At 38.8% G+C, this 288,358-nt stretch overlaps 4 protein-coding genes and 1 non-coding gene across 9 annotated transcripts in view; 1 reads left to right on the forward strand and 4 right to left on the reverse strand.

Moving 5' to 3' along the window:
• Nucleotides 1–27,590: 27,590 nt before the first annotated feature.
• Nucleotides 27,591–169,162, reverse strand: IFT80 (intraflagellar transport 80). Of its 4 annotated transcripts, XM_070509758.1 has the most exons (22): nucleotides 168,947–169,102; nucleotides 155,891–155,976; nucleotides 153,017–153,236; nucleotides 139,794–139,904; nucleotides 138,010–138,078; nucleotides 127,714–127,823; nucleotides 124,413–124,502; nucleotides 123,532–123,669; nucleotides 109,252–109,268; nucleotides 107,911–108,010; nucleotides 80,286–80,465; nucleotides 69,744–69,862; nucleotides 65,916–65,990; nucleotides 63,011–63,174; nucleotides 52,172–52,236; nucleotides 48,609–48,744; nucleotides 48,043–48,190; nucleotides 46,499–46,670; nucleotides 45,483–45,572; nucleotides 45,215–45,387; nucleotides 32,911–33,034; nucleotides 27,591–29,155 (listed from the first exon to the last, which is right to left on the reverse strand). In XM_070509758.1, the coding sequence occupies exons 2-22, from the start codon at nucleotides 155,927–155,929 to the stop codon at nucleotides 29,045–29,047; spliced, it is 2,451 nt and encodes an 816-aa protein (XP_070365859.1). In that variant the 5' UTR covers nucleotides 155,930–155,976; nucleotides 168,947–169,102; the 3' UTR covers nucleotides 27,591–29,044. The 4 variants fall into 4 exon arrangements, with proteins under 4 accessions (XP_070365859.1, XP_070365861.1, XP_014718246.1 ...); XM_070509760.1 differs by lacking the exons at nucleotides 107,911–108,010; nucleotides 109,252–109,268 and having other exon boundaries at nucleotides 153,017–153,240; nucleotides 155,893–155,976; nucleotides 168,947–169,162; XM_014862760.3 differs by lacking the exons at nucleotides 107,911–108,010; nucleotides 109,252–109,268 and having other exon boundaries at nucleotides 139,794–139,881; nucleotides 153,017–153,240; nucleotides 155,893–155,976; nucleotides 168,947–169,138.
• A 262-nt stretch (nucleotides 169,163–169,424) lies between these two features.
• Nucleotides 169,425–204,216, forward strand: SMC4 (structural maintenance of chromosomes 4). Its single transcript, XM_044770939.2, has 24 exons — nucleotides 169,425–169,641; nucleotides 170,096–170,209; nucleotides 171,152–171,330; nucleotides 171,824–172,015; nucleotides 173,539–173,715; nucleotides 180,464–180,628; nucleotides 180,892–181,019; nucleotides 181,499–181,639; nucleotides 182,382–182,532; nucleotides 183,900–184,064; nucleotides 186,047–186,280; nucleotides 187,774–187,959; nucleotides 189,370–189,531; nucleotides 192,357–192,582; nucleotides 192,664–192,743; nucleotides 194,132–194,284; nucleotides 195,377–195,503; nucleotides 199,258–199,447; nucleotides 200,670–200,814; nucleotides 201,365–201,538; nucleotides 202,172–202,354; nucleotides 202,507–202,739; nucleotides 203,283–203,466; nucleotides 203,946–204,216. Exons 2-24 carry the CDS (start codon nucleotides 170,101–170,103, stop codon nucleotides 204,096–204,098), a joined length of 3,837 nt encoding a protein of 1,278 aa, XP_044626874.2. The 5' UTR covers nucleotides 169,425–169,641; nucleotides 170,096–170,100; the 3' UTR covers nucleotides 204,099–204,216.
• A 3,197-nt stretch (nucleotides 204,217–207,413) lies between these two features.
• Nucleotides 207,414–214,348, reverse strand: TRIM59 (tripartite motif containing 59). Of its 2 annotated transcripts, none has more exons than XM_044770942.2 (3): nucleotides 214,131–214,348; nucleotides 213,253–213,330; nucleotides 207,414–209,377 (listed from the first exon to the last, which is right to left on the reverse strand). In XM_044770942.2, exon 3 carries the CDS (start codon nucleotides 209,372–209,374, stop codon nucleotides 208,163–208,165), a length of 1,212 nt encoding a protein of 403 aa, XP_044626877.1. In that variant the 5' UTR covers nucleotides 209,375–209,377; nucleotides 213,253–213,330; nucleotides 214,131–214,348; the 3' UTR covers nucleotides 207,414–208,162. The 2 variants fall into 2 exon arrangements, with proteins under 2 accessions (XP_044626877.1, XP_044626878.1); XM_044770943.2 differs by having other exon boundaries at nucleotides 213,253–213,655; nucleotides 214,131–214,237.
• A 52,157-nt stretch (nucleotides 214,349–266,505) lies between these two features.
• The window catches only part of KPNA4 (karyopherin subunit alpha 4), a 59,429-nt gene continuing 37,576 nt past the window's right edge, over nucleotides 266,506–288,358 (reverse strand). The window contains exons 8-17 of the mRNA XM_044770938.2: nucleotides 286,271–286,357; nucleotides 284,266–284,435; nucleotides 284,114–284,158; nucleotides 281,183–281,314; nucleotides 276,202–276,330; nucleotides 274,699–274,803; nucleotides 272,754–272,825; nucleotides 271,389–271,551; nucleotides 268,664–268,758; nucleotides 266,506–266,837 (exon numbers count right to left, since the gene is read on the reverse strand). Coding sequence (XP_044626873.1) covers nucleotides 266,739–266,837; nucleotides 268,664–268,758; nucleotides 271,389–271,551; nucleotides 272,754–272,825; nucleotides 274,699–274,803; nucleotides 276,202–276,330; nucleotides 281,183–281,314; nucleotides 284,114–284,158; nucleotides 284,266–284,435; nucleotides 286,271–286,357 — 1,097 coding nt within the window. The 3' untranslated portion in view covers nucleotides 266,506–266,738. The remainder of the gene's footprint in view (nucleotides 266,838–268,663; nucleotides 268,759–271,388; nucleotides 271,552–272,753; nucleotides 272,826–274,698; nucleotides 274,804–276,201; nucleotides 276,331–281,182; nucleotides 281,315–284,113; nucleotides 284,159–284,265; nucleotides 284,436–286,270; nucleotides 286,358–288,358) is intronic.
• LOC123286161 (small Cajal body-specific RNA 7) lies at nucleotides 275,662–275,980 on the reverse strand. The gene has a single exon (XR_006528434.1). It is a non-coding gene; the product is annotated as a small Cajal body-specific RNA 7 (non-coding RNA).

Raw genomic sequence — 288,358 nt, forward strand, 5'->3', positions numbered from 1 at the left:
TTGTTATTGTTATTGGTGTACAATATCATAACCCAGTGGCAAATGTCTTCTTGAGACAGAATGATAGTTTTAAGAGGCCACATTCTGCAAATGCGAGCGTGCTTCCGCCATGGACCACGGCATGGGCAATTATGCAAAGGGCACGAGGTGTACTGTATAAGGAAAAAGACTCAATTGTAAAGGCTGAGGGAATGTTAAGGAAACGGCTCAACAGTTTAAAAGGCCATATGCTAACCACCTTAATGTTATACTTTATGTATACAGTTTCTCTCAAATAAAATTAATAAAGGAAACAATTCAGCGCTGAAATAGTTATAAACATGAATATGGTGTTCAGATTTATACAATATTCTGCACTGACTTTTGTAAAAATTTCATGAATCATAATAAATTTGCCTTTCTAGATTGAGAGAAACGATGAGTTCTTTTATTTTGAGCAGCCCAGCGTTAGCCGTCTCTCCAAAAGCACACGGTGCAGACAGGCAGCCAGTGAAAGAGATCTTGGCAAGTTTCTATCTGACCTCACTAGTTTACAGCTTACTTTTCCATTCTCCTTCCATCCATTGCTGAAAAGGCTAATAACTGATGGGCTAATGGAAGGTATTTTATCAAACAAAGAATGAATCAGCAACCAGCTAACTGCAAGAAATTCAGACATCGTTTCCTCCAAAGAGTGGAAAGGATGTCTTAATTCTTTTTTTATTTTGCCTATAAAATAATCAAATGTCAAATAAAGCCAGTACTTTGATTATATTTAAATACAGATAGAACGTAATTTTATTTATTTTCTTTTATTTACAGAATTCATTTTAATTTTATGGCAAAAATTATACTACGGAGAATGTTTACACTTGCAATCAAACTAAAGATTATCACCTTTTTTCCCTCTTTCACTTCTTAGCTAAGCACCTTTGTTGTCTTGATATCTTCTTGTTCTTATTTTCTTTCTTTGTATGTTGTCCTGCTTTGGATTTTTGGAGAATGTTACTTCCAAAACGCATCTCTTAGAATTCCAAGTGACTCTCCGCTGCGATTTGATATCACTCTGATTATGGTGTGGTCGTTTGCACAAAGTTTCATTTGGTAAAACAGTATTTTCCAAAGTGTTTTCCTTTGTTTTCTATTTGCATCTGACCTCTGTAGGTTTCCAGTTTTGAGCCAGGTGACCTTTCCTTTTTTCCACTAAGGGACTATAACCATGTTTCTCTTTGTCCTTATCTATGGAAATTTCCCCTGTCACACTGGGCAAATGATCAAATCTTTCCATCTATCTAGCAAGGATTTTAATTTTTCTAGATCTCAAACAAATTAAATCTTGATTTCTCTCTTTATCTTTTTTGTTTCCTGACCTGGATTTTTCTGGAGGGATTGTCAGCGCTTTCCTCCCTGTCCTTCCCTAATGATGTGTTCTCTGCTATATTTATAAGGGTAAAGAATTGGACGTAAATGACATGGACCTGATTTGGGATTCCAAATTCAAGCACATTATTTCTGCATTGACTTCTATATCTTTCTACTCCTAAATTTTTCTCACAGGCATCTTTGTGGTTTCCTCTGTGTGTGTCATCTTACCTGAGGAGTGATTAACTTTTCTCCTCATTCTTGCTCACAGACATTCTATTTGTTGTACTGGATAAAATATCATATCCTATCCTTGTAGGGAAGTTGCTATTTGAGCCTCTAGGCCTCAAAGACAGCTTGACTTACCAATGATTGCTGCATCTTTCATGTTCTTAAGGATTTTATGCATGGGCTCCTCTTCAGCTTCCTCTGTATGTGGTATCTCTGTTTTACAGGGTAGATTAGAAGATACTTCTAACTTTCCATTTCCTTTATTCCTGTTTCTAGATGGTCTTGAAGAATCCCCACTCTGTTGTTGAAGATTTTATCTGAGAAACCGTCAGTAGTTTCATCTTCCACCTCTTTGTTAGCTACATTTCTTTCATCAGACAAGGGGTTGGAACCCTCCAGATTTGCTCCTGTTTTATTTTGGTTTGTGTGAATTTTATCTTTTGTATTGACCAAAGATTTTACCAGATAAAAATTAATTTTGATTATTTTCCTAGATCTTAACAGTATCTTCTCTTCATTAGTAGATTTAACTTTTTTCTTGCAAACTCATCATTGGTTTGTCACCTTTTTCCACGGACATAACCCTGCTGGACCAGCCAAGCCAGCGGGCTCCTGTGGATTTGCACCAGTGTTACTCTTTCCCCAGACGTTACAGTCTCTGTCTTTTGTTTCCTAGCTCCATCTTCTGGGTTTTTCTCTTGGAAGCTCTTCACAGTATTCTTTTCATGTTTTCTGTTTGACTCTTTTTCTGTTGATGTAAGCAGCTGAGACTCCTGAGTTCTGTATCTGCTCTATGTCCAAGTCTGGGATACACGGATAGTCCTGACTCAGATTTTCTTGAAAATTAAGTTCATATTTCTTTACATTCATCTCTGTTTGCATGTTCTCTGTTTGACTAGGCAAGTGTTTAGATTCCTGAAAATCTTCTTTGTTTTGAGGGTGGATCTGGCTCTCTGGCTCTCTTTCTGTGTTTGAGGTGGATGTGGCTCTCTGGCTCTATTTCTGTGTTTGAGGTGGATCTGGCTCTCTGGCTCTCTTTCTGTGTTTGAGGTGGATCTGGCTCTCTGGCTCTATTTCTGTGTTTGAGGTGGATGTGGCTCTCTGGCTCTATTTCTGTGTTTGAGGTGGATGTGGCTCTCTGGCTCTATTTCTGTGTTTGAGGTGGATGTGGCTCTCTGGCTCTATGTCTGTGTTTGAGGTGGATCTGGCTCTCTGGCTCTATGTCTGTGTTTGAGGTGGATGTGGCTCTCTGGCCTATTTCTGTGTTTGAGGTGGATGTGGCTCTCTGGCTCTATTTCTGTGTTTGAGGTGGATCTGGCTCTCTGGCTCTATTTCTGTGTTTGAGGTGGATCTGGCTCTCTGGCTCTATTTCTGTGTTTGAGGTGGATGTGGCTCTCTGGCTCTATTTCTGTGTTTGAGGTGGATGTGGCTCTCTGGCTCTCTTTCTGTGTTTGAGGTGGATCTGGCTCTCTGGCTCTATGTCTGTGTTTGAGGTGGATCTGGCTCTCTGGCTCTATTTCTGTGTTTGAGGTGGATGTGGCTCTCTGGCTCTATTTCTGTGTTTGAGGTGGATGTGGCTCTCTGGCTCTATTTCTGTGTTTGAGGTGGATGTGGCTCTCTGGCTCTATGTCTGTGTTTGAGGTGGATGTGGCTCTCTGGCCTATTTCTGTGTTTGAGGTGGATGTGGCTCTCTGGCTCTATGTCTGTGTTTGAGGTGGATCTGGCTCTCTGGCTCTATTTCTGTGTTTGAGGTGGATGTGGCTCTCTGGCTCTATTTCTGTGTTTGAGGTGGATGTGGCTCTCTGGCTCTATTTCTGTGTTTGAGGTGGATGTGGCTCTCTGGCTCTATTTCTGTGTTTGAGGTGGATCTGGCTCTCTGGCTCTATTTCGCATCTCCTCCGGCTGCACATCAGCTGCTTCAGAGGCGTTGGTTTGGACTCATACTCACAACGGTTACAGGAGGAGTTTTCTTGACTGACTTCTCCTGGCCCAGCCTTATTTTTGTTCACTGAGTCAAAGATTCCACTGTGGTCAACTTCCAAACATTGTGTCTTTTGTTTGGATTCTGCCGTAAGTGTTTGCGTTCCAAGAAGTCTTCAATTGAATTTTTCCTTTTTTGGTCATTTCAATAAAGTAGTGATAACTATTGGCTCCAAGTTTTCTTTTCGTGTTTAACAAAAGGTTTTTCATGGCTTTATACACTTTCTTTTGATTGCAAAATGTGTATACTCTGTGTATGTTCTGTTTTTTTCTATTACTTGATTTTCTTGAGTAGCATTTTTCACATCTTTTATTATAGGTGTTTTAGGTTTTTCTTATAATTTCTCTGATACATCTGAATCCTTACTAAGAGTTTTCTATGAGCAACTTTTTATAATTTGGAGTTGCCATAAGTATCGTAATGTCTGCCAGATCTCCCACTGCATGTACCTTAGGAGCTTCATTTGTCAGTGCCTGTCAGGTCTTCCCTGAGTTCAGTCTTTTCCACAGAACTTCTAAGAAATTCCTTGATTGCTATCAGTTCAGCTGATCCACATTTCTCCCTGGGAGCTGTCCCAAGTTTCTTGTTGACTATCTTATCTTCTGGGTCCACAAATCCCTGTGGTTTTCATAAGGCCCATTGTTCCTGTTAGGTCTTCCACTGGTTCTGCCTTTTCTTTTTATTTTTAAAGATTATTTTATGGAGAAGTGATGTCAGCATCCTGGTGGAGTGCACTTGCCCGGGACTCTGTCCCCTCCAACATAGAACAAAAAGGGGCATCCATACTCCAACAGAAGACATCCTAACAACACAAAATCCTTGGAGAGACACACAGCCACACAATGGAGGGCGGAGAGGCTGGAGCCCCCCTCAGTGGAGCTGGAACAGGGTGAGAGCAAACTTTGCTCCCTCCCCTAAAGACTGCAATGGCTGCTGCGGGAGGCTCTGTGAGGGAAGGAGTGGGGGAGGGGTTGTTCATTCACGGGATCACCCAGGACTCCCAAGGGCACTTGAAGACTAGAGGGAAGCCCTCTAATGGGGCAAAAGCTTTTGTGGGGGTGACCTCATCAAGCCAACACCCCAGGAGACCAGATAGTGAGAGCTGATCAAGAAAGCCTGGAGTTCACACAGGAGAAAGCACCCCTCCTCACACTGGCCTCGCACTGCTCCAGTGCCTGGGATCTCGACTGAAGGCGGAGGACTCAGAATATGCGGCTCTTGACCCTGTCAGTGGCGATAGGCGGTAACCACAACCAAATAATATCAGAATGCATAAGACCTGACCCACCTCCTCTAACAACATCAGACACTACATCCAATCTCCAGGCCACAGGGAAAATGACAAGCACCCAGAATTCAGTCCTGAGGACACAGAAATATGTAATTTAAATGACAATAAATTCAAAATAGCAATCATCAAAAAACTCAACAAAGTAAAAGAGAATGTAGAGAAACAATTCAATGAGTTCAGGAGCTACTTCACAAAAGAGATTGAAAATATAAAGAGGAATCAATCAGAAATATTCAAGATGAAAGACACAATGGAAGAGATAAAACAAAATACAGATTCCCTGAATGCTCAGGTGGACATCATAGAGGAGCGTATCAGCACAATTGAAGATAGACATGTTGTGATGCTTCAGACAGAGGAGGAGAGAGAACTAAGACTAAAAAGAAATGAAGAAAGTCTCCAAGAAATATCCTACTCAATGAGGAAATGCAACATAAGAATTATAGGTATTCCAGAAGGAGGAGAGAAGGAGAATGGAGCAGAAAGTGTGTTCAAAGAAATAATAGCAGAGAACTTCCAAAACCCAGGGAAAGAGATGGAAATCTGTGTAGAAGAGGCTTCCAGATCTCCTAGATTTTTTGATGCAAAAAGACCTACTGCAAGGCATATAGTAGTAAAACTGGCAAAAATGATTGACAAAGAAAGAATACTCAGGGCAGCAAGGACGAAGAAAATAACCTACAAAGGAAGCCCTATCAGACTTTCAGTGGATTTCTCTGCAGAAACCTTACAAGCTAGGAGAGAATGGAACAACATATTCAAATCTTTAAAAGACAAAAATCTGCAACCAAGAATACTCTATCCAGCAAAAATATCCTCTAGATATGAGGGAGAAATAAAAACTTTCACACACAAACCAAAGCTAAGGGACTTCATAGCCACAAGACCCCCCCCCCAAGAAATCCTCAAGAAAGCCCTCATACCTGAGAATAAAAAAGGGAGAAAGGGGTCACAAAACATGGAGTAAGGAGATAAATAGGTAGATAGAATCAGATTAGGATAACACATACTCAAGTATAGCCTCAAGCTAAATGGAAGGAAAACACCAAAAACAAAGATAATCCTGTCATTTTAACCACAAACTCACAAGACAAGATGGAATAAGATATGAGAAAAACAACTGAGGGGAGGAGGAAAGGGACTGAATTGATTTAGACTAAGGAAATAAGAGGCCATCAGAAAATGGACTATCTTATATGTGAGATTTAGAATAGCAATCTCAGGGTAACCACTAAACAAAAAAACAGAACAGAGACACAAAGAATAAATAAGGAGAAAACAAAGAAATACATCATAAAAACTATATAATTCAATGGTTAGACCAAAGCACACAGGATGAGAAATAAATGAAATGCAGCAAAACCGGAAAATGAGTGATAAAATGACAGCATTAAGCCCTCATACATCAATAATCACCCTAAATGTAAATGGATTGAATTCTCCAATAAAAAGACACAGAGTGGCTGGATGGATTAAAGAACAAGACCTAACAATATGCCGCCTCTAGGAAACACATCTCAGGTCCAATGACAAACACAGGCTCAGACTAAAGGGATGGAAGACCATACTCCAAGCTAATGGCAAACCAAAGAAAGCACGTGTCACAATATTTATATCAGACAAAGTAGATTTCAAGATAAGGCAGGTAAAGAGAACAAAGAGGGGCAGTATATAATGATCAAAGGGACACTCCATCAAGAAGAAAGAACACTTATAAATCTCTATGCACCCAACCCAGAGGCATCAAAGTTCATAAAGCTACTATTAACAAACCTAAAAGAAGATATTTATAATATTATAATATAATAATATAATTAATAATAACACAAATAGTAGGGAACCTCAGCACTCCACTCACATCAGAAAATCAACAGGGAAACAGTGGAATTAAATGAAAAGCTAAACCAGTAGGACTTAATAGACATATACAGGACACTCCATCCAAAAACAGCAGAACACACATTCTTCTCAAGTGCGCAAGGAACATTCTCAAGGATAGACATGTGTTGTGAAACAAGGCGAGCCTCAATAAATTTAAGAGAATTGAAATAATAACAAGCATTTTTTCTGATCATAAATGCTATCAAGCTAGAAATTAGTTACAAGAAAAAAGCTGAGAAAGGGACAAAGATGTGGAGACTAAACAACATGCTATTGAACAAGCAATGGATCATTGAAGAAATTAAAGGAGAGATCAAAAAATATCTGGAGACAAGTGAAAATGATAACATGCCATACCAACTCATATGGGATGCAGCAAAAGCTGTATAAAGAGGGAAATTCATCACAATACAGGCACACCTTAACAAACAAGAAAAATCCCAAATAAGCAATCTCAAATTACACCTAAGTGAATTAGAAAAAGAAGAATGAACAAAGTCAAAAGTCAGCAGAAGGAGAGAAATAATAAAAATCAGAGCAGAAATAAATGCTATTGAAACAAAAAAGGCAGTAGAAAGGATCCATGAAACAAAGAGCTGGTTCTTTGAGAAGATAAATAAAATTGACAAACCCCTAGCCCGACTTACAAAGAAAAAAAGAGAGAAAGCTCAGATAAACAAAATCAGAAATGAAAGAGGAGAAATGACAACAGACTCCACAGAAATACAAGGGATTATAAGAGAAAACTACGAAAAACTATATGCCAACAAAATGGATAATCTAGAGGAAATGGATAAATTCTTAGACTCTTACAACCTTCCAAAGCTGAATCAAGAAGAAACAGACAATCTGAATAGACCAATCATAAGGAAAGGGATTGAATCAGTAATCAAAAGCATCCCAAAGAATAAAACCCCAGTACCATACAGCTCCCCTGGGGAATTCTACCAAACTTTCACAGAGGAATTAATACCTATCCTTCTCAAGCTATTCCAAAAAATTAGGGAAGTTGGAACACTTCCTAACACATTCTACAAGGCCAACATCACTCTGATACTAAAGCCTGACAAGCACAGCACAAGAAAGGAAAACCACAGGCCAATATCGCTGATGAACATAGATGCAAAAGTCCTCAACAAAATTTTGGCAACATGAATTCAGCAATACATCAAAAGGATCATACATCATGATCAAGTTGGATTCACACCAGGGACACACGGATGGTTCAACATCTGCAAATCAATCAACGTGAAACACCACATCAACAAATTGAGGAATAAAAACCACATGGTCATCTCAAGAGATGCAGAGAAAGCATTTGACAAGATCCAACAGCCATTTATGATAAAAACTCTGAACAAAATGGGAATAGAAGGAAATTACCTCAACATAATAAAGGCTATATATAACAAACCCATGGCCAACATCATACTCAATGGGCAAAAACTGAATGCCATCCCCCTGAGAACAGGTATAAGACAAGGATGCCCTCTATCACCACTCTTATTTAACATAGTACTGGAGGTTTTGGCCAGAACAATTAGGCAAGAGAAAGGAATAAAAGGAATCCAAATAAGGGGTGAAGAAGTGAAATTCTCACTGTTTGCCAACAACATGATCTTATATATAGAAAACCGCAAAGAATCCATTGGAAAACTAATATAAATAATTAACAACTGGGGCTGGCCCCGTGGCCGAGTGGTTAAGTTCGCGCGCTCTGCTGCAGGCGGCCCAGTGTTTCGTTGGTTCGAATCCTGGGCGCGGACATGGCACTGCTCATCAAACCACGCTGAGGCAGCATCCCACATGCCACAACTAGAAGGACCCACAACGAAGAATATACAACTATGTACTGGGGAGCTTTGAGGAGAAAAAGGAAAAATAAAATCTTTAAAAAAAAATAATAATAATAATTAACAACTACAGTAAAGTTGCAGGGTACAAAATCAACTTAGACAAATCAGTTGCTTTTCTATACTCCAATAATAAACTTACAGAAAGAGAACTCAAGAATACAATTTCATTTACAATCACAACTAAAAGAATAAAGTACATAGGAATAAATTTAACCAAGGAGGTGAAGGACTTATACAATGAAAACTATAAGACATTACTGAGAGAAATTGATAATGACATAAAGAGATGGAAAGAGATTCCTTGCTCATTGATTGGAAGAATAAACATAGTTAAAATGTCCATACTACGCAAAGCAATCTACAGATTCAATGCAATCCCAATCAGAATCCCAGTGACATTCTTCCTGGAAATAGAACGAGGGCCTGCCCGGTGGGCAGCAGTTAAGTGTGCACTTTCTGCTTCGGTGGCCCGGGGTTTGCCGGTTTGGATCCCAGGTGCGGACATGGCACTGCTTGGCACGGCATGCTATGGTAGGTGTCCCACATATAAAGTGGAGGAAGATGGGCACGGATGTTAGCTCAGGGCCAGTCTTCCTCAGCAAAAAGAGGAGGATTGGCAGCAGTTAGCTCACGGATAATCTTCCTCAAAAAAAAAGAGCAAAAAACAAAGAATCCTAAAGTTCATATGGGTCAACCAAAGACCCCGAATTGCTAAGGCAATCCTGAGAAAAAAGAACAAAGCTGGAAATATCACAATCCCTGACTTCAAAATGTACTACAAAGCCATAGTGATCAAAATGGCATGGTACTGGTACAAAAACAGGCACACAGATCAATGGGACAGAACTGAAAGCCCAGAATTAAACCGCACATCTGTGGACTGCTAATCTTTGACAAAGGAGCCAAGAACATACAATGGAGAAAAGACAGTCTCTTCAATAAATGGTGTTGGGAAAACTGGACAGCCACATGCAAAAGAATGAAGGTAGACCATTATCTCACACTATACACAAAAATAAACTCAAAATGGATCAAAGACTTGAAGATAAGTCCTGAAACCATAAAACTCCTGGAAGATAATATAGGTAGTACACTCTTTGACATGGAACTAAAAAGGATCTTTTCGAATACCATGTCCTCTCAGACAAGGGAAACAAAAGAAAAAATAAACAAGTAGGAGTTCATCAAACTGAAGAGCTTCTGCAAGGCAAAAGAAACTAGAATCAAAACAAAGAGACAACCCACCAATTGGGAGAAAACATTTGCAAATCATCTATCTGACAAGGGGTTAATCTCCATAATATATAAGGAACTCACAGAACCGAACAATAAAAAAAAAAAAACAGCCCAATCAAAAAATGGGCAGAGGAGATGAACAGACATTTTTCCAAAGAAGATATACAGATAGCCAATAAACACATGAAAAGATGTTCAACATCACTAATCATCAGGGAAATGCAAATCAGAACTACACTAAGATACCACCTTAAGCCTGTTAAAATGGCTGTAATCACTAAGACTAAAAATAACAATGTTGGAGAGGGTGTGGAGAGAAGGGAAACCTCATACACTGCCGGTGGAAATGCAAACTGGTGCAGCCACATGGAAAACAGTATGAAGATTCCTCAAAAATCTAAAAATTGAACTACCATATGACCCAGCTATCCCACTACTGGGTATCTACCCAAGCAACTTGAAATCAACAATCCAAAGTAACATATACACCCCTATATTCCTTGCAGCTCTATGCACAATAGCCAAGACATGGAAGCAATCCAAGTGCCCATCTACTGATGATTGGATAAAGAATATGTGGTATATATATATATACAATGCAATACTACTCAGCCATAAAAGGACAAATTCATCCCATTTGCAACAACATGGAAGAACCTGGAGGGAATTATGCTAAGCAAAACAAGCCAGACTGAGAAAGACAAATACCAGATGATTTCACTCATATGTGGAGTATAAACAAACACATGGACAAAGAAAACAGTTCAGTGGTTACCCAGGGAAGAGGGTGGGGGTGGGCACGGGGGGTGAAGGGGAGCAATATGTGGTGACACTCAAGAAATAATGTACAACTGAAATCTCACATTGATGTAAACTATTATGAACCCAATAAAAATAAAAATACATAAAATTATTGTATTGAGGTCATATTGGTTTATAACATTGTGTAATTTCAGGTGTACATTATTATACATCAGTTTCTGTATAGACTGCATCATGCTCACCACCAATAGTCTAGTTTTTATCTGTCACCATACATATCTGCCCCTTTACTCCTTTTGCCCTCCCTACCCCCTTCCCCTCTGCTAACCACTAATCTGTTCTTCTTATCCATGTCTTTCTTTATCTTCCACATATGAGTGAAATCATACAGTGTCTGTCTTTCTCTGTCTGGCTTCTTTTGCTTAGCATTATACCCCCAAGGTCCATCCACATTGTTGCAAATGGCACAATTTTGTCTTTTTGATGGCTGAGTCGTATTCCATTGTGTATATATACCACATCTTCTTTATCCAATCATCAGTTGATGGGCACTTGGGTTGCTTCCTTGTCTTGGCTATCGTGAATAATGCTGCAACGAACAGAAGGATGCATAAATCTCTTTGAATTATTGATTTCATGTTCTTTGGATAAATACAAAGTAGTGGAATAGCTGGATCATATGGTAGTTCTCTTGTTAATTTTTTGAGGAGTCTCCATACTGTTTTCCATAGTGGCTGCACCAGTTTGCATTTCCACCAGCAGTGTATGAGGGCTCCCTTTTCTCCACATTCTCTCCAACACCTGTTATTTCCTGTCTTGTTAATTATAGCCACTGGGATGGGCATGAGGTGATATCTCATTGTACTTTTCATTTGCATTTTCCTAATGATTAGTGATGTTGAACATCTTTTCATGTGCCTGTTGGCCATCTGTTTATCTTCTTTGGAAAAATGTCTGTTCATACCCTCTGCCCATTTTTTGATCAGGTTGTTTGGCTGCCTTTTCTTTAGGCATCCTAAACAAACTCTTGATACCTGTGAGATTTTCCCCTTTTCCATGTGTCCACTTGGGAGATAAGGAGCTCCTGTTGCTTTTGCTCTCTGGTTGTATTGCTTGCTTTGGTGTTTTCATATGTTCTTTGAGGCCTGTCAGATCTTCCACGGAGTCTGCATTTTCCTCAGGTGTTCCTAGCAGTCTCCTGACTATTCTTGGATTTTTTACTGGTTCAGCTCTGTGTTTTGGAGTGTTCCTAAGCTTTCTGGGGACATTGTCCTCATTTTTCTGTTCCTCTGGTTCTTTCGGTGTTAACGGGAGCTCTCTGGTAGCTGCCAGGTCTTCCACGGGTCCTGGTTTTATTTTCGGTGTCCTCGGCATTTCCGTGAAGACTCTTAGCACTTTTGCTGGGTCTCGTTGGCACGTTCCTAAGCTTTGTGTGGCTATTACTCCCATTTCTGTGTATCTGGTTCTTTCGGTGTCTGTGGGAGCTCTCTGAGACCTGCTGAGTTTCCCACAGGCTTTGCCTGTCCCGCCAGCATTTGCAGCAGTCTTTCGAGGTGTGTTAGAGTCCCCACAGCTTCCGGATTCTGCTTTGGAGTGCTCCTAAGCTTTTTGTGGACACAGTTTTATTTTAATAAACATCTATAATATGTTTATAATTAATAATTTCATAAGTTAATTCCTAGAAATTTATAGTACTCTGAGTTCTGGCAATTCACTTTGATAAGTTAAATAGCATTATTTCTATTATGCTCTGACTTAAAAATTTAGTAGCAATTTATATTTTAGCCTTTCTTCCAAAGAATAAAATATAAACATGTGCACAACTTTAGAGATAAACCTGGCAGTTGCTGTGGGGGTGACACTTTTCATTTGCTATCATTATAACAATAATAACTACAATTCATTGAATGCTTACATATGCCAGGCACTGTGCTAGGCATTGTACATATATTATCTCACTTAAAATTCACAAAAGGATCAGGTAAGGATTGTTAATCCCGCTTTACAGATGAGACAAGTGCAGCCCAGAGAGGCTGAGTATGGGCCCAGAGTCACATGGCTGTTAAGCAGAAGATGCAGGAGGACGAGCCACCCTGTGTGACTCCAGAACTGGTTCTCTGAACCACTAACCTCAATGTGCAGTTCATTTAAGCTTGCAGAACAGCTTATCCTCAGAGGTGTGGCTGTAGCTGCAGAGCATCACGATAGCATCACATTTTACTTTTTCACAAGCAAAATAAGATAGCTATTATGTGTTATTTGCTGTTTAAAGGAACTACTATGAAAAATACAATAGAATCTGGGCCAGGAATCTTTAATGACTCAAAAATTATTTGTGGGAATGCAGAAATGTTTCATGGATAAACCTGAAACAACCGAACATCTGAACAACTCAGATATTGGTTTTCCCATTTCATTCAGCCAGTTCCTTCAGTGCCAAGTGTGCCTCTTTCCTGGTCTGACCTCATTAACTTTACAAACAGAAAACCTTTTTTAAATAGCGGTAAATCTTGTCCAATATTTGAAAAGAGAAACAAGGTTGTTTTTGTATGCTCAGCATAAAAATGAGAACCATAGAATCTAACATTACAACGAAACACCCAATGCCAGTTAATATCGAAGCAAGGACAAAAATAGCTCCCTAGATTAAGATTCTGTTGCTAGTCCTGTGGTAGAAGGTGGTTGCTAAGACTTTGCGTAGACTAACCTGGCAGTGTAGGGTTGGGCTGCCTGGGGGAATCTCTAGAGTCTGGATTCACTAGTTATGTGATCATAAGCAATCTCTAAGCCTATTTTCTCATCTGCAAGGTGGGAAGTGCACCTACCTCAGATGTTGTAATGAATATTGAGACAAGGTATACAAAGCACTTGCCACTGTGCCTGGGACTTAAGAATGTATTTCAAATGCCCGTAGACACATATTAGTTGGCAGTGGGTTCTTGGTGTGAAATTCAGATAAACTCGTGGAAATTCAAAAACTTTTCCAGTTAATCATGGGCATTAATGATTTGAATTAAGAACAGGAACACTTTCATGAAAAACAAAAATTAACTTAAAGAAAAATCTGTCCCTGGTCTTCATGAGAGTTTTGCTTGAGGTGATGTGCTGGGTAGCAGAAGAGGAACGGGGCTGGGGCTGGGGCAGGCGAGGCAGGGCCGGGAGCGACGGCTCAGGACGACCGGCCGGGCCGGAGCGCGCGTGTCTCGATGCCGTGTCTCGATGCCGAGGAGCCAGCGCGGTGGGAGACGGGGAGGAGGAGCTGGGGGGACGGGTCGTTGGAGTGGGACGTCGGCATCCTGGCGGCGAGCCTCCACAGAGGGAAGCTGTGGGTGCCGACAAGGGTGCGCGGCGGCCGTGTGGGCGGGTCCTGGGAGCGGTCGAGGGCAGGGCTGCGGGAGGACAGCGCAGGCGGCCGGGTGGGCAGACGCCCCCCGCCCACCCCCAGCCGCCCCAGGCGCGCGGCGGCCGAGTCTCATAGAAAGACTTTTAGACAACATTTCTGATTTCGAACCTGAAGAAGAGACAGCCAAGGGAAAATAACTGTCATTAAATATTTAAAAGGCAAACTTGTACAAGTGGAATCAATCTTATTTTACAGGGCTCCAGAAGATGGAACTTAATGGTAAAAAAAAAAAAAAATCAAACTACAAATGCAGCAGTTATCTCATCCGTCCATCCATCCCCCACGCACTGCTCATCCAGTCACCCAGCCGTTCTGTAACTTAGACTGAAACCGATGTGAGGTTGTTTACAAAAAGGACACAAAACAAGACCACTGAAAGTAAATGCAGAGACCAAGGCGAAGCAGAAGGCCAAGCCGGGAAGTGAGCCCAGGCCTTGGTTTCCGGCTTTATAGCAGGAAACAACGAAAGGACAGACCCGTTAAAGGATTCAGTGTTTTTTAAGTAAAGCCCAGACCAGCCACTTGAGAGAAGCACAAATCTTCCTGGTCCTGGCACCTGGAAGGAGCTTCTCCCGTGAATTCTCATGAAGAAGACACCGTGATTCGAACAAAAACATATTCCACCACTTTTACACTAAATATGTTCCACAGGGCTTCTAAAAAGGAGATCCTAACTATAAGCCAATGGCATAACATTGTAGCTCAGTACAATTTTTCAAGGGGTCTAAATAACGCAGGTCAGCAACTCAACTCCTGGCGCTTTGGTTCAATCCCCAAACAGTTTACATTCTAGAGGAATGGATGACTGTATAAATTTGAAATTATTTTCCATAAATGTTATTTCTCTCAAGCATCTTCAAAGCCATTTTTGTTGCTTTTTTAAATTACAGAAGTGATATTTAAACACACATATTGACCCTAAAGACTCCACCAAAAAACTGTTAGAACTAATAAATGAACTCAGTAAAGTTTCAGGACACAAAATCAATCTACAAAAATCAGCTGTGTTTCTATACACTAATAAACTGTCAGAAGAGAAATTAAGAAAACAATCCCATTTACAACTGCATCAAAAAGAATAAAATGCCTAGGAATAAATTTAACCAAAGAAGTAAAAGACCTGTACACTGAAAATTATGACACTGATGAAAGAAACTGAAGAAGGCTCAAATAAATGACAAGACACTTCATGCTTATGGATTGGGAGAATTAATATTGTAAAAATGTCCATATTACCCAAAGCAACCCACAGATTTAATGCAATCCCTATCCAAAGTCCAATGGCATTTTTCACAGAAATAGAATAAATAATACTAAAATTTGGATGGAATCACAAAAGAAATGAATAGCCAAAGCAATCTTGAGAAAGAAGGACAAAGCTGGAGGCATCACACTTGCTGATTTCAAACTACATTACAAAGCTATAGTAATCAGAACAGTATGGAATTGACATAAAAAGAGACACACAGATCAATGCAACAGAATAGAGAGCCCAGAAAAAAACCCCACACATATATGGTCAATTAATTTACAACAAAGGAGCCAAAAATATACAATGGGGAAAGAATAGTCTCTTCAATAAACGGTGCTGGGAACATGGGAAAAGCCACATGCAAAAGAATGGAACTGGACCCCATCCTACACCATAAAGAAAAATTATCTCAAACTGGATTGAAGATTTGAATGTAGGACTTGCAACCATAAAACTCCTAAAAGAAAACTTAGGCAATAAGCTCTTTGACCTCAGTCTTGGTGATGAGTTTTTGCATTTAACACCAAAAGCAAAGCAACAAAAGCAAAAATAAACAAGTGAGACTACATCAAACTAAAAAGCTTCTGCACAGCAAAGAAAACCATCAACAAAGTGAAAAGGCTACCTATGGAACGGGAAAAACTATTGGCAAATCCTACATCTTTGATAAGGAGTTAATATACAAAATATATAAAGAACTCATACAACTCAATAGAAACAAACCCAAACAATTCTATTTTAAAAAATGGGCAGAGGAACTGAATAGACATTTTGCCAAAGAAGACATACGGATGGCCGATAGGTACATGCAAAGGTGCTCATTATCACTAATCAGGAAAACGCAAACCAAAACCACAAGGATATCACCTCACACCTGTCAGAATGGCTGTCTTCAAAAAGACAAGAGATAACAAGTGTTGGAGAGGATGTGGAGAAAAGGGAACCCTTGTACACTGTTGGTGAGAATGTAAACGGGTGCAGCCACTATGGAAACCAGTATGTTCCTGAAAAAATTAAAAATAGAAATACCATATGATCCAGCAATTCCGCTTCTGAGTGTTTATCCAAAGGAAATGAAATCACTACCTCAAAAAACTATCTGCACCCCTGTATTCAGTGCAGCAGCCTTTACAGCAGCCAAGACATGGAAACAACCTAAGTGTCCATCAGTGGATGAATGGATAAGGAAAATGTGGTGTATATATACAGGGGAATGCTATTCAGTCATAACAAAGAAAGAAATCCTGCCATTTGTGACAACATGGGTGGACCTTGAGGGCATTATGCTAAGTGAAATAAATCGGAGAAAGACAAATACCATATGATCTCACTCATATGTGGAATCTAACAAAGTCAAACTTGTAGATACAGAGAGCAGATTGGTGATTGCCAGAGGTGGAGGGGGTGAGGGGCAAAATGGGTGAAGACGGTCAAAGGATGCAAACTTCCAGTTGTAAGATAAGTAAGTCCTGGGCCAGCCCCGTGGCCCAGTGGTTAAGTTTGTGCCCTCTGCTTTGGTGGCCCAGGGGTTCGCCAGTTCAGATCTTGGGCACTGACCTGGCACTGTTCGTCAGGCCATGCTGAGGTGGTGTCCCACATAGCAGAACTAGAAGGACCTACAGCTAGAATATACAACTATGTACTGGGGGCTTTGGGGAGAAAAAAAAAAAGAAGATTGGAAACAGATGTTAGCTCAGGGCCAGTCTTAAAAAAAAAAAGAAAAAAAGCTAAGTCCTGAGGATGTAATGTACAGCGTGTTGACTGTAGTTAACAACACTGTATTGTATGTTTGAAAGTTGCTGAGAGTAGAGCTTAAAAGCCTCATCACAAGAAAAATTTTTGTAACTATGTGATGTGATGGGTGTTAACGATACTTATTGTGGTGATCATTTCTCAGTATACACATATATCAAGTCATTATGTTGTACATCTGAAACTAATATAATGTTATATGTCAATTATATCTCAGTTTTGTAAAAAAAAAAAGCACTTCCCAAGAAGAAGTGGACAGTCTAGATTCTGGGACCAGGCTGTCGAGGCTCACGACCCCAGATCCACTGCTTACTGGGGCTGTGAGTCCAGCTGAGTTGCTTAACCTCTATGTGTCTCAATTCCTTCTTCTGAAAACGAAGCTAGAAGTAGTGCATCAGAGGGTAAATCTCCTAGATAGAGCCTGGCACCCAGTAAAGACTATACATGAGGTGGTTGGCCATATTACTGCAAATGGATTTGAGAGAGGAAGGGTCAAGGCTGACTTGAGGCCATAAAAAAGTTTTCTGTTTTGAGCTCTGAGGAGCCCTTGAGTTCCAGAATGTGTCAGAAGCAGACCTTTAGCACTTATTGAAAGCCTTAAAATGTACCAACCCTTCATGCAGCAGGCCCAGTCCCCCCGTGAATCTGTCCCCCGGAAAGAATCGAGTCCTGTGCAAAGACGTGATGGCGGAGGCACCATGGAGCACTGCTCATCTAACAGCAGGGCGTCGAGTAAATACACTGCTCCATCCATGTGAAGAGACACTCTGAGGCCTTTAAAACGATGTGATAGAACATCTAAATAATATGGACATATGCTTATGACAGAGCATGTCATCAAGTGAAAACCATCCTAAACCATGTTACAATATAAACACACACACACACACTGGAGAATATTCAGTTTTAAAATCCATCTTTCATGTCACTACATTGAGATACTCCAACAAATTTATAGAATATTCCAGTCATTTTTTGCTTAAATTTTCAATTACTTAGGTAATAACAAATACACCATCCTTTAAAAAAAAAAAACAAAAGAAAACATCACAACAAAGTCCCCTCTAATAGCCCGATGTTTAATCCCTGCCCACTCTTCCAATGTGAGATTTAGCCACTGTGTGGTGAGTATCCTTCCAGAATATTCTCTGTATATTTTTACTACATATAGATGTATTCACAGTAAATATATAGAGTACTGTTTTGCATCTAAAGTTTTTGTTTCTGTGCAATTTTATCACGTGTAGCTTGGTATGACTACACCCCAATCAATTGACAGAATTCTCCCATCACCACAGAGCTTTCTCATGCCACCCTTCACAGCCTTGTAGACATGTCCACCCTCTCTCTCACTAATATTTAACCCTTGGCATCCACTAATCTGTTCTCTATCTCTATAGTTTGTTATTTTGAGAACATTATACAAATGGAATCATACAGTATGTAACATTTTGAGATTGAGTTTTTCACTTAGCATAATTTCCTAGAGATCTACCCAAGTTGTTGTGTGTAGCAATAATTTTCTTTTAAGTACTGAATAATATTCCATGATATACATGTGCCACAGATAAACCATTCACCCACTGAAACCTGTTTGGATTGTTTGCAGTTCTTGGCTTTTATGAGTTGGACTACATGAATATTTGTGTACAGCTTTTTGCAGGAACGTAAGTTTTCATTTCTCTGGGATAAATGAGCAACAGTGCAGTTGCTGGGTTGTATGGTACATGCATGTTTAGTTTTGCAAGAAACCACCATGCTTCTTTTGTTAGTGGCTGTACCATTTTATATTTCCACCAGCAATATATGAGTGATCCAGTTTCTCTGCATCCTTCCCAGCATTTGGTGTTATCATCAGTTTTTGTTTTAGTCATTCTGATTGTTGTAGTTTTAATTTGCATCTCCTTCATGCTGACATGTTGAACATCTTTTCATGTGCATACTTTGCCACCTGTAAATCCTCTTTGGTAAAATGTCTGTTTATGTCTCTTGCCCATTTTCTAATTGCATTGTTTGGTTTTTACTGTTCAGATTTGATAGTTTTTTACACATTCTAGTGCAAGTCCTTTGTCAGATATACGGTTTGTATATTTTCTCCCACTCAGTCACATTTTAAGAGTCAGTTTTTGTTTTTATCAAAGTTATTCATGCACGTATTTAAATGGGCAAATAGTTCTGAGACTTGTGAAAATCAGCGAGACTGGGCTCCTTCTCAATCTCTCCCTCCCCAGAAGCAACCGCTTCCAGCTCTTTTAGCTGGCTCTTTTGGTATTTACTGCCACATCACTAAATAACATGCTTATTATTTTCTGATTTTTTTTGGTTTTTGGCATTATCTATTGCCTTTCCACTATGAAAAATGAAGACTTAGCTCTTCTTTACCCTTCCATGCATCCCCATCCAACATATGCAAATAATACAACGTATCCAAATAAATCCACAATCCCATAGGCACAATTCTAAATCCCTAAATTGTTTTCCTAATTGGCCCAACCTGAGCTCACTTGGCAGCAAAACCTGCTAAGTGGCTTCTTCTCTTTCTCCGCATTGCTTAGTGTAACATGCGCGTGTTGCACTGCAGAGACAGAGATGTGTTTGATTAGGCAGTGAGAGCTGCAACTCTTCTGGGGCTCTTCTGGAATAATCGATGTGCTGTGTATTATCAAAAACTTTATACACTGTATTTATTATTTTTTTTTTTAAAGAAGATTAGCTCTGAGCTAACATCTGTGCTAATCTTCCTCTCTTTTGTATGCGGGTTGCCGCCATAGCATGGCTTGATGAGTGGTGTAGATCTGCGCCCAGGATCTGAACCAGCCCCTCCGCTGTATTTCTTAAATTTGAATTCCGAAACATATCTGGCCCAAAAGTTTCAGATATGGGATTGTTGACCTGAATAATTATAATTCAGTTAAATAAATCTTCAGCATTTACATTATTATGACTAGGTGAATAAATTCTATGCACAGGTAAGCCATGTTATGTATGATGATTACTATTAAGGTCAAAACCAGGCAGAATTACTTGTATAGACTAGCGCATTTTAAATTAGGTTAAAGAGGGATAACAAGCTCATGTAATAGGAATTTTATTTGGTGATTTTCCTGTGTGTCCTTTGGCAGAAACTTGAACTGAGCATCACTTCCTTGGCGTGCTTGCTCAAACTGCACCTTCTTGGTGGCACCTTCCCATTACACCCTATTCAAATTCACGTCCCCCTCATCTTCCTGTCTCTTTTGTGCTTTGTTATCTGATATGATATACTCATTAATATCTAAATACTGTATTTTTGGCTTATTTGTCTATGGTCTGTCTCCTTCTCATTAGAATGCCCGCTTCACAGAGGGCAGGAGTAGTACTCTGCTCTGCTGCACACTGTGTCTCTGTCACCTACAGCAGTGCCCAGGCCACAGCAGGCGCTCAAGAGCAATTCGTTTAAGAAATGCATTCTGCTATTTGAAGTGAAGGTACTCATCAAGCATGAGGAAAAAAAGATTCTATTCTAGGAAGAGAAGTGCCACAAAAAGGAATTTTCTTGACTTTTAATTATGCATTTTAAAATTATTACTGCTTTTCTAACAATTTTGACTGAATGTTACTAGACTTAGAAGATAAAAATTGCAGTTTCATTGCAAATGCTATTTAGTATTTTGTTAAGTCAAGAACAAATTCATTATAGTCCTGAATCCATTAATATAATCCTTTTTAAGATTACATTTTGTGACACAAACAGCCATTCAGAACAGGTAGCAGGTGGAGGGGGAAAAAAAGATTACATTTTGTGCATTTCGTGGTGCATATTTACATCTACCTTAAAAACACAGAAAATGAAGAGAAATTAATAGTACATTAGTGGTAGATATTGAAAGGCAGGCACAAAAACACGGGAAAATTGGCAGCAGATTCTACTATTATAGGTATATAAAAATTCTAATTTAATCCTCTAGCACATTATAAATATTACTTAATCTCTAGGAGATTACCTTCTAGCATTTAATGCTAACCATGTGGAGTGTCTTGGCTTTCAGACTCAAGTTCATTAATTTCTTGTAAAAGTAAACATCACTGGTCACTAGCTAAATGAGTGACCTCTCTGGTACAGCCCTGGCTGACTTGAGAACAAGAAAAAATACTTTAGGGGGATGATTTATTGCTACTGGAGTGAGTAATTTTAAACTCTATTTTGGTGCTATACTCCCAAAATGGAGATAAATTTACAGCTACTTTATACTCACCTTATTTCCTTAGAATTATAAAGTGCTTCCCAATTAAAAATTTTAATGCGAATGTTGCTTTACAGTAGAAGATTAATAGAGTGGAAGAGCATTTTAGATAATCTAGAACATCTGGAAACATCTGAAAAGTTGAATTGTTCTAAACTGTTTTGAAAGCGTCTATTTTAGAAACATTTAAAGATTTGCACACAGTGGGTGGTAAGCACATCACGGCCAGGCAGATGTCCAGCAGCTCAAGCCAAGCTGCAGGGACAGACTAGTTTTAGGGTAAAGTAGGCAGAAAGAAAAGTGGCTTTGTCAGAGGCTATAGAAGGTGAAAACTCTCATAAATTTCCTCACCTGACGGTGGATTTACCACTGAGCAGGAGATACGAAGACACACAGGCTGTGGGCAAGGATAAGGTAAGGATGGGGCTTTCCCAAAGAGTTTCTTCATCACCTTGTCTCTGGTTTCTGCAGAGAACGTTTAAAGAAATCCTGACAAATGATTGTGCCACATCCTATCTGCAGATCAACAAACTCTGTGCCAAAACATTTTCTGGGGGATCACCATGCCCTAGAAATGTCATTAATCTGTAACAGGGCCAGGACTTAGGCATTCTGTATGAACAATCTTCTGTATTTGATGTGTTTCTGAAATATACAAAATATTTATACTTACATGTAAAAGCACTAAATTATATCAAACCATATTCTTTATCATATCACAATATCACTTTCCCAATCATACTGAATGTATATTTACATGTTCTTTTGTCTTACACTTTAAAAAATATCTATTATAGAAGCTTCTCAGTTGGTTTAACTCATAATTCTATATCAAACCATCCCAAAATGTATAAAATTGCCCTAACTCTAGGTAATGTCATAATTGAATTGAATTGTAGGATACCTAGTTAGTATCAGAGAATTGTTGTTAGAATGTATTTGGTGTCAAGAAATGTGGGATTTGCTAGAATAGCCCTGACTCATGGAAACATGTTGGGAAGAGAAAGGATGAATGAGCTGGGGTGAGGACCCTTTGGTTTCTAAATGGCCACCTAGTCACTCATGAAACTACAACTGTGCTGCAAACAGTTTCTGAAAGTAAAGTAATCAAGGGAGCTTAGAAATGGCAGGAGACTCATTTCCCAAGGAGTAGTTCATTGGCCACATAAGGAAACCCAAATAGTAAGAAATATACTAAACATACAATCCCTTGGCTATTGTTATCTGTAACTGCTAAAATGAGAGTAAAAGAGAATGTTGGGGTGGATCTTGACCCTGAACTAAGCTCAGGGTTACTGCCACTAGCCTCAAACCTGCCCCCAAAGGGTAAAATTATGCTGGGACAATAGAAAGTACCTCCAAGACCAAGAAGTTAGTCCACGTGCAGGGATGGCAAAACCAAGAAACTAATGAAATCATAAGGTAGAGTGTGAAAGAACTATCTCATTTTGTGGATAGTTATCATCAGCGCCCTGAAGAAGCTTCACTAAAATGGATTGTGAGAGTGACTAATTTAGGGGCAGTATCTCTGGTTTTGAAGGCAGCAGACTGGAAGAGCATGTTTGAGTTGACCCAGGCCCCACTGCTCAGGATGGAAAGGTCATGGATGGCTAAACATGATTTACGCTCACAGCAGGTTCGTCCGAAGGGAACAGCCAGCCTGGTGGACTGAATGAAAGCCACTGGAACATGTGTTTCCCTGCAGAAGGAGGACGTTCCAACGCCCTCTATCAATGCCAAGTGGAACACCCCAGATCAAGCAGCTGATGTGCTTTCTACACAAACCATGTGGGACTGGCTTTATGATGACTGGGACCTTCATCCACGAACATGCTTGTTACCCAGGTCATGGTAAATGCTATGATTAAGGAGGCCCCCTTTCCATGGGCACCCCACGTAACCTTACTGTTGCAAAACTGAACAACAGTCTAAGAAGCCTTATCAGATTTGCTCCCTCAGTTACCTCATATGGGTCTTACAAATACCAAGAACATTAAAGTAACAAGAAAATGGGGAGAGACAGATGGGAGAATCAAGAGACTTGATGGGATGGGAGAATCCAGTGGGGTGGAAATCTTTAGATGGTTATTAAGAAACAGGATGAATAAAATGGACATTGTTGAGGTTGAAACAGAAGTCTTAACACAGCATTATTGAAATTTGGGTCCTCCTGCTGGACCTCCAACATTAAAGTTCTCCCCAAAAGTCTGCTTTATTTATCCCAATTTGGAGGAATTTTAAAAAGTGGAAGGCAAAGATTACAAGAAACTCATCCTGAAAACGCCTGAGTGACAGTAAGGGAAATTAATCAAGATGACAATTGACAAAAGGGCCTCAGCCTCGTGGCTCAACCCCTCACTGGGGACCAAAAGCCTTATGTACAGAAGTGAGTAAAATGGTTAGGAGGTGAAGTTTCCAGAATGGTTTGACCTGGGAGCCCGACACATTGTTGTACTCAAATCTGCTGGTAAAGTCCTAATGGGAGCCACAAATATACTGAGAGGATATAGAGATACAAGAGTTGATGGGATTAAGGTGACAGTCTGGACAAAAACCAGTATATTTGGAGAAGGTTTATGTGAAGTGGTTATAACTCTTTCACCCGAATGTATTATGAGAATGGATACTGTGACTGGAGAACATTGCCCCTATGCAGTGTTATAAAACACAAGGCACGTAAATCCTTCCTTCAAGCTGGATCTATGAGATACGCTAAAGAATGAGTACGGTTGCCCAAGCCCACACACTATACCCAAACACTATAGAATAGAGGCTGGAGCGCTGGTATGGACAATTCTCTGTATAATAGTCCTATGTGGAGTGTGGACTGGAGCTTACGGCAAAAGCCTGTGCACTTCCCAGTGACAACTACTGGAACTTTGGACAAGAGAATTTCCATCAGAAGGGCAATGACTAGCTTGTCACCAGCATTCATTGAAACTGCCCCTGTGGCTGAAGGACATAAAAGAACCTCGATGCCTCAAATACCCATTCTGCCTTGGGTGATGTTGCAGAAAGGCTCTAATGAGGAGGGCAGTGCCCAGGAGGGCCCTGTAATAAAACGGAAACGGTTTGTGCCGGAACATACTGCCAGGGGACGCACGGAGTCACACAGTGCACTCACGAGCAGGGGGACGCTTCTCCCCAGACCTGGCTTTGGAACCGTGGGAGGAGCTGCAGGATTCTATCAGCACTTGGAGGGTGCCCTATCCACAGCTCTCCAGCGACCACCGAACAGCTGCTTGGTTTATGGATGGCAGTTTCAACACGAACAGACAGCATTCTGGTTGGAAGACCCCCACTCTGATCGAAAAAGGTAAAACCAAGTTAGCTTGGTGAGCTGTGTTGCATGCTGTTTACCCTGTGTTTGGAATTTTACCTATTCTGAGGCGCTGGCCAAAGGCATGCTCACAAGGTCAGGCAGAAGGGCAATGGAAGACTGGCCCATTGAAGGAAAGCCCTGTGGGACACGGCCCTGTGGACATCACCATGGGAATCTGAGGGGTGCAGTAAACAGCCATGTCAGTGCCCATCAGAAGAACCCTTCTCAGCACCAAAGGGTGATTAGAACTGACGAGCAGATACCCCAATGCGCTCACTTGAGGTGGCCGCCTGTGTCCATGAAATGAGTGGACGTTGGGGGCTGCAGTAATGCAGAGATGGGCTCAATCTAGACATACTTCTCTTGGGTCCTCTGAGGCACAAAATGCCAACAAGAACTGTTGTGTCTGCCAGCAAGAGACTGCAGATGGCTATGGGGAGATTCCCTAGGGGAAGCGCTTGCACAGAGCTACAAGTCAGAGTGACGCTGCTAGTCACGGATGAACTACAGGTGGGTCCTCACAGGAATACACGCTGACTCTGGACTGGGCTTTGCTTACCCAGTGTGGATGCAAACGCTCAGCACAGTATAAAAGAACCGGAACAGAAGATTCCATGCCCATTTGGACCCCTGAGTCACATCTCTTTAGGCTGAGGAACACGCTTTACAGACCATGATGTCCGACGATGGTAGAGAGAGATCTTCCTCAGAGTAATAGTTTGATAAAGAATTGGAATGGGCAATTAAAGAGTGGTCACATAAAAGGAAGGGAGAGGGAACACAAGCATGAAGAACTGGTCTACGAGTTCACGAGTGTGTACTCACACTCAACATGAGGGAGCACTCCATGGAGGGGGTCCCCACTGGATAGATTCCTCTGCATTTCCAGTGGAAATGCGGAATAGAGGATGTGGGGAGGATGCTAGTGTGACTGTGCAATTCTTCTCATGGAGGGAGGATGCTGGTATGACAAGTATACTTTTTTCTTTCTTTTCCACACCACCTCCACTTTCTTTTTCCTTCTACCTGATGCAGTGGTCCCTGGACCAAGACTGCAACTACATTGCTGGAAGCAGGGATCATTCCTAAGCAACAAACTATAACTGTTTTAAAATCTGCCATAATTTAAAAATTATGTCAGAATTCCTCAGGGCCTGATGGAGTGGGTTGTACTTTCACTCCATCTGGCAATACTGGGGCTAACAATGACTACAGTTATCTTGCCTACTGGCAGAAATAGCCCACTAATTCTGTACCTATGTGAGCCCACCCCGTATGAATGGGAGCAGACTGAGGGGGCACTTGCTAGCCTTGCACTGCTGCCACAGTCTAGACCCGCACGGTGGCCCAACCTCACATCCCTTCCAAAGGTGAACAGGTTTGGGTGCAAATGGAGAGAAGGAATAGCACCCAAGGGTAAAGGAGTGAATAAATGGGTTATACAGCGAGAGAATTCCACTATTAATGCTTGGAAAGAGGCTCAGAGCAAAAGATTGTATTGTCTCTTAGCTCAATTATGCCAGATGCCTGAAAGTGTAAAGCGACAGAGTGCTGAGACCACTCCTTTTGGAACCTGACAAGACCGAATGGAAGCCTGAAAACCAAAGTGTCCTCGCCCTGAGACACATGCTGGCCACACGATATGATGATGGATTGGACTAACTCTTAGAGACTGCATGGGACTCTAGTGATGTGCCAGTATCTTCTGACTCCTATTTTTCAGGTTATATCTACCATAACGTGATATGCTAAAACACTGGCATTGTTGGAAAGATTATAACGCTGATACTGATGGTCAAATGGATTGGGAAATTGAGTTTAATAGCTTTCTATCCTTGCCCCACACTGACTCCTCCAAATGTTGCTGTACCTGTTATGCTCAGTCAAGTATGTTCCTTTTGGTATAAAAGATCCCGTGGTTAAAAACCAGGGGGTAGCCTATGATATAATAAAGAATATATCTGGTCTTGAGGGGGAGTGCCAGTACAGAGCTTCCAAAACCCTTGCAATTTCCTGAGTGATAGGAGTATCTTTGTTACGCTAATGAGTGGATCTTGGGGGGTGTGTGTGTGTGTGTTGTGGGGCTAGCCGGCTGCAGGATGAGGGCTGGTCACCAGGAAACTACATAATTAGAGGGCTAAAACTTTCAGCCACCTGACCTCCAGGAAGAGGAAGGGGACTGGAACTCAGTCACAGAGCCAGTGATTTGTGCCTATGTAATAAAACCCTGATATAAAGTTCAGGACAGGGGCTGGCTTGGTGGCACAGTGGTTAAGTGTGCACGTTCCACTTCTCGGTGGCCCGGGGTTCGCTGGTTCAGATCCCGGGTGTGGACATGGCACCACTTGGCATGCTATGCTGTGGTAGGCATCCCACGTGTAAAGTAGAGGAAGATGGGCACAGATGTTAGCTCAGGGCCAGTCTTCCTCAGCAAAAAGAGGAGGATTGGCAGTAGTTAGCTCAGGGCTAATCTTCCTCAAAAAAAAAATTAATTAAAAGAATAATAAATAAATAAAGAGTTCAGGACAGCAAGGCCTGGGGAAGCTTCCTGATTGGTGAGCACAGTGGCAGCTGGGAGGATGATGTGCCTGGATTTCACAGGAGACGGCATGGAAACTGTGCCTCCTCACTTTCCCCCAGACCTCTCATTTTTCCTAGACCTTGCTCTGTGCTTCTCTTCCATTTGTCTGTTCCCAAGTTGTATCCTTTACAATAAAGTTGTAATTGAAAGTAAAGCATTTTAACGAGTTCAGTGAGTCATTCTAGCAAATTATCAAACCTAAAGGGGGACTGGTAGGAACCCCCAAATTTGCAGCCAAGTCAGACAGAAGTATGGGTATCCTGGGGTCCCTGCTTGCGGTTGGGCAGTCTAGTTGGGGATCTTGTCCTTTACCTTGTGGGACTTGACACTAACTCTGGGTACTCAGTGTCAGAATTGAACTGAACTGTAGGACACCTGGTTGGTGTCAGAGAACTGTTGTTAGAATGTAGGCATATTTCATTATATTTTTTGACTTTTTGAATTGTAGTAAAATAAACATAATATAAAATTTACCCTTTTAACCATTTTTCTTTTTAAACTTTTTATTGAAATATAACATAATATAGAAAACATATATAAACTTGTAGGTACAACTTATAAGTAAACTGCTCAATAGTATTTCACAAACAGAACACACCCTCATACCCAGCATCTGGATGAAGAACAGAATATTACAACACTCCAGAAAAGAAAAGGAGTATGTTGAAAAGACAGGAACACTTGCATAATCAAAACCTGGATATATTAATTAAAATGGAGGTGAGAGAAGTAACCAGTTTCTCATGCATATGCATATATCCATTCACCAGTATACCATTTCCAAAAAACGGCGTCGCGGAAGACTTTCTAAGGAGTATTTGTGTTAATGTTAAAAAGCTTTTGTGGTAATAATAATTTGGGGACATACTGAATTAAGGCTAGTCAAACAGGTTTGTCATTTAAGGAGATTTTCACAAATTCAGACTCCAGGGCCTAGCGCCTGAACATTCTCAAGCCAGAAGATGAATGAGGATTTCTTGCCGATTCTAGATATATTTCTAAAATTATGGTAAAATATATAGAAAATTTACCATTTTAACCATTTTTAAGCATACAGTTCAGTGGCATAAAGGACATTCACAATGCTGTGCAAGCAGCCCCTCTCTCCACTCCCAGAAGTCGTTCATCCCATACAGGAATCCCGAACTTGTGAGATGCTGGCTCCTCGTGTGCCGCTCCCCCCAGCCCCTGGCAACCACTGTTCTTTCTGCCTCAGTGAACTTGCCTGATCTAGGTCCCTCATCTAAGTGGAATCATACAATATCTGACCTTTTGTGTTTGGCTTATTTCACTTAGCATAATATTTTCAAGGTTCATCCATTTTGTAGCATGTGTCAGAATTTCATTCCTTTTTGAGGCTGAATAACATTCCACTGTATGTGTATAATGCTTTGTTTATCCATTCATCTGTTGACAGATATCTTTTTTGTCCACCTTTTTACTGCTGCAAATAACACTGCTATGAACATTGGTGTACAAGTACATGTATCGTTATATATTTTCATAAATTCATCCTCACGTATTTTTGTTGTATAACTAAACTTTTGGAGCACTTTATGATTTAGAGGTGAAATAGAAATTAATGATAGCAACATGTTAAAGAGTCCAATGTTTTATTATCAGCATTAATATTTATTCCTGCTGAAAGATTCAGGGATAAAATAACGGGTAAAACACAGGAATGTAAGCAACATACACAGGTGGATCATAAATATATAGGCCTATTTTGCTAATTATTGGACTAAAAAATATAAAAGATGAAATTATGTCAATGATTTTGTGCTTAGTCTTTCTGAATATACTTTTAGTATTAAATATACAGTAAGTGCTTATACTTAAAGATTTTGCCTTTTTCTTTAGCAACGAAAACATGCTTATCCTTGGTTAATCAGAATTAGCCTCAAAAGGTAGACCTTCTTAAAGGTGAGTACATTAGTGCTTCAGACCTGTATTCTGACTGGACTGGTTACTTGATGATCGTTCTCGTTCTTTAGCAACTTCCATCTCAATTTTGGCTTTGATCTTCTCCCAGTCTATCTGGAGCTGCAATCAAAGAAAGGAAGAAACATGCGTATATAGTATAGGACATTTCTATTTAGCCCAAGGTAAACAAGAGTAAACAAAAATAGACTGTATGACTCCCAAAACATTAGAGAAAAAGACATTAAAGCAAAGTTAAGAATCAATCCTCAAAAAAAAAAAAAATAGGTTTAAGAGTAAGATCAAATAGAACAATTATCACAATAGAAAGCAAAGACTCTCACTGTGATTCAAAAGACCAAAATCTAGTTGTAGCAATTTTATAAAAGGCACAGCTAAACAGCGCCTCCGGGACAGAGGAGAGAAGGTGGGCTGCTCTCCTCCAAAAAGAGGGAAATGCACGGGGCTCTGGCCACCACGCCATGTTTCACATGGGTCAGCTCCAGACCGCTTATTTACCGAGATTCCCATCAGACGCCTAGCTACGAGGAAAGATAGGGAGCCTTTCCTCCCCCTGAGCATATTCTGCAAAAGCAACCCCTGTGCAACAACTCTCAAAGTAATATAAAGACATGGTGGTGGTGAAGACAACGATGAAAAAATATTTGAGGAAGCAGCTGGAAAGCAAAGCTGGGAGACACATAAAAAGAATAACTGAAAAGTGATATCATTTTTATCCGTCTGCTTCCTTTTGACCCATGACGCAGCTCCTCTGCCCCTGCCAGTCTAGCCCTGCCCCTTCCCTAAGCTCGTTAGACTTGTGTTAGAAATGGACTCTGCCCCGAGGTCTATGAAAAATTCCCTTAGGAAAAAGCATTCTACTGTTTAAAATAATTTGGAGTTCACTCACTTAGGAATCTATGTCCTCTCAGGCAAAACAGGGCAAAAATTGGGTCCTAGATTAAACTAACTCTGATTTACTATGTAATAAACCCAAACTCCTGAGACTGAGGCAAAAGGGAATCGCTTCTACCTCCAGGGAGGGGAGTGGAGTGGAGTAAGTGGGAATAAACCAGACTGAGGTACGACTTGCTGCTTGAACAGACTCATCTTAAGTAACTGAGAGATTAATTTAACCTTAACAGGACTTCATGCCTCTTTTATTTTGTGTTGGAAGCTGATGAAATTAAGTATTTGGTTCTTTTTTATTCTAATATCCTTTATGTAAATCTCTATGAAGTAATTTGTGGATATTTTTGGTCACTTTTTAAAAAATAATAATTCCATATACTTGTCTAAAATATATGAGATGAACGAATTAAAAGACTCCCTCTTACTCATAGAAGATGAATGTCTGTGCTAAAATGCAAGTGACAGCTCAGTGAAAGGCAGAGCAAACATTAGATTATTTGGAAGACTCATTTTTCAATCAGGCCAGAACTTCATATTTTTTAAATGGCAAAACAGTCAGTTCTATGTCTAACAAAACATTTGCAAAGAGAAAGACAAAACCTGATGAACGCCTTGGCCTTCTTCCAGCCTTAAATTGACTTACGCATGTTTCTCGAATCAATCACAATAAACCATATATTAACGGTACACTGACTGAACAACTGTTGCTCCGTTGCAGCAGAAGTCCATCAAGTGGACTGATGACATCTATATTACTTACCTGTAGTATAACTGAGGGTCTCAGGGGACAGCTATTCCACCGAGAATAAATGTTTCACTTTCACTTTGGCATTTATCCAGTTTTAGAACAATATTCTACTGATAATTTAGTCATTGTAATAGAGTACTTTCAGTTGTGGGTTTTCCATAAGGATGTACTCAAGCTGTCAAGTGACTTCTACCCTAAAACACATCCTTTCTACTAGAGGGAGTGTCAGTACTATTTGCTACATCTTATTTTAGTTCCTGGTAAATTCTTATTCACACAGAAGTAATTTCAAAATCATACCAAATGGCTCTCCATCCTCTGCCCCATCTCGCTTATTCTCAGCTGGAATCAGCTTCCTGCTTTACAGAGGGTGCCGTGGCCAGCAGGCATGAATTCACTTGATTTCCTTCCTCACACAAAGTTACCTACATCTGTGCCATCCTTGTCTCTTTCCTTTCTGTCTCAGGACAACTTCTTCACATGAAGTCCTCGATTCCATCTTCTTTGACTCCTCTAGAATATACGCCTTCAATTATGATTTACATATTCAATTTCCTCTCTTCACTGGCTGCTCCTCATCATCCTTCCCTCTCTATTCTGTCTCCCTGCAAGCTACCGCCCTCATTCTTCTCATTCCTGACTCTCATTCTCTCCCCAGGCCCCTGTAATGTGTCTGTGTTCCCACTATACTTCATAAACTTCTCACTAACACCACCAGCAAGTGTTTTCATTCCTCAACCCACATACCTTCTCTATACGATGCAATTACTCATTCAACAAATATGTAGTGTTACCATACGCCAAGGATTGTTCTAGGTGCATGGATTAAGCAATAAACAAAAAGACAGAAGTCCCCGTCTTCATAGAGAGATAAACAAAGACAAATAATAGTGGAAGACATATATATATATAATGTCAGAATATATATATGATAGATAATGACATGATAATGATAATTATATATATATTATGTCAGAAGTGGGAAGAGTTTTGGAACCAAGGAAGGAAGAGAGTGAGTGCCAGGGGTGAAGATGGAGGTGGGTGGGCGTTGTATTTCAAATATCGTGATCAGAGAAGGCCTCCCTGGGAAGTTGACTTGAAGTGAAGCGTTTTGTGCGAATAGTAAAGGAGACTCGCGGTGAAAGACTCATAGTAGGGAAGAACTGGTTTTTTCCCTACACAGTAGGGGAAAGACTGAGTTTTTCTAATCATATGGTCAACGGCTACTGCTGGCTTTAAGTAGGAGCTGTAGGTGCCTTCTTCCTACTTTCTTTCCTCTTCCCAAGGTTCCTCTACTTTATCCTGCCCCCTAGGATGCAGCAGGACATTCCACTGTATTCTATCCGCAAGGAGGAGAATCCCACACAGTCTATAGGTTCCACAAAGACAGAAGCCACATCTGATTCAACACCCAGCGTAGTACCTGGCCCAGAGTGAGCACTCATAGATATTTTCTGAATGAATAAAAGGCTAAGGAAATCAACTGGTTCACAGAGCTGGGAGCAAGGTTGGCCCTACTTTGGGATTACAAGTCTCTTGGATCTACATGGCTAGAGGTGAACTCTCTTTCTGCAGTCTGAGCAAATATCTGAGCAGGTGGCCACAATCAGTTCTGCTTTAGGCACTTGGGCAAACTCTCTTGTTCTGGCTCTCCTTGTGAGTTGATATGTAATGGAATGCCTTTATTCTAACTGAATTGACAAAATGTGAGATTCTGGTAGAAATTTGAGAGGCAAAGTGTTAGCCTTCTTTGGTTCTAGCTGGTGAAGTTTACGAGGCTAGGCCCCTCTTGAGGTGCAACCAAGCTCCCTAATTCTGCAAAGAGACAAAGTATCTATTTCTGGCCAATGCCCTTTGTGTTTATATATCTCCCCTGGAGCAGAGGGGGAAGCTGATAGAAGACAAAATTCAGGAGCTAAAAGCGTTTATCCCAGCCGTTTATATTGTTTATCTAAAAATATCAATTAGTACCCAAACTTAACACAAATTGAATATGATGAAAACAGACTGGAGTTAATCAAAACTTGGCTGTAAGATTGCAGAAAAAAAATTTATTAATATAATTATATAGTCAAAATAAGGCTACAACATCAAAAGCGAAAAAGTAATTTTTTTCAGAGATAATGGTACAAATTATTCAAATTTTATCTCATTAAGATGACTATTATATTTACTTACAAAACATATACATTATTATAAAATACTGTATAATACTTACGCCTTCCGCATACTGCACGTATCGTTTATTAGTTTCCTGTTTACCAAATGTCTCCAAAAACTTTTGACGGTAAGCAAGAACTGTATCAACATGTGTTTTGTATTTTACAGCCAATTCAAGTGCCCTATAATGAGAAATGAAACAGATTATCAGCATTGCTTAGATTAGCCTTTATGGGCAGTCGAGTTTTGGGGTGAGAGGAGGGACAAGTGGTCCAGGTTGTTCCCTGCACTCACCCCTCAGCATGGAACATCAGGCCCCACCTCATCCATCTCGCCAAGTCCTATTTACACTGCAAGGCACAGATGAAACACAATCTCTTCTCCCTCACCAGCTCCCCTTGTAGAAATAAATGACTGTGCTCCATAACATTTTATACATACTAGTATTAAAGCACTGGTTACAGTATATTATAATTATTATATTTATGAGTCTGTTTCCTCCACTAACCTATACATTTACTGAAGGGAGATCTGGGTTTCCTCTCTCTTTGGTGAGTACTACACAGTATATATATCGTAAATGTTCACTGAAAAATTCATTGAAATCATAATGAAATTCAAGTGAATGAACTTACCCCCATGGTAAGTGGTTCAACTATCTTAATCATTTTTCTAAGGCTGCAGCAAATTTATTCTGTTCAATACTCAAATACTGATATCTTTTATTATTTTTAAGGTAATATTTTATTTAAATAGATGAGAACTAAACGAATTGCTGAAATCAGTAGTACAAGCAAAGACACAAAATCTACATATTGATAATTTGGAGGGAAATTAAAGGATTAATCCTCAGTTCCAGGCCTATTTTTGTATGTAGGATTTGGACAGCATCTCAGCCCGTAATCCTGGGCATAACTCACATTAGTTGAGTCAGGAGCAATCCAGTAGCGTATAGCTCTCCTACACTGTCCTCTGTCATCTTGTTTTAAAGTATGGGAAATGGCCATCATTATAGTCAAGTACAGTATTTCTCAAGTTCTCTTGCTTTCTAATATGACATACAACTTCTGAATAGGCCAGTCATGATTTATCAGAGCCAGCTATTATAAATCTGTTGTTTTAGACAAGACTGATTACTGACTAGATTTTTGCAACATATGACTCTTCAGAAGGAAAATCTGTTTCCTTCTTAGCATGCTTTGTTTTGACCTAAAGTCACTTTAAAAAGTATTTTAGATATGCTCTGTGTCTTAATTGACAATTGATAGACAATTGAGAGAGAGATTACAGACTTAAAATGAAAAATAAATGAAGTCACATATTATACAAATTATATTGCCAAAATTCAGCAGTGATTTCTTATAAAAAATATATACATATAAACCATATTGCCAAATCTAAGGGCCAGTATTTGCTACCCATCACAAATGCCCCACAAGTTTCCCTCATTCCTCTGTGACTTTAAGTCTTTCAGAGAAAAAGAGGATACACAGAAAAGAATATAGAGGTACTGGAATACAGAGGAACAAAAGTGGAAGAAAAGAGAAGGCAGAAAACAATTCACAGAGGCTCCAAAGATGAGAAATAGAAGTAAAGATGCCTTAATCCTTCTAACCCTTTTGCCTATCGCCCCCTACGTGTCCCTAAGGTTCTGCTTCCATGGTGCACGTGTGAGTGGACACTCCTGTGAAATATTCTTTGGCACCTTAGAAATTCCATTTCCCATTCTTTCTTTATGATTGTATGTGATGGGGGAAGTAGTTCTTGAGTGCTAAAACTAGAGGTAGTCTCAGTGGGGAGTACATACGCATGTATTCTCAGTTGGGGCTTTTCGAAAATTCCAAAGAGATATTTTGTTATGGAACATCAAAGGATTGTATAATATAGAGAGAAATTATATAGAAAGGATAGAATATGATGTCTAATACTGCATTTAGATACTGGATACTAAGTATCATCTATCACTACAGTCATTATTATCAAATATGTATTCATTATCTGATTGAAGAGCAATGGCTAAGGGTAAACATTCAAATGATATGCACTATTTTAAATGTTCTCTTGAACCACATACTGGCTAAGAAATATCTCCTTACCACAGTGAGGAGGGAATTCACTCCAGATTGTGTAAGGGTTATGGGAACAGTATGTCTTTAGCTTTAAAAGGGCTATTTGGCAACCAAACAAATGTGACACTGGAATAAATCCATGTACCTTCTCTGATTTAAATAGAAACAAGTTATATACAAAGATGCTATAACTTCAAAATATGATTTTTTACATAACTTGAATGAAGCAAAATCACTTTATATAACTGGCAGAAGTAGAGAAATTATTTTTATTAATACTTACATAAAGGATCAATATGTATACCTGGAGTTTCTAGTTTCTACCTCTTTTAATTCCAGTTTTTGAGAACAGACTACCACCAAATGCCCAAGTGAACGCCAAGCAGATAACTCACTTACCTACAGGTCTCCAAGGGCTGCATCTTAGTAGGTTGCAGGCAATTTTCAAATTCAAATATGAATGACAGAAGCACAAACCAGCAAGACTGTGCTTCTCAAACGGAATAACACGTCAACAAAATAAAATCTGTTCTCTTCTAAAGGATTTAAACGAGTATTGAAATTCAGGGATCTTAAAAGCAATCTAATATATTTTTCATCCAATACTTAAATTTTATCCTTCTAGAATTCTAGAATATCACCATAATTAATTAATGGATCTGGGCAATGATCATCAACGGCTGCTAACATCACAAAAAGATAGACAACCAGTCATTATGGAAATATAGACAACAATACCTCAGAGGGAGCCTTACCAAAAGGAAAAAAAAAAAGTTAAGCCTAGGGGCCGGCCTTGTGGCTGAGTGGTTAAGTTCACGAGCTCCACTGCAGGGGCCCAGGGTTTCGCTGGTTTGGATCCTGAGTGTGGACGTGGCACCGCTCATCAGGCCATGCTGAGGTGGCATCCCATGTGCCACAACTAGAAGGACCCACAACTAAAATATACAACTAGGTACAAGGGGGATTTGGGGAGAAAAAGCAGAAAGAAAAGAAGAAGGTTGGCAACAGTTGTTAGCTCAGATGCCAATCTTTAAACAAAACAAAATTTAAGCCTAAATCTAATCAGGTTTCTAGATTCAACACCAATTTATAGCTAATTCAAGGGGCAGAGGGACATGTTAAATGACACCACAAAGATGCAAGCACCAAAGTCCAGCCTATTGGAAATCCTATAGGCAGTTTCTGCAATGGGAAAATTGCAAGAAAACACAAAAAGAAAAGGACACTATAGATTAAAAAAAACTTAAGAACATATCAACCAATCACAATGTATGGATCTTTTTTGGATCCTCAAACAAAGCAAAACATTTATGAGACAATCAGAGAAATAAGAACACAAGAGAATTATTGTTAACTTTTTAAAGTGTGACTATGGTATTGTGGCTAGATTTTAAAAAAACTTTGAGATACATACCGAAATATTTACAGGTAAAATGATATGATGACTGAGATCTGCTTTAAAAACTGGCAGGGGAGGGGTGGAGGAGGGGTAGAGATTATACATAACTGTTGAAGCTGAGTGATGGTACATGGGGATTCATTACACTATTCTCTCTACTTTTGTATATGTTTGAAATTTTCCATCTTTCTGTGCCCTCCTGATCTTCTCTGATGAATTCTCCTCTTAAACTAGACCATTAAATGTTGGATTCCAGGAGACATCTGCCTGTTGCACTCCCTCTGCCTTTTCATTCTTTAAATCCTCGTAGGTCATCTTAGCCATCCTCACAGCCTCAACTACTCCTAGAGCCTGGTAATTCCCTCAGTGGCTTCCCTCAGCGTCTAGGACCTTTCCTGGTTTCACACCTGTACATCCCACTCCCTGCTGGACTTCATGAAGTGGACAGAGAAAGGCAACGAAAATTCAACAAATCCAAATTGTCAGACAGCTTAATCACCATCCCACCCCTCCCACATACAAAAAATCTACCACCAAGTAGAGCTTCGGTCTACACAGATACCAAATGTGCCGACACAGACACTCAAGCCCTGCCAGCCTTTCCTGGAATGTGCACAACACTCAAAGTTAAGAAAAGGAAAAACACTATTTGATAATATAAGCCAGTTCTGCAAGTATTAATTTATGAGAATAATTACATACTCACTCCTAGAAAAAAAGGGAAATACATGTGAAGAAAATATACAATCTTTTTAAAAAGACCATTGTCTATATAGATAGGCATGCAAGACGTCTAGCAATTAACTAATTAATCGATCACATAATTTTATCATTCATCCTATGTTTGAATATGTTCGCAGACGGGGATTATTCTATTCTCTAAGCAGGTCGTTCTTTGGATTATGCTGTCATAAGTTGATTCTTATATTGGATCCAACTATCTATCCATGTTACTTCTACATTTTTATCTTAGCCACACCATTTAGAACCAGAATTGTCATCACAGAACTTTGTCCATTTTGTTCACTGCTGTATCCCCAGTGCCTCAAACCTGGCACAAAAGAGACACTCAAAAAATATTTAAAATACGAATAATAGCTATCATTTAGTGAAGGCTTACTCTGTGTCAGGCAGTATGCTAAGAGATTTCCACACACCATTTCATTTAATCCTGCCATAAACATGAGGCTTTTGTTATTATCACTATTTTAAATGTAACAACTGAGGCTTATAGAGCCTTAGTAACCTGTCCAAGATTACAGACCTGGTTAAGTGCAGAACCAGAAATCAAACCCAGGTCTGATTCCAAAGCCCGCATTCCTCTTTTTTTTACCTATTAAAGTCACTTTGGTTTATAACATTATATAAATTGCAGTTGTACATCATTGTATTTCAACTTCTATATAGACTGCACCGTGTTCACCACCGAAAGTCTAGTTTTTATCCATCATCATACACATGCACCCCTTTACTCCTTTCACCCTCCCCCAACCCTTTTCTCTTCTAGTAACCACTAACCTGTTCTCCTTACCCATGAGTTTATTTTCCACATAGGAGTGAAGTCATATGGTAGTTGTCTTTCTCTGTATGACTTATTTCGCTTAGTGTAATACCCTCAAGGTCCATCCATGTTGTCACAAATGACATGATGTCTTTTTTCATGGCTGAGTAGTATTCTGTTGTGTATATATACCACATCTTCTTTATCCATTCATCCATTGATGGGCACTTAGGTTGCTTCCAAGTCTTGGCTATTGTGAATAATGCTGCAATGAACACAGGGGTGCATATATCTTTTTGAATTAGTGTTTGCATGTTCTTTGGATAAATACCCAGCAGCGGAATAGCTGGATGATATGGTAGTTCTAGTCTTAATTTTTTGAGGAATCTCCATGCTGTTTTCCACAGTGGCTGCACCAATTTATATTCCAGCAGTGTATGAGAGTTCCCCTTTCTCCACATCCTCTCCAACACTTGTTATTTCCGTCTGGTTAATTATAGCCATTTTCTATACGTGTGTATGTGTGTAATATCTCATTGTAGTTTTGATTTGTATTACCCTAATAATTTGTGATGTTGAACATGTTTTCATGTGCCTGTTGGCCATCTGCATATCTTCTTTGGAAAAATGTGTGTTCATATTCTTTGCTCATTTTTTGATTGAGTTGTTTAGCTTTATGAAATCTTTACATATTTTGGATATTAACCCCTTATTGGATATATGATTTGCAATATCTTCTCCAAGTTGGTGGGTTGTCCAGTCATTTTGTTGATGGCTTCCTTTGCCATGCAGACTTTTAGTTTGATGTAGTCCCATTTGTTTATTTTTTCTTTTGTTTCCTTTGCCTGAGGGAATATGACATTCAAAAAGATACTGCTACAACCTATGTCAAAGAGTATAGCCTACGTTTTCTTCCAGGAGTTTTATGGACTCAGATCTTACATTCAAGTCTTTAATCTCTTTTGAGTTAATTTTTGTGTATGGTGTAAAATAATGGTTTACTTTCATTCTTTTGCATGTGGCTGTCCAGTTTTCCCATCACCATTTCTTGAAGAGACTTTCCTTTCTCCACTGTATGTTCTTGGCTCCTTTGTCAGAGATTAGCTGTCCATAGATGTGTGGGTTTATTTCTGGGCTCTCAATTCTGTTCCATTGACCTGTGTGTCTGTTTTTCTAACAGTACCATGCTGTTTTGATTACTATAGCTTTGTAGTATATTTTGAAATCAGGGAGTGTGATACCTTCAGCTTTGTTCTTTTTTTCTCAAGATTGCTTTGGCTATGTGGGGTCTTTTGTTGTTCCATATAAATTTTAGGATTCTTTGTTCTATTTCCATGAAAAATGTAATTGGGGCTTTAATAGAGATTGCATTGAATCTGTAGATTGCTTTAGGAAGTATGGACACTTTAAGTTAATTCTTCCAATTTATGAGCATGGAATCTCTCTCCATTTCTTTGTCTTCTTCTATTTCTTTCAACAATGTTTTATAATTTTCAATGTGTAAGTCTTTCACTTCCTTGGTTCAATTTATTCCTAGTTATTTTATTCTTTTTGCTGTGATTATAAGTGGGATTATATTCTTGATTTCTCTTTCTGCTAGTTCATTATTAGTGTATAGAAATGCAACTGATATTTGTGTGTTGATTTTGTACCCTGCAACTTTACTGTGTTTGTTATTTATTTCTAATAGTCTTTTTGTGGATTCTTTAGGGGGTTCTATATATAGACTCATGTCATCTGCAAATAGTGACAATTTTACTTCTTCCTTTCCACTTTGGATCCCTTTTATTTCTTTTACTTGCCTAATTGCTCTGGCTAAAACTTCCAATACTATGTTAAGTAAGAGTGGCAAAAGTGGGCATCCTTGTCTGGTTCCTGTTCTTAGAGGGATAGCTTTCAGGTTTTACCATTGAGTATGATGTTAGCTGTGTGTTTCTCATATATGGCCTTTATTATGTTGAGGTATTTTTCTTCTATACCTATTTTATTTAGAGTTTTTATCATAAATGGATGCTGTATCTTGTCGAATGCTTTCTCTGCATCTATTGAGATAATCAGGTGATTTTTATTCTTCATTTTGTTACTGTGGGGTATCACGCTGATTGATTTGAGGATGTTGAACCATCCCTGCATCCCTGGAATAAATCCCACTTGATCATGGTGTATGATCCTTTTAATGCATTGCTGTATTTGATTTCCTAATATTTTGTTGAGGGTTTTTGCATTGATGTTCATCAGTGATATTGGCTGTAATTTCTTTTTTTCTGTTGCCCCCGTCTGGTTTTGGTATCAGGGTAATGTTGGCCTCACAGAACGAGTTAGGAAGCATCCCCTCCTCTTTAAGTTTTTGGAAGAGTTTGAGAAGGATCGGTATTAAAATTTCTTTGAATGTTTGATAGAATTCACCGGGGAAGCTGTCTGCTCCTGGACTTTTGTTTGGGAGGTTTTCAATTACTGTTTTGATCTCCTTACTACTGATCTGTCCAGATTCTCTATGTCTTCTTGATTCAGTTTTGGAAGGTTGTATAATTTGAAGAATTTATCCATTTCTTCTAGATTATCCAATTTGTTGGCATATATCTGTTCACAGTATTCTCTTATAATCCTTCATATTTCTGTCATATCTGTTGCAATTTCTTCTCTTTCATTTCTGATTTTATTTATTTGAGCCCTCTGTCGTTGTTCTTAGTGAATCTATCTAGAGGTCTGTCAATTTTGTTTATCTTTTCAAAGAACAAATTCTTAGTTTCATTGATCCTTTCTATTGTCTTTTTAGTCTCTATTTCATTTATTTTTGCACTGATTTTTATTATTTCCTCCCCTGTACTGACTTTGGGCTTCATTTGCTCTTCTTTTTCTAGTTCTTTTAGGTATAGTGTTAGATTGCTTATTTGATATTTTTCTTGTTTCTTAAGATAGGCCTGTATTGCTATATATTTCCCGTTTAGTCCTGATTTTGCTGCATCCCATAAGTTTCGGTACGTTGTGTTTTCATTTTCATTTGTCTCCAGGCGTTTTTTGATTTCTTGCTTTATTTCTTCATTGATCCAATAGTTGTTGAGTAGCACGTTGTTTAGTCTCCACATATTTGTTACTTTTCCAGCTCTCTTCTTGTAGTTGATTTCTACCATTGTGGTAGGAAAAGATGCTTGATATGATTTCAATCTTATTAAATTTATTGAGACTTGTTTTGTTTCCCAACATATGGTCTATCTTTGGGAATGTTCCATGTGCAGTTAAGAAGAATGAGTATTTTGCTACTTTGGGATGGAATGTTATATACATACCTATTAAGTTCACCTGCTCCAGTGTTTCCTTTGAGCCCAATGTCTCCTTGTTGACTTTCTGTCTGGATGATCTATGCATTGATGTAAGTGGGGTGTTAAAGTCCCCTGCTATTACTGTGTTGCTGTCAGTTTCCCCCTTTAGGTCTATTAATAGTTGCTTTATATACTTTGGTGCTTCTATGTTAGGTGCACATATTGACAAGTGTTATGTCTTCTTGGGCGAATGTCCCTTTTATCATTATATAATGTCCACTTTTGTCTCATTATCTTTTTTGGGCTTGAAGTCTATTTTGTCTGATATAAGTATGGCTACATCCACTTTCTTTTGGTTGCCATTTACTTAGAGTATCATCTTCCATCCCTTCACTCTGAGCCTATGTTTGTCTTTAGAGCTGAGATGGGGCTCATGGAGGCAGCATATTGTTGGGTCTTGTTTTTCAATCCATCCAGCTACTCTGTCTTTTGATTGGGCAGTTCAATCCATTTATGTTTACATTGATTTTTGATATATGAGACCTTAATACTGTTATTTTATCTTTTGTTTTCGGTTTTTCTATATTCCCATTGTTTCTTTTTCCTTGTATTTCTGTCTGCCATTTCAGTTTGTTGGTTTTCTGTGATGCATTTCTCAGTTTCCTCTTTTTCTGTGATTTGTGACTCTCCTCTGATATTTTTGTTTTGTAGTTACCATGAGGTTTGTATAAAAGATCTCATAGATGAGATAGTCCTTTTCTGCTAATAGCATCTTATCTCCATCAGCCTATGCAGGTTCTGTCCTTTTCCTTTCATGTTTTTGTTGTCACAAATTATCCTTTTTTATGTTGTTTGTTGTGGTTTTACTTATTTTTGATGCTTTCTTTGCCTTTATGTTATAATTAAGTGTTTACTGACCTATTCTCATAGAGAGCTCAATTTTCTGATTCTCGCTGTCTGTTGATCACTTGCTCAAAGCTGCATAAGCTTTTGCCTTTTTGTTTCAGGTAAGAGGACTCCTTTCAACATTTCTTATACGGCAGGCCTAGTGGCGATGAGGTCCCTCAGCTTTTGTTTGTCTGGGAAAGCCTTTATTCCTCCTCCATATCTGAAGGATAACTTTGCTGGACAGGGTATTCTTGGCTGACAGTTTTTATCTTTCAATATTTTGAATATATCATTCCACTCTGTCCTGGCCTGTAGAGTTTCTGCTGAGAAATCTGCTGATAGCCTGGTGCGGGTTCCTTTGTATGCTATTTTCTCTGGCTGCTCTTAATATTCCTCCTTTGTTGTTGACTTTTGGCAGTTTTAATGTAAACTGCCTTGAAGAAGGTCTTTTTGCATTGAGATAATTAGGGGTTCTATTAGCTTTATGGACTTGTATATCCAGTTCCTTCCCCAGTTTTGGGAAGTTCTCAGCTGTTATTTCTTTGAATAAGCTCTCTGCTCCTTTCTCCCACTCTTCTCCTTCTGGGGTACCCATTGTCCTTATGTTGCTTTTCCTGAGTTGGATATTTCTCCATTTTCTTCATTTTTAAAAAATCTTAGTTCTTTCTCCTCTTCCACCTGAATCATTTCTAGATCTGTCTTCAAGCTTGCGAATCCCTTCTTCCATATGGTCTGTTCTATTTCTAATGTTTTCTAGTTTTTTTCATCTCATTAATTGTGTTCTTTATCTCCAGAATTTCTGGGGTTTTTTCAGTTTCAGTCTCTTTGGTGAAGTGCTCCTTCTGTTGATTTTATTCCTGAGCTCATTGAACTGTCTTTCTGAGTTTTCTTGTAACTCACTGAGTTTCTTCATGACAGCTATTTTAAACTCTCTGTCAGTTAGATCGCAATCTTCTGTGACTTCCAGTTTGGTCTCTAGAGGGTTGTCCTTTTACTGCTGTTTTGTGTGTTGCTGTGCTTCCTCATGGTGGGTGATGAGTTCATCCCCTGCCAGCACATTCATGGTGGTACCCGCCTTTCTTCTTTGGGCATGGCTTTGGTTACTTTGATTCTGAGCTGCTTCTGCTTGCATTTCAGAGCCTGCAGTTTCCACCCTCCACTGCCTCTGCCAGAGGCATCGCCAATGCCCTCTTGTGCTGCTTGTGCCTGTGAGGTTGCTGCTGCCTTGCTGCTTATGATGTCCCCGCAGTCGTGGGTGTCACCACTGGGGTCACAGGCTGCAAGCACCTCTGCTGCTTCCAGGGTCGCCTGGGTCTCATGTTTCTCCACTGGCTCTCTGTGGGCTCTCCACGGGCTCAGGTGCTGCTGCCCCGTGCACCACCTGTGCTGCTGCTCCCAGGTTATCTGGGGGTGCTGGCAGTACCATTACCAGAGGCACTCGGTTCATGGGTGTTGCTGCCAGTGAACAAGTCCCGGGGTCTTGTGTGCAGCCCCTGCTGCTGGTAGGGCTGGTGTCAGGAATGCCGCCATTAGGGGATGGGTCACAGGTACTGCTGTGACTCCTGAAGCATCAGGTTGCGGGTGCCACCGCTACTGCTGGGGGAGGGGCAGGGGCTGAGCCACGAGTGATGCTGCTGCTCCTGCTGCCTCTCATCTCTCTCTCCCACGCACTTTTTGAAACCTCAGGTCAGGGAACCACCATCCCTGCTAGAATATCTGTGTTTTGGATGCAGCTCTTGCTTTTGGAAAGTCTGGGGTTGCTGCTGCCTGGGGAGAAGTTGAGGGCTGGGTTGCTGGCACTGCTGTGTTTCCTGAAGTCTCAGATCATGAGTGCCACCCGCCACCCCTTGGGGAGGAGCAGAGGCTAAGCTGCAAGTGCCAACATAAATATTTTCTCAAAAATACTAGTTATAAATATGCTATATTCTTCCCTCTTTCTCATAGAACTCATAGCTTGGTAACACTATATACAACTTTCTATTAGTTGTTTAATATAGAGTTCAAAAAATATTATTCATACTATCTCTTTCCAGACTAGCTACTTTAAATTTTATGAATTCTGAATAAATTGAGGACAAGGACAATGGCTTATTCATGTTTATAAAACCAAAGACATGTTTCATGATCCTTTGTACAGCTAAACAATGACAATGAATTTATATAAATAAAGGAAAGAAACAGAGTGGCTGAATTGTATGAAGTGTCTAGATCATTAGTGCATAAATAAAGAGACTACAGTATGTCAATAACAAAATTAACTATCTGTCATTTTTGTTACTTCTATTCAAGGGAAAGACAGAAATAGGATATCTATAAAAATTCTAATCTAAGGGAACTAGAAATAAGAGGCCTATAATTGGAAGATTTATGGGTCATTTTTGAGTCCAGAGAAAGATAATAAAAGACATTCTGAATGTGGAAACATAAGCATGTCAATTTTATAACATAGTAAGTTCAGGTGTCTATAAACACTACAACCTTGTTCACTGAGATACATACCTGAGAGAATGAGTAGAGAAACCTAATATGTCAGGGAGAAGAGCAGCATGCCACTCTGTCTCAGAAAGCAATCTGTCCCAAAGCCTTATGCTGGGGGAAAGTTACTACTGACCACTCCTCATTACAAATCCTTTCATCTTTCTTCCTTAGCATCACAAATCTCTCTTGGCCCTTCTCTCTGCTTGTCTGACTGCTTTATCTCAAGCTTTCAGTGGATATTTCTTCTTTCACCCATCCCATAAATGTATTTAATGTCTTCTATGCCATACATCCCACAGGCAATTGCATCCACTCTTCTGGCTTCAACTACCATTCATTTGCTGACGACTCCTTAATCTACATCTCCAGTTGAAATTCCTCATGAGCTCCAGCTCCATTAATCAACTACATATTATCACATATTTCTTCACAAATAGTTCAAATCCAACATGCCTAAAACTGAACTCATTATATGCCCTTCCAAATCTGCTAATATTAATACCATGATCTAATTACTGAAATCGGAAATTTGGGAGACATCCTAGACTCTCTTTTCTTCTTCACACTCCAACTACCAACCAATCACAAGTTGAAAGAAGGCATGAACCTTTAATTGCAAACTATTCAAAAATACAAATGGGAATAAATTTTTCAGTGATATTACAAAACTATTAAGTACAATGGAAAATGTAATTTACTAAGTGGTAGACAGAAGAATACATTAAGATCAGTCAGGTTTTAGAATTGATGAAAAATATTTTTATTACCTTTCCCAGTTGTAGAGATTAATATTGATCTGGATGGCTTGATAAACAAGACCAGCCTGAAGAAGTACTATTTCAGCTTCCTGCATGTTCCCACTAAACATTAATATGTGGGCCATTTTTGATTCTTTAGATGGAAGATCTTTTATAAAATTGATGTATTGAACCTTATCAATCTAAAAAAAAAATTTGAAGTGGATAGTAACAGAAATACAATAAATTATGGTAATAAAAAACACACAACATATACATATAAGTAAATATTATTTACTTCACCAATTGCTGCGTAGGCTATTTCTGCAGTAGTCATATCTCGATTAGCAACTGCCATAGCAGCTAGGCAAGCCCACATGGTTTGTTCCTAAAGTGAAAGAGAAGAACAACTATTTTAACTACATAGCTGAACTGCCTTAAACAGTGATTTAAAATGTAATAAAATTCTATTTTAATGAAAAATAAAAAATTACTGAGCATGGCACTGGAAAAACTAATAATTTAATAAATTAATAATGTGGAAATTTCACTGTGGCACTTTGTTAAAATAATAACACATAGAGAACCGCTTTTGAATAAAATTGTTTTGAAAATTTTCATTTCTAATTACCAAAGATTTATTTTTGAATTTATGATATACTTTTACGGTAACTCAAAGTTATAAACTCTCCAGCCTTTTTGATGAGATGTGAAAGAATGTAACTTACCGGGAACCAGAGAAATAGTGAGGTTCTCAGACAATGCTAATATACCAAATTGCCACCAACAACCCATTGTAAGGAAAGGCATCTGAAAGTCATTTCACAAATGTGTATTCTAAGGGATGTTAACCAATGTAAAATAGAACAGTTCTGTGGTCAAATATGTTTGGAAAATACTGGATTCACCAAGTTGGGAAATGCTGACCTAAAGTATAGGTTCTTAAGCTTGGCTGTACAAACCATCTAAGGAACTTAAAAAATACGCCTAGCATCACCCCAGATCTAATAAATTAGAATGTCTGGAGGGGAGAGGGGGAGAGCTTGGGAATCTGACTTATAAAAAAAGTTCCACAGGAGATTTTTATATGTGCCAGTATGGGAAAACAACTCACTTAAATTAAAACTACTTCAGAGAATAAATCACACAGCAACGTCTACCCCCCTGTATCACTCATGTCTTCACTGATTAAAAAAAATGTGATCCCATTTTGTAATTTTTCCAGCTCTTAGCTGTTAGCATTTCTCATTTTGCACGAAGATATTGAGCAAACTAATAAACAATAAACAAATATGGATCTGAAATTTAAGGTACCTTAACAAAGCGACAAAGTCTTACAGCATCTTCCCATTTAGAACTGCTTACATACTCATGGAGAATGGCAGGATACGGTGATATGCTGATGTGAACCAGGGAGCCATCAGCTCTTCTTATAGTTACCTGATTTCCAACAAAACTTACAATATGGGGATTTTTACTAAATTCACTGTTGAAAAAAAGCAAAGTGCAATTTATATTCTGAGCAAAATTTTTCGTATATATTAAATATCAAGAGTTGACTCCTGACATATATATGAAGTCTCCAACCTCCAAAACGCACTCCCAAAAAACTTAACTCCAGGGAGAATGTATATACATTCAAGTAAACATTTGAATCTAACCTGCTATACGCACTCGGAGCAAAGCGTACAAACTTAAACATGGCAAAAATTATTACATATTTGAGAGCTATGCCTAAAAGCATTTGAAACAAACGTTTTTTCCTAAGTCTTCAGGCAAATCACACAAATGATTAAATCACTTAGCTTCAGCTTTTAAAAGTATAAACCATTGAAAATTAAGCTGATTCCAAGATTATTTTCTCATAACAAAAAAGAGTTGAACTTTGAGTAAAGAGACTAACTTCTCTTCATTAATTTAAATACTTTTTAAATGATGCTTCTTTGGTTTTGCTAAGATTGTGAACTTGAATATTAAAAATGAACTCAAAGTATATTTGAAAGTTAAGCTAAGGTTTGGACTTCGAGAAGCTTTTGTATTCCTATTTTGTCAAGGGTGAAAGATCTCCTTGCTATTTCTTTTTTTTTTTTTTTTTAAAGATTTTATTTTTTCCTTTTTCTCCCCAAAGCCCCCCGGTACATAGCTGTGTATTCTTTGTTGTGGGTTCTTCTAGTTGTGGCATGTGGGACGCTGCCTCAGCATGGTCTGATGAGCAGTGCCATGTCCGCGCCCAGGATTCGAACCAACGAAACACTGGGCCGCCTGCAGCGAGAGCGCGCGAACTTAACCACTCGGCCACGGGGCCAGCCCCTCCTTGCTATTTCTTAGAGAACTTAGGAATATAAATACATTTAATTTTCTGACACATAAAAAAATTTTTAAAACTTTTCAATCTTATATATATTTTTTCTATCTTTAATATTAATTTAAAAATTCAATTCTAGAGACACATACATTCCTGCAAGTCTTAGGGTCAATAATAATCTGGGACAGAATAAAGGTTGTCACAAGGTTGTGTATCATTGAAAAAATTTGAGTGCCTATACTAAAATCACTAAACAACATTGAAAAAAACTACCTGACTTACTATTAAACAACATTAAGCTTGAAAACTATGTTCATATAAGGAAAATTGTATCATATAAGGAACAAACAAATAAATATAATAGTATTATACGACGCTTTCAACTTGATTCCATTACTTAAATCTCATTAAGCTACCTTTAGCTGAACAATTTACTTAGTTGACTGAGTAAAGTGAAAGATAACCCTGCAGGATTGCAATTAGAGGCAAAGACATGACATTCTATTAGAGTTTTAGTTACCACAATAAACAATTCTACGCAGTAAAATATTACCTTGCATCCCTTTCAAATAATGTTTTAGGCAAAATGTCTCTGTCCACATAAACCGTATTGGGGTAATACCACACTGTAAAGCGAGTATCTTGAAGTCCACAAAGGATATTGCAAGTATCACTCCATGCCAAAGTATGCACCATTGTTCCTTATTTTAAAAAGAATGTTAATGTACTATTAATTCCACTATAAAAGTATTAAAAATACGTATTTAAAATCAGCTGACATACAAGACCCCATCTAATTTCTGGTAGGTATGAGTCTATTTTCTGATCATACAATGGTGAAAACAAATGCAAAAATTCACATAAGATTTTATGGAAATATTTGAATATTATACCCAGAACCATTATATTTTTAATTTGCAAGTCTTTCTTTTAATGCCAATTTAGCTGTAGCAGCTAAAGACTTGCTATTAAAATAGAGTTAAGTAGTTAAGAAATATTATGAGACCAAACCGCTATTCACAGATTCATTCAAACAAGTAAGCTATTTAGTATAATATATGACAGACCTAAAGAAAACTGAAAGTAATCCAAATTTTAAATGTATTACAATTATTTTACCCAGTTTGATAATTTGTTCTTCCTTCCCAAATCGTTTCACTGAGGTGATATAGAGATCTCTATTTTTATCAATGAAAGCAATTTTTCTATCATTGGTAAGTCCCTTTTGATCCAGAGCAATTTCCAAAACTTCATTCTAAAATTAAAAAAATAAAAATACTGGATTAGCTTTAGTACTTGACATCAAATCATTTTTAATTATTTAATTACAAGACTATTTGTTTGTTAAAGATCAATTAAATACCACTCCTCTACTTATAATGATAAAATGTCTATTAAATAATTTTGAACTGCTAATATACTAATAATTCAAAAGCAAGAGTGTAGTTACTTTTTTCTTTTTACAAGGGAATGATGTCCCTTAAAACACTATAAAATACTGTATGTTTTGAAACTCTGTAAGCTGAGAAACACTTCTCTCTGTCTTCCTGCCCTTCCTCTGGCGGAGAGGGTGGAAAGGGTAAGGCAAGTCTGGGTATCACACGAGAGATCTACTTTATTAGTAAGTTCATCATACCAAAATTTACTCTAAGTAGTTTGCCTATATTTTAAAGATCTGTAAGAACAGATTTGTGGAAATACATTATGCTTTTAGAGCCTTAAATTTTATAGATTCTTTCACATTCATTTCAGGTGAAACAGGAAACAATCTTGTGACGTACGTATTATTATACTTACTTGGCAGATGAGAACACTTGAGATCCATAGCCATTAAGGAATTCTGCTCAGAAAAAGATGGTAACAAGCATATCTAGAATTTACAACCCAGACTTCTGACTGCAAATTGGTGCTCTGTCCACAATAGCAAAGTATTTCTGGAATATTGCATTAATCTATTACACTATTGTAGTAGCTAGTGAAATAAATTTCCTTAAAAACTTGGAAATGGTTCAGTGTGGATTCATTTCAGTTCAATCCAAGAAGGATTTATTTACTGCTTACTATGTCTGAAGACTTGCTAGGATCTGTGAATTCAACAAGAATCGTGATCATACTGCCAAGTTATCATATCTAAGTATTCTATCATAACACCTTTAAAATAACAAAACAAAACACATTTATAGCCTTACCCAAGTCAATGGATCAGGATAAGCCATACACCAGCTCATAACACATGTAAAAAAAAAATCTTCTCTATGGTATTACAGAATACCACAGTTTGTGTCTTAAGGAAGAAAAGAATTTTCTTCCATCTATATCAAGATATGCATGAAATATAACTCTAGGTATTTTCAAAATGGAAACTTTTCAGAGAAACTGATCTTTACATTAATGAACTGCTTATCATCACCATCAAAAGTACCTAGAATATTTTTCTAAATACTGTTAAACAGATATAATTCTCCTAAGAAATTCGAAATCAAAGATGGATAATAATGACACCTATGTACACAGTAAAGGAGATGTGTCCTCCTTCTCATTCCCTCTTCATTGAGCAGGAATTCCCCATTTTCCTGTTGTCCAGTTCTACCACGTCCACTTTTGTTCTGTTCCTTCTGGATCACTCATTACAACAGGACATGGAATCAGCTTCAAGTTCATTTGAACTTTCTTCCATGCCCTACACTAATATTCATTTAATGAAAGACAAACTTGAGTTCTAGTTTTGGCTCTGTTATTCATTGGGAAGATCTTGGGTTTTAGTATCTTCATATATAAAGTGAAACAGATTAAGTGATTTTTTTCCATTATTCTATAGAATATAAAATTTTAAAATCCTTTTCAGGGGGCGGCCCAGTGGCACAGTGGTTAAGTGCGCACATTCCACTTTGGTGGCCCGGGGTTCACCAGTTCAGATCCCGGGTGCGGACATGGCACTGCTTGGCAAGCCATGCTGTGGTAGGCGTCCCACCTATAAAGTAGAGGAAGATGGGCATGGATGTTAGCTCAGGGCCAGTCTTCCTCAGCAAAAAGAGGAGGATTGGCAGCAGACGTTAGCTTAGGGCTAATCTTCCTCAAAAAAGTAAATAAATAAAATCCTTTTCATTATATATAAGGAAAAGAGATAAAAATGTCCTGTATAACTGAGTGAAGTAGGAGATGAGGAAGCCCCCTCCATTCTTATAATAATGAAATGGTAAATTTCTTACACTTAGGAAAAGAGTTCTGGAAAAAGAATGATCACATTAAAATAAATGTTTATTAAATCTTATTAAATGACTCTCATTTAAAACCTATTAACAAATAATGACTGCATCTTAAAAAGCTGAGAAATTTATTCCCTTTTCATATGCTTAATCCTACTGAAAAGGAAAAGTTGTGCTTACATAGCCTTGACTTTAAATGATTATAATGGAGAGATTGTGGAGAAACAGGGCATCTCACGTGTTACTAGTGGGAACATAAACTGATACAATCTCTTTGTAACGGAACTTAACAACAATTATTAAAATTACAAATTTTGCATATTTTTGCTCATATCCTTTGACCTGGCAACATTTCAAAAATTTATTCCACAGATTCAGTAACACATGTGCAAGAAGATATACATGCAAGGTAAGTCATCTTGGCAACACTATAATAGCAAAAGACTGGAAACAACTTAAATGTCTGTCACTTGGGCACAGGCTGAATAAATTCTGGTACACCCATAAAACGTTGTACTATACGGTGGGAGGAATAAAGGATTGGGAAAGCACTTTATGTATTGATACGGAAAAAAGTCTCCAGAAATAGAGTGTTGTGTGAGAAAAGCAAGGTACAGAGCTGTATATTACATTTTTTAAAAGAGGGAGAAAAGAACATATACGGGTTTTGTTTGTATATGCACTAAAGATCCCTGGAAAGATACGAAGAGATTAATAACGGTGGTTACTTATTTGGTGGAAAGGAATTGTATTGATGAGGAACAGACTTAGTAGGAAGACTTTTTCACTGTATACTTTTTTATGCTTTTTCATTTCTGAACCACATGAATGTATCTGTTATTCAAATTTAAAATTAATAATTACAAAAATAAGGAAATAAAATATAAAGTAACACTTCACTAGGAGCATTGAACAATAAAGTTAAAAGCGTCATTAGACCATAATATATCACTTATTAGAAGGATAACTCAGTAATATGGGCTCCTTTGTTTATTTTAAGGCTAAAAATCAGAAACCAATAAACAATTCACAAATCAGGGTCTTTTTGTATTTCTATAGAATTCTTTTTCAGTTTAACTACAGTCTTAAAACCTAAGAAAATGCTGGCTAAGGACAGGTCAATGGGAAAACTGCAACGTATTTAGAAATATAAATACATTTTTATTCACTGATAGGTGCTAAAAGTTTAACCGAGAAAGAACATTTTATAGAAAAGCAGTAACGAGCCTGGACGATAGACACACAAGTCAGACTCCTTACTCAATTAATTTGCTAATATAGCTTCCTATTACAGAGCTTACTAGTGCTGAGGCTTCAATTACGACATTTTTAGGTAGAATACTCTATGTAGAATGCACACTCGTTTAAATATAAAATTAATTTCTATGTTTTCTTCCTTAAAATGAAAACATTAATTTTAAAAAGAAAGTAAATAAATAATGGCTATTTATATTAGAAATACCTAACGTCCATTACCTTATGTGAAAGAAGCTTCCCATCACCTAATGGTTTTCCAGTTGATGCCTCAAAGAGAAAGATTACTTGAAAAAAAGTAAAGCATTAGTTAATATATTATAATAGAATTTTTACTGGCAAATTTCAATGGAGTTATCAGAATCCTAATGGAAACATAGAATTAGAATTATTATTAATGGTATGGCATCAATGCTCCACAGGATCAACAATGGCAAATACAAATCTGAATGTAATTTGTAGTTTTCATAAATCTGATTTAGACCAATATAACATCACAGACAGTTATATTTCACAAAGGAAAAATGTGTTGAGTTTCTACTCTAATACCAGGCAATGTGTTATTGTTCTCCGTGGTCAGTATACTATTGTGGTATAACAAATAACCTGTCTGGTCTTTGTCCTGGGTTCCTGGCAGGGAACTTCAACAAATCTTGAATTTCCTGAGTGATAGGAGTGTCTTTGTCATGCTAATGGGGAGAATCTTGGTGGGCCCCTGGCTGGCTTCAGGATGGGGGCTGGTCCCCAGAAAGCATGTGATGCAAGAGTTTGGACTTCCAGTTCCCTGACCTCTGAGGATGGGAGAAGGGGGAAAATTGAGTTCAACCTCATAGCCAATGATTTAATTAATCATGCCTATGTAATAAAACCCCATAAAACTCTGGACCCCAAAGCTGGGCAGCACTTCCTCACTGGTGAGCACCGTGATGTGCTGGGAGGGTGGTGTGCCCTGATTCCATGAGGAGAGGGCACAGAAGCTCTGTAGTGCTTCCCAGGCCTCACCCTATGTGTGTTCTTTATAATAAAACCATAACTGTAAGCATAGTGCCTTCCTGAGATCTGTGAGTCATTCTAGCAAATTATCCAACTTGAAGGGGCCACAGGAACCCCTGAATTTGTAGCCAGTCAATGAGAAAAGTGGGTGGCCTTGGGACTCTCTGAGACTTGCGGCCAGTATCTGAAGTGAGGGAAGTCTTGTGGAAGACTTTGCCCTTAGTTTTGGCATCTGTGCTAACTGCAGGTTGTTAGTGTTAGAAATTAATTGTAGAAAACTCGGTTGGGGTAAAAACGAAATAGCTACTGTCAGGAAACTTGGGATGCACGAGACCAACCTTAACTCACTGAAACATATGGTTTGGAAAGAGAAAGGACCAAACGGCAGGGGATGAGGAACCTTTGATTCTTGAGATGCCACAGGAGACAGCAGCTAAGTTGCAATTGTAACCACAGGCCCTCTATCACCAGTTCAACTGACCCCATCTATCAACAGAGTAATTGACAGTTGTTTTTCAGGAACTGAGAGTCGATCTCTTGTCCAGTTCAGGCCTGTTGAGACCACCAACCCATCAACCGGGCCTGCATGAAGGCCAAATAAGTGACCCTTTTGACGTCAGGGAGCTGAAAACTCCACCCTCAGGTCATACGAACACCACCATTTTGTGAACACACGTCCTGTGAAGAGTCAGGGAGCTTGACTGTGCTTGCGCAGATCATCAGTCACCCGGCTTCCCCTCACCTCCAGTCATCTAGGTACACACTTCAGACCACCCTGCCCTTTTATCCCATAAACTTTGCCACAAGCCCTGGAGGGGCGGACAGATTGGAGAGCTTTGGCCTCCTGTCTCCTTGCGGGTCAACCCTGCAATGAAGCCTTTTCTCTTCTCAAAAGCGGCTGCCATAATGATTGGCTTTTTTAATGGACACTGGGCACAGAACCGCTCTTTGTGCATTACATAATCAGCTGATGGAGTTAAAAGTTACCTATAGAATTCTGAGATGATAGCTCTATCTCCTGGGAAGGTGACTCACTAATGCATAAGAAAATGCAAAATAACAAGAAAAGGAAACACGCAATCCCTTGGTTATTATCATCTCTAATAGCTAAAAAAAGTAAGAGATTGGCCCAATATAGATTCTGGCCAGTCTGAATTACAGCCTTTAGTCTCAGAGCCCATACTGAAGGAATGTGTTAGAGAAGATCCTAATTCTGGTTGGCTTGAGGTACAGCCACTATCCTCAGAGCCATTTCTAAAGGAAAAAGTTACACTGAAACAAATCATGAAAAAGCCTAAAATAATTCCCAAGAAAATGGCAACAGACAGAGGGGAGCATCAAGGCACTCATCCCAGCAGAGTGGAAATCTTTAAGTGGTTACTAAGAAATGCGACGAATAAAGCAAACACAGATGGGGTAAAACACAGAGGTTGGGGGAACTGATGGAAGTCCCTGCTCGTTCCCCAGCACTGGAGGGCTCCAAACAAATCTGCTTTATTCATCCTAGTTTGGAGGAATTTGGAAAGCTGCAAGGCAAAATAGCAAAGAGATATCTCACCTTCAATTGCCTGGGGCTATGGTTCCCCAATTTAATCAAGATACCAATTGATAAAAAGGCCAGGATTCCCGGCTCAACACCCTGCTGGGGACCAAAGGCCTTATCCACAGGAATGGGCGAAATGGTCAGGGGGTGGAGAAGAGCAGTTTCTAAGACTCAGTGACATGGGAGTCCCATACACTATGGTACCAAAACCCATTGGTGAAACCCTAATGGGGGCTACAATTCAACCGAGAGAATACAGAAATGCAAGGGTTAATGGGGGCTACAATTAAATTGAGAGAATTTCAGACATGCAAGGGTTAATGAAAACTGGAGTGTTTACACAGGCTTTATGTGAAAACACTGTGCTCTACCTCAATGTTTTATGGGACTGGACGTTATGTCTGACTAGGGGACACTCTCCCTACCTAGTATTGTAAAACTAAAACCTGTTGGCAAAGTCCTAATGGCAGCCAATTAGACTGAGAGGATAAAGAGATGCAAGAGCTATTGGGATTAAGGTGAAAGTCTGAATGAAAACTATGTGAAGTCGTGGTATCTTTTTTTACCTGAATTTTATTATGAGGATGGATATTGTGCCTAGCTGGGGAATGTTTCTCTTATCATGTATTGTAAAACAGAAAGTGTGAAAAATCTGCCCTTCAAACAATGTTAATTGGACATGCAAAATAGGAACGAATGAGATTGCCAAACACACACAGACCTTTAATATCACATAGTATTGAAGAGAGGCTGGAGCGCTGGTATGGACGAATTCTCTGTATAATAGTCCTATGTGGAGTGTGGACTGGAGCTTACGGCAAAAGCCTGTGCACTTCCCAGTGACAACTACTGGAACTTTGGACAAGAGATTTTCCATCAGAAAGGCAATGACTAGCTTGTCACCAGCATTCATTGAAACTGCCCCTGTGGCTGAAGGACATAAAAGAACCTCGATGCCTCAAATACCCATTCTGCCTTGGGTGATGTTGCAGAAAGGCTCTAATGAGGAGGGCAGTGCCCAGGAGGGCCCGTAATAAAACGGAAACGGTTTGTGCCGGAACATACTGCCAGGGGACGCACGGAGTCACACAGTGCACTCACGAGCAGGGGGACGCTTCTCCCCAGGCCTGGCTTTGGAACCGTGGGAGGAGCTGCAGGATTCTATCAGCACTTGGAGGGTGCCCTATCCACAGCTCTCCAGCGACCACCGAACAGCTGCTTGGTTTATGGATGGCAGTTTCAACACGAACAGACAGCATTCTGGTTGGAAGACCCCCACTCTGATCGAAAAAGGTAAAACCAAGTTAGCTTGGTGAGCTGTGTTGCATGCTGTTTACCCTGTGTTTGGAATTTTACCTATTCTGAGGTGCAGGCCAAAGGCATGCTCACAAGGTCAGGCAGAAGGGCAACGGAAGACTGGCCCATTGAAGGAAAGCCCTGTGGGACACGGCCCTGTGGACATCACCATGGGAATCTGAGGGGTGCAGTAAACAGCCATGTCAGTGCCCATCAGAAGAACCCTTCTCAGCACCAAAGGGTGATTCGAACTGACGAGCAGATACCCCAATGCGCTCACTTGAGGTGGCCGCCTGTGTCCATGAAATGAGTGGACGTTGGGGGCTGCAGTAATGCAGAGATGGGCTCAATCTAGACATACTCCTCTTGGGTCCTCTGAGGCACAAAATGCCAACAAGAACTGTTGTGTCTGCCAGCAAGAGACTGCAGATGGCTATGGGGAGATTCCCTGGGGGAAGTGCCTGCACAGAGCTACAAGTCAGAGTGACGCTGCTAGTCACGGGTGAACTACAGGTGGGTCCTCACAGGAATACACGCTGACTCTGGACTGGGCTTTGCTTACCCAGTGTAGATGCAAATGCTCAGCGCAGTATAAAAGAACTGGAACAGAAGATTCCATTTGGACCCCTGAGGCACATCTCTTTAGGCTAAGGAACACGCTTTACAGACCATGATGTCCGACGATGGTAGAGAGAGATCTTCCTCAGAGTAATAGTTTGATAAAGAATTGGAATGGGCAATTAAAGAGTGGTCACATAAAAGGAAGGGAGAGGGAACACAAGCATGAAGAACTGGTCTACGAGTTCACGAGTGTGTACTCACACTCAACATGAGGGAGCACTCCATGGAGGGGGTCCCCACTGGATAGATTCCTCTGCATTTCCAGTGGAAATGCGGAATAGAGGATGTGGGGAGGATGCTAGTGTGACTGTGCAATTCTTCTCATGGAGGGAGGATGCTGGTATGACAAGTATACTTTTTTCTTTCTTTTCCATGTCACCTTTCTTTTTCTTACAACACAGTGGTCTCAGGACCAAGGCCGCAACTACAAATGCCAGAAGCAGAGATGATTCCTAGGCAAGAAATTCTAACTACACTTTTAAGTCTTTATATGTGAATTTATAATGGCCTGATGGGGTGGGTTGTTCTGTCACTTCATCTGGCAAATTTGCAGTTAACAGTGAATGCAGCTATATTGCTTAATAGTAGAGACAGCCCACTGGTTCTGTATAAATGGAAAGAAGGAGAAATGACAGTTGAGAATAAGGAATGAATAAATGGGTATGCAATGAGGGAAATTCAACATCACACTAATGTTTCAAAAGAGGCTCAGAGCAAGAGATGATATTGTTTCTTAGTTCAAGTATACCAGATGTCTAAAAAGGTGAAGCCATTCGTTGCTGAGACCCCACCTGCCTTTGCAACCTGACAAGGCTGAATGGAATTCTACATATCTGAGCGGCCTCGCTCTGGAAGACGTTTTGGTTACACAATGTGATGATGGACTGGATTAAGTAATAATCACTAGTGGGACTCCAGTGATATGCCAGTGTCTTTTGACTTCTATCTTTCAGTATGGAGCAAAAGTGGCATGGTTGGTAAGACTGTCATACTGATGGTCAAATGTCTTAGGAACGTCCGAGTTAAAAGCCTCCTCTCCCTACCCCACAGTGGCTCCTCCACACGTGAAGCAGGAACAACCCTTTGCTGTAAGGGATCCATGGTCAAAGGCCAGGGGATGACCTGCGATATAAGAAATCATTTATTTGGGCTTTGTCCTAAGCTCCTGGTAGGGACCTTCAAAAAGTCTGGAATTTCCTGAGCGATCAGAGTGTCTTTGTACAGAGTGAGGTGACTCTCACTGGGCCCCGAGCTAGCTTCAGGGCAGGGGCTGGTCGCCACAAAGACCAAAGACAGGATTAGAGGTTGGGATTTCTAGCTGTCTCCCAAATGCTGACCTCTGGAGCCTGAGTTCAATCACATGGCCAATGATTCAATTGATCATGCCTAATCAATCATGTAATAAAACAAAACAAGAAAACCTCTGGACACCAAAAGCTCAGTCATCTCCCGGTTGGTGGACACACTGACATGCTGGGAGGGAGGGAGGCTGACCTGATCTCAGGAGGAGAGGGCTCAGACGTTCCCAGGCATCACCCTAACGTATCCGTTATGATCAAACTACAATCACAAACACCAAAAAACTTTCCTGAGTTGAGTCATTCTAGCAAATTGTTGAACCTGAGGTAGCCATGGGAACCCCTGCATGTGTAGCCAGTTGGTCAGCAGTACAGGTGGCCTAGGACCCCCTGAGACTTGCAGCTGCTATCTGAAGCAAGGGCAGTCCTGCAGAGGACTTTGCCCCTGTGCTTTGGGGCCTGCACTAACTCCAGGAAGTTAGCATCAGAACTGAACTGAGTACACCCAGGTGGGGTAAAAACAGATTAACTACCAACAACTGAGAATCTCCTTAAGTAATCAACATTATATTACAAATTGAAATTCATGGCCTTACTGTAGAATGCTTGACTTAAAGCTCCACAGCACCAGAATCTTTGGCTTGGCTCAGAACTTTGGATTCAGGTTGGAGAGGTTTTAAAGAAACTTGATTTGTCACAAACACTTGCTTTGGGAGCTCAGCTGGCTTCCAGTTTGAGAATTTCCCTGAACTCCTGAGGGAAGGTTCCAGAACTATCCTCTCCATATCTTCAGTAAGCCCCTTAATTGTTAAGAATTATCTTAGGAAGTCGAATACATGCAAATTAGATGCAGTTTGTAAAATAACTACTTTTTAAATTGGATCACAATTATTTTAGCATTACTTCTAAATTACTTTTCTTTTGAGAGTTATTGCAATGATTTCTTTTCTTAACTGATAGCTGAGGGAAATAGCTCCCCTATTGAAATTGGGCAGATATTTTGAAGTTAAATATTTTCCATAGATTATTGAGAGTTGGTTTTAAGACAGACAAAACATTTGTTTGGAAGCCATGAGGTAGATATGAAATATTCATTGAGATAACATAAATTTTTAAAAATGAAACCTTTGGGAACTTTTGTTGTAATAGCTCTATTCGCTCTCATTTCTCTCCAGTTACTTGCCCTCCCTGGCCCTCAGCTCCCACCCTCTGATTTCAGGGGAATGGGTATGTGGTGCTCACACCACTCCACTCCTACCACATTCTTTACCTATACATTCTCATTCTACCCGCCCAGCTTTCCCCAAGACATTATGCGATCAACTCGCCTCACTCTCTTCTGTACCTTTACCTACTCCTTTTTTTCTGGTTCATTCTCAGTATACACACACTTTGAAGTCACCTTCACTAAAAAGAAGAATTTCTCCCCCACTCTCAAGTAATCTCTTAATTCCTTACCTCTCTTTAATGCTAGACTTTCTGAAACAACAGTCATTTCAGCTTTTACAACTCCTACTCACTCTTCAACCTATTACAACTTGCCTTTCAGCCTCACTACAGTGATGCAAAGGCTCTTGTGTGGATCACCGATGACCCTATGTTGTCAAATCAAGGAGTATTTTTAGTCTGGATTTCCCAGCAGCACTGGATGCTCCCGACCATCTATCCTTTTCCCTCAAACTCTTATGTGGGCTACACATAAGTTTGCTCCTGACTCTCTCCTATTTTGGACCATGCCTCATTCACTTTCCCTAGTTGCTTCATGTCTGGTGACTCTCGTTCCTAAGATTTTGTTTCAGATCACCTTTTCACACTAAACACTTTCCCTGATTTCATCTACTTTCATGACATCAATCTTATCTAAATAACGGTAATTTAAAGTTCTCTATTTCCAACCCCACCTTTCTCTGATGTTCTGAAGTAGGTCAAGTTGTAAAAATTACAAAGGACGTTGTATTGAAGAAGCCGGGAGCAAATGCTCCCTCTGCCCCCTTCTCTGTTTTACCAAAGGCTTCTCCTAGTCTCAGACATGACAGTGGGACTGGTAGCTGTTCTGTTCTCTTTTAAAAAGATTGTCACGGGGGAGAGAGGGAGATTGTTGGAATGTTTTGGTGATTCCCTTTAAGTGATTTCCAAATTACTCCAGCCCAACATTCATTCCAGAGTAATTTTATATGCCTGAACATTCACATAGGATTACAAACATGAAAATACAGAAATGACATAACAAGACAGAAGTGGCACAAGTAGTCAGCAAAAAATTGGATACTTAGACACATCATGAAAATACTAAGATATGTTTAAGATTATAATTAAATTTCAGACGATCACACTTTCAGTATATTGATTATTAGCTATTAGCAAATCTTAGGATGTTAAGTTTGAGGTCACTGGCTATATTTACAGAGGAAATCATGTCATAACAATAAGTTATGTTCTAAAATTGCTGAGAAAAATGAAAAAATATTGTAACAGAATTTTTAATTAAGTATAGAAAAATGCTTTGGGCTTGGCTAAATCCAGTTATTTTCCTAGTGATACAAACTAACACCACTTTTTTAAATAAAAGCCTTCCACCCTTTTCCTGAGTGCACATTTTACAAAGAGCTGGAGGTATATGGATGGCCTTGTCTACTTCTTTCCCCAACTGTAAGTGGCCCTGATCTACAGGAGGCTGGACCTGTATTTTAGTGTTAGGATGCAACAGAAACCAGCGGAAAGAACAACTAAGGAGCTGGGAGCTGAAAGAGTTGCTTCTAAACATAAGTAACTGCTCTCTCACTTCTACTTCCCCGATACCAGACACTTGTTTCAAATAGTCACCCACACTAATATCATAGCTTATCTGTGCAAGGCGGATGGGGAGAAGAAGTCAAAACAGTACCTCTACTATTTAATCAAGAACCCAAAGGGGTATCTGAATCCATCTAAAATGTATTTATTGAGCATCTACTATAACAGAGTACTGTGGTTGGTACAAGAATCCTGCCTCTCAACAAGCTGCCAAATTAGGGAGGAATTACTGAGTTCACATGTGGATGGCCCCCTTGAAAGGAAATTTTTCAGGTTAAAGATTCCAGGTACTTCAATTGTGTTTTCTATTGTTAGCATATACTTAAATTTAGCCACCAATGAATACTAGTTTCTTTATAAAGGAACATAAGGAAAATATTTTCCCTCTCATTTTATATCATTTCTACAGTAAATTTGTTTTAGTTCTTTTCATTTTCTGTTTACAGCAAAATGGAATTATATGATTATCCTGTTCAACAATCGTAAGTAAAAGATAATTTACTGGCAGATAAATCCATATTTCTGAAAATGTTCATAATTCTTTCTAGCTCTAAAGTTCTATGAAATATCAAAGAATTCAAGAATAATGAAATGTGTTTCAGATGTTAATTAACTACAAAAAAATTCAGATTAAGGTATACTCAGTTGGAAACATACTTTATTATAGCTTCTATCTAAAATATGTGGTATTGAATAAGAAAAGTACAGACAACTTAGTGATCGCTGGGATTTTCAAATTTAAGTTTACTGAAGACAAAAATCTGACTTCCACTTTATTAACAGTTACGCAGCCATCTCAAATTTGTCTGCTATCTAGATACTATTTTATTTCATTCTCTTTTCTTCTTTTTTAGCCAGAGAGGAAGTCTTTTAAAAACAAAACAATTACCAAATGTCCTCTCTCAAAGAAGGCACGAAGAGATGGAACAGTTCTATTTAGGAGAATTCTGTTTCCTACCAGGATGAAAGGTGATGCTGTCTGAGATCACTAAACAGTGAGGCGCGGGGCAGTTCTCTAGCCCCTGAATTAGGCCTTCTACAATGTGAACTAGCAAAATTAACAGTCAGGGCAGATTTCTTTTGTAATGTGTCACAGTAATGAGCAATGTTTAGCTATATGTATTAACAGAGAAAAACAATGATTTCATATTTTCCCACCAGGCTTTAAGGATAACTCCCTCTCCCCTCACTAGCTCCTCTTCCTCTTACCCATCTCTGAATGTTGATGTGCTCAGTCTTTGGGCCTCTTGTCTGTCTGTCCTCCCTTTCTAGGTGATTCCATTTGCTGCCAGGGTTCCACCTGTACACCAATGAATCCCAAATTTATGCCTCGAGTCCCCACTGTCTCCTGAACCCTGGACGCATTTATCCTATTGCTTACTCTCCATCCCTACTTGGACATCTAAAAAGTATTTAAACTTCCATGACCAACGTAGAACTCTTGGTTAGTGGATTTCCTCTAAACTTCCTCCCTCCCCTTCATCCATCTCATTCATTCAGCATAAAAACCTCGGATGGTATGCTTACCTCCTCTCTTTCTCTCATGCCAACATCCTGACCGTGGCCAAGTCTTTACATGATCAGCCTCCTGCTTATCCATCTCTCTGTCCTCTCCTACAACTCTCTGCCCAGCTCACGTTGACCTAGTCTCACAGCCCTCCAGCAGTTTCTTTTACGTGCTAATCATTCTCACCTCAGAACCCTTGCACTTGCTTGTCCTATAGTCATTCCCCACTGCATCTCCTGAATTCTCTATCCCCTCCCCAGTTTTAATGTTCTTCACAGCACGTATCATAAGCCAACTACTTATCATATATTTGCTTGTTTATTTGTCTGCCTTAGTCACTACTGTATCCTCAACTTCTAGAAAGGAATTTGGCATATGGTAAGTACTCAGTAATAATTGTTGTTAAAGTGTTGTTGTGATATAGCAATACCTTAATAAAAAGGTTTCACTGTACAATGGAATTCCAAAACACCTGACATACTTATATTTATTTATAAATACTAATGTGGTCTAGATTTTCATATGAAAATTTAAAATTATTTATAACTTTCTTCTACTTCATTAATTAAAATATATATAAATATAAAAATATTTATATAAATATATATAAGCAAAACAAATAGTACAATGAAGCACAATATTTACTATGTTACCAAAAGAAGAAAAAAGGAATATTAAGAAGATCAATAAACTTAAAAATTAACATACATTTTTAGCACTCACAGTCTTGAATTAAAACACTCTAACAACAGCTGCTGAATATATAAAGATTTATTCCTTACCACTAAGCTCTCATGTTGTGATACCTATTTGTTCCATCAATTGGGTATAATATGACAACTTTAGTTCTTTAATTAATTCATACTTAGGACAAATTAGGAAGCTCTGCATTCTTTCATGTAAAGTTAACACATTAATGGATGAGAAAATGAAAGTTAATTTATGAAAATTTTACAGTGTTAACACATTTCATGGAAATGTGCCATGGAAAATTATAAAAATGCACTTACTTTTTTCATCAGCTTTGTCTTTTATTGCTATGGTATCATTACTCAGAGACACAGTCTGTGCATTCAGAATATCTGTTCTCATTCCAGGAAATTTTGGAGAAGAAATGAAGCGCCCTTCATAAGAATACAAATAAATACCACCACCATCCAGAAGAAGAAAATGTCTAAAAAATAAAGAAGAAAAATATATTCTCTAATAGTTTACTATATTTTCACTTTTATATTAGAGAATTTTATCCTTTGGAAAAATCTAAATCTTACAATTAAAATAGTAAGTACATAGATATAAAAACAACCTGAAAAGTAAACATCGGTTGTTTTGGTTTGTTTCCTAGTTTTTGGTTTTTGGTGGAGGTAGGGAGAAGAAAAATGAAAACGTCTATAATCACCAGCCTAAATACTAAAATTTGACTCCTTTTATATTATACTTGCAATTCATTTCCTTTCCTAAAGAAGCATCTCTAGACAAAGGCAATAAAAAAAATCTCATAATTTATAATTCGGTGATTTTAATGCCAGATACTATTTGTTTCATAAAACAGTATCAATACATATTTCACAATTAAAGATTATGCTAAAGATAATTAAAGATCAAATACTGGTTAAAGTCCAAAACAGTGAAAATGACTCAAAAGTTAACATCAGGACCAGCATTTATTAAAATAAGATGTCTTGATTTTCAAACAATATGATAACCATCAGTAAGTGTATTCATATCTAAAAAACACATTTCTTTATAGCAGGACTCGGGTTCCTCTGCTGTGTTGACAGCTATACTCAAGGCATAGGGTTCTGTCTGGTTAATTTGTTACTAAGTCTACATGTAAATATTTTATGGATATTTTTTCCTTTGAAAATTTATGAACATTGCAAAAAACAATTCAAACAATACAAAGAAAGCAAAAGATCTCTTGCAATCCTATCTCCACAGAGATGACTTATGGCAATGTATGGGCATACTATAACTTTACTTACTTAACTCGTTCCTGATGGACATTTATTTCAAATTATTCACCGTTTTAAACAATGTCTAGAGTCTATACACATCTCTGTATGTCTACCTTACTTATTTCCTTAGTACAACTTTTAGAAATGCAATAATTGGATCAAAGGGTGTATACTTTAAAAAATTTAATATATACTGTTAAACTGCCCTCTGAAAGGTTGCAATGATTTATACTTATATTACTGCTATATTGGAGTGCCTGCTTCCTCAATGCTGAACGTATCACTTTTTAAAATCTTATGTTCAAGGTTTTAATATCCTTGATTCAGAACTATTTCTTGATTCAGGAATTGCTAATTATTCTTTTTTGCTATGGAAACAAATAGGAAATAAACACTAAAACCATTGAAAAGTTAGTATATAACAAGTACCAAATATATACAATTAAATTAATACTTGAATATTGTGTGTAGTTTGTTTAATTGAAGGGTTTGGCCTGTACACACTAGTACATGAAAACAATATTTGCTAATGTTATCTAAGTGACACATCATATTAGTATATATTTTTTCTTTGTCTCAGTACTAAAAGCATTTTCTCTTCTAAACAAGACACTACAGCTTTTGACCTCCTTGTGAGCGAAGATCATGTTTCAAGGGGCAAACATTTCTCTATGTACTAAGACCAGCAATAGGCAGTAAATAAAATATTCTTTAATTACCTAATCATGAGTGCCATTAACATGTGCTTTACTAAGAGCATATTCAATAAACATATTTATAGATAATGTATAACTAAATAAATTTATTTGGAACTGTTTGAGTAAAAATAATTTCAGAAATATATCTTTTTAGATAGTTGATATCTTATTAAGTAGCAAAGATGTCTTTTTGTTTTAAAAATTTATGATATAACTAACTAAATAAATCATTTCAATTTCATTAAGCAGATGATACAAAATTTGACAATTTTTTCTTAATCACTCAAGGTCATCAACATGATGATCGCACTCTTCAGTAACTGTTTAACTGACAGCTTTTTATACTTTACTCCAGGTTTCATTGGGCTGTAGCTTTCTAAGTCTGACCTCTGATTCAGTAGGGTATCACTGTACTTGATAGATTGATTGTTTTCATGGAAAAGTGTAGGTTCCTGAGTAATAGCTATTCCTACTTTACTCCTGTTAATTGGCCTGGAGTTTCTTAGTCCTGTATACACTGAAGGTCTTGGGAGAGAATATTATTTTTCAAACTTCAGGCCACAGCCTAGTAGTAGCTCATAATATCAATGAGTTTCAATCAATATTTAAAAACAAAAACAGAACAGAATAAAAATAGGGAGACCATGAGGTCAAAACTACTTCATAGTAATTTGCCTGTTTCACTCTCATTCTCTCATATCATTACATCATTACTCTGATGATTACTTGTAATAAGCTTATTCTCATCATTTTAAATAAATACCTTTTAAATTTCTCAATTTTAACTTCTAGTATAGTAAATGCTGATAAATATAACCCACATATAATCCTCAAGACGGATAAGGAAGAAGGACCTGGTCACCCATTTCTGAAAAAACTGGCCGTGAAAACCCTAAGAAGAGCAGCAGAACATTGTCTGATGTAGCGCCAGAAGGTGAGAGGATGGCACAGAAAGACCGGGCAGCGTTCCGCTCTGCTGTCCACAGACTCGCCAGGAGTTGGAATCAACTCAGCGTCACTGACAACAATCCTCAATCACTTTTTAAGAATGTAAAGAAATTCCGAGACCAAAAAGTTTCAAACCACTGATCTAAGAGCTTATTCTCTTATTTTTTTTCTTTAAAAATAAATAGTAGAAACAGAATGATTCCAAATGACTAAGGCACCATTCTGTAGACAGCATGCTTTAAGGAGTGCTTTACTGCAATTCGAAATATTTTAACCCCAAATTCAAGAGTCAAAAATGATAAACAATTTACCTTTCTGCCTGAAGAATTAAACTAACAGTTCCTTCTTTGAGATCAAATATAAGTGGTGTATTCCAGTTCTTTGTACTAAAAGACAAATAAAATGGATATTTATTAATATTTAAAATACCAAATACTTTTCAATAAGTAGACATATACTCTTTTTACATAGAATCTTCAGTTTTACAGTAACTTTTTATGTATTTCTGTATGGTACTTGGCGGATTGTTCTAAAATTATTCACTTACATGTCTGTATTCCTGACTAGAAAGCAGACCGTGTGCCCAGCACCTAGCAGATAGTAAGCATTCAATAAATGTTTTTTCTAGGTATCACAAGATGTGAACTGAGGAATCCTAAGTTCAAGTTCTGTCATTTACTATATCTATGACTTGGGTACGTCATCTAATGTTTCTCATGTGAAAAATAGTAGCAGCATGGTATCGTGAAAACAGGATGGGTTTTTGGCTAGACAGATCAGGATTAGAAATCTGGTTTCACCAGCTGTCGGCCATAAGATCTTAACAAGCTTAACTTCCAAAGCCTGAGTTTCCTTACTTGTAAAATGGAGATAATGACAACTTACCTAAAGTGTCTAGCTAACTGCCTGTTACATAGCAATATTCAATAAACAGAAACTATAATAACAATAACATGATGAACATTATTTTTTCTACAGGTCTCCCCATGTTATTGTGGGGCTGAATGAAGATTTCTGTGAAGCATTCTGTAAACTGTAAAATACAATATAATTGTAAGCTATGACCATGCTTATTGAGTAAATGGATGACTAAATGAACAAATATCTCCTTTGGTTTTTATAGTGGAGTGATTCAAAGATACGGAAGGGTGGAGAGAACATTTACAAACTGAAAAGCCCATCCTCAAATAACCAAAGTTGTTTCACGGTTTAAAATATGTTTTATTACTCCTGTATATTCTGAATTTCTCTCACGTTCATAGAACCAATTCTTTAAATTATATTATATCTCCTATTCAGAAGATGGGGGTGAGGGGGAGGCTTGCAGTAAATAGGCACACTGGTGGGAAATTAATCTTGGCCAACACAGAGAGCCTGATACCCACTTCAGTAAGTACATGCATGCATAAAGCAGAACAATGAATAAATTGCGACTAATAATTAGTAAGTCTGGGATTCACAGGTATGATAAGATGTGTGCTTTTGTACTTCAGAAAAAACATCACAGCATGCTTCATTTACGCAGTTATAGGAATTAGCCTTCATTCTTTGTCAACAGAGCTGATAAGAATAGTGATTGCAAGGGTTTTTTTAACATCCCCATACAAAATGGCTGAGATTCTGACTGCTGAGATACATAGACACACGCACGCCATGGGAACATGAACTCCCTACACCACAACGCTGAATAGAACGAGAATATTTTCTGCACAATTATTTGAAAAATCAAATGAAAATTTAACATAGAATACTTTTATTTTCTTTTTCTGGGACTTCTTTTCATGTAAACCAGTATATTCCTTGAATTTTTTAAAATTATATCTTTATTATTAAAAAGGGACAACAGTTATCAAATCCCAGTTCTTCCCTTAGTAAAGAAGTAGTTTGACAGAGAGCGAGTTACTCAGCCTCCGGGTCCTTTAGTTTCTTTATCTTATAAAATGAGAAGAATCATCCTACTCCTCAACACACAGGGTAGATTAGATCATGAACATAAAAGGCAGAATAATAGTGCTCAGTAAGTGACAGCTGTGATTACCTAAAACACTAGTAGGCTTCTTCACTTAATGGAATATATTTTGGTAGTTGACAGGTCTCAGCACTACCTCATTCCCACTACTGCTCCCTGGTATTTCACTTTAATAAATATTTTGTACCTTAATAAATGTCTTGACAAGAGAGGAGACAAGGTTAAATTAGAAAAGAAGAAAAGCAATCTTATATCTTGCCACATATTAACTAGTATGGGAAAGTAGAGTGACAAAAAAACATTAACAGCTGCTAAACTTCTGGTAAATATTTTAAAAGGCAACCTCTCTAGAACAAGTAACACATAATGCTACTAATCCTACAGGTTCAAACACTATGTCCTTGCCACTAAAAATAGTAGAATAAATCACTCCCGCAGGGCAGTTAAGAGCCCTGAAGAGATCTTCTCTATCTTCCCCTACCCCGTGCAGATTCACTACTCAAACCCCTATGTGCACTAAGTCACTGCGAGGCTCCCTCACATTCTGTAACCCCTTCCTTACACCTCAACTGTTTCACTTGGTATCTTTCTGGACTTGCCCCAAACTCTTACTGTTGCTCCTTCTCTTTCAGGTAAGAAAAACAATTTCACATACAACTGAGCTGCTCGTTTCTCTGTCCTCTCTGTCCTTTGCTTCTCCCATGTCACTCCTCCAGGCTTGGCTGTGAGCCTGAGCTGCAGATTCTGATTAGTAGCAGATTTACACACAGTGAGTGAGAATTTTTAATATATAATTGTAGCAATTGTTATTGTTAATTACATTGTCTACCTTTGTGTTATGTATTACTGGGCTTTAGGATACCAAAACAACACTACACTTTATGTTTTTCAGTTCATTTATTCATCCAAAAATATTTATGTATTAAGTGTCTATGTTATGTTGGATTACTGTGCTAGATACCAGACACAGTGGTGAATATGATACATATAGTCTCTAGCCTTAATTTTATACTCAATGATTAAACTATAACCATATAACGTTATAAATATAAGCATAAAATGTAAAAAGAAAATCCTTTAACTATTCACAGCTCTTGACAGTCGCATAGTGGTTACTTGAGTTTTTTGGATAGTGGACAAGTCAACTGGTGGCATGCTAAAGCCAGCTTGTACTAATGATTATATTTTCAAGAATTTTGCAACCCAACTGTTAAATAAAGGTATTATTTAAAATTAAACTATATAAACTTATAATTAAGCAAATTTTATTCAAAAAAATAATAAATACTCAAAACTTATCACCTCCAGATTACTTTATCACATTTTACTATTATCTATGCATTTGAGATTATTTAAATCTATACAATAGCTATATTGTATCTATATGGCAATTCCATATAATGTTTTGTTACTGTGCATCTCTTCTCAATTCTGCTCTCCGTGACATTATGTCGGCAGCTTGAAATCAGCCATGGTAGAAGTTTTTACATCATAGAACTCGGCAAACATGGCAAATTAGGTTGGTTTGTTTCCAGAAAGCCAGTTCAGCATTTACCAGCATGTACACACCAAGTTCTGCTTTGAAAAATATCAAGTATGTTTTTAAAGTTTTAGGCCCAAGTATATTGGATGTATTGAATCATTTCCTGCTTTCTAATACAAAATAACTGAATATATTTTCTTTCATTATTTCTGGAAAACTCTGGATTATCAACATGAACATCCATGATTACCCTGGGCTATGATATTAAGCCTAAATTTCTCCATGTGTCCTTAGTGAATATCTTTCAGCCTGTCGTCAGGCTGCTAGCTGTCCTCTCTTCCAGTTGTTAGGTGATTCCTGTTCCCATCAGTTATCAGCTCTTCCTAATCTTCTCTGGACTTTGAAATCAAATCATACTAAATTCCTTAGAACTGTGAGTAAAATAAGAGAAAACACTATCGGAGAAAGTATTTTCTATTATAAAAGTGATTATTGACCTTTGAGGCACAAACTTTACTAGATCTATCTTCACTGCTCATAGCTCACTTCTTGATTGGATGTAAGTTCAGGATAGCTGAGGTTCTGAGACAGATAAGCTTAAACCAAATCATGTTGATGTGAAAGCTTGAAAATAAATTCCTCATGACAGACAAAACTCTGGACTTTTAAGAAATGCAAGATGCTTACGAGAATACGTAACATTGAAGAGACGTTGAAACAACTAAGTGTGCATAGTTCAAAGATGCTTTAATGACTCTATCACGGAATTCCAGTAAATCCACTGCATCATTAAGAACATTGCGAACCTAAACAAGGAAAAATGAAATACCAACAAACAATGTTAAAATACATCAAGTTTTTAATCAGATGTTAGCAAGAATTTGAAACAAAAAAATTTCAATGCACTCTTGATTACCTAAGCATACAAAAAAGAAAAATTCAATAGAAACCAGGCATAAGATGACATATTTAGGTATCCAAGCAACCAACAACAGTATAGACACAGAAAACATCTTAGAAGTAAGTAGAAAAAGACCTATAGAGATTTCTAACCTGAAAGCCAATTTGAATGGTGTAGCAATGGAGCAATAAGGTGAAAAATGGTACGGCATCGAGATATAGTCAAAGGAGTATGACATATAGGAGTTGGAAAGAGACTGTATGATTTCCGCCCAAAACAATAAGAATATGTCTTTTTAGGGTTAGGTTTTACTTTAAAATTTAAGTTCTATAAAAAGAGATATAATGACTTTAAAAATCAAAAGTGGAATAGGAGATATTAGTAAAGAAACCAATGGCACTGGGATGAAGCCAAGCTGCACAGAGGGGAAGTGTTTTCATATGTAAACACACACAGATAATATCTAAGAAGACTAGGCACAAACTAACAAATGGAGATTTGTCCAAATATAGTCAAATTTGCTATAAAAGTTTATAACGGAATAAAGCTTGCAAGGACTTTAACATTTGGCAGTGTCAGTCAAAAATCTTCAAGTTGACCAACAACCCGCAAGAAGTGGAGAAAAATGTCAGGCGAGTTAAACTTACTAATCTCTGGCCAATACCAGAACAGGTAAGACATTATAATAAGAGGTGAAAAGTAGAGACAAAGAGATTAATTGTACCTAGAAGTTAGTATTTCTTTAAATTCCCCTCAAAATGTTATCACTTTTCTAATATGTGACAATTATAGTATTAATGAAAAATGAAAGGGTATGACAAGAAAGATAGGAAGATAAAGTCACATTTCTTATAAGTACACCGTCAAAGTACTTACACTTATAAGGAGTATTTTATTTTTATTATCTGCTCTTCAATTCCCATCCCCAACAAACAATTATCAATCATCATGACAAGAGATAGCAAAATTACATACACACTTATATCCTTGACCCAGTGATTTCACTTTTTGAATTCTATCCCAAAGATAAGCAAATAAAACCATAAAATATACACAAGGCTACATACAGCACTATTGGTGATAGCAAAAGACTGGAAATAGCCCAAATGTCTATCAATAGGGGATAGGCTGAATAAACTACAGTACATTCACAAATGGGAGAGTACTACACAGCTGCAAAAAAGAATGAGGAAGAGCTACAGAGTGAGCTCCAAGACACAATGTAAAGTAAAAAATGCAAGATGCAAAACACTGTGCATAGAATGATACCTTTTATCTAAAAAAGGGAAAAATGGCAAGATATATGGATTTGTTTTTATTAAAAACAAAACAAGAAATCTAAAACAGTATTCAGTAACACATTATTAGAATAATATTGACAGTGTTATTTTAAGCTATATTTTGGGATATATATATATATAGCACCATTAATGTCTTTAGGAACCAAAATTTTCTTATAAAAGAAAAGAGCTACAGGTAAAAAGTCAAGAGTAAACTCTGTAATCTTAAATTTGAATTTGAAACCTCAGGATAAACTCACGACATATATTTATCTCTCAAAAACAACTACATTTTATCTAGAAGTAATGATCAAACCAGTAGCAATGAGCATACCTAACACCTGGATCATGGTCTCTAAATAACATTTCTCTCTGAAAGGAAAAAGGCCTTCTTGGAAACATGGCTAATTTCAAGTCTGGGACACGAAACATATAAGAGGAGTCTCGACCATCTTGTCAGAAATGCAAGCAAGCTACTGAAATCATCTCAAAAGAACACAGGAGTCAATTGGCCAAAGATAGGATCATTTGAGCGTTAAATAATGACTGCAATGGACTGAAAAACCTCAAAATGTTAAAATCTGCAAGTTTATAATGATAACATGAACAAGAAAAACAAGAAACTCATTGGGCATGCTAGGAAATCAACTCATTATGGGAAAACTGGTAAATAAAGGAAAATAATTCAGAATTTGTCTCACCTCAGGGTAAGAATTTTAGCTAATCAATGCAGAAGGAATGGCAGAATTACAAGATTACCATTTTACAACCCCCAGTAAAACACAGTTCTAGTCAAGTATCATCAACAGCTGCAAAAATATTAAAGTAAAGCCTAATGGGAAACTTTATGATAGATGAATCAGACTTATAACACTACACACTGATGGATCTTAGCATCACTGAAAGAGAGAGGCAGACGTGTGTCTCCTGATGCGACGCAACAGGAAGCACACAGCGTTGCCCACAAAGTATCCTTCTACTGGTCAGGGCTCTACTTCAATGACCAGTCTGCAGGGAACACAGGGGCCAGAAGAACAAGCTAAATCTAATGATACCACGGGCAAGCAAACAGGAAAATGTGGGAACTTCCACAGAACAAAGGATCTGCTTTCTTAAACAAATAAACAAATAAATAAGAAGGAGGAGGAATTGTTTCAGATTTTAAAAAAGTGAAGAGACAAATTAAATGCGCTGTGGGGCTTTGTTTCCTGATATAAACAAACCAAGTATAAAAATATATATTTAGAAAATAATTGGAGAAATGGGACCCACTACTGTAGAAAGACATTTAGGAGACAACTGGAGAAATGTGAAATGTTACTATGGCTAATAAAAATAGTTATCCTTTAGACATTTTTTTAGTCTTAAAAAAAAATGATGCCAAGACTAGTGGTAAAGAAAAAGACTGATATGTTTGCTTCACTCTTTGATGCATGGGAGAAGTGACTGCAAAAAGAGGAGTAGTCTGATGGCAGATGCTTCAAAGGAGCTAGAGTTCCTTAGGGAGGAAGAAGTTACTGTAGTCTGGAATCAGCAAGGAGGGGTAGGAGGAGACGACTATCAGACCTTCAGACCCAGTAATACTTGGCATAAAGGAGAAAAACATCGATCTACTTCAGAAAGCTGCAGGAGAAACTCTGGTCTCAGGAATCAGATGGTTTCCACTTAGCACAAAAACGTGAAGAGTGCTTTCAGTGGAAAGGCTAAGATTTGCGTGCAAGGCCACAGACATACATTACAGGTTGCGTATTGCACAAGTGCAGGTTAAGTGGATGGGCCCCTAGAGGCGAGTAGGCCATGACTGTAGGTGGTGACCCTGCCAGTCTCTCTTTAAATCCTAGGCTTTTCTAGGTCTTCTTTCAGGAAAGGGAGAAGAGAGCTACCCCACAGACTCCAAGCTCTGATTTCAAACAGAGGCTTGGATCAGGCCACTTCTCTCACTTCCAGCACTTCCAGCTCCATTGGCCAGCAGGAGCTACTCTCCTCATTGCCTTTGTCCCCCTACTTCTGGTCAGAGACTTCACTCCACACTGCGTTTCTATTCCATTTCTCGTTCACAGGGATGTTTATCTTGTTTTTGACTCTGGATGAATCTTTTTAAAAAATATATATTTCTTTTTATTTTTTTTCGGATGTACATCATATTTCGAATTCTGTGTACATTACATCATGTTCACCACCTGAACACTAATTATAGTCCATCCCCTCACATGTGAGCCTAATCACCCCTTTTGCCTTCCCCCCAAAAATATATATTTCATATATTATTCATCTCTGTGGAGCCAAAGGTATGTCTCTTCCTTCCAGGTGTGAACTTATGACACCATCTTCAACAGACGTCTCAGCTCCCAGAGATTTTTTTAAAAGGTCCAAAATGCCACCCTCTCCAAGAAACATTTTAAAGCTAATGGAATGAAGTAAAGTTTTTAAAGGGAAGTTTTATGGTAGTTTCTTTATAGCAAGGTGATACCCAGTGAAACAAACTGGCTGTTAATACAGGTTTAGGAAAATTCAATATTTAAAAGTCCGTTCTGTATAGGCCTCTGCCATTATTCAAATTATAGACAGATTTCTTAAAATTTGTATTTGCCTGAAGCTCCACATGGGAGTGACAAATAGAAATGGCAAGCAATAGGATATATTGGGGTATATGAGGAAGCCATTTGGTGGAAACCTAATTCAGCCTGACTTTGTTTTTCCAAAAGGGCCTGACGTGGCCATTGAGCAGTCATTGTACATCCCTTTAAGCATTTACTGTGGCAAGAACAAATGGCCTTAAGATAAAGATTCAACTTCCCCCACATTGGCATTTCCTTAGGGATAAGCATCTTTCCTTAGGCGAGGAACTGATTGCTGCACTCACCTTTGACCACCCAGCTCACCTGTGACCACCCAGCTGGAGACAACAGACCTGCCACCCTGCTGTGTCCACCGAGACAGAAGACCTATCTGCTGTGTCCATCAATCGCTGTGCCGACAGAGCAGTCTCGCAACTATTGTAAAAGGACATTTCAGGGGCTGGCCCCGTGGCCAAGTGGTTAAGTTCGCGAGCTCCGCTGCAGGCGGCCCAGTGTTTCGTTGGTTCGAATCCTGGGCGCGGACATGGCACTGCTCATCAGACCAGGCTGAGGCAGCGTCCCACATGCCACAACTAGAAGGACCCACAACGAAATATACAACTGTGTACCGGGGGGCTTTGGGGAGAAAAAGGAGAAAAATTTAAAAAATCTTAAAAAAAAAAAGGACATTTCAATCCTCTTTGGGGTATATAACCACTCTGCACACCCCATTTCTTTGGTGCCCTTTCTTCCTTCAGGAATAAAGGCCCTGGGCCATGGTCCTCAGATTTTAGCTCACTAAACTCACCCAAATTTTCACTGATAGATTGGTTACAGATTATTTTTGTTTACAGGAGAATTCTCTTTTTAGTGAATCTGCAACATCAGAACTAAACAGGAATAAAACATCCCAGCCATAATAACAAAACGAAAGATACTCTGATAATTGTTGTTATAATTTCAAAACTATGGCAAATCCCACATTAGAAGTGGCCTATGCTGAATTTTAAAATGTCCCATTTACTCTGTTCAATTCAGGGCAGCTCCAGGAGTAGGCTCTTGATACTTGTATTACCTGATACTTCTACCTGACCACAGTATTTAGACTCCTCAGATTGACGTAAGTCCAAAAGTTGTTTCCACATTTCTAAAATACTCATTTAATACTATACATAGATATAATTATAGCAATAGTTACCATTTATTTTTGTTTTACATACATTATCTCATTTAAGCCTCAAAATCACTCTATTATTAACTCTTATCTTTACAGGAGATAAAGTGACTATGAACTGAATTATCTTGAACTATGGCAACTATTAAAAGCCAAAACTGTGCCCCACACTCAATGAGAGTGGTAGGAAAGAGAAAAAGGCAAACTTGAGGCCTGAGACCTGCCTCATCCCTCCACTTGTCCCCTCTCCCTTCCAGCACTTATCCCTAACAAAGACATCAACTACCCATTTTAGAAAGAATCACCCCCTGGGATTCAGCCTGGAGGCAAGGGACAGATTAAGAGAACTTCCCACTCCAGGTTATTGTGTCGCACAAAAGCTGAGGTCCAGGGAGAAGGAGGGCAATAAAGCCTGTTGCCAGGTAGCAACTGCCAGGTCAAGGTCTAGATTTAACAATTAGGACTCAACACAATCTCTGGTTTCTGAGTTAAGGAAATGCAAATCAACCGACAGACTAGTAAATTTCTAAAGAAACTGTAAAACTCTAACACAGGTAAACAAAAAGTTGTGAATGTTCAAAACACCATATGACTTCACTTACATGTGTAAGATAAACAAACATACAACAAAGAGAACAATTCAGTGGTTACCAGGGAGAGGGGGTGTCAGGAGGGGGCAAAAGGGGTGAAGGGGAGCACTTATGCGGTAGCAGACGAATAATAACGTACAACTGAAATTTCACAATGTTCTAAACTATTATGAACTCTATAAAAAAAGAGTTGTGATTGTTCAGTCCCCATGGCAATCTGTGACCCCAACTCACAACAAAATTAAGTGGGCTGCTCAAATGTCCAGTCCCCAGAAAGGTAGTCCTCCCAAGTGGGAGATATTCCCAGAAAGGCAAATTAGAGTTGCCAAATTAACCAAGCAACTAATTCTACTGCTGATAAAAAGAGTTCCTGGGAGATCCCTGGCCAGCTGGAATTTAGCTGTGGACCCGGTAATCACTGCATGTTGTTTTCATTGCAGCTGTCCTGTTCTCCCTACATCATTGTAAATTGGGAATATGGGAAGGGGAAGAGGAGGAGAATAATTGAAATTCACATTTATTTACAGTTTTCCAGACCAGAAATTTGGAGGTGGATGGAATAACTGGACGAGTCTAGAGTATCTTCTTTTAGTGAGGGGAATGGGTTTATTTTCAATCACACATGGAATGGCTACATTAGTTAAGTAGTGCTTTTCTGAATTATCCATATATGAATAAGGGTTAAGTATGTGCGGTAGGTAGCTTGTAAGACAGCTCTCAGGGATCCTCGCCTCCTGGTATTCACACCCTTGTGTCAGTCTCTCCACTTGTGTGTGGACTGGCCCTAGTAGCTTGCTTCTCATGAATAGAATATGGCAAAAGTGCTGAGATGCCACTGAGTTCAGGTTATAAAAAAGTGTGACTTACATCTTGCTTGCACTCTCTCTGGTCCTTCTCACTTGTTTGCCCTGATAAAGCAAGCTGCCAAGTTGTGAGCTGCCCTGTGGAGAGGCTAGCTACAAGGAACTGGGGGCAGCTTCCAGTCAACAGTCAATAAGAAACTGAGGCCCTCAGTTCAACAGGCCTTGATAAATGGAACCTACCCACAACCACGCCATTGAGCTTGGAAACAGATCCTTCCTGAGTGGCCTTCAGGTGTGACTAAGGCCCTGGCCAACACCTTAACCTGTAGCCTTGTGAGAGACTCAGAGCCAGAAAGCTTGGGAGCCATGCCTGGATTCCTCATGCCAGAAACTGAGAGAGAATAAACGCTGCTGTTTTAAGCCACTAAGTTTGAGGTTATTCATGATGCAGCAATAGATAACTAAACAGGATGGCTGGTGAACAGCCAAAGGACAGACCACAGAGGGTATCTGTTGGTTTTTGCCTGCCCAGAATCAAACACTATCCTTTCTGGTAAATATGTCTTGGTTTTCCTTTGGAGAACCATTCCCCACATTATTCTCAGTGACTAAGTGGTTTACATGGGGTTGACTCATCCTTCCCTCTATCTCCCAACTAAATACACTTTACCTAGACTCGGCACATGAGATCCAATGCTGAGAATTCTGCTGGAATTATAAGGCAGGGAAAAGTACTCTTTCTGTTGGACTTGAGTTGGCAGAATGTAAGCCTGGAGCTACCAAGGCCACAAAAGAGAGGAGCCTTTGTGAAAACAAAGCCAACACAGAGAAAAGGAGAGTCAAGGATGGATGAGAAAGTGATGAAGTCCTGTTGACATTATTTAAGCCTCTGAATCCAACAATGCCTAAAGTCGGTCTATCTCTTGACTTCTCATGAACCAATAAATTTCTTCTTTTCTTCATTGTTTACTTTAAATCAATTTGAGATAAATTTATGAAAAAAAAGGACAAAAACAAAAGATTCTGAACATACTAATCTAGGAGGTCCCATAAGAACAGAGACCAAATCGTCTTATTCACAGCTCTATTTCCCATTGCCTAGCCCAAGGCCTGGCAAGTAGGCATCACTCTATAAATATCTATTGAATGGGGAAATGATAGTATTCTAAGAAAAAACACTGAATGGGCCCAACTGAGCAAAAATGCAATACAAATGTTTTATAATGACTGAGAGAGTAGAACTCCTTAAAAAAATTAAAATATTAGTCTTCTAGTTCTAAAACTTTGAAAGATTATTTACAAACATTATTTTAAGTAAAAGGCAATTTGCATTTGATAATCCATTTAAAAACCTCCACTGTTCATCTTATCTCATGTAAAAATCCTCTAATCTCTAGGATGATGTCTTTTTATTATGAAAGAAAAACTCTTTCTAGACATATTCTTATCTTAGGGCATTTTTGAAATTAAGGCTAGAACTTATTTGAGCAATACTATATTAGCTAACCCCCAGGCACTATATGAATAAAATAATTGTGTCCCCAAATTAGGTGATTAGAACTCACAATACATTCTTTGTGATAGACACAATACTATAATAACGTTTTGGTTTCCAGGTTAGTTAACAGAAATATATATTTACACCATCACCTAAATCCAACCATTAATTTGCAGGAAATACAGAAGACAGAGTAGTATGTCAAACCACACCATGAGGACACAATCAGCCAGGTTCAGACTGTGGGAAACTGTGCTGGACAAGCAGTTTGGTTTCATCAACAAATAAAGTACAGGGGGTAAAAATAGAGATGGAAGGGGAAGCTACAGACAAAAAGAGACTTAAAGACTTATCAACCAATAACAACATGTAAACCATTCTGAATCCTGATTCAAACAAACTTTTAAAAATGTGACGTAGGAAACAATTGAAAATTCGAATACTTCCTAGATATTTGATAATATTAAATTATTATTATTTTTAAGGTATGATAATGGTACTACGGTTATGTTAAAAAGAGTCCTTATCTTTTAGCTGTACACACTGAAAACTTTTACAGATGAAATATGATATTTGAATTTGCTTCAAAATAGTTGGGGAAGGGTGTAAGTAGCTATGGACGCGGATGGGGCAGGCTTGATCATGGGCTGATGGTTGTTGGGGAAGTGGGTAAGTAGATATGGACGTGGATGGGGCAGGCTTGATCATGGGCTGATGGATGTTGAGGCTGGGTGATGAGTACATAGAGATTCATCATACTATTCTGTCTACTTTTGTGTATGTTTTAAATTCTCCATAGTGAAAAGTTTAAAAATTTAAAAATAAGTAAACAGAACAAAGAAAAATTAGAATGTAACTAATTATTATGAATCTATTGACCATATTATCCAAATTAGAAAATCTGGATACTTAGGCTAAAGATATCTGAATAGACCCGTCCAAGAATTCATAAGATATATGCTTCCAAATTTTTATAGTAGGAGCCAGCTCCATGGCTGAGTTGTTAAGTTCATGCACTCCACTTCAGTGGCCCAGGGTTTCACCAGTTTGGATCCCGGGTGCGGACATGGTACTGCTCATCAAGCCATGCTCAGGTGGCATCCCACATAGCACAACCAGAAGGACCTACAACTAAAATATACAACTATGTATTGGGGGGCTTTGGGGAGAAGAAAAGTAAAGAAGATTGGCAAGAGATGTTAGTTCAGGTGCCCATCTTTAAAAAAAATTTTTTATAGTAATTATAATAATCTGAATTCTGAATATCAAAGCTAGAGGCAACTGATACAGACAAGAGGAAGAAGAGGAAAAGGGTAGGGTTCCCTTTTCTTTGGAAGAAGGTTTGCCACTGGCATACTTTCTTTGGCCTCCTCCTCCTACTTTTCATCAACTAACTTTTAAAATATTTGTTGAGTGCTTATTACATGTAAGGCACTGGGCTAGGCCCTATAGGGGAAATAAAGATGAGTGAAATATAGTACAGTGCCCTTAAGAAGCTTACAGTTGAATAAATAACCCTTCCCACTGATGTTCTCTGACTTGTAAAATATTGGCCCCCCCACCTCCCATTACCACTCTCAACCTTCCTGTCTTTTTTTTTTAATAGAATACACTTCTTTTTTTTTTTAATGCTTTTTTTGGTGATGAAGATTGGCCCTAAGGGAACATCTGTTGCCAGTCTTCTTTTTTCCCTCCCCAAAGCCCCAGCGCATAGTTGTATATCCTTGTTGCAAGTCCTTCCAGTTCCTCCATGTGGGATGCCACCACAGCATGGCTTGATGAGGGGTGTGTAGCTCTGTGCACATGATCCAAACTGGCGAACTCCGGGCCCCGAAGCAGAGCACAAGAACTTAACCACTTGGCCATGGGGCCAGCCCACACCACCTTCCTGTCTTAATCTACAAAGTATTTTACTCCTAGAGTACCTGTTTTTCTTCCTAACGCCCAATAAGAATGTCCTACCATTCTCCCACTTTGGCTTGGCTTAGGTAACTCTTAAAAGGAAAAAACATTTTTTAATCGCGTTCAATAAACTCATACAATTATAAATATAAATAAAATAATGTAGCCCCGACAGTGACTGGCAGGTCAGGTCTGCCCCGGAGTCAGCTGCAGGATTTAAATTGTCATGGCTTCTTCCCTCCTTACTCATCTGATCCACCTACTCCCTAAACGCTTCAAGCTTTACTATTCCTGCCTCAACCCACACCTGCAGTAGCCGTGGGAACTCAGGTTCTGTATCAGGGAAAGGTTCTTATGCTACGTCATGAAAAAGTCACTAATCAGGTATAGTTGAGATATGTCTTATATGACTGAATTTTTACAAACTTGATTTCAATATAATTAATGAAGATGATTCCATAATCTGCATAGTGAACTAATGTGAAAAGAAGCAGGTTTAATCAACCATGGGACATAATCATACCTGCATGGTCCTTCTTTTAGTTAATGTTACTTGAAAATTCTTCCACTCCCAGCGCTGCTCCACCACGTGTGCAAAAACAACATGTCCATTTCCGCAGGCTCCGGCGATCTGAGTGCCGTCAACCGACCAGGCAATGTTAAAGATGCTGCCAGTGCTGGGCTTCTCTAAAGCATAGGACCACTAGGGAAGAAAGGACAAGAGAAAAATGGATTCATTAAAAACATTTTTAAAGGTTTTAAATTGAGTGTATGTTATATTAAGAGAATTTTTAAAAGAACATGTCTTTACTCTAGAATTATTAAGAAATATTTTTCTTAATAAAATTATAGTGTACTGAACAGAAGACACAGATGTAATTTTTAAAGCAAACAGTAGAATAACATAACAAAAGTATGTGAAATCTCTCAAGAAATGCAAAACACTCACACCGTTTTGATTCACACTACTAATTTAAAGTAATAATACTGAATGGGTAAATAAAGTACAAAGAATTTGCAGAAAAAAACAAAGCCATCTTACCATTAATTCTTAAGGATCTCTACAATACCCACATGTAAAAATTTGATTACAATATTTCAATAACGTCACTAAAAACTGAAACTAAACACAATGTAACTGAAACTTCGCTGATACATATTTTAAATCATGAAAGTATAGGTAATGGATCTTTTTTCTTTTTTTTCCTACATAGTGCAGTATGAATAACCTCTTCTAGAATCCATCTGTTTGAGAAAGTTATCTAGAGATATCAATAAGCATCAATTGGTATAAGAGAGATTCTTGTGTGTACATGTATGTGTGTGTGTGAATAAGACAGTAAGGAAAAAACAAACTTTTGAAAGATGGTGTCATACGTATTTTCTTTCATTTTTCAGATGCAACATATGTATTTGCTAGAAGGATGATTTACTTATTTTACTAAATTTATATATATCCTCTTTCCATTCTTCCAACCTACAGCCTATCGTCAAATTAAGTCTTGAGGTATTTTTTGTTGACTGTTTTGTTGCTCTTGGGTGGGTATTTATTTTTGTTCTACATTATTATTTTAAAAAAATATTCAGTATTAGCCGTGGGCCTACTGACAAAAATTTGGAAAAAATGTAAAAAGGATTCACTAATTGACTTTAAATTTAAGAAGACCTTTAAGTTCCCAATAAAAGTTCATATATACAACAAAAATGCTAAACGACTCTTCTACTCACTGACACTTTTTTCAACCTCCTCCCACCCCCCGTCACACCGCTAACTGTTGCTGAAGGAAAAGGCCCTGTAATAAAGTTATCAAGGAGGAGGTAATGAACAAACCATACGCTTTGCTTCATCAGCAGCATGAAAATATTAGAAACTTCACTTTCTGAAACTGAGAAGAAAAAGTTCAAAATAGGAATATATAAAATACTTGAGGTTATCTTTTTAAAAGTAAGTATAAAAAACTAGGAACTTCAAGGATATAAATAATGTGCTCCTGGCAATAAAATGAAACTAACTCATTTGTGTTTAACAAAAGAGAGTTATATACATGACTACTATTTTACATAAAGATTAAAAGTGGTTGGCATGGACAAATGAGACTTGTTAACATATAATACTAAATGGCTTGGACCAGGCTGATGGCACATCTCTTTCTGAATCTAGTCTATTCTCATGATGTAGATGAAACAGTGATCTTATTTTAAAACCATAGATTCATATTTTAAAACTATTTAAAGTATGATTTGAAAATATCCAAAGAACCAAATCAGCTAGAAAGAAACATCTTACCAAAATTAAACATAGAAATATTTATCTAAGCACTCATGAATGCCTGATCCTAACTAAGAAGAGAAAATGTTAAGAAATGCTTAGATAATATTATCATTACTCTATATTCCCCTGATTTCTTTCACAGTCCACATGAACCAACAATAAAAAATGTGCAACATGCAACTTATGCCTAAAACTAAATTTCAAAGAATGTAACAGTATTATGATGCCCAAGTTATATTAAATTCTTACTTTTTTTTTCAATTAAGAAGTGATTTCTCTCTCTTTTAGATCACTCTAGTAATAAAAAAAATACAAGCACAAGCAAATCATCAGAGATGGGGTAAGTTACTAAATTTGGGGTGACAGGGTTATGTTTTGTCCAATCAGTAAGTTTAATAATTTTTATTGGTAAGTCAAAAAGATCTATTTATCATCGTATCATTATCAAATCATTTATCATTTGTGCTTTTAAAGAGACTTTTGACACTCTAAGCCTCTTCTCTTCCCCAAATGTGCCATGGAATACTGGATTCACGTTTGTATCTCTAACTTCTATAAAGAAAGGAGACAGCCTCCTTGGAAGTGATTTAGGGGTATGTATGAGCAGTAAGAATCCTCCTGAAGATAAATTTTTAAATATCCCTCTCACTTATGCTTATCTCTATCCATAACCATACTATCCCTTACTTTGAGATAGTGTTACTCAAAATGTGCTCAGGCCAGAAGCATCTCTATCATCTGCGATCTGGTTAGAAATGCAAATTAATAGGCACCCCATCCTATTGAATCTGACCCTATGTGGGGTAAGGGCCAGGAAACTGTTAATGAGCTCTTCGGGAGATTTTTGAGCACTGTAAAGTTAGGACAATGGTTCTCAACTCAGGTTGCACCTTACAATCATCTGGGAAGATTTAAAATAAATATCAAAATCCAGGAATTCAACTAATTAAATCCAGAATTCTTGGGGTGAGGTCTGGGTATGATTTTAAAAGGTATCTAGGTGATTGTAACGTAGAGCCACTGTTCTAAGAGAAACACAAAATCTGTGATTTGCTTTAACACTGTCATTAGCAGCTGGCTCACTGTTAATGCCTTGCCAATGCATCTAACTTTGTTTTCTTTTGAGGACGATTAGCACTAAGCTAACATCTGCTGCCAATCCTTCTATTTTTGCTGAAGAAGATTGGCCCTGAGCTAAAATCTGCCACCAATCCTCTTCTTTTTGTTAAGGAAGACTGGCTCTGAGCTAACATCTATGCCCATCTTCTTCTGCTTTATATGTGGGACACCTGCCACAGCATGGCTTGATAAGCAGTGCATAGGTCCACACCCGGGATCTGAACCAGCGAGCCCCAGGACGCCGAAGCAGAAAGTGCAAACTTCACCACTGCACCACCTGGCCAGCCCGACAAAGACTTTTTTTAACCAACCTCAATACCATTAACAACAATTCCTTAATATCATCAAGTATCCAGTCACTGTTCAAATTTATATTTTTGAAAACTAATAATTAAAGGGAAGTAATCAAGAATTTATCCTGCCTTTGATATAAGAACTATACCCCAGGGTAACCACAGTGGAGGAGCTGTTTCTTTTTTGTAGCACCATTGCAGTTAGTAAGTGAAGAAAGAAGGATTCGAATATTACCATTTTGCACCTGTAAGTGAATGAGTGGACCCAGGCAATGATCATCACTTGCTAGCAGCAGAAAACAAGAGACAATCAGAAACTAAACACTTCCTGCTGGAAGTATACAACATCACCTGTGAAGTTTTCTCGCCAACAAAAATCAAACTCGAATCTGATCAAGGCTCTAGATCTAACTACCAATTTACAGGAAACAAAGTGGACAGAGCAACATGTTACATGACACCATGAGAATGTAGATGGCAGAATCCAGACTGTGGGCAACTTCAGGACACAACCCAGTTTCTTCAACTACAGAAAACCGCAAGGGGAAAAAAGAAGTGGAAGGGAAACTTACAGATCAAAGGAGAGCTAAGAGACTTATCCACCAATCACAATGACTGTACCTTATTTGCATCTTAATTCCAACAAACTGCAAAAAAAATACAAGTGGAAAAATTTGAACAGTGACTGGATACTTGATAATATTAAGGAATTATTGTTAATTGTTTTTAGGTTTAACACTGGTATTGAGCTTAGGTTTAAAAAAGTCTGTGTGGGCAATAGCATTCAAAATTGCAACAAAAAGAATAAAATATCTTGGGGTGAATTTAACTAAGCACGTCATACAAGTATATATATATACATATATATATATATATATAAGCAAGTTATACAACTATATATATAGTTATACAAGTATACACACACACACACACACACACACACAAGTTATATAACAAGTATACAAGCTATACAACGAAAACTACAAGACTTTCCTGAAAGAAATTGATGATGACAGTAGGAGATAGAAAGACATTTCATGTACATGGATTGGAAGAATAAACATAGTTAAAATGTCCATACTACCTAAAGCAATCTACAGATTCAATGCAATCCCAATCAGAATCCCAATGACATTCTTTACAGAAATAGAACAAAGAATCCTAAAATCCAAATGGGACAACAAAAGACCCTGAATTGCTAAAGCAATCCTATGAAAAAAGAACAAAGCTGGAGGCATCACAATCCCTGACTTCAAAACATACTACAAAGCTATAGTAATCAAAACAGCATGGTACTGGTACAAAAACAGGCACAAAGATGAATGGAACAGAACTGAAAGCCCAGAAATAAAACCACACATCTATGGACAGCTAATCTTGGACAAATGAACTGAGGGCATAGAATGGAGAAAAGAAGGTCTCTTCAACAAATGGTGCTGAGGAAACTGGACAGCCACATGTAAAAGAATGAAAATTGACCAATCTTTTTCACCATTCGCAAAAATAAACTCAAAATGGATCAAAGACCTAAAGATTAGACCTGAAACAATAAGTCTTCTAGAAGAGAATACAGGCAGTACACTCTTTGACATCAGTATCAAAAGGATCTTTTCGGACACCATTAACTCCTTAGATGAGGTAAACAATAGAAAGAATACACAAATGGGACTTCATCAGACTAAAGAGCTTCTTTAAGGCAAGGGAAAAGAGTATTGAAACAAAAAAACAACCCACCAATTGGGAAAAAATATTTGCAAGTCATATATCCAACAAAGGGTTAATCTCCATAATATATAAAGAACTCACACAACCTAAGCAAAAATCAGACAACCCAATCAAAAAATGGGCAGGGGACATAAACAGACATTTCTCCAAAGAAGGTATATGGATGGCCAATAGGCACATGAAAAGATGCTCATCATCGCCGATCATCAGGAAAATGCAAATCAAAACTACACTAAGATATCACCTTACACCCATTAGAATGACAAAAATAACCAAAACAAAAAGTAACAAATGTTGGAGAGGTTGTGGAGAAAAAGGAACCCTCATACACTGCTGGTGGGAATGCAAACTGGTGCAGCCACTATGGAAAACAGTATGGAGATTTCTCAAAAAATTAAAAATAGAAATACCATATGACCCAGCCATCCCACTACTGGGTATCTATCCAAAGAACCTGAAATCAGCAATTCCAAAAGTCCCATGCACCCCTATGTTCACTGCAGCATTATTTACAATAGCCAACACATGGAAGCAACCTAAGTGTCCATCAACTGATGATTGGATATATACATACAATGGAATACTACTCAGCCGTAAAAAAGGATAAAATCGTCCCATTCACAACAACATGGATGGACCTTGAGGGTATTATGTTAAGTGAAATAAGCCAGACATAGAAAGACGAACTCTGTATGACTCCACTCATAGGTGGAGGCTAAACATGTGGACAAAGAGAACAGATTAGTGGCTACCAGGGGAAAGGGGGTTTGGGGGGTGGGCACAAAGGGTGAAGTGGTGCACCTACGACTGGCAAACAATAATGTACAACTGAAATTCCACAAGGTTGTAAACTATCATAATCTCAATAAAAATTAAAAAAAAAAAGTCTGTGTGGGACCCCTTCAAGTTTGTTCTCCAGTCTTTTTGACAGAGTGTAGTAGTCTTTGGCCATGTTGAGAAGCAGCATTTGCCACCCCAAAATGTGTCTCTTTGGCTTGATTATTTTTTAAGAGCAAAAGACACAGGAAGAAACTTTGACCTTCCCCCTAACAGTCAAAGAATTTAAGATAGAAGGTCTGCTCCAGGAAGGCGCTCTCACCACAGATAACCATAATATAAAACGAACTGCGGTGGTAGACAAGGAGGAACCCAGCAAATTTGATCAAAGTCCTCTCCATGCCCTGTTGTCTCTGCAAGGCATGGCAAACATTTCTGTATCAAACATTCACTTTTCCATCTCCATGTGAATTGCCTTCCTCCCCTTTTAAGTCCCAAACCAGTACCCATGACATCCTCCTTTGTCTTTAGCTGAAGATGGTATTCAAGGTGGTGGCTTCAGTGATTTTGGTGAGTTCCTCAGTTTTCCTGGGTTTCTCCATGTTCACGTTATTAAACTTGTTTGACTTTCTCCTGTTAATCTGTCTCATGTCACTTGAATTCTTAGACCAGCCAGAGGGCAGAGGAATATTTCTTCCTCCCCTATAATCACTTCCCTTGTTTTTAGTACGACAAAATGTTCCAGATGCATATTTTATATTTCCTGACCACATTTGGCATCAGCCTTTTCTTCTGTATCTTTGGTTCATTTTACAGAAATGTGGAAAATGGTATTGAGAGAAAACCCAAAAGAGCTAGGAGTGTTCACTGTTACTTGGTTGATCATTGCTTTTGTAGGCCTTTTTAATGGACAGAACTAGGAAATTTTTTTATGACCTCAAACTGACACTTCCAGTTGAAATTCAGGAACTACAGGATTTCTATTCACCCTTACCACTCTTACCTCAGTGTCTCCTTTCACCTAGCCCAAAGTCCCGGTTCTTAAGAGCATCAATATAAATATGCAGAATAACAATACCAACACCACAAATAGTTACAAAAGAATTAAAACTTTTTTCATCCTTTTGCTCTTAAACCCACTCCCTTTTTTAAAATGACAATTTTATTGAGATATATTTTGCATATTACAAATTCACCCTTTTAAAGTTTAGAATTCTGTGGTTTTTAGTGTAGTCAGAGTTGTGCAACCATTACCACTCTCTAATTTCAGAACATTTTTATCACCACATAAAGAAACCCATACCCACTAGAAGTCACGCCCATTCCCCCTACCCCCAGCTCCTGCTAACCACTAATCTACTTTCACTTTCTATTCTGGCCACTTCATAGACTAATACATTATGCAGCCTTTTGTGACTGGCTTCTTTCACTTAGCTTCTTTCACTAATGTTTTCAAGGTTTATACATGTGCAGTACTTCATTCCTTTTCATTGCCGAATAATATTGCATTGTATGGACATAACATATTTTAGTTCTCCATTCATCATTTGATGGGCTTTTGGATATTCAGCTTTTTGGCTATTACGAATAATGCTGCTGTGAACATTTGCATACAGGTTTTTGTGGGGACATGTTCTCATTTCTCTTGGGTACACACCTAGGAGTATGTAGGAGTGGAAGTATGTAGGAGTGTGTAGGACCTAGGAGTAGAATTGCTGGGTCTATGCTAACTCCATGTTTAACATTTTTAAGAACTGCCAAACTGTTTTCCACAGTGGCAGGGTAATTGTGTGTGGAGTCCCCACCATGAGCCAGACAGTCAGATCACTTGACATCCTTTGGAACAGCTCCTCTCTGAGGAGGTGTACAAACAGGAACAAATGCACCCTAGGCTCATTTGTTTCACTTACTTTTGAGTTTTAGGAATTGCTTTCTAAAAATTTAATTTTGTTTTATAATTATATAAAATATTTACCTGGTTCCAAAGTTAAATTTACCAAAATAATATGTAAAACATGGTATGGTCACGGAAGTCTAACTTCTATCCCTTTTCCCTCTTCCCATTCTCTCCTTCCTCATAGAGATAACTACTTTTTACTTCACGTTTTATCCTTACATGTTTCTTCAATATAAGTGTGTGTGTGTGTGTGTGTGTGTGTGTAGGCACCAGCATTTACCTAAGAAAGGGGTAGGAGCAGTGATACAAACATGTCTAACAATATGTTGCAGACGTTATCTATTGTAGTACATGGATATACATATTCTTTTATAGCCATTGATAGTATGACCAATATGTTTGTGGCATTCATGTAGCCTTTCATATATGTTCTATTTTCTCTCTTTTTGGTAATATATTTTAGTATTCAGGAAGGTTTTTAAACTTAATCTAATAACTATCTTTACACTAATTACTTTTATAAAAATACCCTTATCCCCATACCACCTTTTTGGATATTTTTCTACTGGTGGTCCGCTACAAGGAAAATGAAAATCAGGAGATATCCTTCCCCTCTCCTTTTCCCTATATCTGATTTTTCTTTTTGAGGAAGATTAGCCCTGAGCTAACATCTGCTGCCAATCCTCCTCTTTGCTGAGGAAGACTGACCCTGAGCTAACATCTGTGCCCATCTTCCTCTACTTTATAGGTGGGATGCCGCCACAGCATGGCTTGACAAGCAGTACGTAGGTCCATGCCTGGGATCCTTACCTGCGAACCCCAGGCCACTAAAGTGGAGCACGAACTTAACTGCTACGCTACTGCACCAGCCCCTCCTTATATCTGATTTTAAGTAATATTCTTCCATTCCCAGTTAAGACCTATAAGGCAACCAGAAAGTTTATTCTAGTTTTCATATACTTTCTCATTCTCCTCCCATTTTTGCAAGGTTGGTGCCTATAACCAATACATACTATACTGTAACACTCATTGACATCATTTTGTCTTAGTTTTACAGATAAATATATACCTAATGCTCACAATCAGTATTTATTTCACTATGTCCCTAGTCATATTGTTAATCCCAAGGTAATTCTCCAGTAGACTCTTCAAGACACTCATGGGAACAACATTCCTTGAGTTCTTGCATCTTTAAACCAGTTTCCTTATGATCTTTATACTTAAGTGTCAGTATGGCTGGACATAAAATCTTTGGTTCACTCATTCTGTCTTTGAGTATCCTACGTTAACCTATCATTTTCTGGCATAAAGTTCTGCTATCAAAGTCTGATGACATTCTGATTTTCTTCCCTTTGTGAGTGACTTGGTCTTTTTCTTGGATGCTCACAGAACTTCGCTCTTTTTCTTTAAACTGCTACTCTTTTATTAGCATATCTGCATATTAGCCATCTGGGTCAATTTTCCTAGGTATCTGGTACGCTTTTCCAATATAAATTTCAAATCTCTTATGTTTAAGGAAATCTTTCTTGAAAGGCAGATTTTAGTATTGGTTGTGTTCATTGCTTTGGGCTTCTCCTCTGAAGATTCCTATTATATGCACTTTGGATCTTTCTCTGGCGATCTTTTATATCTATCATTTTCTATCAAAACTTTAGATCTCTTTAGCTATTTCCTTGCTTCCATTTCACATTCTATTTATCTTAAGGCATTATCCATTGTGTTTATTTGCTCTTATATTCCTTCTAGCTTGGTCTGCACTTCTGTAACAATTTTCCCTTTTTTATAATTCCCTCCTGAGTTCTGTCACCTCTTCTTAAAAACCTCCCTTTCTCCAGTCACCTCATTTCTTAATTTTCCTAGTTCTGACTTATCTGATTACTTCACAGCTTTTGTCATGTTTTTAATATCCTCCAACTTGTCTTGAATTATTTGATTGCAGTGCTTGTCTACTTATGGCATGCTTTTGTTGTCTTTGGTACCATTATGTAATTTGACTGTGATGCTGTTCTGCTGCTCAATTTCAAGTGAAATGGGCTTTGCTGTCTTTTGGGAGGGAAAGATGTTCAAGCTGGATAGCACTAGAGTTCTCTCTCCCATTGTCTTCTCACAGTGATTTTAAAAAAAATGGAATGCACAAGGAGTGACATCAGCATCACGGTGGAGTGAGTTGTTCCCTTCACCTCTCCCCTCTAAGTTACAAGTAAATGGACATTCATTAACCAGCAGAGGATTCCCAGCACAGTACAACAGGACATCTGAAAGATTCGTGTGGCCATGCATCTGAAGGTAGCTGGACTGGATCCCCGAGAGGCAGTGGAAATAGGTGAGTGCACCCCTCCACCTACCTGGTGGCAGTGATTCAGGTTGCAGGCCCTCACACAGCAGCCCACTTGACTGTAAGAGGAGGTGGGTGCAGCACGGCCTGCACAAACACTTTCAGAGATTGTAGTCTGGCCCACAGGAGTGCCCACAGGGCTCTGGTGGCCCCAATTGTGCGGACACTCCCCAAGGAGTGGTGCGGCTCAGCCCCCGCAAAGGAGTCCCCACCAAGGATAGCAGCCCAGCCAAGCGGCCCACAAGTGCAGAGTCAGCCTGTGTGCAAAAGAAAGCACCTCTCCCCTCCCACCTAGCACACCAGCTCGGCCAGTCCCTTGCTGAGTGCAGTGGTCCTGCACCAGAGCAACAAGCTGGTGGAGCACAGAAGTCCCACCTGTACATGCATGTGTGACCTGCCAAGGAGTGGCAGCCAGTGCACAAGTGCAGAGAAGTCTTACCAGCAAAAATTCCAGTAGAGGGGGCAGGATAAGAAAACACAGCTCCAGCCCCAACCCCAATGGTGGCAGGTGGAATCTGAAAACTGATACTATCACAAAGGTGCTGCCAAAGGATCACTTCATCAACCATCATGAAGAATTACATTAACACCTCAGAGCAGAAGGCAAATGCCCAGTCTTCAGAAACCAGTCCTGACATCACAGAAACTTACAATCTAAATGACAGAGAATTGAAAATAATTATCATAAAGAAACTTGAGTTACAAGGAAACTCAGAAAGACAGTTCAATCAAATCAGGAATAAAATTAAAGAGCAGAGGACGTCTGCAACATGGCAGCATGAGCTCAACCGGGACACACTCCCCTCCAAAGTACAACCAAAAAGAGCAACTGCTTTCCAACCAAAAAAACAATCCTAATAACAGAAATCATCAGAGACCCACAGCAGCCAAACGGAAGGCGGAGAGGCTGCAGCCGGCCTCGGAGGAGCTGGAACGGGGTAGGAGAGAACTTCGCTCCTGCCCCTAGAGACTGAGATCACTGCAGTGCGTGTGGGAATGAGCGGGGGAGGGGCCGTGCGTGGGGGATGTCCAGGACTCCCACCGCCTGTGCAGCAAAACCCTCTAACAGGGGAAAGCTTCCGGGTGGGGCAACCCCAGCAAGCCAGGGACCAGGGAGAGCAGATCCAACAGGTCAGCCTGAGTGAAAGTGCCGCGCCACCCCCAAACCAAGCTGGGCACTGCCATCTTGGCTGAAGGCACAGGGCTCACAAAACAAGCCTCTCGACCCCCATCTAGTGGCGACAGGCTGTAATTGCAGCCGAATAATAGCAGCGTGCAAAAACCGCTCCTCTACCATCCAGCAATTTATAAAAGCTCCAGTCCAAAAGGAAAACAATAAAAATACAGAAGTTGGTCCTGAGGGCTTGGAAATGGTTAAACGAAGTGAAGAGGAATTCAAAGTAGCTATCCTCAAAATATTCAATGAGGTAAAGGGAAATATAGAGAAACAAGCCAACGAGTTCTGGAGTTACTTCACAAAAGAGGTTGAAATTATAAAGAAGAATCAATTAGAAATACTAGAGATGAAAAATACAATGGATCAGATAAAACAGAATACGGATTCCCTGAATGCCCGTGTAGACACCATAGAGGAGCAAATTAGCATAATCAAAGATGGACAAGCTGAATGGCTCCAGACAGAGGAAGAAAGACAACTAAGAATTAAAAAAACTGAAGAAAACCTCAGAGAAATAGCTGACTCAATGAGAAAATGCAACTTAAGAATCATCGGAATTCCTGAGGGCGTGGAAAAGGAAAATGGAACAGAAACTGTACTCAACATAATAATAGGAGAGAACTTCCCAAATCTAGGGATTGAGAGAGAAATGTGTGTGGAGGAAGCTTTCAGATCTCCTAGATTTGTCACTGTAAAAAGACCTACTGCAAGGCACATAGTAGTAAAAAAAGGCAAAAACGAAGGACAGAGAAAGAATACTCAGGGCAGCAAGGCAGAAGAAAATAACCTACAAAGGAACCCCCATCACACTTTCAGCGGATTTCTCTACAGAAACCTTACAAGCTAGGAGAGATTGGAGTGACATATTCAAAACTTTAAAGCATAAAAATCTTCAACCAAGAATACTCTATCCAGCAAAAATATCCTTCAGATATGAGGGAGAAATTTAATCTTTTCCAGACAAACAAGATATCCTCAAGAAGGCTCTCATATGTGAAAAAAGAAAAAGAGGGAGTAAGGGGTCACAAAACACAGAGTAGGGAAACAAATAGAATCTGAATAGGATAGCAAATATTCAACTGTAGCATTACGATAAAGGGAAGGAAATCACAAAAGCAGAGACAATCTTATCACTCTAACCACAAACTCACAACACAAGGTGGAGTAAGAGATGAAAATAATAATTTAGGAGGGGAGGAGGAAAGGGACTGAAACAGTCTAGGCTAAGGAAGCAAGAGACCACCAGAAAATGGACTATGTTATACATGAGATTCTGAATACAAACTTCAGGGTAGCCACTAAACTAAAAAACAGAGACACAAAACATAAATAAGGAAAATTCTAAGAAACCCAGCATAAGAAATTGCAGAAGTCAATGGGTAGACCAAAACACACAGGACGAGAAACAAAGGAAACACAGGAAAACCAGAAAACGAGCAACAGAATGACAGCATTAAGCCCTCGTGCGTCAATACTCACCCTCAATGTAAATGGATTGAACTCTCCAATAAAAAGACACAGAGTGGGAAAATGCATTAAAGAACAAGATCCAACAATTTGTTGCCTCCAGGAAACACACCTCACCTCCAAGGAGAAACACAGGCTCAGAGTGAAGGGGTGGAAGAAAATACTCCAAGCTAATAGCAAACAAAAGAAAGCAGGTGTCGCAATACTTACATCAGACAAAACAGACTTCAGGATAAGGCAGGTAAAGAGAGACACAGAGGGCCAATATGTAATGATCAACGGGACACTTCATCAAGAACAAATAACGCTTATAAATATCTATGCACCCAACACAGGAGCACCAAAGTTCATAAAACAACTATTAACAAACCTAAAAGAAGATATCAAAAATAACACAATAAAAGTAGGGGATCTCAACACCCCACTCACATCAATGGACAGATCATCCAGACAGAAAATCAACATAGAAACAGTGGAGCTAAACGAAAAGCTAAAACAGTTGGACTTAATAGACATATATAGAACACTTCATCCAAAAACAGCAGAATACACATTCTTCTCAAGTGCACATGGAACATTCTCAAGGATAGACAAAATGTTGGGAAACAAGGCAAGCCTCTACAAATTTAAAAAAATTAAAATAATAACAACCATCTTCTCCAATCATATTGCTGTAAAGCTAGAAATTAATCACAAGAAAAAAGCTGAAAAAGGCACAAGGATGTGGAGACTAAACAATACGCTATTGAACAAGCAATGCATCATTGAAGAAATTAAGGAAGAATTCAAAAAATACCTGGAGGCAAATGAAAATGATAACGTGCCATACTGACTCATATGGGATGCAGCAAGAACTGTGTTAAGAGGAAAATTCATCACAATTCAGGCACATCTTAACAAACAAGAAAAATCCCAAATCAGCAATCTTAAACTACACCTAACTGAATTAGAGAAAGAACAAACAAAGCCCAAAGTCAGCAGAAGGAGAGAAATAATAAAAATCAGAGCAGAAATAAATGCTATTGAAACAAAAAAGGCAGTAGAAAGGATCCATGAAACAAAGAGCTGGTTCTTTGAGAAGATAAATAAAATTGACAAACTCCTAGCAAGACTTACAAAGAAAAAAAGAGAGAAAGCTCAAATAAACAAAATCAGAAATGAAAGAGGAGAAATAACAACAGACTCTGCAGAAATACAACGGATTGTAAGAGAATACTACGAAAAACTATATGCCAGCACAATGGATAACCTAGAGGAAATGGATAAATTCTTGGACTCCTACAATCTCCCAAAGCTCACCCAAGAAGAAACAGACCATTTGAACAGACCAATCACAAGGAAAGAGATTGAAACAGCCATCAAAAGCATCCAAAAGAATAAAACCCCAGGACCAGATGGCTTTCCTGGAGAATTCTACCAAACTTTCATAGAGGATTTAATACCTATCCTTTTCAAGCTATTCCAAAAGATTAGGGAGGATGGAACACTTCCTAACACATTCTACAAGGCCAACATCACGCTGATACCAAAACCTGACAAGGAGAGCACGAAAAAGGAGAACTACAGGTCAATATCACTGATGAACATAGATGCAAAAATTCTCAACAAAATTATGGCAACCCGAATACAGCAATTCATCAAAAGGATCATACATCATGATCAAGTTGGATTCATACCAGGGACGCAGGGGATGGCTCAACATCCACAAATCAATCAACATGATACACCTCATCAACAAACTGAGGAATAAAAACCATATGATCATCTCAATAGATGCAGAGAAAGCATTTGACAAGATCCAACAGCCATTTATGATAAAAACTCTGAACAAAATGGGCATAGAAGGAAACTACCTCAACATAATAAAGGCCATATATGACAAACCCATAGCCAACATCATACTCAATGGGCAAAAACTGAGTGCCATCCCCATGAAAACACGAACGAGTCAAGGATGCCGTCTATCACCACTCTTATTTAACATAGTTCTGGAGGTCCTGGCCAAAGCAATCAGGCAAGAAAAAGGAATAAAAGGAATCCAAATAAGGGCAGAAGAAGTGAAACTCTCGCTGTTTGCAGACGACATGATCTTATATATAGAAAACCCCAAAGAATCCATCGGAAAACTTTTAGAAGTAATCAACAACTACAGCAAAGTTGCAGAGTATAAAATCAATTTACATAAATCAGTAGTATTTCTATACCCTAATAACGAACTAACAGAAAAAGAACTCAAGAACACAATACCATTCACAATCACAACAAAAAGAATAAAATACCTCGGGGTGAATTTAACTAAGGAAGTAAAAGACCTATACGATGAAAATTACAAGGCTTTTCTGAAAGAAATGGATGACGACATAAAGAGAGGGAAAGACATCCCATGCACATGGATTGGAAGAATAAACATAGTTAAAATGTCCATACTACCTAAAGCAATCTACAGATTCAACGCCATCCCAATCAGAATCCCAATGACATTCTTTACAGAAATAGAACACAGAATCCTAAAATTCATATGGGGTAACAAAAGACCCTGAATTGCTAAAGCAATCCTAAGAAAAAAGAACACAGCTGGAGGCATCACTATCCCTGACTTCAAAACATACTACAAAGCTACAGTAATCAAAACAGCATGGTAATGGTACAAAAACCAGTGCACAGATCAATGGAACAGAATTGAAAGCCCAGAAATAAAACCACACATCTATGGACAGCTAATCTTCGACAAAGGAGCTGAGGGCATACAATGGAGGAAAGAAAGTCTTTTCAACAAATGGTGCTGGGAAAACTGGAAAGCCACATGTAAAAGAATGAAAATTGACCATTCTTTTTCACCATTCACCAAAATAAACTCAAAATGGATCAAAAACCTAAAGCTGAGATCTGAAACCATAAGGCTTCTAGAAGAGAATACAGGCAATACACTCTTTGACATCAGTATTAAAAGGATCTTTTCAGACACCATGTCTTCTCAGACAAGGGAAACAATAGAAAGAATACACAAATGGGACTTCATCAGATTAAAGAGCTTCTTCAAGGCAAGGGAAAACAGGATTGAAACAAAAAAACAACCCACTAACTGGGAAAAAATATTTGCAAGTAATACATCCGACAAAGGTTTAATATCCACAATATATAAAGAACTCACACAACTCAACAACAAAAAATTACAGAACCCGGTCAAAAAATGGGCAGGAGACATGGACAGACATTTCTCCAAAGAAGATACATGGATGGCGAATAGGCACATGAAAAGATGCTCATCATCGCTGATCATCAGGGCAATGCAAATCAAAACTACACTAAGATATCACCTTACACCCATTAGAATGACAAAAATAACCAAAACAAATAGTAACAAATGTTGGAGAGGTTGTGGAGAAAAAGGAACCCTCATACACTGCTGGTGGGAATGCAAACTAGTGCAGCCACTATGGAAAACAGTATGGAGATTCCTCAAAAAATTAAAAATAGAACTAGCATATGATCCAGCTATTCCACTACTGGGTATCTATCCAGAGAGCTTGAAGTCAGCAATTCCAAAAGTCCTATGCACCCCAATGTTTATTGCAGCATTGTTTACAATCACCAAGATGTGGAAGCAACCTAAGTGCCCATCAACAGATGATTGGAGAAAGAAGATGTGGTATATATATACAATGGAATACTACTCAGCTGTAAAAAAGAACAAAATCGTCCCATTTGCAACAACATGGATGGACCTTGAGGGAATTATGTTAAGTGAAATAAGCCAGATAGAAAAGGACAATGTCTGTATGACTCCACTCATATGACGACTTTAAACCTGTGAACAAAGAGAACAGATTAGTGGTTACCAGGGGAAGGGGGGGGAGGGGGTGGGTACAAAGGGTGAAGGGTTGCACCTACAACACGACTGACAGACAATAATATACAAGTGAAATTTCACAAGATTGTAACCTATCATAAACTCAATAAAAAATTTAAAAAAAAAAAGAGCAGAAAGGACATGTCACCAAAGAGATTGAAACTCCAAAAAAAAAGCCGAAACAGAAATTATGGATATGAAGAACACAATTAATGAGATAAAAAATAATCTAGGGGCCGGCCCTGTGGCCAAGTGGTTAAGTTCATGTGCTCCACTTGATGACCCAGGGTTTCACTGGTTCGAATCCTGGGCACGGACATGGCACTGCTCTCAAGCCATGCTGAGGCAGCATCCCACAAGCCATGACTAGAAGGACCCACAACTAAAAATACACAACTATGTACCAGGGGGCTTTGGGAGAAAAAGGAAAAAAAATAAAATCTTTAAAAAAAAAAATCTAGAATCCATAAAAAACAGAGCTGACATTATGGAGGACATAATTAGTGATTTAGAGGATAGAAACATAGAGATGCTTCAGATGGAGAGAGAGAACTAAGCATTTTAAAAAAGTGAAGAAATTCTTCAAGAAATATCCAACTTAATTAGGAAAACCAACATAAGGATTATAGGTACTCCAGAGGGACAAGACAGGGAGAAATGAGCAGAGAGCTTGTTCAAAGAAATAATAGCTAAGAACTTCCCAAACCTCGGAAAGAACTGCACTTATAAGTATATGAAGCCAACAGAACTCCTACTTACATCAATGCAAAAAGGCCTTCTCCAAGGTATAAACTATTGAAATTAGAAAAGTCAATGACAAAGAAAAAGTATTAAGGGCAGCAAGGCAGAAGAAAATAATATACAAAGGAACCCATATCAGGATTTCAGCAGATTTCTTAGCAGAAACCTTACAGGCTAGGAGAGAATGGAATGATATTCAAAATTCTGAAACACAAAAACTTACTCTATCTAGCAAAACTATCCTTCAGATACAATGAAGAAATAAAAGCTTTCCCAGATAAACAAAAACTGAGGGAGTTCACCACCACTAGGCCTCCCTTCAACAAATAGTGAAAGGAGTCCTCCCACCTGAAACTGAAAAGCAAAGGTTCACAAAACTGTGAGGAAGGAGATAAATAGACAGAATCAGAAAATTGTAGCTCTATATAAGACTAGGTTAGTGAACAATTATAACATAAAATACAAAGGGAAGGAAAGTATCAAAAATAACTATAAACACTTCAATGTAGTCGCAAATTCACAATACAGAAAAGAACTATTTGTGACAAAAATAACTCAGAAGGGGAAGAGCAAGGGGATGGAACCTGCTTAAGCTAATGGATAGAAGAGAAGAACAGAAAGTGGACTACCTCATCTGTGAGATTTTGCACACAAACCTCATGGTAACCACTAAACAAAAAAATCAGAGCAGGGCCACAAATCATACGTAAAAAGAAAACTGAGAAAACCATCAAATAAAACCACCAAACTGAAATGGCAGTCAGAAATACAAGGGAAAATAAACAATGGACATAGAAACAACCAGAAAACAAGAGATAAAATGACATTATTAAGCTCTCATATATCAATATATTAAACTCTCATATATCAATAATCACTCTAAGTGTAAATTCAATCAAATTCTCCTGTCAAAATACAGAGTGGTTGGATGGATTAAAAATCAAGACCCAAGCCAGCCCTGATGGGCTAGTGGTTAAAGTTCAGCACTCTCACTGCTTTGGTGGTCCACGTTAGGTTTCCAGTCATGGAACCACACCACTCGTCAGTCAGTAGCCATGCTGTGGCGGCAGCTCACATAGAAGAACTAGATGGACCTACAACTAGAATATACAACTATGTACTGGGGCTCTAGGGAGGAAAAAGAAAACCAAGACCCAAGAATATGCTGCCTTCAGGAAACACATCTACGTTCTAGAGACAAAACACAGGCTCACAGTGAAGGGATGGAAGATGATACTCCAAGCAAATGGCAAGGAAAGAATGCAGGTGTTCCCATATTTATATCAGACAAAGCAAATGTCAAGGTAAAAAGACAATGAGAGACAAAGAGGGGCCATATATAATGATAAAAGGGACATTCCACCAAGGACATAAACTAAATATGTCTTTATAAATATATATGTATCTAACACAGGGGCACCAAAGTATAAAAAGCAACTATTAACAGACTTAAAGGGAGAAATGGACAGCAATACAATAATAGTAGGGGACCTCAACACCCCACTTACATCAATGGATAAATCATCTAGATAGAAAGTCAACAAGGAAACAGTAGCCTAAATGAAATGGTAGACCAGCTTGACTTAACAGATATGTATAGAACATTCCATCCAAAAACAGCAAATACACATTCTTCTTAAAGGTACATGGGACACTCTCAAAAACAGACCATATGTGGGAAACAAGGCAGGCCTCAATAAATTTAAGAAGATTAAAATAATAGTAAGCATCTTTTCCAACTACAATGCTGTGAAACCAGAAATGAATTACAAGAAAAAGGCCAGGAAAGTCACAAATACGTGAAGACTAAACAACATACTACTGAACAACCATTGGATCAATGAAGAAATCAAAGGAGAAATAAAAAAAATACCTGGAGACAAATGAAAATGAAAAAACAACATACCAACTCTTATTGGATGCAGCAGAAGCAGTCCTAAGAGAGAAATTTGTACAGGCCTATATCAATAAAAAAGAAAAACCTCAAAGAAGTAATCTTGAACTACACCTAACAGAACTAGAAAAAGAAAAAGAAACAAAGCCCAAAGTCAGTAGAAGGAGAGAAATAATAAAAATTAGAGCAGAAATGAATGAAATAGAGACTAAAAAAACAATAGAAAGGATCAATGAAACTGGTTCTTTGAGAAGATAAACAAAACTGACAAACCATTAGCCAGACTAAGAAAAAAAGAAGCCTCATATAAATAAAACTAAAAATGAAAGAGGAGAAATTACAACAGCTACCACAGAATACTACAAAAACTATATGCCAACAAATTGAACAACCTAGAAGAAATGGACAAATTCTTAGACTCATACAACCTCCCAAAATTGAATCAAGAAGAAATAGAGAATCTGAATAGATCAATCACAAGTGAAGAGACTGAAAGAGTAATCAAAACCTCCCCAAAAACACAAGGTCAGGACTAGATGGCTTCTCTGGAGAATTCTACCAAACATTCAAAGAAGATTTAATACCTATCCTTCTCAAACTATTCCAAAATACTGAAGAAGATGGAATGCTTCCTATCTCATTCTATGAGGCCAACATCACCCTAAAACCAGACAAGGATAACACTAAGAATGAAAATTACAGCCCAATATCACTGATGAACATAGATGCAAAAATCTTCAACAAAATATTGGCAAACCGAATACAGCAATGCATTAAAAGGATCATACACCATAATCAAGTGGGATTCATACCAGGGATGCAGGAGGGTTCAACATCTACAAGTCAATCAATGTGATACACTACATTAACAAAATGAAGAATAAAAATCACATGATCACCTTAATAGAGGCTGAGAAAGCATTTGACAAGATCCAATATCCATTTATGATAAAAATTCTTAATAAAATGGGTATAGCAGGAAAGTAGCTGAATATAATAAAGGCCATATATGACAAACCCACAGTCAACATCATACTTAACAGTGAAAAACTGTTAACTTTTGAAAAGCCATCACTGTGAGAACAGGAACAAAACAAAGGTGCCCACTCTTGTCATTCTTATCCAACATAGTACTAGAGGTTTTGGCCAGAGTAGTTAGGGAAGAAAAAGAAATAAAAGGTATCCAAATTGGAAAGGAAGAAGTGAAACTCTCACTGTTGGCAGACAACATGATTCTATATACGGAAAACCCTCAAGAATCCACCAGAAAACTATTAGAAATAATCAACAACTACACCAAAGTTGCAGAGCACAAAATCAACTTACAAAAATCAGTTGCATTTCTATACACCAATAACGAACTAGCAGAAAGAGAAGTCAAGAATACAATCTCATTTACAATTGAAACAAAAAGAATAAAATGTCTAGGAATAAATTTAATCAAGGAAGTGAAAGACCTATACACTGAAAACCATAAGACATTATTGAAAGAAATCGAAGAAGACATAAACAGAAAGATATTCCATGCTCATGGACTGGAAGAACAAACATAGTTTGTCCATATTACCTAAAGCAGTCTACAGACGCAATGCAATCTCAATCAGAATCCCAATGACATTCTTCATGGAAATAGAACAAAGAATCCAAAAATTTATATGGAACAACAAAAGACCTCGAATAACCAAAGCAATCCTGAGAAAAAACAACAAAGCTGGAGGCATCACAATCCCTGACTTCAAAATGTACTACAAAGCTATAGTAATCAAAACAGTATGGTACTGGCACGCAAACAGACACACAGATCAATGGAACAGAACTGAGAACCCAGAAATAAACCCACACATCTATGGACAGCTAATCTTCGACAAAGGAACTAAGAATGTACAATTCAGATAGGAAAGTCTTTTCAACAAATGGTGTGGAAAACTGGATAGCCATATGTAAAAGAATGAAAGTAAGCCATTATCTTACACCATACACAAAATTTAACTCAAAATGGATTAAAGACTTGAATGTAAGACATGAAAACATAAAACTCCTAGAAGAAAATGTAAGCAGTAGACTCTTTGACATCAGTCTTAGCAGCATCTTTTTGAATACATCTACTCAGGCAAGGGACTACAGAAAAGAAAAAATAACACATGGGACTACATCTGACTAAAAGCTTCTGCACGGCATAGGAAACCAGGAACAAAACGAAAAGACAACCCACCAACTGGGTGAAAATATTTGCAAATCATACATCTCACAAGGGGTTAATCTCAGAAATATACAAAGAACTCATACAACAAACAACAAAAAAAACCAAACAGCTCAATCAAAAACTGGGCAGAGGATATGAACAGACATTTTTCCAAAGAAGATATACAGATGGCCAACAGGCACATGAAAACATGTTCAACATCACTAATCATCAGGGAAATGCAAATCAGAACTACAATGAGATATCACCTCATGCCCATCCCAATGGCTATAATTAACAAGACAGGAAATAACAAGCGTTGAAGAGAAGGTGGAGAGAAAAGAACCCTCATAGACTGCTGGTGAGAATGCAAACTGGTGCAGCCACTATGGAAAACAGTATGGAGATTCCTCAAAAAATTAAGAATAGAACTACCATATGACCCAGCTATCCCACTATTGACTATTTATCCAAGGAACTTGAAATCAACAGTTCAAAGAGGTTTGTGCACCTCTATGTTCACTGCAGCATTATTCACAATACCCAAGACGAGGAAGCAACCCAAGTGCCCATCAACTGATGAATGGATAAAGAAGATGTGGTCTATGTACACAATGGAATATGACTCAGCCATAAAAAAAAGGACAAAATTGTCCCATTTGCAACTACACAGATGGACCTTGAAAGTATGATGTAAAGTGAAATAAGCAAGACAGAGAAAGACAAACATCGCATGATTTCACCGATATGTGAAAGACAAAAAACATGGATAAAGAGAAAATAGTGGTTTCCAGAAGGGAAGGGGGTGGGGTGGTGGGTGAAAGGGTTAAAGGGGCACACTTGTATGGCGACGGATAAAAACTAGACTATTGGTGGTGAGCAACATGCAGTCTATACAGAACTGATATATAACTATGTACACCTGAAATTACACAATGTTATAAACCACGATGACCTCAATAAAATTTTTTTTATTTTATAAGGCTACATTTTTTTTTCAAACCAGCATCCTCTACTTCTCTCCTCCAATATCTGGATCTTCTTTTGTCTTTGCTCCATTGTCTCTGTACTGATATATCTGGATTTTACTCCTGGCAATTTCTGTTCAGTGCAGGGCTTTGTCCTGAAAGGATGCTTGATTTGCTAGTTTCAAGAGTACATTAGTCCCTGACAGCTCCAGCATGGTCCCCTTGCATTCACCCAAAATTAGATCTTATAGAATTTTTCTCCTAATTTCTGCCTCTGTTCTTAGATTGGCCTGCCTCGCTTTCAGGTGCTTGTTGGTGATTTGGAAGCTCTTATTTTCTCATGGTCTTAGAAGCCTGGCTGCCTTTCCTCTGCTTCCTCACACACAGATGACGACACCATGTACCTGACAATGATCCCTGGGAAAATCAGCAGTATTTGGGGTTTGTAGGGATATAGTATCGTCTAGTTTTGTTGTTGCTGTCTGTGGGTTTTTGTTATTGCCTCTCATTTTCTCTGTTTCATGGGGAAATTTGAGAAGATTCAAAAACTATGCCACTATACCCAACAACATGGATAAATCTCAGACATATAGGTTGAACAGAACGAGTCAGACAAAAGCGTAAATACTCTACGATTTCACTTACACAAAGGTTAAAAACAGGCAAAACTAACCTACAGTGATAGAAGTCAGAACAGTAGTGACTATGGAGGGTAACTGACTAGGAGGAAGTTGCTACATTGTTGATAATGTTCTATATCAACATGGGTGGTGGTTTCTTGGTTATTTACATATATAAAAATTTACTGAGCTGTACACTTAAGATACTGGATGTTATGTCTCAGTTTTTAAAAAATGCTGCCCCTGCCATTATCCTTCCCCTCAACCAGTGTCTATTGAAATTATAGTGTAATTTCAATAATATTAGTAAGAATATTTTGAGCCAACATAATATTGAGCTAAAAAAGGTATACGACATCAATACTAAAAAGTAAAAGGACATATAAAAATAAATTTACAGTAATCATAACCATGTAAAAAATATATTTGCTCAAAGACTTGTAAGGTACACAGAAAATGAAAATACTTGATTTTATGGTATGTTATGATTATGAGTATTATTTTTCCTACTTTTGTTTTCATTATTTTTGCTATACTGCTTTTTTGCCACAAATTTCTCCAAATTATAAGCTTTCCTGTATATCCAATTAAACTATTTAATATTAATCACTATTTCTGCTTTCACAATACTGGTGAGATTTTCCATGTTTTCCCTAATTCCAAGCAATAAATGTCAGCTAACACAGTTTTCTTAGGATACAGAATATGAAAAAGTTACTTTGGGCTGGTTAAATTGCAAATAATTTCTAAAAACACAAGATAAGCAAAAAGAAAAAAACAATAGAAAAAGAAGTAAATTACAAAAGAAGTTTATAGAACACAAATGTGACCTGTATTCACAATATGATATCCAAGTAAACCACCAATGTTACTTCGAGCTGCCTATGAAGAAGCACTATGTTACTGAACAAGAACGCATCAATCAATTGCTTTGAGAGACTTAGTAAGAGATTTCTGCCTAAAGGCAGTCTTGAAAAATTGTGAGGTTGGCCAGTTTGGTTTTGCCTCTGGGCAAATATCACTGGCATCTCCCCAAACATCCAAGACCTTTATTAAGGTGTTGTACGGCTAGCGAAAATTCTCCCCATAAAGGGCTATCTCCCTGGGTAATAGTATTCTAGGCCTCTCTTTTCACTCTCTCATCTAAAATCTGCTCTTGGCTAGCCAAATTACTTAAAAAAGGACCCGATAAGATAAGAACAAGTTCGATGTGTTACTCCCACGATACTATTATATTTTAAGAAATAACAATTTCTTAAATCAGAGTATTAAAGCTAATAGGGGAAATTTTGTTATCAATCAGAACGTAGCCTTCCCCAGAACTTTCCACCCACATAACTCATTGCTAAGATTGGCCCAGAACTGTAGGTACAAAGATGCATTTTCTATTACAACTGTGGCAAATTACCATAAACATAGAGGCTTCAAACAAGACAAGTTTATTATCTTATAGTTCGCTAGGTCAGAAATGCAACGGAGGTCTCATCAAGCTAAAGTCCAGGTGTTTTGGTAAGACTGAACTTGTTTCTGCAGGCTTTGAGGGAGGATCCATTTCCTTGACCATTCAGATATTAGCAGAATTCAGTTTCTTACAGCTGTAAGACTGAGGTCCTCATTTCCATGCTGGCCATTCATAGCTTCTAGAGGCCACCTGCATTCCTTGGCTAGGGTCCCTTCCTCCAGCTTTAAAGCCAGTAAGAGCAGGTTGAGCTGCTCTTACTTTGAATCTCTCCCCCTCCTTCATCCTCTAACTCAGCTAGGAAAGATCCTGTGCCATTAACGACTATGTGATTAGACTGGGCCAACCTGGACAACCCAGGACAGCCTTCCCATCTAAAGGTCCACACTCTTAACCACATCTGCAAAGTCCCTTTTGCCATTTCAGGTAACATATTCACAGTTCTGGGAATTAGGGTATGGGCATATCTGGGGGCCCATTATTTCCCTACCACAAAATTAGACGAGTCAATTTGGGGATTTTAAAACCTTGTTCATTTTTTTTTCTTAAAGATTCAGATTCAGATATAAGCATAAACACATGAAACAATATTTTTACCACTTTTTAAAAGTAGTTTGGGGTTTGTGATTTTGACTTTCAAAAGGCTTATTCACCATTAAAAAGAAACTAAACAATAATTTGACCTGGTTGTCATCAAATGGTATTGTTCATAAGGTACTGAATTATCAAGGATATCCCAAAGAAAATGTTTAGGGGCTAGCCCAGTCATAGTGGTTAAGTTCATGCACTCTGCTTTGGCGGCCAGGGGTTCACCAGTTTGGATGCTGGGCATAGACCTATACACCACTCATCAAGCCATGCTGTGGTGCCATCCCAAACAGAAGAACTAGAAGGACTTACAACTGGGATATACAATTATGTACTGGAGCTTTGGGGGAAAAAACAAAAAGAAACTGTTTAAAAATTGAACAAGTTGCGGGGCTGGCCCCGTGGCCGAGTGGTTAAGTTCGCGCGCTCCGCTGCAGGCGGCCCAGTGTTTCGTTGGTTCGAATCCTGGGCGCGGACATGGCACTGCTCATCAGACCACACTGAGGCAGCGTCCCACATGCCACAACTAGAAGAATGCACAACGAAGAATACACAACTATGTACCGGGGGGCGTTGGGGAAAAAAGGAAAAAAAAAAAAAAAAAATTGAACAAGTTGCTTTTAGAAAGGAAAAAAACCAAAACAGGTTTATGACATCAAGCAAAATATGCATTTAATATTTTATGACGTGAATTGTACAAAGTGCTGAGATTATATCAAGAAAAAGAAAGGTATAATTTTTCATGAGTGTTTCTTGATAGTATGAAAAATTACACTATGAGATAGAACCCTCCTCAGAGACAGTATGGACGTCTTAGAATACTGAGGGGGAAGTCCTCAAGGCACAATTTTAAATCGTCACGCCTACAGCCCCTATGGAAGAAACTGCAAATAATTAGATAAGGCCTAATAGCCTGGAAAACATCTATAGAATTCTTCAAGGGGGTAACAATGGGGAAGGGAAAGGTAATTTAACTAAAGACAATAAAATCAAAGGAAATAACATCTTTTCTTAAACAAAATAAAGGATTTAAAATGTTCTACATGATTGGGATCTCTGGCAATGAACAATCAGAATGTGTGAACACTGGAGTTTGTTCTACGAAGTATTTATAAGTAGAAGAAAATCTGAGAGAGATTTTAGAAGAGCAAATTGCACCACTTCTCTCCACAGTGGAGGGCGGGGACAAGGGCACACCCTATGGAGTCATGGCTGGACCGGCCCATGTGTAACCGAGCTTTTGCATGGTTTCAGCATATGTGCATCTAGAGATGCCAATTCTATTCTAAATACAGAGATCAGAAAAAAAGTAAATTCAAATTTGTGCTTCTCAGTAAAAAACAACATGATCTCTAGTCATTTAAAAAAAAGATTTTTTAATATTTTTAAGTAATTCAACAAGAGAGGAAGTTTACTTTCACCAATTTAGTCTCATCCAAAATATGTACAGACATATCTGAAAATTTACCATTATTCTATGCCGCCTCTATTCTCCCACAACAATTATAACCTTTGCCACTAAATAACTATGTTATTTAATTATCATTTACAAATCAGTACTCTCAACAGAGGGTGAGCTAGTCCTAGAGGATAGGCACGGATGTTATTCTTTGAATAGCCAGAGTATCATGGAGAACTTAGCACACATGAATATTTGTTGAATGAATGAATGAATCAGTACGTCTGTGTCCTCACGCAAGCCTTGTTTCCCAGAGCTTAACCACGACTTCAACCAAACTCAACTTTAAAAATAAAAAAGTCCAAGGAACACATTGAAAGCCAAAGATTTAGAAATTTTAAACTAGCCTTCTCAAACACATCAACCAAGCTGACTAAATGGATCAGTTCTAGTGAGGAGCTGATCAACATGCTGCAACGGTAAGTCACTCATTGAGTTACACTACCTGAATCAGATTAAAGTCAGTCACTAAAACCCAAAACAATATGTTTTGTCTGTACAATGATCCATCAAAACGCAACATTTTTGGAACACCTACTATGTGTTAGGTGTTGATTTTAAAAAGATTAATACTGGGGCCGGCCCAGTGGCACAGCAGTTAAGGGTGCGTGCTCCACTTCAGAAACCCAGGGTTTGCCAGTTCAGATCCCAGGCACAGACACAGCACTGTTCATCAAGCCGTGCTGCAGTGGCCTCCCACATATAAAATAGAGGGACAGTGGCATGGCACAGATGTTAGCTCAGGGACAATCTTCCTCAGCAAACAGAGGAGAATTGGCAGCAGATGTTAGTTCAGGGCTAATCTTTCTTAAAAAAAAAAAAAGTAAAAAGATTAACATTAATTCTTTCACAGAACTCTGATTTCGTATTGCTTGCCGAGTTTCCACACTCTGGACAGCAGGGTCTCATATGGTAAAGGAAGCACAGTTCCTTTCCTTTATGGTTTATACTTCATGTCTTCCAGCAGTGCTCATTTTATAGCAAATCTGAAGATACAATTCTAATTTTCATGATAAAGGCAGAAACTTATATGTGTAAAAAGAAAAGAAAATCTCAGAGGACTGAAACTTTCAGTGAATTAGGCCAAGGCGGCTTTGAGACACAAATGGCAACCTACTGCATTGGCTGCCTCTCTCCTCCACCTTCCCGGGCCTGGCCCTCCCCAGCACTCCCCCCGTTACTACGTTGGAGTCCTGAGAGCCAGGTTCACACAACAGGCCTCACCTGCCGAGACATATTTGCTTAGACCAGGCTTGAGTCCCTGACCCAGGCTTGCCCAGCCACCCCTTCCCTGGGCGTGTTTCAAATTAGACTGAGATTCTTACCTCAGTCTGGCTGCTCTCTGGAACAGAGGAGATGTACACTTGAGAGCTGTTAACACTGGTCACTTTCCAGCAAGTGAACCAGATGGGGGTAGTCAGTTTGCTGGGAAAGAAAAAAGACCAGGGATATGCAGACAGAAGCAGAGGCAAAAGACACGGAGAACAGTTTCTGTTTTCTTAGCACTCCAGTTTCTGAGTCCTGAGGCCTAGCCATGTCCTTGCCCTGGCTTCTGGAAGATATCCCCGAATCTTATAACCAATTCTTCTTTTTGCTTAACGGTTTCTGTTACTTATACCCAACTATGATCAAAGGCAGAGCAAGCTGAAGCTGCAGGATGAGACATGCTTCTCCAGCGCGGCCAGGCGGCTTGGGTTCCCACTTTCTGGCACGCCACGTGCAGTGCTGCCTCTTCCTGTGCAACAACATCAAAAAACAAAACAGACAGCACACTAACACTGCTCATGGGGAGCAAGCAGGACTTCCAACGCCGTGGAAAAGGCACCACAGAACTGTGGAGGGGAAAGGAGAGAGGTGGTCACTTAGCCGAGCCCATTTATTTTGTAGATGAGGAACAGGAAGGCCCAGAAGAGGCCTTTCACTTCGCAAATTCACCACTGGAGTCTTGACTCCAGAGCTCTACAAACATGCCAGCATTACTCCGACACTAAAATAAAACAAAACGAAGAAGCCTACGAGACAGCACAATACAGAGAACAACTGAGAATACAGCTATAAGGTGTTGACCTATTAAAGGATATTACATCCCTTTGAGGGGATAGACCTTTTTTCCCTGTATTCTGTCAAATTGCTTAGGCATACAGATTATCTCCCAACAGGGAAATAGGAGATATTTAAACTAAAAAACATGATTTGACCATAACAACTTTTAAAAGTACCTCCCAAAATGCCAACCTCTCCCTTCTCTTTACTACTCCTATATAAATATACTACATTGAAAGGATCCTCAAAAGCATATATCCTTAGCCAAGTTGGATGAATTCAATTCATAAAATTGTACATTCACAAATTAAGTTTAGGTGAAAGAGAAAATAGATGCAAAGTTTCTTATATTTCTTTAAGGCACACTAACGATTTTTAAGATCAATATTCTTTCTCATGTGCCAGGAATTAGCAAATTGCAGGCTGTCAAATCATGTGTTACATATCTAATCGACGATGAAAAGTTACATGTAATAGGAAGACCAGTCACTGCACATGACGAAGCATCACAATCATGTTAATTAAATGGAAGAACGAATGAACAGAGAGAAGCTTTTTATTAGAAGGACTAAGCAAACATTCACGAGCAGAGAAAATGCGACTGCACAAAAGTTCTCTCTTACACAAGCAACAGCACCACCTGCAGATAAATAAAAGCAACAAGGTCAGTTAATTCAAAATCTGGCCAAAAGTACCTTATATGTTCAGATCTTTTCCCTTGAATGCTGTTCCATTTAATGTAATATAATGCAATTCATTAATACATCTGTATATTCATTTATACTATTTTAATTTGAAAGTTTTATATATTTGAATTGTGCATTTCTTAAAAAACAAAAGTAAAAATAAAATTTACTATGGAATCTAGAGAAAAATTAAGGTATTTGGCTTTTAAGGTTTATTCCATAATTTACTTTTACCATAATTTATTTTACTAACCCCTTAATAATGTACGTTTAGTTTGTATCTGATACTCCCTGACCATCTCATCTAAAATAATGCCAACTCTCTTACCCAACTTTGTTTTTTTATAGCATTTATTACCACTTAACATATTTTATATTGATTTTGTTTATTCGTTTGTGTGTAGTCTTTCATCTGCTTGAATGAAAACTCTCAAGAGAGCAGGGAATTTATTTTGTTTACTGCTGCATCTGTAACATCCAGGGCAAGGGCCTGGCACACAATGGACTCTCAATAAATGTTTGTAAAATAATTAATGAATATTAAAATAAATGAACAAATGAATATGCAATGCAGTTTTGTTTTGTTTCGTTTTTGAGGAAGATTAGCCCTGAGCTAACAAGTGCCAATCCTCCTCTTTTTGCTGAGGAAGACTGGCCCTGAGCTCACATCCGTGCCCATCTTCCTCTACTTTATACATGGGATGCCTACCACAGCATGGCTTTTGCCAAGCGGTGCCATGTCCACACCCGGGATCCGAACCGGCGAACCCCAGGCTGCCGAGAAGCGGAAGGTGTGAACTGCTGCGCCACCGGGTCAGCCTCCTACAAAGCAGTTTTAAGCTTCCTTGAAAGTATAATAGCTGTTTCAAAAGTTTCAAGTTATACTTGAGAAAAGTTGTACCAGGTAATGCCCCCTTCAATGCTTTATGAGGAAGCCCACGTTCTCATTTTCTGATGTGTGGGAAATGGCATAACACTGTGATTTTTTTTTTTTTTTAAAGATTTTATTTTTTCCTTTTTCTCCCCAAAGCCCCCCGGTACATAGTTGTGTATTCTTCGTTGTGGGTTCTTCTAGTTGTGGCATGTGGGACGCTGCCTCAGCGTGGTCTGACGAGCAGTGCCATGTCCGCGCCCAGGATTCGAACCGACGAAACACTGGGCCGCCTGCAGCGGAGCGCGCGAACTTAACCACTCGGCCACGGGGCCAGACCCCCGTAACACTGTGATTTTTATTTGCATGAAACTCATTAATGCAGAGACTGAACACTATCTTTGGGCTCTGGGGATATTTACAATACACTTCTTTTATCCTTTGCTCACTTTTTTCAGTTCAAGATTTTCTATTTGGTCCCTTTTTATAACCTCTATCTCTTTATTGATATCATCTATTTGTTGAGACCTGTTCTCTTGGTGCCCTTTAGTTGTTTCTCTATGGTTCCTTTAGCTCTTTGAGCATATTTAAGACCTCTGATTTAAAGTCTGTCTAACAAGCCCAATGCTGGGCTTCCTCAGGGGTGGTTTCTTTCTTTTTTCCCTGTAACTGGGCCATACTTTTCCGCCTCGTTGTATGCCTTGTAATTTTTTGGTGAGACATGGATGCTTTGGCTATTATACTGTGGTAACTCTGAATATCAGAGTCTTACCCCACCCCACCCTCCACCCCTGCCCCGAGGGTTTCTTGTTTTACTTTTTGAGGGCTGCAGTGATTTGTTTATTTAGTGGCTTTTCCAAACTAGTTTTGCAAAGACTGTTCCTTTCATCATGTGCAGTCACTGAAGTCTTCATTCCATTATCTCAATGGTCAGCTAGTAACCTGACAGAGCCAAAAAGAAAGGAAAAAAAATACTCTCCTACTCTTTGCGATTTGGCTCTGAGCTGGGGAACTCCTTCAGCACCCAGCTAGGCCACCTACAATGCTGCCTTGCCTTCATCTCCTGCTTGTGCAGAGCCCAAGGATCTGCCAGTGATACAAGCCTAGCATCCTCTCAAGTCTTTCCTGAGTATGTGTCTGGCCCTGGGTATGTGTGTTGCACTTTGGATTCCTCAGGAGATGTGAGAGCCCATCAAAGTCCTTCTTTTTCCATGTGTCTTCCTCCTAAGCCTCCTCCTTCCCAAGCTTTTCGATCCATCTGCTGCTTGCCCCATCCACCATTCCCTACCCTAAGCTGCTGTGGGTAGCATGTCTTTACGCGCTTTCAACAGATGTCACCTGGCAAGCCTCTCCAGCTCTGAGCGATTTCCAAAGGAGGCAAAACAAAGACAGTCTTCTGTGCCAGTTCCTCAGGGAATCACCAGACAGGTCAAAAAGCACAACCATAGTTTTTTGAAAACATGGTCCATATTGTCACCCCTGGTCCCACCAAGCTGCTCTCTCACTCTACTCCACCCTGAGAACCACTGCAGTAGTCAGCATAGTTTTCAAGTGTGCAGACCTCATTTTCAAAAACTCATGATGAATTATTTTAAATAAACTTTTGCAATGTTAAAAATTATAATGGCAGAACAGCTGCTATCAGACCAGACTTTTCAGAAATAATACTTATTCACTCCAGACAAAATAAAACAACTAATTGAAGACTGGAGAGCAATCAAAAGCAGGCAGATAGCCACTTTAGAAAACAGTTTGGCAATTCCTCAAAAAGTTAAAGATAAGAGTTACTATTTAACCCAGCAATTCTACTCCTAAGTATATACCTAAGAGAAATGAAAACATGCCCACACAACAACTTATCCACATTCATGGCAGCATTACTCATAATTACCAAAATTTGGAACAACCCAAATGTCTATCAGCTGATGAATAGATAAACAAAATGTGTTATATTCATATAATAGAATATTATTTACCCATAAAAAGGAATGAACTATTGATAAATGATACAACAGTGATGACCCTTGAAAACATTATGCTAAGTAAAAGAAACCTGTCACAAAAGGCCAAATAAGGTATTATTCCATTTATATGACATGGCCAGAATAGAAAAAGAAAGGAGATTAGTGGTTGCCAGGGGATGGGACTGGGGTAGGGAGAAATATGGGTTGACAATAACTGAGTATCTGATTCCTTTTAGAGGGGAGGAAAATGTTCTAAAACTTAAGAGCATGGTGTTGGTTGCACAACTCCATGAATACACTAAAAAACAGTGAATTGTACACTTTAAATGGGTAAAATGTATAGTATGTGAATTATATCTCAATACTGCTGTTCAAAAAAAGTAGGCAGAAACTTGAAGGGAATGGTTGAAAAAAAGGGAAGAGTATTGAGTAAACTTCCATTTTTTTTACAACAACCTTTTGGCTGAGAGCAGGCCCTCCTTGGTGCCAAGCATGATGGCTAAAGCTGAGAGAGAAACCTATTGTCACCAGGAAAGGACTCAGAGGAAAGTTCAGGGTGACCACAACAGCTGGAAATGAGGAGAAAACTCCAGAAAGAAAAAGTCATAGAGGGGCTGGCCCCGTGGCCGAGTGGTTAAGTTCGCGCGCTCCGCTGCAGGCGGCCCAGTGTTTCGTTGGTTCGAATCCTGGGCGCGGACATGGCACTGCTCGTCAGACCACGCTGAGGCAGCGTCCCACATGCCACAACTAGAAGAACCCACAACGAAGAATACACAACTATGTACCGTGGGGCTTTGGGGAGAAAAAGGAAAAAATAAAATCTTTAAAAAAAAAAAAAAAAGTGAAATTTAAAAAAAAAAAAAAAAAAGGAAAAGTCATAGAGATTTCATCTTTACACCACAGGGGAGACAGAGCCTAACGTTTGAGTTCAGCCAAGTTGACACCCTGTTAACACACACAGAAAAATCAGTACTCTTTAGAGAAACATAAGAGAGTCTAGAGTCTCTACTATGTATTATCCACAATGTTCAGAATACAATTCAAAATTACTAGTTATACAAAGACACAAGAGAAAAGGTAATCGATGACAAGATGCTAAAATTAGCTGACAATGATTTTAAAGGCAGCTATTATAACCAAGGCCATAATTGAGTATGTTTTTGAACATACAGTAACAGAGAAAAAATCAGTAGAGAAATAGGAACTATGAAAAAAATAACCAAATGGAAATTCTAGAATTGAAAACACAATATCTGAAATTAAAATTCACTGGATGGAATTACAGGAAGATTGGAAACAACAAATGAAAGAATTGGTAAACATGAAGATAGATCAACAAACATTATCCAGTTAGAAATCTGAGGGAAAAAAGATTGAAGAAATATGAATAGAGCCTTGCTGACTTGTGGGACAATATCAAAAGTCTAAAAAAATTATAATTGGACTTCCCGTAGGGAAAGGAAGAGAGAATGAGGCAGAAAAAACTACTTGAAAACATAATGGCTAAAATTTCCCCAAGTTTGGTGAAATCATAAATTTACGTATTCAAGAAGTGTAGGGAACCCCAAACAAGACAAATACAAAGAAAATCAGACACTATCCAAGTGCTGGAAACCAAAGAAAAGAAAATCTGCAAAGCAGCCAGAGGTAAACGCCACTTCACATTCAGGAGAGCAATGACACAGACAGTCACTTACTTCTCATCAGAAACAATAAAGACCAAAAGACAGTGGGACAATATCTTTAAAATGCTGAAAGAAAGAAAGAGAAGAAAAGAAAAGAAAAAACTGTCAACCCAGAATTCTAAATCCAGTGAAGAATAAGGAGGAAATAGACATTTTCAGACAAACAAAAGGTAGGAAAATTCATCACTAGCAGATGTATACTACAAGATATGCCTAAAGGAAGATTTTTAGGCTGAAGGAAAGTTATATCAGTCGGAAATCAAGATCTTCAGGAAGAAAAGAAGGGCACTAGAAACGTTAAACATGTAGGTAAACATAAAAGATTACCTTTTCTCCTCTTAATGTCTTGAAAATAAATATGACTTTTTAAAATAAAAATTATACTGTGATAGATATAATATTTAGGACAATTATAGCATAAAGGAGAGGTGGGTAAATGGAACTATATGGATGCAAGATTCTTATATTTTACATGAAATGGTATAACATTAACTCTAAGGAGTATGTGAGACAAAATGAGCACCAAGTAATGCCCCTTCTCTCTCGCAAAGGACTGGGTAGAAGGGGTGCCCTAGAAGATGGAACCCTTTTGACATAACTACCCTCCTCCAGGCACACACCACTCGAGAAGCCGTGCATTCTCCCCACTAGGTACTGCAGCTGTGGAGACAGCGGGATGGAGCCCTCTGGAGTGTTCCCACTCTGCACTCAGCTGCGCAGAGGTGGCACTCCTCCCACTCCCGCATGGTGCCATAGCGACTGAGGCAGAGCCCTCTTGGACACTCCAGCCACGCAATACAGTAAAGCAGTGGCCTCCCCAACGAACACTGCGAAGACTGCCAAGTGGGGCCCTGCCTACCATCCCTGGATCTGCACTAATGACAGCAAAGAGGCAGCACCCAACTCCCTCTCAAGAAGAGTTGAGGTAGGACTGTGGAGAGGAGGGAACTGGAGAAAGGTATTCTTTAAGTCTATGTATGAAGTCTTTGAAACACCATCAAGCAGCCCATACACGCAAATGACTAGAATCAACACAGTAAAACCAAGACAGCGGAACTGCAGTGTGGAATACTACCTAGGTTTCAAGTTTGCCTCTGGGCTGAAAACAAGCAGGGCAGACCAGAATCCTGCTGCAACGACTTTGAAAATGCAATTGATATTTGAACCACAGTCCACAAAAGTTAGTCAGGGCGTGAGTTCTGAACCAATACAGGTAATTGCCTGCTTAAATAGAAGATGTCATAGGAACCAGAGTTTCATATCAGCTTAGTGAGGGTCTTCAAAAAAGAATTCAATTTTATGATGAAAGTTAACGGGAATATTAGATTTATTGTATAACAACTGAGCTGAAGTAACGTACCTATACAAAAATGTAAAATTTCTACTTTTTCAAATATTCCTGCCATCAGTCTAGTTACATATTTGCATAGTAAGAATGCATTCAAACCAAAACCTAATCTATTATTAACAGCATTCAAGCATTTGAGCTTTTTTTCCCCCACTAGAAATATTTCTTGAAAAACATTAAAAGAAAATGTTTGCAGGGGCCAGCCCTGTTACTGAGTGGTTAAGTTCATGCACTCCACTTTGGCAGCACGTGGTTTCACCAGTTGAGATCCTGGGCACGGACATGGCATGGCTCATCAGGCCATGCTGAGGTGGTGTCCCACACAGCACAACTAGAACTCACAACTGAAAAAAAAAATATGCTACTGTGTACTGGGGTGATTTGGGGAGAAAAAGCAGGAAAAAAAAAAAAGATTGGCAACAGTTGTTAGCTCAGGTGCCAATCTCCAAAAAAAAGAAAAAGTTTAAAAATCACATTTTTCTCAGCTTAATATTTCACAGATAACCTGAAAGTTTACACCAATATTATTCTTTAAAGCTAATATTATAAAAATTACTATCCAATTTCTGTCAAGGAAGCCTAGATAAGAATTTTAAATAAAATGTTGATTAGGAAACATTGCACTCAACTAAAAATTTGTGAAGAGCTCTCAAAATAGACATCTGATAAATTTGTAGCAAATGCTAGGATATAGATCCTTCTGAGGACCAGATTCTTATAATATCTAACGTAGAAATTCTTCCAAAAAGTCTGGCCCTGGATAAATGATTACTACCATTAATTATAAACTTTAAGTTAGATATGAGAGAAACAAAAAGAAACAAGGAGCTACACTGAAGAGTGACATTTCCATGCTGAAGAGAACATGTACTTCTTAAAAGAAGCCTTAGCAGGCTTTTTCAAGAGAAAAACAATTGTGTGAGAAAAGCATCCAGCACAGCTGACTTAAATTTTCCACTCTAAATTGAAACCACTTACTTGGTTAGTAAAAAAGGTGCAGAATTAAGCATTGCCCTTCTTACCTTCCATCACGTTAACCTGCCTTGAGCCTCCCAAAAGTTAGTGCTCATTACTGGGAGCTGCCTGTACCTCCTTGTAAAATTTATTACAAGCGTAATTAAATAACCGAGTGTGTAACTAATCATTTAATATCTGTCTTAGCAACAAGAAAGTAAACTCCACAAGGGCAATGTCTGCAGGGCATTTTTTTAAAAGATGTGCAGAAAGTACTTATACAAGTAATTTGTTTTTGACTCAAAATGCTTATAACATTTATATCTTACTGAATAGAATTATTCCCCAATAAAGATGTACATGTTCGATATCACCTTAAAAATAATTTTCCATGTTTTAACTTATATATAAATCTAAAAGAATTAAATAGCTTCAAAAAACAATATTTTAAAAAAAGGAAAGAAGGCTGAATTACATAATTAGAGAATCCAATGGATTCTGCAAGCAAAATAAAATTAAAGATTTGCAATATTGTGATTTATAAGAAATATATATTTGGTCATTCAGATGGCCAAAATATATTTTTCATATATATTTGGTCTTTGTCCACAGTTCTAGGCTCACAGCTCCTAAAACCCTTGGAGTTTCCTAAGCATTGAGAGTGATAAAAGTGTCCTTTGTTACGTGAATGAGGTGACTTTTGGAAAGCACCTGAGGATGGGGCTGGGTGCCAGTGGAGCCAACCTGTGGTTGGAGGGTTGAACTTTCAGCCCCGCCCCCTGATTTCCAGGACGGGGATGGGCGCTTGAGGTTGAATCACTTGCCAACGGTGAGCGATTGAATCAATCATGACTACGTAATGAAGCCTCCATAAAAACCCAAGAGGGCAGCCTGTCAGCCTTTTTCGGAGAGCTTTGACACTGGGGAGTCAGAACACTTCCACGTGCCACCATTCCCCAAGCTCCATGACGACAGAAGCTCCTTTGTTTGGGATCTTGCCCTATGTATCTCTTCATCTGGATATTGATTTGTATCCTTTAATATCCTTTGTAGTAAACCAGTAATCTAGTGAGTAAAGGGGTTTTCTTGAGTTCTGTGAGCCATTCTAGAAAATTAATTGACCGTGAGGAGTCAGTCATGGGAACCTCTGATTTGACAGCCAGTGGGTCAGCAGTACAGCTAACAACCTAGACTCGCGACTGGCATCCTGAGTTGGAGGGGTCAGTGAACCTCCAGTTTGTAGCTAGTCGGTCAGATGCATAGGTAACAACCTGCACTTGCAACTTGTGTCTAAAGTGGAGGGCAGTCTTGTTCGGCTGAGCCCTTTACCTGTAGCATCTGATTCTATCTCCAGGTAGACAGGGTCAGAAGTGAGCTGAATTATAGGACATCCTGCTAGCATCCAAGAACTGCGTGTTGGTGTGGGGAAGGCTACACACACACACACACACACACACACACACACACACACACAGGAATTGGGTCCAGGAGCCCGGGGAAGGCTACACACACACACACACACACACACACAGGAATTGGGTCCAGGAGCCCGGGGAAGGCTACACACACACACACACACACACACACACACACACAGGAATTGGGTCCAGGAGCCCGGGGAAGGCTACACACACACACACACACACACACACACACACAGGAATTGGGTCCAGGAGCCCGGGGAAGGCTACACCACACACACACACACACACACACACACAGAAATTGGGTCCAGGAGCCCGGGGAAGGCTACACACACACACACACACACACAGGAATTGGGTCCAGGAGCCCGGGGAAGGCTACACACACACACACACACACACACACAGGAATTGGGTCCAGGAGCCCGGGGAAGGCTACACACACACACACACACACACACACACACACAGGAATTGGGTCCAGGAGCCCGGGGAAGGCTACACACACACACACACACACACACACACACAGGAATTGGGTCCAGGAGCCCGGGGAAGGCTACACACACACACACACACACACACACACACACACACAGGAATTGGGTCCAGGAGCCCGGGGAAGGCTACACACACACACACACACACACACACACACAGGAATTGGGTCCAGGAGCCCGGGGAAGGCTACACCACACACACACACACACACACACACACAGAAATTGGGTCCAGGAGCCCGGGGAAGGCTACACACACACACACACACACACACGCAGGAATTGGGTCCAGGAGCCCGGGGAAGGCTACACACACACACACACACACACACAGGAATTGGGTCCAGGAGCCCGGGGAAGGCTACACACACACACACACACACACACACACACAGGAATTGGGTCCAGGAGCCCGGGGAAGGCTACACACACACACACACACACACACACACACACACACACAGAAATTGGGTCCAGGAGCCCTTTGTAAGAATAAATCTAGTTTTTTCTCTTCAAAAATTATACAAAGCATGTTCTTTGATTTGAAAATTTTAGAAAATGTAGCTATGCAAAAAAGAAAAAAAAATCACCTAACACTTCAAACCCCAGAGACAACCATTGTTAAAATGTGTTATATTGTCAGACTATTTTTCCATTCATATATATAGACACACACATTTTTATACAAATAGGACCATCCTATGCATAAAATTTGTAAATATTTTTTTCTTCTGACTACATATCTTAAAAATCTTTTTATGGCATTATGAAAGTAGATTATCATTTTTAATCACTACATGATAATTCATTATAAGAGTCATATTCCCTAATTAAGTTAAATAATGTCCTGTTATTGGAGATTTAGATTGCTTTTCATTTGTTAAATTATAAATAACACTTCACTGAGAATTCTTTTTCCTATTATTTCTGTAGGATAAATTCCTAGAACTGGAATTGCTGGGTGAAGCTATATGTAAATTTATTTCTTGGGTTTTTGATACATAATGTCAAATTATCCTCCAGAAAGGTTTGAACAAATCTCTCTCTACATATATATATATATATCTAGGAATAAAAAGAACCTAGTGGATTCAAATAACTCACAAAATCTAAATGATAATCACATAAAGGGAAATATGATACAGTTAATAAAAATCATGCAAAAAGAAACAATCAGATGAAAGAGTTTCTGATTTTTTCTGTGAAAATATACAAGGCAGAAATGAAACAAAAAAATCGATTGATAATTCAATGACTGTAAATACTCCAATAGTATTTATAACTAGTTATTCTGAAACAATCAATTTAGGAAATTAAGAGACAATATCATCGCACACATTATTCAGATACTATAAACATTCTTCCTGTAGCAAAACGATAGGACATAGATCATTCCTGAGGACTAGATTCTTATAACAATACTGAAATTCTGCCACAAAATATGGCCCTGGATAAATGATTACTACTATTAATTATACAACTTTTAGTTACAGATTATGAGAGACAAAAAGAATTATATCCTCAAAATATTTTTTTTAATTTTTTTTAAAGATTGGCACCTGAGCTAACTGTTGCCAATCTTTTTTTTTTTCCTCCTTTTCTGCCCAACTCCCCCCAGTACATAGTTGTATATTTCAGTTGGGGGTCCTTCTAGTTGTGGCATGTGGGATGCCACCTCACCGTGGCCTGACGAGTGGTGCCATGTCCGCACCCAGGATCCGAACCAGGGAAACCCTGGGCTGCTGATGCAGAGCACGTGAACTTAACCACTCAGCCACAGGGCCGGTCCCTATATCCTCGAAATAATTTTAAATGAAGTAGATGCTAAGAAAGAATCAGAAGAATAAATTACATGAGATTTTTTTAAAAACTTAATATTTTCAATTAGACTACCCTTTTGGAACCACTTTCATTATCATTTACTATTTCATTTCTAAAATTAAAGTATTTTTTCTACAGTAGGGCAAGCATTACCACTTTCAGAGTTCAGCAGGAATAGCAAACACCTCACACGTTTTATTTAAGTGTCCTTCAAGCGTGGCATGACAAACCACCTCATAAAGATAACAGGGAACTTAAAAATACAACTCCCCATGCGCCATTCTCCTGAGATTTTAATTCATCACATTGCAAATGCAGGCCAAGAAATGCATTTAGCAAGACCCAGGGACACCTACGAATGCTAAAACGTAGGTAACTTGATTTATTTTTGTCATGATTGCACAAGGATCTAATAAATTATATCACACAAAACCAGTGCAAATTACACCACATTATAAGAGGATGTTATCCTCAGGCTGGCACCCAGATAGTAAGGTACTAAATTGAAATCCAGGTAATTATTCTTGACTCTTCCCACTTTTTAGTGCAAGAATTTATCTCCTGAACCTGTCCACTTCTTTCCATTCCCACTGCTATTCCCTATTATTCAGGCCAATATCATTTTCTTGTCCTACTGCAACAGCCTCTCATTAGCCAGCCTGCCTCCAGTCTAGCCCTCTCTCATCCATCCTCCCTGCTGAGTTCAGGGTCACTCCCCTAAAAATGTCAGATCCAATAAGGTCACTACTGAAAACGGATCAGTGGCTCACCACTATCCTAAGAATAAAATCCAAACTACTACAGCCATACTGAACTTTTAATTTTCCTAACAGACTTTAATTCCTTGCCTTTGCATGTTCTGTTCCCTCTCCTGCATCACTGTTCCTTTAATATCAAAGCAATATTTCCAATATTTGAATATTACCATGTTACTACCCACCACCCATGGCTCTCTGCTGACTAACATACTGGTTTTCCATCTTCATTGTTTTAGCTGTTAAAAAGAAATCTTGAGGCCCACCCAGTGGCATAGTGGTTAAGTTTGCACGCTCCACTTCAGCAGCTCAAGGTTCACAGGTTCAGATCCTGGCTACAGACCTACACACTGCTCATCAGGCCATGCTGTGACAGCATCCCACATAAAAAATAGTGTAGGATTGACACGGATGTTAGCTCAGCAACTGTTTTCCTCAAGCAAAAAGAGGAAGATGGGCAACAGACATTAGCTCAGGGCCAATCTTCCTCACCAGAAAAAGAAAAGAAAAGAAAAGAAAAGACATCTTACATTGGAAGCTCAAATAGTAAACCTGATTAATGTAGAGCTTTTCTGGTTGCTGGTGGAGAGGGGGACCAAGAGCTCAACCCCCCTCACCTCAACCCCCTTATTTAATATTCTTAAAATATTAAAACCTGGGGCCGGCCCAGTGACGCAGCAGTTAAGTTTGCATGTTCCTCTTTAGCAGCCCAGGGTTTGCTGGTTCAGATCCTGGGTGCAGACATGGCACCCACTTGTCAAGCCATGCTGTGGCAGGCATCCCACACATAAAGTAGAGGAAGATGGGCACGGATGTTATCTCAGGGCCAGTCTTCCTCAGCAAAAGGAGGAGGATTGACAACAAATGTTAGCTCAGGGCTAATCTTCCTCAAAAAAAAAAGAAAAATTAAAACCTACACTCTCATACAGGGCAAACACAGATCTTGTCTGAGAATATCTTTTCTGTATTATCTCTTGGTATTATCTCATGCAAAATCTTATTAACACTGCACAAAAAGCACCATACTTTGATGCACAGGAGGTTCCTTTTGCCTACAACTCTCTTCCCCCAACTTGTCTCCTTGGAGAACTACTAATTCTACAGCCTCAGCTCTCCAATCAGTGTCCCACAGGCAGAGTGCAGCGTTGCCACACCTTCACAGTGCTCGCACAAAACACTTCCTGTACAGCACTTGTCACACTGTGCTCTAAGGCTCAGAGTCTGATTCTCCACTAGACTGTCAACAACTTGGGTGAAAATCTGTCCATCTACCGTTTCTAAAATATCCTCTGATGAGTAGTATATACTTAATGACTATTGAATAAAAGAAAATATATTTAAAATTTTAATCTCAAGTCCTTAAAAAATTATTATAATATATTCAGTTGAAGGTAAAAGCAAAATCCTTTTAGAAAGTTTACTTTCCAGAATAGTTAACATTCTAAAAATAGGTTTGGTGTTTAAATCTTTAATTCAGTAACTTTTTAATTCAGTTATTCAGATCAATTCAATTCCCCAAGTTTTTCAAATTTTGAAATATTTTCATCAAAATGGAAAATTAAAATTATTATGCTTAAATTGACTTAGCGAATTATTCAGTATCTACTGTGTTGTATAGATAATAGAGAATCATTAAGCTACGGGATCTTATAAACTATCTAGAGAGTCAAAAATAATATATATAAAACTAAAATGGACAATGTCAGAGCAGAATACATTGTGAAAATGAGAGTACAGATTCTATAGAGTTAGAATCACTGATAGAAAACTAAATGAAAATAGGATGATCTGATCTAACATCCTGACACTATAACTAAAAAAAGAGACCTAGATGAGAGGAAATTGGAACAATAGGTAAAGAAATTTTAGATTGTCTATGGAGGGTATCATGCAAGGAAGTCAAACACTGGATGGCCTTAAAGAATAAGCAGAACTCAGTGAGTTTAAGACAGAGGTGAGAGCATTCCATAGAAGGAGAAGATGAGCGAGGACGTTGGTGAAGGGCAGAGATGACTCATGAGCCTCACCGAGCACAGGTACAAACCAGGGAGCTGGGGAGGGGACTGAATGGATTTTATGGCACCAGGTTTCAGAGAGCTTCTAAGTCAAGCAGAGGACTTTATATTTTATGTGACAGAAAACAACTAACCAGAACACTTAACAGATCACTTATAAAGCTCTAAAAATGCTAAGTTAACTGCCTTATTTTTTGAGGAATACAAGTCACAGAACAATGATGTGATTTCCTCCCAGCTGGGAATGGTATGGAACAGCCCACTCATATAACGCTGCTGCTTCTGAAGCACTTCGAGGAAGGCACTCGTTCTTCAAGCACAGGGCGTAAATGCACTGAGCTGGGCTGTCTGCAGAAGGTGTAAACAGAATCTGTATGAAGGAGCGCTTATTCTCTTGGGAGGAAAAAGTCTCACACATATTCAAACATGAATTCTTGACAAAAACCAAAGGACTCTGGTTTTTAAATGACTATTTTTAAAATTTACTACCAATTCCTTACCAAAAATATGCAACCAAAATTTTTGTATGAAACATATTGACAATTTAAAAAAGTTTAAAACTGAACTCTCCATATTGATTGGGCATAAATTTTAATACTTTAACTACTTCACCATCTTTCACAATCATGCTTAAAATAAGTATTTCCAGGAAGACAAATAGTAGAGAACAAACCTCTTCTTCAAATTGAACTTAAAGAGTTTGTATGGCCCCATAAATCTGGAATTGACTGAACCAGTATACCAGTACACCAGAAGACAAATCAGAAAGACGCAATCAAGTGTATTCACTGAAAATGCTTTTAAAGATTGAGATACAGGTGTGTTGTGCATGCCCCCATTTAGGACAGCACATCTGTGACTGCTCACCAGTGTAACTTACCCCAGTTTTATCACACAAGCGTAAAGTATGAAATGATCCAACAGCAAATAATTCTCCATCTGGGGCCCAGGCAACTGAGGTAATGGGGTGCTCATGAGGCTGTGAGATGTACAGAGGGCGACCGTCACTGTCCCACACCTGCAAAAACAGATTTTAAAACACCTTTATAACAGTCACCACATTATTACAAACAAGCCTGTCTTCTAATAAGTTATCAAGTAAAGGTCTGGAAATCATCACTTTATAACATTAGCAATTAAATGTCTTTATTATCACACAAGCAGGAAAAAAGCTATATTGCTTGAAATCTAAATATCTCAAAAAATATTTTATAACATTGTGATAATTTCCAGATTTTACTAAATCTTTGACTAATCATAAAACCTACCCATTTTAAGCCCTTTTAAATTTAATAATAAAGTTTTGAGATGTCTAGCTTTTTGCCTAAATTCTTTTGCCCAATAAGTGCTCTATCAACTTTCCCTAAAAGTATTTATTTCAATTAAATTTCCTCCAACTATAGTTACATTAAATCTTCTTCTTCCTCACAAATTATTTTAGTCTGAAGCTGATCAACGTTTAATAAACCAGTAAGGTTGATTTTTAAAAATTTAAATTGAGTTGATTTAAATAGTCACTAAAACTAGGAGTTGTATTTATGTTGCTACTCACTAAATCAAGTTCTATAGGTCTACAAGATAGGCCAATGAGAACATCAACACTTTAAAATACCACTTAAAATTATCAAATAACAATTTGCTAAATTATTAGAGTTAAAAGTCATGGCTAAAGTGAAGGAGTAAAAGAATATTCTTACATGCTAGTACTTTACACCTAAATTTGATTCTTTCAACCAAGTGACAAATTCAAACATTACATACCTTATATTTACAGTCTTCACCAGCAGATAAAATTAGATCATTAACTGAGTTCCAATCTACTTTTAAAATAATGCCATCATGAGCTTTCCACTATGAGAAAAAAATAAGACATTAATTATAACATAAAGAGCACTGAAAAACATTTTTTATAAGAGCAGACATTTTGCCTCTTTCTAATGATTCTCTTGTCCCCTCCTTGGAGATTCCTATCCTCTCACAGCCATTATGCATAACTTCATTTGCTTGTTTCATTTCTACTTTAAACTAATGAAAGCACTAAATACTATGACATCGACTACATAGCTTACATCCTTATAAATTTCCTTGGTCGCCTGGACTCCAGATGGAAACTGACTTGCTGTTGGACTATGTCAAGCCTGACATTTGTGGGATAACACTGGAATGAATGTGTTACGTATTCCAAAACTTAGTTGAATCCCAATCTTGCTCTCCTTTGTACACCCGTGGTCCCATTACTGATACTGCGTTCATTCTTGTTTCCTAATTCTTTTCTTTTTTTAAAACTTCTACTAAACGAACATCTTCTTTAGTACTCCATTCTCTTTACCTTCATGTCTCTGGAGTAGTCACCGAACTACTCTGAAAACCTTCTGTTGCATTTACCATATAACAAAAGGATGTCTTCCACAGCTATGCATATATTCTACACATATATAGAATGCATACATATATGTGTACATATGAGTCACCCAGAAATTGGCAACCTAGAAAGTAAGCATGGATGTCTCCTTCCTCTTAAATATAATTCATGTGCCCATTTAACTATTACCACACATGTAATTAAAAGCTATCTTTCACCATGTTTAGGCAGAATAATATAAATGAAAAAGAATTAATTTTTCTTGAAGACTATAAAATACACTTTAATGTCTGGGCCAATTAACTTCATATCAAAGACTGACAGATTTTAAGGGCTCTCTCTATAGACCCTTCCCAACCTACTGTTCTAAATGTATGTAGAATAAAATAGTAAATTAGAGTCAAATAAGCTCTAAGAATAAGCAATAATTCATAGCTTGCTTTATTCAAGTTATATAAAAATATACACTCTCAAAAACAAATGTTTTGATAATATACGTAAAAAGCAATAATTCTCACGGTTTAACGTCAAATTAATCCAATGTCCTGAAATAAACTGCAAGGACAAACATAACAATATATAGATATAAATACAGATATATATGGATACATGTACACAGAGATTCTCAAGACTTTCATTTTAAAGCTACAAAAATAGATTTTTAGATATTCAAAAGTTAGGAACAAAACATGATTTAAATTTTCCTTACAGTATAATTTAGGATATCAATTTATATATTACACATATTTACATATTACATATAATGCGTAGACAGTTTTCAGTTATTTCCCAATGTATCAAGCATTTTGTGAAATCCTTTGAACAAGCAACTCCTTGAAGGCAGGAACTATGTTCTGCCTTCATGTTCACTTTGAACATCTCACACCTAGCACAGAGCCTGGGCTATAGTAAGTATGCACTCCATCCTCACTGAATGGATAAACAAACACAGGCCCCCTCGCTATAAAGCCAAGTTCTGGATCCCTGGAAGAGCCCCTAGAGCTCTAAGGGAAATGAAGTGCACACTTCCGGACTGTATTCTACAAGCAGGAATTAATTAAGCCTTCCTTTTTGTACGTGTTTATACCCAAGGAGAATTGCTGCAGCTTTAGTTTTCCAAAAGGAATAGAAAATTTGTACTAAGTTACCAATTATAAACTCCTCCTCACTCTTGCTGAATTTTGGCAATGGATATTTTTCCTTCCCTCCACTACCTCCTGGCCCAAGGGTTCTACTGAACCACTAAACTATAATTTAATTTCTCAGTGGGGGTATAAGCATCTCCCTGAGTTTCATTTATGTAAGCCTAATTACAGGTATCTAAACAAATCACATAACTATAAACTAAAAGATTCACCTTGCCTGTTTTTGCTGTATAATTTCAAAGCAGATTTTCAGAGTATAAGTGGGATGGAAGGACCTGACTAAAGGCAGTCAGAACTAGTCCTCTTTCCCAGCTTCTTCCCTTTGTCCTAATTCTTTACCTTAGCTGCCTAAGAGCAAGGACTCGTATCTTCCATTTCTTGTTTGTCCCACAGATCTTAGCAGAGTGTTCTGCACGCAGTAAAAATGTAAATTCCTATTGACTATATGAAATATATATAGCATAATCTACATAAAAGTTATTAATATGGAACCTGAAAGTCATTTTTATCTCTTTATTCCTCCAAACCTCTATCTACTCAACTGTTAAACCTGATGCTTCTTCTTAAAACACTTTTATAACTGCTGTAGCTGGTCAATCTCCAGCCCAAATCCTTTACGCAGAACCTAGTCACTCTGTATCACTTTTCTGGCCTCGTTGGCTCTTATTAGGGGCTAAGTAAAGGTACAGATGACATAATAACATCATAACAACAACTACTCTATATTGAGTGCTTATTGTATGCACTGTCCTATGCACTTTGCAATTTAGGGCGTTTTATAACTGGCCTAACGTCGCACATGGGTAAATAAGTGAACACTCGAACCACGCCCGGTGCCTAACTCCAAAGCCTGTGTTCCTATTGCCCACACTATACGTGTCATTACCAAAACGTGAGGAAAGTGGCTCTGCCTTTTAACACTGGAATCAAACACCAAAATCCTGGACATAGGCTTAAAGGTTTTCCATTAATTTACCCTACCCTGACTTGTCTTAACTGCCACCATTGTTCTGCTTCTATACAAATTGGTAAAATTATATACACCTAATTTGTTCAAAACATTACATTGACTCTCCCTCCATTTTCAAAATATTAAAAAAATGCTGGGGTCTTACAGAAAGCTCAAGTGTATTTAACAGATGAGGAGGAGCAGGGAGAGAAAGAGGCTAGCAATGATGTAAACACAGTCTAAACAAGCTCTTAGTTTTATGATTTAGTCCTCTGTCTCAAATCTATACATGCGAGGCTGACTCTGCTAAATGTAAAGATGCCTATCGTGCAAAACCATGTGACAGTTTAGTTACTCCAAACACATTCATGATATACTGGCGTATATAGCGCACTAGTGGAACAGGAGTTGGAATGAGGAGGAAGTGAACCTGGTTGGAAACAACCAAATATTCCCTCTTCTAATAAAAAAGGCTAATAAAACCATACACGTAAAAGCCTCAGATTGTAAAAAGACCACCCAGAAGAAAGGGACTCCTAAGAAAGTGACCTCTCACTTAGCAGTCCCACAGAGCCCAATAACAATTTACAAATGACTGAGAAGTACCTGTAAAACTTTAGCATTTGGTTGAAGAGGTTTAATGATCAGCTGCTTGCCTGCTGTGTAAAGAACCTTTTCCGAATCAGGGCCCCATGCTACTGAATACACTGGTGTTCCTGTAAAAAAGAAAGGAAAAAAAGACTGATAAGCTTTAATTATTATGCCTTATAGAAAGAGAGATTGTTAGGATCAAAAAATCAATTTGGGGTGTCATTTTGTTTTCTCCTTATTCAATGGCCCTTTGAAACAAGTGCAGCCTGATATTGAAACACAAACTAGGTTAATATTGACCATTGAAGATCCACCGAGAACAAGTGACAAACAATAACTTTTTTTTTTGAGGAAGATTAGCCCTGAGCTAACATCTGCTGCCAATCCTCCTGTTTTTGCTGAGGAAGACTGGCCCTGAGCTAACATCCATGCCCATCTTCCTCTACTTTATACGTGGGACGCCTACCACAGTATGGCTTGCCAAGCAGTGCCATGTCTGTACCCGGGATCTGAACCGGCGAATCCCGGGCTGCCGAAGCGGGATGTGCGAACTCAACTGCTGCGCCACCGGGCTGGTCCCTACAAACTATATTTTAAAGCATCTTGATCTTGCTGAGAAAATATGGAGTGTTTAGGAATTCAAGATAGTGTGCTATGGAAATACATAAAATAAATGTACGTCATCATTTTAAGATAAAGAGGTATGAGAAAAGTCACGATATATCGTTTCCCAGCAACATGCAGCAGTGTTTAAAGTGACTCAATGCATAAACTGACTTACATTTTCCATACAAAAAGACACAAGGTATACTCACCTTACAGATTAATTCCCATTCCTGACGCTGCTGAAGGCAACAGAACCTCCCCTTATCTGCTGCTTAAGCACTAGTCTAACGGACAGAAATCACCCTACCCCAAAACGACTTATCCTTCCCCATCTATGAATTCATAAACGGCAAATTAAATATCAGATTAGGGAAAGTTTTGCTAACTATCAAGTGTGGCTTTGGCTTGAAAGCTAGGCTAGGAAGGGTTCAAATACCCCCAAACCAGGTTGCCTCCACTTCCAGGGGAAAGGTGCAAGTTTGATTTACCTACCATACTATAAACTACATTACATTTCCTACTGTTTTCAATTTCCTGGAATAGGAAATTAGGGACAGTATTTTTAAACTAAATTACTTTCTAGATTACTTAATATCTTGTGGAAGGCTACACTTTATTTGAGCCTACTTATATCATATCTATTGAAAGCATTAAATTATCTGTACTCCACTGTCTGACCCAGTTACCTATTCATTAGGAAAGGGAGTCAAGGTTATATAATTAACCTATGAAATACTAACCCACTCACATTATAAAACCAAGCTTTTAAAAATTGTCCAGGACTCCTAAGTCAGACTATTGTAGCAGTGGACTTTCTGCGAATAAATGAGTGACTCTTTCAGGAATCTACCTTCTCAGTAAAATGAAGTCTGCATCTAAAGCTTTATAGGCAATCAACAAGATTCAATTGTTTATTTAAATAGAAAACACACCTGATACTAATCAACAAGGAATAATCAGTAACCAACAGGGAGTAAATTTCAGTAAGATAAATGCTTGTGTTCAAGTGGCACTCTACTCCTTTCGTGCCATTTTCTTCCTAACTAGAACATAATTTAATTGTGAACAAGTCTAGTTTAGACCTAGTCCAAAAATTCCTGAAGCATACCTCCCACAGTTTAGGTTCGACATTATATTGGGTCTAAATATCCTGTTTAAATATCAATGACATCTAGGATTGTTGTGTATCAGAGGAACCTTCAAATGGCCAATGAGATGGCCAACCTCACATGGCACTTCTTCTGTACTTGGTAAATACATTCTCTTGGAATATTCTCTGGGAGTAGCCAGGAGCTGACCTGGGCTTCAAAAGTAAATCTCCAAATGAACAGAGCCCAACTCTAATAAACTCCCCAGAAAATGTAAACCAAAATTTCAGATATTTCAAATGTGGTTCTTGGTGAGGACTAGAAGGAATTAGCAGAGGAAAGGTTATTTGATAGGATGGTACAATTATAGGTACCTTCTTTATTTCCATTATTATAGTTCTAATTATTGTGCAAAAAAGTAAATTATATATTTTAATTATAGACTATCAAATCTTCATGAGCACATTCAGTATAATTACACTTTCCTGGAGGGTATACTAAACTATACAAACATCTACCCGCAAGGAAATAATTCAATAAATCCAACTCCCATTGGGTTGCACAGGATGTGGCTCCAGCCCTTTAGTTGTGGTAAAAGACACAGCCGGGGTATAGGATGAGGAGCGGGGACGTTTTTGTCTTTTGTCCTCTTAACATTGAATTTGTGGCCCCATTAAGTCAGCTGTGTCACCATTTCCTTGTTTATAAAACTTATAAATCTTCAGAATACTTATCTTCTCTGTTGGGACATGGAGGTTATTCATTTCCTGTTTATAAAACAATTTTTTAAACAGTAATAATGTTAAAGAACAGATATAATAACTTATAGTATGAAACAACATAAGCTTATAGAGGAAAAATTAAGTAATTCCTTTGTCATAATATGGTTTTTAACTACATTCCTTCAATCAAAAAACAAATGTGGTTATTTATGATAAATAAGCAACACTAAGTAAAAAAGATCAATAGCTAAGTCTGATTAGTTTAATCTTCCTAACCACCAATATTCAAAATGAGTATAACCTCAAGAACTAAGAAAAGTCTTCATGATATTCATCCCTTACATTAATGATGAAATGTTAAGCGTGAAACTACTCTATATATGAATGCTTTCTTTTCCAAAAGGAGACATACTACATCAATGTACAACTTCCAGTTTGGGTGGTTCTGATGAAGGCAATTATTGAAAGTGGACGAATTAGCTTCATAAGAAAATAATGATTTCTATTATGATGAAATCCATCCCAATGGTATTCAAAATAAATCCAGAATATTTGAAATGTTTTTAAAAACATAGTTATTAAAGTTCTGAATTATTCCCAGTGCTCCGCCTCACTTTGCAAAGTCAGCATGGCAGTAATAAATATAGCCTTCAGGTTGGATAACTTTACAACAAAAAGTTTAGCAAATTATGTAATAAGGTGATATTAATTTCATCATTAAAAAGTGGACAAGAAACGAGGTTTTATTTTAATGAAATAATTTCTTGCCTTTTATATTGGGAATTTTTATTTATGCTCCATTTCAGTTAAGACACTCAAAAAGACCTTGTTTTTCTGACTTTGTACACTACGATCATGTGACCTTTTTGACATTTTTTAAGAAACCACATGCACCTGGGGTTGTGTTAAATGTCAGACCCTTATCTCTGTGTAAAACAAATTATCTAAATTCTTTCAACCTGTTGAAGGCATTTTAAACCACAGAAGAGGAGACAAAAATGTATTTCGATTGTTTTAAGGAAGTACATGGTCAAATATACCATGTTTTTCACATTCATACTAAAAAGTATCCCCTAAAAATGTTGTTTTTGCATGTTTTTAAGAATGCTTTTGAAATAAACTCTTCACTATTATGATGAAGCACTGGCTGTCTTTGCCGTGAACACAATATAGGTGAGTGAATATATGTGAACGTAAGTACTCAGAACAGAGTCTGACACTATACAAGCACTGCTAGCTACTACCACTAGGAATTACTTTGTAATGCAATAAGCAGCCATTTGTTCACTGTGTTGTTCATCATAGTAGGTGCTCAATTTTTTGGTTGCCAAATCATTAAGAATTCAAAAACCAAGAATTATTTCCCTTTCACTCTATTTGTAGGGACATGTAATAACAATAAGTAATCAAATGGGATTTATTCCACAAAAAAGCAACTTTTTGGTTAGTATGTCACTGGGTCAGCACAGAGAAAAAGTTTAAATGAACGCATTTGTTTCTTTAGTTTCTATCTTCAGCCACCTCTCCCTTGGGGATCTCAACCGCCCCCACGGCTTCACTTTTCACATTTCAACTTTCTGTAACTGACTCTCACATGAATATTTCAGCCTTCACTTCTGAGCTCTAACAAAACATTTCCACTTGTCCCAAAGACACGCCAGAACTTCAAACTCTATATAGTCAAAACTGTCACCCCTTTCCACATATCCCATCATTTACCCTTCCCTCTGAACTCTTTACCTCTTACAGGGTATTCACTCGTCTCAGTCACTGAGAACTCTTCACTTTTTTCAATTGCCATCATCACTGCCTCTGCTCAAGCCTCAGTCCATGCTGGCATAGAACATCTCAGTCACCTCCTGACTGGCCACTGCCATTTAGCTTCTATCTCCTCGAATTTATCCTACATATTACTGCTAAGGTAATCTTCCTAAAAGACAGCCCATATCTTTCACTATCCCCGCTCAATTTCTTAAAAGGTTTTGTATACTTATAGGATAAACCCCAAGCCTCTTCATTTAGCATCCAAGACGACCAGTATCTTGATCCCTCTGGCAGTACTATCCCTCACACAGCCCACATCCCGGCCCAAGGAGTCTGCTGCCACTTGCCTGACTTCCACGCCTTATGCTGTTCTGCCTCTATGCTTCTGATCATCTAACTTCCTCCATAGCTCCACTCCATTGCCAACAAGCCTATTTCCTTACCTAATTTCTTCATTTCTCAAAGCACAGTCAAAAGAAGTTGGAATATTTGCCGGGAAGCCTTTTTAACACTTCCTCTCCCCCAAAGCACTAATTTCTGCCTTCCTATCCTCCCATAGCACCTTATAGCAAACAGCACACTCTGCCTTCTATTTCCGGTTTACTTCCTTTACTAAATTCATTATAGACAGGTTCTATGTTTTGTCATTCCATTCTTCCATTTGAATACAGTGTGGACGAAATGTCCTTAACGTTTGCAGTGGGGCCGGCCTGGTGGCACAGCAGTTAAGTTCACACATTTCGCTTCAGCAGCCCGGGGTTCGCCAGTTTGGATCCCGGGTGTGGACATGGCACCACTCGGCACGCCCTCCTGTGGTAGGCATCCCACATATAACATAGAGGAAGACGGGCATGGATGTTAGCTCAGGGCCAGTCTTCCTCGGCAAAAAGAGGAGGATTGGCGGCAGATGTTAGCTCAGGGCTAATCTTCCTCAAAAGAAAAAGGTTTACAGTATACTCTACTCCAATTTTAACCTGTAATTAAAATATACAATGTAACACAAGATAAGGCTTAATTATAATAATTCCCAGCCTACATATTATTTTTCTTTAATAAGGAAAAATAACTTCTCATAGGCACCAGTAAAAGTCATTTTTAAACTAAGTCAAATTTTCCCCAAAAAACTTGGAATTAATGCTTCTTCTATTAGAGGAGAAGGTAATGACTGCAACTTTTTCTATCAGTATATTTAGTTCCAATCATCAAGAAATGAACTCAGGAATTAATTTTTACTCATCAAGGAATAAGTATAATTAACATATTCATGTCGTAAAAATCACAAGGATGCTTTCAGGACAGGTTACTGAATTCCAGGTTTTACAATAATTCAGGCTTATGTTATTTCATTTTTGTTCCAAAATTTAGTTTTTCTCCTCAAAAGAGGCAGTAGTCTCCCACCCTCACCTATCTTAGCCTTCTTACTTGATCCTTGAGCATGCAGCTCTCAATAATTCAGGTTTATAATCACCCTCAAAACTTGTAGTCTCTAACAAATAACTCATAAATAACCAGGGGTTTTTCCTTCAGCGTTAATGTCATTATAACTCAACTTCTTTAATGATTTTTCCCAAAGATAAAACAGGAAAAATCTAGGCCTTACAGCAAAGTGCAAGTGGCACCAATGATCAAAAATTCAAACATTAGATGCATAGTTCCACAGTAAATCAGATTACTCAGTTGAAATACCAATAAGTAAAATAAGAAAATATATCTAATTTAATCTTGTTCATTAATCTCATAATTAACATAAACCTTGAGTGAGAAGAATAAATAAGCTTCAAAGAGGAGAAAGATGATCAGCCCTTTCATAGCCATTTTGATAAGGAAATTTGGAATGTTGATAGAAAATATCATTACGTGATATAATGAATGTATAATAAAATTACCTATATTATATGATATAATCTGTATTTTTAGCTTTCAAGAGAATCCTATTCCCACCTACTTGGGAGGAAGGGAAAAAAAGGAGCACCACACATCCCTCTCCAAAAAAAACACCATACACAAAAACTAACTCAAAATGGGTCATAGGTTTAAATGTAAGCACTAAAACCATAAAACTCTTAGAAGAAAATATAGGTGTAAATATTCATGACTTTGGATTAGGCCATGGTTTCTTAGATTTGACACCAAAAGCAGAAGCAATCAAAGAAAAAAAACAGGTAAATTGAACTTCATCAAAATTTTTGTTTCAAAAGATACCATCAAGAAAGTGAAAATGAAACTCACTAAATGGGAAAAAAAAGTAAGTGCAAATCACATATCTAATAGGAGTGTATTAATGAGAATATATAAAGAACTTACAACTCAACAATAAAGAGACAACCCAATTAAAAAATGTGTAAAGGATTTGAAAAGACACTTCTCCAAAGAAGATATACAAATGGCCAATAAGCATATAAAAAGATGCACAACATATTAGCCACCAAGGAAATACAAATCAAAACTACAATGAGATACCACTTTACACTCACGAGGATGACAATAACAGGTGTTGAGGATGTGGAGAAATTGGAAGCTTTATATATTTCTAGTGGGAATATGAAATCATACATTCATTTGGAAAACAATTTACGTAAGATTTTTAGTTACTGATATGGAACTATGTCCAAGATAGTTCATGATTCAATTGACAAAAAACAAGGAACACACTGTAGCAGATATAGTATGCAACCATTGTTTATAAAAGAAAAAAAAGAATATATAAAAACACTTGCTACACAAGAAAACGGTAACACCAGTTGCCTTTGGGAATGTTTGTTGGGTGGCTGGAAGACAGGGTAACATGAGAGACAGGAGTAGTATTTAAAAGGTAACTTTACACCCTTTTTTATGCTTTAAATTCTGAACCATGTGAATGTGTTATTAAAAATTGACACTTAAAAATAAAATAAGATTTAAGTGCTCCCTGCAAGATACATACGAACAATCACAATGTTATGACCCAATTATTGAAAGCAGGGGTTGCAAACTCAAATCCCTTCAGAGACCTATATTGTGTTCTACAATGTAACAAACGAATAAAGTAGGTAGAGTGTGAAAAGTAACAGCAGCTTAAAATCCAACTACAGCAGAGCAGTCACTACTGAACTCCACATGACTGTATTTATGCTGGAAAGCAAATCTAATGTTGCCACATCTTCTAAGTTTTCAAAAGACACCAGAAATCCAAATTTGTATGTGAAGTATTCTGATTTTTTTTTTTTAAAGTTGGGCCCGAGGTAACATCTGTTGCCAATCTTTTTTTTTCTTCTTCTTCTTCTTCTCCCCAAAGCCCCCCAGTACATAGTTGTATATTCTAGCTGTAGGTCCTTCTAGTTCTGCTATGTGGGACACCACTTCAGCACGGCCTGACAAACAGTGCCAGGTCAGTGCCCAGGATCTGAACTGGTGAACCCCTGGGCCACCAAAGCAGAGCGTACAACCAACCACTGGGCCATGGGGCCAGCCCAGGACTTACTTACCTTACAACTGGAAGTTTGCATCCTTTGACCGTCTTCACCCATTTTGCCCCTCACCCCCTCCACCTCTGGCAATCACCAATCTGCTCTCTGTATCTATGAGTTCGACCTTGTTAGATTCCACATATGAGTGAGATCATATGGTATTTGTCTTTCTCTGTCTGATTTATTTCACTTAGCATAATGCCCTCAAGGTCCACCCATGTTGTCACAAATGGCAGGATTTCTTTCTTTTTTTATGGCTGAATAGCATTCCCCTGTATATATACACCACATTTTCCTTATCCATTCATCCACTGATGAACACTTAGGTTGTTTCCATGTCTTGGCTGCTGTAAAGGCTGCTGCACTGAATACAGGGGTGCAGATAGTTTTTTGAGGTAGTGATTTCATTTCCTTTGGATAAACACTCAGAAGCGGAATTGCTGGCTCATATGGTATTTCTATTTTTAATTTTTTCAGGAACATACTGGTTTCCATAGTGGCTGCACCCGTTTACATTCTCACCAACAGTGTACAAGGGTTCCCTTTTCTCCACATCCTCTCCAACACTTGTTATCTCTTGTCTTTTTGAAGACAGCCATTCTGACAGGTGTGAGGTGATATCCTTGTGGTTTTGGTTTGGAGGGGGTAAACCTAACCACTTGGCCACGGGGCCAGCCCCTGGTCGTTTTAATGTTGGGCCTGTACCACACTGATGGGCCAGATTCAGCCCACAGGCCATCTATTTATAACCTCTGATTTATAAAAAGTCCTTAATTTATTAACACATTGTGCTTTCAAACTGCCTTTGCAAGTTTGGAAACAATGTATTTTCTCTAAAAGAGTAAAATAAGTAGTAATTTGGTTTCCAAACCCATTCTACAGGTAAACTACAGTAATGAATTCACAGCACTAGTCACCTACCCTCTATGATGAACAATGCTTATTTAAACGACTTATTCTAAGTTTCACCTGCAGATTGTGGAAAGCCCAAAATGCTGGATGCAAAGGTAGTAAAAGGGAAGGAGATGACTGGGAAGAACTTAAGGAAACAGAAGGAGCCTTAGGGGGGCATTGGTGAAGGATCTTAGGCAAGAATTCAGATTACTACAGTGAGTAGTGAGATAAACTTTCAGAATTTTTCTGAATATCTGTGTCTTCTGTAGACAACAAATTTAATAAAAGAGAAAAGAAAGGAAAAAGGAGTATCTCCACAGCAGCAACAGCTGAAAAGAACTGTAGCCACAGCTCCAAGGGGGTGGTGATCTCTTGAAGAATTCTGCCAGGTGTTCATAAGTCAGACATCCCAAAGTGAGAATGGCAAAGAATTAGCTCTAACAAAAATTATAAAGTAAAAAACAAATCCTTCTGCCCACCAGAAGAGTAAAAAAATAAAATTTATTTTCTAAAGGTACATTTTATTACTAAAGTAACAATATATTGACTTTTTTCTAACTGAAATTCACCCATGAATGCTTCTATGAACTCTAAATTTTCTACTCATGGATAAATATTCCACTTGGAGATTATCTGTAGCAAAGATTTAACCCCTACCTAGTACTTCTGGCTACCTTTGCTAATATTTGATTAATGTGTAGCTAGAAAGATTAGAACAATTTTAACACCATCGTAAGAGTAAACAATGATATTAAAAAGGAAATTTGGAGGGGCCGGCCACATGGCCGAGTGGTTAAGTTCTCGTGTGCTCTGCTTTGCAGACTGGCATTCACAGTTTGGATCCTGGGCACAGACCTAGCACCACTCATCAGGCCACGCTGTACCAGCATCCCACATGGCGGAATGACTTGCAACTAGGATGCACAACTATGTACTGGGGCATTGGGGAGAGAAAAAAAAGGAAAAAGGTAAGAATAGCAACAGATGTCAGCTCAGGGCCAACCTTCCTCAAAAAAAAAAAATGAAATCTGGAAATTTTTGGAAGTCAGTTATTGGAAATGCTTCACAATATGACTTTATCACATAATTCTGAAGAATAGTCAACAAGCTTTTTGGGAATGTGTCTCTGAAGATCCGCTGATATGTGTTCAGGTCAACATTAAAACTGCTTTATTGTTCCTAGGTAACACCTAATTAGGAAAATAAATTTGCTATACAGAAAAAAATCATACGTTATCTAAATCTCAACAGGAATGACCACTGGCCTGACTTTACGGGCACTTCTCAATCAACATGGAAGCCTGAGCTGCTGCCCTAAGCAGTCGTAGTTCACCAAGTTTTGCATTGTCAGGGTGTCTGCCGCCCTCCATTAGTACAGAAATGAAATGTACAACATAATTTAGAAAAGGTGCTAATATTATGAAGTTATTAGGACTTTTTAAGTAAGGAGATACTCTTAATGTGTCCTATTACTATTATTTACTTAACTAGACACCCAGTCCTATAGGACATGCTCATGATGCTTCGGAATTATTTTAAAAAGAATCATTAGCCCGTAACTGCATTGATATGGACTCACTAACAAAGAAAAAGCCCTTGTACTTTCCGATATTTCTTGGCTCAAATAATACAGTTACCATGGCCCATCAGGCAAAATGGAAAGGAAGAGGAAAAAAGGTAAATAGAAGTAAAGATTTCAGGTTTTGAACCTGACCAAATCAGTCTTAGGAACTATATTAGACTGTTCTTAAGGGAAAATGTTAAGACATTTTTATTGATTATAATACTTACCTTGCTGAGCTAAAGTTGATCTTAGCATCCCAGTCTTTGACCAGATTTTTATTTGTCCATCTTCTCCAACTGTAAAGAGAAAATAGTAATAGATATTTTTATCTATAAGAAATAAATTTAAACATTAAGTTGCATATAAAAATCAGCATATCTATATTAATGCATATTTAAAATTCATACATGATTTACTCTAATTAAATTACAGGGCTTCATAACTAAAATTTAACTGAAATTACTTTGAGACAATTTTACCAAAGTAGCCTAACTTCCATAACAAAAATTTTTATTTTTTCCTTTAATCTTAGAAGACTTATGAGTATATTATTCAAATAATGCTTTCATTTTCACTGAAATCTCCATCCTAGAATTCTAAGAAAAGTTCTCTCAGTGTAATAAGAAGAGTTGCAGCCAAATTCCAGTGAGTTGAGGACTGGAGTGAAGTAGTAAACTATTCTTGTTTTTTCTTTTTTGCTGAGGAAGATTGGCCCTGAGCTAACATCCGTGCCTGTCTTCCTCTATTTTATATGTGGGACGCCTGCCACAACATGGTTTGATAAGTGGTACATAGGTCTGTGCCCGAGATCTGAACTGGTGAACCACAGGCCACTGAAGCCGAGCATGCAAACTTAACTGCTGGGCCACCGGGCCAGCCCCAGACTACTCTTTTGAACAGCTTGCCTGAAAGGGGAAGAAAGAAAGAGGAAGTTGTAGCTAGAGAGAATTATTTGTTAAAGGAGGGATTTTTATTTCTTTCTCTTCAATTTTCAAGATGGATGACATCTGAACACATTTATACACTGAAAAAGAAACCACTGGAAAAGGAGAAGTTGAAAAAACAAGCAAGAGAGGGACAACTCACTAAGAAAAGTCCTACAGAAGGTCCAGGGGCTAAGTGTGGTATTTTAAAATATACCCACAAATTCTTTGTTATTCCTCCTTTTGAGAGGTGGAGCTGAATTTCTCTCTCCTTCAGTGTGGGTTATAATTAGTAACTTGCTTCTAACAGAATGTGGTAGAAATGATGGAGTATGACTTCCAAGGACAAGTCACGAACTACACTGTGGCTTCCATCTTGCTCTCTTTCGGCTCACTCACTTGGGGAGAAGCCAGCTGTCCTGCTGTTAGAATACACAAGCAGCCCCATGGAGTACCCACGTGGTGAGGAAATAAGGCCTCCGGCCAACAGTCAGAGGGAAACTAAGAGCTCTTGCCCACAGCCACATGAGGGAGCCACCTTGGAAGCAGGTCCTCCAGCCCCAGTCAAGCCTTCACTGGACTGCAGCCCCGTGCAAATTCACAGGTCTGGGAAAGAACCACCCAGCTAAACTGTACCCTGTCTCACAGAAACTGGGAGAGAATGCATCTTTATTATTTTAAGTTACTCACTTCTGTGGTCATTCGCTAGGCAGCAACAGATAGCACAATATGTGAAGATGAGAACACTTGCAGTAGAGCAGAAGATGGGAGAGAGGTGGAAGGACGATAAAGGTCAGCTAAAGGGGAATATTTTGAATTTTAAAATGCTAAAGAATTACAACTTTAATTTACCCATACTTGACTGTTCCAAAAGCCTCCTTTGACAGAACATTCTCCATCAGTCATATAAGAAAACTAATAATTAAGATGACATTCTGAATTACAACATTATATAGCAGTCTAGACCAACACTGTGCCAATTATTCGCTATTAGTGAAAGATACTATTGCTAAATGAAAATATTCTGTTCCTTTGGAAATTTTTCTTTACAACATTAATTTAAAATGTCATTTTTGCAGACAACTCACCTGTAACTAACGCTGTTCCTTCATAGTTCCACCTTCCAGCAAGCACTGCTCCACAGTGAGCTTCCACAGTTTTTTCCACTCTTCCTAACTTAGAAATCAGATGAAATTTACCTAAAAGAAATTACACCTGAGAAATCTATTTATTAACTTAATTTATTCAGCCAGCAAACATCTGTTGAGTACCTACTCCTAGACTAGCTGGCATAACGGTAGGCACTGGAGACATGAGGGCAAATAATGCAATTATTCTTACTCTCAAGGAACATACAAATCTACTGGAAAACAGGCACAAAAACAAAATTATAAAACCTTGAAACAAGTGGTGTAATAGAAGTATGTATATGATGCTATGACAGTTCAGGGGGGACAATAAAACTGTGCTGGGACATAGACAAAGTGGGCCAAGAGAAACGTCAAAAAGGCTTCTGTTTAAGCAGAGTTTTACAGTCCTGCTTTTGTTTTGTTTTGTTTTTTATAGGCTGTGGAAAAGGTATAAAGGAGAGGAACCAAGATAGATAAATGATGTTAAAAGACACACTGAGACAGATTAAAAATTTTTAAGAGTTTATCTGAGTGAATATCAGTTCCAGTTGGGCACTAAGGCAGTTAGGAGCGTCCCCATGACGGGAGCTCAGGGAGAGACTTTCATGGAGAAAAGGCAGAAGCAAAGTAAGGCAATGAATCATTGGCCGTAGCTTAAAGCCTAGCTGGCTGCTTGTGATTGGTTGTCCTTGGGTTTCAACTTAGCAACCTTGAGGCATTTATAGACTTAGATTTTGGTTTGCTTATGCAGGCTGATGGCATTAGAGTCACCTCAGTCTAATGGTCTCCTTGTTTAATTAATTTAATAACTGATAATCCCAAATTTTAAGATACGTGCCCTATATGATCTTACATTGTGTGAGGCACCAGGTAGACAAAAAGAAGCACGCTACTTGGTTGCTGCCCTCAGAAAGTTCACACATACACAGGCAAAAAGGAAAAAGCTTACAACTTTAAAAGCAAACTATGTAAGAGATGTCAAGGGGACAAAGCAACCATACAAAGAGTAAGAGCTCCAAGGAGCCAAGGAAAGATCAGTGTGCTTCTGGATGACCATGAAGCCTAGTAATATACAGCTCATAACAAAATAAGTTCAGTGAAATTAGAAACTTCTCCCCAAATAAATAAATAAATAAATAAATAAATAAATATATTGCAATAAAAGAATCAGGTGGCTGCCTAATTGAATTTTGCCTCAGAGGATTTATTTTGTTTGAATTCATTTTTAACTTAGGGCTTTTCAACATTCCGGCCTAATATTAACAACATAAAAATACATTTAAGTTAGATGCTTAAGATGGCTTTAAAACATTTCTCTGGAGAATTCTTACTGATACAGATGGCTTTAAAACATGTAAGGCCTAGAACCCTGTGGTTATTTCACGGACCACCCACCCATTCCCACCAACAGTCATTCCCTCTTTTCTGCATACAATGCACATTCTTAGCAGCTCTGTTGTAGCATTTTTTATTGGGCTGTGATTTGTTCAGGGTGGGGGACCATGTCTTCCTTATATTTTTTATTTGCAATATTGCTTTTGTTAAATTTGTTAATAATCAGCATTTGTTAAGTTTAACCAACCCACTAACCAAACTCAGTAAATAGGGGAAAAAAAAAAAAGGAGGCTACTTTGATATTCTTTACATTCTCATTCAGTCTGATAACTTTCTTTTCTCATCATTCATTTTCTAGGCCCTCTACAATAAGCTCCCTTTTCCTCCATCTAACCACCCACCAGCATCATCTACTTTTCCCCATACCTTTGTTTTAATTTTATATTTACCACTAGGTCATTTTTCAGTGTAACAAGATAACTGACTTCAATTGCACCATTAGTCTCTTTATGAGACTAACTTAAAATTAATTTGGATATACCTTTTTTAATGCATTCCTTTACAGAGAAAATATAAGGGGGAAAAAATCTCAAATGGAAAGCTAATCCTGTGGCCATTGTTTTCTTCATCCAGGACTGTTTCACTAAATGTTAGCATTCTGCCCAGCACAGAGTATCCACCTGCTAAGCAACTGCTGCATAAAATGAATGAACCATCACCAAAGAGATTAACCAAACAACAAATTACAAATAGAGGGTCCAGGAATTTCCTTTCATCCTAGTCCATATTTTAGAAATTTTACGTATTTAAATGATTGATACTTCTTATCCTAAAATATCTCATACCGACTTTCTGACAAATGCTAAAACTATTCTTGCTTCCTATGACCTCACAGAAGACTGGGACAACTAAGGTCACTTCTTCGCATAGATGTGACACTCAGTAAATCTTTGGACCTTGTATTTTGTCTGATTATTATAAATCGCTTGACAAGCACACCCAAAGTAAAGCATAAATATAAAATTACAAACATCAAATATTTAAAAACTCATAATTATCCATTTAACTATTTTGGTTCTTCTTCTCTACAGCTTTTCTATAGGCTTTTAAAAATGCAAAACCTAAACTAGAGATGAATTAATTTATTTCCAAGTATTTGCTAGGGGTGGAGTTGGAAAGAAAATATAATCAATAAAATTCATTTATTGATTTACTAAACAAACAATGGATGATTTGGATAAAAAACATGAATATTTAAATCCCGATGTATGAAGTTAAATCTCTTGTTATTAAATAAAGGATAAATTACACTAAAAAGAAGAAAATAACATAAAAGAGAAAAAGAACAGAGGAGGTAGATTAAAATTATATGAAACACACTTCTTAAAGTTAGAAATGCCTTTAGAAATGTCCATGGAACAAGAGAAGGCTTGGAATAGGCTTTTAGGAAAAAGAGCAAATGAGCACTTTTGCAGACTGTTTAATAGCAGAAATGCTTTGGCAGATGGTTGTAAAAAGCCACAAAGAGATTGGTAACTGCTAATGTCTGATAAAAAGAAATGAACACACTGGGGCCGGCCAGTAGTGCAGTGGTTAAGTGCGCACGTTCCACTTTGGCGGCCCAGGGCTCACCAGTTCGGACCAGGGTGAGGACAAGGCACCACCTGGCAAGCCATGCTGGGGCAGGCATCCCACACATCAAGTAGAGGAAGATGGGCATGGATGTTAGCTCAGGGCTAATCTTCCTCAAAAAAAAAAAAAAGAAAAGAAATGAACACAAAATCTTTTTAAAGAGGACTTAAAAATGGACATATTAACCAGGAGAATATGAGAACTATTTTACAATAACTAATACAATGTATTAAAAAATCAATTTCCAATATAATTTAAGGATTAATAGCTTTACAAAGTATTTTATACCAGAATTCCTTTACATTATAATTAAAATGCCAAGAATTAAAGATAAGAGAGAATTCTAAAAGCTGCAACAGAAAAGCAACAAGTTACATACAGGGGAAACCCCATAAGGCTATCAGCTGACTTCCCAGCAGAAACCTTACAGGCTAGAAGGGAGTGGCACGATACATTCAAAGTGCTGAAAGGAAAAAACCTAGAGCCAAGAACACTCTATCCAGCAAGGTTATCATTAAGAAAGGAAGGAGAGATAGAGTTTCCCAGACAAGCAAAAAGGGAGTTCATCACCACTACACTGGCCTTATAAAAAGTGTTAAAGGGGGTGCAGCCCTGTGTCCGAGTGGTTAAGTTTGCACGCTCCACTTCAGTGGCCTGGGGTTTCACCAGTTCAGATCATGGGCACAGACATGGCACCACTCATCAGACCATGCTTAGGCGGTGTCCCACATAGCACAACCAGAGGCACTCACAACTAGAATGTACAACTATGTACTGGGGGGCTTTGGGGAGAAGACAAGAAAAAAGATTGGCAACAGATGATGGCTCAGGTGCTAATCTTAAAAAAAAAAAAAGAAGCGTTAAAGGAACTTATTTACGTGGAAAAGAAAAAGCCACAGATAGGAATAAGAAAATTATCAAAGAAGAAATATCACTGGTAAAGACAATATACAGTAAAGGTAGTGGATCAACCACCTATAAAGCTAGTATAAAAGTGAAAAGACAAAAGTACTAAAAGTACTAACTATGATAAGAAGTTAAGGGATACACAAAAGTAAAAGACATAAAATATGATGTCAAAAACATAAAACGTCGGGGGCTGGCCCCGTGGCCGAGTGGTTAAGTTCGTGCGCTCCACTGCGGGCGGCCCAGTGTTTCGTTGGTTCGAATCCTGGGCGTGGACATGGCACTGCTCATCGAGCCACGCTGGGGCAGCATCCCACATGCCACAACTGGCAGGACCCACAATGAAGAATATACAACTATGTACTGGGGGCTTTGGGGAGAAAAAGGAAAAAATAATATCTTAAAAAAAAAAAACAACATAAAACGTCGGGTGGTAGGTAAAAGTATAGGGCTTTTACTAAGAGGTTGAATTTAAGAGATCATCTACTTAATATAGATTGCTATTTAAATAGGTTAATATATATGAACCTTATGGTAACCACAAACCAAAAACCTATAATAAATACACAAAAAATAAAGAGAAAGGAATCCAAATATAACACTAAAGAAAGCCATCAAATCACAAAGGAAGAGAGCAAGAAAAGAAAGGAAAAGAGAAGAACTACAAAAACATCCAGAAAAAAAAGTAACAAAATGGCAATAAGTACATACCAATCAATAGTTACTTTAAATGTTCCAATCAAAAGACACAGGATGGCTGAATGGATTAAAAAAAAAAAGAGACCAATATATATGCTGCATACAAGAGACACATTTCAGACCTAAGGAAACTCACAAACTGAAAGTGAAGGGATGGAAAAAGATACTCCATGCAAATAGAAACAGAAAGAGAGCCAGAGAGGAGAGTGACATCAGTATCATGGTGGAGTGAGCTCTTCTCTTGGACTCGCCCCTCTAAAATACGACCAAAAGGACATTCAGACACCAACAGAGGACATACACACAACACAAAAGGTGTGTGGGAGACCCACACAGCCATACATCTGAAGATGGCGGGGGGGGGGGGGCTGGATCCTCTGGAGGAAGTGGAAGCTGATTGGCAGTAGCTCCGTGGAGAGGGGTGAGCAGCTGAGGAGAGGTGTTCCGTCCCCACCCAGTGCTCCAGCCCCATGATCACAAGGAGCACAGTGCAGAGAGAAAGGGGCCAGCTGAGGGAGGTGTGCAGCTGGGGAGAGGCACCTCAACCCTGCCCAGCACTCCAGCCCCATGGTCAAGCCCCACGATCACTGGGAAGGTGGCACAGTGAGAGAGGTGCTGGCTGGGGGAGGTGTGCAGCTGAGGAGAGGCACCTCATCCCTGCCCGGCACTCCAGCCCCATGGTCCAGCCCCACGATCACTGGGAAGGTGGCACAGTGAGAGAGGTGCTGGCTGGGGGAGGTGTGCAGCTGGGGAGAGGCACCCCATCCCCCTGGTGCTCCAGCCCCGCAGTCCAGCCCCACGATCACTAGGAACATGGCATATGAGTGAGGGGCCAGCTGGGAGAGGTGTGCAGCTGGGGAGAGACAACCCGTCCCTGCCTGGTGCTCGGGCCCCACACTCCAACCCAGGATGGCCGGGAACACGGCACAGTGAGGGAGGGGCCGGCTGGGGTAAGTGTGCAGCTGGGAAGAGACACCTCGTCCCTGCACGGTGCTGCAGCCCCACGCTCCAGGCCTCAATCGCCAGGAGCACCACACGGAGAGAGAAGTGGCAGCTGATGGAGCCCCATGAGCACCCAGAGCACCACGCAGAGAGAGAGGCATCGGTTGGGGGAGGCATGCAGGTATAAGAAAGTGCTCCTTCCCCCACCTGGCACTTCAGTCCTGCTATCATCCAGAGCTCTGCACAGAGAGAAAAGCAGAGGCTGAGAGAAGCACAGGGGAAGGAGAGCACCCCTTCCCCTGCCCAATGCTCCAGAACTGCCATCAGGCAGAGCATCGCACAGTGAGAAAAGCACTCAGTGGCCGGAGCTGGGGAGCCCCTGCTTGTGCTGGGCCCAGAATACACAGCACCTGAGCCCCATCCAGTGGAGGCATGTGGCAGCAGCAACCAAATAATAACTATGCAGAGGCAACAATCCACACCATCAAGCAGTATGAGAAACTATATTAAATCTCCACACCAGAAAGAAAATGACAAGTACCCAGAAACCAACCCTGAAGACACAGAAATCCATAACGTAAGTGACAAAGAATTCAAAATAGCTATCATAAAAAAAACTCAATGAGTTACAAGAAAACACAAAGTCAAATTAATGAATTCAGGAGCTTCTTCACACAAGAGATTAGAACTACAAAGACGAAACAATCCGAATTGTTGGAGATGAAAAACACAATGGATGAGATAAAATTCTGTACTCTCTAAACAGCAAAAGTGACAATACGAACTGAATTAGCAATTTAGAAGACAGTACTACAGAAGTGCTTCAGAGGGAGGACAAGAGAGAACTAAGATGAAAAAGAAATGAAGAAGCTCTCAGAGAAATATCTGACTCAATTAGGAAATGCAACATAAAGATTATAGGTATTCCAGAGGGGGAAGAGAAGGAGAATGGAGCAGAAAGTGTGTTCAAAGAAATAACAGCGGAGAATTTCCCAAACCTGGAGAAGGAAACGGAAATCCACATGAAAGAGGCTACTTGAACACCCAACTATGTTCATGTAAAAAGACCTACTGTAAGGCATATACTAGTAAAGCTGGCAAAATTCAATGACAAAGAAAAAATACTAAGGGCAGCAAGACAGAAGAAAATAACTTACAAGGGAACACCTATCTGGCTTTCAGTGGATTTCTCAGCAGATACCTTACAGGCTGGGAAAGAGTGGAATGATATATTCAAAAACCCAAAAAACAAAAAGTTTGAACCAAGAATTCTCTATCCAGCGAAAATCTTCTTCAGATATGATGGAGAAATAAAAATTTTCCCAGATAAACTGAAGCTAAGGGAGTTCATCACCACAGGACCCCCCTCCCCACAAGAAATCCTCAAGAAGGCCGTCATACCTGAAAGGAAAAAAAAACAGGAAAAGGGCTACAAAGCCCTGAGCAAGGAGATGAATAGGTAGGCAATAATCAGAAAACAGCAGCTCTCTATCAGATCAGGTTGGTAAACAGTTAACTTTTACAGCAAGGATGAAGAAAAGGAAAAGACCAAAATAAACATTATCTCATCATTTTAAACACAAACTCACAACACAAGCTAGAATAAGATGTGACAAAAATAACAGAAGGGGAAGAGGAAAGGGACAGAATCAGTATAGTCTAAGCAAATAAGAGGCAAACAGAAAATGGACTATCTCATTTACAAGACTTTTTATACGAGCCTAATGGTAACTACTAAACAAATAATTAGAAGAGCGACATATATGATAAACAAGGAGAAAATGAAGAAAACCAATGTAGAAAACTACCTAATCAAATCAGTAGTCCAAAATACACAGGACGAGAAACAGAGGAAATGCAAAAGAACCAGAAAACATGTGACAAGATAGCAGTATTAAGCCCTGAAATACCATTAATCACTCTAAATGTAAATGGGCTGAATTCTCCAATCTAAAGACACAGAGTGGCAGGATGCATTAAAGAACAAGACCCAACAACATGCTGCCTCCAGGAAACACATCTCAGCTCTAAAGACAAACATAGGCTCAGAGGGAAGGGATGGAAGATGGTACTCCAAGCTAATGGCAAACAGAAGAAAGCAGGTGTTGCCATACTTATATCACACAAAGTAGACTTCAAGATAAGACAGGTAGAGAGAGACAAAGAGGGGCAGTATATAATGATAAAAGGGACTCTCCACCAAGAAGACATAAAATATATATGCACTCAACACAGAAGCACCAAAGTACATAAAGCAACTATTAACAAACCTAAAAGGAGATATTGCCAACAACACAATAACGGTAGGGGACCTCAACACCCCACTTACATCAATGAATAGATCATCCAGACAAAAAGTCAACAAGGAGATAGTGGAATTAAATGAAAAACTAGACCAGAAGAACTTAATAGATATATAAAGAGTACTCTATCCAAAAACAGCAGACTATACATTCTTCTCAAGTGCACATGGAACATTCTCAAGGATAGACCATATATTGGGAAACAAGGCAAACCTCAATAAATTTAAGAATGAAATCACATTAACTATCTTCTCCGACCATAATGCTGTGAAACTAGAAATCAACTACAAGAAAAAAGCAGGAAAAGGAACAAAAACGTGGAGAACAAACAACATGCTACTGAACAACCAATGGGTGGTCAAAGAAATAAAAGGAGAAATCAAAAAATATTTGGAGACAAATGAGAACGAAAACACACCATAACAACTCATATGGGAGGCAGCAAAAGCAGTCCTAGGAGGGCAATTTAAAGCAATAAAGGCCAAAGGTAACAAACAAGAAAACGCTCAAATAAACAATCTTAAACTACATCTACTAGAATGAGAAAAAGAACAGACAAAGCCCAAACTCAGCAGAAGGAGGGAAATAATAAAAATTAGAGCAGGAATAAATGAAATTGAAACAAAAAAGACTGTAGAAAGGGTCAATGAAACAACGAGCTGGTTTTATGAGAAGATAAACAAAATTGACAAAACCTTAGCCAGACTCACTAAGAAAAAAAGAGAGAAGGCTCAAATAAATAAAAAGAAATGAAAGAGGATAAATTACAACAGATAATGCAGAAATAGAAAATAACAAAAGAGAATATTATGAAAAACTATATGCCAACACACTGGACAATCTAGAAGAAATAGATAGATGCTTAAACTCTTACAACCTAGCAAAACTGAATCAAGAAGAAATAGAGAATCTGAATAGACCAATCACAACTAAAGAGATTAAACAGTAATCAAAAAACTCCCCAAAAATAAAAGTCCAGGACCAGATGGCTTCTCTGGAGAATTCTACCAAACATTCAAAGAAGATTTATTATCTACTCTTGTCAAACTATTCCTCCAAAAATTGAGGAAGACGAACATATTCCTAACACATTCTATGAGGCCAACATCACCCTGATATCAAAGCCAGGCAAGGACAACACAAAGAAGGAAAATTACAGGCCAGTATCAACGATGAACATAGATGAAAAACTTCTCAAAAAAATATTGGCAAACTGATATTTTCTATCAGCAATACATGAAAAGATGATACACCATGATCAAGTGGGATTCATAGCAGGGACACAAGGATATTCAACATCTCCAATATCTATTCATGATAAAAACTCAATAAAATGGGTATAGAAGGAAAGTACCTCAACATGATTAAGGCCACATATGACAAACCCACAGTCAACATCATACTCAATGGGGAAAAACTGAAAGCCATCCCTCTGAGAACAGGAACAAGACAAGGATGCCCACTCTCACCACTCTTATGCAACACAGTACTAGAGGTTTTGGCCAGAGCAATTAGGCAAGAAAAAGAAATAAAAGGAATCCAAATAGGCAAGGAAGAAGTGAAATTCTCGCTGTTTGCAGACGACATGATCTTATGTATAGAAAACGCTAAAGAATCCATTGGAAAACTACTAGAAATAATCAACAACTACACCAAAGTTGCAGGGTACAAAGTCAACTTACAAAAATCAGTGGCATTTCTATACTCTAATAACGAACTAACAGAACAAGAACTCAAGAATACAATCCCATTTATAATTGCAACGAAAAGAATAAAATATCTAGAAATAAATATAACCAAGGAGGTAGAAGACCTATACAAAGAAAACTATAAGACATTATTGAAAGAAATCAATAATGACATAAAGAAATGAAAAGATATTGCATGTACATGGCCTGGAAGAATAAACACAGTTAAAATATCCAGGCTACCTAAAGCAACCTACAGATTCAATGCAATCCCAATCAGAATCCCAATGACATTCTTCACAGAAATAGAACAAAGAATCTTAAAATTCATATGGGGCAACACGAGACCCCAAATAGTCAAAGCAATCCTGAGAAACAAGAACAAAGCTAGTGGCATCGCAATCCCTGACTTCAAAATATATTACAAAGTTATAGTAATCAAAACGGCATGGTACTGGTACAAAAACAGGCACACAGATCTATGGAACAGAATTGAAAACCCGGAAATAAAATCACACATCTATGGACAGCTAATCTTCAACAAAGGAGCCAAGAACATACAATAGAGAAAGGAAAGCCTCTTTAGTAAATGGTGCTGGGAAAACTGGACAGCCACATGCAAAAGAATGAAAGTAGACCATTACCTTTCCTCATGCACAAAATTACACTCAAAATGGACCAAAGACTTGAAGGTAAGACCTGAAACCATAAAACTTCTGGAAGAAAATATACGCAATACACTCTTTGACATGAGTCTTAAAAGGATCTTTTTGAATACCATGTCTACTCAGACAAGGGAAACCAAAGTAAAAATAAACAAGTGGGACTTCATCAAACTAAAGAGCTTCTGCAAGGCAAAGGTAACCAAGATCAAAATGAAAAGACAACCTACCAACTGGGAGAAAATATTTGTAAATCATATATCCGAGAAGCGGTTAATCTCCATAATACATAAAGAACTCACACAAGTGAACCACAAAAAAACAAACAACCTGATCAAAAAGTGGGCAGAGGATGTGAACAGACATTTTCCCAAAGAAGATATACAGATGGCCAAGAGGCACATGAAAAGATGTCCAACATCACTAATCATCAGGGAAATGCAAATCAAAACTATACTTAGATATCACCTTATGCCCGTTAGAATGGCTATAATCACCAAGACAAAAAATAACAAATATTGGAGAGGGTGTGGAGAAAAGGGAACCCTCATTCACTGCTGGTGGGAATGCAAACTGGTGCAGCCACTGTGGAACACTGTATTGAGATTCCTCAAAAAATTAGAAATACCATATGACCCAGCCATCCCACTACTGGGTATTTATCCAAAGAACTTGAAATCAACAATTCAAAGAGATTTGTGCACTCCTCTGCTCACTGCAGCATTATTCACAACAGCCAAGACGTGGAGGCAAACCAAGTGCCCACTGACTGATGACTGGATAAAGAAGATGCGGTATACATACACAATGGAATACTACTCAGCCATAAAAAAAGACAAAATTGTCCCATTGGCAGCAAAATAGATGGACCTTGAGGGTATGATGTTAAGTGAAATAAGCCACACAAAGACAAATACTACATGATTTCACTATCTGTGAAATTTCATATCTGTGGGATTTCAATATCTGTGGGAGATGAACACATGGATAAGGAGAATAGCTTAGCGGTTACCAGAGGGGAAGGGGCTGGGGGAGGGTGCAAGGGATAAAGGGGCACATATGGATGGTGACAGATAACAACCAGACTATTGGGGGTGAATATGATGCAGTCTATACAGAAACTGATATATAATAATGTACACCTGAAATTACAGAACCTTATAAACCATTATGACCTCAATAAAATAACTGAAAAATAAAAAGAATAATTCAGATTAAAACAAAATAAATCAAACAACGCTCGCCCCCTCAAAAAAGTCAACCCTTCATTTTATCATGTGAGGTAAACTAAATTCTAGCTGTGGTTCAGAGTCCGTCTTAGCAACAAGCACTATTGCAAGTACTTTCACACAATATCACATTTAATCAAGACTCAGAAAAAGAGGTTAAAAAAACAACTACCATGAGTTATGTCTGTAAAAGAAGTGGAATCTGATGTGACTGTCTGCCATAACATCCCTTCCCTGCTCTGGTCACAAAAGTCCTCTTCTCTTTCCCTTTCCACGGTGCCCTGAGGGCTGCCATGCTCAGGCAATCAGCATCCCATTCCCTTGACTAAAGTGATTCACTCAGTGATGGGCTTGTGAACCAAGCTTGTCTAGGACCTTCTCTGCAACTTGCCTGCAAAAGATACTAAGAAAGAAGCACACTCTCTCTGCTAACATTTCTTTTCTAGTAGGGTGAGACTTGGGCTGCTGGCTGCCATCATGCTCACCTGGTGGGGAGAGCCTATCCAACAGATGGTGAGAACAGGCCTGATGCAGCTGTGTGTGATCATCAACCCCTGGAGCGAGGTGAACCAAACAACTATCTGCACATAGGTTAGCCAAGTAAGTTTCTCTTACTTTTGATGAATGTACTCTTAATTGACACAGTAGGTAAAGTGTAATACAGAAGAAAACAGTTCAAGTTATTTCTAAGAAAATAAAAATATTCCCTTAAAAAGTAGAAAAATCATAGGGGCCAACCCAGTGGTGTAGTGGTTAAGTTCTCGTGCTCCACTTTGGTGGCCCAGGGTTCACAGGTTCAGATCCTGGGTGCAGACCTGCACACTGCTCATGAAACCATGCTGTGGCAGTATCCCACATATAAAATAGAGGAAGACTGGCAGAGATGTTAGCTGAGGGAAAATCTTCCTCACCAAAAAAAAAAAAAAAAAAAGTAGAAAAATCATGCTTTTTATTCATCGATAATAAAAATATAATCAAATTAAATAGGTCTCCAACTCAGTAAGTGGAAATTAACATGTACTAGACAATAAAGATTATATTTAACAGAAAGCTTAATAAATGAACATGGGTTGTGTCCATATTTTTTTAGTGTGGTTATGTTATAAAGTTAACTTGAGAGCACAGAAAAAGTAAGGCCAAAAGGTCAGTTTCAATCCCAGTATACACCAGTTTAATTCACTTTCTTCCATGAAAATAGTTTTATAGCCTATACACAAACCAACTGACTACATAGAAAATGGATAACAAGTGTGTATGAAAGTAGGCAGATGCACAAATATCAGTTTTGTAAAACAACTCAAAGCATAAGTCATACTAATATGTTGTTGTTGTTGTTGTTAGTGCCCTCAAGTTGATTCCAACTCCTAGCGCCCCCGTGCACAGCAGAGTGGAATCCTGCCCAGTCTCTCTGCGCCATCCTCTCATCTTCCAGCGCTTTATCAGACATGCTCTGCTGCTATTCATAGGGTTTTCATGGCCAATTTTCCAGAAGTGGATGGTCAGGTCCTTTTTCCTAGTCTGTCTTAGTCTGGAAGCTCCACTGAAACCTGTCCACCACGGGTGACCCCGCTGGTATTTGAAATACCAGTGACAGAGCTTTCAGCATCACAGCAACACACAGCCACTGAAGTATGACAACCGACAGACAGGTAGTGTGGTTCCCTAACTGGGACATGAACCTGGGCCACATGGTGAGAGTGCCAAATCCTAACCACTATAGCACCATACTAATATATTATGTCTTTTAAATACAACAATGAGCATATAACATTTATTAAAACTTACCATCAGAACTTGTGAGAACGAAGTTTTCTGCTTGAGTTTGTTTCTTTATGCCTAAACTTTTTGGAAACCAATGCAGATCTATCGGGTAGATATCATCAGGAAGCTTTACTATTTGACTTGTTTCACTGGTTAACAAGTTCCACTTCACTATCTGATGGTCATCACTACATGAATACAGTTCTTCAGCAGTAGTCCAGCCCACACAGCTTACCAATTCTTGATGTGTCACCACGTTAAGGAGACATAAAACACACAAGTTTTAAATCTTAATAAATAACATAATTTGCACATGCAGATTATAAGAAGGTTATAAAATGGGGTCAAACATTTCAAGCTTCTAAATGTATTTTTCATTTTATGACTTTAACATTTTTTCCACATAAAGGAAAATAAGCATCTATCAAAACAATTGTAAGAAGAATGGAAAGCAAGATAAGAAATCTAGATGCCAAAAGAGAAAAAAGCAAAGATTCGACTACATGAATATTTAAAAACTGTGTTACAAAATATTGCATAAACAAGGCCAAAAGATACACAAAAACATCTATCAGATCAAAAGGTATGAAGAATCTACACTAAACTGGTTGGGGAGAAAAGAGAACAACACTTTTTTATTTATAAAAATCTGTATGATTTAAGTTATTAGAATAAGCATGTATTATTTTGATGAGTTTTAAAGAACCAAGTGTTAAAAGAAGACTGAACTCTAACAGTAAAACACCTGCTTAAGTTATACATTATAATAACAATTTACCGAGGCCGGCCCAGTGGCATAGTGGTTAAGGTTGTGCACTCTCCTTCAGCAGCTTGGGATTCGTGGGTTCGGATCCCAGGCGTGGACCTATATCACTCACCAAGCCATGATGCAGCGGCATCTCATGTGCAAAATAGAGGGAGACTGGCAAGATGTGAGCTCAGGGACAATCTTCTTCAAGCAAAAAGAGGGGGACTGGCAACAGATGTTAGCTCAGAGCCAATCTTCCTCACAAAAAAAAATAAATAACAATTTACCTAGGAAAAACCTACAGCTTAACTGCTGTAACTAAAATCTTCCCAAACTTTTTGACACTAAATTCAGGAAATAATTCAACTATAATTCACTGCACCTACAAGGTGCATAGTGCTGGATAAGAGATGAAACCTAAAATTCTTACTTTATTTAAGCCATTTTCTGATTTATCAGGAGGATTTCTATAAATTGAGGTGCTCAAGTACAAGAACAAGCTACTTACCCTAGCAGAACTGTGTATCTAGAGAAGGTATTTCAGTTTGTCACTTACAAGGGACGTTTTCTCTTGCTTACATCTGGATATCTATATGATCAGATGATTCCTGACTGGGATGCTTGTTCTCTTGTTATTGTATAATCTTTTTACTTCCTCCTCTTCTCATCTACGCTTTTTATTGGCTTATCTGAGCAATCAATAAACCCCAAGGAAAAAGAAAGACAATGTGCCATAATTATTCTGGGATGTTCTAAGATATTTTTAACACTTCAAAATATGATACATTAAGCAAATAACCAAAAAGGTAAAAAAGAAATTGTAGGAAGATCTTAAGAATCTGCACAAATAGATAATAAAGTGGCCCTGGAATCCTTAGAACTCCAAATGTGACGTAAACAAAAGGACCTGGACGTCACCACACCATTACTGAAAACTCGCTCTGATGCAATTGCTGCAACCTAAACAATGTTAGGTAAAACCCTTAGAAAGGGAGAAAACACACACAGACAAATCCCCAACAAAAACCATTAAGCTAATCCTTATATAAATTGCTGTGAGTACACATCAGGTGTTCGTGACATATCTTCAAACTAACAGGTCAACTAAAATTATGGGAGAAATGAGAGGAGTGTTAGATTAAGAAGGTGTAAAAAAACTGTTACTCTTCAGCTTGAAAAGGTAAAAGCAGACAATGGACACAGTCACAACCTGCAGGAATGTACATGGCATGAACTCGAGGGCACACTTTGAAAAGAGAGTAAAGATGACTTAAGGAGAAATAAAAGGAATTATATCTTCACTCAAAAGGTAAAATAAGCAGACAAAATAATATAAATTCAAAAAATTTGGTCAAAAGTCTAAAATAGTGCTTTTCTATCTCTGATAAAGGAAACGTATTTCTTTATTTCAAATCTGTTGCAGATCAACATTTTGTAAGATAAAATAAAAATAAATTACTAGGAAAATGATCTTTGAATGCTGTGATAATGTCAAATTGCTACAAAAATTTCTCACCTCTTACTTTCAATTTCTGTACTTACCCCATCGCAGCCCTACAATAACGTCCTCAGGTGATGCTTTTAAAAGCACTGGTCGAAAGAACTAAGAATGAAGGTAGAGGGGCCTATCATATCTTCCTGATATATAATTGGGAATTCTTGCTGACAAAATATAGGGTCATGCATTAGAACAACTATTTATAATTGCCACCTTCCCAAGTGAAATAATAAAGGTCTGACTGCTCAGATTTCCCCAGCTTGTCCTCCACTTTATCATCAGTATGAGCAACAGAAAGCAAAACACAGTGCAAATGTACTAGTTCACCCAGCAAAGAAATCTTTTGGTTTTAAAAAAAGCTTCTCTTTAAGATCCTACTAGACTAAACAAAAATGTTTTTTATGTACTTAAGTACAGTACTTAAGTAGAGTAAGAAAAATGTCAATAAGAATTTGAAAGTAAGATTTAGAGCAAACAGTTTGCTTTGAAGACTTGCCTGCAGCACACGATCTCAAATATTTCAAAAACAATTTAACTAAACTATCATTAAAGAAATTTTAAAAAATCCATTGCACAAGTAGAACACAAAGTAAAACTTTTAACAATACCATAGTAAGATGATCATAATAAGGTTTATAAGTATTAAAAGGATATGCTTTGGTTCTTTTAAAAGAGATATCTTCAGTCTCATGTCTTCACTTTCCAGCAAAATTTTAAAATGCCACTTGATTGTATTCACTGTAAATATAAAAGTTAGGAGGAAAACATAAAATCTGCATTAAAAACAAACATATATACACAAAAAGATAAATGCAAACAAAACATCTTAGCACCTCAAGGACACTAAAACACCTTTAATCCTGCTAGCATCAAATACATGGGAAAAGGAAGAAAACTAGTCAGTGTGCCAACCCCACCAAGGGGCGATTGGAGGCTTAGGTTGGACTCCAGAGGTCCTCTAACACCTGCCTGAAACAGCCCTACAAGTGCAGAAGACCACGAAATCTAGTCAGGTAAATAACTTCCAAAGGCTGGAATGAGACCAAATGAAAAGATTCTGTAAACTGGGCACCCCTCGATGACAGATCAGTGTTGGTCCTGTTGAATGGATATACATTAGAATAAATTTCCAAGGTCTGATCGCGGGCTAAAATACATTTTTAAGGGCCTTAATTCTGGAACCCACATGGGAGCATTACAACATCATCAAGCTAGTGTTCCAATCTGAGGTTTAGAGTCTATTGAAGGTGGATACACTGCCCAACTGTTATGGTTGCCACAGTGGCAATGTGAAAAATGAGTTACTTAAGGAAGAGGTAACAAATACAAAAGTTACATAAAAATCAATTTAATTGCCAAATAAAAATATGGGAAAAGAAAAGTAACACTCCCCCAAATAACCACGCCATCAAATCCACAAATCAAGAAAATGCTAAATTATCTGAGCCCAATTTACAGTTATAGGATTCTTTCCAAGTAATCTCACTAACCTAAAAAGAAAAAATAAATGAAATGAAAGTGTAGTTAACAGGAAAAAATACCCTTCAACAAGTAGATAATTACTGCTAACTACATCAAAGGAGGTGCTGGGTGTAGATAAGAATTCCGTAGACCTCCCTTAGATAATTTCTCATTCCCCCAAATGCAGGAAGACTTTGAGATCAACAAGGTGCTAAACATAGCTGTAGTTCAAAGTACCTTTTTCACTTATTCTACTCATAAATTTGTTAGACTGCGGTGGTAAAAATTGTTTAGACCAAAGAAAAAAATCTGAAGTTTTATGGTCGGTCAGTATGCAACCCAGGTTAGAAAACTTCTCTCTCTTCCAGCTCACTCAGGGAGATTCCTGTCCAACTTCAAAAGCATGAAACTATGTATAGCAGCCAGAGCACAAATAGTCTCTCCTAGGTACACTTCCAAGGCTCACTTTTTGGTCCTCAGGAGTTTCAGCACCTTTCTCCAAATTCCTTCCTCCTTTCTATCAGACCCCCTCCAATTAGAGGGGGGAAAAAAGAGTAAAAACCTTTACAAAATGCTGCTTTTTCACAATAATTCAAATCCACCCAGCTTATAAGGATTTTAAAAGAATAAAAGCAGATAAATTGTTGCTTCTAGAAATGACAACACAATAGACATGAAAATAGATATAAAATCTGAACATACAGTTACAATCAGAAACTTAAACTCTTTGGTAAAAGAATGATGTATCCTACATCAAAATACCCCAAACTGCTGAAATCCATAATAATTAGGAAAAATTCCTCACCAAAAGAAATCATAATCCCCTATCAACAGTAAAGGCAATATGGTTTTTATGAGAAAGGAATATGCAACCATTCAGAAACATGGTGCCAAGGAATCAGAGAAAGAGGAAGGATAGCATCCAAACATTGGGAAGACTCTCCCTTGCTCAGAAAGACCTTCCTCAAACATCCTATTTAGCTGAGATCCTCTGCACGAAGGATATGTGTATTCTGATGGAGACTGAACAGAGGAACAAGAAAACAGTATTAGAGCACAGCCAAATCGGGGACGTGCAGTGCTGCCTGATCGCTGCACTGAGGCGATTTTTATCTATCCCAAGTCACTGGTCACCAAGGATCTGACTAGTCAGTAGTATTGGGGGAGGGCAGAAGTGGATAACAGAAATTTCTAGAGTATAGACAACTTATCTATTTCACAACTTTATATAGGGAGCAGACAGGAGCAACTATGCCTTTGCTACTTAAAATCATTTATGAGTTGTCTTTGGTCCAGTGTGGGTCAATATTCATGGGGCTTAAGAAGAAAAAATGGGCCAGCAAAACATGACAGTCCAACTACCAAAATATGCTCCAAATCTGGCCACTTCTCAGCACCTCCGTCACAGTCCAAAGCCACCATCACCCCCTGCCTCAGTTACTGCAGTAGCCACAGCGCTGATCTCCTGCTCCCACACTCACCCCTTCGGGTCCTTGTAAACACAGCAGTCAGCAGTGCTCTTACGGCTGAGTCAGATCACGAAGGTCAGCACAGCTAAGACAGAGTGAGGGAAGTCAGTGGCAGGAAACTGGGCAAGAGGAGGGGGACACAGATCACAGAGGGGCTTGGAAAATCATAATAAAAGCATCAATTTTCTTCTGAATGAACAGAGGAGCCAATGGAGGGTTATGAGCAAAGGAGTGATATGACCTGACTTACATTTTAAAAGTGTCAGTGTGGATGGAAAAAACAGAGCAAGAATGAGAAAGACTGGAAGCAGGGGAGTCAGTTAGGATTTCAAGGATCCGGAAGAGAGATGAAAGTGGCTTGGATGAGGAAAGCAATAGTGGTACAAATGATATGAAGTAGTCATACTCTGAATACATTTTGAAAGAAGATTCCAGGGGATTTGTTGATCAATTGGGTTTAAGAGAAAGAAGGGTCAAAAGGTAGAATGGAGGGGGCGGCCTGGTGGCACAGCGGTTAAGTTGACACGTTCCACTTCTCGATGGCCTGGGGTTCACCGGTTCGGATCCCGGGTGCAGACATGGCAACGCTTGGCAAAAGCCATGCTGTGGTAGGCATCCCATGTATAAAGTAGAGGAAGATGGGCATGGATGTTAGCTTGGGGCCAGTCTTCCTCAGCAAAAAGAGGAGGATTGGCAGTAGTTAGCTCAGGGCTAATCTTCCTCAAAAAAAAAAAAAAAGGTACAATGGAGTTGCCTTTGACTGAGAGAGAAGCAGGTTGGAATGAATGATATAAAAACCATGTTTTGAACATGTTAGGTTGAAAATGCCTATTAGACACTTGAATGGAAAATTCAAGAAGAAATTGGATATACAAGTCTGGAGTAAAGGGAGAGGTTGAAGCTGGAGATATCAATGAGATATCAGTTTGAGGGTTGTCAGCACAAAGATCATATTCAAAGCCATGGGATAAGTTGAGACTACCCAGCAGAACATGAAAAGGTGGTAGCTTCAATGGCCTAGAGTTCCTACTGAAGTCTGACGAATTGTCAGCATTAAGATTCTAAAGGAAGTAGGGGCGCGCCCCATGGCCAAGTGGTTAAGTTTGCGTGCTCCACTTAGTGGCTCAGTGTCCACCAGTTCCGATTCTAGGCACGGACCTACACACCACTCATCAAGCCATGCTGTGGCAGCGTCTCACACAGAAGAACTAGAACGACTTACAACTAGGATATACAACTATGGACTGGGGCTTTGGGGAGGGAAAAAAAAAGAGGAAGATTACCAACAGACGTTAGCTCAGGGCCAATCCTCCACAAAAAAAAAAAAGATTCTAAAGGAAGTAAACTAGAGAAAAACAAGTGGAGATATATAGACATCAGGATATTTAAAAAGGGTTTTTGGGAGAGAGTGTAGATATTGGTAATGATGAGGGAAGTTAACAGTGTGAAAGGTGGGTGGCCCAGGTTAAGGAACTGAGAGGTCAAGGAATGGAATGGATGATTTGTGGATATTAAATCACTGAGAATTATGACAAAAATAGTGGTGGAGACAGTCTGCCAGATGCTAAAATATTCATTGAATGAGGAAAAACAGCAAAGAGATCTGCAGATGACTGCAAAATGGCAGGGGAGAGAACGGTTTAATCCAGCACAAGTTGTTTCATAGGGACTAGGGGATTTTAGAGGGAAAGGGGAAAGAGACTCAATTGTCCAGACACAATGATGAGAAACAAGGCCCTCAGACACATAGGAGTCTGGGAGGAAAACAGCCTCCACCTGAGAGGGCCGGGGGAAGCAGTTTCCTTAAGAAACAACTAGATTCAAGTTAGACTACAAAGGTAAAGGAGTCATTCAGAGTAAAGACTGAGGACACAGATTTGGCCAACGACACATTGTCAGTTCCAAAAGGTAGCCTGGTAGGATTTAGATGGGGAAGAGCTAAGAGTTTGGGATAGATAGTGGGAAATGGTAGAAACAGCTGGCTGTCCTCCAATATTCATTCATCCTTGCTTCTGTGGTAGAAGAATCTGAATTTTTGCTGCACACCTGGCCACCTAGAATAAAGACTATGTTTCCAAGCTGCCCTCAAAACTAGGTGTGGACACGTAGGGCATTAACAATTCTGAAACCCACATGGGGATATTAAAACATCATCACCCTAGTTGGCCCAATCTGGGTTATACATTCTGTTGGGGGTACATAACACAGCCCAACACCACAGTGGCGATATGAAAAGCAAATGAGTTTCTTAAGGAAGCCATTTTATTACGTTTTGTAAAAGTTATATAAATCACAGCATAATTGGCAAATTAAAACTTGGAAAATAAGAGTAAAACTCTCCATGCCATGCCATCAAGGCCATGTGTAACACAGCAACAAGACAGAAAGAAGCAAGATTCTATACCTTGTGGGGAGTCTTATCAGTCCTATACCACCTATTCAGACTTTTAAGTGATAGAGAATAAAGTTTCATATGGTTTAAGTTACTGTTATCAACAGCTAAACCTAATAATAAACTAATGCAAGGTATTAAGAGTCTTGAATGTGGAGACTGAGGTAAACGAGGATGTAAGGTATGACGGAATAGTCCCAACGGTCTCTTAAGGGAAGGTGGATAATCAGTTTAAACTGTAGCCTTCTTCCAGGAACAGGTCTCTTAGGTACTTTGTAGTGCTGATGTAGAGTTTTGTAAGGGAAAAAGGGGCAGTCTTGCTAGGAGGACATGGAACTCGGCGAGATTCCTCTTCAGTCCAGCTAAGGTGTCATGATTTACTTCAACAGGCAGGTTAGCGGAGGGAAAGGAATTGCAGTTATAGAGGGAATAAATATCCCCAAGTTTTTCTCCTAATTTCCCCAACCTTAAACTGTGGGCTCAGTCCTTGTACCTTTGCCATGGTGGTCTCACCCAGTTTCATGGCTTAATCTAAATTTAAATGTATTGACTACATAGTGACAACTCTCAATTTCATATCTCCAGGTCAGACCTCTCTATTGAATCTCAGACTTTTATATCTGATTATCTGACAACTTTTTAAATGTCTAACACACATCTCAAATTTAAGATCCAAATCAAATCCCTGATCTTTCCTCCAACTTTGCTCCTCCCACAGCCTTGCCCATCTCGGTAAATCTTCCAATTACAGAGGCCAAAAACCCTGGAATCATCACTGACTCCTCTCACATCCCAAATCCAATTTATAAAAAACAAAACCTGTATGCTGCATCTTCAAAATATCTGAGCGCCCCCACCCTGCCGACTGCTCTGACCCCAGTCCAAGGTGCCATAATCTGTTACCTGAATTACAATAGTATCCTAATAGGCATCCTACCCCCTCACAATCTGTGGTCACCACAGCAGCCAAAGTGACCACTTTAAAACAGATCATGGCCTTTCTCCACTCAAAACTCTCCAACGGCTTCTTATCTCTTTCAGTTATCAGAAAGTTCTCACAATAATGTTCAAAGCCTTTTTTGATCTGGACTCCTATTGTGATGATTAATTTTATGTGTCAACTTGGTTACATGATGGTACCCAATTATTTGGGCAAACACTAGTCTAAATGCTGCTGTAAATTTATCTTTTAGAGGTGATTAGCACCTCTTAAAGTCAGTTGACTTTAAGTACAGCAGATTACCCTGCATAATGTGGATGGGTCTCATCCAATCAGTTGAAGGTCTTAAGAGTAAAGATGAAGGTTTCCCAAAGAACGAGGAATTCTGCCTCCTGACTGCAACACAGAAATTTTGCCTGAATTTCCAGCCTTCAGTGTCAACGTGACGACATCATCTCTTCTTTCTCCGGAGAGCACTAATATATCTATTATTTCCCTGACTTCATCTTTTATTTCCTCTCTTTCTTTACGCAAACTCCTCCAGCCACACTAGCCTGTGTTTTTGTTTTAACATATTAAGCATGCTCCTGCCTCAGGGCCTTTGTACTCCCTGCCTGGGATCCCTGCCCCCAGATAGCTGCAAGGCTTACGCCTCTTCCTTCCTTTGTATCTTTACCCAAAAGTCACCTTCTCAGTAAAGCCTTCCCCGTATTCTATTTAAAGCCACCTGTCATACTGTGCATTTCACTTACTATTGCCCCTTCCTAAAACATAAGCTCAATAAGTGCAGGAATTTTTGTCTGTTTTGTTCACTCCTATATCCCCTGCTCTAGGACCACCCTACATACAGTAAGAGCTCAGTAAATATTTGTCCAGTGAATGAATGGAGAAAAAATGGAGTCAGTAGCCATGGCTCATAAGTGTAGAAGTTAAAGGTATAGGAGTGTACATATAAAGGTAGAGGTTAAAGGAAGAAATAGATCAGTAGCTATGAAGGCCTTTTAAACTAGGGTAGACCTCAATGCGTTTGGGGGCAAAGGTGATGGAACCAGCCGAGAGGGACAAATTAGCAATACTGTAGAAACAGATGATAACTAAGGCAGTATGGTCCCCTATGAAGTAACTCGATCAAGAGCACTGATAATGGGGGACTTCTATTTTAAACAATTATAGATTGACAGTTAACAGAACCAAAAATACAGGTGGTCAGTCAGCAGTCAAAAGCTTGAAACAACACCCAGCCTCACTTATAATTAAAGAAATGAAAATTAAAATAACTAGATACCAGGCCAGGCCCATGACCGAGTGGTTAAGTTCGCACGCTCCGCTGCAGGCGGCCCGGTGTTTCGTTGGTTCGAATCCTGGGCGCGGACATGGCCCCAACTCATCGAGCCACGCTGAGGCAGCATCCCACATGGCACAACTAGAAGGACCCACAACTAAGAATATACAACTACAACTATGTACCGGGGGGCTTTGGGGAGAAAAAGGAAAAAAATAAAATCTTTAAAATAACTAGATACCATTTTTCTGTTATCAGACTGGCCAAATGCAAAATTGTCAGAACCCATTGCTGGCATACGGAGAAACAGATACTCCCATACATTACTGAAAGGCAGATAAATTGATGCTAATCATCACTTATTCTTTGGCTTCCCTGTCCCAACAACTCTGACTGCCGTTTCTACATTTGGGGAATTTCCTACCTTATGAGTCCTTCTTCCTATCATAAAAAATAAATTATTTTTCTAGTCCTCCTTACAGCCAGGACACAAGCAAATAACCTAGACTCTGCCAATCTGACACATCTGTGCCATATTTTGGGTGGCTGACTCAGCGGAGTTATCATATAAGGAATCTACCCTGGGAAGAATTCTTAGTCACAGGAATTTATTATGTACATATAAACATACACCAAGATACATATGCAAACTATACAAGCCTCTTTATTACAGAACTCTGTATACCACTATCAAAAACTAGAAATTTAAACATTCATCATAGATTATACCGTCATGTTGTGGATATATGTGTTTACAATGTGGAACAGAGTTAGAACCAAGAAAACAGAAGAGTTAATGTTAAGAATGAGACTTAATATTATGCTAACTGAAATAAGCCAGTCACAGAAGGACAGACACTGTATGATTCCACTTAGATGAAGTAGCTAGAGTAGTAAATTCACAGAGACAGAAAGTAGAAAGGTGGTTGCCAGGGGCTGGGAGAAGGGGAGAATGGGGCGGTACTGTTTAATGGGGACAGTCTCAGTGCTGCAAGGTGAAGAGGGTTCTGTGGATGGATGCAGGTGATAGCAGCACAACAATAGGAATGTACTTAACGACACTGACTGGACACTTAAAAATGGTTAAGATGGTTTACAAAAAAAGAAGAGAAAAGAAGTAGATTTGAGAAATGAAACTAAAAGGTAAACACACTAACAAAATGAGGAAAATTTAGGCAGGAAACAAGGAGGTCATGACTTGTCAATGAGAACGTACCTATAGACAAGAAGTAGCAGAAAAGCCTCAGCAGTGAATAAGAATGCGAAGGATAGGTAAGAAATGAAAGAGCTATCATAAGCACATTTATATCAAGTTCTGTTTGGGTCATTTACATACTGGTTAACCCTTGGGTGTTGATATTAATAGTGCAAATTAATGCTTTGCTTATGACTACGCAAGGCCCTACTTTTAAAAGGGCAATTTTTATCAACAGTCTTCTAAACTGATATCTCTGATTGGACTCCTGTGTCTCTTTCGCAGCAGGGAAAGGAGAGAGAGAGAGACACAGATCTTTTACTCAGATTGGTCCCATCAGAGAACCACTTGCAGACTAGAGCTAAGATCTCTTGTACGGCAGGGAAGAGAAAGGCAAGCTCACCATTTCCAGGGACAGATTCAAAGACATAACAGGCAAAAGAAACAGGTTTGTGAACGGCAATACAGTTCAATTACTAAAGACCTCCAACTCCTACCCCACTCCAATTCCTGTATGCATTTGCTAAACTATATGTATACAGTGTGGTATTTACATTTCCGTGAAATTCTAGCTATGATTATAATTAGATTTTGCCAAGCATACTTCAATATTATTCTTATTGGCTATAATTATAATCCTTTTGCAGGGTAGCCTAATAAATTCTAGCCAATAAACCATGTGATTCACAAATTTCAAAATAAGTAGTCTTTAATTCGTCCTTTTAATTCATCGACTAGCATAAAAGAATCATACTCAACCAATAATACTAGAGTGCAATGGAACTATTTAAAAAATTAGACAAATCAATATGTATTGATATAGAAAGATGTCCATAATATGTTAAATGACAAAAGTAAGGTATGCTGCAATGTTATATAATTCAATCCCTGTGTGTAAAAGACGGGGATGGATACATATTTAAACTAGTGGATGCTAAAACATTTTTCTGGGATGATGTGCAGGACGCTTAATGGAGAGCTTTGTGAAGGCAGGGGCACTGGAATGAGAAGGGAAGCTTTTAATTCTCATTTTATGTGCTTCTGTACTATTTAAAGTTTTTACCATTTTCATAGTACTTATCTATACACTTACATATTTAATATAAGATTATCTGAGTAATAAGATTATGGCCCAATTTTGTTTTCTTCTTTATGTATTTCTACATTTAAAAATAAACCTAATAACGGTTATTTTTTTCATAAAATTACCATTCTCATTCTCTTTGCAGTCTCTACTGCACTTTACCCACTTCTTATTGAAACTCTCACCTAGGAATCTTCCAGATACTGTACTTTGTTTTCTTTCTTATCTAAAACAGGGCTAAGAATACCTACTTCACAGGTTGGTTATGAAAATTAAATGAGATAAAGTATGTAAAATGTCCAGTAGAGTGCCTAGAATATAGTAAGAACTTAATAAGTGCTACCTCTTTGTAGTGAAAATTGGTGTTTTTGTCACCCTTCATACATTTACTCTTGTCCTAGCTACAAAAAAACTTCTGGAAACACCCACTTCCTCACTCTCAGCCCATGTGGCTTGAATGGAGCCAGCACGAGACCCAGACTTAAGCCAATTAGACCATCCCATTCCCTTTGCTCAGAGACTGTTTCGTAGATGGCCCAGGACTTTTATTCAAATAAATTATGGGGAAGAAAACTCTCCTTACCCTCAGTCTTTAATTTTAGAAGATTTGAGGCTGGAGTTACCATTTCTTACCACAGCAAGCGGGGAGCCTGGAGGTGCCCGAGGCCACCATATGGGGCCTGAGAACAAGACCACGACAAAGGAATGAAAAGCAGAGCAAAGAGAGAAACCAAATCCTGATGTCTCTGTGTGAACATTGAATCCAGTTACACTCCCCTGACTTTTTGGTTACAGGAGCAGATATTGTTTTCTCAAGACAACTTGGATTCAGTTTTCTGTCACCTGTAATCTAGAGAGTCCTACCTGAAACATTACTATAATTATTTCTTCTTCCTAGATTCTAAGCAGGGATATTTTCTGGGTGAGCCTCTCTTTACTCACAACCTTAAAAACCTGATCTATTTTTAGTGTTCCAACTAGTCTTATAACACTGTCTCATCCTATCTTCTGTCCTGACCCTATTCTCTCTCATCCTGTTCTCTACTTCTACTGCCCATTGGGTACACCTTTCCTAATCCCAACCTACACGAATAAAAACAAACTCATTTTTCAAAACAATCTTTCCCCCAAAACCATTCCACTTCTTCATTTCCTACTTTTTCTGTAGTAAGACAGATGAGAGTTTCAACAACTAGGGGGCTTATATTATCAAGAGAAATATTCACTACTATCTGTCTGGGTCTATATCCAAATTATTAATCTTGAACAATATTCTCTAAGTATTTATAGATTACTTACATAAATTCATGTTTACTTGTTTATTTTGATTAGTTAATATCTAATTAATCCAAATATTTACAACTAATTACAAACTTGATTAATATTTTTAAACATTTACCCACAAATCTAATTTCAGACTTAATGAAATGCTATAACTACATTAGACAGACAAAACACACGTTATTGCTATAATAACAAAACTTAACCATGCACTTAAAGAATTGAAAACATGGATTTTAATTCTAATTCCAGTTTTTCTCTTTGAACTTATTTCTTCCTGTGGGGTTAAGTTTTACTTTTAAAATGTAAAATGTGAAAGTTCTCTTCTCAGACTGCCTGAAAGTATAGAGGATGGTTGTTAGTAGATGATTTTGAACCAGAAAGATGAGACTTGGTTACACTTTCCAAAATGACTGTAAGCTAGACCATTCCAATTAGATCAGACTCTTTTTATAATTAAATTGTTAATTTCATGAGAAGTATCGAAAGTATTAGCAGGGCTCAATGGAGTATTTCTTGTGACCCTAATCTCTTCTCAAATCACTTCTTCATTTACTGAGCATCCTCTTTTCACCCTAGATTTAAGTTTACTCTGTAGCTGTTTGTTACGAATGTCTTTTCTACGTTATACAACCTAGTTTGAACCTGTTTGAAAACATTTGTTCTGAGTGGAGCATGGTTAGGTTCAACTAAATCTAAAGCCATAGGTCACTTTATTGATTTATTGAAATCACATTTCTTTCTCATCAGTCATTAAGATCTACCATTATTTACAGCAATCATCAAAGACAGTAAATGAGGATTTATCTATGACTTATCTTTCTTTCTATCCCCTCATCACTAATTCAGGGATTTATAAACAAAAAACAGTATCTGACTAACTTTAAGTGTTTAGATAACCGTTAAAATCTACAAAAGCTATACATTTTTCCCCCGAAATGTATCTAGAATTTTTCCATTCTACTGCGTAGGCACTTCTCACCTTCCACGTGGACGACTGTACAGTAATAATCTAAATAAGTCATGCCTGATCTCAGTCTCTTTCCCCTTTAACACAACCCACATAACCATTGTTAATTTTTGTTTTTTACCAAGTCATTCCTTAGTTCAAATTTTTTCTAACAGATGTTTCCTCCATATCATATCTAACATCCTTGACCTGGCTTTCAAGCCCCTTCATATGTCAACCTCCTTCTAACTTCACATCCCATTATTCATCCTTAGCACATACCCTAATAAGGGCAATGTCATAAACACAGCAATATCAAATGTTTATAGCATGTGTGCTAGACGAACAATCATAAACAATCTTATGAGGTAGGTATTATATGCTGGTTTTATAGTAAATACTCAGAGAGATTGATAAATTAAGTTGTTCAAGCATGTAGCTAAAAAATGATGGGATTTCGGATTCTGTTACTGTTACATCTTTCTACTATATTGTGCTCTATCCCCCATAGACACCACTCAATATGGTCTAGACTTGGTTTTTTCATGGTTAGTATCTCTCCAACTCAGGTTTTGTAGAGTTTTACAAACTCTGCCAATCCAATAGATTCCAGAAGCTCTCAAAGAGAATCGCTACATTTTCCTGGTATGCCAAAGAATTTTTCTCGTTGAGCTTTACTGTCTGTAATTTGTCTTATGAAAACAATAACTCTTTTTTCAACTTCAAATATAAAGGTATATTATAATATCGGTTCAAGCCACACACTTCCCAACCTCACCAAAATCTCAGACCTGCTGGGAGTGTCCTTCACACTCCTTCTGAGAATCCCAGGACCGGACTTGCCTCTTGGGCAAGTCTTGCCTCAGGGCAAGAATCATAATGCTTACTTAGAATGACAACGTAATTCATTAGTAAAGCAGATACATTGGTGCTTTAGTGTGCCAGGCTCTAAGTACACAAAAGTTAAGGAAAAAAAGAGGCTCCTAGTTCTCAAGCACAGAAGAGCAGCTAAATAAATACTTAACCGAAGGTAGTCAAATCAAAGAGTTAACATTGTGGGGGATTAGGACCCCGGAGCAGAATCTGATCAAAGTTCTGGGAAAACTAACTCCCCATAAAAATACACAAACACACAGAATTTTATATATAATTTCGGGGGGTTATGAACTCCTCAGACGCCCAATCAACTACCACCAGATCCACAAACTCCGGGTTAAAAACCTACTAACAAAACAAAGCTCTCTGGGAACAGGAATACTTGCTTAATAATCCTGATTATGCCTTGTACAGTGTAACGTACACAAAAGCTACTTAAGAAACATTTGCTGATCGATAATTTTCTCATAAAGATAACCAGATGACGTCGGCAAATCGTTTCTTCCATTACGGAGTTTTTTAGTCAAATGATTTTAAAAACCCGAAACCCCCTTTCCACTAGTGACACTAACGACCTAACACCCGTAAGTCGAAATCATCATTTTGCTATTCACATGTGGACTACACGATCATTCACCAATGTAGGTCTTCTCTTCTCCTTGCTGTCCCACCACTCCCTCCATACTCAGGGCTTCCCCCTTAGCATCCCAAAAGCTCCGTCCAGAGACCCACTGCCCCCAAGGAGACGGAAAATAACAGACGCTCCGCGCCGCACATACCCTCTAAGGAGGAAAGTGGGATCCAGTGATGGCCACAACTTCCAAACCCTTTCCTCACCCCGTTGCAGTTGAAGAGATTGACCCTAAGGCCCGGGAAAGTGGCGGCGACTGCTCTCGCAGAGCTGGGACCAGTTGCCAAGAAGCCTCCCGACCTCCGTCACCATAGCGACTCCCAAGAGCTGCGCTCACTCCGTCTTCCCGCGATACTTCCCCGCCGCGCGTCACCCGAGCGGGCCCGAGACTCCGCCCGCAGCGAGCCCGCCCTCTCCTTAAGGGCCGTTATTGGACGACTGAGCCCCGCCTCCAGCTGTGGGCGGAACCCCTTTTTCTCCCTCTTTTTCAGAACTCGCCAGGTTGTCTTTGTTTAATTTTTTAAATACGAGCGGTGTTGCCGTAAGCCATCAGGAAAACATTGTTTCGCTCTGCTTCTTCCCTTAGTAGGAACGTGTCCTGCCGCCTGGGTCCTGTCGCCTGCTCGCGCCTGCGCGTGAGCGACGAGAAGATGGCGGCGATAATCGCCGCATTTTTTTCAAATTAGTGGTTCCCAGAAGGCACTGCGCGCATTTGTAACGAATTTCCGTTCGAGTTTGTATTTTAGGCGCCATTTTCGAGTGAAGGACCCGGAGCCGAAGCACCGGCAGGCGAGCGGGGTAGTGCAGCCGGCCCCGGCCCTGGTCTGGGTGGACCCTCCACAGGTAAAGCCCTGCCTTCCCGGGCCGGGCTCTCCCGCTGCGCCCGCCCGCGCCCGCCCGCGGCCCTGGGGAGCCGAGGCTGCGGCCGGCGCGCTCCGCCGTCCCCCTCCCCCGCGCCCGCGCCCGGCTCGGCGTCGTGGGGCCGGGGCGCTCGGCCCGCGGGCTCCGGGGCCAGGGCGTTGCCCGGTCCCCGTCGCGGGTCCGAACACTTCCTGCTGCCCCTTGTAGCTGGTTCACCCGCGGGCTTCTCCCGGCCCGAGGGCCGGACCCGCCGCGCGTGGAGGGGAGCGGACGAGCGGGTCTCCCGCGCCGAGAAGGGCGCCGGGACGTCCGCAGACACCTCTGCCGTGGGCTGAGGGGGCGTTACGGAGCGGGAGGGCCGGAGCGGTCCCGACCCGTGCCGGCGCGGGGCTCGCGGGCCGCCCCGCTGACTCTCCCGGCCTTCCCTCGGCCCCAGCCGCCATGCCCCGTAGAGGCAGCCAGCCGTCCACCGCCCGGCGCAGAGAGGAAGGGCCGCCGCAGGCCCCGGACAGCCCCGGCCGCGCCGCCAGCCCGGCCCCGGAGGCCGCAGGTGAGTGACCGGGGGACGGGGGCTGGGACTGGGGGACGGGGACAGGGCGCGGCGGCGACCGGGGGATGGGGACTGGGACCGGGGTCGGGGATAGGACGCGGCCGGGACCGGGGGACGGGGACAGGGCGCGGCGGCGACCGGGGGACGGGGGCTGGGACCGGGGGACGGGGACAGGACGCGGCCGGGACCGGGGGACGGGGACAGGGCGCGGCGGCGACCGGGGGACGGGGGCTGGGACCGCGGAACGGGGACAGGGCGCGGCCGGGACCGGGGAACGGGGCCGGCGTCGGAAGGGCGCGCGTCGGCCCGGGGAGCAGCCCGGGGAGGCGACTCGGCCGTTTTCAGAGAGGGCCGGCGTCGCGGCGGCGGTGCTGGAGGGGACGGGCGCGAGTGAGCGGCTTCGCGGGTGAGTGTGTGGCCTTGTCCGTCGCGGGAGGCGGCGCGGCGCGACCTGACCTCACCTCCGTGCTCTGAACTGCGTTTACAAAGATAATTTACTCGAAACTACGTAGCTTTTGTGAGTCCAGGAGTTGGATGGCTTTATGAAACTCCTGTGACCGCGTCGCTGGCGCTCGTGAGTGTCCCAAGTTCGGGCTCCCGGTGCTCAAAGACACGGAGAGAGTTGGATTCAACCTCCTGTTTAGGCGGGAGCGGGGCGTCAGGTGGTGGTTTTCCCGGAGACGCTTTATGAGGCAGTGTTTTGATTCCTGAGAGGTACATATCTATAGAATTTTGTGAGTGGTGGCATTTCTTTGAAGAATTTCTGTTTTTGTAAAACCAAGCGGAAAGATTCTTATCCTCAGTGAGTTTAGGATGATACTAAATGTAAGTGGGAACTAGAGATTCCTAAGTTCCTAAATAACGTCTCTCCAGAGGTTAGCAGGCAGTAGTCCTCCGAACTGATTGCACTAATGGCAGGCTTTTTCCCTTTGCCTGACTTAGAGACTCCAAGTGAGGAGGCTGATAATAGAAGTTTAGAAGAGATTCTGAATAGCATCCCTCCTCCCCCGCCTCCAGCAATGACCAATGAAGCTGGAGCTCCTCGGCTTATGATAACTCATATTGTAAACCAGAACTTCAAGTCCTATGCTGGGGAAAAAATTCTGGGCCCTTTTCATAAGGTATTTGACCATTTGAAATGACTACTATAAGGTAATGCGTCTTTATCATAAGATGTTCCAGTTTTGTGACTATTGTATTTATCCTAATCTACACACACACACACACACACACACACACACACACACACGGCATGTTATCTATGCTTTCGACAACTGAATTTAGCTTTTATCTGGTTATCTTTGGTACCTCTTTATGCTGTGAAGTGTTCTTTGCTGAACAAAATTGGTGAGCTTTTTGTTTGAAGGGCGTATTTTCTCTGTTAGAATGAATTTTGTAGAAAGTCTGGGTTAGAATATAGTCTTGTTTAAGGTGTTGAAGCTTGTGATAGAGGAGAACATGATGTAAGAAAGCTTAAGTTGTGTTCCTCTAGCAATGAAAACTTAAATATTGCAGTTTTGCTGCAAGTTAAAAAAATCGAGCAGATTAAAATAAAATCAGTAGTATTAGTATGACTTTTTTAACTTTAATTTTTTTTCTGTTGTTTTTATGCAGCGCTTTTCCTGTATTATTGGACCAAATGGCAGTGGGAAATCCAATGTTATTGATTCTATGCTTTTTGTGTTTGGCTATCGGGCACAAAAAATAAGATCTAAAAAACTCTCAGTGCTAATACACAATTCTGATGAACACAAGGATATTCAGAGTTGTACTGTAGAAGTTCATTTTCAAAAGATAATTGATAAGGTAAGGGACTTGGACTAGTTATTTGTAATTTCAAGTAAGGAACACAAAGGATTTCAATACATTGAACGTTTCATTATTTTTGGCTTAAATTGGCTTTCAAATATTAGTATATGGTTAAAGCAGAACAGATACTGATTTCATTACCTCCGTGACCATATTTTCTTTCTGAGGCGTGGTGGTGACCACTGTTAAACTTAAAATATTAAAATTTTTAGCCAGGGAAATGAATTATAAGTAGCTCATAGTAGTGCTTACCTTTTTGGAATAAAACATTGAGTAGTTTTGGTATCCTAAGTACTAAGTAGGCATCCATTACTGTAAATTTTGGGTTTGTTTTAAAGTTAGATTTTTATTGCTTTCAAATAAATTACCTAAACTTAAAAACGTAACAGTTGACTAATTTTACTACATTATTTCAGTTCACATTAAACTTAACGTTGTTAGTAGTTGTGTGTATCTGGTATGAAAGAGCTTTGCTTCAGTTTGAGCTACATTTTTTAAAAAAGGGGAAGGGTCAGGCTAACGCTTGTTTTCTACAAGAGACGATTATAGGTAAAATGTCTGTTTAGATTATTTACACCATTCTGTTGGTATTGGGTTTTTTCCTCTTCTGTTTAATAATTAACTTGGAAATTCATGGTTCAGAAATGACTGGCTGGAACCTAAAAATATAGAAAACTAACTACATAATGAAACAGGGGTGTGACTTGGCTTCTAGATTTTGTTTTTAAAGTTTTTTTTTTAATATAAAAGACTTTAATTAAATACACAGTGGCATCTATTTTAATTGTTTCTTAGTGTTTTGTTGTCCATTTTGGGTTGGAAAATAGATTGTTAGTAAATCAGATTTGATTCCATTACCTATTAATTTTATTCCTGTAAATTTTAAAAGTCATGATTTCAAAATGACATAGCTTTTAAGGGAAGGCGAGTTTTAATATTAAAGTAGATTTGCACTTCATTTTTTAAAAACCTGTTTGATTTGAAAAATGGGGGAATGTATTTGTCAATTAATTTGCCATTTTTTTTACCTTCAATTAATGGCATACTCTTTATGGGAGGGAAGGGGGGCATATCAGCCCATTATTACCTTCCTTCTTCCTTGAATCATCTCTTGAAGCTTTTATAAATGGACTGGTAATTTATTGTGTCAACATGGTTTAATTTGGGTGAGTTTGTTTTGGATATGGTCGAATTCTTGTCCCCCTTCATCAACTCTTTCCCAGTCTAATATATTTTTAGGCTTATTTGGAGGTGGAGTGTTTTGTTCTGTTTTAGGGGTTTTTTTATTTGTTTGGTTTGGCTTTTTAGTTTTGTCATCTATGAGGAAAGGGATCAAACAACTTAGAAAATTATCTATTCTTTGTTAAGAAGGTACTTCTGAGGTTTGCCAGTTTATATGCATGTTCAATTGAAGTTTTTAGACTATAGAATTAGCTTCAATATGAAGTGAGTGAAATTTGGAGCAGACCTACGACTTAATACCAACAGTTGTTTTCTGGTTTTGTTTTTCCTCAAAACAGGAAGGGGATGATTATGAAGTCATTCCTGACAGTAACTTCTATGTATCCAGAACGGCCTACAGAGATAATACTTCAGTCTATCACATAAGTGGGAAGAAAAAGACATTTAAGGATGTTGGAAATCTTCTTCGAAGCCATGGAATTGACTTGGACCACAATAGATTTTTAATCTTACAGGTAAGTTTATTAAAGACTTCAGAGGATCTCTTATTGTTGCTTTTTTTCAATAAAGTTTAGGGAGGTTTCCCCTGTTGGAGGAATTTTGTATTTTTGAGGCCTTAAAGTACTGTAGCAGCACATCATGGTTTACATACTACAGTCAAGATGCGAATCATTATTTGCTGCTCTAGAAATTTAAGGAAATTCATTCAAAACTATAATTTCGTCATGAGATGATCATTTTATGTTTGGATGGACTGACATACTTGTTCCGCTCTAGCAGCACGTAAATATTGGCGTAGTGAAATAAATATTAAACACCAATATTATTGTGCTGCTTTAGCGTGGCAGGGATACAGCAACTATTTATGATGTTTGTATTTCCCTTTAAGATAACATTTTAAATGAAATTCATTATCTTTTATTAGTCTTTTTCCTTTACTTCTGTTATTATCTCTGCTAATATTATGTAGCAAAAAAATTCTGTATTTTGACGTTGGACAAATTTACCTGAGCACCTAACTAATTTAATCTTGTTTTAATGCTTAGAGTGGTTAACTAAAAGCTTACTCAAGCTGGTTTTCGTTTTGGTTAGAATGGCCTACTTCGACTACTACTGGAAGATGAGAAAGTAACTCTATTTCATTCTTAAGTATGAATGAATACTTCACAATTCTTAGTATTTTTAAAGGGGTATAAAATTAAGTACCTGGTATTAAGTTGATTTTTATTAGAAACCATACATTCTGTATTTGAATGAAGTTGTATTCTACCAGTGTTGCTTGGTAAGAAAAATCCTTATCTTCTCTGTATCTTATTTTCAAAAAGGTTTTTAGTCCAAACCATGGCTTTGTCAGACATATTAAAATTCCTTTTTGATTTGAGGCTTTCTTCTTTTCCCATGTCCTATCCAAAATCACCAAGAACATAATAATAAAAGCAAAACTATATTGTGATGTAGAAATGGCTGCTAATATTTTTTACTGTCTTGTGCTGCTGATTTTAAACTAAGTTGGGGATTTTGATTGGATAACAAAAGTTTCCTTAGGGTGACTGAGTGTTCCCAGGAACAAACTTATAAAATGTTAGTCCCTATTTCCATTATAGTCTTTATTTTTTCAACTGTTCTTTATAAAGAAAGTATTACTTTTAGACATAGACATAGTATATGTACAAAGTAAATCAATATCATTCTAGAATAACTTATATTAATATCCTTTGTTATCAAGCACAGTATTTGTGATGCTTATATAAGCCAAACTCATTTGAAAATGAATGTTGGGAAGTTAGCTACAGATATATTTCTAAACAAGATTTATATTTACATAAATGTCGAATTAAAGCTTTGTGTGTTTTGGAGTTTTTTTGTTTTTTTTTTTTAAGATTTTATTTTTTCCTTTTTCTCCCTAAAGCCCCCCGGTACATAGTTGTGTATTCTTCGTTGTGGGTTCTTCTAGTTGTGGCATGTGGGACGCTGCCACAGCGTGGTCTGATGAGCAGTGCCATGTCCGCGCCCAGGATTCGAACTAACGAAACACTGGGCCGCCTGCAGCGGAGCACGCAAACTTAACCACTCGGCCACAGGGCCAGCCCCTGGAGTTTTTTTTTTTAATTTAACTTTTATGACTTTCATATTCTGGGGTTTGATTAATTATGGATAACAAGTTATGTCCTTCTATAATACTAAATTTTTATAATTCAGTAATAAAGGAAGCTAAATAAATAACAACTTTCCAAAGAAGTAAATAAGAATAATTTTTAAATTGTCGACTTTATATTAAACATGTGCTTCTGAAGTACCTAGGATCCTTAAGCCATTTGTCCTCATAATAATCTCAACCTTTTTATGTCATCTTAACGCTTAAATTGTTTGAAACATTTTTAATACCAAGGTAAACTTTCAAGTTAACAGATTCAATTCCATTTGCTTAAATTTACTGATAATTTACAGATAAGAACCTTAGGACCTTACCTGTTAGGAAGAAGAAACAGAAATAGGACTAGGTAGAACTAATGACACCCTGTTTAAAAGTTTGAGGGAAAGTGGCAGTGGTTTGTATGGATTTTTATTTAGTTCCTTATCAAAATCTTAGACTCCTGCACCAGCGTTTTAAAACATTTGAAGGTGAGTAAGAATACAGTTTTTATTACCTTCTCACCCATCAAATAACTCTTATTTTAAAAACTAACTGGTTTGGAAAGCTGGGAACATGGAAACATCATAATGTAACCATCTAAGACATAAGTGATTACTTGGAATAAAATGTATAGACTGGCCAGTGGTAGTGATTAACAGCTTAAGTAATCTAATTAAAGTAAAATTTATTTTTAAGATTAAAACAGTAAATTTTTGAAGTCCGTAGAGTAAGTTTTTTAGTGTTTATATCGGTTTAGCAGTTTCTTCAGGTAGGCATTTCTAGTATTTTATTTCATTTAAAATTTTATTGGTTAACCGTTCAAATGTACCTAATGAGGCACTATGCTAGGGTGCTGTAAATGATACAAAGATAGCTAAACCCTGTTTCTTGTCCTTAGAGGCAATTATGCATGTCTTCAAAAAGTGTTAGATTAAATTGTTCACTGTACTTTCCATCTTTCTACATTTCCCCGTTTATATATACCTTATTTGGGAGCCTTTGTCCTATTGCAATGACTACTGGTGCACATAGGTAGAGTTTTGATAGCTCTGTATAGCATTTCATGGTAACTGTGACTTGTAAATTAATTGGTTTTGGTGCATGTGCTCCATTCAAGGTTGGAAGAATGATAACCTTAATTTTCTTTATAATTCAAAGTTGCATTACTGTTGCTACTCACAAGTGTTTTTATAAACTCCTAAAAAGCTACAACTATTAATGCAATTTTAGTTTTGTCAAAGTTTTCAACTTCATATGCTTTCTGTCTTCATATTACAAAATCTAAGTGAAAATTTAAAACAAGAACTAAGATTTTTTCTTAGTGTTGAGTTATGTGGAGATTGGATTAGCCTTAGTCTGAGTTGTTTACCTATTCATCTCTTCCTTTTTCTTTTCAGTATACTTCTCCTAAGCCTGGCATGGCATCCAAAGTATTTGGGTTCTAGTCTTTTAGCGTGTAGAAATAAGTCTGTGCTATATCAAAAGAAATTTTTAGCTTTATCAGTAATACCTCAGTTATGCAAAAGTGTCTTGTTCAACAGCCTCAACTATGAAAGAAAACAGGAAGCTGCCCCTAAGTAGCCAGAATAAATACCACACAGTCCAGTCGCTAAAGCATTATCCTTTCTGTTTATGTACTTACTTTAGATACTAACCTTTATTGGTCATTTGGTTTCTTGGCCTCTGGTAGCTCACAAAGAGCAAATTAGAATATCCTAGAAGATAAACAACAATAATTTCCAGGGCAGTGAAAGATGGAAAAATAGAAAAATTATCAAGGTAAAATAAAAATTCAAAGCCCAGTAATTCTAAGCCATTTAATTTTGGTGCAAACACCCATATTTATCTTAAAAATCTTTTGGGCCTTATTTGGGAAAAAAGTTTTATTATAGCTATGTACTTGAGTTTCCTACAGTTCATGCTTGCTAAAATTTGGATTCCATTTGAAAGAGAGTAGAGAACATCATACCTATTCATTTCTCTTAGATTTTCAAGCTGTATTCCTATAAATTAGATTATCAAAGAATGGTATAACTGAATCACAATATCCTGGTTTGCCGCCCACTTCAGTAAGTTAAGATTTAAGCCCTTGGTGTTATAAATATTCTCTTGAGGTATGTTTTTTTATGTTACTCTTAACAACCATAGTTGATATTTTCCACAGTTGCTTAATGTCTCTGATATAGTATGACCAAATTTAAAATATAGGAAGTCTGTAGTAAATAACTGAAAAAAATACTGTAGTTGTTTCGTATACTTAAACTAGAGATAACAGTGTGGAGGCCTATAAAACTTTGCAAGTTTCAGATGCTAGCATTATAGCAACTTGAAACTTTTTTTGTGTGTCATCATACTACCACCGTATGGGATTTGGAGCCTTGATATGGAAGGGTGACTTTAAATTCAGATTGATGCTTTAAAATTGCTTCTGAAATTTATTGAGCTTATTGCCCTAAATTAAAAACTGTAAGAAATTTCACATGGGATGCGTAAGTTTTCTGAAAAATAAGTGGTCCTCTAGGCACAGACTGTCGATCCACGGATTATGTATGAAATGGCACAAAATGAAAAAAGAAGGAAGAAAGCAAATAGTAGGCTGGCAAGGGACATCAAGGAACAGTCACAGGAAAGGTCCCAGGTTGTCATTGGAGTACCCCAGCAATCCTGATAGTCAAGGAGATGCCTAAGTGTTCTCATAGCCAGTTGAGTCAGTAGTGCTAGTCTGATAATAACTGGTTTAAAACAAACAAAAGGAAGGCCATATAAGATAACAGTCTAAATCCGAGTGTTATATGAGATTTGAGGTGGAGCTTATTTGATTCATAACTGTCCTTGTCTTTAACATTCTTATTTTCAACTAGGCAACCTTGTTAGAGTGAAAAGAAATCATAGCTGTGTATCCTTCATTTGAATTGAGGAGGAAGGAACAAGTAACCAAAAACAGGCAACCATTATGCTTTACCCAAAGCTAGGCAGTCTCCTAATAGCGGTATTCCACCTCTTCAGTAAGTAATTTGGACAGGAAAAGTGTCGTGCCTTTATGAATATTTTTATCAGTGTAAACTGTTACAGTGAATCCCACCTTTTGGTTATCCAAAAATAGTACCTTATGACCATTTGATTCAGATATGTAAGTTCTCTTGGCATAGTTTTTGTTTATCTTAAAATAGGTTTTCAGATATTCAAATTGAACTAGGTAGTGTATTAGAACATCAAGTGTCAGGGCACTGTATTTTATGTTATTTGGATTGTAAACACTAACCCACAAGATGTAAACAACCTTTAGATTAGTGGTTCTCACTTGGGGGTAATTTTGCAACCCCACTCCCAGGACATTTAGCATTGTTTGGAGACAGTTTGAGTTGTTATAGCTGGGGGAAGGGGACATCTAGTGGGTAGAGATTAGAGATGCTATTAAAATCTTATGCCCAGCAGAGCTCCCTAATATCCAGCCCAAAATGTCAGTAGTGTCCTTGGTGGATAAACCCTGCCTAGATAGAAACTTTGAATAAGACTCTTGGCTTCTTCACTGACTAGAGTTTGTCCTGTTGTAATCCAAAGCTTTGGGCGTCGTTTCAGGCTTAGATCCTGTCTAAAACTTAAACCGTTGCTACACACATTTAGAAAGAACTGATAATTGAAAGCAAAACAAAATACTTTATATAAGTAAATATCTACATATTTTAAACACTAATTTAGTCAGAATACTAATTTATCCATACTAAAGGTTGCAGAGAAAATGACAGGCTATTTAGATACCATTTCAGTTTGTTTTTGATAATCATGTGCTTTTGTGTTGTCAGAGTACAGAAAAGTGATGATAATGTATAAAACTATTAAAAATTATGCCTTTCGATATGTGGATTAAAAATGAGCTGTTGTATCCTATCTTGTTTTATCTTTAAATTTTTTCCTTTTTATAATTATGTTGAGCCTTTTTGGTAGGTATGACATTTTGTCATTAGCAAATTTTACTCCAAATTTATAAGGTTTGTTCATAAAGAAATATTTTAAATATTTAAATTGAGAAAGAGTAATATGCTCTTTATAATGCGCAATTTTTTCTTTTTTTTAATCTTTGCTATTTTGCTGAAATGAAAGGGTGTGTTTTTCCTACTTGCCTGTTCCTTTTCTTCTGTTGTGACGGTGTGGTGTGCAAACCAGCTGCTTCCGTGAAGTAAAGTAGCAGCGTTTTGCCTGAGCATGTTCACACAAAGCTTGCTGCATCAAACTAAATGGCTGCCTGGCAGTCAGCCTGGAAGGTTACTGATTGTGGATTTTTTCTTCTTTTCTCTTTGTGAATGAATTGCGTAAATACATATAATGTTAATCTAAGATTTTAATTGGCAGTTCAAAGTTGTAATATGGATGATTGCAAACAAAAGTTTTCCAGTGTCATGTACCAGGACCTTTAGTTTTCAGTCAGTTGGATTTCTTCCACTATTACCATGAGAAATAGGCAATTTCCTTTTCCATTTAATGATCTTGTTTTTAGAAAGTTGGAACATTGTTTGAGACATCCTTATGAAATGCAGCACTTGTCGAGGAATTCATGACACCAGGTTTAAAGATAAAGTTTAGTAATACTAACCACCTTGGAACAGGACTCCTATTCAGTTTAACCATGAAGAGTCTTTTTGAAAATTCTTTGTTTTAGAACAGGAGCTCTAATTATATTATAAACAGTTGATAATGTTGCCACAATAATTGAATTGTAGATTACATGAATACCTTACTGAATTTTGCTTAATAGGATAGTTAATAAAAAGTTAATAGTTTTATTTGCATTGAATATTCATTTATTGAATTTGTTACGTTGAACATTCTAGGTGAGGAATCTTCCTTTGGCTCTGTATGTATATGTGGGTGTATATTATAATTTTATAAGAGTTTATGTAAGGAAGCATAAATATACATTTCTTACTCCCTTAAGTAAAATTAAAACTCTAAGAAGAATATCAGTGGAGAGAACATTTTTATTTGTATCTTATTTAAACTCTTTAAACTTCTGATTTACATTATTTAGTTATTCATTACTGTTGAGTTTGTTAATTGACTGTTCCTGATTCTCACTTAAGATTGATGTAGCTAAACATACACAATGAGTGTGAAATATGATTTTTTTAAAGGGTGAAGTTGAACAAATCGCTATGATGAAACCAAAAGGCCAGACGGAACACGATGAGGGTATGCTTGAATATTTAGAAGATATAATTGGTTGTGGACGGCTAAATGAACCTATTAAAGTCTTATGTCGGAGAGTTGAAATATTAAATGAACACAGAGGAGAGAAGGTGAATCTTCTGTAGACTTTTGTTGTAAATCAGAATATTTTAATGATTAACAAATTTTACTTAGTCAAATATTTGTTATAATAGATCATAATTATTACTGACAAATGTTCACTGTTTTAGATTTAATTTTATATTTTTCTTATTGACATTTAAGGTGAGGATTGTTTTATTAGTATAGTTTATATGTTTTTGTCTGGCATATTTTAAATTCGGATTGTACATAAGATGTGTATTTGAACAATCGACACGCTTAATTTTTGTAGTTAAACAGAGTTAAGATGGTGGAAAAGGAAAAGGACGCCTTAGAAGGAGAGAAAAACATAGCCATTGAATTTCTTACCTTGGAAAATGATATATTTAGAAAAAAGAATCATGTTTGTCAATATTACATGTAAGTACCTTAGTTTATCAATTTTTGTATTCGTTTCTGACATTATCAAAGCCATTCTCTTTTCCTATATTAGAGAAATGTAAAGACTGAGGTGAAAAAAATTCTAAAATTTGTTTTAAGTGTTGAATTCATTGAATTAGGGTTTTTTGCCATAGTATTGAAGTTGACTTTCAAGTATCCTACTTTAAGTTGGGAGGTGGGTTCACAAGTATTTGTTACTGTACTTAATAGTTTACATATACGTTCTTTTTAACGTATGTAATAGCAAATCTAATTTTGTTAATATGGAACCTATTTTGTTCCTAATTCTAGCCTTGACCGTGGGTTAGGGTTTTTGCCTTCTCAATAACCCTAGGTAATTAATTGTAAACTGACTACAGTTAAGAATGCTTTAGAAACAGCTGATTTTACTAAAATAGTTGTATAATTTTAGAAGTAGAATTTTAGGATCTCCAATCCCTTTTCTTTCCTCCCTCTAGTTATGATCTGCAGAAACGAATTGCTGAAATGGAAACTCAAAAGGAAAAGATTCATGAAGATACCAAAGAAATTAATGAGAAAAGCAATATACTGTCAAATGAAATGAAAGCTAAGAATAAAGCTGTAAAAGACATAGAGAAGTAATACTCTTTTGAAAAGTACTAAAAGTATTTAGATTCAGTTAATTTTATTACCTGTATGTTTGTCTATACATAAACTTACTGCCAGCACACATGGGTGTCATACATTTGCCAGCATATAAAATGGTTTTCTTTTGCAAGCAAAAAATTTAATTGCCCTGCATCCAGTTCATTATTGGTACAGAGTGAGTGCCCACCACTGAAGTCTTAAAATAATGGAAGATGCTACCCCCTAGTGGCAGAACACAGTAACACGAAACGTCTCAGCAGAAATAGGAATTTGACCCGAGGAGGTTACTTGTCAGGAATAAACAATCCACAGATCTAATTGATGTAGAATTGGGGTTAGAATAGATAGATTTTTTTACATTTTCATCATGACCTTTCTTTGTGTCAATATTCAGTGACACCAATATCTTACCTATGCAGTTTCTTTTTCTTTAAAATGAGTTTTACTTATTTTTATGGTAAAGTTTTTCTGTACGTAGATATTATAGTCACTGGAAAATGTAGTATTTCTTATCCAGCTTAGAAGGGCGAAATAACTCTCATAATCGCACATTTTAACAGTTCCCTCAAATAGGGGGTGAGTGGAGGATCAGCTTGATATAGGTAGTTTTAAGATCATACCTTATAAGAGGTGGGTCACATTCACAGAAGTGTCTCAGACAGGGTATGTAATATGGCTTTAAAATACCTGAATATCTAAAATAGTGACTGATAAGTTTTCTTGCTTTGCTAGGAAACTGAATAAAATTACAAAATTTATTGAAGAGAACAAAGAAAAATTTACACAACTAGATTTGGAAGATGTTCAAGTTAGAGAAAAATTAAAACATGCTACAAGTAAAGCCAAAAAACTGGAGAAACAACTTCAAAAAGATAAAGAAAAGGTAGGTTTGAGGGAAAAAATTCTTAAAATATCATGTCTGAATATCAGATCCAGTTTTCATTATTTTTCATGGATTTTCTTGCCCATTATTGCCTAAGATGATGAGTTGGGATTCTGAGTGTTAGTGTTAGAGTTTGTCTCCGAACCTGATTTTTTTCCACAGGGACGTCTTGCATCCATTGACTTTGAGTTTTAGTTTATGTTACTATGATACACGTTGGGAAAACATTTACTAAATAATTAATTCAACCTTGGTGATAAAATTTTCTTTTCTCCTAGGGTAGTGGTTTAAAAAGATATTTTGGTTATGTATTATAGACTTGTAAAAACATTACCTGCCTCCTACAAAAATCAAGTTAAACATATCGGAGCAGGAGTTCCTCCTTAAAAATGAGGGAAGAGGAAGCTCATAATTTACAGCAAGAGATTGATAGCTATTCTGAGGTTTAAAAAAGATAAAATTTGGACTAGAATGTCTAATTTGCTAGAAGCGAGACTCTAATTAACTTGGGACCTTTCAAACTATATTCCTAGGTCTATCAGATATCAGTAGATATGACACCTAAATCACCTCCCCCCAAAAAAGCTTTGTACCCTATAATTACATGGTAATTATAATACAGGCTCTGCTTTACCTTATGAGCATTTTCCAAATCATTTGTTTACAAAATACTTTCTCCTCAGTATGGTAACAAACCTTATGTGAATCAATGTTTTAGGAACAGTATTTCAGGAAGTGTTGAACTTCTGTGGTACTAGATAATTAGAATAAACAAAATAACATGGATTTGAGAGTAACCCCTAAATTGGACAGGCCAAGCCAAATGTTACTGTTATTGGAGGTATTAGCCTTTAGGCATCAAATGTAGATAAGTGATTGTTACCAGAAGGTATAAATGGAATAAAATGTTAGCCTACATCGTGACTCTGGAAGGGTAAAGTCATGAAAGATCTTAGAATTTGAGGGAAGCTGGAGGGCATAAAGGTAATTTGTGGTAAGTTGTAATATACCGTGATGGGTAGTTTATAAGATTATGTGGAATTAGGAAATTCTGTATAGTCAGAGCGTATTAACAGGTAAAGAAAGATCATTGTAGGCTGAACTTAGAACCAGAAGGAATAAAGACCTAATGCCCGGCCAGGGAGAATTTTGTTTACTTAAGGTATCAACACATCATAGAATTAGACTGAGAGACTCTAGAAATTGCAGTGAATGGTTAAGAAAGTACTTACTAAAGCCACCTAGTTCAAATCTGATTATGAAGAAAGCTGCGAAGACCCCGAGAAATGCTCTTAAGTAAGTCAAATATTGATGGTATTGGATAGCCTAAAGGTACATTGTCCAGTAACGTTGTTTTATAATCTTAGGTTGAAGAATTTAAAAGTGTACCTGCCAAGAGTGAGAATATCATAACTGAATCGACAGCTAGAAGCAATGCCCTTGAGAAGGACAAAGAGAAAGAAGAAGAAAAACTAAAGGAAGTTATGGACAGCCTTAAACAGGAAACACAAGGACTTCAAAAAGAAAAGGAAGTAAGATTCTTTATGAGTTGTTTATTTTGGTGTCTTTTTTTAACTTGAAGATTGTTTCTGTAGTAATAGTAGAAACTGAACTATTAGAAGAAGAAGTTTGAACATTCCCAACATTCCTAGTTAGATTCCCCTTCTTTGCTTTCTGCTGTCCCATTTTTTTAAAAAGTAACTGAATGAGAATTTATAATGGTAATGAAAATGAGACACGTCAGATACTTTGTTATATATGCCATTCTTTGTTAATCATGTTGATTTCATCATCAAACTTTTTCATCATCGCTTAAATTATTTTCGTGGTAACTTAAATTGGTTACCACCTATTAAAAACCTGGGACCACACTAACCACAGGCTGACATCTCCCTTTGCTTCTGTAGCTCTTGTGTAATAGTTTAAAACCATGGCTCTTATGTCAGTTTTTGATTCAAATCCTAGGTCTGTCACTTATCTCTGATCTTGTGCAAGTTATTATGTCTCCCACTCATCTTCCTCAAAATGGGGAAGGAAATATTACCCATTATGTGACTCTCTGTGAAAATAAAATGTATATATATTTGTGTAAAGTGCTTAGAAAGTAAAAAATTAATAAATGTTAGCTATTACATTATTTTAGCACTTCATTAATAAAACGAGAGCTGACATTATCACATTGATATGTCTTATCTACCCAATAAGAGTATAAGCATGAAGTTTAGCTATCTTTATTTATACTCACCACAGCCTTTTTGACAACACTGAGCATGTTAAATATATATTTTAATAGATAACAGTAATTGAGTTGACTTAACGTAAGTCAGTTAGGTTATTTAAGACTTAGGTACATAAGTTACAGACTTGTGTACAGCCTTTCTATGTTAGTTATACCTCAATGAAGTGGCTTCTGTTTTTTTAAGTTACAGACGTAATAGATTCTGTTTTGGAAAATGGACGTGTTCTTAATGTCACACTACAAAACTTTGTAAGTAGGATGCCCATGTGATAAAGTGACAATGGATAGTACAGTAACTTTCTTGACGAAATACTTTATAGATGGAGATTTTCACATTTGTTCATCTAACATAAATTGAGTATGCCTGTGTGCCTTGGCATCCTGTGTTAATGACAAAGCCGGGACTCACATCCAGATGTCTTCTTTCCTCAACATAGTGTAGTAGCTAAAAACAGAGGCTCTGCCACTTACAAGTGAGTGCATGACTTTTGAGCAAGTTATTTAAACTTGGATCTCAGTTTCCTCAAAATGTGCATAACGATGGTATTTACCTCGTGGGATTGTTATGTTAAGGAATTAATATGTACAAAACATTCAGAATAGTGCCTAGAACATAGTGAGCAGTGCGTGTGTGTTAATGTTCATGGTATTCACTATCACACATTTAAACTGATTAATATTCCTGGGCCTGTTCCCTTGTGTGTAAAATGAAAGGGCTGGGCTTTTGTAAGGGCCTTTCTTATGCCATTATTCTAATAAATAGATCCTTTCTACACAGTCAATTATATAGCCCAAAGTTTCTACTTTCAGATCATGACTAGTGTTGAGGATTACCTGGCCTTACCTCTAAAACTTTTTCAACATAAAAAGATTTTCAACATAAATATACTTGAGGAACCTTTCTGCTGAATAGTCCTTATACCCCACTATTTCCGGTAAGATAATGTGGAACAACCATAGAATTTAGAGTTTAGACCCAAGTTTTTGTTCTCTTTCAACCATTCCTTTTTTGTGTGTTTTAATCTCTAAAATGAGCATACTATTGTATGCTTTATTAAGCTCTTATGAAATCAGTTAGGAAAAGACTTTATGTACAGTGAACATTGGCCACGAGGCAAAAACTATTAGTCTATTCCACTTGTAAGAATTATTTATTTATGTGTGTTAGGCTTGTACGATCTCTGAAGTTGAATTCAAAATGTATGGTTTCCATTTCAGTCTAGGTTTGAAAACACAATTATTTCGCATTTAATGGGGTCTGTCATCTTTTAACAGAGTCTGGAGAAAGAACTTATGGGTTTCAGCAAATCAGTAAACGAAGTACGTTCAAAGATGGATGTAGCCCAATCAGAACTCGATATCTATCTCAGTCGTCATAATACTGCAGTGTCTCAATTAAGTAAGGCCAAGGAAGCTCTACTTGCAGCTTCTGAGACTCTCAAAGAAAGGAAAGCTGCAATTGGAGATATAGAAGCAACACTCCCTCACACTGAACACGAATTGAAGGAGGTATATCTTTGTTACTGTATTTCATCTGAACGTTGTTTATCAACCCTAGTTTTATATTTTTTTTTTCTTTTAATCTCAACATCTTAAGTGATTGGCATATAGGGATTTTTTTTTTCATTTACTGTAATCTTCCCCAAAAGCATAGGGTCGGTATTTCATTATTCCATCAGATATGAACTGAGACTTTCAAGAAACTAACAGTGTTCTCCCCAGAAGCGTTGAACAACAAAGACCACTGCCACCACCACCATTATTTCCCATGGAAATAATTTTTAACAAAAGAAAATTTGTGTTTCCCTAAATCTAGAGAGTAGACAACTTATATAAGGGTAAATGAAAAACATATATGTATGAATGAATATGCAAACCAGCTATCTTGGTGTGTTTTTTCTGCTTTTGAATTTATGGATACAGTTTCTTTGTTGGGACTACAAACTGTTTATAAACTAATCAAGATAACTAGTTTAGCTCATCGCTGCCCCTCCTATCCTTGAATGAATTAGATATCTGAGGAGTTTCATAACTTGAATCTCTAAAGCCTCACTAGGCAAGATGGCAATAGAAAATGCTGTTTGAAGAGAAATTATACTGAAAATAAAGTCTTTCATTTTAGTAAATGCACACTATTTGGTTGTCAGGGAATTGCATGACCATGTAGAATTTAAATGTAAACTTAAGTTATATACAGTGACCACTTCCATCTTCCTGGTAATTCTGTTTGTTTTTGGGTAAATCATTATCTGTAACTTCAGCTTTTACGTTACACCAGTATGACTGGTAATAGAGGTAATAATTTTAAAGCCAGGAGATGAGGAAGAATGTCAGGAAAAAATGGCTGCTCTAACATGGAGATTGGGAAACTGAGAGTTTTACATTTTTTTGTGTCGATGTGTGTGGTTCTTCTCTCGTTGACCACTTGGCATTTTTGTGTAGCAATAGTACTGTTCATTCATCATGCTCCTCCCCTTTATTTCAGAGCTGTGCTTTCTTTGGTTTTTTGCCCCGTTAATTAGGTATAATAATATATATTGTATATAATAACATAATAAATGTTTCCTTTATTATTTAGAAAGCAAAGCACAATATAACCATAGTCCTGCCCAGTCACCCATATCTAGAGTCCTATACCCAGGTCTGTTGTTAATTAGTGCAGAACTTAAGAATTAAGACACACTCATGCATCACCATGTAAGTGCCAAACTGGGATTCCCACAGCCCCAGCTCCACATGCCCTAGCAATCAATGTGCTACTCCTAGAACCATACTGCACTTACGTTCCTTATTATTCACCCAAATAGTTTATGTCCCCTTTGAAATAGAAAACTCATCCATATTTTGCAAAATCAAATCAGCAGTTGCAACATGGCAGCTTAGTGCTGGTTCAAGTGTTTATTGTTGGTCTTTTCCTTCTTTTTTGAGGCATTACAACTAATTCTGTGCTGTGATTGGGCATATTGCTTCTGTGATTCATTTTCTGAACATTTCACTTTCAGAAAGAAAAGGAACTTCAAAAACTTAGAAAGGAAGAAACAAATTTTAAAAGTTTGGTTCGTGATCTTTTCCAAAAAGTTGAAGAAGCAAAGAGTTCCTTAGCAGTGAATCGAAGTAGGGGGAAAGTCCTTGATGCAATAATTCAAGAAAAAAAATCTGGCAGGATTCCAGGAATATATGGAAGATTGGTAAAGTAGATTTATTTGGAAATGACTATACATTTTTCTCAAAGACTTTGTAAATAATTTTCTTACCTTGATTTAAATAACTGTGTGTGAGTGTCACTGTACTTTAAAGAACATTCATTTTTAACCATTTTGCTCTTAGGCATGATAAACTTTTTTGTGTATGGATTCTCTCATTATAGTTTTTTGGGGTTTTTTTTTTTTTTTTAGTTTTTATTTAATGTTATGATAGATTACAACCTTGTGAGATTTCAGTTGTACATTATAGTTTTTTTAATTATAATCATTTTAATACCAAGAAGAAAAACTAACTCTAATAGTGACAAACAAACTTAGAAATCTAGTTTCTCTTTTTTTTTTAGAAAACAAGAATTTGATAAAGTATATTCTGGGTTTTATAACATATTGAAGGTTATAGCTAGAGTTTAGGGAAGTCAAAAAGGGATAATGTAGAAACCTAAGGCTAGCAATGATGGAGACCATTACTGCTCCTGAGCCTAAAGAGGGAATTTAGATGTGGCCATGGCTAGAGGGTAGCCTCGAGGAAACAGGGAAAATAAATATTTAACCCCATTTCTCAACTACCGTGCCATCTCTAACTGATGCCTCACATTGGCAGAAGCTAGAGAGCCAGAGGAACCGTTTGATGTGGTCCTTGAGTCGGCCTTCCTGAGAAGGGAGCAGAAGAGAGGGATTCAGAAGGGCAGCTGGAAATTACCCAGCATAGTTGCTCCCATGTTTGTCAAGACACTTCCACCTTATTTTCTTGATACACAATTTGATCCTAAACATTTGCTCTCAAGGAAAACTAAAGCTAGTCAGTGAATGCTGCTTGATAGCTAATTTATCAAAGTTTTATTTGTTGTTTTGCTTATAGTACTTTTAGGCTTCAAATCTTTATATGTTCTCATACTGTGGAAACAGTTCTCATTTTGTGCTCTCATTAAAAATTCAAACACTGCATATCCAAAAACTTTTAAAAGGTAGATTAAAAACTTCAGTAGTGATTGTCTCTGCAAAAGGGGAAAGTTGAGGGCCAGCCCCGTGGTTAAGTTCAGTGTGCTCTGCTTTGGCAGCCTGGATTCAGTTCCTGAGCACAGACCTACACCACTCCTATGTCTGTGGCCATGCTGTGGCAGTGGCTCGCATAGAAAAAGAAGAAGATTGTCAGTGGATGTTAGCCCAGGGTGAATCATCCTCAGCAAAAAGAAGAAGGGGAAGGTTAAATGAGAGGAACACTTAGATTACTTAGATTTTTCATTATGTACCCTTGTACTTTTTAAAACTATGTGTAAGTATAGTTTTTCAAGTAAAAGTAGCTTGAAAAAAATCTATATGAATAGTAATGAAATGATCCTGTGCCTAATTCCTTGCTCATTTTCTGTTGGTTTTCCCCCTCCTCTTAATTATTAGGGGGACTTAGGAGCAATTGATGAAAAATACGATGTTGCTATTTCATCCTGTTGTCATGCATTAGACTACATTGTTGTTGAGTCTATTGATACAGCCCAAGAATGTGTAAACTTCCTTAAAAGACAAAATATCGGAGTTGCAACCTTTATAGGTTTGGATAAGGTGGGTATTCATAATTTAATTTTTAAATACCAACTGTTTTTTGATTGAATCCTAGCTTTTTTTCATAGTTATTCAGTGAACACCTGATAGGTTTTGAGGATTAGTTTAGGCTCTCGGGTTATGTGGTTGTGAAAAAACATTTTCTGATGCCCCTTCTAAAGGAACATACATTCCAATGTTAGAGTGACTCATAGTTTACATTTCTAACTTGCATCATCAATAACTGCTTCTAAAAAATGATAAGGGGGCCGGCCCAGTGGCACAGCATTTACGTTCACATGTTCCACTTCAGCAGCCTGGGGTTCGCTGGTTCAGATCCCGGGTGCAGACCTGTGCACCGCTTGTCAAGCCACACTGTGGCAGGCATCCCACATGTAAAGTAGGGGAAGATGGGCAGGATGTTAGCTCAGGGCCAGTCTTCCTCAGCAAGAAGAAGAGGATTGGCAGCAGATGTTAGCTCAGAGCTAATCTTCCTCAGAAAATGATAAAACGTTTATTGAGATAGAATTCACATACCATAAAATTCCCCATTTTAAGATATGCAGTTCAGTGAGTTTTAGTGTATTCGCATGGTTGTTCAACCATGACCACTGTCTTAATTTCAGAATATTTTCATCACCCCAGAGACCTCAAACACATTAGCAGTCACTACCCGTACCCTACCCCCCAACCCCCTGCTCAAGCAACCTCTAATCTACTTTCTGTCTCTCTAGATTTATCTATTCTGGACATGTTATAGAAATGGAATCATGCAATATGCAACCTTTTGTGTATGGCTGCTTTCACATAGCAGGTTTTCAAAGTTCATCTATGTTGTAGCACTTCATTCCTTTTTATTGCCAAATTTGTAATTCCATTGTATCGCTGTACCACATTTTCTTTATCCATCTGTCAGTTGATGGGCATTTGGGTTGTCTCTTGCCTTGGCTATTATGGAAAATGCTGCTATGAACATTCATTTACAAGTTTTTGTGCAGACATGTTTTTAATTCTCTTGGTTTAATATCTAGGGGTGGAATTGCTGGGTCACATGTTAACTTTAACTTCTTGAGGAACTGCCACACGGTTTTCCACAGTGCCTGCGCTGTTTCCTACCAACAGTGAATGAGGGTTCCAATTTGTTTACATCCTCACCAACATTTGTTATTGTACATTTTTTTGATTATAGCTATCGTAGTGGTTGTGAAGTGATATCTCGTTGTGGTTTTGATTTGCATTTCCTGATGACTAAAGGTGTTGAATAGCTTTTCATGTGCTTATTGGCCATTTGTTTATGTTTGGAGAAATGTCTATTCAAATCCTTTGTCCTTTTGTTAATTGGTTTATTTGGCTTTGTTGTTGAATCATAAGAGTTTTTTATATATTCTGGATATAAATATCTTGTCAGGTATATGATTTGCAATTAATTTCTCCCATTCTCTGGGTGTCCTCTGAAGCACAAAATTTTTTAATTTTGATAAAGTGCAATTTTTTTTTCAGTTTGATTGCTTATGTTTGGGGTGTCATCTAAAAAACAACTGCATAATCCAAGGGCACAGTTATTTACCTCTTCTGTTTTCTTCTAAGACTTTTATAGTTTTAGCTTTTACATTTAGGTTTTTAATCCATGTTCCTTTTATAACAGTGTAAAGTAGGAGTCCAACTATGATCTTATTCATGTGGATGTCTAGTTCCAACATCATTTGTTGGAAAAACTATTCTTGCCCCATAGAATTTTCTTGGCACCCTTGTCAAACATGAACTGACCATAAATGTCAGGGTTTATTTTTGGACTCCATTTATCTGTACATCTGTCCTTGCACTAGTACCACACTGTCTTGATTTCTGTAGCTTTGTAGTAAGTTTTGAAATGAGGAGTCCTCTAATTTTGTTCTTTCATATCAAAATTGTTTTGGCTATTCTGAGTCCCTGTAATTTCCATATGAATTTTAAGATCAACTGGTCAATTTCTGCAAAACAAGGAGCAACTAGTATTTTGATGCAAGTTGGATTGACTCTGTAGACCAATTTGTGTATTGCTATCTTAATATTAAATCTTAAATCCATGAACCTGGACTGTCTTCCATTTATTTAGGTTTAATTTCATATTATTATGTTTGGTAGCCTTCAGTATACGGTCATGTGTCTCTTTTGTTAAATTTACTCCTAAGTTTTTGGCTTTTTTTTAATATAATATTGTAAATGGAATTTTCTTAATCTCATTTTCAGATTATTCATTGCTAGTGTATAGAAATACAACTAATTTTTGTATAATGATCTTGTATCCTGCAACTTTGCTGAATTCATGTTTGTTTTAATAGTTTTGTGTGTGTGTGAATTCCTTAGCATTTTCTATATATAAGATCATGTCCTCTAAGGGGCCAGCTGGGTGGCGCAGCAGTTAAGTTTGCGCGTCCCGCTTCTTGGCGGCCTGGGGTTCGCCAGTTCGGAACCCAGTTGTGGACATGGCACTGCTTGGCAAAAAGCCATGCTGTGGTAGGCATCCCACATATAAAGTAGAGGAAGATAGGCATGGATGTTAGCTCAGGGCCAGTCTTCCTCAGCAAAAAGGAGGATTGGCAGTAGTTAGCTCAGGGCTAATCTTCCTCAAACGATAATTAATTAATTAAATAATTAAATAAAAATTAAAAAAAATAAAAGATCACGTCCTCTAAATAGTTTTACAGTAACTTCTTTTAAGATAACAGTGAAGTAGTACTCAATTACGCAGATACTCAGAACCTTGTATACGTATCCTTACATTTTATACATGTGTATTACTTATGTAAATGACACCTAAAAGAAATTATATATTCTTTTAATATATATATATTTTTTACTTTCAGATGGCAGTATGGGCAAAGAAAATGACCAAAATTCAAACTCCTGAAAATACTCCTCGGTTATTTGATTTAGTAAAAGTAAAAGATGAGAAAATTCGCCAAGCTTTTTACTTTGCTTTACGGGATACCTTAGTAGCTGACAACTTAGATCAAGCCACAAGAGTAGCATATCAAAAAGATAGAAGATGGAGAGTGGTAACGTTACAGGGACAAATCATAGAACAGTCAGGTAATGGTGGTTTCTTTCCTGCCATTGAGTTTATTTGATCTTGCTGGGGCAGATATCTAAGTCTGACTTTCTGTTTTCCAGGCACAATGACTGGTGGTGGAAGCAAAGTCATGAAAGGAAGGATGGGTTCATCGGTGGTTGCTGAAATCTCTGAAGATGAGGTCAGCATATCTAAAATTATAGGCACACTTAAAAAAAAATTAACGTACATACTATAAAGTTTAGCCGTTGTAAGTGGACTGTACTCAAATTTTATATTAACAGATTGGATTTTCTATAAATGACTAATATATAAGCTGTGGGACTTTTCTAATGTGAAACCCTGTAAAGTTCTAAAAGTAAAACATGTTAATTAGAAAGTATATGCTCAATATATATATCTTTTTCTGTTATTACATTTGGATCATATTGATATTTTATAATTTAACCATTTTACGTACTGTTTGACATTTAATTTTATGTTTTTTCACATAATTCTTGCTGTATTACATGATTTTTTTTTCTATTTCAGAATAATTCTTTAAGGTGTAAGTACAGCAAAGATATCTGATGCATGTTTCCAAATTTTATTTCAAAATATTTAATATGCCCACAAGTATATGAGAATACCAGGAAAAACTGCTGTGTTCCATTATTGCCCTCAAAACACTATATATACCTTTTTCTACCTTAAAAATGTACTTGAATGTCCTGAACACCTAACTTTTTCCAAAGAGTCGTACCTTCATTTTTTCCCATATTTTAAAACAGTTTATATCCTTCCACTTAAATATTTTCAGATTATGCCTTCACTCAAATAATACGTGGCTATACAACACTTTAAAAAGCCTTTCCAGTGGGGGCAGCCCCGTTGCCGAGTGGTTAAGTTCACGCACTCTGCTTCGGCGGTCCAGGGTTTCACTGGTTCAGATCCTGGGTGTGGACATGGCACCACTCATCAGGCCATGGTGATGCAGCGTCCCACATGCCACAACTAGAAGGACCCACAACTAAAAATATACAACTATGTTCTGGGGGGATTTGGGGAGAAAAAGCAAAAAAAAAAGAAGATTGGCAACAGTTGTTAGGTCAGGTGCGAATCATTAAAAAGAAAAAAAAATGCCCTTCCTGGGCCTGCCTGGTGGCACAGCAGTTAAGTGCACACATTCCGCTTCAGTGGCCTGGGGTTCGCTGGTTCAGATTCCTGGGTGCTGACATGGCACCACTTGGCAAGCCATGCTGTGGTAGTCGTCCCACTTAAAAAGTAGAGGAAGATGGGCATGGATGTGAGCTCAGGGCCAGTCTTCCTCAGCAAAAAAGAGGAGGATTGGCAACAGTTAGCTCAGGGCTAATGTTCCTCAAAAAAAAAGCCTTTCCATCTGGTTCTATGATGCAGAAATTAGTTGACCATCTCCTAAGTTTTAGGATTGAGAATTGGACCTGGATTGTTTGGTTTTGTTCTAGTCTTTAATATCAGACGTTTGGGTTTTCTTCATTTATAAGTTGATTTTGCTGTTAACCTGCAGTGACTTCTGGAGAAAACTTATTTCACTAGAATTCTTCTTCGTAGGTAAATAATATGGAATCACAGTTGCAGAAAGACTCTCAAAAAGCGGTGCAAATCCAAGAACAGAAATTACAGCTGGAGGAAGCAGTAGTTAAGTTGAGGCATCGTGAACGAGAAATGAGGAATACACTAGAAAAGTTTACTGCAAGCATCCAGGTATTCTTTTATTAATACTGGCTGAAACTCGTGGAATTCAACAGCTATTTGACAGAATTGCTGTTTGCTTACAATTTTAAAATGTAAGGGAGGAGGATGGGTCTCTGAGTGGAAAGCCTGTTTGTTGATGATTTTGTTACCTTGAGTACTAATGGATAAACACCTTGTCATGTGTTGCTCCGGCCACAGCTATTCCTGGTCTCCATTTGTACTCCATAGAGATGTGTCTTCCCTTAACAGCTATGTGATCCTTTCTTTTCATTCTCTTTTCAAAGTGTCATGTTTTCTTCATTATGAAAAAGCAATTGATGCCCACTTTCTTTTTTAAAAAACAAACAAAACCAAAAACAGTTTTCAGAAAATACGCAAAAGATCATCATCCTCAATTTTTGTTTATATAATACTTCACCTTTTTAATATAAATACCTAGTTTACATGTATGTGTTTATGTATATAGTAGATAGGGATATGCATATTAAATATGCATATGGCTTTTTAATGAGTTATACTAACTTTTCTTCACTTAATAAATTATAGTTTTCTTTCCAAGCCAGTGCAAATTTACTTTGTTTGCAGTTGCATTAGAGCATTTTGTTTGATTTGCATTGAGCAATTTGATAAATATTTTTCTGTGTTATTATCTACCCTGGTATGTTTAAAATATCCTTGTTAGGTAAACCTTTATAGACTCATCCAATTATTTCCTTAGGTTAGGTTCCTAAAATTACAATTATTACCTGGTGCCTGTATATCGTCGAAGGCATTCATTGCTCAATGTCAAATTGTCCTGAAAGAGATGGTTGCAGTTTATTTGCGTATGTGGCTAGTAGTGTGCTAGTTCCAAGTCTTTGAACACTAAGTAGTTGTCAGTATGTTGTAAGTTTGCTACTCTGAAGTACTGAAAACTGGCATTTTAACTTGCCTTGGTAATGAGTTTACACATCATTCCGTGTGTTTCTTTGGCCACTTTCCTTTTTATATGTTAGTTGTTCATGTCTTCTGCCCTTTTCATGTTAGTGTTTCAATTTAAAATGTTTAAAGCAAATGTTACTAAGTTAAAATACTGACCTTGAATGTTAAAACATTCTGTAGCGTTTATCAGAGCAAGAAGAATATTTGAATATCCAAGTTAAGGAACTTGAAGCTAATGTAATTGCTACAGCACCTGACCAAAAAAAGCAGAAATTGCTAGAAGAAAATGTTAGTGCTTTCAAAACAGGTATGTTTAAGGAAACAGACTTTTTTTTGAGATTGTCAAAAACAGGTTTTTAATGTTTGAAATGTGTAAGATAACAGTTTGTAGAACAAAAATAGCTATTTATATTATGTGTGAGTCACTGCTGTTTTATGGTTTCTATTATTTCATTCTCAAATGGTTATAAAGTAAGTACTATTACAGTTAAAGTAAATACTGTTAAATTAAGTACTTCATTTGACTGATAAGGAAACTGAGTCCCAGAATGGTTTAAATAATTTGTCCAAAGGTCGCATAGCATGTGGTAGTATAGGAGTTCAGGACCAAGGCAGTCTGATTCCGAAATCCACCGTCTTAATTTCATACTTTGTATACTTTGGCTCAGTCTTCACAAGAATTTTCAATACAGTAGTTGTTTTACAGACTAAGGAAACAGGATTTGGAGAAACTAAATCACTTAAACAAAAGCACAAAGGAAATAAATGGCATACACATGAAGAAAAGTAGAATTTGTTTGAAAACTTAGAAAACATGTATTTTCCTTCCAGAACTTTCTCTTGTGTACATATAAACATGTAAGGGTTCTACCAAAATAGAATCTTTAAGCACGAAAGGGAATTTGTAGGCTCATAGTCAGAATAGGCTGTGAAATTGAAATTCCCTAATCATTCACTTGAACAGCCTTGCTTCTCTTTCCGCATTGGCTTCTGTCGTAGATGTGCGTCTTATTCCAGGAGGAGGGAAGGGAGGGTTGTGATGACAGACTCTTTCCTGGCATACAGTATCTTAGCGAATGACCCCAGCAAACACAGTGAGCTTTCATCACATCCTCTGGAAACAGACTCCGGTACAGTTTGGGTCATGAGCCAAGGAAGGCAAATAGTAATTGCCCATCCCAAAGAATTAGAGTGGAGGTGGAGCAATTATCGAAATGTTCCAAAAATGAGGGAGTTTCCTTCCAAAAGAAAAGGAGGTAAAAAGATGTTAAGCAGACAGATGTCCACATTGAATATTCATCTGTACCATATTAATTGTTTATTTTTGTGGTCATGTTTATCTGTGTTTTTTAATACTAAGGCATTCACTCAAGTAGCATCTGGTACTGGCCATGCTTTGTTTTAGGTTCTGTTGATTAAGCAGTGAGCAAAATAAAGTCTCTCTTTTCAAGGAGCTCACACTTAAGATGGGGAAGCTAAACCAGTATATTACATATTGTATCAGGTGGTGGTACTAAGTGGTAAGGATAACAGGACAAGGTGGGGATAGGGGGTCTGGTGGACACACTGGGTGAGACAGGCCTCTGCTGGAGACATTTAAGCGGAGATCCAAAGGAAGTTTGAGTGCTAACCCTGTGGATATTTGGGAGAAGAGCATTTCAAGAAGAATGTGGAGGAGTAAGTACCCAGGCCCTGAGGCAGGAGTATGCTAGCAGTTTCTAGGAACACAAGAAAGCCAGAGTGGCTAGAGTAAAGGACTGAAGAATCCAGATAGAGTAGGGCCTTATAGGCCATTGTCTCCAGGTGAAACAGAAAGCCATTGGAAAGTGATGTATAGGGAAGTGGCACAGTTTGACAGGATTTTTTTTGCTTGCATTTATTTTGGATCTATACTGTGTTTTTACAGACACATTGACTTTACCCACACTCCTTTTCCTCCATACAACCCACAGTATTTGTTGGGACTGCTTTGATGGTGCCTAGTCATCAGCTGAAAGATCAAAAATGTATTTGTGTGTCATTTATAGCAACACTTTCAGAGAAAGACTACAAGAATCTGTATTCTTGTTTGAAAAGGATGACTTGACTTTACTAGGAGCCCTATGTATATCTCCTCTTATGGAAATGCTGGCTATTATCAGTAGACTCTGTGAATGTCTAATATGGAAGACCCAAGTCTGCAAAGCATATCTTTTAAGATTATTTCATTTTTACATTAATTTAGGTTTTAAAAATACCTCTCTGGCTAATATGCAGGGAATAGAGTAAGGAGGGTGAGGTGTATAGAATAGTGACTTCAAAATTGCAGACTATATGTGCCACAGTTTTCCTCTTCTAATAGACATGCTAATATAGATATCAAAAGAGAAATGCATGGTTGATACTTGAAAATAAGAAAATGTTCTAAAGGTTGGAACCCTTTCCAGCTGCATACCTGGCCCATCCCCCAGTGTAAGTCATAACACCATCCTCCACAGCAGCTGGTGCTCTACCCGACAAGTGAGCCAAGCACTCAGGTAGCCTAATGGAATTTCAACCAGAGAGAACATCGCCACTGTGAGTGAAACAGTTCCTTCAACAAATACAGTTATCTTAGACCTGAAAAAAATTACTAGTGTGTATTTAATATCATTAGGACAAAAGGGGATCCAAAAGACCCCCAAAATGCAGGATTTTTTTATTTTTAATTGCCAAGTGGTGAGCTCAGAAATGTAAAACAGTTGTTAGAATTAAACTGAATAGATGAGGAAAGATCAGGCTGAAAGAACTCTGATAATGTAGGACAAAAAGTGAAATGACAAGTTAAGGAGATTTGGAGACTGGAAATTCCCGCCTACCTAACAGGAGAGAAGAGACAATGGGGAGAGCAAGCCACAGTGAAGTCCTTATCTAATCCTTTTCTCTCAGTGAGTCCTACCTCCTTCCTCCTGTGCCAAATGTCCATATACCTTCTAGAGGAACTTTATGGGACTCTTTCCATAAGTTAGCTCAGTGTTTCTCTTTACCTTTCTAGACATAACATATTCTTGGTAGCATGAACTCCTCACCTTTCTGCCTCCTTTTCTCCTTCCTGTTTTGTATAGTGATTAGGATTCAAATTATAAAATAGAATCCACTCTGGCTAGTGTAAATAGCATTTGTGTAGTTACCCTGTGTGTGTGTGTGTGTGTGTTTAAGAAACTATTAGATTGTTTACAGAATCACTGGGATGGCTAAAGAAAGAAATTCTAGGTTGAACATTCAAGAATAATTTCCAGAGCTACTCTACAGAACCACAGAAGAGCTATAACTGCCTCTTCTCTGACTGGAAGGTCATCTCGCAAACTGGGAAGATGACACTACAACTACCAACCACAGAAGCACATCGCACCATCAGAGTTAATGCTACTCTCTGACTATTCACAAAGCTTTTGGCTGGACACCAGAACCTCCAGTGCCACCAAGAAAATTCAAACTTCTCTGTGATTGCTTGCCAATAGAAATATGTCCAATTCATCACTTCGCCTTCCAAATTATGTGAATTCTTTTGATTGAATGGACCTAAATTATGTCTGAACCTAAATTATGGTACAAGGGAATCTAGGGAGTGTGGCTTTAGCTGTCTGTGCCACAGAGAAGAGTGCCAGTTCATCCTCTCCCCTACTGTCTCGTCATAACATGTGGAGGACTCTAAATTAGGCTCGCAGAGTAAACCAGTTTCTTCACCATGGGCAGGTTAATGGTCAGGCACATAGTCTCTGTAAGGGTGAAAATTATTGAGACCAATAGTCAAGCAAGTACCCTAAGAAAAAGTTGAAAAGAGCTTTAGGGCATGGAGCCATTAAGAAAGAAATAGGTTCTGTTCATGGCCCAACCGGAGAATTTAACTATGTGTTGTTGTAGAGCCGTTTGTTTTGACATAAAGTGTTGTGAGGTTTTTTGAGGTACTTTTTCCTAAATGTCTCAAATTTCTTCTTTTGCATGCTTCAGATTAAGTTATATTGACTGAAGAAATTTACATCTAACAAGTGACGCTGGTTAGCCTAGAAGCATAAATTAAGTTTTTTGTTTTTTTATTTCAGAATATGAGAATGTGGCTGAGAGAGCTGGGAAAGTAGAAGCTGAAGTTAAAAGGTTATACAATATCATCGTGGAAATTAATAACCATAAACTCAAGGCCCAACAGGACAAACTTGATAAAATAAATAAGCAATTAGATGAATGTGCTTCTGCTGTTACTAAAGCCCAAGTAGCAATCAAGACTGCTGACAGGTAGAGTGTGCGTCCTCCCCTAACCCGTCGTCCTCTGCTCTGCCTCCACAGCGGAGAGGCTCCTAGTCCAATTTAATGTCCTGTCTAACACAGTGTTACCTAATAGGGCTTGAGTAAGGGGAGACCTACAGTAAACACTTAGCATCAGACCAGTTTGTTTTTAAGAAGAGACTGGTACACAGGTGTGCCTTGGCAAAGCACAGTTGTACAACTCTCCAGTTCTTGTGAGGGCAGAGAAATCAGTTTGCTTTCTCCAGCTGAGAGGAGTAGATGGGGATTGAATAGATCTAGGTCTTAGGAGAATAAGCGGGAAGAATGAGATCTCTTAGCAAAGTTAATTGTCTCGGTAACTTAAATGTTTAATTAACTATTATTCCATTGTCCCAACTCACAAAAAGTTTTTTATCCATTCATAGTTCTTGTTTTAAAATTGATTTTTAGAGTATTGAAGTGTTTCTAAAATAATTAAAGCTATGTATGTTTATAAAATGTTAGAATGGGGGCTGGCCCCGTGGCCAAGTGGTTAGGTTCACACACTCCGCTGCAGGCGGCCCAGTGTTTCGTTGGTTCGAATCCTGGGCGCGGACATGGCACTGCTCATCAGACCACGCTGAGGCAGCGTCCCACGTGCCACAACTAGAAGGACCCAGAACTAAATATACAACTATGTACCAGGGGGCTTTGGGGAGAAAAAGAAAAAAAATAAAATCTTTAAAAAAAGAAAAATGTTAGAATGTAAACAGCTGTTTTTTTAATCTAAAATCATAAATTAATTATATATAGATGATCTGGTTATTAAGTTATTCCAGTCTTTTGCTCAAGGATAAAGGTGCTAATAAGCCATTTGTTTATGTTAGGAGCAGAAGTTTATATAGCTTCATGGGTATAGAGATTTAAGAATCTCCAATCTGACAAGAAAATGACAATATAATAATCCAGTGGACAACTTTGTTTCATAATCTAAGATTGGATGATATTAGAAGCCTGTATAAGTAAGTTTTGTTGATTTATACTGAGTTTAATTTAAAAAATACAGTAATCCCACAAGTGTATGTATAAACATATAAAACCAATTCAAGGATGGTTTAGTAAATCATAAACTTTTAAATCTATGAGAGAATAAAAAGACACATAATGCTGTCAAAAGTTCTTTTCATAGGTTTTCAGAAGCAGAATAACAAGTACACGTTTTACCACATTTTTAATCATTTTGCTTGTTTAGAAATCTTAAAAAAGCTCAAGACTCTGTCCTTCAAACAGAGAAAGAAATAAAAGATACTGAGAAAGAAGTAGATGACTTAACAGCAGAGCTAAAAAGTATTGAAGACAAAGCAGCAGAGGTCATACAGAGCACAGATGCTGCAGAGGTGAGACTTGGGCAAGGGAGAGGATGGTGTTTGAAACAATTTAAAGAGTTGGCTATGTGACATCAGTGCCTTGCATAGTAAGCACTCCATAGCTTAACTTTTATAACTATATTAACTTTGTACAATAAAAATATGAGTGCTGGGGCCCTCCCCATGGCCATGTGGTTAAGTTCCTGTGCTCTGCTTCGGCGTCCCGGGGTCTTGCCAGTTCAGATCCTGGGTGCGGACGTGGCACCACTCATCAGGCCATGCTGAGGCGGCGTCCCACATGGCACAACCACAGGGACCTACAGGTAGAATATGCAACTATGTACTAGGGGGTTTGGGGGAGAATAAAAAAAAAATTGGCAACAGTTGTTAACTCAGGTGCCAATCTTTAAGGAAAAAACAGAATACGAGTACTGTATTGTAACTTGTCTGTAAATAAAAAAGTTTGAATTTAAAATGAAAAGGGCATGGAGAGAGATTGCCAGATTTCATTGTAATGTGAAAATGCCTGTTCTTGTTATTTGGGAAGGTCATGTCTGTAGCAGTTCTTCTTGGTTTTTAGGAGTCCTTACCAGAGATCCAGAAAGAACATCGTAATTTACTTCAAGAACTAAAAGTAATTCAAGAAAATGAACATGCTCTTCAAAAAGATGCACTTAGTATTAAGTTGAAACTTGAACAAATAGATGGGCACATTGCTGAACATAATTCTAAAATAAAATATTGGCAAAAAGAGGTGAGATTATTACCGTTTAGTTAAATATAACTTGAAAATATCCTTTATGGGGGCCGGCCACGTGGCCGAGTGGTTAAGTTCACAGGCTCAGCTGCAGTGGCCCAGGGTTTTTGCTGGTTCAGATCCTGGGCCCCCGGACACAGCACCACTCATCAAGCCACGCTGAGGCAGCGTCCCGCATGCCATAACTAGAAGGACCCAGAAGTAAAAATACACAATTATGTACCTGGGGGTTAAAATATTCTTTATGAAAAAGGGTTGGGGTTTTTGTTTTATGTGTGTTTTTAAGGTACAGTGTGATTCTTAATTCCATGATATACTCACTTCTCAAATGTATAGGAAACAATAATATAATTATTATATAGAAAAACCTGAGTAATGCTTAGAATTAGTCAACATTTTCACCCCAGGGCTGACTTGGCGATTTTAACAAAAAGGCTGTATGAGCACTTTGGAACCCCAAAACTATTTTTCTTGAAGTCTTTTGAAAATCAGTTGATACACAAATTAGTCACAACTCCTTATTGTATGTTGTTTTAATAGGTAGGTAATTTGTCATATTGTTGACTTTTTTTTTAAACGTTAATTTTAGTAGTGTGCCTTCCCTAACTCTCACCTAAATTGAACTTTTAGATTTCAAAAATATCATTGCACCCCATAGAAAATAATACTGTTGAAGAGATTTTGGTTCTAAGCCCAGAGGATCTCGAAGCAATCAAGAATCCAGATTCTATAACAAATCAAATTGCACTTTTGGAAGCCCAGTGTCATGAAATGAAGCCAAACCTTGGTGCCATTGCAGAGTATAAAAAGAAGGTATGAACGAACTATTAATGTATAATAGTCGGGAGTTCTTTTTAGTCTTTGGCTTACATTGCAACCTTTAATTTTAAATAATTAGCAATGTTGATTTTCATCTCAAATTTCTAACTTGAGATGTTTATCTCATGGTAATATTCTTTTCATAGGAAGAATTATATTTACAACGAGTAGCAGAATTGGACAAAATTACTTGTGAAAGAGATCATTTTAGACAGGCATATGAAGATCTTCGGAAGCAAAGGCTTAATGAATTCATGGCAGGTTTTTACATAATAACAAATAAATTAAAGGAAAATTACCAGATGCTTACTTTGGGAGGTGACGCTGAACTGGAGCTTGTAGACAGCTTGGATCCTTTCTCTGAAGGCATCATGTTCAGGTTTGTAATTCTACTGAGTTTTGGAACCTCCTCTACTTATGTCTCTCTACATACTCTCCAATCTCTCAGTATTTTTTAGGTGTGGGATTTGAAGGTTATATCTACAACTTGTTTTATTTGATGATAAATACTACTTTGTTTGCATATTGGCAGTTTGCCACATAAATTCTGGACAAACAGCAAATATTGAATTTTACACACAATTTTTCTAATTCACCTTGTTTTAAAATTTTCAAGCCACTTCAGTTTAACATTAGGATTTGAAAATTGCAAAGTGAAAAACTGCGTTGTAAACAGGGAAAAATAGCAAGAAATACTTACTAGCCTGCTGTTTAAATCTTAAAATTTTGGTAGGCGTCCATATGTGTTCATCCTCCAATAACATTTTTATAAAATAACCCAACAAGAGTTTCGATTTGTGAAAAGCCAGTTAGAGATTCCTGAGGAAGGTAGTAGAAGCCAGTTATGGAAAACAGATCATGAAGTCTTAACTTTGGCTTTACAAGTAATTTGACTAATAAGAGATTTTCTTAATTATTTCAGTGTTCGACCACCTAAGAAAAGCTGGAAGAAGATCTTCAACCTTTCAGGAGGAGAGAAAACGCTTAGTTCGTTGGCTCTAGTGTTTGCTCTTCACCACTACAAACCCACTCCCCTGTACTTCATGGATGAGATTGATGCGGCCCTTGATTTTAAAAATGTGTCCATTGTTGCATTTTATATATATGTAAGTAATCATTTACAAGTTTCCATTCTAAAAATTTTGTGAGTCCCTAAACATTACACATGGAATTGTTTGACTTAGTTTCCTTCTTTTGAGCTTTTTGCCTGTTCTCTTAATTCCATGTCGTATGATATCAAAGGAGACCAAGTCCTTTTTTTGAACCGAATATTTCCAATTTGGACAAGTAAAATATAAATTAGCAATGTAAATTAGTAGATGAAACACAGCTAGAATCTCATCTCCTGCCTAGATCTTTTTTCCACTAGAAGACTTCTATGCAACTTTGCTTCCAAAAATACCCAAATTCTTCTCAAACCCAAATACTGTTTCATGAATTATCCATGCCATCATTCTTACACAAGTTAATTATCAATGTAATGTTGAATTTATTGCCCAAAAACTATTTCAGGGAAGTAAAGCTTAGATGTTTATTATATGATTTACCTGTTATTACTTAATGTTTCTTATTTCTTTCTTTTTAGGAACAAACAAAAAATGCCCAGTTCATAATAATTTCTCTTCGAAATAATATGTTTGAGATTTCGGATAGACTTATTGGAATTTACAAGACATACAATATAACAAAAAGTGTTGCAGTAAACCCAAAAGAAATTGCATCTAAAGGACCTTATTAAACTTGTTTTATTGGACTTCTCAAATTGAATCAACATAGATTCAGTGTATTGTATTACTGATTTTCTATTTGTAAAAGATTATAAATTTAAAAATTATATAAAATGTATAAGATAAATACTCCTGATCATATAATTGGATTCTATTTTATGCTGTTAAGAGACATATTACAAGTCTAATAAAATATTCTCTCCATCTGCTTCTAGGAAATTCTAAAAATCTGACAACTTTGTAAATGGCAGAGTGTGGAGAAAATTAAGATGCCGGGTGGGGAGGCCGGCCCCATGGCCGAGTGGTTAAATTCGCACACTCTGCTTTGGCAGCCCAGGGTTTCACCAGTTTGAATCCTGGGCACAGACATGGCACCACTCATCGAGCCATGCTGAGGTGGCGTCCCACGTGCCACAACTAGAAGGACACACAACTAAAAATACACAAGTGTGTGCCATGGGACTTTGGGGAGAAAAAGGAAAAATAAAATCTTAAAAAAAAAAAAAAAAAAGACGCCGGGTGGGTCAGGTGACTTACTGTTAGTCCCAAATTGCTACCGGCAGAGTTAAAAGTCTATTAGTTGATGAACAGTGAAGTTCCAAACTAGATCGTCTTGTCAAGATGCAGCATACCCTCGTGAACCTTTGACCTACACAGGAAAAGCCTGCCAACTATTATTGTATAAATTCTTAAGGTAATTCCACTTAATTTGCTAATTTAGACGACCATTATATTTATTACTCAGATACTAGGAACAATTTCTTTGTAACCAGTCATTCTGAAATATAAGGATGAGAATTTAACTATCTTATGTTATTCTAAAACTTGATGTGTATTTAAAACACTCGCAAGAGGGCCAGCAAACAGACAATGTCTAAATATGACTAGAATATCTCATAAAGTTGAATAGGAAAAATACTCTAAGAAAATCACTGTAGGGGCTGACCTGGTGGTGCAGTGGTTAAGTGCACATGTTCCACTTTGGCAGCCCCAGGGTTCACCAGTTCAGATCCCAGGTGCAGACATGGCACCGCTATCAGGCCATGCTGTGGTGGGCATCCCACATATAAAGTAGAGGAAGATGGGCACGGATGTTAGCTCAGGGCCAGTCTTCCTCAGCAAAAAGAGGAGGATTGGCAGCAGTTAGCTCAGGGCTAATCTTCCTCAAAAAAAAAAAAATGAAAAACACTATATACTAAAATACCATATACTTATACTAAAAATACTAAAAGAAAAAACACTAGTTACTTCATTGAAAGAATGAAGTATATAGGGGTTAACTTCTACTATAAATGGAAATAAATATGAAATACTGTTTGCCTATCAAATTGTCAGGGTTTTGTTTTTGTTTGGGTTTTTTTTACACTAGTATTAGCTCAAGAATATTATAATACTATTGGAAATAAGTTGGCAACCACTTGGTTTTCAGAAGGAATTTTAGTATTGAACTAAAAGTGTTTGCCCTAGCTATTCAATTTCCAGATATTGATCCTGAAGGAATTAAGGGTTAGCTTGTTACTCAGTAGACCATTGCTTAGGTACTAAAAATCCAACAGACAGTTTTATCATATAACATAGTCATTAAAAGTGTGAACACATGAGCATGGACTTAAAGCAAGATCTGAAACTCAAGTATGGGCATTTGTTTTAAATCAAGATTGTATAAGGAAAGTGGAACTGGAAGAAGCTATAATGAAGTGCTTTTTCATTGGTTGAGAGTAGAGATGAATGGAACTTAATACTTTTATTACATTTTAATAACCAGTGGAATAGCAGCGCTTAGTATGAAGTTTTAAAGAGTTAAAATACATAATACCCATAACCTACATGAAAATTCCAAGCTGCCACTCCTGAGTTTGAGCTCCCTATGAAGCCACTCAATACAAATAAAATATCAAAATGAGTTTATTAAAATATATACTTTTGTTATACAGAAAACAAAAATATTTCAAGATTATATACTTTAAATTCTACAATCTCATCTCGGTAAAAAATTTTTTAAAAAACAGCATTTATAAGAATCAGTTATTTACTATATTCATGCACACTACATAAAATTCATCAAAAAATAAAGTTTTGTCTACTAAAAAGTTAGAAAATATGTCAAACCTAAAAAATTAATAGGCATATGCTTCAATTTTTAGCTACAGATGATTCTTAGACATGAACAGAAGGCCTGCTTTAATAAAACTCTCGGCTTATTTAAATCCTTGAAAGGCTGCATGACAGCATGAACTCTGGAAAGAATACACTGGGTCTCCCATATACTAGCTCTATGGCTTTGGGCAAATTACTTTTGTGTCTCTTTTGTACAAAAGTAGCGGTTAATACCTACTTCAGAAGTGTGAGATTAAGTGCTTGACAGCTAACATACATTTCACTACTTACTAGTATTTACATGTATTCCAAAAGTACCTGGCATTTTTGTGTTGTGACTAATACTTAAATCAGTGCAACTTTGGTCTAAAGCTAACATGTATTTATATTTCTCTCATCTCAGTAGCTGAATGTATATTTTCCCTATCTCCATTACACCCTCCAGATGTTCTTGGCCCCCATACAATACAGTCTTGTGCCACGTAACGATGTTTCCATTCATGACCGACTGCATATATGACGGTGGTCCCATAAGATTAGTGCCATATAGCCAAGGTGTGTAGTAGGCTATACTGTCTGTTTGCATTGGTGTTTGCAGAAGGACAAAATTGCCTAACGAAGCATTTCTCAAAATGTATCTCTGCCGTTAAGTGATGCATGACTACGTTAATTGTGCTAATTTGTGCTAGGGATATTCTGGTTCTGGTCACAAACTGACAACACAGCCGGCTGTCTTAATATTCAGACTTGTTCTTCGCAGATAAGACCTTAGGAATATTTTGGAACTAGTGCCCTGAACACAGCCATATGAATTCATTAGAATTTACATGTAATCTGTAGGACCAGGAGCATTCCCTAATCTGACCTGGAAAGTCTTTTAAATTAAGTAAAGCACCTAGAGGTGTGATCCAAGAGCAATAGCCAGTTTGGAATTTCTGGAAAGCAAACGAGGTTGTATTTGGGTTACAGTTGTGTGGACAGAAGGGCCAAAACTACAACAAACACTCCAATTCCAGTCCCTGCTAATAATAAGGGAATTATCAAAGGGATCTGACTTAATAGCTAGGTAGGCTCCCTTTTAAGCAAAATTCAAGGAAATAAGATTAAAATTATTGCTATTTTGGCATTAGCATAAGGGAATGTTTGGCAGAAAATTTAAGATAATTTTTTAAGACAAATACAATGAACATGAGTCATCTAAATCTGATGATGAAATATATCAACAATGATTCCATTTTGTAACATTTTAGTTTTTATCCAAGAACTGATTTGACAAGACTTAAAACACTACATAAATTCTAATACAATCCTAAAACAATTTACACAAACCACAGAATATGACAAGTATTAGAAAATGTTGCTGTTCTGTATCTGATAAACATTTTAGGGCTCGCAAATCTTATCTGAAACAATGTGTGGATCAGGTGTGTTTGATGAAAAGCATCTTTAAGCAGTCTTTTATCACTTTTAGACTCTGCTGCTTGAATTTAAAACCTCTTCTCACCATCTCACCCATTCAAAAGCTTCCAGCCACATCAAAATAAAGGTGTATGCACTTCCAGAATTTTGCCATCTTTGAATCCAAAAGCTACATAATATATAAAGAACTGCAAAGTCAGCCACTACAGTATAGGATAATGTTCAAAGACGGTATTGGTACAAGAATGCTTAAATGTCACCACCATAGTAAGTAAACCTCAAGCCAATGAGATCATGCATTAATATGCAAGGAATTACTACATTTTATTCTAGTTTTCAGATGTCTGAAAACTGGAGACATTCTGCCTCATTTCTAACCTTGACACATTATTTCTATCCAACAGCAGCATGAAAGGCTTAACATATTTGTGTGTTGCAACTCTACTAAGTTTAGTTTGCTGTTTTATTTATCCACGCTACCCCTAGTTCTCCATTTAGCCATGGTTATCAGTCTCTGCTGTACAGAATAAGCCTATTTAAACAATTCAGACTTGAATTTTCAATGAGAAGCTATTTTCCACATGAATTCCTTCAGTAGATATAAAGAGTGACATAGTATATTCTTTAAATCATGAAGATTGTTAGATAAACTTTGGTAAACAGACAGAGAGACTTCAGAAAAACATATTGAAGTGATTTCATTTAAAAAGGTTATTATGTGTTGGTTAAAAAAGAGGATCAACATCAATATCAGTGAAATCAGTGTAACTATAACAATGTTTAGAATCTTAAAAAATTCAACTTCTCTTTCATCCTTATCAGACCAGGAACATGACATCCTTTTTGAAGAAATTTTCATTTCAGGAATGAGAAGTTTCTTGATTTGTCCAATTTCCGTTCTGCTCCAATCTTCTTTCAATACTTGGCTTACTCGAGGATAAATTTCAACAGGCTGGAGCTCAGGAAGTGGTCTTCGTTTCAAGGTCTGCACACGTTGGCGGACATCATCAACTTTTTCAAGAAATTTAAGTGGCGACTCTTCTTGTAAAGATGTTGTCAATGTCATTAATTCAAGCTGCTGCTCTCTGATGTTTTTCATTCTTTCAATTTGTGGAGTATATTCTTGATTAATCAGATTGCCAACATTGCAGAGAGCACTGAGAAATTTTTTTTTTTTCTGTTCTAATGTATCACTAAGCTCCTTAAAATACTGGAGAATAACTTCCTTATCACCTTGGACCACTTTCTCCGAATGAGATTTTTGTTCTTCCAGCTTTTCAATAAGACAAGTAAGATGTGTCCAGTGTGTGTCAGTTAACTGTTCGAGCAGTTTTTGAGGAGTGTCCTTTTCCTTCAGATAGGCACTCTGAAGATCATCTATAGGATGACCATGGTGCTGACCTATCGTAAGGCAATGACCACATACCAATTTTTTATCTAGTAGACAGTAAACATTTAATGGTTGCCTATAATGTTCAGGGCAGGTGATGATGTCTGGATGGTCTTCCTGCTGGTACTTTTCAATAATGGCTCTTAATGCAAAATTAACAGGTAAAGATTCAATGCCAGTTGGAGCAATTTCAATAATACTTCTGCAATTAGGGCATTTGAGTGGAATTCGTAAAGGTCTCCATATATAAAAGTTACCAGATGCCTGAAGAACGTTTTCTAAGCAGTTTCTACAAAATGTATGAGAGCATGGGAGTACACGAGGATCTTCAAAAATACTGTAGCAAATGGGACACGTTAACTCATCCTCAAAGTTGTGCATTTCCTGCCAAGAGAAAAAAGTATTTTAAGTCTACGTATAACAAAGACAGCTGCAGATACTGTGTCAACCTCCAAACTGTTACTATATTGTGCTTGTCACTTAAGAGGATAATTAAGGTATTTACTAAGATTTTTTAAATGTAGCTTTCTAAGTAATGCAATTCCTAATATATAATATTGAATATTTGATCATCTTTAAGAGCTTGTTTACTTTGGGACAAAATTCATGCTAAACAAAATTCTAATTTATTCATAGTAAAATGTTTCAAATTAAAAAGTTAAGTTTGTTTCTATGTAATGAAGACTAAGAAAAATTCAAAGTGTTCTATTGAAGTCTACTTAATGATTGTAACTATTCTGTGCAACTCTTCACATGTTTAGATGCTCAAATCAAAACTCTACACAAATAATGAATAGGCAAGACTCAAGATATTTTTATTAAATAAATTAGGCTTAGCAAAATTATATTCTTTAATTCAAAAGAAGGATTCATGCTCCCAGTTGGCTCAACCATAATTTCCAAAAGCAAGTTATTAAATTTCTCTAGTAATTGTTGCTATAAATTTCTTAGCTTCTTGAATTGGAATACTAGTGTGCTTAAAGGCCAGGATCAGCACAGTGTAGTATTCTAAAGTAATAATTTTAATTTGAAGATTTGCATTAAGTCCTTCCGCTAAAACTCAGTTTGAAAGATGAAGTGTTGATTGTGATAACTACAGCATTAGTGGTAAAGAACACCATTAGTCATCTTTCCTTCATGTAGAAATCCAGCAACAGTTCAGAGACTCTGTGACACAAGTGAACTTGACCTCTTGGCAAGCTATTATTGACATTTCCCGCAAGAGAAGCCCTACCCGCTCTTAGAGTCCGCCTTTGTGCCTAACCTCAATGCACACCTTACTTGGCCCTGGCAGAGAAGAATCAACTTCCACCACTGTTTAAAAGAACCTTACAAAGCAAAACAAAAAGCTCAAGTGCCCTTCATGTAAAATATAGAAGTTTCCAGATCTTCCTCTATAAAACTAAGCTTTAAGATAAACGTTTGAGAAAAGACCTACAAATAACTAATTGTCCTTTTAATAAACATAAAAACTCCTTTAGACTTTTTAGCTCGATGCTCCTTATCTTCATTTGCAAAAGCAAACTCTTCGTCACCCTTCAAGTCTCAATTTGAGCCCCGCCGCCTCCCCAGATTAGGCCCCCTATTAATCTGCGCCTCTACTGCAGAGCACTTAACTGGATTTTATTTAAAAGAATTGTGTAGTATTTTTCTATACATTAGAATGTGTTAGCCTGCAATAAGGACAGGAATTGTGTCTAAGTATATAACTTGACACACGGTACGCACTCACTCGATACTGGTTGCATAAACAATGCTCCTTTAGAGACCAAGGTTAATAAAATATCAGATTAGTTTTGTTTTTTTTGAAATAGCAAAATCTCTACTTAGCTTAAGAAAAGCTATAAACAGGAGAGTTATCAGAAAACACTCCATTCAGACTGACAGTATTCAGAACCCTAATGAGCCAAGATTGGTCAGATAGAGGCTAAGCTTGAAATGTACAGCATACCAGGCAACAGCAGTAATTGGGCGGCAGCTTAGAAGATGACATTCATTGCACATAAATGCAAGTGAATGCATGTTGGAAAGACTTTACATAATGAGCCCTTAGAATCCAACCTTTCCCTCTGAAGCTTCTCTCCCAAGTCCTGTTCTCAAAAAGGTAGAAAACATTGCCTCCGAGAACCCATTTACCCATGTAGGACCCCAAAAGCTCAACTTTCTTTAGAATGAAGATATTCACCACAAGATTGTAAAGAAAACGTCATCTCCTAAGCCTATATAAAATGGAAGCAACTATCACGGTCTCAAAAACTACTCCCATACTATGTGCAATTTTTTTTTCTTTTTTTTTTTTTAAGATTTTATTTTTTTCCTTTTTCTCCTCAGAGCCCCCCGGTACATAGTTGTACATTCTTTGTTGTGGGTCCTTCTAGTTGTGGCAGGTGGGACGCTGCCTCAGCGTGGTTTGATGAGCAGTGTCATGTCCGCGCCCAGGATTCGAACCAACGAAACACTGGGCCGCCTGCAGCGGAGCGCGCGAACTTAACCACTCAGCCACGGGGCCAGCCCCAGTATGTGCAATTTTTAATAAAATTTGATCAGAAACTTTTGTTTAACTTGAAGATACAGAAATCAAACTCTACTCTGACTACCCTCATCTTGCTGATTTGTTAAAAAGTGATTTTAGGGCTGGCCCGGTGGCACAGTGGTTAAGTGCACACATTCCACTTTGGCAGCCTGGGGTTCGCCGGTTTGGATCCTGGGTGTGGACATGGCACGGCTCATCAAGCCATGCTGAGGTGGCATCCCACATGCCACAACTAAAAAAATACACAGCTATGTACCTGGGGACTTTGGGGAGAAAAAGGAAAACTAAAATCTTTAAAAAAAAAAAAAAAGTAAAATAAAAGTAACCCATGTAAAATGTTACTCTCCTCCAATGACTACTACAAGCCCAAGTAAAAATTGAAAACTTAGCTCAAGACTTTCTGCTTCCTTTGTAAGTCACTGAGATATAGGAATATAAAAACTAAATATTTTCAGAACGAAACCTGAGGGTAAATCATCTACTTGTAAATCACTTCACAAATTTCCTGTGATTAAGTGTGAAGAACACACTCCTGAACTTCCGAACTTTTTATGCAGTTTCTCCAGAGGGCTGACTTCCTGTGGAGCGTCCAGTGCTGAACCAGCACACCACGGATGGTCAGCGCTGACAACAGACGCGGAGAATGAAGCAGGACCGACATGTCGTACCCATTCTCCCATGTACACCATTTTTTAGGTTTTAACTCACTAATGTGTTACTGCCTTTCATCTCTAAACATCAATGGTTATAAAATATTACATCTTACAACTCCTGAAGAGAAATTACACTGCCCACATCACAGCGTTGGACGGCTTGCTCTTGGATTTAGACTGAGTCAGCTGTAAGTCTGGGAAAATTCAAAAGGTGCCACCACCCAGACTGGAGCTCCCATCTTTGTGGCCCTGACTGATAAAAAGCACATTTCACACAAGTCAAGACTTACTTTAGAAATACTACAATTGTGCTACATATATACACATAGGGCAAGATTTTTAAAATACTGTTGTACATATAAATAAAGAAAAATAATGAAGGATCACCCTAACTCTTTCAACTTGAAATAAAGAAAAATCCCAAGGTCAGACGTGATTTTAACTGTGCCCGTTTGTACTATTTTCCCACATTTTGACATCAACCTGTTTCCCCAAACCAAAAAAGAAACTACTAATGCAACTTAACAAGGAACTCAAGTGAGAAGTTAAGGTTTTCATTGATTTTTTTATACTTTTCAAAGTGAAAACACAGCTGGTGGAAAACGTTCAGCAATATGTTTGCTCAAAGGCAATGTTAAAACAAACATTACCTAAAAGCCAAATTTCACTTTGCCAGACTAGTTAAATCTTGATACCTTACTTCAAAGGCTAGCTACTTGCTCATTAAAAAAGAATGCACATCAATATGTAAATACGTAATAAAAAGGTGTCCGGATAACTTAATGAATGCAATCTGCAGATTTGTACGGATAAAATGATACCACGTGTGTATGAAGATGTCAACATACCTGTCAGATTTCTAGAAGAGTACACAAGAGCTAACGACCAAGGAAAGCTCAGAAGAGGGAGGAGTTTTTCACTTTATGCTCCTTCTATATGGTTTGAATTTTACACACCACCAATATCTATCTTTTTGCAAAAGACTTAAAAATTTCACTTACAGTTTAAATCATACACTCAGTAAAAGTTCACTGACAATTTCTTTCATATTCACTTAATCTCCCAGAGCTTACCTACTTTGATGATCTTCTGGCTTGCAGACGGAATACACTTTATCTTCTCCAGCTTTTTCAGATTCTTTTATTCTAAAACTAAAACAGTTTTAAAGTTTCAGATTTACATTCTCAAGAAATACATTAACTACGGCATCCCAGGAATGGTTACTCCACTGCCTCTGACGTTCACCTTCTCTGCCTCAGGCGTTTTGAGAAAAGCAGTGACAAATATCAACAGTTGTTGGAGCAGCAGGAGAGGTGTCACTCGTACCTTGAAGATCCCAACAATTCTGTGACCAGATCACTCGTCACAAAGGACCTCTTTCCGCAGCGTCGTTATCTCATGAGCTCTCGAAAACACTCGTCAACAACGGTGACGAGGGGCCCAACATTCACGCTCATTTCAATCGCTTAAAGTTAACTGGAGGACAAGACGCACCCCCGGGAGGGACACATTTTGCCAGTTTGAAGTGATAAATGTTAATTTAGGTCATTCCCATCCAAACGTCTGCCCATCCCCGTCCCGCCCCTGAAATGCTGGGGGACCCTGGGCCCGTTCTGCCCGAGGCCTCAGGACCGCGGCTGGGCCGTGAGACACGGGCGACCGCCCCTCCTCCCCTCCGCCCCTCCGCCGGTCCTCCCCTCCGCCCGTCCTCCCCTCCTCCCCTCCTCCCCTCCGCCCCTCCTCCCCTCCGCCCGTCCTCCCCTCCTCCCCTCAGCCCTCCCGAGGCGCCGGCCCCGCCGCCCCCGGACGGCCAGCTGCCCGCAGGGACCACGGCGCCTGTGCGGCCGGGCGCGCGCGGGGCCCCTCCGCTGGGCAGCGAGCCCTCGACTCCCGCATCGCAGCCAGCGGGCCGGCGCCGCCCCCGGGACCAGGCCCCGCTCCCCGGACTCACCGCTCGACGGGCGCCCAGGCCGACCAAGCGCCGGCCTCCAGGGACGCCGAGACCGCGGCGCCGCGCGCTCCGCCCTCGGGCCGGCAGGTGCTCAGGCGGGCGGGGCCTCGCGGACCCGACGGCGCAAGCGCAGTCTCCGCGCAACATTCAACTGCGCAAGCGCCGGCCAATGGGAAAGCGCGGGGCCGCCGTTCGAAAGTAAACGGCCGGCTGCGCGCGCCGGGGCGGGGTCGAGGCTCCGGCAGCTCCGTGCGCCTGCGCTCTGCGAGCCCGCCCCTCTGGGAGCCGGGGCGCGCGGCCGGGGTGGGTGGGCGCGGAGGCGCTTCTGGCGGCGGCTCCCCGGCCGGGCTCACGGTGGGGCGGTGATGGCGCCGTGACCCGGGAGAGGCGAGCCTGGCGGCGGAGCCCCCCGGGGCGAAGACGCGTCGGAGCCCTTGAGCGGCGCCGGGCTCCGGCCCTGGCCCTGGCGCGCAGCGACGCCGTGGGCCGCCGCCTGCGGGAGCCTCCGCGCCGGCCCGAGAGCTGCGGACGGCCGGGGCCGCCGAGCCGGCGCGGACGAGCCCCGCACCCGCTCCGGACCTGCCGTTCGCGCTCCACCCGGGGCCTGTGTCCCCTCGGGGCCCCTGGAGTCAGAAGGCGGTTCTGTAGTCCTTTTCCCGCTCTTTCTTGAGAACCTTCCTCCCTCCCTGGCCCTGGACGCCCTGTCACTGCGGCCTCTCCTCCCTGGACCCTGCGGCCCCCTGACGCCAGGCAAGTGGCCGAGAGCCATGGGCCACGCAAACCAGAGGGTCAGGCCGGCCCCGAGGCTGAGCTACGGCACACGGGGAGCGCGGGGTGACAGGGCGGCCCTGGGCCGTAGACTCAGCTTCTGGAACACGGAACTGTAGGGGAGGAAGACATTGCATCTACCCACTCTGGGTCCTTCTGGCCGGCTGCAAATTAAATGCACATGAGACAATAACAGGAGAAAATTAAACAAAGCTTTATAACATGCATTCATGGGAGAGGCCCAGGCAAACTGAGCAACTCGCCAAAATGGCTGAAGCCACCACCTTAAGTATCATCTTCAGCTGAAGACAAAAGAGGATGTTGGGTGTGGGGAGGCCAGTTATGAGAGATGGCCAGAGAAGCACAGTAAACAAGAGCCAGGTTATTATGCAGGTTTAAGTCCTTGCCTTCCACATTGATAACAGTTTTAAGAGATAAGGTCATCCCCCCTTCTTCCTGGTACAGAGAGGGAGACACCTTTACAGATGGAGATTTCCTTTACAATGTGTCTCTTACAAAGGGTAACTTCTACTTTTCAGAGCTTCTGTCATGTTGTTACTGAACCAGGTTTGCTTGTACCCACGGTCCAGAAAGCCAAACACCAAGACGATGAGATTGCAGCAGAGAGAGGGTTTACTCACAAGGCAGCCACAGGACGAAGCGAGAGCCCGAGTCTCAAATCTGCTTCCCTGAAAATAGGGACTCAGGGATGTTTATGGGTTAGGGAGCAAGGTGGTCTGAAATGTGGAGATGGGTGACTGGAGGTGAGGAGAGGTGAGGGAATTGATGGTCTGCACAAGTGTAGTCAGACTCCACGCCTCTTCGTAGGACCCATGTTCACAAAATGGCAGTGCTAGCATGACCTGAGGGTGCAGTTTTTAGCCTCTTGACATCAAAAGGTTGCAGATTGGACATCTGCGTGGGCCCAGTTGATGAGTTAGTGGTCTCAACTGGCCTGGAGTGAAGGAGGTGTCCTAATTCCTGAAAAACAGCTCACACACCCATTACCGTGGTGACCCAGGCTCCAGGGAGATGTTATCTGAGGAGCCTGGTGGCAGTCAGATAGCATATTGCCTAAACAGCACAGTTAACAATGGGCGGGTTAAACAGCTAAAAGCTATCATCAGTAATTGCAAAAAGGAAAAGACTTTAGTAACTACTTAATCGTCAATGGCTGTTGCTGGTTTCAGTGTCAGCAGTTTTTAAAAGTAATCAGGACAAAATAATCATGCCACAGAGACACATTTTGGGGTGGCCAATTCCAGTCCCCCACAGTCCCGCCTTTGAAACTTTAAGAAGTTTCATGGTCCAGAAGCTGAGTGGTACATTGTTTCATCTCACTGAACACATTTCTTAGTCCTGGTGATAGATCAGTCCAGTTAAATTCATTTTAGAATGTGGTGATGCAGGTGGGCTCCCAAAGTTAGGCCTATATTGTGGAAACAAGCACTCAGGTTTTTTTGTTTGTTTGCGTTTTTTTTTTTTTTTTGAGGAAGATTAGCCCTGAGCTAACATCTGCTGCCAATCGTCCTCTTTTTGCTAAGGAAGACTGACCCTGAGCTAACATCTGTGCCCATCTTCCTCTACTTTATATGTGGGATGCCTACCACAGCATGGCCTGCCAAGCAGTGCCATGTCCGCACCCGGGATCTGAACTGGTGAACCCTGGGCCACCAAAGAGGAACGTGCAAACTTAACCGCTGCGCCACCAGGCCAGCCCCCAGCAGTCAGGTATCTAAGAAGAAGTATTTCTATGGAATTAAAAAGAAAAAAAACAAGGTTAACAGTTGGAGCAAGTTATAAACCAGTTCCTGAGCCCAGGGGGCAGCCAGTCAAGATTTCTAGATTTCTAGATGTCAGAGTCAAAGCACCTTTTGCAGCCTGAGACACCTCTGATGATGTCATCAGGTGTTCAAGTATCTTTCTGAGTGGTTTACAGTTTACACAGCAACAGACATGTATCTCTGTTAAGTTTATATCAAGTTGTTCAGCTTCAGTTTGCAAGGCTTCAGGGAAAAGGGCACATTTAGTTCTCAATGATTCCAAATGAAAATGATGGAAAAAATTGAGAACATTAGTTTGGAGATTTGTAGCCAGATATTTCAGGAGACTAGAAGTATTCAGGATCCAGTCCACTTCACAGGTAGAAAACAAAAACCTCAAAGACAATTAACAGAACTAGGATCTAATATCCACAAATATGTATTATGGTTTTTTACTGAAACATAATTATTCTCTCTAAAATCACCCTCATTTTTACCAAAGATAGCCAAATTAAGACTAACTGTTTTACAAAATGAGTTTAGCTTCAATAAACTTGGCCCAATTATTTACATAAGTACAGCAAGAATAGCCATTGATCATATGGGCTCTTGTAAATCTGCTTTCCTGGAACTTTTTATATGGAATCTCAGATTGAACTTTAAAGGCCTCTCAAGGCCAAGAAAGTCAAGCTAACGATTTGTCATCAGCTCTTGCTTGCAATACCTTAGATTTGGGTGAATTCCTCTCTTCTCTTGAGGTTCCCCAAAATATTTTAAGGTACCAGGTACCTGCCAGATAAGAGACCTTCCTTACTTACCTGGGGTAGGGTTGCTAGGAAACAAGGTACTAGGCCAATATTTCCAAGCGGCTTTATTCCATAAAGTCCAATCATTGTTTCTCAAAAGCTGTCTGGTCACATCTAGGTCGATGCCTATGTCTCTCAAATATGACATTCCAGTCAAAGTTTTGGTAAGATAACCAGTGTTTCCAATTGTGTCCTGTTATAAGGAGAACAGATTCTTATTGAACTTATGCAAACAACTATATTGTCATGCAAATAACAATACTTAGTAAGAGTTTCCAAATTCTAGAGGGATCAGGTAGGGAGAAAAAGTAAATGTTTCAATTTTGTTTACAAAAGTATAATTTACCAAATTGCTATAAGTCATAGTTAGATTAAGAGAAAAACTTTTCCTTAAATCTGAAAAAACACCAAAACACTTTAAAAAATGAACAATATTTTAAACAAAAAAAAATCATAAAATTATAATCATCCTTATCAGTTCATTCAGTCCTGTGTAATTGATTTTTTTTATCTTAATCTTCTGTTAGCAATTCTATGGGGTCATCAGTTTCTCTGTTAGAATTCTGTAATTTTTTAACCAGTTCAGTTTTATAATCTGAAAGTTTATCAGAAAGCTGCATTCCAGAGTAAATGTCAGAGTTCTTTCCATGAATCTCTCTGAAGATGAAACATATTTGCAAAAGCTTCAGAGTAAAACAATAACTGTCTGTAAATGGCAAAAGACTCAAGAGCAATTGACAAAGAAACTTGGTTATTTCTGTGACATACAAGACTTTAAGATAATAATTTGAATTATGGCTGACAGCCTGGACAGATCAGAATTTTAGAAATGTTAGATAATTTCTAAAACTCCTATATCAATACCATTTATCCACATGATACCATAGGCCCCTTTGAAACAATGTTTAGTTATTCATTTAACCATAGTGACAATAAAGGTTTTGGGTAAATCTGGAAGATTAAATGGCTGTAAGACATTAGCTCCTGTGAATAGAGACTTAATAAACAACACAGGAAATTTATTTTGATAAAACATAAAATCCATGCCCATCTGCTACACTACTTAAAGAAAGAACTTCCCATAGTCTCTTCACCAAGAGCAGGCCAGAAGTTCGGGAAAATTATCCTCTGAGAGGAAACCAAATTTTCATTTTTGCACCAGCTTATTTTTAACATTAAAACATTCACTTAATTGGATTTACTTTAATCTTAGTCAACATGACCAGCATAAAACTCCTTTCAGAATTTCTCCTTCACAAACCTTCTGCAACTTTCTTTTTACATTCAGAATTTGTCCCTTGCTTCTTCTCTTTTAGTACTTTAGGACAAATTTACCTTTCTTAATAAACCAAAATATTTCCTTTTTTTTTTTTTTTTTGAGGAAGATTAGCCCAGAGCTAACTGCTGCCAATCCTCCTCTTTTTGCTGAGGAAGACTGGCCCTGAGCTAACATCCATGTCCATCTTCCTCTACTTTATACGTGGGACGCCTACCACAGCATGGCTTGACAAGCAGTGCCATGTCTGCACCCGAGATCCAAACCGGCGAACCCCCAGCTGCAGAAATGTAACATGTGCACTTAACTGCACCACCAGGCCAGCCCTATTTCCATTCTTTATACCTTCTTTACTGAAAACTTACATCTTACTTTCCTGGAATACAAATGTTTTCCTCATTAATTTCTAGTAGCTTTAATCACATATTAGAATTTTTAACCCTTAGAAACCTTAATTTTTAAGTAAAGACTAAGTTGAAAGACATGTAAGCAATTATAAACTTTCTCTTACATTAGCATTCTGTGGCTTGGCGAGTTTATAAATACTTTTTTATAATTTTAGAAACATGTTCCTTTATAGTACAATCTTTCATTAAAACACAAGACATGTTTACTAATAGACCCAAGCACCTTTTAGTTTTTCTGTAATAAGCCTAAAGTAGATAAACTTACATTTAATAATTAAAGTCTAATATCTTATCTTATTTGGAAATGATCTAGATACTCAATGAATTTTATCATTTAAATTAACCTAGCAAAACTTCAAAGTTTCAAGTTACCAAAGAGATTTTGGAAGTTATTTTAAATACACATGTCATAACAAAATTATTGTTAAAAATTCACTTAACACTCTTATCTTTTCTACGTCTACTTAGTTTACCTGTTTCCAATTATTTAGATTGCTTATAAAGACTTTGAGACATCAGACAAAATCAGCTATCACTTTAAGTTATTACGCTGACAAATTTGTAACAGGGACAACATGAGCTTTTTATTTCTTTTTGTCACCTAGTACCCCCAAGCTGCGTGTTTGCATCATATCCAATGCTGATAACTCTGAGGACGTGTCTATTTTTTTTTAGTTTTTAAATTCAGGTTATGATAGTTTACAACCTTGTGAAATTTCAGTTGTAATTATCATTTGTCAGTCATCTTATAGGTGCGCCCCTTCACCCTTTGTGCCCACCCTCCACCTCCCTTCCCCCTGGTAACCACTAATCTGTTCTCTTGGACATGTCTATTTTAATCACACCAACAAACTTAAACATGCTTTCATTCACCAAAGATCATTTCATATCATGTTAACTTGAAAGACATGTAAGCATGTACTTTAAGTCAATTAAACAGAGCTCTTGATTTTGGCCAGACTATCCGGGAGGGAAATGTCACACATATAGACCTATATATAGACACACGTAAACACACAGGTAGACACAGAGAGAGAACTGGATTACAGCCTGAATGACAAAAAAAGAGACTGACTCAGCGCTCCAGCTACACCCTTCCAATTGCTTCTTTATATCAGGGAATTTAACTCAAGAGGTGGATCAAAGATTTGTATGTACTGAAACTTTCAGGACAATGTATTACACCTTTAAAAGTGTTCCAATTAGGCAGGGGATGCATCCCTCAGTGAGACAACGTCTATCCACACAATGCAGTCTATGATACAATCAGACAAAGAGATACAATTGCTTTACGCAAAGCCCATAAATAGATCAGTTTTCTACAAATTTCATCTGAAATCCATCAATTCTTATACCTCTAATCATAGCTTTCATTAGGACTTTATCAATAGGTCTTGATCTTATAATATTGGATAGGGGAAGTATTCCCAAACAGACATTTTAAAACATGCTCAGGCAAAGTTGATATCTGCTGTAACATTCCAACCTTTATAATTTTATCAACACTTACACTTTTATATTTTCTCAATTCACTTGCAACCTGAGTTAGAGTCTTAAGGCTAGTCATTTTTGTGTGTAGGTTTCCCTTTTAATTTGGCTTTTTCATAGGTACCATTAAAAATTACGATGAGAGCACTCACAAACTTTTTCCCCCAATTTAGAAGTTTTCCCAATTTAAATGATCCATCATCTGGCCACATTGATGAGTAGGATCTTAACAGTGACTCAACCAGTAAGCTTAACCATGGACACAAGAGGCATGCCCAAGAGAGATCCAGAAAGTTCACTCCCAAAAATAGTCTAAGAAAGTAAAGGCCTCCATTGCACAGCAAGCAACGAAGGTCGAGACAACAAAGTCCCCTTATGAAAGCAATTGGGGCCCCTTATGACAAACTCCCCTGAGAGCTGACACAGCCAGACAAAGAGAATGTGTCCTGTGTGGGGACCTGGAATTGGCCACCCCAAGATATGCCTCTTTGGCATCAGGATTATTTGAGGCTGATTGCTTTTGATAAACTGGGACAGGGAAGAAGGCTCTGAGGAGTGGAACTTGCCCTTTGCTAGGACACATTTACATCTGTAAGGTAAATCTCCATCTGTAAAGGTGCCTCCCTCTCTGTACCAGGAAGAAGAAAGGCGATGACCTTCTCTCTAGAAACTCTCAATCAATGCCAAAGGCAAGGACTTAAATCTGCATTTTATTGTGCTAGTCTGGTAACCTCCTGTAACTGACTTCCCTCCCTCTCCCCACGTTGGCATTTCTTTAAGGATTAAGCATCTTTCCTTAGGCTAGGAACTGATTGCTGCGCTCACCTGTGACCACCCAGCTCCAGACAATTGACTTGCCTCTGGCTACGCCCACCGAGATAGCAGACCATTACCCGCTGTGTCCATCAAGCGCTGTGCTGACGGGGCAGTCTTGTGACTATTGTGGGAGGGACATTTCAATCACATGTGAAACACCCTGTTTGGGGGTATATAACCACTCTGTGCACCCCACTTCTTCGGTGCCCTTTCTTCCTTCAGGAATAAAGGCCCTGGGCCATGGTTCCTCATAAAGCTTTGTTTAATTTTCTCTTGCTATTCTGTCTCATGTGAATTTAATCCGTTCTCCAGCCAGACAAACCCACATTTGGGAAGAGGCAATGTCTTCCTCCCCTACACCTGGAACCCCAGTCTACTTGACTGGCCACCAAGATGCGTGCCAGTACATGTATCCTCCGATAGCGGAGACCAGAAAGGTCACAAAGCCAAGCTCTCAAGACATAGAACAAAAGAAAAACCTCATCTAATATGCACATTAACAGCTTTAGCTAAGCCTTGGGTCTCTTGGAGCCAGAATAAAACCTAGGAGGGAGGTGCCATGGGGTTGGGGGCCGTGTTTGCTTTACAGAGTGCCTCATTGTTGCACAGACATTTTCTTGAAGTTGGCGGGGGACCTGTGTCATCTACCCCATTCCGTGACCAACTCATCCTTCCACGGGAGACTTAGTGAGGTGGCAAGTGCTCTAATGGCTCTTAACTGCTTGACCTGTGCCCACCAAATCTGTGGCCTTTTTGGCTTCCAAGGTGCCCTTAGCAACAGCTTCCACCTATGCGCATATTCCCAGACAACAGGCTTATAGAGATGCCTGTGTCTTATGATAAACACCCAAAAAAGACAGAGACAAGGAAAAGTACTATCTCTGGGAGGAAAAGGATCTACAACCAATGAGTACTCAACCAAATCCCAGAGTCGCTGAGTCCAAGAAGCTAGCCTCACCAAAATTTTCTCCTGCTGATCTAAATTTAGAAAAGCGAAAAACCTCACCACTCTTGCTTCCATTGGCCCCTGATCTGGCTAGGTTCCTTACTCGCCACAAAAGAGGGGCCAAATAAAAACTGAAACACTAGGCTCATGGCAAGGAAAAGGTTTTTATTTCAGATGACATCACCTGGGAGATGAGAGTGAGCCCTCAAATTTGTCTCGTTTCCTCTCGTCTCCCTGAAAGAAGTGAGATGAGGGCTTTTAAAGGTTTGTGAGGAATGTGGCTGCTTGTGGATGGTGGGGGAGTCAGTGGCCTTGCTGGTCGGAGCTTTCCCACCAGCCTGCATTCAGCTTAGGGAGGAGGAGATGATAAGGAACCCAGGTGGGTGACCTTGGCAGTTTGTCTTCACAGCCCGATAGTGGATTCTGGAGCTGGGGAGTAAGCAGGCAAAGAGTGCTTTGGTTTTAACCCCATATACGCTGGGTTTAATGTAGGGGAACTGATATCAGAGATAGCATCAGAAAGAACTCTTACCTCTTGCTGGCTCTCGTCAGGGGTCCAGGATCTCTGGGCTGCAGCAGTCCAGGAGGGAGCAGTGTCCAGTCAATGAAATTTTATCCTGTCCAAGTTGCCAAACTGTAGGGGAGGAAGACATTTCCTCTACCTGCTCTAGGTCCTTCTGGCTGGGCTGCGAATTAAATTCACATGAGACAGAATAACAGGAGAAAAATCAAAGCTTTATAACATGTATACATGGGAGGGACTCAGGAAAACTGAATAACTCACCAAAATGGTGGAGGCTATCATCTTAAATACCCTCTTCAGCTACAAAGAAGGATGTTGGGGTTGGGAGGAGTCAGTTACGGGGAGATTATCAGAAAGCACAGTAAACAAAAGTCAGGTTATTATGCAGATTTAAGTCCTTGCCTTCTGCATTAGTAACAGTTTTAAGAAATAAGGTCATTCTTCCTGGTACGAGAGGGAGACATCTTTACAAATGGAGATTTCCCTTACAAACATAAATGTCTCTTACAAATGTCAACGAAAATAATCCATAACCAAACTATAAATGAAAATTTGGGAGAGTTTATTCTGAGCTGAAATCTGAGGACCATGGCCCGGGGACTTTCTTCCTGAAGGAAGAAAGGGCACCAAGGAAGTGAGGTACACAGAGTGGTTATATACCCCCATACAGGACGTTTCACATATGATTGAAATGTCCCTCCCACAATAGTCACAATATTGCCCTGTCGGCACAGCCCTTGATGGACACAGCAGGTAGTGGGTCTGCTGTCTTGGCGGGTGTAGCAGGAGGCAATCCTATTGTCTCAAGCTGGGTGGTCACAGGTGAGCACAGCGATCAGTTCCTAGCCTAAGGAAAGATGCTTAATCCTTAAGGGAATGCCAACGTTGGGAGGGGGAGGGAAGTTGCACCTTTATCTCAAGGACCTTTGTTCTTGCCATAGGGAATATCTAAAGCAGATATACAATGCATGCTCAACAGCCTAGCTCAGGCCCTTTTGGAAAGACAAGGTCAGGCCGAATTAGGTTTACACCAAATGGCTTCCTCATATTCTCCAATATATCCTATTACTTGCCATTTTTATTTGTCACAAAGCATAACTTCTCCATTTCAGAGTTTCTGTCATGTCTGCATTTTAAAAGTAACCAGCCCAAAATAATCCTCATGCCAAAGAGATTCATTTTCGGGTGGCCAATTCCAATCCTCCACAGAGTGCAGTGTGAGATGATCAGGCCCAGGCTCCTATGATGAGGATCAAGGCTGCCCCAGGGAGAGAAGGCCCAGGCATCATGCCCTACGTACCAATCTATATCATCCTCTGGGAAGTATAGGACGTCCTGACATGATGCGTATCCAAAGTTATAGGACCACCCAATAACCAGACCCCACCTGCACTGATACCATTTTAACGACTTTTTTTTACATAATCTTTCCTTTGTCTTATAAATATCGCACATACCTATGCCTTATAAGTTTAGCCCTAACCCTCAACCCATTGCAGCTCTTCACTGCCCATGGCTCCTGTCCCATGGTCAGGCCTTGCTGGCGTGTCTGGGTCTGTCCCTAACATCTCTACCAAAGCATGCGCTGACAGGAACTTTTGCTGTGCGGGCCTCACGCGGAGCAGAGGGAGCGCTGTGGTGCAGTGGCACACACTCATTTGACTTGTTGATGCGCATGCTTTTTCTGTTGAAACATCGGAGTCATCCTCGTAGATCACTCATTGACTTCCTGTCAAAACAATACGTTGTGAATATCTTTCCATAGTAATAAATTCACCATACGTCTGTAAAATCGTTCATTTTTAAAAAACAATACAACCCTAATGTTAACTACGGACTTTGGGTGATCACGATGTGTTCATGCAGATTCATCACTTGTAACAAACGTACCACCTGGTGGGTGATGCTGATAATGAGGGAGCTCAATGTTTGGAAGAAGAAGAAAAAGAGAAGTCTGATAGCCCTCAAAGAGAGATTACTCAGGTCCTGCTGGAGGGAAGCTACGACATCAAAGAAGGAGTCTTCCATCTGTGGCTCCAGGGAGACTGGTTTAGAGGCCCGTGGGCTCCCAACTCCGCCAGCGATTTCTGTACCCCAGCATGACCAGGAAGTGACAGAGGCTACAGGAGCCTACAAAACCAGTGGCAGTCTCAGCAGGGGCAGTCCACTTGACACAGTTGAGTGTGTGGACTCTACAGAAGATAATGTTGACCTGGAAAGGTTGGACAAAAGAAGTAACACTCAGATGCAGAAGTACATGCTTAAAACCATAAGCTTAAAAATTTGCAGGGCTAAGATGCTCAGCTTCCAAAAAAAAGGTGGGGATGATACAGGCTCAACAGAAGGCTGACATAAGGGAAGCCATATTGTAGAAAAGAAACCATATTGTAACTTTGAATGACCTCTGATTAGCTAACCCAGACATACTCTGTAGCTTTCATGGCCCCTCTCAGCTGCTATGAGTTGATAACTTTGTTCTTTGAGTTCCTGAGGAATGTGATGACCCCAGGCAGAGAGTCTGTGCTGCTGGCCATCGCCAGTGACAACTGAAAGGTCAGGGGATAGGGCATTGTTCTGGTCTCCACCCGCATGTCCAGTAACACAAAAGACTATCAGGAACTGAGACCAGATGTCTGCCCACCTGGAGAGCAGATGGAGGCCCAACTGGACTAGATCTGTTTTTCAGGGACTGAAAATTAAATTAAAATTTTTAATTTTAAGTTAAAATTTTGATTGTTTATACTTCTTATCCTTCTAATCTGATACTTGATTATAAAATGTGCTTTTAGATGTTGTTCCAAAAGTGTTGAGCAAGGTACAAAGTTGTAATAATACAAAACGTCAACATGAAGCCAGGAACAAGAGAATATTTCCAAATGAGTGCTAAACAGCTTCATTCCTCTAGCCCAGATCTACGCCCCATTCCGCAGGAAGTAGCTAGATCAGTCAGCGTCCCGAATCCCTCAGAAATGAGGAATGCTCAAGAATAGGATGGATTGAAACCAGCAAACAGTGAGCCATTGATGATTAAGTAGCTAGGGAGTAGCGCGGGGAGCTCGCGGGGGCCGGGCGCGCTGGACCAGAGGAGGTGCGCAGGGGTCGGGGAGAGCGTTTCTGAGCAGGGCTCCCTTGGAAAGGTCTGTGGGGTGCCTTCCGTCCTGCCCCTCTCCGCCACCGTCGGCCCCTCGCCTCAAGCCTAGTGAGAAGGGCTCCGCCACGTCGCCCCGGTGCTGCAGGGGCTGAGCCGACCGGCATTTCCTAAATCCTGGGGAAACGCAGGAGGTGACAGCCAGAAGGCAGGGGAAGGGCTGCTGCGTGGAGACTGGCGCGTTCCCAGAGTCGCTGGGCGCCCACTAAGCTGAGTGCCCCCGGGATCGGGCCAGCCGCGGCGGGGCTGCCCGGGCTCCTGCCCGAGCGTCCGGTTAGGGGGCCGGAGGCTCGGAGAGACGCTGCCAGGCCCTGGTGGCCTGGAGGCCGCGGAGGAGCGAGCAGGCAGCCGCGGGGCGCGCCCCCGCTGGCCCGGGCGCACGGCCGCTGCCAGGTCCCCACAGCCAGTGAAAGATGTCGATGTCTCCAACTTCACCCGGGCCCAGGGCAGGCGAGCGGCTTCCGCACGTGGCCGTCGGCGGAGAGCCTGCCCTCCCCTCCGCCCGCGCCGCAGGGGCCGTTAGAGACAGCGGGCGCCCGGGCGGAGGGCGGAGGGAGCCGCGGAGCTCCCGGGCAGGCCTCGTCGGAGGGACGGGTGTGTCTCACGTGGAGGTGGAAGCTTAGACACTGGGACGAGTTTCCGAAATGAGACTGTGCGTCGCAATTTAAAGGGACCTGGGGACTTTGTGTTACCAAACAGTGACCAGAACAGTCAGGCCTGCTGGCATTTTCATCCAGGGTCAAGGGAAGAACATTTTAAAAGGACCATCGAAGAACAAAATTAAAGTTGCTATATAGTTGCTATGTTCTTGTTCAAATTACCAGTTACACTGTGTTGAAAACAAAAGCCACAGTCTCCACCGCCCCTCGATGAACAATTGGAGATCTATTACTCTTAAACAAAACGTGTCTGTTACAGTGACACAGTGTTGGCAGAGATGGGTCCAGCAGACTGCCACGGGCCACCACCACTGCTGTTGCCCCCTCATTTCACTGGACCTCTCCTTCGATTGCCCTCTCTGAGGAACAAAACACAGTCTGTTCCCTTTTCCGTACAGCGTGGCTCAGCCACTTATTATACAGCCTCCTGACTTCCATACTCACAGGGTCACGTTATTTTTCCTAAACCGAATAAAACGTTGTTTCTCTAATAGCAATTCTGGTGTCAACTGAAGGGACACTATGTTTTGCATCTTGCACGCATTTGATAGCAACCAAAAATGATTTGTGCATTTATAAAGATAACTCATTTTGTGCATTATGTTTATAGATAACTTTTCTTTTCAGTGAAAATCACGTAGCTCTCGAAACCCTGAGATTCATATGCACAGCGAGACTTGCCTGGTTCCTGGTGGTGGTTAGGGAGTTATAAACTCATGTTCACGCACAATATGCACTCCCTTCACAAAGTCTCCTCAATTCAGCTGTAGGATGGACAAAAGGAGGTAGAGCCAGATTAACGGCCAGGTTAGTGACAGTGATTTGATGCCATCTCCAATAGGACAAGGGTCTGGATTTCATAAGACTGGGAAGCTTTCTATTATTTAAAACTATTCAGCTGAAGAACGTTCTGCTAAATAAGTCAGAGGTGATTGACAGGATTATTTTTATAACTCTAACGATCTTAGATTAGGAAGAATTACGTATCATTTGCTGTTGAAAAGATAGTTACCACAGGGAAAAAATTACCTATTCAAACGGTTCCTAACTGATTGTAATATCCCTGAATAGTTCGAATTTTCTCAAAGGTTATTATAACATTTCAAAATATTTCCTCACCAAAATTTTTTTCACTTCAGGGTTTAAAATACTCAGGGAAAAGCTGTAACTGGCAGGGGAGCCGTGTGAGTTAACTTCCCACAATCCGCATGGGGTCCACTCTGAGCGGTACCGCGGGAGCCCTCACAGCAGGAGACCCAAGCGATGGTAGGAACATGGCCCAAAGTGGGTCGGGAACACTCCTTTGGAATTTAGAGTTTGCCTATGAACCAGACCAAAAGAAAAAACAACAGTCACATTATTTCATTGGTCTGTCTTATGTTTATTTTTAAAAAGAATTGAACAAGAGGAAAACTAGTCCTACCAGACATTAAAACATACTAAAAAAGCCTTTATAATTAAAACAATGAGTGAATGATGCAAAGACAAGCAGAACAGAGGGGCACTGGAGCAGGGCCCACAGCGGACAGCAGCTTCGAGTGGACAGCGTCAGGGTGCTGTCTGGACTGTTTCCCCCCCTCACAACAGACACTTTGTGGCCCTCAAATATTTACTATATGGCGCTCCAGGAAACAGTCTGTGGCTCCTGGATTAGAGGGTTCTGAAATAGATTCAAGTGCATATAAAACTTAACATATGATATAAAGTGGGCATCTTAAATTACTGAGGCAAAGATAGTTTGTTGTTTTTTTTTTTGCTGAGGAAGATTCACCTTGAGCTCACATCCATGCCAATCTCACTCTATTTTTCAGTATGTGGGCTGCCAGCACAGTATGGCCACCAACAGAGCAGTGTAGGTCTGTGCCTGGGAACCGGACCTCAGCTAATGAACTTAACCACTAGACCATCAGGGCTGGTCCAAGATAGATTTTTTTAATAAACAGTGCTGAGAGAACTAATTAGCTATTCAGAAAAAGATAAAGTTAGATACATACTTCTCACCGTACATAAGAATAAATTCCAAATGGATTAAGATTCTAAATAAAATAACAATTAAACCATACAAGTATTAAACAGAAATGAGAGTATCTCTTAATACTCCACATAGAGGAAGGCTTTCTGATTATGTCTCAAAATCTGGAGGCAATGAAAGTAAATACTGACAAATTTCACTACATAAAAATGAAAAAAACTTGCATGGCAAAAACACCATAAACAAAGACAAAAGACAACTGAAAAGCTGGGAGAAAACATTTGCAACATATGTCACAGACAAAGGGCTAATATCCCTAATATATAAAGAACTCTTAAAAATTGAGGGACAAATAACCACAAATCTGATGGAAAAATGGGAAAAATACACCAGGAGATAATTTAAAAAAGGTATAAAAATGGCACTTACACATATAAGAAGAGAGGCCAGGCCAGCTGTGTAGTGGTTAAGTTCGTGAGCTCCACTTGGGTGGCCCAGTGTTCACAGGTTCGGATCCCCGCTAGGGTGTGGACATAGCACCACTTGTCCAGCCATGCTGTGGCGGCATCCCACATAAAATAGAGGAAGACTGGCACAGATGTTAGCTCAGCGACAATCTTCCTCACACGCACACACACACAATATATATATTTGTATATCTATATAAAGACATTCAAAGTCACTCATAATGAGATAAATGAAAATTAAAACATCATCCTATATGCAATTTCTCACCTATATATTGGTAAAATATAATAGAGGAATAAAAATTATGACAACACAGTCTGTGGTAAGGCTTTGGGGTGTCTCATACAAGCCTTTTGGGGCAGAATATGGCACTATTTAACAAAACTATGGATGCCCTTATCTTTTGATCCAGTAACGCCAGGAATTTACCCCAAAAGACACCTCCAATAATATAAAAATACATATGCACAAGGTTACTTGTTGCAGCATTGTTTGTATTTGCAAAATATTAGAAACAACCTAAATGCCTACTCATAGAGGAGTGGTTGAATAAGTTATGGTACATCCATACAATGGAGTGCTATTCTGCTGAAGGAGGAAGATCTTTATGAACTGATATAGAGTGACTTCCAAGATATAACGTTAACTGAGTACAAAAGAATACCTATAGTACACTACTTTTCATGCAAGAAAGAAGAGGATCAAAGAATATACATGTATCTTCTCACTTGTGCAAAAAAGAAATACAGGAAGCATAATCCAGAAACTAATAATTCTTTTTTTTTTTTGAGGAAGATTAGCCTTTAGCTAACATCTGCCGCCAATCCTCCTCTTTTTGCTGAGGAAGACTGGCCCTGAGCTAACATCCGTGCCCATCTTCCTCTACTTTATATGTGGGACGCCTACCAAAGCATGGCTTTTTTCCAAGCAGTGCTATGTCCGCACCGGGATCTGAACCGGTGAACCCTGGGGTGCCTAGAAGCAGAGGAACGCGCGCACTTAACCACTGCACCACTGGGCCAGCCCCAGAAACTAATAATTGATTAGTTATCTACAGGGCATGGGTGGGAAAGGGGTGAAAGAGTGCGGAATGGGAAATACGAATTGAGAAACATTTCTCTGAGTATTCCATTTTGTATAGTTTTGACTTTTAGAACTATGTTAGAATTTCCCATACCCGAAACATACGTAAACAAATCAATAAAACTAAAATGTGAGTAAACCCAAAATGAAGCCCAAGAGTAACAAATAAACCTAACTATATTACACATAAATAACAGCCGCCCTGAAGGAGGGGGGGAGAAGAGAACAGCCTAAGCAACTTCGGAAAATAGTATTTTGACTATGTATTATAAATCTAAAGACAAAAAGAACTATAAAGAAATCTTGTACAATAGTTAATAAATTCTCTTTTTATCACAGGGGTGTGGGTTAACAATTCTTAAGCTATTTTACGCGTATTGTAGGGTTGAGCAAATAAGTAATAGATCGGGGATAATGAGAGCCATGCTTCTCACCGTGAGGGAAAGAAGTTACAAATAAGGACGAGGGGGACCCTCAAGTGGTGGTTTGGAATCAGAGGAACCAATGTGAACTCACGGTTTTTACAGATGGACGTAGATGTCAGGGGGGGTGTGCACACGTCACAGATGGACGTAGATGTCAGCAGGGGGTGTGTGCACCTGTATATTTCCTGCTCTGCCTGCTGAGAGGACCTAGAAGCAACGGCAGGTCAGCAGCAACGAGCACAGCTTGTGACCAGATCTTTGTTTCTAGATATTATTCTCCAATAAAAGGAAACAGAGCTCCTTGGAAAAATAAAATAATTAATTCCAGGGCTGAGGCAGGGAAAGTAGATTCTTCTAGAACATTTTATGGTGCCAGAAAGTCAGAAGTGCTCAAAAGATTATGGGAGCATTTCAAAAGGACTCAGCTTGAAGGAGCTACTGATCATCAAATCTGGGACAATTTGAGCAACTAAATAAATAATGATAATAATGGATTATAGCCCATAAAGTAAAATTAATATCCATGAGTCCATACTTATCTTAATAAATAATTGAATAATTAAGTAAATGGGAGAGAAGTGATTGCTCTTTGATGCAGTAAAATTCCACTAATAAACGGAGTAGGAATGACGGAAATAGAAAAATCACCATTTGGCAAACACCACAGGGATAACTACTGCAGACAAAATTCATCAGTGTATGCTAAAATTCATGGGCGGGAGTGTAATGAGAAATGGGATATTTGTCCAGTCTTGAAGTTTCTCCCCGCAAGTAAATTACAGTGGAGAAAACTGGTAGACATTGTTAACGAAGTGACCAAAGTTAATATCACCAGTAATGAGACCAGGCAACATGCTGGGCTTCCTGCTCTGATCCACTGGGAGGGCACAGCATCACTCTGGGTTCTCCTTGCCAAAATGAGGAAACAGCAGGCAAACTGAAACTGAGGGACAGTCTGTGAAATAACTGTACTGTCCTTTTTACAAATCAAGGTCATGAGGGAAGGCTGAGGAACAGTTAGAGAATGCAGGATGAAAGTAATGTGGGATCCTGGCTAGGATCCTGGAACAGAAAGAGAAGAGAAAGAGGCAAAACTGGTGAAATTTGAATGAGGTCTTTAGTTAACAGTATTACACCAATGTTAATTTCCTGGTTCTGATCATTGTACCATGGTCATGTAAAAATGTTATATCATGGGAAGAAGTTGGGTGAGGGATATATGGACACTTTGTGTGTGTGTGTGTGAGGAAGATTGGCCCTGAGCTAACATCTATGCCAATCTTCCTCTATTTTATGTGGCACGCCATCACAGCGTGGCAGGACAGGTGGTGCTGGGTCCGCGCCCGGGATCTGGGCCTGAGAACCCCAGGGCCGCAGAAGTGGAGTGCATGAACTTAACCACTACACCACCAGGCCAGCCCTGTGGGCACTTTTTAAAGTACATTTGCAACATGTCTGTAAGTTTAAAATTAGTTCCAAGAAAAGAAAAGTTAAAAATAAGTCAGTCATGAAAAACAAAGACCGAGGAACTGTCACATGTTGGTGGAGATGAAGAAGGCAGAACAACTGAACATTCCTTGTCTTGACTCTGTCATGGTTTCACAGGCGCAGACCTGTATCCTTTAAATATGTGCAGTGCATTGTATGTTAATCATAGAACAATAAAGCTGTAAAAAAAAAGGATGAACGTTATGAAGGAGAATGAGGGGAATGGGCAATTCATAATTAAGTACAGAATGAGTAAATTCACGAATTGTGTTTTTGTTTTCCCTCATAATGCCGATATTAATGACGACTCTCACAGGTGCCAGAGGAGTGGCTGTGTGACCCAGGCCTGCTCAAACACAGCATTCCATCCTCTGTCCCTGGAGCGTACTAATTAGTTCAAGTATAGGCCCAAGACCCAAGTCAGTTCAGTGAGAATCCTCCAGCACTTTGTCCCTGTGCCAGAGCCATGGGAAAACACCCTCTCCCCTGCCCCCACTGCTGGGGTGATGGGAGGCTTGGGCTGCAGGGAGCCCTCTCTGCATCTGCTGGAGGGAGGCCCTGAGAACAAAATCGACACAGGAGAAAGCAGAGCGGGCAGACGGGGGGAGAATGAATAACACTGTTGGAATCTTTGGATCCAGCTGTGCCTGAACTGCATCGTCTGTGGGTCAGTTACAAGAACCAATCAATTTGCTTTCTTTTCCTGAGCTGGTCTGAGTAGAGCACTGTTACCTGCAACCAAATGAGTCCTGAGCACAAAACAACTCTGAAAGAAATGTCATAAATGGTCTTCATCATCCTTAAATACCACCCATGTCCATAACACAATATCAGAAACTAGAACTCTTTGAAGAAAATGGTTAAGCCATGACTATAATAATGTAATTAAGAATTCCACAGGGGCCGGCCCCATGGCCAAGTGGTTAAGTTCACATGCTCTGCTACGGCGGCCCAGGGTCTCACTGGTTTGGATCCTGGGCATGGACATGGCACCACTCTTCAGGCCACATTGAGGCAGCATCCCACATAGCACAACCAGAAGGACCTACAACTAAAAATATACAACTATGTACTGGGGGCTTTGGGGAGAAGAAGAAGAAGAAGAAAAGAAAGAAGATTGGCAACAGATGTTAGCTCAGGTGCCAATCTTTAAAAAAAAATACATGTACATAAAACATATCCTACAAATGCAACAGAAATAACAATGATTCTTGAAAGAAGGCTATTTAATGAGACATTATCTGGACTTCTGATAAAGAAACAAAACAATGAAACCAGTTTTGTTACTTTAAGATGTAGGGGAGGAAGACATTTCCTCTACTTGCTCTGGTTCCTTCTGGCTGGACAACGAGTTAAATGCACATGAGACAGAATAATAGGAGAAAATTAAACAAAGCTTTATAACATGTATACATGGGAGAGGCTCAGGCAAACTGAGCACCTCGCCAAAATGGCTGAAGCCACCACCTTAAATATCATCTTCAGCTAAAGACAAAGGAGGATGTTGGGGGTGGGGGGAGTCAGTTACAGGAGGTTACCAGACAAGTACAGTAAACAAGAGTCAGATTATTATGCAGACTTGAGTCCTTGCCTTCCACATTGGTAAGAGTTTCTAGAGATAAAGTCATCCCCTCTTCTTCCTGGTCCAGAGAGGCAGACACCTTTACAGATGGAGATTTCCTTTACAATGTAAATGTCTCTTAACAAAGGCTAAGTAAATTCTACTTTTTAGAGTTTCTTTCCTGTCTGCAGTTTTTAAAAGTAAGCAGCCCAAAATAATCCTCATGCCAAAGAGACATATCTTGGGGTGGCCAATTCCAGTCCACCACACTATCTAGCTGGACCCACAGAGCAGTGAAGTGTAGCATGAGGGCAAGTGTCTAATGGCTTGAAGAGGCAGTGAACTCTACAGAAGAGCTTGCAGAGAAGAGCAAGAGCGCATGTGAGCCACCCTCTGGGACCACAAAACATCACAGTGGAATCTTGGAGGTTAAGGGTTTGCTGGTGATGGGGAACAAAGGAGCAAGCACAAAGTGTGTCCTCCTCTGTGTCCACAGCTGATGAGACTGGGGTATTCAGGTGCCTGGCTGTGGGAGAAAGCGCAGCCTTCTTGGAGACAGCTACAGGAGACATGGTTCCTCAGGAAAAAGCCAGCTTTCACAAGCAGAGGGAGCATCCAGGGGAAAGGTGGATTCTATGGGAGAGTTTGTTTTCCTGGAAGCAGAAGTTCCAGAGGTCCCAGTGGAAAGGAAAATTCAGGAGGATGCGGAATGGTAGAAAACTAGATTGGCAAAAGGAAGACCAGAGAAGTAAGCGGTTGAGCGTGCATAAGAGGAGAGAGGATGAGAAACGGCAACGACCAAAGACAATCAGGACTTGAAGGATGGAAGAGAGACGGGGAGATGGGCGTGGGAAAGCAAATTCGGATCTCATAAAGAACCGGCTGTACTTCTAAGAGGGCCTAAGCCCAGAAGAGTCCCAGGTCTCTTTCCATTCTTTGGAAAGAGCATCAGTCTCTGGGGAATAGGGTGTCCCCTGCTTCTTGGGAGAATCTATTTCTGACCTGGTCTGTGAGCTTGCAGGGCAGGGTGGGGGTGGGGATGGGGTTGCTGCCAGGTCTCTTCCCTTCCCGAATCTCCTCTGCTCCTCCAAGGTAACTCAAAGCCTTTATGTTAATTACTGCTGCTGTAATGGGAATGCCCCTAAGTTATATTAACCTTTCAACCTCTCATCTTGGAATTCGATGTTTGCTAGTTAATTCCATGAGCACCTCATCATCACGTGCTCTTACACATGTCCTCTTGTGAATCCCCTGCCTGTCAGGTGCCCGCAGGCTGGACTCACCAGGTTACTCCGGAGTGGCTTGGCAACTCAGTGAGTCAGACTGTGGTCAAAGGGATGGCCAGGCCCATGCTCCACCTCTGTTCCCTAACAAGGAAGGGAAGGTGTCTGGTCAGAGGCGAAGAGAGAGAAAAGTAAGAAGCAGATGTGTCGTAGTGGATATGGAATATAGTGAGATATGGACCTATTTATTCTCTCAGTAGCTGGTGTGAGGATTCCTCTTTTGATGGGTGCTCCTTCTTTCACAAAGTAACTTCAGAGGTAGAGTTTAAACTCTGGATGTGAGTGCTGAAGTTCTTAAACTTAAGCGTTGAAGCCCCTGGAAGGCTTGCTGAATCGCAGCCAGCTCCCTGCCCCTAAGCTCTGGTTCCGGAGATTTGGGCTAGGGCCTGAGAGTCTGCATTTCTAACACGCTCGTGGGGGGTGCTAACCAAATTTTGGCAACCCCTCGCTTACAAGAAAAAGGAGGCTGCCTGAATAACTTAGGGGGAAGAATTTGGGGCTGGAGGAAGGGGAGTCCAGGAGGAAAGAAGAGAAGAGGGAGGCAAAGGAGATGGTGGAACGCTGGGTCCTGTGTGATGGCACCTTCCACACTCCGGGAAAGACTTTTCAAATATAACATGCTGGGAGTGAAGAGGTTTCTTGTGGAACTGGAAACAGGGTTGAGCTCTGCATTCTGGGATGACATGGGGGTGAAATCGAAGCATCACCCATGGGGTCAAGGGGACTTCAAACTAAATCCATGGAAGTTTTCAGAAATGTTAGGGGAGGCCTGGAGAATTTTCCCAGGTGTTGGAAATTGTGGTGGGAGGCAGTTTAAAAGAATTGCACTTTAAAATGGAGGGATAAGGAAACAAACAAATAGAATTCAAGGGACAGGGTGGGTGGGTTTTGTGCCCCAGCTGACCTCTGCACTGCATGTCATCTAGGAAGGAGCACTTGCTGGGGACAGAGAAAGTTTCTGGGAGAAGAGAACATGGTACGTTACACAGTCCCAAGGAACATGTGATGAAGTCTAACGTGCACGGTCCATCAGCTATCGGCAAATCCACGAATGTCCAGAGGACACAGAAGCTGCACAGTGAGGAACAGAAAAGGCTTCAGCAGACTCGTACCAAGGCCGCGTGTTCATTCTGTTCACGGTGACCTGTCTGTGCCAGTGCCCACGAGCTCCGTCCTCCAGCACCTGGGGGAGACAGTGAGGTCTTTACTCTGATTCAACTTTTCCGCAAATTTGCGGAAATTCACAAGTGAGACAATTTCTATACATACTTCAATGTTTACAGTAGTTACTCTAAAGGGTAGGATTATTACATTTTCTATTTTCTTCATTTCTGTACCAATGATTTTTTTTTAGGTACAGAGTTTCATTATTTTTGTAATCAGAAAATATTTTTGAAAGAAGATTTTATTTCATATTTTGGTATTTCATATTTTGGTCTTCAAGTGTTTCTTGAGATTATTTTTCACTTGAAAAGTGAAAGTGAAAGTGAAAAGTTGAAAGCGAGGGCTAAAACAGCTGTATCGTAAAGATGAAATTGAAATACAGTTGATCTTTACCATGTTGATACTCAACAGATATAAATGATCACCTTCCAAGTGTGTATTTGAACTTGAACTGAACTAACTTGTCTTGCAATGAGTGTATTTTAACCAGCTTTCAACAGAAACTGTTGAAACTGTTTAAAGTGCCCGTGCAGGTCCACAGACCACCCTTTGTGATGGTGGTTTCACTCCGTCGCCTGTTTCTGGACTTCAATGCACCGGTGCCTGGGGCAGGGCTGTCTGCTAACAAAGATGAGGAAATTTTCCTTATCACTCAGGCTGTTCTAACCTCAGACAGCAGACACAAACCATTTCAAGCAGGACCTATGCCGGTTGTGCTCACTGTGTTTCCTACTCCTTCAAATTCAAGTTCTCAAAGTTTTCTCTGTAGGGGAGGAAGACATTTATTCTATCTGCTCTGGGTCCTTCTGGCTGGACAATGAATTAAATTCACATGAGACAGAATAACAGGAGAAAATTAAACAAAGCTTTATAACATGTATACATGGGAGAGGCCCAGGCAAACTGAGCAACTCACCAGAATGGCTGAATCCACCACCTTAAATATCATCTTCAGGGGCCGGCCCGGTGGTGCAGCAGTTAAGTTCGTACGTTCCCTTCGACAGCCCAGGATTCTCCAGTTTGGATCCCAGGTGTGGACATGGCACTGCTTGGCACGCCATGCTGTGGTAGGTGTCCCACATATAAAGTAGGGGAAGATGGGTACAGATATTAGCTCAGGGCCGGTCTTCCTCAGCAAAAAGAGGAGGATTGGCAGCAGTTAGCTCAGGGCTAATCTTCCTCAAAAAAAAAAAAAATCATCTTCAGCTAAAGACAAAGGAGGATGTTGGAGGTGGGGGGAGTCAGTTAGGGGAGATTACCAGAAAAGCACAGTAAACAAGAGTAAAGTTATTATGCAGATTTAAGTCCTTGCCTTCTGCATTGATAAGAGTTTCTGGAGATAAGGTCATCCCCCCTCCTTCCTGGTACAGAGAGGGAGACACACTTACAGATGGAGATTTCCCTTACAAATGTAAATGTCTCTTAACAAAGGGAAAGTAAATTCTACTTTTCAGAGTTTCTCTCCTGTCCGCAGTTTTTAAAAGTAAGCAGTCCAAATAATCCTCATGCCAAAGAGACATATCCTGGGGTGGCCCATTCCAGTCTCCCACAACGGTGTCCTCAGTATTGACAGAAATGAGGCCCCTGTCTCCGACCCTGTGTCCTTTAGACCCCAAAGTCTCAGGTGGTCCCTCCTCCGTCCACTCCCTACAGCTTCTACCTGAATCTCTTGGGGTCTCCGTCTTTTTCACCTTTCTCCATCTCTTCCACACACCCAGACAACATCTTTTTCCTCTTTCTTTACCCCCGTAGCTTTATTGAGATATTAACTGACAAATAACATTGTGTAAGTTTAAGGTGTGCAATGCAATGATTTGATATAGGTGTATATCTGTGAAATTATTACCGCAATAAGGCTGGTTAACACTACATCACTTCACATAGTATTTTTTTTTTCTTTTTGGTCTTTTTCCTCTTTCAGAGGAAATGCGTATTTAGAATACAAATGCATACCAGGGGTAGGGGGTTATTTACAGCTGCACGCAACAAGCCCTTGCGGCATTTAACACTCTGAACCACCTCTATCTTCTAGAAAGACTGTAACCACCTCTATCTCTCGGTTTCTGGCTTTCAGGACGCCACATCCTTTGATCTTCCTCCTCTCTGCAGCCACGTCACGTCTTCTCTTTCGGAAGCCCTTTTCAATGCTCATACCTACACGTTGATGTTTCTTTCTTGGGCCCCATTTTCCTTTCACTCCATACGTTTCTCTCGGCCAGCCTTATTCACTGTCATAGTTTCAGTTACTGTAGATAGGCCAAGGACTCCCAAATCTGCAGCCTTAGCCTAGGCCTCCTCCACTCCAGAGCCACATATTTTCCTGCTCATTGAACATCTCTTCTTGGTTGTCTTCCAGGTACCTTAGCCTTAATATGTCCTAACTCATAGTCCTGCCCCACAAACTAGCCCTTTGCCTATGTTCCCGATCTCAGTGAATGGCACCATCACCCTTCTAGTTGCCCAAGACTAGGGAATCTCTTATTCCCACTTCGCCCTCAACTGTCTACAACCAGTAAATTACAAAGTCCAGAGTCAGGGCCTGCCCTCTTGGTTCAGGTCAACATGATTCCCTCCTGGATTTGCTATCTAAACAGTTCCCCACCTAGAGTTTTGCTCTTCTCCAAGGCAGTGCTTTCTAACCTGTTTCTCGTAATAGTATACACAGAAGATGACCAGCTTTGTACAGCACACTGGGGAAATCAGCTGAGGCTGCTGGAAGAAGCTACCAGGTGCTGCCTGTTGCCCCAGAGGCTGAGAGGTTTGTAATCTGGCCTCACTTCAAAGCTGTTCATACCACACTGGGAAGCTCTGGGCTAATTTCTTGGCCCTTCTGCAGTCAGAGTGGCCTTTGTAAAGCATAGGCCTTCCCAGGTCACTGTCCTGCTCAGAATCCTGTGGCTTCTCACCAGGTTACACAGATCTTCAAGATCTGACCATGCATGCTTCTCCAGCCTCCTCACTCCCTTTTGTCTTCTCCTCATATCCCATTCCTCATGTACCAATCACACCAAAATGACTTACCATTATTACCCACAGAGGCCTGTGAGCTCTTGGCTCCAGACTTCCCGCCCCTCCCACAGCACCCTGTACCTATCCTAAGGCTGGCACTCACCGTCATCTCCCTTATAAATTCACTGAGTGTGAGAACTGGGCCCGGAACATGCTGAGAACCCAAACATACCTTGAAGAATGAGTGAATGAATGAGTCAGCTTTTGTGATAAAGTGCTAAACCAGGGAGGAGAAACTTGGGCCCCTGCTGTGCCACTAACCTGTTACACCACTCCAGATACCCCTGTCTGGGCCTCAGTCTGCTCATCTGTCAAATGAGTGAACTGATCTCTGAACTCCTTTGCAGCTCCAAAGGCCAGCGCTCCCCAGAGCACTCCGGATCCCAGCAGTTCTGCAAAGCCATGTAATTCTTTCCCTTGAAATAAACCACGGTTTAATTTTGTAACAATTGCTACACATTTCTGCAGCAGCGGAAATAGGAAAGTAAATATAAACAGTATCTTTCTAACAATACTTTGTAAAAATTCCAAATTGGGGGAAGGCAGAAAACCTGGATTCCCCTCCAGCCTCCATCCCTAGTGTTTGGTGTTAGGCATAAGGAGGTAAGACACCTGACTATGGAGGAGAGAGTGTTCCAGAGTCCTTGTACATCCTCTCTTTCTGCCTTCATTCCCTTCTTTTCCCTCCTTCACCCAATTCATTTGGTTCCAGGAAAAAATAGATACACTGTTTGTCTCAAGGCTAACTACGAAATACCGTCCAAGGGAAGGAGGTGGAAAGGTAGGTTGCACAGGTCTGGGGCGGGGCTCTTCAGTAAGTCCTTTCAGGATTACATACACTGATCTTCCCAGACCACGGTCACCAAACAGAAAGCTTCGTCATGGTGAGGAAAGTGGGTTACATTGTGCCACACTTTATATTGGGCTGTGACTCTAAATGAAAAAGATGCTAACAAATGACCCGAGTCAAGATAAAACAAAATGTCAATCTGTTCATGGCAAAGAACCTAAGAAACTCAGCCACTGTTCGGATCTTTTATCCTGAAGTTCTGTTGGTGTGTTTGGGACTGAAACCAAGTCTCAAAGCAAAGTGATTGTTCCTACTAGGGTTTCTGCCAGGTAGAAATTTTACAGTTCAAAGGCCTTGCTAATAACTGCTGATCATGATAATGCTGGCCATCAAACGCTAAGCTACTGAGTTATCGGATCCATTGTGGGCAAAGTGAAGCCTATGTTCATTAATATATTTGTTCTTTAGTGTCTGAGAACTATCACTCTAATAACCACATACACATATACACACACATACATAGGGATAACCAGCCCATCTGGCATATAATTTAAATCTATAGACCAATGATTATTTTTATTTTTATGGTTCTTTTACTTTTGTAGGTATATATTTCTTATTTCTCCTTCATTCACATTTGCTTCTTTAAAATTTTTCTAATATACTCAACAGAGTGGTAGACAGGCATTGAGACTGGATGGGTTGAGCAACTTTAGAAACATGACAATTATTAGGGGTGGGGTGAGAATGAGGGTGAAGGGAGAGAAGGAGATGAGGGAGAGGAACGGAAGTTAGAGTGAGTTCCTGCTCCAGGAGCTCGTCATTTTGCAGTATGTGCCCCCGCAGGTAAAATGGCTTTTCTCTGGCTTTGGAGTGAGAGATGCTGGCACCCTGGGAGCTCAGCCCAGCAAGGACCTCCCCTGGCTGCGTCCAGGGCTGGAGCAGGAGCGTCTTGATTGGAGGGACCCCTTCAGTCTGGTGCCCACCGGGGTCTGTGGGGCACAACTGCTCCGTGGGAAACAGCAATATCTGTGATAACAGATCAGGCTGAGGGTCAGCCTCAGAAAATGAGCCCCAATGCCAGTGAGACACAGGACGTCTATGGCCATCTGGACTGCGTGGACACGAGTGCTTTTCTGCTTCAGGTGCTGACCATACCCTTTCAAACAGGGCAGGCCCTGAGGTTTTTGGCAAATTGGGAGGGGAAAGACTTACATGCTTTAAAAATCCTTCGGCTTGTGCTAAAACCCATCTTCAGGTATTTAGAGAGTTCTTTTAGGGTCTCAGATACTTCTTGCCTGTCACACTGTAAACAACTTATTGAACAGTCAAAACTCTGTGTCAAACCTGGTGTGGGGCTAGACGTGAGGATGGCACTGGAGAGGAAGCAGTCTGGGCTTAATTTTTGCATTTTATTGCAGGTAAATACCATTTCTGCTTAAAAGGAAAAAAAGGACAAGAACTGAAGAGAATCCTGTGGCCACCTGACCCCTGTGCTGGCTGGTTGGGGTCACTTAGCAGCCTTCACCTCTCCTTCCCTTTCTCTGCCTGTGCTGAAAGCCCCTGCATGTGTCCAGGGAGTAAGTCCCAATGGATCCACTTACTGTAACAAAGACAGGCTCCTTGTCACCGGTGAGACACCCCTCAACTTCTGCTTGCTCTCTCCTCTCTCATCTTTTTTGGAGGGGTGATATGGATCAAGTATTAGAGTTTTGTTTGAGAGTAAGTAATTGTAATAGTAATTTTGGAGTGCTACCTTAATTGAACAAATTTTTTTTAAAAACTTCAACTGGGTACTTGATACTGAAGCTGTGACGTGACTGTCCTCATGGAATTTATAGCTCTCTGGCAAAATAAGAATAATACATGTTTATACACTAGGAAACAGGTTCAGTCAGTCATTACTTATGATTAAAAACTAATCTCCTAGGCCAAATACTCAGTGGAAGGAGGAGATAGCTCCATCTACCTTAAATGACCCTTAATTCACAGTTCTCTCTCACCACTTCAGGTCTGCTAGGAATGGATAATAATGATGACAAATTATAAGAATAGCATTTAGAGAAACTAAACGATCAAGCTAGTCACCACTCTAGTTACTTAATGGCAGCACACTGGCTTATTTAACAGGTAGTGGTTTATGATTCCTATTCCATCACACAGAAGCACACTTTAAGTATATGCAGTGATTAGATTCCTCATGAAATCCAATCTAAAGTTAATTAGGGAGTCACTGCATGTAGTTGTTTTGTTTTTTGGTGAAGAAGACTGTCCATGAGCTAACATTTGTACCCATTCTCCTCTACTTTGTATATGGGTCACCACCACAGCATGGCTTGAGGAGTGGTGTGTAGGTCCATGCCCAGGATCCAAACCTTTGAACCCTGGACCACCGAAGTGGAGCAGGTGAACCCAACCACTATGCCACTGGCCAGCCCCTGTATGGAGTTTTTTTGCAGGAAAAATTCAAACAATTCCACCACTCCTGTCTATACACTATTTGCGAGTATTGAAGAAGGTGTAAACTAGACAAATGTTTACAAATGGGTTTTAATTTTAGGAATAAATAGCTGCTAATTTAATTTTGGATAAACCAAATCTTAGCTGGTGCTAAAAGACTAAGATCAGGAGTTTGATACCTATTTGAGGCTTTATTACACAGACGTCTGTTTCTTTGTTTTTATAGCCGTAGTACCTCTGAATTGTTGCCTCGGAAATACGCGCCTGGGATCAAGGGAAGCCAGTGGTAAAACGCCTGAAGGTGACTGAGAAATAACGCCAAGTATACAACCTCTTGAATGAAGAGTCTTAGGTATCTAGTACATGAAGAGCAAATTATTTTGGTTCTTTTTATGTATATTGACATCTCATCTCATTTCACAAAGTGTTTAAGGCCAACCACCACCATTCTTCATAAAAACTGATTCTGAAGGAATCCATATGAGGGAAATTTTCTATGAAAACAATTAAAAAAGTTAATCTAGTGACCCTATGATCCCCACCTTCTGGTGTTCACCTCCTTGTGTGATCTCCTCCCCTGAGTGTGAGTGGGACCTGTGACTTGCTCCTCACCCACGGATTATGGCTGAGGCAATGGGATGACACTCTCACAATCCTCATGTCTGTCAGACTCTGTCTTGCCAGCAGTCTTGCTCTGTTTGGCCCATTGGCTTTGAGGAAGCTAGCATGCATGCTGTGAACTGCCTCTGAAGGGACCCTCACAGCAAGGATCTGCAGGCAGCTTGTGGGAGCTAAGGGCCTCCAGATTCGACGAGCTGAGGTCTACCAACAAACTGAATGAGCCTCCAAGTGGACCCTTCCCCAGTCAAACTTCAAGATGCGAATACAGCCCAGCCATCACCTTGGTGACACTCTGAAGCAGAGAACCCAGCTAAACCATACCTGGACTCTGGCCCACAGAAACTGAGATGATAGATGTATGTTTTAAGCTGCTAAAAAAAAAAATGTTGAACTAACTAGGAATATTTCTATTTTTCAGCAACTTTATATGGAGAAGGATTTTTAAGACCAAGCATTCTCCCTTGCTCAATTTCCTAAAAACCTTAAAGTCTATGCTGTCCAAGAGAAGGTGGAAGGCTTTAAGAAGGGAAATGAAAATGGCAAATATAGAAGATAAATTTAGCAGTACTATTTGAGACATAAAGGGGACAGAACTTGCTAGAAGGGATTTTGCGAGATGACTAACGATGGTCATTGCTGGCAGCCACCTTTTGCTATACTATTTTCTTTTTTTTTTCCTCTCTTCTTTCTCTCCCTCCACTCTCCTCCCCCTCCTCCTCCTCCTTCTACCTCTTTTATGTTCCAGAAAGGATGCTTGGCACTTTGCATATATTTGTTACCTCATTAAATCCTACCAGGACACAGAACACATATATTTTTCTCACACGAACAAACTGAGGCTGACATTGGTTAAGTAGTCGTTCCCATGTAATGAATAAGGCAGACCTGGGCCTGCTGAACACAGAGGCCCATGTTCTCTCTACCACACTGAGGCCTAAAGAGGGAGCCAAACAGTCTTAGTGTCTACAAGTGCACAGGATTTGGTGGACAATCTCCACTTTACTGGAAGCTATTTCTTGTTTTTGATGGTAAAAATATCTTTTTTACTTTTTTTAAAATTGAGGTATAATTGACATACATTATATTATTTTCAGGTATACAATGTGATGATTAATATCAGTATTTATTGCAAAATGATCACCATGATAAATTTATTTACCATCTTTTTTTTTTTACTACCTATGACACTTCATAATGATTTTGCCTTCAGTTCAAGAATGCGTGGAGTAAGAATTGTTGAATGCAAAAGTTGTTTCAAGAGAAGTTTGTATAAGTAAGAATACAAAATTGTACTTGAAATAATATTTTGAAAATTACTAATGTGCATTATACTTTCCCTTTATGAATACATGACCATTATAGGTGGCCCTGGACATCCATCTTCCTGGAAAGGGAAATTAGGGATAGAACTGATAATATCAGCTCTGACATTCAAAAATAAAATTCTGAAACAAGATAATAGCCTTGTAAGACATGCTACACTATTGTCTTCAGAAAAAAAGCATCGAAAAATCTTTCATCTCCCCCATTATCAAATTAAGGCTCAGGCTTGGCCAGCTTTATAACCGGGGGGTCCAGAAACGAAGAGGAAGGACCATAAAGTGTACCTTCCCCATTTTCGGGTTAAAAAAAAACGCATCTGTGATGTATTAATTTCTGTGTCAACTTACCTGGGCCACGGAACGCCCAGCCATCTGGCTACAAATTATTTCTGAGTGTGTCTGTGAGGGTGTTTCCAGGAGAGATTAGCATTTGGCCTCCTGCAATCCACTGCCGGCCTGACTAGAACCAGGTGGAGGAAGCAGGGCTCACTCTGCCTGATTGCTTGAGGTGGAACATCGGCTTCTCCCGCACTCACACGGGGACTTACACCCATGGCTCATGGTTCCCAGGGTTCAGGCTTGGACTGGAACGGCACCGTTGGCTTTCCAGGGCCTCTAGCTTGTAGAAAACAGATCATGGGACTTCTCAGCCTCCATAACTGAGTGTGCCAATTCCTTATAAACCTCTTCTTTTTCTCTCTCTCTTTATATGTTCTACTGGTTCTGTTTCTCTGGAGAACCCTAATATAGCATCCTATGACTTGGATGAACAGAGAAAATGCACTTTCTTTATTTTAATCCCTAGCTCGTCTAGCAGATCTGGTGATCTGCCCTATGAACTTCCACTCGCTAGTTCTTACAAAACAATGGCTTTTAATGAAATGACAATTTAAAACTTAGTTCAATCTTGTAATTTAGAAAGTCTCTTTAGATAGGGTTCACTCTTGTGGAAACAATGCTGAGGCTCCTTCTCTCCCTGAGGTGGGTCTGGACGATGAGGAGCGAGGTATTCCTCTGTGACTCTGTGCAATAGGTTGGCGGGGAAGGCAGAGCCCCTGGAACCATGTTCGTGTTTTGTTTTTGTACTTGGAGGCTGTGAGGAATTCCTTGTCCACTCAGTTCCTCCCAGTGCTGCTGGACTTTATGGCTAAAGTCTGAGGCTGTTGTGAGTGGAGGCTGGGCTCTCTCAGTGTGGGCAGGGCTACCAGTGGGCTCCCCTACTGCCTGCAGACCCCGGAATCTCTGCCCCATGCTCTCTCCAATCTTTCAGCCTTGTTCTCCACCCGTCTCTGGGTGCGGGTGCGCCACCTTGCTCTGCCTCTCTGGGCCTCAGGGCAGACACGCTCCGCATGGGAGCTGGGGCTGGATCAGGAAAGCTAGACACAAGCGCCTCCTTCTGTCCATCGTGCTACCTCACTACATGGATATGGAAGCTCCCTGGTTTGTGTGGGGCAGCCTCAGAGGGGGTGCTTTCCAAGAGGCTGAACAAAATGGTGTGGCCATCCTCCTCTCTCTTCCTATTTCCTTTCTGCTTCCACTTGAATGATTTAGGGAAGAGCAGGAACAATAAAGACCACTCAGAGTGGCCAGGAGACTGTCTTGGTTTTCAGTAGTTCCTAAACAGCTCTTAGGCACACTGCCAGGGAGGGGTGTTAAGGAGCCTTAATTAGGGTTTTCAAAATCAAACCCAAGACACCACAGGATTTGACTGAATAATCTAACTGTCATTGGAGAAATCAGAACTCCAGATCTAAGGAAAGGCCTAGAGGAAGAAGATGGCACATGAAGAGGCAAGTAGGTGGTCCCAAGGTGTCTCCTCTTCATGTTCTCTCCTTGATGTTTATGGCAAATTCCAAGCAGCAGAAAGGACTGTAGCTGCCAGTGTAAACAACGCTGACCTTGTCCAGTTCTTCCTCAGACCCTTGCACACTCATTGGTCTGGGTCTAGATTTAGAGTTACTGCAATGCCTAATGATAAATATATCTGATGTGTATATATGTATGTGTGTATATATGTCTATAACAGTCCTCTGTTAATAATCAGCATGAATATGAGCTTCCTGAGAGCAGGGACTTGTCTGATTTTATTAACTATTGAACATTCCTAGGACCTAGGGCCTAATACAGCACAGTCATGCGCTGCATAACGATGTTTCCGTCAGTGATGGACCTGATATACTTCCCATAACATTAGTGCCATTTAGCCGAGGTGTGTAGTAGGCTATTTCATGTATGCTTGTGTAAGCACACTCTATGACGTTTATACAATGACAAAATCGCCTAACGACACATTTCTTGGATCATATCCCCGTCATTAAACGATGCATGACTGTACTCAATAAACAGGTGTTAGGAAATATTTATAGCCTGATCAACTGATTATTGTGTGCTATGTTGAACCTCTTTTCTCAGCATGTCCTATGTTGAAGGCAATAATTATGTAATGTATTGGCTTTCGTAAACTTTTCCATGTAATAGTTACATTCTGGAGCTAGACTTTAGATATATAACCGCCTTTACTACAACGCTAATTTCCACCCATTAAAAGATGCTTTTACAAGATGTGGTTTTTTCCTCCACAATCAAAAGATGTAACCTTGTAATTATGGCAAGGACAAATGTGGTCACATTTCAAATACCAAATAAGGTGTTAAGTTCCAAACAAAGTGATTAATATGGGTTTAGTCTACTATTACATTATTTTTTGCCATTCAATTTATGAAGCATCAATTGTGATAACTGAAGTATTTGACACTGTGAACCCTGCCCTTTTAGTTGGGGAGCCAGGAAATCTCTGCCTTAGGAGAGAGCTAAGTAACAGCACAGTGATACGTGAGGAAGGGCTCCAATGAGCGACATCACTCTGAGTGCCCTGGGAGCATGAGACGAATGTTGTGAACCAGAAGAGACAAAGGAGGCTTCAAGACGTCAAGTCTGAGCTGGACTAAAATAGCTCCACCAGGCCGCTGCTCGGGGGCCCCACTCTGGTCCTTCTTTGGTCACACCCACCACGGGAGCCAGGGTCTGTGAGGAAATACCACCCAGAGCCTGCGTCCCCCTCTTTTGGACCATCCTCTGTGTCCTAGGGCCCAGAATTCCAGCCAAATACCCTGAGCCCACTTCTAGGGTCTGCACAGGCCTCTTCTGCTGGCACCACAGGCAGGTGAAGGATTGAGCAGAACGTGGAAAAGCAGCAGAGTGTGCCAAGGACCTTAGGCTGAGCACCGGGGCTGGCTCTTCCTATACTCCACATTTCTGGGATAGAACAAGAATTCTAAACTAGAACTCAACCTTCCAGGTTATTACGAAGGTCAAGGGAAGAAGATAGGACACATCTTCTTTAAAAACATTTTAGGTTAATTTGTAACATTTAAATGTTTACACATAAAGGTAATATTGATTCAGATTTGCACTTTTGCCCCTGGCCTGACAAATGTTAGGGGTGAGCCTGACCAGAAAGAATGGGGAAGGGGAAGAAGGACTGGTGTGGCACGAGGATGGAACATGCAAGAGAGAGGTGGGGGAGCCTGCTCCGAGCAGGGGGTGAGAGCGGGTCTTAGCTCTTGGCAAGAGGAGAGCAGGCAGGCTCTTGTCTTCAGTGAATAAGAAAACAGAAGCCCTTACCTGAACTCGTGTGCATGCAAGTTAATAAATCATAAGTTTAACACGATTTAGGGTGATCTTGTGGGCTGTCTGCTTTCCTTTCAATAAATTCCTTGCTGTTTAAATCAGAGTACATTTCTGAATTGCAATTAAGATTGGTGCAATGAGCACACAAGAAAGGCCAGGGGAGAGAAATCTCTTCTATAATAAAACACCCAGAGACAGACAGGACCCTGGGACCAAGCAAGATGCCTAGCAACAGGAGAACTTCGTTAACTGTGGTCTATCCATACAATGAAATACTATGTAGCCATTAAAAATCACATAGTAGAAGATTATTTTGTGACTTGAGAAACTGTTCATGACATAAGTGAAAGGAGCAGGATATAAAATTGTACATGGTATAATGTCTAGGTTGTTTTTAAAAATACACCATATACATACTGAAAAGACTGAAAATAAATACATCATAATGGTAACTAATTATTTCTGTTTGGCAAATTATAGACATTTTTCCCAGTTAGTTTTTTTAATTATAATTAAAATAATAAAATATTTTTTAAAGATTTCTCCATTATTTCCAAATTTTATATGATGAATATGCATTACAATTGTAAACTACTGTTATAAACATCTGGGGAAAAGAAAAAAAAGCAGAACTAAGAGTTACCCCTAGAGATCTCTAGTTCAATACGGTGATGGAACGTGTGTTTTCTCTATTCCCATATGAGAACCTGTTGAAATGAAAATGACCATGAAAAGAGCAAAAGGAATAAACCCTTAACAGTAAGGAGAACAGGTGAAGTGGCGAGTCATTGGAAGAGACGGATCAAGGGATTTCAAAACGAGAAGCAGGTGCAAGCAGGTGAATCAGGGTCACGGAGCTTGTGAGACGTGTCTGAAGACACTGGAGTGGAGGTCAGAGCCAAACTTAGTGGGGAAGCAGAAGAGGCTCTAGCCCAGGAGAGGGCTGGTGGACCAAAAAGGGGTCAGAAAACACAGATAAACTGAAGGTTAACGTTTGCCCCCTTAAATGCCCCTTCCTACCCATCTGTGTAGTAAAAGAACTGACATTTATCTTGAGGGCAAAACAATGAAAAGCAAAACAAGTGGGCTCCTATCCCAAGAAAATGATCTGCCTCTGGAGAACTGAGGCTTTCTCCCTCTTTATTCTGAAATGTTGGGGCTCTCAGTCTGATGGCCAGTGTCCCGGCCGCACACTTGAGAGCTAAGTCTGCAGTTGACAAGACCTATCCAAGCATGCAGAGTTCTAAGCCTCACCAGTTTAAGGAAAGGCCTCTTGGGGGAAATGACCTACAACACAACAGCAGAGAAAACTCACACGAGCTACTTGGAATCATCAACCTGGCCCTTGATTCTTAAGATGAACAGAAAACCAAGGATCACTGCATTGTTGAAGACCAGTGGCAAGAGAGACAAGGACAAAGATGAGCAGAGCACCTGGGCACAGAAAAACACACGCAACTTAGGGAGCACAAGGGGAAACAACCTTCTAATTCATGTTTAGAGAGATTTAAGAAGCCGGAACCCATAAAACAAGAATAGAATGCACTGAAGAAGGAACATTCAGAAATACAAATGAAGCTTCTGAAAATTTAAAAAAAAATATGATTGCCAAAGCAGAAAATGAAATTAATAGAAGGACAGGTAGATAGAATCCAAAAACTCCCAGAATCTTAAGCAAAAAAAGAGACGAAGGAATGAAAAGTAGCATCTGTAGTTCAGAATTTTTGTTCCAAAAAAAGAGAAGAGAGAAAATGGAGAAGAAATTATCAAAAAAGAGAACAAAACATTTCCAAGATCTGAAGAAAGACATGAGTCTGCCAAACATGATAAATGAAGCGAGATCCATGCTTAATATATCATGATGAGGTTTGGGGCACCAAGTGTAAAGAGACCATTGGGAGGTTCAGGGGGGAAAGGGGGTACACTGACCACAAATAAGGGAATGTGAGTCCAGCTGTCATATCGTCAGGAACATTAGGTGCCAGAAGACAATGAAATAATTTCTTTGTCAAGGCCTTGAGAACGCTAGATTTGAATGTAGAATTCTATACCTGGCCAAACTAATGTGAAGGTAAAATAAAAATATTTTCAGACATACAAAGACTTCAAAAATTTACCTCCATGAACCATTTCTGAGGAAGCTACTTGAGGATGAATGTCTATAAAAGAAAAGGAATAAACAAGAAAGAGAAAGACATGAGATCTATGAAGGAATTGATCAATTCTTGGATTACCGCCTGCAATGAGTCCACATTTAAGCAGAAAGTGGAAGGCACTGGAAGGGATGTCTCAGGGGAAAAAGGGAGATTGTGATACTGGTTTTGTAAAGAAGTAAATATAATCCTAGCACACCATTTCACTTTGTAGTGAGCAACATGTATACAATAATGTAACCTTATTATTTTTCAACTTTTAGAATCAAACCATAGTCAAGAGAGACAAGACAATTATGGTTACAGAATAAAATGAAAAATAAATCCAAGAGTTTTTTTTCTTCTTTTGAGGAAGATTAGCCCTGAGTTAACATCTGCTGTCAATCCTCCTCTTTTTGCTGAGGAAGACTGGCCCTGAGCTAACATCCGTGCCCATCTTCCTCTACTTTACATGTGGGATGCCTGCCACAGCATGGCTTGCCAAGCGGTACCATGTCTGCACCCAGGATCCAAACCGGCGAACCCCGGGCCACTGAAGCGGAACGTGTGAACTTAACCAATGTGCCACCGGGCTGGCCCCAATTCAACAGTTTATAGCAACATTGTTCATAATAGTAAAAAGTAGTAGAATCTACTAAAATGTCTATCAACTGAGATGGAAAAACAAAATGTGATATATCTATACAATGGTATATTCTTCAGCAATAAAAAGGAATGATGTACTGATATTTGCTACATGGATGAACCTCAAAAACATTATACTAAGTGAAAAGAGGTAGCCACATAAGACCGTAGATTGTATGATTCCATTTATATGAAGTGTACAGAATAGGTAAATCTACAAAGTCAGGAAGCAGATTAGTGCTTGTGCAAGGTTGGAGGAGTTGTGGGGAAATAGGAAGTGACAGCTAATAGCTGTGGGGTTTCTTTTTGGAGTAATGAAAATGTTTTCAAGTTAGATTTTGGTGATAGTTGCACATCTCTGTAAATACACTAAAAACCATTGAATTGTACACTTTAAATGGGTGAACTTTATGGTATGTAATTTATATCTCAATCAAGCTTTTTTTTTTTTTTTAAAAAAAAGTAAAGCTAACAAGTTGGGAGGTGGAAGAGGGGCAGAGAAGAGCTGGAGTGATGATCCCTCATCTTACATATTGGGGGTCAGGAGATAACATTGAAAACTGACAGAATACGACGTGGAGGTTTAGATGAACAATTTAAAGTATAAAGGTAACCTATAGAATAATTAAAAATAATTTATCAAAAATTGGGAAGAGGAGAATGGAAGAGGAAGGTAATGTTAGTGAGCTTAGTCTTTGTCTCTCATATTACAGGCAGCATTTACACCTAGAGCTGGTGAAATAAAAACTAGAAACTCACATTATTTAAAGCTTTGAATATAATCCCAGGAACAAGAAAAGGCAGCTGCCTCTGGGGAACGGAAGTGGGATGGAGAGGAAGACTGATATTGCGTTAAAAGTTCTTTTGTACTTTTTCCCCTCAAACTATAGGCCTGTAGTGCTTTGATTAAAGCAAAAAGAAAACAAAATAGACTATGATTATAAAATAAGTGAAATAAAAAATACTTACATGTTTCCTAAAATATGCCATTTTGTATGAAAATACACATTCTGTATTTTCAATCCCCACTTGGATCTTCGAAAATTACAGGCCACATGAAAAATTTCTGTCATGAGACCAATTTCAAAACATTGACTTCTTCCATAAAGCCTTTTAACAGTGCCCCCTTGAGGTAGGAGAAAGTGAAACTTTATTTATGTAAAAATTATATATTTATTTATATTATTTACGTCGTTCAAAATTTAAAAAATATTTTTTAAAACATTGTGATAAAAATTGTTAATGCAACCCTGCCCTTCAGAAACCCAGCTCTTCCCCATAGAGTACCCCCTGCTGACAGTTTCCTGTGTCTGTTCTTCCAGATACATTATGCATGTTCAAGCAGAAGTGTCTATGCGTGTATATATATATGAACACAAATAATAGAACAATACATACAGTTATATATTTTACATTTTCAGTCTTTTATATTTTGGATCCTTTTCTATATAAATACACAAAGAGCCTTCCCTGTTTCAGTAGATGTAAAATATTCCATTATATGTATGTTGGTTGATTATTTAACCAGTCCTCTACTGATGGTTAATTTCAGCCTTTTGGTTTTCCAAATGATACTGCTGCAATGAATAAATTTGCATGTATGGCCATTTCTCACATTTTGGGAAGGGTACATGTATTTATAACTTTGAGAGATTTTGTCCAATTCCTCTCCTGAGGAATTCCTCTACTGAGTTGTACTAGTTTGTATTCCAAACAGCAAGGTATTAACAGACTGTTTTCCCACAACAATGACAACACATTTTGTTATCCAGACTCTTTTGATCTTTAACACTTGGATAGACCACAAATGGTTTCCTGCAGTTTTAATTTTAATTTCACTTATTATGAGGGAGCGGAAGCTGAGTTTGCTACAACTGCTGTAACAAAGGATCATAGACCGGGGGGCTTAAACAACAGAAATTGATTGTCTCCCAGTTCTGGAGGCTGGAAGTCTGAGATCAAGGTGTTAGCAGGGTTGGCTCCTTCTGAGGCTGTGAGCAAAGATCTGTTCCCCTCTCTGTTGGTGGGTTTCTGGCAATTCTTGGCATTCCTTGGCTTGGAGAAGCATCACTGTGACCTCCGCCTGCATCTTCACATGGTGTTCTCCCTGTGCATGTCTGCGTCCATAGCTCCCCCTTTATAAGGACACCAGTCAGATTGGATTAGGGCCACCCCAATGACTGACCTCATTATAACTTAGCTTTTTAAAGACCCTTTTTCCAAATAAGGTCACAGTCTGAGGTATTAAGGGTCAGGATTTCAACATATGAATTTTAGGGGGGCATAATTCAACTCACAACAGAGCCATTTATATTTTCTTAAACCATCCTTTCATATATTTTACCAATTTTCCCATTGAACATTTAAAAATTGATTTGTAGGAGCTTTTCATATGTTAGAAAAATTGGCCCTTTGTCTAGGATGATTGGAAATACTTTTCTCAGTTATTTTTCTTTTGAAGTTTTCTTTCTTATGAAGATTTTCCTGCAGATTTTTATTTTTCACATAAGTAAATTTATCAATTTCTGGTATATGGTGCTTCTGAGTTCTTGTATTATATCTAGAAGAATTTTCCCACTTTACAGTTACAATTTGCCTGTGGCTTTCCATTAGTACTTTTATAGTATTAGTGGGTTTTTTTGACTTTTATTCATTTGGATTTTCTCCTGGTATGGGATGTGAAGTATGCAGTCAACTTTCTTTCTGGATGGCTACTCAGTTTTCCCCTATTATTTACTGAATAATTCATCTTTCTCAGTTATTTGAGATATTGCTTTTATTTTTTATATTTATTTATTTTTTTTGGTGAGGATTGGCCCTGAACTAATATCTGTTGCCAATCTTCCTCTTTTTGCTTGAGGAAGAGTGGCCCTGAGCTAACATCTGTGCCCATCTTCCTCTATTTTGTATGTGGGATGCTGCCACTGCATGGCTTGATGAGCGGTGTATTTCCGTGTCTGGGATCCGAACCTGCAAACCTAGGCTGCTGAAGTGAAGCATGCTGAATTTAACCACTACGCCACCGGGCTGGCACCAAGATATTGCTTTGAACGTTTACTATGTTCCTATATGTGTTTGGGTCTACTTTTGGATTTTCAAAAAATTTGGCTCTAGTGAACTATTATTAATGAGCCAGTTCTACACTGTCTTAATTATTAAGAATTGACATTTTAAAATCTGGCAGAGCTGGAACTTTTCAGAATTTTCATGAATATTCTTGTTTATATTTTCTTTTAAAGGTCAATTTGGGAGAACTGACATTCTTATGATGTCTCTTGATCTAAGAAATTTAGGGGCCAGCCCGGTGGCATAGCTGTTAAGTTCACACCTTCTGCGGCCCAGGGTTCACCAGTTTGGATCCTGGGTGCAGACCCAGCACTGCTTGTCAAGTCACGCTGCGGCAGGCATCCCACATATAACGTAGAGGAAGATGGGCATGGATGTGAGCTCAGGGCCAGTCTTCCTCAGCAGAAAGAGGAGGACTGGCAGCAGATGTTAGCTCAGGACTAATCTTCCTCAAAAGAAAACAAAAAAAGAAATTTATGACTTTTAATTCGGATCTCTGCCTGTGTTCAACAGTAGCATTTAAAAAAAATGGAAGTATAATTTACAGACAGTAAATTTCATCCTCTTTAGTGAACAGTCTATGAATTTTTTTTTTTTTGGAAGATTAGCCCTGAGCTAACATCTGTCACCAATCCTCCTCTTTTTGCTGAGGAAGACTGACCCTGAGCTAACATCTGTGCCCATCTTCCTCTACTTTATATGTGGGATGTCTACCACAGCATGGTGTGCCAAGTGGTGCCATGTCTGCACTCGGGATCCGAACCAGTGAACCCCGGGCCGCTGAAGTGGACGTGCACACTTAACCGCTGTGCCACCAGGCTGGCCCCTAGACTGTTTTCTAAAGTGACTGCACCATTTTGCACTCCCACCAGAAATGTGAGAGTGCCAGTTGCTTTGCATCCTTGTCAGCACTTGGTATTGTTTACTTAACTTTTAGCCATTCTAACATAGGTGCATAGTGGAATTTTGTAGTTTTATTTACATTTCTTTCAAGATTAAAGATGTTGAGCATCTTTTCATGTGTTTATTTGCTATCCACACATCATCTTTCATTTTAATCTTCTTATAAAGTTTATTCCTTGGATAAAATTTCTAATGTCAATATGTTTTTAGTGTATCTTTTGTATGAGACACATGTACATTGCTGTGGAAGTGACCAGTTGGAGCTGCTCTGAAGCAGCTGCCCTGTTGAGAGCATGGCCTGAAGGCACAGCCAGAGCTGGTCCCTGGAGGTCACTGAACACCAGAGGTGAACAATAGAAATGGACAGCTGGCATCCAGGAGTGCCTTCCTGCCACAACAGGCGTGTGGGGTCTCTGCAGTGCTCTCTGTTGACAAAGCCAAACATTGTGCCGGCTGAAAATGGAAAGTTATTTAAGATGGTGCAGCTCCAGTGTCACAAAGTAGGGCAAAGAAAGGTGGATTTGGAGTCGAGGGACAAATGATAATAGATATACTTTTGAATATTTTTTAGGCCATTCCCTCTTCTCTATTTCTACTATGCACTGCCCTAATCAGGACCTTCTTACCTCATGCCCGATTGCTCTAAAGCTTCCTGATTGGGGTCTTTTTGGCTCTGTTCTTGTCTCCCTGAAATCCATGGTCAACAAAGGTGGCAAAGTGATTTATTTTTTAAAAGTCCAAATTTGACAGTGACACTCTCCCACTTAAAATTCCTAAGTCCCTCTTCCTAAATAAAGCATATTATGTGTTGCTTGTTCTGGTCCCTTGCCACCACACCCTGATGAGAACTTTTAGACTAAAAATGATTACATTTTCCCCTCCCTGACATTCCTCATAATGGAAGACCCTTGCCGTCACCTCACTTGGTTAACTCCTGAATTGGCCGGGAGATCGTACCTCCTCCAAAAAGCCTTCCCTGACAACTCCTCTCCCACAAACCTGGATTAATTACCCATCCTCTTCTCTCCCATAAATCCATTTATTCACTCACCTAAAGAACATCTGAGCCCTATGTTCCAGGCAATGTGCTATATGGTTCCTGCTATAATCTAGTGCTGTGTGAATCTTAATTGTGGAGTTCCCCGTGCTCTCAAGAAAAGGAAGGGAATTCTAGGAGAGCTCTTTTTTTCTTAAAGATTTTATTTTTCCTTTTTTTCCCAAAGCCCCCCGGTACATAGCTGTGTATTTTTAGTCGTGGGTCCCTCTGGTTGCGGCATGTGGGATGCCGCCTCAGCGTGGCTTGACGAGTGGTGCTGCGTCCGCGCCCAGGATCCGAACCGGTGAAACCCTGGCCCGCTGAAGTGGAACATGTGAACCTGACCACTCAGCCACAGGCCGGCCCCCATGAGAGCACTTAATAAAGGAATTTGACTTAAGCTGGGCAGTAAATGCAGACTTCCCCTAAAGAGCTATGCTAACTGAGGGATGAACAAAGAAAGGGGAGAAGGGACACTGCAGCAGAGAAGGAAAGCAAAGGTCTCGTGAGAGGAGGAGCTGAAGAGCCGTGCAGCTGAAGCACAGAGAAAAGTGGTGTGTGAACACGGCTAAAGCAGGCAGCAGCCAGAGAATGAAAGGCCACAGACATGTCAATGATTTTGGGTTAAATCAAGGACATTCGGACATGGACTAGATACTTGATATTAATGAATTTTTGTGTGTGTGTGTGAGGAAAATTCACCCTGAGCTAACATCTGCTCCCTATCTTCCCTTTTGTATATGGGAGCCGCCACCAAGGCATGGCTACTGACAGACAAGCGCTGTAGGTCTGTGCCCAGAAACCGAACCCGGGCCGCTGATGCAGGGCACGCCAAGCTTAACCAGTAGGCCACCGGGGCTGGCCCAGGAATTAAGTTTCTTAAAGAAGTGATAACAGGGGCTGGCCCAGTGGCACATTGGTTAAGTTCACACGTTCTGCTTCCGCAATCCATGGTTCGCCAGTTCTGATCCTGGGTGTGGACATGGCACCACTTGGCAAGCCATGCTGTGGTAGGCGTCCCACCTACCACATAAAGTAGAACAGGATGAACACAGATGTTAGCTCAGGGCCAATCCTCCTCAGGGAAAAGAGAAGGATTGGTGGTGGATGTTAGCTCAGGGCTAATCTTCCTCAAAAAAGAAAAAGAAAAAGAAAAAGAAGTGGTAACAGTATTGTGGTTATGCTTAAACCAAACGTTCTTACATTTTTAGAGATACATAATGAAATGTCTATGATTTGCTTCAAAATAATCCAAGGGAGGGGCCAGACCAGTGGCATAGTGGTTAAGTTTGTGTGCTCTGCTTTGTCAGCCCAGGGTTTGCAGGTTCGGATCCCAGGTGGGGACCTAGCACTGCTCCTCAGGCCATGCTGTGGCAGGCGTCCTACATAAAATAGAGGAATATTGGCACAGATGTTAGCTCAGGGCCAGTATTCCTCAAGCAAAAAGAGGAAGATTGGCACCAGATATTAGCTCAGGGCCAATTTTCCTCACACCAAAAAAACTCCACACACACACACACACACACACAAAAATCCCAGGGAGATAGGACAGGTGGGTGGGCCAGATGACACAAGACTGACCATGGTTGATGATGGTTGAAATTGGATGATGGGTACATGAGGATTTATTCTTTTATTCTAATTTTGCACATGCTTGTAATTTCCAATAATCTACTCAAGAAAGATGTTGGTTTTTATTCTAAGAGCAGTGAGAAGACATGTTCGAAATAAAGTTGGCACAATTAGATTTTTATTTTTTATTGTATTTAAACACTTTTTTTGCTGAGGAAGATTAGCTAAGCTAACATCTGTCCAAGCTTCCTCTACTTTTTCTATTTTGGTCGCCACCACAGCGTGGCTGACAAATGGTGGTGTGCCCAGGATCCAAACTTGTGAACCTGGACCGCCAAAGCGGAACGTGCCAAACTTAACCACTAGGCCACAGGGCAGCCCCTAGACTTGATCTTCAGAGAGATCACTACTGCTTCAATGCAGAGATAAGACTGGAAGGGGGCCAGAGTAGCTGAGGGAGTCCATTTTAGTAGACTTTTGCAATGGTTCAAGAAAAGAGATGATGCATGATGGCTGGACTGACGAGGCAGAAATGGAACTAAGTGAAAAAGTGCGAGAGCCATTTTGGAGAACTTTAGGGTGATGGAGCTGACGTTCCGCGAGACAGGGAGCAATGCAAGAGGACCAGGTCTGGGACTAGGAGACCATCACGGGTTTAGTCTGGGACAAGTTAAGTTGTAGTCGACTTTCAGAGGTCTAAGTAGAAATTTCAAGGAGGCAGTATGGAGATTTCAGAGGCTGATACTAAATGGGGGATCAGTGGCATGTTACAGACAATCACTGGACTGTGATCAGTGTCTTTGCATAGATTAAAGGGAGTCTGGTGTGAGAAGGGCAGCTTAGGTTGAGAACTAAATGCCTTAAACATTTAATGACCAGGGAGAAGGATGTGCTAGAAAGGAGACAAAATGCTGGGTGGGGGTTTGGAAGGGGGTAGCAATGTTCAAAGAGGAAAAACAATGTGATATTGTGAGGATCTAGAAGGGAGAGGTCAAGCGTCTAATGTTTCTGAGAGTCAAGACAAAAGACAAAAACTGCCAATTTCACTTAGTGACATACAGGCATTGGTGACTTTTTAAAGGCTTATGGAGCGAGGGGCGAATGAGATTGTAATGGGCTGTGCAGCGAATGAGACTTCAGCGATTGGAGGAGGCATGCAAACCTCTTACAAGAACTTTGGCTGAGGCGCTAAGCGTCAGGATAGGGTGGTAGCTTGTTGGGGGGGGGGAGTGTCGCTCTTTAGTTTTTACGAAAGGAAATATTTGAGCATGCTTGAATGTTAATTGGAAGGATCACACCGAAGGGGAATAGCTGAATAAGAGGGAAAGAAAAGCCATAATTCCTGGTGTGAGATTCCTGAGAAGCCGCAGGAGAGAGGACTCAAGACAATAGCATCGCCTTAATTATGAGAACGGACATCTCCTCAAACGGATTAGGAAGGAGGGGTGATAATACTTCAGTGTTTTTCTAAGCTGGAAGTGAGCTCAGGGAGTTCCTCTCATGTGGTTTCTCTTTGCCACCTCCCCCCATTGAGAGGAAAGGCCATCTACTAAGAATGAGGGGAAAACAGGGGGTTGGAGGTTTGAAAAAAAATGGAAGTCTGAATAGTTGAAGAAAGTCTGACGTTGGAGATAATGAATTTAGAGATACTGTCTAAATTTTCTGTGTGCCCCACCAAATGCTGTGATACGGTCCCAAAATAGTGGGGTCTACCAGAGGCGCCGTGTACATCTATCACTGCGCCTACTGCTTTTTATTGTCCACTTAGGACTGGGCTTCTCCCAGCAAACTGAGAGCAAGTGCTACATTTTACTCGGCTTCCTATCCCTAGCTCCTAACCTAATGCCTAGCCCAAAGGGGCTTCCTCAGATATTTGTCAAATGTAAAAATAAAAGAAAGCTTCTGTCTGTATTTGCAGCAAAAGTGAAAGGGAATTTCCCCTAGCTGCTGTGACTGCGCATTATTTACCTAGCATTATTCTAAGTGCTTTACATGAATTAACTCATTTCAGCCACAAAATAACCCACTGAGGTAGGTACTATTACTACTTGCCATTTTTCAGATAAAGGAACAGAACACATAGAAGAAAATAACTTTACAAGCTCCCATGGGAGTTACGTGGCAGAGCCAGGATTTGAAGCCAGATAATCTCTCAAAGAGGGCACTGTATGAATTTGTACTTAAGGCCTCTGCAACAACTAACAGCAAGAGAATGAGTAAACACCATGCTGAGGAGAACTGTTTAGACTGGACTAGACAAAATGAGGCAGTTCCTTGTGCTTGCTCCTAATTATTTCTAGCAACTAAATATCTGTATAATTGATATTCAGAAAGAAAAAAGCTTATGTAATTATTTTAATCAATGCATCCTGCAACATCAATAACCAAAAAAGCATCCTAGTAATTTCCTACTATAGACAGACTAGAACAGCAATCACTAACCTTTATGGTTTGAATACTTTCTTGTAAAAACATCTACTGTGATGATACAAAGTTATTTCAATAAATTACATTTGGAAAAATTAATTGCATTAATAGAATTTAGATATTAGGTTACTTCTGCTTCATAGTATGTAAAACTGGCATTTGAAAAATACAAGAGGATCCATTTCAATATCCTATGGGTGTCAGACATCTGGATCTGATGTTGGCTAAAATATCAAAAATGAAGACAAGGAAATAAAGAAATGAGCATTCATCTGGCAAGGGACGAAGTATCTTTCCTTCCTAGAATGCTTTAGAAGCATTCTAAACCTCAGATGCAATGAGACAAATTTAAAAATTCCAAATCAAAGGAAGACCTTTAGGAGTCACTAAAATCAGTTCATCTGAGAAACTGCGTTATTACTGCGAATCTTCATATGGTGCCTGTAGCACTGTCATGGAGTTTACAGAGATCGGCTTATATGCTGACCTTGCCTGAAAGAGCTTACAATCTAGTGGAAAGATGGAGAAACATAGGTGTGACAGAGCAATGACTGAACAGACCCTACAGATTGAAAAATTACCATAAATGTAAAACACACACTGCAAAATGAGAGTTAATGAGGACGGCAAGCGTAGTTCCTGAAGGAGACAGATATCTGGAATATTCAAGACATGCAGAGATGAGAAAATCAGGATGCAAACAAGGCTTTTCTAACTGCTCCCTCTATCCTTCCTTACTCTGCAGCTGGAGAGAACTGAAAAGGAGGCATATGGGGACAGAGCTAACAGGGAAACAGAAACTTCTCGGGACTTTCAGCACCTCTGATCACTAGCTGACTCAGACTGAAACAAAGTTACTACCAGGACAGCTCCTTAACAGCTGTCCCATAACCATCTTAAATGAGGAAAAAAGAGGTAAAAGCCAGTTAAATAGTTACATTGGTGGTGCACCTTGAAGATCACACTGGGAACTATTATATTTGAGGGAGAATGTTACAGTTTATGCAGGCAGCACACTGGCAAATACAAATTGCTGAAGGTAGAAAATACTCATAATAGGTAATAGATAAGTTTTACATTAATGAGTTGAACAGGGGTACAACTCCTAAGAAAGAAGGAGAGGTCAGATAGTACGGCAGGAAAGACTAAGCTATGTTGATTCCTTCCCAGCTCCAAAATTATGACCCAAAATATGAAAGCTTTTTTTTTTTTTTAAAAGAGAAATACCTTCCTCAGCTGAGTCTGAGTTGGACGTTAGCCCTGATAGTACCTAAAAAGAGTAAAAAGGTAACTATGCACAAAGGATGGTGGAAAGGTATTCAACAAGCCTCAAAAATCAGAGGAATGGAGAGGACAGGACACTGAATGAATTATCTGGAAGGCAGGTATCTGGAGATCAGGAGTGCCACAAAAAGCATGCAGATTTAAGCAGATTATTAAACATTTTTAAGTTGTTTTAAGAGTAAAAATAAAGGAGGAAATCTTGGGTAGAGCAACAGGAAATCCATCAGCTATGCATCAGAGGGAAGGTATGGTCAGGGAAGGCTGGGTTCATGACTGAAGAGTAAGAAAGGAAAACTTAGGTGAAAAAGGTTATAAAAAATTTCTTCATGAAGAATAAAACTAGAATTGATAGTCTGGAAAAACTAAGTAACCTGGAGCAAGCCCACAGGACGCATTGGCAGAAACCGGAAGAAACTGTCAACGGGAAGGAAGCAGCCATGTGGTCCTCCAGTACAAGATCAGAGAGATACCGCAGGGCAGGATGGACTGTTCTGCACACTCGGCTGCTCTGACACACGAAGCAGCAGCTGTCAAGTCTGTTTCACAGACAGTACAGCTTGACACGGACACCCTGAACCAAACTTGTCACCTGAAGGGCCTTTAGAAGGAATATTCAAAATTAACGGAACTTCTAGGTGAGTCTTAGGGAAAAAATATTAAACCTACCTTTCCTGTACATCACTGATGTGCTAGTTAGGCAATGCGACACTGCACTCCACAGTTGCTTCTGATCACCTGGGAATACAGGCTTTACAAATGTTCATTTCTTTCATCTTCCTTATAACTTAGCAATTAATTTGAATTACAATAAGACTATCAATGTGCACCTTGGTTTTACTTAAGGGCATTTACGCATAACTTTTATTACTGTACTTCTACTTTTAAAAAGCATATACTTTATTAATCTGCTTATTAAAAAGAAATACTATTTTCACCTTTCAATGTTTAAAATGTCAAGTTAGGCATGGATTTGCTAATACAGTGTCAAGGAATACTGGAATAAATGTCTGGGCAAGCTTTTCCCTCCTAGTCATATTATTGGCTGACATTTAATGAATTTTGCCAATGAGTAAAATTAAGATACAAAAACACTTATCAGATATAAGCCTTATATCAGATATAAGACTTCAAAATAGTCAACAATGGATTCTAACCAAACTTGTATACTTAATCGGTAAATAATCCACCAGAACTCAGGAATGAACAATTAACTGCTTTTGATTCAAGCTAAATTGTTCTATTTTCTTAATATCTACAATGGAAGTTTCAATTTTGAAAACAAAAAGTCAAGTAATTTCAAAACTCTCAGTCAAGCTTCTATAAGCGTTAGCCATTCCTCAAAATACAGATAGGAAAAGGTGTGTAAACATTTTTTGAACTGGTTCAAAAACTTCAACGATTTTAGAATAGTAATTGGAAGCACAGCTTTTAAGTATGGGAGTTGAGATCTGCATCTTATCTGGTCTTCAGTAGTTGTGTGACCTTGGGCAAGTCACGTCTTGGCAACTCTCTCATCTGAAGGTGAGGGTTAGGACACATCATTCATTTGTATTCTCAACTTCAGCCTCCTATAGCTCTCCTAAAACTGTATGTATGTGCATTTTTTTTCTGGGGGGGGGGGGAGAAGCTGGTCCAGAGTTCTCATTAGATTCTCACAGGTGACCTTGATCTAGAAACAAACTTCAGTATACTAGGTGATCATTCTAAATTGCTCCAGCTATAAACACTGATATTCCCTTGTGGTAGGCAGAACTCTAGTGGCTCCCAAGATTCCCTGATGTACATACCTTTATAATCCCCTTCCCTCAAGCGTGGGCAGGATCTGTGAATATGATGGATATCACCCTTTGATTAGGCTACAGTACAGGGCAAAGGGAAAGAATTTTGCAGGTGTAATTAAGGTACTAATCAGTTTGGCTTTGAGATAATCAAAAGGGAGATTATCCTGGGTGGGCCTGACTTAATCAGGCCAGGTGAGCCCTCTAGAAGAGAGCTTAGGGCCTTCTCTGAAATCACACCTTCTCCTGCAGGCCTTCAAGAAGCAAGCTGCCATGAGTTCTAGAGCTGCAAGGAAATAGATTCTGCCACACGAGCATGAAGAGAACCCTGAGCTTCAGATGAGACTGTGGCTCTGGCTGACACGGTGTGCAGCCTTGTGAGACGCTGAGCACAGGACCTGGCTAGGCTGTGCCTGGACTCCTGGTGCAGGAGCTGTGAAATAATACATACATATTATTGCCTTAAGCCATAAGCTTGTGATAATTTGTTACCCAGCAACAGAAAATACATCACTTCTCTTTAAAGCCAAAGCTTAGCTTAATTTCAATTTTTTCTTCAGAAGTGAGGCAATGGAGAATCCAAATAGGGTGCCCACAAATGACATTAGTGTTACAATAAACAAAATCATTTTACAATGCAACAATACCTTTAAAGAAACAAAAAAACCTATTAATTGCAATGACTGAGGTAAGCCTAAACTAAATGTTAAAAAATCTTTCAGATGTAATTTTTTTTAAGATTTTTAAGATTTTTTTAAGATTGGCCCTGAGCTAACATCTGTTGCCAACCTTCCTTTTTTTCTTCTTCTCCCCAAATCCCCCCAGTACATGGTTGTATATTCTAGTTGTAGGTCCTTCTGGTTGAGCTATGTGGGACGCTGCCATAGCGTGGCTTGATGAGCGGTGCTAGGATTGTGCTCAGGATCCGAACTGGTGAAACCCTGGGCTGCCAAAGCAGAACACACGAACTAACCACTCGGCAACAGGGCCGGTCCCCCAGGTGTATTTTTAATGATTAGTTGATAGCTTCAATTATAAGAACGCTCTGGGTTTGGTTCAGGGTAATGTGGAGAGTACTAATTCCATGACACACAATTACTGAAGTCTTTGAAAATTAGAAAGGGAAAAATATCTTTAAAGACATATTTTAGACTAGGGTTACTCACACACCTATAACATTTTTATTTTTAAAACACTTAAGAAGGGTTCAACGCTCCAGAAAGGCATTTTAAGACATGAAAAGTCAAGATAAGCTTGTTAAAGGCTTATTATTCCACTTTTCCCCTCATCATAAATAATGCTCTATGTTAAAACTAAATCAGTTTCCTGGATCACTGGAGAACAAAAAAAGAGCTGTGTTGAAATCTGACCTGGAAAAGTCCTTCCTAGAATGCTATTAGAAAATCAATGTCCTGTAAGACAGCATAGGTAGAAATGAAATATTTAGACCACTGGGGAGCCCTTGTACTCAGAGACGTTAATATCGTCCACAACTAGTATGTACATAAGAAAAACTACTCTATATAATTGTTTGGCCTATTACAACCTCATTGGCTTACTCCGAATCAGATTTTTGTTTACTAAGAAACATGAATTATGCAAAGTTTTATCATCTTCACCTTCTGGTAACTTAAGCCTTCTGTACAAACCATGCTTTGTATGCAATCTATCATTTAGTGGCATATGTTGAAATTATATTAATACTTAAAATATAGCTCAAGCTGTCTCTCTCAGCCCATTTTGCTGGAAGAGTGAAGGAAGGTCAAAACCCTGGTTTGGCAGGAGAAAGCAGAAGCAAAGGTGGTGCCACCTGAACAAACTCTGTGGGTCAGAATATTAACATGCCTACAGTGAAATTACAGGACTTAAGAAACCTGTTACGTTGGTTCTAGGTCAAAAGCTTTAAAAAGACAAGCTAATAGAAGCCATTGAACTGTACTCTAACTTTACATTAATATATAAAAAATCCACACAGCGTACACACACACCCCATGTAAAACATTGCTTTAAGTTTAATGTTTATTTCCCCACGACAGCCTAGCCTGCTCTCTACTTGCATAAATTTTACAAGCTAGTTTTCTGCTGCTTCTAGTTTTAAACTTTAACCATGTTTCTGATGACAAGGAATGCTGCAAAAATACTCTAGTTCAACAAAGAGTTATGATCACAAAATAATTTTTATCCATTCTACAGTGTTTCAGAATTACCAGTTGATTTTTAAACACAAAGTAGATATAGATGCTAATGGTGGCTAATCTGGTATGTTTCTTATAGCAAACTGTTGTTCATGCAACACTTGTGCTCAAAGGGGAAGGCACAGGATTTCCTACAATGAGCCACCTTATAAAGAGTTCTTTTTGTACAAATTAATTTATGTCACATTTAATTTAGTGTGCATAACCTCAAAACTGAGGTATTATTCCAATTTATAAAAACCACTTGCATAACTTTTATGCAAGTTTTAAAAATACAAAGTTTTCTCCCTAAAGTGGCTCAAAATAGATTGTTCATGGCTGCCTACATCTAAGATAAAAAGATTCTAAAACAATTGAACAGATTAGGCATATTATTAAAGGTGTTCAAACCATTACTTGATTTGTACATCTACTCAAACCTCTTCATCGGTCTTTATTCAGCAGTACATATGCACCAAATTCCATTTTAGAAGTTTCCATATCATTTTCATAGAAAACAAAGTTTGAAAACAAGTAACATTTAAACACAGCACGGTAGTCTACCACAACTGAAACTTTTTTCTTCTTCTTTACAGGACTCAACAAAATCTAAAAATGAACAATGTTGTAGATTTACCTCATGCAAAGATCTTTATGTTATCTCTGAAAATGAAAAGGATGGCTTTTTAAAGCACATTTTACTATTTTATACCATTATGGCAATTTGTGTACTGCAACACAGTCTATTTTGAGGGAAATTTATGATTTTTTTTCATGCAAAAATCTACACAAATTAGTTTTGATGATATGGAAAGCTTATCACAGCATCAAACATTCATCTGGTGCAAATGCACAGGGAAACCTTCCTGAAAAGTTTTCTGACTTGAGAAGCAACTAAAAAGCCAGTACTAGGTAAAGTAAATAAAAATTAAAAAAAAAAAAAGAGAGAGAGAAAAGGAGGGGGTGGGAAAAGGGAAGAGGGGAATAGAAAACACAGGCTGCAGAGTAAACCAATGTCTGCTGCTAAACCGGTCTTGGTTTTCATGTCCAGTGTACATTAACACTTATGATCTCACTTTGATGACTTCCTAGGTTTGCTATCAGCCCCCTGAAGGCAAATCAAGCTTGCATGCGTTCACATACAGCACCACAACCACACCTTGTACACAGTCACTCCAGGACTAGGCGTCTGCTTCATGAGTGAAGAGCCCTAGATTTGAAAGATGAACCTGGCTCTCTCTCACTGAGCCAGACATTCATTCCACATTGTCCATTCACACATTGCTTCATAGCAAGGCCTGGGCTCATTTTCCTTTGACTTATATGGGCATCCTATTCTCTTTTATGCTTACAAGGCTTGAAGATGACAGTACTGCACTTTCCCCTCAATTGATATAGAGCAAGTCAATGTTCCTTCTCAGGCACTGAAGATCTGTGACCTGTAGCCCTTTTTACTTTGAACAACCTAAATAAGCATTCATGTAGTTTTCATTACATTTTGCCACTCATTCTCACTCGCACCCACTCGCCATCTTGACCTCATTTGGGCATTTTCTGTGATTCCAAATGAAATCTTCACATTTTCTTTCCCGATTTAATGCAGCAGCAGATCCCATGAGCCAAGCTTGATGGATCAAACCTTTTTATATATATGTATATATATATATATATATATATCTCAGTGCTGCATTGTACCTAACTTCCACAACATCTCTCTAAAACTGGAACCCTTCTGTTGGTACATTGGCAGATGAATTGAAACCAAATGTTCCACCTTGTATTGCCTCTGGAACAAGGCTAGGATCTTCATCAATCTAAGGGAAAAAAGAAAGAGAAAGTGATGATTAGTTTTTCTTTTCTTTTTTTTTTTTTTTTGAGGAAGATTAGCCCTGAGCTAACTACTGCCAGTCCTCCTCTTTTTGCTGAGAAAGCCTGGCCCTGAGCTAACATCTGTGCCCATCTTCCTCTACTTTATATGTGAAGCACGCAGCATGGTGTGCCAAGCGGTGGTGCCATGTCCGCACCCGGGATCCGAACCAGCGAACCCCAGGCCGCCAAGAAGCGGAACGTGCAAACTTAACCGCTGCGCTACCGGGCCGCCCCCTAGTTTTAAGTATATAAATAGCATTATAGTAATATTTCCATCTCCCCTAAACAAAGTATGAGAGAGATGAGGAGTGCCAACAGTGTCCTACCATTCCTTTATAAACCTGAAACATTTTGTAAAGGCTTTTTCTTGAGGGATGCCAAAATGAGAGGAAACTTAAGAGAGTATGTAAGATGAATATCTTCCAAAAGAATGAAATAGAAGTAATAAATTGGAGATGGTCCTAGATCTCAAACTGAGAGGGTATTCACTATTATTTCCCTTGTACTTGGACAAACAGATAAAAGTTTATGACATTAAAAAAATTAATGCCACCACTCTTGGAGAGTAAGTGTAATCTTTGAGTTTTTAATAGCAATTGAAGAGAAACGACATTGGAGCTTAAAGTAGTAAAATAACAGCTCTGCTAATAATGGATAAATAATATTCTGTATGCTTTACATCTAAAGGTTCTTTAGTGAAACACCACAAAATTATGGACCTATAGTACAGTTCCTATAAATATGCACATTATCTGAATTTTTCTTTTCACAATCTAAGAGAGTAAAAAAGAACTGCATATTTAGGTACCAGAAATCATAAGGCCTGGTGTATACCTAATTGCAAATTAGGACTTCCAAAAATCCAACTTTAAGACATGTAATCAAAGCTATCCTTAAAAGAGTATGCTTTTTAAAATTTTATTTCTGATTTATATAACTGGCATTATATTCTAATAGCTTGATCATCAAGTAAATAGTCTATAATTTTCTTTTCTAGTACTGTCCTTGTCAGGTTAATGTTCAAACCATATATGCTTAACAAAATGCTTAACAACATTCCATTCTTTCTTGATAATGTGGAAAAGGTTGTGGTATTAAACTTAGTCTTTGAAAGCTGAGAAAATCATTCTGAAAATCCACTGGTGTCTGTATCTAATCACTATAACTTTCTAAGGAATAATTGCTTTAATTTTAGATTTAACTTTTCTAAAGAAGCAATACTAAAAATAAGTTAATACTTTAATTTCAACTACATATACTGACATCTGAAGATACTTTTGTATACTATACCTTACATTTTGTATAGCAACTTATTTTTCTTGATGTTGTATTATTTTCATTTTATCTTTCATTTTTATTTTGGTCACCAACTAACTGACAATATATTCAAATATGGATTAACTAATTACTGTCATAAAGGACTTATCATAGGATATACTAGTATTAATGTTTCATTTATAAACACGTTATGCTATTAACAATATAATATATGAGAACGATAAAGACATCAAGTGAAAATGAAGACAGACTTTTCCAGTGTCAAAAAAAATCCTTATCTTTTTTTGCCATTAGACCTAGTACTGGTTTTTAATTCCTTAAGGGGCTTTAAAATATTGGAATATTTATGTTTCTGAAATAAGTGACATTACTGTCATATACCTATTTTAACGGCATTCCAAAAAATACATACTTGTGTCCTAGCTTACTATATTATTTCATCTAGACTTATGTTCACGCATAAAACTAAGAAAACTAAAAAATTATTAAATACATCATCTGAAGAGAAGAACTGATCAATGATCTCATAGGCCAATTTGTAGATATCTTCATTTTCATGGTTTTGAAGTTGTTCAATTTTCTCCAGTCCTGCAAGAAATGTTATGAAGTGAAACAATGGTAATATTTAAGAGGTAGTGACATAAGAGTTACAATAATCTTGGGACCACATAATCCAATTTTTTGATTGCACATCTACAATTTTGGGGAATCTATTCTAAAGGTGAATCTTAAAAATAAAAGGATTTCACGCACAAAGATATAGGATTTCTATCTTAAAAAATTAAACACCTTAGTGTTTAAATACATATAAATGTAAGCAATGGGACAGCTATCTACTCAGCAGAATACTATATAACCTGTGTTTATAAGGAGTAATAACATAGAATTGCTTTGCTTGTTGAAAGTTAAAAGCAGATTCCTTCTACTTTCTAGCATCTGCCAAGTTTTTCTAGTGAGAATGTATGAAAAACATTTAAAATACTGGTGATTAATAAGTACGAATGTTAAGACATCTGTTAAGTATAACGGAAAATGATCAAGATCAACCACAGTATTTCAGGGTAAAAGGGAATTTTCCTTGTAAACATTAATGAATTTATTAAATCACAGGCAGAGTATATAATCTTAACCTGTTGATATGCAAATTGGATCATTTTATTTTATAGAAGTAATAATTCATTTTAAGATCTCTTAATAAAGTAAACTTGCCCTTTCATGAGTGTTCTTCCTGTCTCAATTCCTTAAATGGAGGAAGTTGTTTTGGGCTCAATTCTCCTTATGGGGCCCTTCCATTAACAACTTTAGTTACTACAGATAGTCTGAGGACTTGTAAATCTATGGCTTCATTTCTTTCCTGAGCTTCAGAAGCTTAAAATTTAAATGCCTGCATGATAATTCCACCAGGACATTTCACTGTCATCTAAAACTCAAACTGTCCAAAACACAATTTGTTATTTGCCTTTCCTCATTTACACTGTGCCTTCTACCGTATTCTTACTTGGTGATAACCAACACCACCTTGAAATCTGAGAAAGCCTTTCCCTCAATATTCTACAATCAAATCTCAAAAACCTCAGTCTATCATTCCTTGGATCTTGTCACCTACCCTTTGTTGTCACCATTACTGCCTTCATTTATTGTGGCCCAACCACTATCGATTTTCCTAACTGGTTTCCTGCCTCCTGTCTCCAACAGTCCCATTCCCCTAATATTCATGCTCCATCTAAACATATCAATCCCCTAGGGAAAATCTTCTAATGGCTTGTCATACCCTATGGCAGAATCCACCGGGGAGCTTATAAGATATAGATTCCTGGCCTCACATCCAGTGAGGTAGGCAGTGATTAAGACCTATATTTTTAATATATAAAAATAAATTTTTAATAATTAAAATATGTTTACATGATAAAAGAAAAAAACACAGCAGTAAATTGTTTTTTTCTGCTTTTTCTCTCCAAATCCCCCCAGCACGTAGTTGTATATTTTAGTTGTGGGTCCTTCTAATTGTGGCATGTGGGACGCCGCCTCAATGTGGCCTGATGAGCGGTGCCATGTCTGCATCAGGATCCGAACCGGTGAAACCCTGGGCCGCCGAAGCAGAACGTGCGAACTTAACCACTCAGCCACAGGGCCGGCCCCAGTAGTAAAATTTTTAATTATGACGGTTTTAAATTTTTCTGGTACTCACTTCCTAATTAGTTCCGTAACACTATTCCCCATCTTCTGTTACTAACTTAATAGTTACGTTTTATTTTCTCTGTTGTTCTATTTGTCACTTTAGTAACTTTAAAAATGCTTATTTCTTATTACATTAATTGTCAAGGCTCTGAACTCCTCCACTAACTAAGCTGAAGACACAGGTCCTCCTACTCTTAGTTAGCTCTCGCTTCCTGTACTTGTCAACTTGTGTCAGAAATACTTTGACTTTTTTGGCTTATCCAGGTTGGTAACATTTACATTTGGTTCCACAGCTACATTTGAGGTTTCCATGTTCTGTCTACATGTTAATCCTAAGAGGGAAAAGCTAAGGTGTGTTGTTTACATTGCGGGTGGTTCTGGTACAAAGCCAGATATGGGAACCACCGCCCTATAGAATAAAATATCTGCTGTGCTACAAAGCTTCTAAGACCAAAGGGGACTGGTTATTGGCTATGTCTCTAGCCTCATCTTTTGGCAGTTTCTACCCCATACTTTGATTCAGCAACACTGAACTACTTATAATTTGCTGAATGCTGTTTCTCACCTCAGACTTTGCTCATGGTGTTATCTCTGCCTGGATCACCTTTCATCCCTTTTTACTTTATTAATCCTTATTCATCTCTCAAAATCCAGCTCAGGTGTGACTTCCTGCTTCTTCCAGGATGGATTACGTATTTCACTTTGTTGTATAATTCTATTAGGGTAATTAGCACATTAAATCAGTTCATATTTATCTCTATGACTAGACTACATGCCTTGAGGGCAAGAACTGTGTCTTGTTTCCTACTGTCTTCCCAGTACCTTAGCACAGTGCCTGTTTAATGTATGGCAGCAGTTCAGTTACTTAAGCATATGCAAGAAGCTGAGCAGGACTTATATATATAGAATATAGTATTTACTTTATTCTGTTACTTGATTATCTGAGACAGAAAAATATAGAAGTGCTTTATTAGTCAGAAAATAAAAGTAGTTACAAAAAGAACATTAAAGTATGCAATAACAGCTTACAACAGACTCACCTCCACATTCTTCTATAAGATTGGCTATGGTTTCTGCCTCGTCTTCAGCCATTTTTAATATATTACTTAGTCCGTCGAGTACTACTTGCACAACTTGTGCATCTTTTACAGTCAGCAAATTGCAAAAAGGTGGGATAACATTTTGTTGGATTAGGTAGGCCACCTGAATAAAAACACCATGATAGAATAGACAGAACAGAACTTCGTTTGTGTACCATACTATCTCAGCGGAATAATTTTGACTTTAAATTTTGAGTATGGAAACATGATCTTATCTCTCACATGTTAAGTTAGACTACATGAATCTAACATCCTTTTCTTTTTAACGTAGTGTTTATTTTTCTTGAACTTAAGAAAAAAAACTGAAGTGAAAATGAGAGCATCACCCAACTTCATAGGAAACATTTCTTTACCATATGGAGTACTTCCTTCAAAGACCCTTTCCCCTTTAAAATTAAGAAATTATGAAATCAGTTAGGAGGCCAGATGATATCTTTTTAAAACTACACTGCTCAATGTGAGAGCATGCACTGACTCTCTGCTGTGACGTTTAGCACTCTCATATACCTGGCCAGCTCTCAAGTCACTATTCAATTGGTTCTGTACTATTTTTGTAGTATTTTTCTTTCATTTTAAAATTCTGTTATTTCTTTCCACGTACTGTATTTATACTATGCTCTGAATTCATATTTAAGTGGATTCACTGCTTGCCACAGTCTATAGCTTATGTGACAATTATCAGTTGATTATTTATCAGCTCCAAATCCACTCTTTCTACCTGTCTATGAAACATATCTGGGACCTTTAGAAGTCATTTTCTTTTGCCAGTTGGCACAGTGGTGAGCTCTGTCACCGTGCAACCCTGAGAGTGAGTGCCTGGTTGAAGTTTGTGCGCTGGTGCCTCACGGTTCTCACCCGAGTACCTAGTCCCAGCCAAGCTTAGCTCCTTGTTTGGTTTGCTGCTGGTAAACTGCTGTTGCTGCTGTTTTGCTTTCTTTTTGTTGTTGTTCATTTGTTAGGAGAACCTGTGAGGCAGTTTCATTTTGCCGTATTAACTTAAAAAATCCTGTTTTTTCTTAATACTGTTAAAAAACAAAAAAACAATCCTGACTATAAGTGTTTCAATCTTACTACCATGGATTAGAAAATTCTTGTAGGTCAAGAAGTTGAGAAGAGAACACTTACCTACGAAATATAACTAAAGAAAGTCAAAGTAACAGTTTTATGCAGAAAAAATAACAAAATATCAGAGAATGCCCATTATCTTGCTATTATTTTAAATCATGATTTACTGAAATCTACATCTCAGAATTATCTGTACTGTTATTTTGCCAGTCTTGAGAAATAAATAAGCACTGAACTTACTTGATCTTTCCTTCCACTAATTGTTAAATTACTTATGGCCCAAGCAGCTTCTTTCTGAGTGCCAAAATCCCCCTGTAAAAGCAAAGCAAAGGACACAAATCTCAATATAGGGTAAACTGGAAAAAATGTCTTCTGAAATGATTTCTCAACTGCTTATTTCCCTAGGTTTTCTTCTAGCCTTTCTATGCATACATAATCTTTACTTATTAAGATAAGCCTTTGAACCCAATTTACTCTAAACAATGGGGACTCCTTCTTGTGAACTCTCTTGGCAACAAACTGACTTGTATTACTGTTCAGTAATATAAGATCAAATGAAGTCAATAATGAAATAAAACTAGTCAAGAAAAATATGGGAAAATGTACAATTTCACTTTAATCAAAGTGACAAATTTGACAAAGCTAAAATAAAGAATCCTTTAAACACATAAAGTTTTAAAAATAGTAATGCCTATCATGAATGACACTATGATAAAGACATTTACCCTCATGTACTGCCTTTCAAATAAAAATTGAAAAAATATATTTAAGGGCTGGCCTCATGGTGCAGCAGTTAAGTTCGCATGTTCCAGAAGCGGCCCAGGGTTCGCCAGTTTGGAGCCCGGGTGTGGACACAGCACTGCTTGGCAAAAGCCATGCTGTGGTAGGCGTCCCATGTATAAAGTAGAGGAAGACGGGCATGGATATTAGATCAGGGCCAGTCTTCCTCAGCAAAAAGAGGAGGACTGGCAGCAGTTAGCAGAGGGCTAATCTTCCTCCAAAAAAAAAAAAAAAAAGGCACAGGCACTAAATTTAAAAGGTTCCCATTGGTCAGGGACAACTCAAGTGTCAGAAAGAATAACTATAATGGAATAAAACTTACAAAATATATATATATGTAAAAATCCATAATTTCCTAATGACACTAAAAACTCCACCCAAGTCGCCTTTCGATGTTATTAGGGAACCAAATCATTCTAAAAACTGAGTGATAATGAGCAAGAACCAAGCATTTATCTTGCCTCTCCTAGGTGAAATGTATTTCAGAGTAAACCAATAGCTGATAAGAAAAAGCTCTTTACTGAAGAATCATAGCTAACACATAAAGAACGACAATTAGAAAGTCATCATTTTGCAGTTTCTAGTCATCAATAACTGCCTAAAAACCATTAGGTGAAAAATTGATGGAAAACTTTATAAAAGTCAGCTGGAGTAGGTGGCTAACACCTGAGCTCACTTATCAATCTTAGTCTCATTAGATGTAGAACAGACAGTGTCTCCTGAAGTGAATCGTTTGGAAGCAGAGAGTAGTGGATTACGTTTTCTTGCCTAAGAAACTGAATCTGATCTACCAGTTAATAGAAAACTAGCCTCTACTACTGGTTTGTAGGAAACATGGAGGAAAAGATGGAAGTATCTTCTCTGTAATTACAGATCAGCATTCAGAAAAAAACCTCAAGCTGTGATTGTGACATTTTAAATCATCTCCTTCCCAAATGTTAACGTAAGCAAGGGAGATGATAATGGCATACAATTAAAGAGCATACTCATTTGTTGTTTGATCTTGGGCAATTTATGTCTATACCATAGTTTCTTCACCTGTCAAATGTGGATAATTCTTAACCTCACAGAATTACAATATTAAATGAGGTAATATATGTAAAGTGCTTAGAAAAATATGCATTTATAATCAGTAGTAATAATATGAATTTTTAAATAAATCCCAGGATAATGATGATTTTGGTAAAAGAATGCTATAGAAGAGGGGCTAGGGGTTCCTAAAGGAAACGTTTCTTGTATATAAAACTGCTGGGCTTTAAAGCTTTAATACTAACACTACTTTACTGTAGTATTCATGCCACTCTATAGGTTCTAATTAAATAAAGAGAAAAGTACATATTCACATAATTTGTGAAATTTAAATCCCGTTCTTCTCCCTCAGATACAAACAAGATGATTTTCTTACCTTATCCAAAAGGTGTATTATCATTGGTACAAGATTGGCGTCAATTACTGCCTGAACCTGCTGCTGATTTCCTGCAGTGATGTTGGAGAGGAACCACACTGCTTCCTGGAGAACAAGACCGAATCAATATTTCTCATTAAAAAATAAAATCTGCATCTAAACTAAGAAAAAATACATTCACTACAATGTTTAAATGATTTTTACTATGGAATGAGTTCCATAATAAAAATTTTAGGAATCTCAACTCCTTTCTCCCCTTGCCATATTTTCCTTGGACAGATTGCTACAGGCCCTAATCTAAGTCATAATGAAATAACCCTTCTAAAGAATTTCTGAAAGCAATGTTCCCAAACACTAAGACAAAAGAAGCCTGGCTGAACAAATACTAAAAAACCGATGAGCTATAATACAAATATAAATCCTAAAACTATTGTAAACAAGATTCAGCAACCCCCTCAACATAATGTGCTTTACTGTCTACCTATTCTCATCAAGAGCTCTAGCCAAACGAGATAAATCTCAATCACCCATGACAATGGAGACACGAAAAGTCACACAGTGGGTTGTTTTAGTATACATATTGCTAACAGTCCTTCACTGCACTGTTTCTCTCAAGAGCTAAAGCAGAGCCAGATGTTTGCCTGCTTCATTGGTCTACCCTCATGATCTTTTTATGCTACCTTTTACAAAACAATGGTGCTACTTCGGCCAAAATGATCACGAGTTTTTCATTTTCTAAACAAGTTTCATACGTGATAAATGCACACTGAAACCAGTTAGCATAAAATAAGACAAAGCATGTACCCGACAGCCTATGTAGGATATTACTATAACTTACCAACCTTAACAAATGTATTAAATTTACCAATTTACTAAAGTGAAACATTTTCTCTATTTACAAAAACTAGTAAACAAGTTTTACTTCAAAAACTCTTAGTATTAGCTAGTGTGCAGTAGGCTCTTCTGGATCAGATCACAGGAGCATGTTTAATGAACCTGTCAGAGATTTTAGGGTGCTAGGCTACTGAGGTGAGCTGTTCTTGGGTTATAATCATCGGCAATGTTGTAATCAACAACCCATGAATTTCTACAACAGCCTCAGATGCACTCCAGTATCAGCATCACCAGTCAGCGCCCCCTTCCCATAGCCAGCAGGAGCACACACACATGCACACACACTCTCTACTAAGTACCTATAAAATATTAATTACTTAACTTACGTATTCAAAATTTCCACTCACACAACCTTCAACACCCAATTATCTCTATTTCATCATTTCCAAGAGAGCCAAATTCACACTGTTTACAATTGGTTTGTTTTATGTATGGAAAATCATATACTAATCCACATTATAAAGAGCAAAATATTTTATTTGCTCTTGATGTCTAAATGAGTTTATATTAATAACCAATATTACAGACAAGTCTGAGTCCCTAATTTTACAAATGAAGACTGCTGACATTTTATATACCATTTATTAAACAGTATTTAAAAATGCTTACTTTATTAATTTTCTCTTTGGGATGTGTCAGAAGTGCTGGGAAGTGTGAAAGAGCATCACAGTTCAAAACAACTTGTGTTTGCTCATCAGTCCCAGTCACAATGTTGCCCACAGCTCGAAGCGCAGCAGTCTGGAACACAAGACGACGGAATGAGATGCTGTTCTTGTGCAATATTCCTTACCATCACAAAGGCATGCTGGGCAGGCTATGAAAGATACATTTGCTCATTCATGCCAACTGATCCTTTCTGAGCAAGCTGTGTCAAACACCGATTTAGGTACAGAGGAGTGAATAGCACAGACACAATCTAGCTTTCATGAATCTTACATTATTGGAGGAGAAGGCAGTCAATAAACAAACAAACAAGGATAATTTTAGATAGTAATCAGGGCCATAAAGAAAATAAGATACTACAGATTTCAGATTCAGTGCTTCAATAAGTTAAAAAAAAACAGTGCCTTTCTGAAGGAAAGCAGGAACCTGCTTAACGTAAGAGATTTCAGTATCAAATGAATTTGAATTGTCAATTACTTTTTTTATAGTTGTATTAGGACATTTTCTGTCAAGTTAAAGCTTTTTTTTTTTTGGCTAGTTTTTCCTTCTGCAAGACAAATACCCAGGTTTTTCTTTTTTTAAAAAAATTGAGGGGCTGGTGCTGTGGCCAAGTGGTTAAGTTCACACATTCTGCTTCGGTGGCCCAGGGTTTCGCCAGTTCGGATCCTGGGTGCAGACCTGGCACCACTCATCAGGGCATGCTGAGGCGTTGTCCTACATAGAGGAACTAGAAGAACCTGCAACTAGGATATATAACTGTGTACTGCGGGGTCTTTTGGGAGAGAAGAAAAAAAGAGGAGGACTGGCAATAAATGTTATTAGCTCGGGGCCAATCTTCCTCACCAAAAAAAAAAAAAAAAAGAAAAGATATAATTTACGTAAAATTCACCCTTTCAAAGTGTACAATTCAGTGGTTCTTAGTATATTGAAAGTTGTGCAACTGTAACCAGTAAGCAATTCAGACCATTGTCATCCCTCCAAAGAAGAGTATCTGTACCTATTAGCAGTCACTCCTGTCGCTCTCATCCCAGGCCTCTGGCAACTGGTATGCCTATCTGTACAGATTTGCCTATTCTGGATATTACATGTGATTAGAATAAAAAAGTAGGTGGTCTTTTTTGTCTGGCTTCTTTCACTTAAAATAATGCTCTCAAGGTCCATCCACATTGGAGCATGTTATCAGTACAACAGTCCCCCCTTATCTGTGGTTTTACTTTCTATGGTTTTAGTTCCTTGTGGTCAACCATGGTCTAAAAATATTAAACCGAAAATTTCAGAAATAAACAATTATGTTTTAAATTGCATGCTGTTGTCACATGATGAAATCTCATGCCATCCCAGTCCATCTAGAATGTGAATCATCCCTTTGTCCAGCGTATCCACAGTATAGACGCTATCCACCTGTTACGTCACTTGGTAGCCGTCTTGATTATCAGATCGACTGTCTTGGTATTGCAGTGCTTGTGTTCAAGTAACCCTTATTTTACTTAATATGCCAACGTGCAAGAGTAGTGATGCTGGCAATTTGGATATGCCAGAGAAAAGCTGTAAAGTGCTTCCTTTAAGTGAAAAGGTGAAAGTTCTTGACTTAATGAGGAAAGAAAAAAAATCATATGCTGAGATTTCTAAGATCTACGGTAACTTTTATTACTGTATATTGTTATAACTGTTCTATTTTGTGATTAGTTATTGTTGTTAATCTCTTCCTGTGCCTAATTTGTAAATTAAACTTTATCACATGTATGTGTGCATAGGAAAAAACAGTATATATAGGGTTAGGCACATTAGTATATACAGGTTAGTACATATAGGGAAATCCACGGTTTCAGGTATCCACTGGAGTCTTGGAAGTATCTCCTGTGGATAAGAGAGGACTACTGCATTTCCTTCCTTTTCATAGCCCAATAATATTCTGCTGCACGGACACACGACATTTTAGTTAACCATCAGTTGATGGACATTTGGATTGTTTCCACTTTTTGGCTATAATAAATAATACTGCCATGACCATTTGTGAACAAGTTTTTGCGTGAACATGAGTTTTCAGTTCTCCTGGGTATATACCTGGGAGTGAAACTGCTAGGTCATATGGTAACTTTATGTCTAACTTTTTGAGCTACTGTCAAACTGTATTCCAAAGAGGCTGTACCATTTTACATTCCCATCAGCAATGTGTGAGGATTCTACGTTCTGTACATCCTTGTCAACACCTGTTACTGTCTTTTTGATTATAGCCATCCTGGTGGGTATGAAGTGGGATCTCATTGTAGCTTTGATTTGCATTTCCTTAATGACTAATGATGTTGAGTATCTTCTCATGTGCTTATTGACCATTTGTATGTCTTTTTTTGAAAACTGTATTTAAATCTTTTGCCCACTTTTTAATTGGGTGATTTGTCTTTTTATAGTTGAATTATAAGAGTTCTTTATATATTTTAAATACAAGTCCCTTTTCAGATATATGATTTGCAAATATTCTCTTCCATTCTGTGGGTTGTCTTTTCACTTTCCTGATGGTCTCCTCAGGAGCTCAAGTTTTTAATTTTCGTAAAGTTCAATTTATCTATTTTTCCCCTTGGTTGTTTATACTTGTGGTGCCATATCTAAGAAACTACTGCTTAATCCAAGGTCATGAAGATTTATGCCTACATTTTCTTCTAGGAGGTTTATACTTTTAGTTTTCACATTTAGGTGTTTGATCATTTTGAGCTAATTTTTATATATGGTGTGAGGCAGGGGTCCAACTTCATTCTTTTACATGTGGATATCCAGTAGCCTCAAATCATTTGTTGACTAGACTATTCTTTGTTCACTGAATTTTCTTGGTACCCTTGTTGAAAATCAATTGAGCATAAATGTGAGTTTATTTCTGAACTCTTGATTCTATTTCACTGATCCATTTGTCTATCCTTCTGCCAGTATCACAAAATCTTACTTATTCTAGCTTTGTAGTAGGTTTTGAAAGTGGATAGTCTCCAAATTTTGTTCTTTTTAAAGACTGTTTTGATTATTTCTGGGCCCTTTGTATTTCCATATGGATTTTAAGATTAGCTTGTAAGTTTCTGCAAAAAAGGGGCCTGGGATTTTAACAGGAATTGCATTTTATCTCTAGATAAATTTGGGGAGCACTGCCATCCCAACAATACTGTCTTCTAATCCATGAGCCCAGATGTCTTTCCATTTATATAGGTTTTCTTTAATTTCTTTCAAAAATGTTTCGTAGTGACCCAGCTTCTTTAATAAATAAATTTAAAGGGGGAAGAAAAAAGAAGAAAGTTGTAGCATAACAGAAACATAAAGACATAGCTACCAAATATAATGTGTCAACCTTATTTGGATATTGATTTCGTCAAACTGTGAAAAAAATATGAAGCAATCAGCAAAATTTGGATACTGAGTGGATTTTAACATTAAGATTTTTTAAAGTGCTCTAATGGTATTATGTTTATAATGGTATTGTGTTTATGTTAAAAATACACACATTTTAGAAATGCAAGCGGGATAAAATTGTATGATATCTGGGATTTGTGTCAAAATAATCTGCGGGAGAGTGAGTAGGGATATAGAGGAAACCTACATGGAGGTTCATCACACTATTCTGTTTTCCTAAATTACGATGTGAAAGTTGCAATCATTTAAAAAAATCTCTATTAGTTATTAGGTAAAGTACAGAATATTAACTTTCCTTGAGAGTTGGCTAACGAAAAATCCCAAGCCCCTATTTTCTCAATGAAGTCCAGTATTAAAACTGAAGATGCATTCTGAAAAGACAAAAACAAAATACAAACCAAAATCCTATACCAGGACAGAAGTACTACACTTAAGAAATGCAAACTGAATGATAAACATCTACCAAGAATGTTTACAATAAGCCAGCAATACCCCTAAATGCAAACTGTTCTATTAATCAACTTTTTCTGAATTCAGTTCAATGTTCCCTCTTTCTTTACAGTGCTTTAAATAAGGCAGTGGGTCTTCATTCTGAAACGGACGTGAGCATCATCTGAAGAGCTTTTTAAAGCCCAGGTTTCTGGGAAACATCCCAGATTCACTGCAACAGAATCTCTAGGGGTTGAGCAAGGGAAATAAATTTTTTTCTTCTTTAAGCTTCACAGTTTATTTTGATGTCCAGCCAGGGCTGAGAAATAGTGAATTAGCAGTTTTCCTTATACTATTATTGTACTTTTTAGACTCTAAGCCATTATAAGAAGAAAGCATACTATTTACTTCAGAAAGGTAGGGAGAGCTTGCTCCATCTCCCTTCACCACTGCAGTTTGACAATTACTGCTTGTAATATTTGTGTGCACTTCTCACACTCTTTTTTGGTTCTCTCTAGAAGCAGGTTCTTTGGGATAAATATTTATGTGGAAGGATTTAAAAATAATTTAAGAATAAAAATTAAATAATTTTAAATAACTGAAAGGAAACAATTTAGGAAGCATCTAAGCAGTATATTTCAGTACAAAGCCTTCTGAAGCTAAGCATTAACTAAACTAGCTAGGTGGCAGTGGAGGAGAACAAAAGACAGCTGGTGGGGGGAGGGGGCGAGTAGGAGAGTGGAAGAAAAGAAGAAAAACAGGAAGAGTAGGGAAAATAAAAGTATCAATTCTTGTTTCAGAGGCCCCCCAAGTTGCTATATGAATTGCCTGGTCTAGATCAGAAATCAGTAATTTACAAAGGAGTCGCCCTGGTTAGTTTTGGGGTAGGAGGTGGGGACAGGGGAGGGAGGGTTTTGTTGAACTGTAGTACTTCTACCTCATTTTCTCTATCTTCAAAATGGGGATATAATAATTCACTCTTTTCATCACAGATATGTTAATAGGCTAAAAACAGACTCTAAACTATTCAAATTGTACATCTTCGAATACCACGCTTAAAGCAATTAGTGGTAAGAGAAACTTATATTTTTATGAACAACAAACTCACCTGAACTTTAACTTCCTGGTGGCTGAGCAGAGGAACCAAATGAGGGACTATTCCAGAGTCTATTACCATCTGTATCTGTTCATTACCAGCATCAGTAAGATAAGAGAGGGCCCAGACAGTATCTACCAATATCTGGTGAATAAAATGAAAATATAAATAGCCTTTAAATATTTTCTCATTTTAATAATTCTTAGTCATAGAGAATAATCTATGATTGTTCTATTAGCTTCTTTCTTCCTTCCTTCTCTCATCTCAATTCACTGGAATCTTAATCTTCTCTATTACACTAAACATCATCATCTGTGAACATCTGTATCAAGTATGTGCATCTTTTAACCATATTCAGGATGTTTAGGTTAACTATGATCTTGATCACAGATTAGTATCCAATCTTAATTCCCCAAGACACAAATATACTACATAGCACATGAAATACGGAAAAAGGACATTCTCTTTCCCAAATGCCCAGACTGAGGGATAATACGTCCAAGGACTCTGTGGTAAATGTATACAGTAGGAAATAATATATGTACCCAACATACACAGTGGTTCAAAACATCTGGGCTAGGTGGATATATTCAAAGTGTTCTCTAGTATCATTGGTACCATGTAGGTATGTCTAAAGCCAGTACTCCAGTATTAGGATTATAGTAGTTTTATCTTTTCTAATCAGTTTGCTTTGCCTTGTAAAACTGGAAGCAACTTTCCACATAGTGGAAGTCTCCCACAGCTGCAGATCAAGACATTTAAAGCAACCATAGGTCAACCTGTGAGATCTATAATCAAAAAATATGTTCTGGTAAAAAAAGGAAATACATAACTTACACCAGCTGCCAAAATTACTGACCAAAAAAACCCACCCCTCTGTAATTAATTTATATTAAAAATATCCTATAGATTATATTTTAAAGTACAGTGGGCCACTGTGTTTCATCTCTCTTTATATGTTAAGCCCTAATTAGAAGTTATGGCCAAAAGGAAGTATGACAAACATCTATTAAATTGCTGCATAAATTATACAACGATTGACAAAGACATAGCAGTAATAATTGTGCCCAGAACTTTACTTCCAAAGCCTTTCTGGAATATGGACTCTGTCAAATGACAAGCTAGGAAAGTTTGAAACCTGTTAAATTCTAAAACAATGTTATGTTAAAGACCTCCAAGAAGCTCCTAGAAGGATAAAACAGCACTTTGCCATTGTTCCTTTCAGAAAGTCAAGACAGTGCTACGGATATTTTTAATGTAAAAGGAAGACACCAAATGAAAAATTCACACAAAGTGGTCAAAATATATGAAACAACTAAATTTCAACTTACAAATGTAATTTTTTTTTCTGGAGTACTAACATATGCCAAAATTTGATGATAGAGGCAAAAACTTCAAGTTACTAAATTACAACTAGAGTGTAATTTCAGTGTGTCACTGATGGTTTGTGGAAGCAGTTTTAATTTTTTTTTAATTTTTCTGATGGCCTGATTTAAGAAGTTGCTGCTAAGTGTTTACTTAAGAAGATTTTATTTTTAGTAAACATCTTTATTTAGTAAACAATATTACTTAGTAAACATCTACTTAAAAAAACCCATGAAAACTGGCTTGAGAAATTCAAGATACATCAAAAGCAAGAGATCAACTGGACTGGGATAAACAGGTGGCAAGAACGTAATATACCCCTGAATAAAGCCAACCAAGGTGTTTGTTTTCTGCTACAGGGATAAACTTTGAGATTAATCTTTCTTAGAAATCTTTTAAAAGCAAAGTATTAAAAATTTGTAATTTAATCAAAGAACTTGGCTCTAAGGAGCCAAAAGCAAAAATTGCTTACATGTTTTTTTTTAAGCTCCTAGACTATCTGGAGCTAAAAAAACCCCTTTAGATCAAAGACCATGTTCATCCGATGGATTTTGTGAATTATATCACTGCTTGATGTGGTATCATTCTAATTTTAATTTGTTCCATACGCTATAGAGAGATCTTGGCAAAAAAGTCTTACGCTAGAAATGGTAAAGGAACAAGGCAGCTTATCAAACATTGGTCGTTAGACCAAAGCAAGTAGGTATTTAAAGGACCGCACACGTTTCTGCTGGTAGATACACGTTCTGCTCGTGTGATTCCCTTGCCCATTATATTCCTAGCTTTTCTAACACACTGAAGGCGAAACTGCCTCCTGAGCAGTCGGGGCACTTTGCCACCTCATTCACACTTCCTGAGTGGCTTTTTCCTTTGCCATCTGTGTTAGTAAGAATGAGTAAGATATATTTATTATGTTTAAAATCTAGTCTGCACTGATTTTTTTCCTTGTTGTTTGGATAATAAGAGTTATCTCTACACCAAGTGAAGCCACTACCCAAATCATTATAAACGGAAAAACAGAGTAAACATGAAATTGAAGAGCAACTGATGTTCGTGGTTTGGTCTCTGTATGTGAATACAAACCCATGCATAATGGCACAAATATATTTTTCTTTTTTAATCTTTCAAAAACCCAAAATATCACTAGGTATATGTGCTCTCTCACTGTCCAGGCTGTCAAAATGAGCTTCCATAAAAAGCTCATGGAACAATCAAAGACAATCTTAGTGAGAGAAATATCACTAACTGGCAACTTTAAGAACTTTCAATGTGAGTTTTTACAACATTTGTGTATATACATACATACATATATATAAATATGTATATGCACATACATTAATGCTCAGACCAAAACAAGTCAGGCGTGATTTCTTCACTGAAATTATATTTTGTGATACAAGTAAACACCGAGTAAATATAAAAAGATCAAACTATGTATTACAGCTCTTGAAACAGAAAAATCTGATAAAGTATACTGACATCATGTTCACTATTTTCTCCCTTATGTCGCAGTGGCAGCCCTAGACATACATACATACATACAAATATAAAGATATATGATGGGAAACATTTACTCACATTTACATCTGTGTGATGAATTAAAACACAAAGAGCTGGAAGAATCTGGAGAGAGAAACATAAAGATTTTAAAACATATATAGATAAAAACATATATGTAATGGTAGCTACTTTAGTTTAAAAACAAAAAAACCACAAAAATACTTGTTTACCTCCTGAATGGTTTCCATTGGCGGTGGTGGGTCTTTGTGGCGACATAAGTTGACCATAACCCAAGTAACATTTCTTAAGAATGTTATAGGAATAGATGGACTTATGAAGGAAAGTAAAGGTTTCACAACTCCAAGACTTATGACATAGTCTCTACACTGTGGCCCATCACCTGCAGGAAGAAGAACTTATTAATTCAATAAAATATGTTGATAACATGCAATTCAGAAAACATAAATCACTGCATTCAATGTGCTGATTCCTAAATTCTAACCAGATATACTATTAAGTTTAATAAAAGTTATAGACAATAATAACCAAGTTCACATTTTAAGTCTTTGATTCAAGAGAAGCAACATAGGTACTAAGATATTCTTTTACACATTATTCATGTACTTAGGTTTATAAGCTGCTCACCTATACAGTTTTTATGCCATCTAAATGCTAGAAACCTAAGGGTTCTTTAAAATACCCTGTGAGCAGAGAACTGGTGCTTTCATCTTCTCTCAAAGGTACTCTCAGTTTAACAAACTCATGCAATAAAAAAAGATATATTAAAATACTATTAGAGAGAAAATATTTGAGAGAAAATAACTATAAATTATTCTATACACTTAAAAACTATGTCAAAAAAAGCGTGTGTGTGTGCATGCGGGGGGCGACCAATGCCCCTAGAGTAGTGGTTCCCACAGTGATTCTACTGAAACAGAAACTCACGGGTCCAGGATTCTGTGTTTTAACAAGCCCTTCATAGGCTTCTGGTAACAGCCTAAAAGTTTGAGAGTCACTGCCCTAGAGAACTACCAAATTTAATTTCTATATCAAAAGTGTCACTGTAATTTCTAGTATGTGAGCCATGATGAAGTATTACATTCCACAAGCAAAAACACTTCTCCTTGCATTACAATATTTGGAGATAAATACTTGTTTGTTTCGCATCCATGTATTCTAATTAACGCCATGTATTCTAATTAACAACGTCACTAGAACTAAAACACAAAGATCAAGATGCTGCGTTAATAGTTCTAAATCTAGAATTGGGTATAAAAACAAGGAGTGAGGGACACTGGATTCACAAATGACAGCATTCCTAATAGCAATATGCTGTATGCCAAGAACAGTTTACAGAGAAATTCTCCGTTTTGAAAACTCATAATCGTGGGACACTATTCTTACATCTTGGCCCCCAAAAGGGCAATAAAGAGAAGGTAATATCAAAACAATACTGAGTACTTCCATGCAAGAATAATAAACAATCTATGGCAAAAATAAACTTTAACATCAAGGGACATGATACAGTTCAGACTCCAGATTTTATCTATTCTGCACTGGAAGACAGCTCTTTGAATTTTTGGATTTGGGTAAAGTTAGGCTCTAGATAAAAAAAAAATTAGAATTGTCTTTAATTATTCTTCTTACAATTATTTATCAGAGAAAACCTGAAAGGTGTGGTAATCATGGTGCATTAAATGAGACTGCCTACAATCTACAGATATCTCCTGGATGATGATGACCTCATGATGATAATGGATAACATTACTATAATGTAATATACTAAGACCCACAAAAGATACAAAACATTTCAATTTAGACTCTTCTCAGAACTGCCATTATAGAGAAAAATTGTTGACGTTTTCCCTCTTCTTTTTTTCTTAACACTTCCTATGATAGTGCAGACAGTTGAAGAAGAAAATGGACCCCAACATAATAAAGGAAGAAGAGAAGATCTAAATGATATATATATTTCATAATTATTCAAATAATTAAGAGCTGACTATATATAATAAAATATAAAGGTGTCATAAGCAACAAAAATGTTCATTCTGTTTATTATGAATTATACATAATTATAGCTGTAATTATACAGCTATAATTTTTGTAAACTATTTCAGAAAAACTAGTGCTGAAAAAGAAAAAATCTTTTTCCTTTTCCACTACTAGTAGTCATTTTTATTACACAGCATATGATAACAACTGTTGGACTGTTATTACACATTTTCTACAAACCTATGATATTTCCCAATGCCCACACTGCTTGCTCACAGACATTTTGATGGGGTGAATGGAGAAGCCTTAGGAAAAGTGGCACAGCATCTGAAGGAGGAAAAGGTAAGTTATTTAAGTTTGAAGATATTGCTATATGTCAATTATATCTCAATAAAATTGGAAGAAAAAAAGGTTAAAGATACTCTACATTAAACCAAAAATCAATCTTGTTTGTTGCTGAAACCTCAAATGAAAGAAACCTATCAAAAATATTTTAAATATATCCTCATTAAATTCTCATTAGAATAAAGTAGTAGAAAAATTTTGACTAGCAGACTACTTATTCAGCATCAAAATGACAATTTTGACATAAAGACAAATATCAAATTAAGCTGGTAAAATTTCATTCAAAATTGAACCTGAATTTAATTCCAATTTCAAGATCAATTCCTTATAGATTAAGCATTATCTTCGAATTGGGGTGGGGGGAGGACAACCCATTTCGTCCAAGTAACTTGTAAATATAGAAATTTAAAATAACTTCATGTGGGTCTTTTGACAGGCCAGTGCCACATTGAGACCTTCTGAATCAGAAAGTGATTCTGTTGCTTAACAAGGATGAGACACACAGAAAGGCCTGGATCCAAACAGAATAATACTGCACCAAACATGTGATTCTTCTATTTCCTTTCTTCCTTCTGATATTACTTTGAAAAATGCTATTTAAGGTACTGGTAGATCAATCATGCTTACTCATAATAAAAAGTATTTCATTTATCCATTATTTTTGGTATACTAAGACAAACCAGCAGCATAAAAACAATTTCTAAGCCTCTTTCTAATCTTTAAAGAGCACACAAGGGGCCAGCCCCGAGGCCGAGTGGTTAAGTTTGCATCCTTTGCTTCGGCGGGGCAGGGTTTCCCCGGTTTGGATCCTGGGCGCAGACTTAGCACCACTCATCAAGCCACACTGAGGCGGCATCCCACATGCCACAACTAGAAGGACCCACAACTAAAATATACAACTATGTACTGGGGGGCTTTGGGGAGAAGAAGGAAAAATAAAACCTTAAAAGTAAATAAATAAAGAGCACATAAAACAGAAAGGAGAAAGAGTGAGGAATTAAGACGTTGCCTTAAATTCACAAAATTTACTGAACAGTTAAGTATACAAAACCAAAAAACCCCCCAAAACCAAAAATAAAAACCACCTGAACCCAAAATTAAACCAGTTTTATTAAAACTTTACGAAATTAGTTTTTCTATTTAATATTACAACACAAGTGTCTACATAATAAAATGCTTACTTGGATAAGACTTTTGTCCCCCTTCAAAATCAAGCAGAAATTAGTACTTAAGATTTTAACAAGCTGAATCAAAAAAATAAAATACCTAGAAATAAACTTAAAGAGGTGAGAGATCTGTACACTGAAAACTATAAAACTGTTGAAAGAAATTCAAGGAGACACAAAGAAATGGAAATATATTCTGTGTGCTTGGATTGGAAGAATTAACATAATTCAAATGTCCATACTTCCTAAAGCAATTTACAGATTCAATGCAATCCCTATCAGGTTCCAATGACATTTTTCACAGACATAGAATAAAGAATCCTAAAATTTATATAAAACAATGAAAGACTCTACATAGCCAAAGGAATCTTGAGAAAAAAACCAACAAAGGTGGTGGTATCACACTCCCTGATTTCAAAATATACTACAAAGCTATAGTAATCAAAACAGTATGGTACTGGCACAAAAAGAGACACAGAGATCAATGGAACAGTCAAAAGCCTGGAAATAAACCCACACATCTCTGGACAGCTAATTTTCAATAAGAGAGCCAAGAACATACACTGGAGAAAGGAAAGCCTCTATGATAAACAGTATTGGGAAAACTGGACAGTCACATGCAAAAGAATGAAAGTAGATCATTATCTTACACCATACACAAAAATTAACTCAAAAATGGATTAAAGACTTTAATGTAAGACCTGAAACCATGAAACATCTAGAAGAAAACATAGGCAGTACACTCTTTGACATTAGTCTCAGTAGCATGTTTTCAAGTGCCATGTTTGACCCGGTAAGGGAAACAACAGAAAAAATA

This window comes from Equus asinus, chromosome 5 (genome assembly GCF_041296235.1).
Source record: "Equus asinus isolate D_3611 breed Donkey chromosome 5, EquAss-T2T_v2, whole genome shotgun sequence".
Lineage (NCBI taxonomy): Eukaryota > Metazoa > Chordata > Mammalia > Perissodactyla > Equidae > Equus > Equus asinus.

Bases quoted from the DNA above. Each gene is read 5' to 3' on its own strand.
- IFT80 (XM_070509758.1), bottom strand. From the start codon at position 155,929: ATGAGACTGAAGATATCTCTTTTAAAAGAACCAAAGCAT. The intron at 63,175-65,915 runs GTAAATTGTTTA...TTTATTTTTTAG, and splicing joins TTAATTCTTCAGGCAGAAAG to ACATTTTCTTCTTCTGGATG. The intron at 45,573-46,498 runs GTACCTTAAATT...CTTTCACTTTAG, and splicing joins GACTTTGTCGCTTTGTTAAG to GAACAAACCATGTGGGCTTG.
- SMC4 (XM_044770939.2), top strand. From the start codon at position 170,101: ATGCCCCGTAGAGGCAGCCAGCCGTCCACCGCCCGGCGCAGAGAGGAA. The intron at 171,331-171,823 runs GTATTTGACCAT...GTTTTTATGCAG, and splicing joins TTCTGGGCCCTTTTCATAAG to CGCTTTTCCTGTATTATTGG. The intron at 192,744-194,131 runs GTCAGCATATCT...TCTTCTTCGTAG, and splicing joins CTGAAATCTCTGAAGATGAG to GTAAATAATATGGAATCACA.
- TRIM59 (XM_044770942.2), bottom strand. From the start codon at position 209,374: ATGCACAACTTTGAGGATGAGTTAACGTGTCCCATTTGCTACAGTATT.